Raw genomic sequence first — 288,358 nt, forward strand, 5'->3', positions numbered from 1 at the left:
CAAAATAATTAAGGTGATACTAAAATGCTATCAAGGAATGAAATGAATGAAATGTTTAGTGCTAGACATTTCATCAAAAAACTACGGAAATATCCCAGAAAGGAAAGAGTTACAAACGGACGTCTACTTGTAGGAACATGACAAGCAACAAGTACTTGAATTAAATTAAAAACTAAGTAACTTTAAACACCTTCATTTTAAAAAATATGGTATGTTATACACACATTTTATTTTGCCTTTTAATTTGACATCCGAGTTATCTCTTACTACTATGATAATTAGAAATTCATTAAAATTGTACAAAAATGGTGGGTAATATAAAAAAAAAAGAATTAAATATTTGCAATTAGGGCCCCAAAAATCAAATAGCTTAGTTGGCCTATGTTACTCTTTTGAAATACAAAGTTAGTAAATAATCAAGAATACCCATTCCACATATGCACCATGACAGTTCAAGTCCACATTACAGTTTTCAAAAATTTACATGTGTTTGGCGAATTTGAATTAAAAATTCACTTCGGCTACAACTATCATTACAAAACTTCTGAAATATGTAAGTGAAGAGAATTTTACAAGATTCAGCTCATACCAGAAACAAAAGGATGCATGCAATAATGGTCGCTATTTTGCACATTAAGAAGTAAGTAGTTTCGTAGAAAGAGTTTTCGATATAGTAACTCTACAAAAACCTTCGTCTTTCTGATATACTATCCACGCTTCTGAAATTCGGTGCTATAACACCGACAGTTTTTTCGACACCAAGTTTCATATGGATTTTCATAAGAAAGGCGGAGAATGTACATATCATCATTTATACATTTGATTAAAAGATATTCACGAACCACGCACCCCATGGAGGAAACGGTGGAAAATTGCAGCCTACCGCAACTTACCCGATTCTTACAAACTCCTGGAAACAAAAAGTTGCTGAGAGTTTTCCTTTAATGGATACAGGGTTACTGATCCAGTGCAGCATAACAGATAATCAGTCCATTGCTTCTTCCCAATGTATATTTCTCCCGTTGAATTCCCTGTCAAACAGCATAACAGCTTTGTGCCTTCGTTGGTGAAAAATTTGAATAAGATTTTCATTAGCTTTAGCTTAATATCAAACTTACAAATAAGCAAAAAATATTCGAAGATACCAAACACCTCTTAGACATCCACTTATATTTTTGAAATATTTGATTAACGATCTTTGACATTTATGTATTTTTCCACTCGAATAAAATTATTATATTATTTTCAAACAAATAGGAGTAGAATAAACTCAAAAGGTTATTATGAAAGCGGATCACACACTGTCATAAGCCCCACAAATTTGCTAGATTAAAAATTTAGAAAGATGTAGTGCTTAATATATTCAAAATTAGAACTTGGTTTCGCCACAAAAGAATTAATGGTCATAATTTATCAAATCATAAAAGCTATAATAATCTAAAGTTAACACTTCATATTTTAAACCAAATATTAGCTTAAAATAAAAATAGAATTCTATAAATTGCATCATAAAATACAAGAAAGACCGAATTTTTTTGCCAATTTGCTTTAAGTTTATAGTAAAAGAAAATACTACAATCGCCGAGTTAATTGGATAGCGAAACTTTTGTTAAGTATGGGTCACGGCAAATTGATCTAATTCAGGTGGGGACAATAAACTTTCGAAGAGAACTCGACATTCCCATAACTTCACCTTGCTTTATCTTATCGCGTATGAAGCTCATTTGCATGAAACAGTTTTTATGAAATGTGAATTCCGAAATTTTGACTTTCAAACGTATTTGTTATATTGAATTGCTAGAGCTAAAAAAACGTTCTCGTCAAATCTTAAGCTTCCAATTTATTAAAGTTGATATTTTTGATTTTTATTTCTCTTAGAAAGCGGAATATGAAACCAGGGGACAATAGCATAATTTCTGCCAAGAAAGGTCCAAATGCTCCGTGACTGACTAATTCTTATGATAATCCGTGGTGAACTTATAAGGCCCATCCTTAACAACCAGTAGCAAACTTAAGGGTTTCTGCAAGTCTGACAATAGCGTCAAAAGCTCGTCAGGGAACTGTTTGCAGATGTCAGCTCGCCATAAGTAAAATTTAAAAGTAAGAAAAGTGGGTGCTTTACGAATTATCAACAAAGCAAACAAAATGCTTTGTCCATGGCAAGTAAATTTTAGTATCTGATGGGATTGTTTTTGAGTCTATGTAATCACCTGTCATAACCTGTCGTGATTAATAATAATAACCGTTTTCGCGACAATCCAATTGGATCAGGGCCTTGGGGTCTTCATTCAAGACCGTAACGGTACACTCTAGGATTACAGTACCCTGTTTGCCAGCTGAGTCGACTGATATCCGAAGTCTATCCAAGCACGTTCTGACTACCTTGTAAAAATTTGTTGACCATTGTGTCATCCTAAAAGTTTTTTCAGCGAGTTATCCCAGATTTCCTGCAAAAGATTGACGAATGGTAGCCAATAAACACGTTAACTTATGTTGCGTTATGTACCTCCCAGTGAAAACAAATATTTCAATTCGGAAAAAACCGAATTTCAGATATACTTATACATAGTTATCATAAGCAAGCTCAGCAATTGAAACTAGAGGTTTCAGGTGTGAAAGACTTAGTGAACGTTTTATGGGCGAATCTTTCACTGTACGACCGTTCTATTTGTACGAAGGAAAAAATCTCTCTAGGAGTACATATATAAACACATGGTCATCATAAAGTCACATCTGAGGCATAAAGCGTCCATCATACGCGCGATCGAAGACAGTTCCTGGCAGTGTATTTCAACTTACCCAAAGACTACGTGAAGCGTATACTAATTGAAAGAAGGGACCGTGAGGGCTACCTAGTCGTCGGCTGTCCGGTGGAATGCATGGCATAGCCCTAAATTGAGTTTTCGCCTTCTCATTAACAAACTCCGCGAGTATTCGCACCGTATGCGGACGAAGTTCTTCATTTGTTATTGTCTCTGGTCAGACTATTATGATGACATAATACACCCATGAGTTAATAAAAACTTGAAGCTTTTGGCTAACAATGAGGATCACCTTCGATGTTTTATCTCCATATAATAACACAGAGAGAACATTGACCACGAACATCCTTATCTTGATTTTGGCGCTGATATGGTTAGCAGTCAAAGGGTAGCATAGGTCCCAGAGCTCTCTCTTAACGAAAAGCTGCAGATGGAGAAGGGTGAATGCGAGTCTCCTGCAACTAAAAACGTGACAAATTGTAGCAACAAGTCCTCCGGGTTGGGGGCTGGGTAGGGCTAACAACCCTACATGGAAAACCGAAGTTACGAAACCAGAACGGGAGCCTCAAACTGGACTAATAACACAACGACGAACCCGGGAACAACAACGGAATAACGATTTGCGCATTTTCTCATGGAACGTGCGCTCCCTATACAGAGATGGAGCCAAGTAGCTAGCCGATACCCTGTCCCCAGCGTTGCAAGAAATGCGTTGGACAGTGACCGGTTTGCTGGAGAAGAGGCATGAATTATACCGGCCATCCGGTAAACGATGTGCTCGGAGTAGGTTTCTTAGTAAGCCAAAAATGAAACCTGCTGTTATCGACATTGAAAATATAAGTGAAAGGCTATGCACTCTGGGCTTGCAAGGCAAATTTAGAAATAAAAGCCTCATTAACGTTTACGTCCCTGCAGAGGAGACTGCAGCGTCGGAGAAGGATACCTTCTAGGAGGCAGTTGAGCGGACCCTCGAACCCTGGAGAGTCAAGTAGGGGCGGAGCCCGTATTCAGGCGTACGTCGGTCCCATAGCTTAGATAGGGATACGAGTGATAAAGGACTGCGGATTATTCAATTAGCAGTATCCCACGAAATGGTTGCTGGAAGTACCTAGTTTGCGCGGGAAGCGATCCACAAACATACCTGGGCCTCTCCGGACGGGACCACATTCAATCAAGTTGACCACGTGCTGATTGAAAGTCGCCACCTCTCAGCTTTGAGGAATATCAGAAAATATAGGGGAGCCAATATAGACTCGGATCACTATCTCGTTGGCATAGTGATCTGGCCCCGAATTACAACACCACTTACAATTTCCTCTGACAATCAGGTGGGAGTGAATACTGACGCCATTCAAAACACAGCCCTCCGTAACACTTTCGCTGGAGATGAAACAGAGCATTATCCTTGATATGGCCACAAACTTACTTGGCCCCAGCCGTAAGAAAAGCCGGAACGGCTGGTTTGATGATGAATGCAAGCGAGAAACGGAACGGAAACATGCTGGACACCGAGTAATGTTGCATTCCCAAAGAACGCGGGCACGCACAGAGAACTCAGTCGAACGGAGAAGCGACAAAGAGGGAAATCTGATTTCCGACAGGATAGGCACATTGGAGCGATGGATTGAGTATTTTGACGAACCGCTCAACTACCAAAATATCGGTGAGTTGAAAGTCTCGCCAACTGAAGATGGTGGACAAATGCTGCCAACACTAAGCATAGAAGAAACAGTCCGTGCAATTCATCGGCTTAAAAATCATAAGTTGCCAGGAGCTGATGGAATTACAGCCGAATGGGTTAGGTGCGACCACCTGCACCAAGTGGTTCATCAACTGATGCTCAAGGTGTGGGACAGCGAATCAATGCCCGACGACTGGCAACGAGGCCTTATCGGTCCTACGCATAAAAAGGGAGATACCATGCACTGCAGCAATTATAGAGGTGTCACATTGCTGAGTACCATCTATAAGACGTTCTCCGCTATCTTCCCAGGCCGGATAGCCCCATACGTCCAAAATATCATTGGCCCATACCAAAGAAGCTCCACTCCAGGCAAATCAACAACAGATCAGATTTTGTCTCTGCAGCAAGCGATGGAAAAACTGTTGGAATATGGACACTAGTTGCACCACCTTTTCATTGACTTTAAAACCGCCTATGATAGCATAGACTGGATAAAACTGTACACAGCCATGAGGAATTCGTTATCCCGACGACGATAAGACTGACTAGGCTGACCCTGACCAATGTGCGAGGCCAGATGAAAGCAGCAGGATCACTCTCGAGACCATTCAACATCAACAACGGGCTAATACTAAGAGGTAGGGGATACCCTACCATGCGCCAAAAGGTAAAGAACAAACAGCATCGAATCGGACTAGTCAAACGAAAACAATAAAAATAAGAGAGGAGAGAAATAAGAGATACGGTAACAGCTATGACGATGCAATCTTCGCACGGTTGTTAGCTGCCAACAGAACCTATTTTAGCTTACAAAACTGTTTCAATCGAAACGTCTAACCATAAGGGCAAGGCTCCTTTTGTACAAGACTATGATCTTGCCAGTTCTTCTATACTCCTCGGAGACCGGAGTTTTTAGCAAGAAGAGTTGCGAACTCTTGGCCGCGCTCGAGAAAAGAATCCTCTGAAGAATTTTTGGCCCCCCTACATAAGGATGGTCGATTCCGTAGCCTTCGTAACGACGAAATCTATGAGCGATACCATGACTGTTAGGTTGTGGATAAAATCCAGCTTAACAGTTTGCGGTAGGCGGGTCACCTAATCAGTCTGGATGAGGATGATCCAGCGCGGAAAGTTTATAAGGGCAATATCTGTATCTATATCTATATCTATGGTAGAAAAAGAAGACGAGCCAGACCCTGCCTGAGATGGAGCGATGGCGTAGGTCAGGACGCCAGACAGCTTTTAGGGATATCGAATTGGTGGATCTCAGCCCAAAACCGGGATGTCTGGAGTTCCTTATAAAGGCAGGCCTATTTAACAACATCAAGAATTGGATAAAAAAGTTTCATCTGGAAGTCGTAAGTTCGAGTGGATTGTGCACTTTGCGGAATTTATTGGGAAGCGTCAAGGGTCCTTTGGCAGCGGAGGAAATAAGCTGGATATACCGAATAACGTGGAACGACTGTAATAAGATATACATAAAACAGGCTAAATGTCTGATAACGACTAGATTTAATGAACATATCAAGGAGGGGGTAGGTAATGTTCGGAAACAAAAGCCGTGCATAAGACCATCAGTGGCAGCACACATAGTCGAAGAAACCCATACCATTCAACGGGAAAATCTTGAGCTCTTGTACTGTGAAGGGGGTAAGTTGCTCCCGAAATATATATCTACATTGAAAACTGAAAATTGTAGTTTGGAGGAAGCTACTTGTCTATCAATCCGACGTTGAACCCCGTTGGCAATCATAAGCAGCATTCCTTACATTCGTCGATCTTGAACGTGACCGGTAACTTCATCCACACCAAATGTCAGCAAATATCAGCTTACCTGCTGAAGCAGCGTTGAAACTGCTGGCAGCTGGTATAGTGAAAATTGGCTTGGTTCTTTCCAGGCTCAGAGTACATGGGCCCTCAAGGGCCATTGAATTTGGCCACATAATGGCATATGCGCCGGTGAAGGTAACAGGTCAACAAAGTACAGAAAATTTGGAGGAGAAGATCATATATTTAAGGAGTAGAAGGCTGATCCTTAATGTATGCTTTCCAAAAGGAAAAGAACGTCGACTTCAGGCACGTTGCCGGAGCAGCAGATCCCAGCATTTAGGAGGGCCTTGGATGCGATGAAGAAATGAGGTTGATACAAATAACACTCAACCGTGCAACGCAACTCTATAAGGAGGGAGCCGCAAGCATTTCACTACGATAAGAGCAGGACCTAAACCGCAGATAAATATGGGCGTGCGAAAATTAAAGAAGTTGAATAGTTTAGCCAAAAATAGCTGACATTTGCATATGCATTTGCTATGCTCCGCCAAGAGCGACCGGTCGAACTACCAACACCTGGACCGTATTTTGCTTCAGGATTTCGCGGAGCTAGACTTGGGGCTCGCAAAAACCCAAAACCACATTTCGAGCATTTGTCAGATATGAATACTACATTAGCGGAGCGAATGGCTCGGTTGTCACTGACCAGTATAGTACATAATGAACAGTAGGCAATTTTTCTCCATATTGCAAATGGGTGATGCACTCATGGGGAGCTGGTAATGAGAGGTGGTCCATGCAAACGCTATTGATGCTATTGAGAGGGCTTGACAGAGATGAGAAGCGAATACCACAATTGACCTACAAGCATCTTCCTCTCAAAACAGCGTCAGCGCTCTACCACAGCGCCCCCCCCCCGCGCCCGAGAGGGGAGCTTAAAAAGTATAAACAAAGGTGAACGCCTTAATTATAACTGCGGCGACTGAGGAGGAACTTGCGGAGATATGCGTGACCGGAGAAACGGTGATAATGTTGCACCCACTTTGGATGTCGTTCATAATAAGTGATATTGAGTTTTCCCTATCGGTGAAGCCCAATTAGCATTAAACGGTCGACGCGTAAAAATCCGCGCATTTTGAAGCTCCGTCAATGAATTCTGTGACGTGGCTACAGTGGACCTCAAAAATGCATTCAATTCACTCAACTACGAATGGATAAAAAGCTGGGCTAAAACAGCTGCCCCCAAGTTACTTCACTAAGCTACTTGAAAGTTACCTCTCATGAAAGACACTTTGGTACAATCGGATGAGAGACCTACGCAGTGTACCGTCACGGTGGGAACACCACGTGCTCATTTTTGGGCCTTCTTGCGCGTGGTGAATCATAGAAGAAGAAGGATCTGTTATCCTGACTAGACGTCGGATACCAGTAGACTCAGTTTTAAATGAGTACCTGAGTCAAATCAGGGTAAAAATCTCGAGCGGGCGCATTGCAGGTCGCATTGCCTTCTACACTGTACTGTGAAGTGGTCGAACCCACTTCAAGGCCCTGATCCAATATGGATTGTTGCGCCAACGATTATTATTATAATCTTAATTACCAACCGTAGAAAAGAAATACTATACTATTATTATAGTATTCGTGTTAGTGGCCAATCACCACTTCAAAGCCGGTTATCAAACACTTGTTGGAGATGATTGACACAAAGGTCAATAAAATACCAGCATATCGTTAGCAGGGATGATCCTTAGCATTCGAGACCAAAAAAAAAAAACTGTAGATTACTTATGGTGTGGCTGGCTCTACACTATTATGCGAGCAGCAATCAACGGAGAATAAACATACCTTATGGCTTAGTAGTGCTAAGGATGTCTAGCGTCTTCAAAGCAATCTTCAGCGAGACAGCACGCGTCAAAGCGGCACGCAGAGTGCAAAAAGGTGTGGGTAAGAATCCTATGCATTATGTTTTTTTCTAATTTCTGAAAAATTCCCATAATTACAATAACTCGTGAGCCTGATAAAAACCCTACGCAAAAGCGTTCTGATAGACTAATAAGTCTGCTACTTACTTTGTCAAAACGAGCTACAAAACATCAGATAGTGACCACAGAATAAAAAATACTTGGCGCCAATCTTGGTAGAATAGAAATGGTATATTGGAGCTAAGCTGGTACAAATGATTATAAATGCCAGCAATTTTCACTGGCTAATATATCAAATATCAAAACTTAGCCTGGAATAAAAGTGTTTCTCTATAAAATGGTAATTAAACCTGTTTAGAGATATGTAAAAATGTCAGAATCTCACACGACGAGCTTCTACAGCAAGCAAAACTAAGAGCTAGGATAGTAGGTGCAACCTGGGACATTAAAGATGAAAAAACACCAAGGCCTAAACGTGCTTTTGTTAGATAACGAGATACTTGAGCTCAGGATAATTTTTTTTTATTAAATTAGAAACATCCTAACATAATAGTCAAAAATCCTTTAAAACAAAAAAAAATGTACATATGCCTTTATAAAGGGCCGTTATTCTGTGAACTACAAGCTTTATTAATATATTTGTAACTACGAATCTCATTCTGATCGAGGATAAGGAATGGAATCCAGGTATAGTACTGCAAGATTAGGCAGATCCATAAGATGTATAAAAAAAATATGAAATTATTCAATATTTTAATAGCTAAACCCATGCTTGAATAGTGGTTGTAAAATTAAAGTTAAATATTTTGTGGGTACAATTTGAAGCAAGCCAGAATTTCACGCGGTTTAGTCATCCAAAAGTTCATAGACGACCTTTTCATTCATATAAAAGTAATTAAAATTCCGAATCCCAACAAAGTGACTAATATCAAAAGTATTTCACCTATAATTGGTATCATGTTAATGCGTGTGTGCTCGTCTTTCCAAAAGAATTTTATGAATGAAACTGACCATTTTACACTGTTCGTTTCACGGTGTGGACGGAGCTTGACCTTCGGTTACCTTTATTTTGGACAAAAAAGGAAAACGTGAAATTCCACCAACTCAATTCCTCTGAATGAATCTTAAATGCCAACCAGCTCCTACCTCGCTTAGTAGTTGCTATACAGCTCGGTGGTTGGAAGTTAAATGAAATCCAGTGAATGAAATCAAAAGCTTCTCACCATTCATCCAACAGGTTGTTGTACAAATTCACAATCAAAAATCAACCAAAACGACACTAATAAAAACTTTAAACTATTATTTCTTTTTTTTCTACATTTAACCCATTCTACCGACGAAAGGAATAAATTCTTGGACGTGCTAATTTCCATACTGCATCAAATCGATGTCTGAACGATTAATTACGCTTGGAAACTGGAAATGCGTTTAAGACCGAGAGAAAACTATGAAAACAAGTATTTTCGGTTAGACTACTTTTTATCGAAATTTTATTTGGATGTAATTTCAAGACCCCTTGAACTCCAACTATTCTCGAAATATATTTGTATCTATCCGAAATGCGGATCCTAGAAGAAATTTAGTAAAAAAGCAATTTTTGAACAGTCATTGATTCTTAATTTAAAGAAATTCTATTTTGGCGGAGGCCTTTGTTGTTTTGGATATTTTTCGAAGCGTGCATTCTTGCCTTGAAGAATGAGTCGGAACGATCGTGCTAAACTTTGTGGTTTATTTCATTTTTACGGTAATGGATTCGATCAGCTACTGGTTTTTTGGCTGGAAAAATAATTGATGAATCAACAGCTGAAATTATCATCTTCACAAATGGGAATCACTTACCTTATCTACGTATATGTATACCCCTTAGCATTGTATAGTATCATGGCTATAGTTCCTATAATTTTTTTTATTTCAGTTCATGCTTCATTACTTCAGTAATCTAAACCATTTCATTATCTGTATTGGATTTCAAATGTTTTATATTTAAAGAACCGCTTCAATAAATATGTACTGTGACGAAACCGCTAGTTATCGAAAATGAACACATTAGCAAAGGAAACCTAATTGTTTGATCACGTTTTGTTAGAATATAATTTTGATATCACATTATCTTTTCCATAAAGAAATTAGCTCCGGAAAACTTTAATGTAACTAATTTTGTGCAAAAAATCCGTACGAAAGGAATTAAAATAATGACACCAGGAGGATTAGATTATTAAAATTAATCCCAAAATTTAGCAAAAAACGATTGGTTGATAATCAGCAAGCGATGCAGTCTTTAATCCCCTCCGAGGTGAACGAGGGTAAATCTTCCTTTAGACCTCTGTTCTATTTGGATTTTTTTATTGATTTAAGAAACAGTCGTCAAAAACTTTTCTTGTGAATATGGTGCTCTTTCCCAAACGAAAAAACTGTTTATGGCGCATTGATATTTACTCAAAGGAAAAGTCTAAATGACTTCGAAATTTCTTTACTTTTCAAGGGAATCGGTTAGTTTTTGACCAACACCCCCATTAGTATGGGAAACATTCTGGCCCATAGAAGTAAATTGACAAATGTATAGGTTAGAAAGACTTCTGGGGAGTAGCGTACCAAAGATGCCGGGTAAGTAGTTCGTATCTTCTAACTGACATACTGTCCTAGGTAGTAGCCATGACAAAGCCTCCCTGTAAAAAGTGAATCGTGAATGACCGTCGGCACTGACTGTCGATGAGGTAATGTCAGCCCAGCTCTTCCAAGATGGTAGTTGAGAAGTATATCAGGAGCCAGGCCCTTTGGAGCCCTGCTCAGGTTGTGTGTTTTATACCGTTGCTTCGAGTGGGCGCTAATCCGTCCACAAGTTCCGAAATAAGCTAACTGCAGATAAGCCTCCAGGGAATGTGGTAGGTGATTTTTCCCCAAGAGCACACGCATTCTAAGCTATTGTGGCCCTCTCCTTTGCACAACGAAGAATAAAAATAAAATAAGTCTAAACAAGTTTGGAAAGCAAAAGCCAGAAGCATCAGGTACGAAAGGTTTTGTGTATTTCCTATATTAAAACATTTGTGCCATTAATACCTAGCATATGCATATATTATGTCAGGCAATACACTTTGGGGTGCTACTGACATTCAAAGTCTTAGAATTTGCACTGAAACGACAACTTTCACTTACTATAACTTTGTTGGTAATAGATTTTCATCAAACTTGGTAGGATTATGCTCTATATCATAGCCCATATCACTGAAACATTTCATGATTCTAGGATAGACTTAAGGAAGATCTGCAGTCAATCATTAAAAAGTATACTATTATTAACTTTATTTGAACAGATGCTAGTACGGAAGGCTTCCGAGCCTAAGTACGATAATGTCGCAGAACTGGTGGTACTGGGGGAACTACTGGAACGAATTTCCTTCTACAGGCGGACATGGACAGAAGCAGAGCAGCTGAAAACTCTGTAAGTCCTAACAGGATCGCAGACAGCCTAATGCGAAGCGAACTATGGAAAAATCAGAAAGGGGAAGACCCGTCTGTAACAGGCTTTATCCAAGCAGTTTCCAGAGCCGAAAAATAGAAGGACAAAAGAAAGCAGTATACAACTTCAGAAACGAATTAGAACCGAAGGCAATTAGCTAGAGTTCGTTCTGCCAAGTTGTCAAGGAGCTATTGCGGGAAGAGCCTCTCGTTTCTAGTCTAGAAGTGGAATTTCCGGAAAGGTATCACTTCCGCAAATGTTCCAGGCTAAACGCCGGATTCACAGCAACTTTCCGGCTACCTATCCATCCTTCACATAACTATCGCTTCGACAGCCGTGACAAGTTTTTTATGTACTGGTGGACGGCTGAAATTCCCGATTCACGAAAGGAATATTATAAGCCTGGCGGTGCTTATAATATTCTTTCCGGAGTCACAATGTTTACATGCTCGCAAAGAAGCATGCGTAACAGAGGTGGAGTACAGGTAAACAAAAAGACACTCGTGATTGGCAGAACTTTGTCAACGAGGTAAGTGGGAACCCGGACTTGGCATATTGATGCCACGGACAAACGGATGCTCATAGTTTCTGCCTTGTAGCAGCAAGTAGCAGCTCTTTTGGTAAAATGAGCCAAGCGGCAAATGAGACTAAGCTCATCGAAAATTTAGATGCGTGCCTGAGCAGAAAGTATGGTTAGATTGATTATTTCATTACTAAACTTCTAAATGGGCATGGAGGTATTCAGTCTCATCCGGATAAGATTGGGAAGTCACCATGATTGTGTATTCTGATGGAAGACGTCGAGCAATCCAGACGACACTGCCAGAGAGATGTTGGCTGATGTAGCCGTGTTGCGCATTACGTTCGGGTTCTTCTTGTTACGAAGAAGATTGAGCTTAACTGGTGAAGAAACCGGAAGGCAAGGGGTTCCCCCAACTACAACTACCTCCCCCTCTTCCCTCCCGTTGGTGAATGGAATTTTCTCACTTGAATGCTTCCTAAGCCGAGAGAGCGGGAGGGCTAGCCCGAAGTTATGTGTCAAATAAGTTTAGTTAATAGCCCGACAGCGTACCGTTGCGGGGATGCAACACTCGCGGTGTAAATACATCTATCCTACTCCAAAAAAGGTCATTCTAAATCCTTTTTAGAAGATAATCTGTTAATTAAAAAATTGCGCCGAAACTGTCCAGATATGATCCGAAAATATGCACTTAACCTAATAGCAAACCTATGCAAGAGTGCAAGGATATTCTTCACAAAAGAATACCTATAAAAACAAAAATATTTTGTACTTATTCGAAAAATCACCGATGAGCAGAGTATAAAAACGCGCCAGACTTAACGTAAATAGCGGTTAATATTAAAAGAATTGTTGATGACAGATCAACAATTCTTAGGTTCACTATTATCATGAACTGTAGAGTCTAGCCAATTGGTTATTCGAGAATATCGAGATCTTTTAAGTGGCTTTGTGAAGAATCTTCGAAACAGCGGAGAAGTTTGCTACAGGTGATTGTGCCTTTATTAATGAAACTATGTGAGGCAATGCCTACAAAATTGTAGTGAATAAAATATTTAAGCGAAAATGAATTCATGCCAATCGCATGCTGCTGTTATTGGAAGTAATTTCCGCCGGACTTTAGATTAACTAACGGGCTAACAGATTGTCGATTTCTTGGTGTTACTCAGAAGGAGCGAGCGAATTGGAAAGACTCGCGAATAGGGCGGAATTGTGAAGAAAGGTCTGAAAGTGGCTGCCAACACTAGGCTTGAGTGGTTAATTATCACATTTGAATCTTATGTGGTTGGCGAAGTATTTCCCGCCAGAGGAAAAGATAGGATGTAATTTTATTACGAAATGCAAAAAGACAGCCGGAATATATTCTACATATCACTCTATCTGTCTTGTGCACTCTATGGAACTAATACTTGTTCAGGATGCATATCATAGGCTATTCCTGTTTATCAAACTGATGAATGGTCTATCGAAGCGACAGTATTGGTTTTTCAAAAAGGCAGTTCTGTCAATTCCGCTGTCAATTAGTAGTTAATTAGGGTGATGCTCGATACAAAGCTGAGTCACAAGAGACAATTAAACTGTGGGTAATAAAATGCAACGAAAACTAGTTCATCAAGCAAGAATAATGATCAATATCGGAGGACCAAGTACAGTCACTCGTTATTTATTGCAAGATATAATCTATTTATCCTATAACATACGCTGCTCCTGTCGCCATCACTACAAAAGACAAAGGCAAATCGGTCTGAAGTGACTACAGATTTCTGGGAAGCTACTTCGAAGAAGCTGTACCGAAGATGATAACACTGGGTTATAACTGTAATAAAAAACAAGTCACACAAAAATATGGACAAATAAGTTACTGTCTGACGCAATTTCTTGAGGTACACGGGGTCAGTGGAAAATTGGATCCCAATAGCCAACACAGTAATCTCATTTTAAACGAATCTCCAGGCTCTACTCTCTCTCTCTCTCTTTAAACTCTACTGAAGCCAGGCGAGGAAATGCGATGAATGCATGACTTGATTGTGATATGTAAATGTGAGCCATCACCGCGTAGTAACATTTCATGGGAAAACGGTTGCCACACAACAGCTCAAAAACTGATTATAATAATAATAATCGTTGACGCAACAGTCCATATTGGATCAGGGCCTTGTATTGTGTTAGAGCAGTTCATTCAAGACCGTGACGATACACTACAGTACACTGTATGAGGCAAGCACAGGGATCCATCCTAGAGCCGGACCTCTGGAACGCTTCCTATCATAGTCTGCTGAGACTCGATATGCCCGAAGAGTCGTGCCTGGTCGATTATGCAGACAACGTTGCGGTACTTGTTACCGTACGCACTGTTGAACAGGCGCAAAGCAGATTTGGCATATTGATGCGACGGGTAAGCGAATGAATGACTGCTCATAGTTTCAGTCTTGCGCTGAAAAAAACCGTAGTAGTCATCTTGACCAAAAGGAGAATCCCGACCCAGCGTCCCATACCATTCGCGAGTTGACTATATTCGAGAATATTGGAGCAGCACCGGACAGAGCTGCAGATGGGGTCGCAGCCTTAAGTCGGCTAATGGCGAATGGTGGGGTCCCTATATCTACTAGGACGTCTCCTTATGAGAGCAACGCAGTCGGTCCTGCTTTATGGCGTGGGGGTATGGGCTGATGCCCTTGACAGAGAGGTGCATCGTAAGCACCTTGCTGTTCTCCAATGAAGTGGCGGACGATGCTGAACACACCTTTTTCTCTTGCGAGAGGTGGGACGGCCTTCGTCAGCAGCCTTATGCAGACGCTAGGGAGCTGACTCCAGACAACATTGTCAGAGAGATGCTGGAGAGCGCTGGCAACTGGAATCGTATTGCGCATTATGTTCGCGTTCTTCTTATTGCGAAGAAGATTGAACTCAACCGGCGGAGGTATTGGCCGGTAAAGGGTGAACTGGAAACTCCCTTCCTCCCCTTCCCTACTGTTGAAGAAAGGAATTCCCTGACTTGAAGGTTTCCAAAGCCTGGAGGGCTTTGGGAAGGTGGGAAGGCGCTGCTTTGAGCGCTTTGATCCCTCACGCTTCACTACTACAAAACAACGTGTCTATTCCGATGCGTGGGTCCGCACCGGATTCTAAAATCGACATTAATCAGGATTTCGCGACGGCCTATCGAATGATAAACAGAACGCGAACTAAATTGGAAAATGGAAAGGAAAAGAGAAAAAAACGGCTCGACCGCGCGCGTGGAGCCATAAGTCTCCGGACCCGAGTGCCGCGATCAAGGAGGGGAAGATCCACGACGGATCACCGTCTCAATTATTGCCTCTTCCGCCTCAGATCTTGTATGAGGCACGGCCGCTGAGGTTCCCACCCTTCCTCGACATCCTCAGGCCATTTATTCATTTTGAGGATGTCCCTTATAGAAATTGCGCGGGAGAAAGGAGGACAATAAAGGGAAGAAGTCCTCAAATTACGATTGGATTATTCAAGCTTCATTATTCATTGTTTAAACAAACTTCAAAACATGAATTATAACAAAAAAAAAAATGAAAATAAAAATAAACAATATGTAAAATTTAAAGAAATAAAATAATAAAAAAAAAGAAAATAGAAAAAAAAAGAAAACAATGACTTACCCAGGTCGTCACTCCGAGCTCGGGATGATGCTGGTTTACAAATTCCAAAAAAAATTTTATAAAAAACAATTATAAGTACAATTAATTCATTAATATATATATTTATATCATTCTACTTGACGATTCCTTCTCGGGCAAACTATGTAACACTTGTCATCCAGCAGGCGTATTGCTTAAACTCTTACAAAAACGATTACTATATTATGCTAGAATCCGCACGTTCCTTAGCTGTTCAAAATCGGTCTTTTTCTACTAACGAAAATTTTTCCGGAATTTCTCCACAACTCTTGACACTCATAACTTATCCAGTCACCCAAAACACTCTACTTTTCTTCTGCCTGAAATTGTTCCGAATCTTCTCTTTAAAATACACTCGAATTATGCACGATGCGGTGTTAGTTTTCTCGGTCCGATTCTTTTATTTTCCTTACAAAACTTCAGTTCCTTTGTCTTCCGCTTCGCCTCCTGCACTCCAAAAGAAAGACTCGCCTCCTTCCTCTTTTCTTTCGCACGGCTCATCCACTCCCAAAGAAAGACTCCCCTCCTTCCTCTTTTCTTTCGCATGGCTCATCCACTCCAAAAGCAAAACCAAAACTCCCCCTTCTTTTTTCGCGCACCGCTTCACTTCCCGCTACAAAGCCTTCCTCACTCGCTAGGCAATGTTGCGGCAACATGCGCATGCGCCTGCGGATGCGGCAAATCATTCGCCTCTTGTCAAGATCAATTCGCCCGAATGCATTGAATAATGTGCAATCTGCGGCGAACATTAAGGCAATTGCACACTATTAAATGCATTGTTAAAGCAAATTAGTTAAGAAAGAGCCGAATGAGATTCCGCTTCCGTCGCGCAGCCGCGGTCACTACAACTATTATTAACCTTACTTGTCCAGATATCGAAACGGGATGTATTTTAGGGTCTAGATTTTATATATATATAGAATATAGAATTTTTTCAGATTTTTCATTTGTATAGGTTCTATGAACGAAATCTGTTTCACTTTTTGGAGTACACATTTTGAGTCCCCACAATATTGTGTTTCACCCAATTTTGAAAAAAAAAGACCAGTTTTGGAAAAGTACTAATCAAGTCTTTTGATTTGATACCCCGCATGACTATACTTGGTAAAAAAAATGCACTCCTGTTCGCATACTCTTATGAGGCACACAAACAACATTTACACCCCGCTTTCGCACGTTTGAGGACACCCCCTTAAACTCGACGTAGGAAGATGTAGTTGTGTCAATCAAAGCCATTCATGGGAACAGTGCAGACAGACAGATATTAAACCGGTTTTAATAAGGTTTTGTTTTGGGAAAAAAACCTTAAAAATTGCATTTTGTATATAACATTTTCATAACTATCTTATGAAGGGATCAGAAGTATAAAAAGTGATAGTCATATCTTGCTTAAATTACCACTTACTTATGCTTTTCTTTCACAAATAGGCATATTCTTATAAAAAACTACTCATATATTAGATTATATTAAAGATGATATTTTATCGAAACTATTTTAAATGATCGCATATTTAATTCGTATAATAATCAGATTTTATCTAAAATTGCCGCAAGCATTTAAATATAAACGGATATCAGGCTTATTTGTATACAAATCACACTCTTCTCTTCCTAACGGCACACTTTTCAATTATTGATATTTATGACATCTTTCCTTCACGATGCTCTGGTATTCAAATACTTTTACACTACTTTCCCAATTTTCACAAATGATAGTTATAACAAACGCATTTAAAGTAGAACACTCTCAACCTATTGATATATAAATAGAAAATTTTTCGATGAAAATTGATGAAATTCGTCTGACATTCTAAATTAGTATCAAAATACAACTAATTTGATGACCATATATTTTTGCATAATTTTTATGATAAATTTATTCAAATGATGAGAAAACACGGAAACGATCTCCTTTCGTATGCATATGCTATTAATTGCCTCAGATTATTTGTATTTGCATTTTTTACATTCCAACATGGACATTAGTGAGTAGTCAACCGAAGGAAGGAAGGAATTTTAAAGGAGCTAATTTATCGTACACTCATAATATAATATTTTATTGCAGCTCAATCAATTACATGTGATAATTTATAATAATTTGCAATTGTTACCTTTTATTTAAATTAAAATCGTGTAATAGTCAAGATTAGTGGATTTTCAATATTCTAATGGTCCCAATTATATTAATTTATTCGAACATGTAAAATTTCAACAAGATCAGCTTCGATTAAACATTTATCTTAGTCATTTACATAAAAACCGTTTAAAGTCGAAAAACATGCAAAGTTAAAAATATTAAATGGAATTTATGGTTTTTATTTGTTAATCTATTGACGTAGATACTCCAAAGTTAATGCCTGTTAAAGTTCTCACTACGGTAAGAGCGAAAACTGAAGTAAAGATCAAAATTTGATTTTTGTCCTATTGGTTCTACACATATGAGAACCTTACAAACTTCAGGATTAAATTGAAAAACTGTTCACTAATAAACTTCAAATTGACCCCATTTGTCATAATTCAACTGTTATTTATCAATATCCTCAAAACGAAAGGTTGTTTTAATATTTTTCGATATTAGCATCTTGCATCTTTTTCTGATAACTCCTTTGTTGCACCGGTTGTTGTTCCAATTCTATGATAGCTTGGCATTCCATGCTTTGTCTAAAAGGAAGAAGAGTAGGACCATGACTAAGCCGTGAAATAAAAAATCAGATTTATAGATGATATATTATAATTCTCATGAAAACAAATATACGATTATCACGACACCTGGCAATTAGGCAAAAAATTCACTACCAAAAATGAGTACAAAAATAAATTAGGTTTGTATGGACGGTGGATGGAGTAGACTGAGCAAATGTACCTTTTCATCATCCACTGCAACTACGAAATAATAACGGCGAGGGCAGACACATTATGCGTTTTATAAGCTGCAGCGACACAATCCCGACCGTCATAAGTGAGCGTGTTCTACCTAAGGCCATCGTGGGAACTAGTGACCAACAGTCGATGGAATCAGATGCGGTGCCACCAACAATATCACATCGCACTGCAGGCATTAGTTTGAGCAGTTGCCGAAGTACTTTCTTCACCGTACAGCTGAAATCTCCGCTGACGTTCAGGAAAAATTGCAAAGAGCTTGTATAGAATTTTCAGAAAGTTATTTGCATTGACCTTCATACATATATATTCAGTAACTTCAAGAATTCTATATCAACTCAATAATGAGATTGAATCCCGAATATGTGCTACGCAGTCACTTGTGTATTGTGGCAGCGATTCGGCAGTCAGGTTGTACAGTCAGAACTTTCGCGTTATTGGTTTGAGTGACCGAACTAAGCCACCATGGAAAATTCGTCTGGGATATTGGCTCCACTCATTAAGGCAGGACTCAAATCAGTAATGGTAATTCCAGCAGACGGGTGAAGAATAAAATGTAAAGGATTTACCAGAACTACGCCATCCACAGTGAGACGCCCTAAGTTGAAATTCTGTACATATTGAAGAAAAAATTTTTTGTCGTACGCAGTCAGTTATGAAGATACGACGAAGAGTTCAAGGACTGGAAGCTCCCTGGCCTTAATCGGATACAGAATTTTAAATTGACATATAAACCAGGTTATCAGTCAGCCAGAGAAATTTCCACGCACCTAAAAATATCAGCATGCAGGTCTTCATAGACAAAAGACCGATTACTTGCTTGCAAACCGTCTGGAAATTCATAGCGTCCATCATTAATAGAAAGGCTGATAACATCCTGTCCGAGGTGCAGAAGGGCTGCCGAGTCACATTAAGGGATTGCAAAATTTAGGTCATTATCCTCACGGTAGCTATCGGACGGGCAACCCGAGGCCAACGAAATCCATTTTGTTGCCATATCGATGGAGCGAAGGCTTTTGTCAGCGTGTACTCCTTTATATACAGCGCGCGGCGCCATTTTGTATTCAGTTTCAAGGGGGCTCCCCATAGATGCGAAAGGCAGCTGTGAATTTTTTGTCACAAAATACGGTCACGTGGGGTATGAAATTAAAGCGCTCGATTAATATACGCATATGCTAATGAAATTTGCAGGTCGTGTTCAATAAGATGGACGTGCATATATGTATGCTTTCCTGCCCAGACTTAAGTGGACATGCGTGAATATGCTTTAGATCAATTTTGACCACAATATTTATCTCTTTAATTTGTTTGTACATACGCTTATTTAGTTTGGCAACATATGATGGAATATTTTCCATTCTCAGCAATGTACGAATGGGAAAACGAGCATAGAGAGCTGCTCACATAGATGAACACAAAACCTTTATGCATGAAGTGTCGAGCTTTCTAAATTCCAACTTGTTTATTAATTGCACCATCATTTCTGATATTGAATTGAAACCATTCATTCAATATACCATACGAAAAACAAACAGAAGAGCTGGCTGACATCAAATCGATTGATCGATTGTAATCAATCTTCTAAATTTCCTGAAAATTCTGCACATAACTTTCCTAACCCAGTTCAAAGATTTAAAATCCGAGGTTATTCAAAATCCAAAAGCGCCCCCCCCTATGAAGTAAGCCCCATTGACTACAATGTGTTTATGCCACTGATTGATCCAATCGAAAAAACATTTGGGGCTGTTGGATGATTTCCTTTTATCAAAAATTGATGGATAAGTATGGGTTTGTCTGTTATCGTGCGTCACACAACACCCAAATAGTATTCTTATTTACTATCTGATCTACTGTCAAAAATTGATTATGCACAGTACCATCGAAATTGGTGAAAAGCAAAAGCACCGTCTGTTTTTCCGACGTACTGCCTGGCATTTAAGGTGTTGTAGATAGTCATAAATATCAAACGGTTTCCCAAAAGTAACGGTAACCTAAATAAAATGTTTCCCATGATTGCCTTGCTGAAATGAGGTAACTTTTAGAAGTTCTTATTCTCTGGATAATAAGAGAGTTATTTCTCTTTATTTGATCCTCAGGAGACTACTATCTGACTGAAGATTACAGGGAAATGAAAATTTCAAATAGGGAGGTGCAGCAGGAACAGCACTAAAAAGTCCGCTTTACGTTTACTTTTCGTAAGCTGTTCAGCACCACTGAGGTTCTATTATATAAGATACCCCCTTTTAGTACTATATGAAAGTAATTTCAGCTAAAAAGAAACGATGAGAGCCTTAAGCACATAAATTGTAAGGTCACCGTTCTTTCGTAAGCCGTTAACTTTTCCACCGCTCTATCGATATCCTCGTCGAAACAAATCAGCAGATCTCACTCACGATTATCTTGGCTTCAAACTTTGCGCTTCCATTTTTCCTTTTTAACTTAATCATTCGAAACCAGGCGTGCTGACCTCATAATTACAACTTCAATAAAATTAATTGGTTGCACTTTTAGTCAATTCGAGCCATCAATCTTACCACTATTTGAGACAGATATCCTTATTAGTCCTGTCACAGACGAAGTTAACCGACTTCCTGAAGTTCATTTCAACTCTTGAATTACTGCTGAAAACGTTCATCGGAAGACGCCGCGCGATTTAAACAAGACATCACTGGGTTGGTTCCGAAATTGTGTCCCAGAGAACATAGATTAGTAACTAATTTCCAGAAAATTAACAAGATTATGGTGGGTAGTAAATTCACCATTTCATTTCCAAAACGTTTTCGAAATTCATGAAATCTAGAATAATTTGAAGTGTTAAAAAGCGTATTCGGAAAAGAATATAATGACATAATGAATATATGTAATATTCGTTTTGAGAATATATGTAAGTTAACAGTTTCATTTATCAAACAGTTACCGCTAGGGCTAAATAAACAATACGACATACGTTTTAGAAAAGGCAGCAAAGTTTATTTGCTTTTACTTGATAAATTAAGTAACGATAACCGGGAAAAACTAATTGTCCAACATTTTAATTTATACCCGTACGTGGATGCATGTAATGCTCGCCACTTTGAGTGCAACCATCATTCTTCAGTTATCGAAACATTTTTATCATCCTTTTAATAACAAACCACGTTATAGCCACATATTATGAACACTAAAAGTCGAAACACGTAAGATAAATACGCGTAGCATTTGCCTTTAGATTGAGTTCATGGTGGTGCTTATCGTGTCCGCGCCCCGAAAAATTAATCTACTAATTGGATTAGATGTAATTTTTCCTTTCTCTATCACACATAGGGTGGATTAGAAGATAAGGACCATATTATTTTTACTTTCAATTTTGATAATCAATTACCATAATTTAAATGATTCTACCCCCTTGTGAGATAGATCAATTCACTTTCTTCATAAATTGTAGAACTTTAGGTATGGAAAGCTAAACACATTTGCAAAGCTATTTAAAAAAGATTCTTCATTGTAAATCATACCAGTCGGCAAAAGTGGCATATAGGGCTGACGGGGTGGCTTTTTATGTCTTCCACTTTCGTATCTTATAAAACAAGTCGGAATACCGGAAGCTCGCGCTTCGGGTATAAAGGTTTTGTGTTGATCTTATGTAAGAAATTTCAACGCACATTTTTCTATCCGTATATAGCTACAAACCCAACATATTCCTTCATATTTTTCCAAACTACGAGACATACGTACATATTCCAGCCATAGATATTACGCTCACCCTAAACAAACAAACTGCCTATTTCCGAATACTGTACACATATATGCACGTATGTAAATTTATCGTACTCATATTTCCGATTTACGTCTTATATCTATCTACCCGCAAAGTTCATTAGCACGCATATATTATAAACCTACATGCACACATGTCTGGTTGGCAGATAACTAAAAAACTAAAACAAAATAATTCTCTGCGACCCAATTCATAAGAACTCATTTCGTTGTGATATTGATGAATTGATATGTGATGATGACGTCATGTAGGTTGTAGAGTGCACGAAATTCACAAAAAATTGTAAAGTTTCACCCCCTATAACTTTGTTAATAATATTTGGATTTTCTTCAAACTTGACGAAACTGTGCATTGTGTTCTTCATTACACGCATGCCAAATTTTGTACTTCTGGAATGAACACAAGGGGGGTGCCGGATTAATTTCTAAAATGTGGAAATATACTATTATTAACTTTATTTGTGCAGATATCGGAACCGGATATATTTTGAGACCTATATTTCGTAGAGATGCACCACTGTGATTTTTTTCAGATTTTTCGGTTGGATAGGTTCTGAGAACGAGACCTGTTACACTTTTTGGGGGTCATATTTTGAGCCTTCACTCCCCTATGTTTCACCTAACATCAAATATCGAAAGTACTAATTGAGACCTTTCATTTGATACCCCACATGGCTACATTCTGTGAAAAAAAAATGTTAACCCTCCATTCACATGTATGGGGAGCCCCCCTTAAACTTAACACAATATGGCGCCACTGACTACATGTAAAGGGAACACCAGATGACATACTCCCAACGATTTTCGTGACAATCGGTCTAGCCGTTTCCGAATAAATCGGCTGTGACAGACAGACAGACAGACAGACAGACGCGGTCACGTGCGCCGCGTATAGAAGAAAGGTGACAAAGCTAGAGTGAGCTGACTCCGCCCCGTGATGTAATACCTTATGGTGGTTCCGCGGGGCAGGGAGGGAGTCGGGGGTGGTTTTAGTGGGTAAAAATCCCACACGCTGGTGTGTCCAGACCAGTGTCTTTTTGAAGATTTCCACCTCCTCAACAAAAAAAAAGACAGACAGACAGACAGACAGACGGACAGACGGACAGACAGACACCGTCTCGATTCTAATAAGGTTTTGTTTCACACAAAACCTTAAAAAGAGCAATAATCTGTTTCTCTGCGGTCACTAACACTGGTTGACAAATTTGAACTTAATTTTTCGCGATTGAGATTCATGTTTACACCGATGAGCTCCGGTGTTCTGATGAAATTTTGTTCTGATGAAAATCCAACCGATCATCAATAAGTTCAGTTAAGTGTAGCCCTGACAGTTTGGTAGTTTGTTGAAGATACCTTAGTTTTCACATATAGTGTGTGAAATTGCAACTGTGTGCATTCTGCACTCACAGTAGAGGATAACACGATCCTCTGCAACGTCAGTGACAAAGCCAGTGCCACATTCCGATTCGATACCGATTCACAGAAATGAAATTGCATGAACGTCGGAAAGTGAGAGCCAATGGAGTGGAGAATGCGAAGTGGAGAAACCGCACTTGAAGGCTCAGGCCGAACTGAATGATTTGGTCCACAGCATCTATTTGTCGAAATCGAAAGTAGGAGTCCTTGGATACCGACTGCAGCAGTATGGATATTTGCCCTCTGAGACAAAAGTTTGAACTAGAAAAGTTTTGTTTTGCGGTACCCAATTACTACTACTGCTCCGACATTCCCAGTTTTTTTATGCACTCCCGCAACAATAAACTTCAGTTGAAAGGCATCTTTTTATTGATGGAGGCAAAGATAGCTTGAGGGCCCACTTACTCCAGAAAAGGAACATTGGACCTTCATTTCCAGTGAAGTTACGAATCAATGGAAGTTATGCTGAAGTACATCAATTACGAGCAACACGATTGGAAAATTTGGATAGATCGCAAAATAGTGTCCATACTATTAGGGCTACAAGGCGGCAATGCAAAGTATCCATGCTTCCAATCGGATCCTTTGAACGAATTTCGTTAAAAAGTTACCAGCTGATAGACCAAACCAAGATTTCAACTACCGAGGTTGAATCTGGAATTTTCGATGGATCTCAACTCAGAATGCTGTATAAAGACAAAGCATTCGGTGGTTGTTTGTCTTAACTTGAATTAGAAGAATGGGAAGCATATAGAGATGTTACTCATAGATTTCTGGGTAACAACAGAAGCGCTGATTACATGGGAAAAGTCAAAACATTGGTGGAGAAATACTAAGCAGTTGGTGAACATAAGTTTCAGATATCAATTTTAAGGGGTGTTAATTTAGAATCGGTTTTCAGGTGCGAATATGCCCATCAGGATGCATTTTTCTTCAGCCACTTGGATTTTTTTCCTGAGTTTCACACGTGAAGATGAAAACGAAAACAAGCGAAGAAATTCTAGTCGAAGCCCCTTCTAAAGTACCGGAACCGACAATACGGAAATGCAACAAATGACGCGATTTGCCAAACCAAATTAATTACCATTAAGAATAAAAGCTGCGTTTATGAAACTGTATATGAAGCAGAGAGGAAACTTTTAAAATTAATAAAAATTTAAAGACTAGTTGGCGAACTTAACCAAGAATAAAGTTGCCATTTTTCCTTCCACTTTCGTCCTGTTGGGCTCGAAATTTTTATAATTTTGTATACTAACGATGCAATAAAATTACTTTTTTTTATTTTTTCTTGGTTCGAAAAACAATTTACAAAGCGGAGCAATTACCCAAAAATACCAAAATTTGCATGAAATTTTAAATTGGTGCTCTATAACTCAGCCATTTTTTATTGAATCTTAAGGAGTAGTATATAGTTTGAAAGATAATTTAGTTTTCTTTCTAACTGTCGTCGCCGTACAGCTCCCGAATTAAACATCCATATCTATAGGTATGCAAAAGTGGATGGCTTGCATCTATCTCTATTGTTATACAGTGCTGACATGTTATTCAGTTGAACGGCTTACTGACTAAGGATTTGAGAACTTTATAGTGAAGTATGTACTCCAATGGATAATTGACGAGACTAAAGAACTATTCGCGGTGGCGCATTACTGAGTTTGGTGCCAGATGATGACAATGTGATGTGGCTAGCTGTGAAACCCTTTTCGTATCCTTAAACTACCGCTACTGACTTTCCTGATGAGGTTTACAAACTGAGAACTAATTTCCATTCTTCGAGTCTAAATTCATGTCAAGTCTGCAATAATAATAAGAATTATCTCCCTACTAGACTTCGTTGAATTTTCCAAATAATGGACACTGTTGACGCGGTAATTAATAATGAATAACTTTTTCCTATTCTTAATCTCTAACCACTACCTTGGTTCAATTAAGACTCTCGTATGTTGCTATTGAATAAATGTACTTCCTATGATTACCTTACCTTAATACTCTTTTCCACACTTTCAACAGCCATTAGACTTTAAAAGATTAATTAATGCTGCGATCATTGAAGATGATTTCCTATCAAACATGACTACGAGGTAGTAGATAAAGAGATATAAACTTTCCTGGGTACTAATTGGCGTCTAATTAAAATTCTTCTCACAGCTCGATAGCCGCTGTCATGTAACCCCTTTTTTCTATCGATGTACGCACGTAGGTTTGTTTTTTAATAGAGATGTACATACATTTTAAGGAAATGGGAGCGTTAGGTAAATTCACTCAGCCACTGAATGCATCTCAAGTGCCGCCATTTAGTCTAGAAGAAAGGTAGGAAAATGAAGTGATCGTAAGTGAGAAAATAAAAGTCACAGAACGCAATTCACAAGGTTTTCAAATGCGGTCTTCTTTTTCCTTAGGTTTATTAAAAAGCTGTAGAAACTATAATTTTGGATTTCCCAAAATATCATAAAAAAGACAATAGAAAGGAGAACATTACTGAATGCGAGAGTTGAATTTTAAAACATACAGTTTGTGTCCGGATAAAATTCTGAGTTCTTTAAATAATTATTTTTTTTAAGGGATTATGGGATGGAAATTCGAAAACAGCTTAAAACCGCAATTGCGGTGCTCGAGACATGGAAAGTTTTGTATATTTCTTATGTAAGAATATTCATTTCATTTGCACACAGATCGGAATGTATAAGAGTTTAGTATACCAGAATATTCACTGTAGTGTGATAAAGATAGTCATGAAACAGGCACAATCACTGTCATCGGTAGTAAACTGCCCAGAACTGAACGATTTAAATATCTCGAATCAACGCTATCAGCCAATAGAGAACTGCGTCATGAAATTGCTCCACGCATTAACGCAACCTGGATGAAGTGGTGTTCCACAACTGGTGTTCTTTGTGGTCGACGTATCAACGAACGTCTCAAATCTAAAATGTATCGTAATGTCGTCCGTCCTATCGCTCTCTATGGTTCTGAGTGTTAGTCGACTATAAAAGATAATGAACGGCATCTTGCGATAATGGAGACGAAGATGTTGCGTAAGACTAGTGGCGCGGCATGTTTGGATCACTTCCGAAATGAGGATATCCGCGATCGATATGGGATTCTGATCGTGCGAAACTGCGAGACAGGCGCCTTCAATGGTATGGTCACATAATTCGCGCTCGTTAAGCTTGGTCTGAACATCGGAGTCAATGGTAATCGACCAAAAGGCCGGCCGAAACAACGGTGGCTTGATACATTGGATAGGGAACTGAAAGCTTCCCGATTGCATCTGGATGGGGCATTTTATAAAACCAAATCGTGAAGCCGATCACGACGAGCCGACCCCGCATATAAACAGGACAAAAGCTGAAGAAAAAGAAGTAGATAGTCAATGGGTTAGCTTGCAGCAAATTTATACAAAATGAACGAATTTGGCCTACCATACCCGCGCCAGAAACAGCAGAAATCCCACAAAACTCAGCAATATCACGGTCTACAGTATAGCCTGTATCACATGCTTCCAAGATGAACTTAAAAATATTAGTTTAGTTATTGTCAATTTTTTTTTCGATTTTATTAATATACAATGATAATATGGTAACTCAAGAGTATAATTCATTTCGATTTTACAGCGTTTAAGCGGCTTTTAAGCGGTTGAAAATCTGTTTTCCGCAACATATGCAATATATAAGCATCTCTTTCTATTCGTGATATTCTGGATAAACTTCGAAGGAAAAAAACTGTAATTTCACAGGCAATCATCATCTTATTTCCGCAGATGTTTCGGAAAATTAAATAAAAGTACAACATATGATGTTACTACAGATACGACAATATTATATTGAATTATAAATTTCGACCCTTTACTTTTTATATTTTGAAATGTAAAACCGACAATGACGGCATAGTATTTGTTCAAAATAGATAAACCAATCTCCAGGAGGAAAGATAAATTAGCCGCTGCGGAGACAATAGAGGGTGAAAAAGGCACATAGAACTAGTATATTACGTAGTATTGGATTCGCAGCGTAAGGGTAAGTACAACATTTTTTGAAATTTTGCAAAAAAAAATTTTTGCGGAAACTTTAAACGCGTTTTTCACAAAACCTAAAAATTTAGGTTTTGTGCGTCTTCAAAAACTAATAAATATACTTACTTCAAATTATGCAGACATTCTCATGAACTATTTAGCTATTACATTGATTACAATTTAGAGCAAATAATTCATTTTACGTCTGAAATAATATTTTTTTTAATATTATACTTACAGATGGATAGTTTCGCCAAGATTTTACATCCCCCAATTTCTTTTTACATCGGAAATTTCAAAAAGCAAAACCTTATTAGAATCGGCTAACTGTATGTCTGTCTGTCCGTCCGTCTGCCTGTCTGTCTATTTGACACGCCATTGCAAATAGTGAGTAATATCGTTCTATGTTGTATGTTGAGTTTAAGCCTACAAAGACCTACAAAAGAGGTGTACATTTTTTTGGCCTTGATTAGTACTTTCCAATTTGACGCAAAAGCGGAGAAGCCGAGGACTAGAAGTTGATAATTTCCTTCATCGACCGATTCTTATAAATTACCCAACAGAAAAATCTGAAAAAAAAAACACGAAGCTGGCACTATATGGTCTCTAAGGACCCATAAAGATATCTGTTTAAATAAAATAAATAATAATATATTACCAATTCTCTTCAAGTCCACCCAAGTACTGGCCTACACTGACGATATTGACATTATGGGAAGAACAGCCCGAGATATACAGTCTACCTTCACCCAGGTCGAGCCAACAGGGCGAGATCTTGGGCTGCACATTAATGAAGACGAAGTACATTATGGCAATGCCAGTGGAAAAGCCAAAGAATGAACAACATCGAATCGCACTGGTTAAATGAGAAACATGAAGATCGGAGACTACAACTTTGGGACCGATAATAACTTCTCCTATCCGGAGTCGAAAATCACAATCGATAACAGCTATGACGACGAAATCCGCACACGGTTGTTGGCAGTCAATAGAGCCTATTTCAGTTTACAAAAAATGTTTCGTTTGTTTTACCTTAGGGTCAAAGCTCTTACTGTACAAGACTATGATCTTGCCAGTCCTAATGTATTCTTCGGAGACTTTGGTTCTCAAAAGAAAAAAACTCGATCGAGAGAAGAATTCTGTTATGAATTTTTACCCCCTACATGAGGATGGACGATTCCGTAGCCTACATAACGACGAAGTCTATGAGCGATACCGCGACTACATCGTTGTGCATAAAATCTGACTCTGAGCGGGTCAGTCAATCTGTATGGATGAGGCAAGAAGAAGAGTCAGTTCCTGCCTGAGAGGGTGCGATGGCGTAGATCAGGACCCCAGACAGCTGTTAGGGTTATCAAATTGGTGGACCTCGGCGCAAAACCGAGGTGTTTGGAGATCCTTACTAAAGCAGGCCTAGACCGATTATCGGCTATTGCGCCATTGATGATGATGGTGCTAGCCTACCTCATAAGCATGTCATAAAATCACCAAGCTGCAGTAATACGGAGCACAGCATGGAGCATGATACTACATACACAGTTATAATAGGTCAAAATTGTGTCGGATAATAAATGAAATTAGTACTTTCAAAGTATAATGAGCAAACCGTTAGCTTTCATATTTTTTTTAAGACAAGTTAGGAAAAGGCTTATTTTTCGTTTCTTAACAGTAGACTAAGGTAATAATCAGTCAATTTTCAAAAACTATAATTGTATACTATTATCATATCAATTTGTATCATATTGGGGAAGGCATTTGGAAACACTGTTCTGAATCCACATAAGCGAAACTTCATAAGTTTTTCGGTTTTTCGATGGGGTAGTTTTTGGGTTTTTTTTTGGCCCCTTAAAATTAATAATCACTATGCGAAAATTATATTTCCCCACTTTGAAACTGATACCAATAAAGAGCTGGTCGCTTAATCGAGACGCTTTATTAGATACGCCACTTGACTATATTTAGTGGAAAAAAATTGTATACCCTCTTTTGAATGCATGAGTCGCCCTGCCTCTAAAACTCGATATAGAAGGATGTTACTCATTAATAGCTCCAAACTTCTCTTCAACTTTCACGTCAGTAGGACCACTTTTAATAGGGCTTTGTTTTACTGCTAGATCGAAAAGCCTTTGTTACCTAACCACGGTCTTTAAGACACTACTGCCGTGAAAAGTACATAATTACTTATTTTAACCTTTGATAGTACGGAAAAAACAGCCTTTTTGTTTTATCGTTTGGAAGTTTTTTCACAAAGTCCTCATCCTTTGCGAAGAGTGAATTTCAGAAATGGCATACTTGAAACAATAAAAACAATGAGCATGTCAAAAAGGTGGTTTCCTGCATGACAATTTACGGTCTTTTACAAAAAATAGACAAAATGCCGACGGATTGCAGAAAATGTCAAAAAGATGGGAATTTTAAAAGTTTTTCCTGGTTAAAAAATTTATCTTTTTTTAATTGTGGTTTTCAGGTAAATTGTCACAACGGATACCTTAATATAGAAAATTCAAAAAGATTTATCAAAATCGGTGCAATGAATCTTGAGAACAACTGTCCGCCGTTTAAAACAAGTCGAGAAACCGGAAGCTTGGCATTTCAGGTATAAAAGGTTTCGTGTTTCCTTATGTGAGGGGCAATGAGTGCACAGCAATTCCGTGTGCACATAGTTAAAAATTCACTTGCCCTCTATTTTTTTAGAAAGCCATTTAAATAAATCATTTGGTGTAAAGCATTGTATTGATAATAGTCAACCTCGTCCGCTTCACACTCCGAGTTTTTATGAATGGAATTTTAATGTCAATTATTTTCGTTAATTATAACGTCAGCATCTTACTTGCATGGCTTAGGAAGCAGTTAATTTGGACAAAATTGATAAATTTGAACTGCAAGAAATTTGACACTAATAGTTGAATTTTCATGAAACTTGGCGCGTGAGCAGATATTGAAATGGAACATATTTTGAGGCCTAGATTCCATCTAAGCGCACCACCCTGATTTTTTTCAGATTTTTAGGTTGAGTAATTTCCGAAAATGAGTCCTGTCTCACTTTAAGTGAGTACATTTTGACTCCTTACTCACGCACTTTATAATCCACGTCAAAACTAATATCAATTACGGAATATATTAACCGAAACCTTTCATTTGATACCCCAGACGACTATATCCGGTGAAAAAAAAGTTAAATCCCCCCTCCCCCCTTTGCATGTAAATTTTAAATTTTTTTATGTCACTCGCTGTATGTGTGAGGTTTTACAGTTCCCGTCTGTCCACCAGATTTCGTTCGGATCTTTGTAGTAATTTTGGAGGAAAGTGCGTGTGACAGACAGACAGACAGTGAATCGATTTTAATAAGGTTTTGGTGCACAGAAATACTTAAAAATGCACATCCGAGAAAAACGCGTTTAAACTTTATTTAGGTAATATTTTTTGAAAAATTAAGTTTGCAGTTGGTGAATCTGCAATCTCTGGACAATAAAAAAGTATTCCTGAAGAGACATACTCCTGCTCCCTCTTCTTGCTGCACTATTTATTTGGACAAACGGGCTTCCTTCGACGCAGCCCACATCTTTTTGTACCTTGTTTTCGTAGTATTTAAAGCCAGTTGCGGAGATCATTATGTCTGGAATTTTTATCAGAGTTATTTGTTTTTCATTGACTCCGGCTATGGCAAACGTTTGTTTGAAAATAATCGCCTAGAGCGTTTAATTATAACGTGTTTATTTGGAGTGTTCTTAACTAAAAAAATCATCATCGATAAAATGTTCACAAACAGGTCTAACATACTTCTGTTCCTCTAAAATAAGAGCAAGCTTATGTATCTCCTTCTTTGCATGCAAGTATTTACACCATTCTAGGTTACCGCTCCATCGTTGCGGTGCACTGCACTGACACATTCTCGAAGACGAAGATTAAAAGTTCTGTAACTTTCATATTTTTTTAATTTCTTTACAAAAATGTGGGACCTGATTGCTGAAGGTATGCGAAAACAAAAAAGCAAAATAAAAAAAATATTTCACATTTCTATTACCTTAAAGGATGTCTTCCAACACAATTCAGGGCCTGGGGTTCAACTCAACTGTTGCAAATCGATTGTTAACAAAAGAAGTTTAAATCCAAACCCTATATTATGGCGTATGTTACTGTACATCAAGGATTCCCAGATAGACTTACGGAGGGTTGCCAGTAAATTTCCAAAATATGATGTCATATACGGCCATCATCATGGCTTTTCTTTTAAATTTTCAGTTTAGTACTTTCGGAACGTCACGTTCTTCTTAAATAAGTATTTGCTAACTCCCCCCCACACTAGTTTTCTCGTGCGGCTATATTAAAGTAGGACAAGCGTATATACTGCAATGTAAAAATTTTTAGATCTTAATTTAGTCAGCACCCCCTATGGCAGAAGAAAATTAATTTTTGTAATAATAGCAATTTTTACTGATGTGATTACGTGTTTCGAACCTCTGTGCGACTTACTAAGAGAGGGTAGTGCTAAGCTGTTTTAAATCAGCCGACGGGAGAGTATGCAAAAGATCTTCCCCAAAAATTTATTTCTATCGTATGCAGTCGGTTGCAACGGTATGGCAAAAATCACTCGAGACATATTCAGAATGTAACGTACGCAAGGAACCAGGGGAACATTTTCAGGTCACTCAATAACTGCGAAAGGAGTGTCCGAACAATGAAGTTTTCGGTAGCGAAAGGAAAAGGATAGTGGACTCTGAAGGTTGTCCACCCAGCATGCTGCCAAACATAACATTGCTGACCTTACATCCAAACTATGACCGATGCAGACTTCCATGAGTACCTTTTAAATTCTACAAGGAATCCACGCTTGAGTCGGAGAATGGAATACTCTGTACGGTTAACTTTACTTAACATGAACTGCATTCCATTAAGCGCTCCCTCCCTCCATTGCCATTCCATTTATGTCGACCGCAATTCACTCACCATGACCCATCTCTGCTAGTGGATCGCCGTGATTGAAGTGTCAATTTGACCGTTCTCTTGTCAATGGAAAAAAATGTTGAATGAAAATTCAAACGAAATCATAAAAGTGATTAAAATTTCAGGGAATCTCAATTCGAAACCCCCCCATTTCTTAATCGTGGCACTACAGCCCGACGTCGGGCTTCGGCTGCCTGGATCGTTGTCCTCCAATTACCTCGTGACGCGGTCTACAATAATAGAAGTCTGTGCACATGCTTCGATTTCATTATGGGAGCCAGCTATATCCGTCGCTTCAATTCGTCAGCCTTATAGTCGTCTTTTGACAGGCTGCTACACAGGTATATTTTTTTTTTTTTGTGCGTACACGGAGGTGGAAAATCTTAGAAAGACACGTCCGCCGCAGCTCCGCCGCCCGAACGGCGGAAAAACAGCGGGCGCATGTGGGATTCACACCCACTAAAAACCACCCCCGGTCTCTCCAGCCCCAGCCCCGCGGGACCACCATTGAGGTATTACTTCGCGGGGTGGGTTTGCTCTTAGGCACTCATCCTTCTCCTATTTGCAGCTTTCTTCCTTCTTTGTTCTTTCAGCAACTCCTCCTGGATGATTGCGGAGCTAACTAAACTAAACTCCAGCATCGCAGTAACCAAGCTCTCCGGGGTCCCGCTCCTGCCCAGCACCTGGTTTAAGCTCCTTCTCTCCATCGCAAATCGTGGGCAGTGAAACATCACATGCTCTGGATCCTCCGGTATGCCATCGCATCTGGGACAGTTCGGAAAATCATCCAACCCAAAGCGGTGCAGATACTGCCTGTAGCAACCACCGTGTCCCGTGAGGAACTGGGTAATGTGGTAGTTGGTATCCCCATGTTTTCGCTCAAGCCACACCCTAATGTTGGGAATGAGCCTGTGCGGCCACCGACCTTTCGCAGACTCGTCCCATCTGCGTTGCCAGAGATCAAGCGACTCTGACCTTGCCGCATTTCTACACTGTGCATGCCTCTCCATATGTCTTGCATTGTACAGGACACTCATTTCTTTGGCCAGAATGTCAACCGGGATCATGCCGGCCACCACCAATACTGCCTCATCTGATGTGGTTCTAAAAGCACTGCAAACCCTCAAAGCCATCCGCCGGTAAACCGAGTTCACCTGCTTCCGTCTCTGAGAGTCTGCAAGCGCCTCTGCCCACACAGGCGACGAGTAGAGCAGGATGGAGCGCACCACTCCGGCTAGCACCAACCTCCGGCAATGTTTCGGCCCACCAATATTTGGCAACATTTTTGCAAGTGCCGTGGTGGCACGGGCACTGGCTACTCAGGTATATACAACTGTCTGTGAATTCGATGTTGAGGTCCCTACCTTGATGCTCGAATCAGCTGGTGTCCTACTTCTTGATTGCATCATTATTTTCATTTTGTTCTCATTGATGCCTAGTCCAACTTCACAGCAGAGTCAAGAGTATGCAGAAGTTTCTCCGGGTCGATCAGTTTACGGGACATGATGTTGATGTCATCTGCATACGCTGACGATTCTGTCGACTTAATGAGTAGCGTTGCGCTGGTGTTGGTACCAATTGCTGGGAGAGCGTATTCGAGTGCTAAGTTGAAGAAGGTCGGCGCCAGTCCGCTTCAAACGAATACGTGTTTCAAAAGGATCAGTCAACTTGTACTAGATTCTGACCTGCAAGGTGGAGTTGGTCATAGTCATCTTCGTCAGTGTTACTTGTTTAGCTGATATACCAAATTGCAGCACTATGTTGTACAGTACTTCATGATCTATACTTTCGCATGCCTGCTGGAAGTCGACGAAGATTTGATACACGTCAACGTTATATTTCCATCACATTTACAGGATTAGTTTAACGGTAAAAAGCTGGTCAGTTGTGAAACGTCCCGGCCTGAAGATGCGTAGTGGGAATAAGATTACCAATACGGCCATAGATTTGAGCTACTTGTTTGGAGGCGCCAAGCGTGGGATTCAGACGCTCTTCAAAATATGACGCCCAGCGTTGGCCGATGCTGTTTGCATCACTGATGACGTTTTCATCTTTGTCCTGAGAGAGGCAGAGGCTAATTCTGAATTGATAACCGTTCTTAATTGTGTTTGGTAGTCTATATGCTTGTTTGGCGTTTATATTAGTTAGGTTTTCATTAATGTTCAGCAACTGCTTGTCAAAATATTTCCTTTTCTTACATCTAATTTATCTATTCGAAATTGATCGTAACTCGTCATACATTTCTTTTTTGGCTGTGGTTGCTCTTGGATATATTGTCTGTAGACTTCTTTCGAATGATATACTTTATTTATCGTGAGTTCGTATTCGCTGGAATTTGTATCCTTTTCTGGGATTTCTTTTATGGTACCTTTAAGTTCTCCCCTGAATCCGTGTACATTTGTGTTACTGATGTTGTGTAGTAGTGTCGCCCTCCACTGTATGTGCCTGCGCCGAAGCATCGCTAAAGAGTTTATGAGCTGCGAAGATTTTGACAAGGCTAATTCCCGAATGGTGCACTGAGGACATTCTGCACCGATATGTAATCTTCACCAAGTGATGGTCTGAATCATGGGATAGTACGTCCAATACACTGGACGCCCATCTTTTATCAATGAAGACGTAGTCAATTTAGTAGGTGGGAGAAGCATGTGGTGCTAACGACAAGATTTCCACTGTTGGCGAAGCTAATAAATCATTGGCCGTTATTATTGCATTCCTCGTGGAGACTGTGCTTTCCAGTGGTTCGGCGATGCCAGCTTTCGTCTCCAATTTTCGCATTAAAATCCCCTAACAGTATTTTGACATTGTTTTATTGGGAGTGAGTCAAACAGTGTCCCCAGGCGTGCATAAAACTCGTCTTTCAGGGCATCCTCCTTGACTTCAGTCAGGGCCAAAGGTTGAGAAACGAGTCCTGATGCGAATCGCACACAACTTTCGTTGATAGGTTTGAAGCCGGTGACGTGCAACTTGATAAATTTGCTCACTATAAATTCAACTACGAACTCCTTGTGATCCGATGGTTTGCCACTTTTGGAAATTCTGTGCGAATTAATATAGCTCATTTCTCTAGCAATCTAATTTGTTTCTTAGACTGCAATCATGCTCAATTTGTAAATCTCGACCTCTAGAAAGACAGCCTTGACGACCTCTGGTTGGTTCAGGATGCGTACATTCCAGGATGGAATGTAGAATGTGTGATTCTCCATTAGGAACGCCGGATCATCTCATTTTTGGCTACGCTGTGATGATGCCAGTGCTATAGGCGAGTCAACGTAGTGCCATATGTAAGGTGGATCATCAGAACATCCGGTTTACTAATTAGAAACAACAGGTTTCAACTAATAGCCACCTTCCACAGAACCAGCCTCACGTTTTGTGAGTTAGAAAGGCGGACTACCCAGCGTATATTATTGATGTTGCTATCTCCAGTGACAGCAGCATTGAGCGAAAGTACACGGAACACAAGGTGAACACCTGACTGGGGAAATCAAACAAATTTGGCGTCAGGAGTGGTTATATTTCACATAATATTGGGAATCGCAGATTTTGTATCTATATCCCTTGTGGCTTTCCTAAATGTCTTGGGACATTTATGTATATATGTACTCACACACTATTCTGTAAACGTGCGGGGTGTTCTCAATGGACTCTTCCAATAAGTTCGCACCGGGTATCCCCATCAAAGCCCTCATTTCTTTATAAGCAGGATGGATCATCCAAAACTGACTTCAGCCGGAATTGTGACAACATGAAAGTCATTGACGTGATGATACTTGAAAATCTCTTAAACATTCTTCTTGCGCAGTCTGTGCGTTGACATATTGAATTACATTAAATGAATATTGTGGCACACAAAAACATAAAACACGTCAGAGTAAATGCTAGGTTAATTCCAAATCGAAATCTGTATGCATGAAAGGATTTAAACCATTAAACTGAAAATTGTTCCCAAATTATATCCATAAAGTTCTCAAAACGAAAATAATTGTTTGAACTTACGTGTTTTAAGAAATCACGTTTCCCAACCGTCAAGAAATGAGTAGTTGTAGCATATATTTTAGAGCTGAGAATATTGAATTCAGAAAATTTATATTCAATTTCAGAATCGTTGCTAACAAATTGACTTTTGATGGTGTGAACAAACATATCAAGTGATTCACATCGACGCTATTCGCGTTATTATTGTCAACTTGGTCAATAAGAAAAACATGGGAATATGCCTGGAATTTTTAAGTAAATTTCGGAAATCTGGCTGAAAATTCCCGAGATGATTTGAGTTATTTATTGGGTTTTAGGCACTGCTCTAGAATAGATTCGGAATTGTAGCTAATTGGAATTCTGTGCAATTAATGCAGTTTAAATATATTTATGATTCTAAAGTTCTGGATTGCTGCTGCACAATTGTTAAAATTAACGACAAGCAAAGGGGAGGAAAGCATCACCCCTCAGGGTACTCACTGAAAATATTTAACCAACGAAATTCGGCTGCTCACTGTTGTTAGAGAAAAAACGTCTGATGAATTATAAAATACATTGCCGAATTTCTTGATACTCTAGTTTTTATCGATAAATAATTGGTAAATTCCAAAGCATATACAGATGTCTTCAAGGACATGCAAGCTTCTAACAAATATTGCCACAAATGAAAAGTAAAAATCCACCAAAACAAGATGTTTGACATTGCGAGTTTAAAGGAAATTCGGGGTATTCATTTGAATACCTGAATATTTCATTTTACGTCATCATTCATTAATATCTCCTACCTGGTATTTGAAATGGATTATGACATGAAAAAATCTCTGATCTATATCTAAAAACTGCTCTAAAAATTTTTTGGCTGTTTCAAAATAAATAAATTAACAAATATAAATCTTTATTAGTTCCAATGAGGAATTATAAAAAACATACTCCATTGAAGGCCGCGCCATTTAGTCAAGAATTATATTTCGTCAATATACACTTACATATATCCGTATTTCAAAATTCAGAAAACAAATCTAATAAAAATTCGTACGAAGAACCAATAAATCGTTTTCATTTTGGATTTAGTAATATTTATAAATAAGACTTGGCTTCTCTATCCGAGTTAAGCATGTTTTCAAATCCATAAAGACTGTTTGACTAATGATGCTTCAACTCATTAGCCGCAGCTCGATTTTGGCCCACGCACCTGTTAACGATGTGAATGTTTAATAAATTAGAGAGCAGCAGGGAAACTACAGTAGACTTGTTTTGCTCAAAAATTATTAAAAAATGATAAGTCGTTCGTGTCCATATTTGACGTTTTTAGTAAACATCCTAGTCATCCACTCAATTTTTTGTTATGTTAAAAGACCAAATTTAATCAACCTATTGGTCCCGTAATCTGATCTAATTTGTAAGAAAGTGGAGAAGAAACTGACTCAGATATCTCATATATAAAAAGGTTTCACTCATTTTTACGAAATAAATTTATGCGTTCAACTTTTTCCGCCTTGTTGGATACAATTTTTTATAAACGGCCTGTAAAAATGTAGATAGATAATGTTTTTAAATTTGTCCAGATTAAAAATCTGGACTGTATAATTAACACCGAATTAACATTTAAATTTACCCACCTTTGAATGGTTCGCGTGGAACTATTTATACATATTTGTCTTTAGTTTTTCACTTGGGTGCATGCTTTGCAAATGTCGACTGAGTTAGGAAGTATTTATATAACAACCATTTATATTTCCAGACAATCTTAATCATTTGAAAAAAATGATGATGGATTGATGTTAAAATATAGATCCATGTGAATATGGAATTTATAATAAAATCCGCATTGAGATCACGATATATTTACAGAATTGGTAGAAATATCCATGAATTTAGTGATCCACAAAAAAAAATTGAGAGTAGGTTAGATACATTTATCATTTAATATGCATTCGTATATATTGAAGGCAGACTCATAGTCAAAAGCTTGTTAAAAATATAGTTTTATGTTTCGATATGGATGCGTTGAACAGAAGACGGAAGTGGTAATAGGTCACGCATCTATGGTCAACTATACCATTCATTTAAATTGGCTTGTTAGGATGACCTGTGAGGGAATTGCCCTAAAGCAGAAGTGCCTGATTCTCTGGGAATCCTGAAGAGTACTGAAACATATTTAAGTAAACCGGCAACCATAAGGAGTAGGTGCGGTTAATACGTTTTGCCCTATTCAGGAGTTAGTTTAACCACTTTATTTATTTTCAATCATTCCAATCATTCTTTTTCTTTACAATAAAATGTCTTATGGTATATGCATTTAGAAACTTTTGCAGGAACATCAAATATAAATCAGAAATCGTATAAATATCCATTTACTTTTACAAAACACATTCAATACTAAAATAACAACTAACTAAAATAGTACGCCATCCACCCTTAAGCAACCTTGAAAGTTTGGTTTAGAAAACTTGCTTTTCTTTTTAAGAGACATGTAACGGTTTCCAGAAATCGAGCAAGTGGCGCAAATTACAACGTTGAATAACATCATTGTAAGCGAACTGGATCAATCATAGGTACTGGCATTGTGTTGATAAGGAAAGTTTGTGGCGCGGCAGGATTCGCAGCATTCGAAATTTATTTCGAATGTTGCGAGCGAATAGATGGCGCGGATCTATCCACTTTGCGTGGCACACCAAGGGAGTGGAAGATCGCAGTAATTATGTTTTTCAGACCTGTCACTGAATTTAATTATTAAGAAAAAAATTGCTAAAGAAGATGGAAGTCCTTTTTGAAAATAGAATTTGAGTTGAGTTTACTGTATAGAATTCGCGTTGAGTTTGCTGTATAAAATTCGCATTGAGTTCGCTTAAATATTTCAATAAAAATAATAAGTAATCATAATTACTTAATTGGATTACTTAAAGTTAATGCATTCTCATAAAGCGCTTCTTCAGCAGAAGATTGACGAGGAAATCAAAGAAATTTGGTACACTAGAAAGTCGAATGAAAATGCGGCAATATTGTCAACTACTGTCCTGGACAATGTATTAGAAAAGTATTTACGTATTTCAAAAAGGAAGCAGGAAACGTTTTTGTGAATTGAAAAGAAGTATTTTAGGATAATAAGATACAAAGTTTGAACAAGTCAGCAAACCACAAGCTGGACGCGGAAGGTATGAAAGGTTTTGTATATTTCCTATATAAAAACATTTGTTTGCACTTTCGGCCTTAGCACGTAATGTATTGCATATATTATATCAGAATATTCACTGTCGCGTGCTACTGGTATTCAAAGTCTTAGGATTTACACCGAAGCGACAATTTTGCTCTATCTAACTTTGTTAATAACAGTGCGATTTCCACCAAACTTGGTGGAATCATGCTTTATATTATACTCTATATGGCTGCAATTTCATGATTGCAGGAGAAACTTAAAGCCTCCCCCTCTGTATATTAAATATCAGAACTGAGACCAGGTTCGGAAAGTATTAATTAGGACTTTTCATTTGATATCCTACATGGCCCCTCAAATGCAAGATAGTACGATATAACTCACTGTATGCTTGAGCGTTCATAGTTCCCATCTTTCTATCAAATTTGGGCTCAATTGATATAACCGTTTCTGAGAAAAATGCATGTGACAGACAGACAAATTATAAGGCTTTCCAGATTGGCGTACTGGTTGCCAAAAACAAGCACAGAACTTCTAGTGGAATCCTGAAATCTAAGATTACTGCAAGGCCAGAAAACGCAGTCAACGAAACAGAAAGGTGGAGGATGCTTTCAACTCCGCAAGATAGAGAAAATACTGGAGGCCCAAATTAAATTAGGTTGACCAAAGTACCTAGTGCGAATTATTGGCCTCTTTTTGATTGATAGGCTTCTGTGCTGCGACTCAGAGAAGGAGTTAAATCATACGAAACAAATTGCGGCGTTCCACAAGGGTTCATGGATGTGGATGATTATGTATAACGGAGTGATGAAATTAGATCTGCCTACCGGGGTTGCCACCACTGATTCTGCGGACGAACTTAGGCAGACGGTTGTTGCATGCCTCCTCCAACAAAGCGAGATTTACGCGAGTGAAACAGTTTACGTCATGAAACCCTGGCTGGAGAATGCAGGTCTATCGGTCGCAGAGTATAAGAGGGAAGTATTACTTACCACCAAGCAAAGCAGGAGTACGCCAATGAAGATTAAAGTTGGGACACACATAATACATTCCCAGCCTGCGCTAAAATATTTAGGCTAATGATCGACCAGAGCTCAAATTTCAGATAACATGTTAAGTACGCGGCAACCAAGACGTATAACACCAGAACACTGCCGGAAAGAATGCTACTGAATATAAGTAACGCCTCCTTGTTTAAAGGGTGGTCAGCTCCATCCTACTATATGTAGCACCTGTGTGGACAGATGAACTGCAAAAGAAAGTAAATACACGAAATATGGGAGCTCTATATCTCTTAATGGCACTCTGAGCATGTTGCGCCTATCGAACAACATACGACGAAGCAGTCTGCGTGATAGCAGGAATGATCTCAGTTGACATAATGGCGAGAGAAGGATAACGCGTTTATGATCGAACGTATCTCACTGGAAAACCTTCTACCCATCGATGGCGCACTGCTCGGAGTGAAACTATCGCCGAGTGACTGGAGAGGTGGAGTGAGTTAGGAAAATTCCGATGGACATACATAATCATATGAGATATTCATAGAGAGATCGAGCAATCCTACGGCGAAGAAAGCTTAGACCTAGCGCAAATTTCAAGCGAACCCGGAGGCTATCGAGCATATCTCCATCGATTTGAGCATGACGAGTCGCATATTGTCCAATGTCGCCGGACCCAGAATACCCGTTATCTCAATGCCCGAGCTTCGCAGTTAAAAATGCCGTATTAGAAGCTAAAACTGGAGGGCACTTGACTCCAGAAGACATGATGAATCATATGTTGGAATGGAAGGGGATATGGACTGCAGTCGAGAAGCAGTCGAAGCTATCCATAGGAAGCTTAGAGAGGGGGAAGTCAGCCGAAAGAAGGAACGAGTGATGAGCCCAAGTGCAAAATAGATTCTAATCGAATCCCGCGACGTAATACCATGTCGGAGAGGGGGGAGAGTCGAAAGAGGCAGGAGCCTACAGTAGCTTTAAACCTCCCAACGAAAAAAAAGACAAACAGACAGACAGACAGCAAACCGATTTTACTAAGGTTCTGTTTTACACAAAACCCTAAAAAGGATATAAAACTTTAAAAAATGTACTGATTCTTTCGTTGATTTTCATTCTCTTCTATGTATGTATTCGCTATCTGAAAAAATCAATTAACTTGTTCAAGAGAAAATAAATAGAATTAATTTTCATTGCAACCAATCATTGTTCCACGCATAAATATGTGTAGAGCTCCCTTCACAATTACGCCAAATAGACGTACATTTTTACTAACAAAATCCAACTGTATCTGATAATTCATTAACAGGTGGTTCTGTGGCGCCATGTATTAGCAACACAATTTGCTATACGCAGCTATCATTTTAACACCCACACGGCTACTGAAACGTTAACATTCGATTGAGTTTTTCCTAAAATGCCTATGGCATTAATTTTCATGGGTAATCGCACATTGATGTCTACATGTTGTTAAATTCACTAAAAATATGGGAAAGCGTTGCGATACTCGTAACTCGCTTTAGTTGTCACCATTTTTTAAAGTCGAATTCAGTGGAGTCAATTAGTTGGGAACGTGGCGAAAGTATGTGATGATAAGGTTAAGGATGGATGGTTGTCCAGTTACCATTAAAGTTTCATTCTATTGATAAAGCGAAAATAAATAAATGGAAATGGTACCATAGCTTGACATTCTACTTAAATTAGGTTAAATTTCGCTTAGAAGGAAGAGATTGCAGTAATTCGTATACATATAAAGTTAGTGTTATGGTAAAGTCTGTCTATAAATGAAAACTTTTCATTCAAAATCTATGCATTTTATTATATCGCATGATATTTCCCATGCATTCTCTCTAGATAAAAACGGATCTGCTACTATTATTACCATCTCATTCAACGGTTTAGAATTTAATTTTGGAATGTGTAAACGCTTCTCTACGACCGTATTGAGGCTCCCCAGAATACCTGTTTGCTCCAACCTGAGCAAGAATTTCAGCATTATAGGTTGGATAGGCTGATATGGATCGAAATAATGTGTTAAAGCACTGTGCTTGTACCCTGGCAAGCCTGTCGGATGTAAGGGTGAATCTGGTGTCGGATTAGTACTTACCGCATCCGCAAGCATGTTTTTTTGAAAACTTCCTTTTTCGTTGTACACATATATGTATAGTTACATTCCCCTCTTTGCATTTTCGTTCATAATTAAACAATTTTGGATGAACCAAAAAAGGGTCGCAAAATTCGAACTGCCCTTAGTTTGTTTTCCTTTCACCAAAAATTCACGATTCTGGTATGCGCTATAGATTTTTTAATATTTCTTGAACTCACATATTGTGTCAACCAATTAAAATGATTGCCATCGCTGGAAAACCACTCTGTGCATCTCAAGAATCATGCGCGGAGTTCGTTGCAATAACTGTTATCACTTGACATCTTCGACCTCAGACCTCGAGAAATGACAGATGGGAGCTTTATCTTAATGAAGGCAGTCTGTACATCTCTGGTTGTTTCCAACGCCTGTCGAACATCGTACATCTGGTCCATTTCTGATTTGCCTGCAGTTAAGTCCCTCTGGTATGGCACGGTGATGCTCTGGACATGTGATGCATATGGTACTCAACCCATCGCTTATATATGTGCCTACGCCCTCATCATCATCAATCATATTTCCCTCGTTATGTCCACTTGATAAACTGCGCCCCGTACGATTGCTCACTGTACTTGTCGAGTTAGCGGACCAGTTGGTTCTCTTAGGCTTGCATGTTCAATCTTTGAAGTCGCCTCTCCGCTCAATGGAGTTAATGATAAGCCCCTCGTGAATCAGTCGTTCTACTGCAAGACCAAATAATTAGTAGTCATACTAATGACAGTTAGTTAGTATAGTTTACTGGGGGAGCAGCAGCTTCGAGCACTCAAGCCATTGTTAGGCCCATTGTACTATCCCCGTAAATCACCTATTCAATAGCTTCCCACCTACGGCGTCCATAGACTTTAGAAAATCTAAAAACATTCTGCAGAGACAGAGAGTATGCAGATTCTTCATTGAAAAAAGCCTTGCCAAGGTGTCTTCGTCCCGCTGGATTTCCGGCCCTGCTAAGTTGGGTATCGTATAGCCGCCTCCCCTGACGTTCCTAGTGAACATAACTTACTTTTAGTTTTCCTAGCGTTCCCCGTAAGTCCATTGTTGGGACAACAACGGTGGATTTCATGCAGAGTTGCATTCGAGCGGCCACATACAGTGTCCGCAAACTTTCTGGTAATTATTACGGCTAGGTCCAGGAGCCACAGCAGGATATCCACTACCAAGAGCCATAACAGCGGAGGGAGAACCCCTCCCTGTGGGCAGCGCCTAAGACATCCTCCGACCAATATTTGGATTTTTCTCCACTCTAGCATGTGAAGTATCCAACTGATTAACAGCGGTTCGATTCCATGCTGTTTTGCCGCAACGCAAATTGCGTCTAAGGCATAACCTTTTTTCCGACATCGCCTTTTCAATTTTACCGTGAGCTCATGGAGTGCTGTCGCTGTGGATTTGCTTTTCTAGTAGGCATGCCGCCTATGATGAAGTGGCCACTTAGGAATGTGTGTGTCCCTTATGAACCGATCTGCTAGTCCCGGTCGGTAGCTTTTTGCGTCTGTGTAAGAGGGTTTCCCTGGTTTGGGAATGAATAACACTTTCACATCATGCCAGTTAATTGGAATATAAGCGTGTACTAGGCATGCATCCCCTCTATTACTAGCACAGGAACGCTTTCTGTGTTCCTCCCATTCTGTAAACCGAAATAACCCAGCTTCTGGTTACGTTCTTTAACCAAAATTCGCTTCACCTTTGAGGTTGCCTCAAGAGAGTTAGTCTTTTCGCAAAAGCGTCTACATGATGATTGTTGAGCCGATCTTATGCTCTTTTTAGATTCTTCTGTGCCTTTTTATAGCGATTCTAGCTAGTGGCTGAGTCACGCTTCAAAGCACGATCGAGGAGCATCCTTGTTGTTCCCCTCTGCTTTGCCAAATCTGAGTTCCACCATGGTGTTTTACACTTCTTTGGTATCTTGAGTGGACATTTTTTTTTCAAAAGATTGTCTCATGGTAGTTATGATCATCAGGGTTGCCTTCTCAATTCCAGCAATGGATTTGATGCGCTTCCCAGGGATCATGATTCTATTTTATACGTCACCCAATCTGCCTTCCGCGGATTTCGAAATGGAGAAGGTGGAGGTGGACCATTCCCATTATGAAGTGAATGCTTCTGTGATCCGAGAGTGTGATATCGTTTAATAGTCTCCATTCTCCGACCAGAGCTGCGATGTTAGGGGATGCTACCGTGATGTCGATTACCTCTCGCCTGACTACATTGAAGAAAGTGGGTTGATTACCCAATTTAAGGATCTACAAATCGGTTCCTACTAGATACTCCAGTAGTATCGATCCTCTTGCATTGATGTTGGAACTTCCCCAACATATGTGGTGAGTTTTGACATCACATCCTGCTATTACCCTCATGCCTCTACTTTTGGCATATTGGATAGCTCTGATGAATGTTTCATTGGGAACGTCTTCTGCGTCATAGTGGAAATACGCAGAGCACCATAGTATCTCTTTATCTCTCTGTTGACTTTTTATGGTTAGTTTAGCTGATATAGTGTCACCATTACATAGGTCATTAACCAAATTAGCTTGGAAGACTTTTGAGACTACTACGCAGGAGAAGGGTCGACCACTTGCACTGGTATACAACAGGTCAGCATGTTAGAACTTTAGGCCCCTGACTACTCCACAAACAACCCACGCTTCTTGTATGATGTATATAAATGTCTTGCAGCAATTGATCCGGCGACTGATAAGTGCAATTGTCGCTTTACAATGTCGCAAATTTATTTGGGAAATGTAGCACCTCATCTACGCTTCAGATGAAGATGCCAAGGGTTGCACGTCCCCTTCAATGGTTTTAAGAGCTGACACTTGTAACGTGTTGGTCCATAGCCCGTCGTAGATCCGGCAGCCCTATTTTTCCCGAACCTTATTAACATCGCGTTCAGGAACGCCGATAGTGAGAAAAGTTACCAGCCTATCGGCTCTCTCTCCTGGTTTGCTGCTTAGCAGCATCCAGGTGGAAGTGTTGGGTTTATTCTGCACACCAAGTTGTTCCAAAACGCCAGCACCATTCCGCTCTTCTTATGCAAGCCAGAAGAAACATTTTTTAACGATGACAGCTCAGAGACCCTTTTCAGGGTTAGTCGCGCAACCTCCCACACCTCTTTGAGGGCCTGAGCCACTCGTTCGTGTCTTCCTCGCAAAGTTTAGCCATAACATTTTACGGTTACACCTACCGACTAAAAGCAAAGCTTGATACATTACGAACATGCAGTCCTTAGAGCTAGGAGGAGTTTCCTCCTAAGATGAATGTTTACTGGTTTTACCGGAAGAGGTTTGCCCGAAGGCGGTTTGCCCGGAGGCGGTTTGCCCGGAGGCGGTTTGCCCTATAGCTGTTTGCTGTCCATCGGGAGGTGCTTTCCCATAGGCAAGACTTTGGCCTCATTAGGTGATGCCGATTGGAGCCTCGCACGTTAAGGACTGGGTTCCAATTAGATTCGTTCCCACCTTCAGGTTCGCCATCGATGATCGAAGTTTAATTGTATTTGTTTAAAAGGTTTTTGTTTTTTTTGTTTTTTCATAATTGGCTACCATGGCCTCAGTTTTATCGGCGAAAGTAGGTCGATCTTGGTAGAGTCCCTTCTTACTGAGACAAAACTAGTTGGGGGTCACCTGGTACACAGAATTCACCGTTTATGGCAGCATCTTAACCCCTGTGACCGTTCAGTCCTGGGCACGGTAGTCACACCTTGACTTGGGGTTTTGATTACCGCTTGGCTTCAGATGTCACCTCCTGTTTCCTGGAGGATATTCTTTACTGAGCTCCCTCACTACGACGAGGTAGGTAATCGTCGAAGAAGATACTAATGACAATGCCCTTCAGGTAGTTCTGAAGACCATTTACCAAAGGGTTTCATATGGATGGCGTCAGTGTTCACTGTCGCCTGATTGTCAAAGGTAACCCAAAGTGGTGTTTTTATTCGCGGCCGGAGCACTATACCAAAAAGATAGCGATCCGAGTCTATATTCACCCCCTATATGATCTGACATTCACCAAAGCTGAGATATGGCAGCGTTGAATTAGCACGCGGTGAATTTAGTTGAAAGCGAACCCATCTAGAAAGATTCAATTTTCGTTTATGGATCGTTGTCCGTGAAAACCATATAATTCCAATCACCAATTCCATGTAATATCGGTAGTTAAGTAGTTCTCAGCCCGTTGTTTTTGGTGCAAGTTGTAGAAGTCGACGTATCGCTTGAAAATGGGTACCTTTCATAACTGACTGTTAAAATCTCCAAATATGATTTCGATATCATACCAAGGATCTCCTTCAAGGATTCATTTCACTGCTTTCAAGAAGGTATCCTTCTTGTACTCCGCAATCTACTCTGTAGGGGTGTGAAAGTGATTGAGACTTATATTTTGAAACTCGCTTCACAAGTTCTGAGTACATAGCGGCTTATTTACGATTTCAAAGTCGATAGCAGCGTTTTCAGGCCGATGATACTTACTCTGAATACACGACTTGCTGGATGACCACTATAATGTAATATATGGTGTAGTTCTCCCCGAAACCGGTCTTTGCCCAGCGTAAGCCAGTTTTATATTGGGATCGGATATCCGCTAGTTCATTAGCGACTTCTTCTCTGTACGAAGAGCGCTTGTTCCATGGGAAAATGCTTAGATCATTAGTTCTTTTTCGTTGCCGGCAACGGTAAGAGGCAACTTTTCTTGTAGGGTCGTCAGCTCTACTGAACATGAAGAGAATGTTGTTACGGTTTCTCCCTTTTTTAGGCATTGCTAGTTGGTTTTCAAACTTATCCATCTGCAGTTTTCCGCTAACAAAGAACTGCCAGCGATCATCACTTCAAGGGAGAGATAGAGTTTGCAAATAATGCTGATGGTGTTGGTTTAGAAGGCATTTCCCCGTTTTTATGCTAAATCATAGATACGTTTCCGCTCTGGGACCTACACTATACTAATATTCCAAGATTTGTCTCCAAATTCCACCTCCGTCGATCATATGAGTTCACTTTTTATGATGATGACATCATACATGTCTCAAAGTGCAATAAATTGACATGAAATGCAAAAATTTGACCTTCAATAACTTTGTTAAGAATTGTTGGATTGCCTTCAAACTTTTCAGGAGAATGTTTTATATTATCACTAATGTCAATTTTGTACTTCCAGAATGAAATTAAAGGCGGATTTTCATTTTATTAAATATAGTAATATGCTATTAGTATCCTTATTTAAGCAGATATCGTATATCCGGATATATTTGGAGTCTAGGTGCATGCATCGCTGTGTATCACACAAACCCTTCTACGAAAAAAAAATTGGGGCAAAATTGTTATCAGATGCTAGACTGTCCCCATACCTGTGAGGTTCTGGTCTAGAAATCTCTGGGAGTCCGCGTAGAATCTGTTTTCATATATCCTTTATAGGAGACACGCCGATGTGCCTTAAATTAAGGGGCCATGTGGCAATTACATCTGAAAGAGAAGCTAAAGACGTATTGCACGAGAGAAAAACCCTATCAAAAAGTCAGAAATTTTGAGGACAAAGATTACAGCGGATAGTCTGTCCGCATTTTTTTCAAAAATGGGAAGCGCTGCACCGTGTTGACGAAGGATATGCATTCAAATGGGCCGCAAATCAGAACTAATTTGGAGGCAGAACTTTTCAACACCACGATGAACTCGTAGAGTGCATCCTCAAAGTCGATATATTACACAGCTAGATACAGCGAAATAGTGGCGTTTTCATTTCATCTCTGTAAAGGCAACCCGTGAAAATGGTGGAGTTCTCACTGGAAAGGAATGGTTTATGCTTGGTTTAGGATTCAGGAAAGGAGGTTTTGATTATGAATCGAGAAATAAAAATTCTTGGGTTCCACCCAACCGCTGGCTTATGCTGACAATGTCGGCATAATGGGAGGAACGTCCCAAGATGTCCAAACTGCCTTGTTCTAAATCGAACAGGAGTTGCGCGACTTCAGGGCACATATTAATGATGGCAAGACGAAATATATGGTTATAACATATGTGCAAAAAACAAAAGCAACAACATCTGATAAAAGTCATAAAACTCAATTTCAGAAAAACTGTTTCGCTCGAAACACTTCATCATAGAGACGTGTATTCCTCGCAGACCTAGATTCTTATCAAGCAAAGCTTGGAACCTTTAATCCTCGGAAGCACTGGATAATCGAGGAGGGTGATGGGACTTCCGCTAGCTACTAAGGATATGCCTATTACTCCCATAAATATTGTTACAATTATAAATATCTCCAACTTCGTTAACATTTTTTAACTGTCAGATTTTGACAGTTAGGCTTATGTCAGTTACTGCTAACAGTATGTACACTAGTGCATTGCTTTTACGGTTTCTCTTGTTTCTCAATGGAGTGGGCCGATGAAGAAAAAAAACCGCGGTAATACCGCCACATAAGTGGGGGATGTAAAAAGTGCGGTATTCAAAACACTAAAGCCCATCAATATAAGCTCTATGTTTATTTATCGTGGCACAAAATTGTTTAAGGACACTGTTGATGTGGAAGACCGTCAAAGGTCAGGACGTATTGTATTGTGAAGGCATGGCAGACTATAGACGCGACTGATGGTCGAATGCGACGAAATGCGAAGCAGAAACAAAAAATCATGTCCCGTAAAATGGGAATATCGAAAAATTCAATATTTTTCATAATCAACTAAGCCCAACAGCTTATAAAAGACATAGGTAACATTTGCTGAGAGGGCACTTAATCAAAAATAGGGTGTAGAATTAAAAGGAATTATCCAAGAATATGCAGGAAGGAAGCGTCAAACGATCCCTTTTGTTAACAGAAAAATATACCCTGTTGGTTAGTCATTTAATAAGCTGGATTATAGATCTTATGCGGGATCGTCAAAAGAAGCTTCAAAGCTAGCACCAAGAGTTTGACGAGATCGCCACCCAGTCTCATTCTTGGTTAGGTGGAGTATTAGGTACGACAGTCACCAGTATTAATTTCTGCAAAAAAAGGTGAAAACATCGACAGCAGTGTATCAAGCAGATACTTTGGAAGCCAATTAAAAACCTTTCGGTCAATCCGTTTTCAAAAATTAGCGTTTTACGCTTCAAAATGATTTTGCGCTAACGCACAACTCAAATTAACCCGAAAACGATATCCTCAATTTTCTTTCTGCAGAGAATTGGCCTTCTAGCAGTTCATATTTTAATTCATTGGACTAGAAATTATGGTCAATTTAAGAGGGTATGGTATGCTGAAATAGACTGCCAAATATTGACTTGCCTAAGGAGCAGTGGAAAATTTTCCTACGGATATGGCGTGATAGATGTCTGGCCCAACCGTTTTAAAGCTTTATTAAAGTGGTCGCTTCTAGCAATGCTCCTCATTTCCTTATTCCTTAGTGTATTGACTACTAAATACTTTTATTATAGTGTTTTAACATTACGTCGTTTTGTTTCTACATCATTGTGTGTTTGTGACAATATTTATGGCTGTACTAGATAAAGTGGGTAGACCTCTGCGCTAACGGAAATATCTTACCAAGGAATGCCTAGACCAGACACTGGTTGTACCGCCGTTGATGATGACGACGGTAGTGTTCTGGAATAAGCTACGTTTCAATAAGCACCTGGACTATGTATATCAAGTGGCACCCAATACCATGCCGGAATTTGCATAAATGTTTCCAAATATTAGTCAGCCGAAAAACACCATTGAAGGAGCCGTTTGTACCATATAAGCAGAGGCGCTAGCAAATTTGTACGCTCTAATAAGAAAAAAATAACTTTATCGCCTAATTTCTCGGTGAGATTTTAGCACCGTTTGCATAATATAAGATGCAAATGCACTGATTGACCAAGAAGGCACGAGAGATATCCGACTAGGCTAGGAAAAAAAAGTTGAAGGAAATGTTGAACGTATGCCCTGGAGAGATTTTCAGTTTAGGAAAATACTGACTTATTGTTTTCTCCGCAATTATGGAAATTCATAACGCAAAGGGTCCGAGTAGTGAGAAATCAAAGCTACTTGCTTACGAAGTAATACTTAAATGGTGAAATTGAGAATTCCCCAGGCACCTACCGCAGACCTTCCTTTTGAAACGAACGTATCAATGTGCTTACACCTTCGCCCCAAAGGATACTACGTAGCATCTGGAAAAATGGCCAAGCTGCAGGTAATTACATCGAATAAGAGGTACTGAAGGAAGACATTTTTAATTATCAAATTAGTTCTTTCAAATATTGCTCCCTCAACAAGTTTTCCATTCATAATAATATGTGTTCTTCCAAACCAAATACCGAAAAACAAGAATGTAGAACTATAAAAAAGTGCTAGCGTTCTCTCTATCGCCTTTCATTTCTATTGAACTACAGTTTTTTCCCTTCAAAACCGATAGCGCCGTTAATTTAAAAGATTTCTTTTTTTCAAATAATGCATCCGTAACATACTCAATCATAGAACAACTCATATTATACAACATTGAAATCTCCATACATTCCACCGGAAAGCATAAAGTTTAGAAGTGATCATCAAAAAGGTAAAGACCTATCAATTTTTCAGAAGCTATGATTCTTTCATCGTTCACTTTGGACCGGACAAAATCGGCGTGGCTACTTGATTACGCCCCAGCCTAACCCGAAAGAGGGCCCAGAAGGACACAAAAGCGTCGAGTCATGGAGATTCAATAAAGAAGGAAAATTTTTACAGACACCTCAACAATGTACCAAAATCATGGTAGGCTAATTCATACTCGTCATCTTCACCTGTATCATGACAGTATAATGTTGCAAGCTGTTTAGAAAAAACTCGAGAAAGGCATTTTTTGGTCGTAATAATAAATTTATCTACAAAGTATTTATAGCTTTAATCATAGACATCGTGGCTGTGTTGCGTCGCATTCTGAAGTAATATGATCTACCGATATTTCTCGAATAGTAGGAGAAAAATTTTAATTTGAAATTATTTTTTCCGGTGACCGTAAATAATCGAAGTAATATTCTCCGATCGAGCATGTAAAGTGCTTGGTCATATGTAGATCCTGAAGTGATCCGGTAGCCATCAAATCACCTCATTGAACCTATTTCCAGTGAAGTATAATAATTGGATTTTCGTCAATTCAACGCAAGGTTATCTGGAATAGTTTTGAAGCATTAAAAACCATGCAATGCATCTGTTTGGGAAACACAAATATTTCCGCAATATGATGGAGGAACACTATAACCTTAAGTTTCGTTAAACAGAGGAACAGAAATATGGGCAACTATAGAGAATATGTGGGATAATTTCTTTGCAACATGATTAATATCAACCATATCTCTTCACGCATTTATTAGAACGTACATGTTTCCATTATTCGCCGACTTCATGTTGACTTTCGGTATGTTTTTTTTCAATTTCATTTGTCATCCCTGACTATACTACAACCCAATACGTTTTACCTAACTAGGCACGCAGGACGCAATTTTCATACCATGCCGTTCACAATAGCGAGAAGATCATTAAGCAAATCCAACACTTGTAATTACCTAAAATATTTGCATGGCCAGCAAAAAATTGCAAGTTGACAAATTGACCAGTTTACGACCCACCTCTTCACCGGCCAGTGAAATTACCATGACCATCATAAACCTCTTAACCATAATTTGTTAGATCTCCAACTGCGTTTCACGTCTTGAATGCAAGTGAGCGACGGTACCTGACCCTAAATCCTTTCTTATGAGTATCATATCCGATCAAGGAGAAAGGATGTTCGAGAAGTTTGGTCTTTGTATAAAATATTATTTATAGCCATTTCTCTTGGAGAAGATATTACAATGGCTTTTTGTAGGAAGGGTATTGCGTTGATGAAAGCGAGCCAAGTGAAAAATGATTTGAAGGTGTCATTTTCAAGGGCAAGCCCTTTTAACTGGAATATTCATTTTGCAAAATTTATTATAACTGTAGACATCCACTGTACACGAATGCCTCTTTCGTCCTGAGGATTTAAAAAATATCCCGTTTGTCCATTTGCTTCCCGGGTTTTATATATTCTGGGGAAACGTACCTCAAATCGAAAAGTCACAATACTTTGTGTATGCATGCAAAATTTGAACCATCAATTTTATTTGGCACATATTACAGTTTTAGACAATTCGAAATTATCTTGACTTTGCAATATTATCTACCGTCTTTGTCCTTTACCATCATATTGCACTAATAATAGCATTAAACTATCATGCCGAATTTTATTCGTAGTTGGATCCGATCTACGATGCCTTTAGCCAAAATCAATCAACTATTCTGACTGCGAACACAGGTGAAAAAATGTATTTCAAGAAAGAAAGGATTTTTCTATGACAAATTTTCAAATGTGAATCTTCATTCCAGTCATATGTCACAAAAGGGCAACGGATGACGAAAATTTTAGATAAAAAAACTGGAAAGATGTTTTTTCGTTTTTGCCTCTATCCAGGTTCTATGGTCGTATTGGATTTTATCCCCAACAAAACACAGGGCACGAACGAAGGACAATCAAGAAATGTCAAGCAAGAAAAAACAATAAAACAAATGTCCTGAATTTTGGCGGCACATAAATAATTCCTTATCACTGGACGACGGGTAGACATGGTCTTCCTTTTGCTTCATCTTATGACGATGGCGCCTTTTCCTGAAAGGAAAATTGTCTCATTTTATATTTTTCGCTGGTTGTCGTCATTTTCATCCAGTGAATATAAGAATAATGGGTAATTAAAAAAAGGATAAATTATTTTTTTTTAAAAAAGGTTACAGGGAAGCATGAAAGACCGCTTGTGTCCGTGTCAATCTGGCGGAAACAGTTGAAAAATAAATGAATTTTTAAGTAATTATATTCTAAGGGATAATGAGGGAATTTGATTTTTACTAGTGATGTGACTTTCATCTCATTCAAGACTTGATGGTGTTATTGGGTTGGTCAATACGTTTGAAACGTTTTCTTCAAAGAATTTTATTTGACTGAATTGGTTTGACTTTGTCGATCGGATCTTTTCTGCTGAATTACTTCATTTACGTGTTTCTGCTTCGCAATGTAGAGCTCTATGTTCGCCCTAATGTTTCTGTCAATCATCTCCCAACAGACTATAGCCATCCAGTCACATCAAACAGAAATCATAGTTTTCTTTGAGTAGGGGACCAATATGAGTCTCAACTTCGGTGTTTTTCCTGGAGCCACTCATTCTAATCTCCCGTTACGATTTGGAACAATAGACGTTTCTTGTGGTCATGCATCTTCGTTCTCTTGATTGAGTTTGCGAGGTATTTACGACTGTTGTGCACAGTTGCATGACCGCAGATTATTTTCTAACAAAATTCGTAACTTGTTAGACAAGAGATCATCAACACGAGCCGTGTCGTCGGGGTCAAAGTCGCGATTTTTAATTTTACAGGGATCATTTCTGTACTGTCCACTCCTCTGCTGTCTGAAATGTCCCGAACAGTGGCAGTTACTTTTTAGCCTCGAAGAAATGCCGGTATGGGCGGATTGGATACTTCAATTCTTAGTTTTTAAAAAATAATTATAAAAAACCCACCATTTGGTAGCACATTCACAATGTAGAACATTGTGATAATAAACAGCAACAAAACCTATTAAAAGAATTGGTCGTATTTCTTTTGCAATCTCTAAACCAATTTATAAACTCCAAGCAGACAATGATGCAGGAAATTATTTGGAAAGAAACATACTGAAGGTAATGTTGGCTGTGTGTATGTGTATGAGGTTCAGGCGTTCAGACCATAATGGTCCATTATACTCGACTCTCCCGTCTAACGAAACACCCCGGATTCGATGTGAAGATATCGCAGGACATCCGTTAGTAGATGTGATTCTTCCCGCTTCACTTGGAGCACATTAGCACCAAAAATCTGATGTCTCATGCGCCTATAGGCACTCACAAAGAAAATGTGGATCCCGCTTCCGCATTACATAATGGGCCCACATCATCTTGAAGAATCCCTAATCTGAACAAATGCCTAGGTAGTGAATTATAGAGAATAATAAATAATGCGTAAAATGCTTCTGCAAGTATTCCAGCTTTTCGAGAGGATAAACTTTGCAGAATGTTTGTTCGCTCCTGCCAGGAAAAGTTTAGTGTGATTGGCAGCATAAACGCTCAGCCTCCTGTCATTATGGCAAGTTTACTCCCAATTCTTGATAGCAGCATTAGTCAATGCAACTGACACCCCAATTTCTGGTTCCGGTCTAGTTATGGGGAAATTGAAACACCTTTTGCTCCTAAATGCCCAAAACCCTCAATGCAACTTAACTATCGCAACAGATTGCAATGCACCTGGCTTTCAACAGCTCGTCAATGATCCAGGTTGTCGCCCTTAGAATTACATACACTTCTATCAGAAAAACCGTTTTTATACGAGAGGAAGCCCAACGCTTCTGAACCCTAGTCTGTTAATGAGCCATAGGTGTAGAGAACATTAATATATCCTGACGTTCCTCCGGTTCATCTCACCTTTCTCATCGTTTCAATATAACTTCATATCTTCTACCAAACCGACATAGGGAGATCTGAGAACTAAAAGATATTGCGGAAACTGGATTCAGTATCCCTCCTCTTTTGTTTCTCCATAGATCTAATCGAATTGCTCTAAATGATAAAATCCGAAGGATGTGAATTGAGGAATGCATTTAGAGCTGCGCCGGGTGTCGTGCTCATGGCACCCGTAATACCTAGACACATAGTGCACTGTGATTTGTTTACAGCGAAAACAGTTTTGTTTTGCCTTAACCCAACAAGTATAATCGAACATCGGCCTAATGATAGCAGCTTATATCTACATTACTACATGGTGCCTGAGTGTCCATGTCGAGGCAAAGGTTCGCCTACACAATCCATAAGTCGTCAGAGCCTGTTTCATCTCTACATCTACATGTTTGTTTCAAGGAAACTTCATCAGATAGTTGGAGGGTTGTACCCCTAATTTAAGGGGGGCAAAGGCCATTCAAACCACACACTCCCATCGCGTACTTGCCTTTCAGAGTTGCGTTCTCTCACGGAATGTGCGCTCCCTGCACAAACCGAATGCTATTCAGTATCTAGCCGATGCCCGATTCCAATATAAGGCTGATGCAATAGCGTAGCAGAAGATGCGTTGGAAAGGCATCGGTTTCCTCGAGAAGAGCCACTACACCATACATTATTGCCGCCATCCAGTTAACCATGTGATCGGAGTAGGTTTCCTAGCCAGCCAAAAACTAAAACCTGCTATTAGCGGCTTTCGAAACATAAGCGAAAGAGTATCCCCCCAGCGTTAGGAATATTGTATAAGCCTCATTATAGGGAGGACTGCAAAGTCGGAGAAGGATGATATCAAAATCTTCCTTGGAGATTTGAACAGTAAAACAGAGACAGGGCCCATATTCACTCGATACGTCAGCTCCTCCCAATAGCTTACATAAAAACACAAATGATAACGAACTGCGTTTTATTCAGTTAGTAGTACCGCACGAAATAGTTTCTGGAAGTCCGCAAACACATATGGACCCCTTCATAAGAGACCACTTTTAACCAATTTAACCACGTGTTGATTGAGCAGTCTTGTCAGAATATCAGGACATATATATCGCTATCTCGTTAGCATAGTGCTCTGGCCTCGAATAACAACATCACTTAGGAACTCTTTTGACAGTCAGGTAAGGGTTAATACTGAAGGCATCGAGAACACAGCCCTCCGAAATACCTATAATTAAGAAATGGATGCCGAAATGACCGCAGCTAACAGATGTCGATTCGTAATGTCTAAAAAAAATTACAAGTAACACAAAATCAGCAACTTCTAGTAGAAATTGATTTAAAGTTCTTTTGAAGTGCTTGAGAAGACCTTGATGTGATAAACAATAACGGAGCTATGGTCAAAATAATATGATTACTTGTTTCTGCTTAATATCATTTCTACATCATAGTTTTCGAGTTATTTGCGTAAAAGGGTAGAAAAACATGCATTTTTTCGATGAATTTTTACTAATAGAATAGAACTGAATAGTTTTGCAACCAAATATATGACTATAAAATTAACAAATGCGAAATAATGAACAAAATTTACTTTCCCTATTATTTTTTCCACTACTGTACTCGAGATAAGGTATAGAGAAGAAAAAGCTTCAACTTCTCCTGAGGTCTCTAAAGATCTGACGTCTTATACCTACATTAGCGGGGCATTCACCTAGAGAATGCTCCGTGGATTCCTTTTCCTCATTACAGGAGGGACACGTACCACCTTGAATAATTTCTATTCTCAACATATGTCCAGCTAGTGAATTATGGCCTCCCAACGCCCCCAATGGAGTCTGGCTACCACTGCAAATTGCAATGCGCCTGTCCCTCAACCGCTCATCAATCACCAAGTTTGCAACCTTAGGATCATATATACTTCAGCTTGAAAAACGGTTACATATTGTAGCAAAGGTGAAGCCCACTTCTCTTTTTAATTCGAGAGGGAGACCCTGGCTCCAGAACCCTGTTCAGATTTGTAGCCATCGGTGTAGAAGACTTCTATATTTCCCGCCACGGATTTCAATGGAACTTCCTCGTTTGCTCTACCATTCAGGATAACTTCATATCTTCTACCAAAGAGATGTATCGGGACCCGAGAATCAGAAGGCATTGTGAAAACTAGATTCAGTTCTGCCAATAACTCTTCCAATGCTCCGTGCCTCCACTTCTGCTGTCTCCCCATAGATCTAAGCGAATTAGTCTATGAGTTGCTCTCATTACAGCGCTTTGAATAAATATATCCAAGAGCTGTAAATTGAGTAATGCATTTAGAGCTGCGTCGAATATCGAGTTCATAGTACCCGTACATAGTTCTTTTCAGTGCGGCTAGTTTACAGTGAAAACTTTTTTGTCCAACTTTAACCAACCACAATATGGATGTATAAGCGAACATTGGCCTAATGATAACAACATATATTCACATGACCACATGTGGCCTGAGTCCGCATGTCGGGGCAAAGGTCTGTCTGCGCAGTCCATATGCTGTAAGAGCTGATTTCAACTTTGCCTCTACATATTGGTTTCAGAGAAACTGATTATCTAGAATGGCTTCAAAAATTCACTTCTTTTGAGATTTTAAAGGTTGTACCCTTCGTCTCAGAAAGGCAAAACCATTCAGTTTCCTCCTTTTCCTAAATAATATCCTTATGATTTTATTTGAATATACTAAAAGTCCATGCCTGAGACACAAACTGTCAAGCAAATTAACGGTACGTTGTACATTTCTACACACCGTTCCAAGATCGCAAGCAAGGAGTAACAGCTGGCACAGCCACGTCATCGGCATAAGCTTGAGGGCCTATTGACAAATTTTGCAGCTCGCATACTAGTGATTCGATCAGCATAGCACATCTCTTTGGGGGCAGGCTTTCGTCGTTTCCGTTGTTAGGTAGCGATCGACACCCACCCCATCACACAGAAATCTCCCCATTAGCATAGCATAGACCCACTTAATTAAAGTATCATAAATACCATGCGATCTAGCGGCATCACAAAGTTTCTGGTAGTGCCACAGTCAAAAGCTTCTTCAATGTTCGCGAACACCCCCATCGCGTACTCACCCTTCAGAGTTGCATCCTCTATCTTTGAAACCAATGAATGAAGATCAGACTCACAGGAATTTCCACGCTGTGCAAGCATGTTGGTTTTCATTTAGTGGGTGCGACTTAAGCGCCTTTGCACGAATGTGACGGTCAACCTGTCCTTCCAAAACTTTCAACAAGAATGAAGTCAACCTGATCTGTCTGAAATTCTTTGGATTAGAATAGTCATCATTCCCAGGCTTCCGTATAAAGAATACTTTACCCTCCTGCCAAGGGGTGAATACGTAGCACAAAGCAAGACATGGTAGAAAAATATTTCTTAGCAAACGCCCTAGGTGCTCTATACATTGGTTTAGCATAGATGCGATCCATGCGAGATGTTTTGAAGTGTCCAAAGGAGCTCTCACCTTGTATTTGTAACAACCGCTGTTGTAGTTTTCCAGTTCACCTTGCAACACTTACGTGTTGAAGGGGTTGCTGGAACCGCTTTCCACTTACTTCACTAGTTCTCCCGGATAGTGTACTTTCATAAAGGTCTGCACTAATTTCAGCCTGGAACTTGTGAAAATACCATCGCCATCGTGCTTTCCCCCTCGCCATTAATCTGGTATTGTACGATGCCTGTGACTAAGTCCGGGTAACAGAACTATCTCAGCATGGTTACCTCTAATCATCTTGGGGTGAGGACAGGAGCGTAGAAGATCCTAGCCTCCTTTACTGATTAAATACCAGTGATTCTATTAAATCGAAAGCATGGCTCTTGGACCATAAAAATGTCGGTGTAGTCTTGCATCTTTGTCAGCTTTGCTGCCATCAGATATGAAGAGATTATGGCATGCTACAGGTTAATTTGAGCAACCAACAAGTTTTTCGACATAATGTTAGTCTAATGTGTATTGGAAAACAGTTAGAAGCGTATGCCCCGTCGTTTGCCCTAACACCATACCGCAAAAACTCGATCCACTCATGTTTGCCGGAATTGGAGGTACAGCAATTCCCATGTCATCATCCGGAAAAGGTCTCATCTTATCACGCAGAGCATTTGCCTGTTTTCCACTTATCACCACTGGTTTGCGGTGTCCGAATCGATCCGATCCGATCACACGAACTGACATCCAGTCAATTTCATTCACATCTCTGGCTTCCCTTTCCTCTGCCCGTTCCGTAAATGGTGTAGGTGAAGTCACTAGCATAAGGGATTCACCCCCCCCCCCCCCCCATACGGGAGAAAAGAAATGATACTCTACAGTTTCCTGATATGATTGAACTGTAATCTATCTAGGAAACAGTTGAATACCATATAGTAACTGTCCCTGAGCACATTCAGACTCTTTGGCCCAGTTAGAAACCAAGCTGAATCCCTCCACGTTTGTAGATTTGCCTTTCCTGGATTCATGAATTTTACCCTCCAGTGTTCGAAGTCCATGACCAGGTTCTCTCCTTCCACCAAAGATTCTGCTTCCTTGCGTCCGATTTGTCTGGGCATTATCTGACTGGGAGGATTCAGCCTGTAGTCCCTCTCCTTAGTTCTTCCGTTCATGGGTAGATTTCGGCTACACAAAACGGCCGGCCGCAGTCAGATTTCCAGTTTCTCCCAAGTTGGTGTTGCCGTACTTTCCTTTCTGGCTGATTTTGCCATGAGTAGCAAGCTTTATATTGATTTGAAAGTAGCTTCAATATTCATGTTTGGACACCTTTAGTGAAGTAGTAAACTGCTATGGGCACCCACCACGACAAGATCGTCTTCGAGGGCAAGTCTCACCATAGGAGTAAGCTGATCACAGGTCCAATGAGAGATGATAACTGATGTCGAATAAAGTGTCGTAATGAGTTACCCACACTATACAACACACTAAAAGCGTATCTTTTCTTCAAATCAAAAAAATTACAATAGGCATGTAATCTGGCTAAACGATAACCGAATATGCAAAAAAATAATAGGAAACGTAGTATTGACATCCTAGAAAACCTAAAGTATTTAAGTGTGCAGGTATGACGGGGTGATTGGAAGAAATTACGAAATACGTTTACTACTTCACGCAGGGTAAACAATTTTAATAGAATCAAATGCAGAAATAAGCCCGAAAAGTTTTTGTCTGATATGATTTAATGTCACATCACAGGTAAAAAGCTGTATTTAGTACTTCGGGCCTATCCTCGGTGAAAGCCACCAGAAGAAGAATCTTTTCTAACGTGAACTATGCTACCACATTTTTCCTCATTCGTATTCAATTTCTTAGTCATATGTAAATTGTCTTCACTACTGTAAGCTCCAGACATGGCATTTACAGTGGGTATTCTTGTTGATGCCCATAAAAGCTATTTAGAGAACCAAAGACCTCCAATCTACGGCTACTACTTGATCTGCTAATGTTATCAGCCAAACATGATCGCGACGACTGTCATATCCATTTAACATTGTCCCATGCCTTACAAGCAAATTGTTTAGATACACACATGGTCTACGTAAGTCGTTATTTTCAACATCATATCATTTTTACATATTTCTCTCCTTACACTTTACTTCCAACATGTTCTCGGCCAACATTTCAAGATCTTCGCCAAAGATATAATTCAAATCATTGAATATAATATTTCCGTTCGCATAAATTCTCATCTCATTTGAATAACATATTTTCAATCTGACCAAGTGTATCTAAGTTAGTCAGAAAGTGTAAGACGAAAACGGACGCATTGCATAAAAAGAATCTCGAATCTTGGCACTGGAGGCTGAACCGTCTAACACGGAGGCTGTCAGTTGCGTACGAATATGTCGAAAATGCTTACTGGTATCAGGTACAAATCGCTATATTGCATCGAATGCGGTAAAATACTCGTCAACCTCACACATTCTGAATGACCAGTGAAGAAAGAAATCAGTGAAATATAATTTTCTTCCATACCTTGATGCAAGAACATGATGTACGTTCGAACTAGGGATAGTGCAGGGCATGCGTGTACTGATCTCCATCATTTGATTTCTAGTTTGCATACCAGCCTAATGCCATTAACAGGCTGGCTCCTAGGAATATTCTGATCTTATGCCATATAATTGAGTTTCTGTTCTACTCATATATATAATATAAAAGCTACCGAGGCGTATCAAACACTTGTTCCCGACTGTGATCCAGGAGGAAACTTATGTTATTTAAGTCAAACAACCGAATTACTTTTAAAAGATACTAAAATCTTTGTCCTTAATATCACATCAAACTAAATTAAAAACCTCACGTTCGTATCTATCAAAGGGAATTACTCACACCTTTGCGCTGAATATGATGCACGTTTCGCTTAACTTCAGAAAGTTTTAAAAGAGGTAAACATGAACCAGGCGCGTAGGCTTCTAACATGGTTCGCTGTATAAGATCACCACTCAAATATGGTGGCCCGGACGAACATAACTCAACACAGTGTCACTGATATTGATGACAAGACGCTACAAATGTTAATATCTCGTTCCAGGTAAGAAATATACCTAATAATTAATTGTAGCCTCCCGTGTATCGTGCACCTAAATCGGACTCCTTCTCTTTAAATATTATGCGGTGTTCATTTTGTCACATCTTTTGATAATCACATGGACGAATAGCCTGAGAGCGTATTGACGATGTCTTTAGACAGGTTTCCGCCTTTACTTAAACTTATAATCATGTTTTGAAAAAATTTTGAAAAATTCAAAACTGAAATGAAAATTTATGATAATGTCTACTGAAGGCACAATTTTCAAGAGGCTGATTTGGAGGCCTGGTTAGTAGAAATACCAATCTTCTTCAATAGTCCATTCCTGTGTTGATTTATTTTTATTTTCGAATGGTGGTGACAAGAGTTGAAACAAAGGGACAGATACGTTACACTGTACTTTGGAAGGTCCCTTTCCGCAACACAACACTGTAGATGCCTTAGAACAGACGCAAGTAACTACACTGGCACACAAAAGTTTTTGTGATTTGGATCAAGGCGGGATACCCCTACACGAACCAATTTGATAGTTATTAAGCAATTAAATATTGAATAAACCACCTCCTGATTTCGCCTTACAGGCTAATCAAAATTAATAATACATTTTCAGTAAAAAAGTTTAATTTCGTTTTAAGCTATCTTACAAACGTAAATGATGGCGTATTCCAAAAAGTCAATTCAGTAATTAAAATACGGAAAGGTATTACCACAGCAAAGCAGCTCCAATATGTTTAATTCGAGTATTTTCTTCAATCACTGTGACCGAAGAATACTCTGGTTTATCGTGATGTCAACGTAATATAGTGAATATTTCCCAGCCAGACGGTTCGGCGTCTTGTTGGAGAATTTTTTGATTTTAACTCGTTTTTTGTAACTGCCTCTTTGATTTCTACCTTTGATCGTTGTCTTGACTTTCAATAAATTATGAAAGAAAATGTTTGCTAGCCGACCAAAGGTGTTGTATCTGGAGATTTTTTTTCAATATTGTTGACACATATCATTAAAATATATTTATTTCGGCGAAGGTTCAAAAGGGCAGTGAGTTAATAAGCTTCATTTATTCTGAAAACGCAACGTGAATAGAGGAATATTTTTATGCTAGGCCACCCAAGTCATTCGAAGCTGCACTTTGGTCCGGCCGTGGATTCTAACCTTTAGATTATCTTTTATTAAGTTAAAACAATCCAAAAGGGGCATCCTAACTGCAGTTCTGCATTATGTTTTCCGTTCCCATAATTTAAATGTCAGGCGGCTATAAAAGAAAATTATCTTTGGGGTCCGGCAATTTTCTTGTTCAGTTCTGTCTGCTTATAATTCCATGCTCAGCATCCGTGATGCCTTGAATAGGGTAACTCGTGCGAATTGTTGAAGAATAATTGGCGAAAATAACCGATTTGAAATGGAGAAGGACGGGTGGTTGATGCGAGCGGAAATATGGCATTAAATTAGCGAATACAAACTGATCAAAACGACTGACATATTTTAAATTGTTATGTGCAAATTATGATTGTGAACGACTGCAACGTAGTGTTTTTTTTTTCAAATATTGACAGACTTTTAACTAGTCTTATCACAATTCCAAATGAACTTCATGTTTGCTTCATGGGATTACTATTCGAACTTGAGTGCTTTCTCGACTCTAGTTATTTTCTTAAATTCGCGCATGATTGATGTACATCCATTAATCTGAGACTTTTTACGATTATTTGAGGGAAGACCTCTGTATAAATTGACTAAACTGCAATTTATCCTTTTTCCAAATCCGCGTTAAACTAATTTCTACTTCGCTATTGTATCTACAATTATGTACTGGATACAATATGGTGGTTAGGTGAGTATGCTAATCATGAAAAATTCATCATAGAAAACAAGTGAAGAATCGGAGGGTCGGTGACATCACTTGTTCAAAGACTACCGCGAGACGTCTTTTATAGTCGGCCAACACTCGGAACTATTGGACACTAGGAGAACACCGTCTACATAAAGCAATGTGTAGGAACTGGACGTTAGATGTTCCATGTGACAGTGTTCATAACAAGAACTGAGAGGAGTGATGAGAGGCCGCTACCTTGATGAACACCAACAGAGGAACGAAACGATTTTAATATACCCGCCACACTTCGAACTTTACTTTTGGGAACGTGATGGAGCAATTGAACCCAGCGCATAAGTTCTTCTGGCACTAAGTGCTGTCATAAAGCATACCAGAGGAGTTCGTATGGCACACGGTCAAACACTTCCTCACTACTTTTCAGAACTCAGCTGCTATGTCGCCAGAACCTGTTGTTTTCCCCGACTTCACCCATTGATTCAGTTGTCAGTAGAAATTGCCCTAAATTTAGGTAGTGATTGTAGAAGCGGAAGCAAATACTTCCGTTGAAATCTAAAGCATTGTCGCTATCTCTTTCCCTACCAAACTAAGCTTGTGTGGTGTGCTTTTATAGCCAGTGTCGAGGCAGATTTTGCAGGTGTTCTCTCACCTGATAATGCGCCTTAGCCCAATATCTATGTATTTAGACAAAGCTATAAGGGGATTGAACTAAAGAGAAATACCAATAAAACCACAGTCTTCAATCTATAAATCATCGATCTCTACCTATCTGAATAAAAACATCCTCAAAAGTATTGGTAATCTATATATTCTAGGCAACGTTGTTTTTCAATCGATTGCCAACTGTGCCATCGAGTTCAACGTCATTTATTTTATTTTTAATATTCCTTTAAATAAACGGAGGGATTTCCAATCATATATAGTGGCACAAGTGGATACAAAAGTTACCATGCTGCCATAAAGTCAGGCAAAGCATGAAGCCAAAGGGCCAGGTGACAATAGTCCCAAAGAATTCTAGGTACAGGAGAGTAAAAGTAACATAAAAGCTTCACGGAAGGTACCTCGAAAACACTAAGGACATAAACGCGGTAACATGATTCAAAGCCACGTATCCCAGTAGCTATTGAACAATCCATTGTGTGTCCGCATAGCTGAGTGGCTGTCGTACGAAAAGTCGCGGCTCAAATCTCACTGGTGACAATGGGATATCGTGATTTGATGTCGGATACCAGTCCATTTAGCTATGAATGAGTACCTGAGACAAATCAGGGTAATAATCTCGGGCGACTGTAATGCTCATCACATTGTCTCCTATAGGGTACTGTAATCATGTAGTGTACCGTTATGGTCTTGAATGAAGTGCTCTAACACACTTCAAGGCCCTGGTCTAATTGGATTGTTGCACCAACGATTATTATTATTATTAGGCCATTACAAAGCTTTAATAGGATGCAAACGTCTATCAAAGTTCTTCGGTGTCGTAAAAATGGTAGATAGTAAGGGAAACTAGGCGATCAGGAGAAAGTGAGTAGGGAAGGTTCTTTTCAAACGACAGAAAGAGTAAACGTCCTTTGAACAGACTCTTTTTGGGGGACCTTATCACATAATAATTTGACGCGACAGAGGCAGCTTGGACCTAATAAAACTTCGTTAATAATAGTAGAATCTCCAACAAACTTTCCAGCATCATGAAGAAGAATGAACTTAAAGGGGTTCACAGTAAATTTTCAAAATATAATAAAATACCATTATTAATTTTATTTAAACAGATATGGTAACGGAGAATATTTTGAGGTCTGCGCATGGAGCTTCTGAGAATCTTCAAGTAATTAACCATTTTTTGACCCCCATATTCATCCCAATGCAACTGATGCAAAAACTAATATCTGCTTCAGAAAGTACTAATCGATACATTGATAAATTGTGCACCCATTTATGTGTATTGGGACCCTTCTTAAGCTCAACGTGCAATAATGTATCCCATCGCATGTATGAATGTTCATAGATTCCACCTTCCTATCAAATTTTATATCAATAGGTCCGGCGCTTCTGACTGATATTGGTGGAAGCCTTGAAAATGGCGGTCAGAACAGCACTAAGTAAATTTGACCAAGTTTTTGTGCATGCCTCTGAGTAACAGCTACAAAACTGATACTCTTTCCAAAATCAGATCCTCATATAGACCTCTAAATCTGGTCAATGCCATCGGCAAACTATTGAAGGATTAATATACAATAGGTTAATTACGTAAGATAGGGTGTTGACATTACGCCTTACTAACAGTTTGACAAGGCAGGTAAAACCGAACCATCCACTCCTCGGATAACGCCAACGACGATCGTAGCGAGTGTGAGACGTTTTATTCCCACCTACCAGCGAAGGGCCGTCAACCCCTCCTGGCAATTTGCTTTCGCGTACAACCAGAACAAAAGCCTCAGACCGGACGAATTCCATGGCAAGGACTTTAGTAACGGAATTTGGTTTACACTTTTGGAATTTGGAACGTTCGCACTGTAAATAGAATCGGAGCTCTGGGAGAAGTTCGCAAAGAAATTTCGGGATACAACATCAACATCCTGAGGTTCCTAGCAAGCAAGTGGCTCGGATACAAGGTTGACAACATACGTTCGCACACAGCATTCATAAGCGGAAAAGAATTGAGAAACAGAGAATTACTTCAATAGTACATCAATAGCAAACAAGACAACCGATTTCCAAAGCAAACGCACCTGTAATGATTGATTCGATATCGTGATGCAATCAACGAAACGTGCGAAGCTTACCGTAAATTCATAGACTGACCCAGAAGGGGAAAACAAGAAACTTACAACGCAGCTTCTAAAAAACAAATCAAACAGCGGAAAACTAGGAATGGTGTATCGACTAAGTGCACTCCGGGTATGCAGCTCTTATCGAACAACATCAGTAGATGCAGCGTATGTGCTGGCAGGGACAATCCCCATAGACATCTTTGCGGATGAAGGTAGGCGTCTCTACGACAAAATGTATGCAATCGGGGGTCTATTGTACTTCGACGGCAACTAGCACGGGGGGAATCCATCGCAGAATGGCAAAGAAGATGGAACGAGGCAAGAACTGGCCGTTGGACCTACCGTATCATTCCACATATTCGAAGATCGATAGAAAGAAGCCACGGGGAACTAAGTTACGAGCTAACACAGTTTCTAAGTGGACATGGAGGTTATCGGGCTTATCTAGATCGATTTGGACACGACGGGTTACCACGCTGCCCAAGATGTGCGCGACTGAGAATGCGGAACATATTGTATTCGAGGGTCCAAGGTTTACACCACACCGAACTAGGCTGGAGGCGATTGCAGACAGACGCTTAACACCTGAAAATATAGTGAAGTTTATGTTGGCATCAACAGCTAAGGCATGAAGTACTGCGAAGAAAGCAAGAAAGGGAGCGAAGAATAATGAGCCGCAGTTAAAAACTGATCCAGCCCCGCGATGCAATGCTTACAGCAGTCCCATGGGGAGAGTGGAAGAAGGAGGAGGTGGTTTTAGTGAGTAGTAGTCTCACATAACTGCATGGCAGGAGCCAGCAGAACCTTCCCATCTTCCAACGATGAATAACCAAAAAAAAAGGCTGGCAGACAGACAGACACTGAACCGATTTAAATAAAGTTTTGTTTTGCAAACAAAACCTTAAAAATGTACGAATCGCATACGGTACGGTGAAAGATTTCGTACGAAGCTTTAGGTTTCAAAACGTGGACAACTTTGTGTGCCTTGGAGTAAACATAGCGCAGGATGGTAACGAAAACACGCAGGCGTTAGAGAAGTCCACCGACACATTCCAACGTCGAATGCTTGGACTGGTAAAAGATAGAGCTGACTGACAACCTTGAGTTGTATCAGCTCAGTAATGATCCAGCAATATCGATGGTGGTAAAGCAATAAAAATTACAGTGGGCCGGTCACGTATAACGGATGGACGACAAACGAATATCTAACAGGGTATTTAAAATTCAAAGGCACACCCGAAGGATGCCGCCCAGTGCAGGAGAACTCAGTGGACGAGGCCAGTAGAAAGCTATAGAAACTTTTCAAATGGAGGTCGCGATCATATCTGGCCGGTTGGCGGAATCATTTTTCAAGCCCACCATCCACGTACCACTTTGTCTGCCAGTTACGTCTGAGTAGCCCGCATTTGACTGATAGGTGTGAGTATCTTGGATGGGATACAATTTTCTGTCAGTTTTGACTGTTCTCGCGGTCATTAACTGAATGAAAAATGATTCAGCCAACCGACCAGATATGTTTGTTAGGCTGTGAATGAGGATTTTATGTTTGTTTAGGATTTAAACGAGAATTTTATTGGCATCTTCATGGCTGGTGAACATTTCTGCTCGCACACGAAAATAGCTCAAATTCTTGTCACAAGTCCTTCCAGAGTTGAACTAATGATGTTACGGCTTGGCGATACGTGGATGGTGCATTCAGTTCAACTAGTGCGCCAGTGCATAGCCAAATATTCCGGCGTAATCGAGAGGCCGAACTGTACGTGGATGGCGAGCTTAATTCCGTCACCGGTCGCTGAACACCTAAAGCGGACCAGATGTACGTGAAAGAAAAGGGTAGTTTTAGTGAATAAGAGTCTCCCATAACTAGCCAGCAGCCAGCAGTGAGTTTCGAAACTTTCTACCTTAAAATGATGAAAAAAGGGCGATAGAATGCTTCGGATATAGAGGTTTTGTGTTCACTTATATAAAAAACTTTCTATGCATGTTTTCGGATTCGTATAATCGAAATATTCCTCTTTCACACTCCGAGACATATGTCCATATTAAATACATAATTATTATGCTCATCCTAAACAAATTGACATTGCCTACTACTTCTTACTCGTGCATACAGGAACATATTGACGGAATCATCTGAATATTTACACTTTTCTCCGCGCAAACAGCATTCATATATGTAGGTAAACGGATGCTAACACAATAACACCATTTTCGTCAACTTTGCAAGTTTGTAGATATGAAGTACCTTTACAATATCGCATTTTGAAAATTAGATGAAAAATCGATTTTGAAATTTTTGAAGATGTGTCTTCAAAGTTACGATGTGCAAAGGTCAGGTAAAAAAATATCCATTTATGTAAAATTTTATGTTAAGCTATAACTCCGTAACGGCAAAAGATTGAGGGGCCATTACGTGGAACAATTTTCCTCAACCAAGTGGTGCTACTCACCATTGAAATCTCCACGATTTTCAGCGGGACACCTTGTATAGTAAATAAGTATCTTATCAAGAAACATAATTTCTTGAGAACAAAACAAAATCCTCCTTCATGTCAGCCTGGCCTTTACCACGATTATTGACACATTATTATTCATTTACAAACAGGTCTAGAATAATTTTACTTTTTTGGTGATGATTCTTACACTTTTTATCAACATAAAGCGCATTACCGGCAATTTCGCATCCATTGTAAATTACAGATCAATACACTACAACGTTTTCATAATATTCCTCTATAATCCTTCCTTCAATCTTCATCATTACGAAATTGTTGAAAACTAATTGGCAGGTTTCTGAAGATAATGATAAAAGTAAGATGATTAAATCGGCAAGCGCAAAACATAGGTATTTACTTTTTGATCAAATTTATGCATCACAGGTTCACAGCAACTAAATCAGAATGATAAAGCGATAATCCATATTTAACTACTTAAAAATAAGCTATGTTCAGCTTGATACGTATAAGGCTCATTATCTACTACGAAACTCCTTTCGGAATCACTTGTCAAAAATTCGTTCATTAATCCCTCACCAGAAGCTCGCTTTCAAGGCATGAAAGGTTTTGTGTTTCTTATATAAGAACATTTGATTGGGCGTTTGTCCCATTTCACTTTGGTGTTATACTGCCATTCAAATTCTTAGATTGAAGTAAATTGTCACAACAGCAGCAAATTTGTTCATTAAAAATATTTTGGTAATAGCGCCACTAAATTTAGTAGTATTTTGCTCTATATTAAAGCCTATAGTACTGGATTTATGATTTTAAGCTGAACAGAAGCGCAGTCAATACCTAAAAAATATTGCAATATACTATTACCGGCTTTATGTGAGCAGACATCGATATGGAAGGTATTTCGGAACCTAGATACGTTTGTATTGATGTGGACATGCAAAGTCTCTGACCACTCAGATTCTAGTGGTCCATTATACTAGATCCCCCCTAACGGATTCTCTAGATTCGTTTATGTATCGCATGATTTCCGATAGTGGATAAGATGCATCAAAAATCTGATGTCAAATGCATTCATAGGCGGGGAACTCACAATAAAAATGTTCCGTGAATTCCGATCTCTCCAAACAGGATGGACATGGATCTTGAAGAATCCCTGTTTCGAACACGTTCATGGCTATTGAAATATGGCCAGAATGCCCACAATTTTCTTTCAAGTCTTCCCTCTTTTCAACAGGATAAACTTTGCAGTATGTTTGTTTGATTCTAACACGAAAAGTTCTGTGTATTTAGCAGCATTAAGGCCCTGTCACCTGCCGTTATATCGGAGCCTAGATACCACACAGTGACAGCTTCGTGACTTTTTTCAGATTTTTCGGTTAGGTAGTTTCTGAGAGTGGTCCGTGAAAGAAACTATAGCTTTCAGCCTCCGCTTTTCCCCTCTTCTGTATCACATTTCAGAACTGAGGCCAGCTTTAAAAAGTACTAATTAATACCTTCTACTTGATACCCCACAAAACCAACTTGCCACTAAACTTCGTATCAATAGGTGCAGCCGTTTCTGAGAAGTGCGGGTGAAAGACAGACAGGCAGACAGATAGTACACCGATTTTACACAAAATCTTAAAAACGGTCAACAACGATCAAACGTACGTTGTTAGCACCGATGTAAAAACCACTCATTAAAATACAAAAGAAACGACAATTTGTACGCAAAGTGGAAACTAGAATAAAAGTTGAAACTATCTTAAGTTAATTACTGATTAAAAAATAAATCCAAAATCAAAACTTATTTGGCTATCACCTTATCAGATATCTTTATGACAAATATAGAATAGTAGAATACACGGCATATTATATAATGTATTCTACTTGTGATTTGCAATAGATATGTAATTTTCTTTCAAGTATAATTCAAGCTAACAGATTGTAATATAAGGCTATAACAACAGTGAGCAAAATTACGAAATAAGTTTAATCATTTAGATATAAATGCACTCCAATATTTATGTACAATATTTTACCTCTATAAGTTAAAAAACAAATTCCGTCCAAACCACAACGTGAGTCACATTGGTAAATTCTTTAGAATGAATGCCAAATTGTGATCATATCATACCAATAGAAATATTCTGGAATTGTATAGTTGATACCACCCGACTATAAATCTATAAATCCGCCCTAGCAAAAACAAATACCCACAAAAAAAACTAAGACTGAATAGCAACAATCTTTTAGTGGACTTTGAGCGTTTCATCCGATCCACGTATGCTTTCTCCATACGATGTACTGGTCGAGTAAACCCATACAGAGATAAACGAAAAAGTAGGCAGGAACCATTAAAATATATGCCACCATCGACGGATTTTCCACTATTGTTTACAATTCTCCAGAAAACTATTTCAAAAATCGATTTGTATGTTTTCCCAGCGTACATCAAATTGTTTTTCTCCTTGAATATTTTCTCGGAAAAAACCCTAACTAAACTATAAAAACTAATGAAAATTTTGAAATGTATCTGGGAGTCAAGATAATTCCTCTCATTCGATGCTGGCTTTGAAAGGTCTTAAAAATCAATTAAAAGACCACAGACTCGGTAGAGATCGAATGCTTAATAGTCGTACTTTTATATCAGACAATATTGAACGCTCTTGTTTATTTCTTCACTATATCGTTAATAGACCACATCTCCATCAAAATACTAAATTTAAAAATGCTTCTACAGATAGACGGAATAGGACAGGAGGACTTACTGCAGAGACACTAAATGGAAAATTCTGCTGAAAATAGAATAAAACTTCTTCTCCCTCTTACTTTTAATCAAATCAAAATTTATGACCGCCCCAACCGTACCTCATCTAAAGACTAATTGGCTGCTCCTCGGTCGGTTGATAGTTTTGGTGAAAAGATACTTTCACTAATCTGGAGAATTAACGCGTTTGTTGTCATCAAGTCAAATTCAGGAATTGATCGTTGTCGAATAGTGAATACTTTGCTTACGAAGCTCTCAACTGATTATTAGATGTAAGTAAAATTCAAGCAAGTGCACTCAACTAAATTTTTGACATTATACAATCAAACCGAATGTATTAAATAAATTCATCGTTAGGCATTTCAACAGCAGCATATAAAGGGTTAATTGTGCTATCCAAAACTATTTGGAGCAACAGCATTACTGGGGCGCATTCCAACCTTCGTGTCATTAAAGAATCTTCCGTGAAAATTGTTTTGTCACCTGCTTAACTCATTTTTTATCGTGGTGGCTCCTAAATGCTACCACGCTATTACGAATGGATAAGTGAAATTTAAGGCACTCAATATGTCTAAAAATGCGCGACCCGCGACTGTAGAAAAATTGAGGGAAGAGTTATAGCGATGACTTTGCGTTATTGTTCAAGCTGTTCTTTCTGAGATCCCCAAATGATAAATGGAAAATTTAACGGTAACAAATCGAGCCTTTGACACCATCGTATGTTATGACTGTACTAAGCGTTCAGTAGTTATGTGATGACGTGTTGGTGTCAAAAGTCATTAGCGTTTAAACTTTCTGTTTTCAAGTCGTTTTCTATTCTTAAAATTTTGATATTCGACACTTGGCTAGTAGGAGGATCCGTGATAAATGAGTGTCGAATTAGGTTCACAACATTTGTATCTAATATCAGGTTTCCAATTTATTGCATTGGCTACGGAGTTGATCAATTGATTGAAATAACTTATAAATCGCCAACTGACAGCTAATCTGAGAAAAGCTATCCGAACTGTGACTCATGATCCTTATTTCAATAAAATAGAACCACTTTTTACTAGTAGATTTAGATATTTTAGGCTCATGTTAAATATGTAGTTGAGTCTTTATTTTTGTGAAGTCAAAATCCAATCTTCAGACAGCAATTTATCCGACATCAAAGAATCAAATACTAATTTTGAGAAATTGAAAATTCAGTTATTTATATTTTTCGTAACCCCCCACATAAGTACGTATAGCGAGTATGAAGTCGTGTTGTCGCTTACCTCTAGCTGCTTCCCAGCACCAAATCTCTTCATCATTCCTCAAATTTCCAAGCTCGAAAATATTCCAAAAATAATGTCTCTAAATCCGCTTATCAGCCACTCATATCAAATGACCATGAAAAGAATTTTAATTGTATATGAAGCTGGAGACCATCTGCTCTTGACCCATTGCCGCTACCGTGTCCCTCTCAAATCCTTCACTTCTATTCAAACACCGAACTGACCACTCGTCATGCTCGTTGTCCATTATCCTGCCACCACTCTGCCACCTTTCACCGACTTGTGTGTGATATTTCCTTTTATATCCTTTCAGTTCGATTTATTCTATTTCACTTTTATTTTTTGAAAAATACTCAATATAACAATAGCGGAGCAATAAATTTTGTGACATTTATTGGATTCGGGAGTTGCGTGCCCTGTGGGTAGGTCCTATGTTGCAGTGAGTTCATGCTGACCGTATGGGGTAGAGCAATGCGGAAGGGTATAACGCTTGCAAAAAGTGTCTACGAATATTCAATATGGGGTCAAACATCTAATCAATAATTTGAGAATGTGAAGTGCTACAAAGAAGTCAGGTCAAAGGACATTGCCATAATTATACAATGAAGGTTCCGAGAGGGATGAAGTAGACTGAAACGCAAGAGGTCATCTGATGACCAGATAAAAATTGAATGGAGGGTTAGTTGAATGGGAACGCTCTAGATTAATCGGTTAAATGTAGAAAAGTGTAAGTAAACCTCAATATAGTCTAATATTAGGACTGTGCTACACACTGGACTATGAAATAAATATTTCTTTTATTTATAGAGCCAATACAGATGCGAAACCTTGCCGAAAAAGCTGAAAAAATCCATCTTTTAAAGCTGAACTCAAGTTTCGCAAAGGCGGACTAACAATGACAAACATGAAGAGAATGTTGTGAAATTGATGTATTTGGTTATATTATATTGTTTATTCACAAACTTCCCACCCATTTTCTTCCCACAATATTGAAGAAAATATCATCAGGACCTTCAAGGCTAAAATGCATCACAGAATCCGGCCGAGGTTAAATCAGAGAAGCTCCACAGATGCCTTTAACGTGTTGCCCATTAATGGAGGTAGGAGGAGTGTGATGACTAAGAACATGGACTTGGTAGGTATTTATCCCCAGGTGGACTCTACTTGTCTCCTTCTCTAAATTCAGAATCATTTGGCCAAAATTGATGAACTCAAAGAGAGAGCAAGTACATATCATAAGTATAGTCGAGGTGTTTGGGCAAAGATGATTCACTGAGAACACTCAAGTTCTTTCTTTCTTTAATACGATTAGGAACGGTGATGAAGTATACCGTCCACCTTTTCAGATGTTCATCATCGTGTATGAGGAGTCGATCTTCAAAGTTCCCCACAAAACATTGAACATTTTTCGACCACCTGCAAGTGGTATGCCGTAGTGAACCCGTTAGAATTTGCAGCAGCTTTGTGAGTTCAGGTTTACGAATGCTTTCAAAGCATTCCCTGCTTGCCACAAAAAGATAGAAATTTCTGCCTGCAAATTAAACAAATTTTACTACTCAACAACGCTTCAGATAAGGACCGACCCTGCGACCACGACTTTCAACTAGCAGGCACAACAAATGATTTACTTCTGGGAAGTGCGTACAATCCCCGATAATGGCATCGAGAGTCCCTAAAATAATCGTTTTGGTAAGCGAAATGAAATGCTGGAACTCTGAACAGTTCTCCTCTCACTCTTGTGGCATTGCACTTTTGCAAGCAGAAAAATCGAGTTGTAGCAGACACGAATCCGATTTTGGACACGCGCTCTCTTCACCTGTGGGCCGATTTCTCACAGGATTTTGACTGCAAAATTGCGGTCCAGGATCAGGAGAATTCCAATTGCACTGTCTTATTCACCAACGGGCTGCCTTTTATGAGCAATTATGAGTAGTTCAGGACAGGCCTCCTAAATGAGACAATGTAATCGTGATAGGCAGTCTAAATTCCAGGATAGGCTCGGACAACACTTTGCTCGGATCTGCAAGGCCACAATTTCCACCGCCTTGTCATCGGTGGCACATTGCTCGAGCACAAAGTTTGCCATAATCTTTAATTTTAACAATAAATTCAGACAGAAGAGCCAATCTGCTTTTCTGGAGCGGAGAGCATAAAGTATCTTCCTCCCAGAAGTAACCTAGACTAACTAAAAAATTCGGATTCTAAGCCTCTCGACCGAGAAACAGAAAGAACGCAGCGAAGTTATCCAGCAAACTTGTGGTTAACCAAATCAAAGAAATAGATCATGTGCCAGCGAATTCGATGATTGAAGTCAAAAGATTGCAAAGAAGTTTAGCAGCAGCAATCAATTCAATGGTGGCAATGGGATTTGTATCGTAATTTGACGTCGGACACCATTCGACTCAGCTATGAATGAGTACCTGAGTCAAATCAAGGTAATAATCTCGGGCGAGCGCGATGCTGTTCACATTGTCTCTCCCCTTTGTTTCACCCAATACCAAAAATAAGATCAGCTTCGAAAAAAAACCCACATGACCATATTCGGTGAAAAAAATTACACTCCCCCTTCGCATGTATGGGGAACAACAGAAAATGGCACTTCTTGCTATATGTAAAGGAATTTATAGGAAACATACTCGCACCAAATTTCATGAGAATTGTTTGAGCCATTTCAGAATAAATCGGGTGCGACCGACAGACAGACGCGCATTGAGCCGACTCTATAAAGTTCCTTAGAAATGAAGAATTGGGAATTTTTGTCCATCAATTAATTAATTTTTATCAATTGATGTTTCTTCTAGGTAATTTCCATTGATTTCAATGCATCTCTTGAGACGAAATACTCCTTCAAATCCTATTTTTGAATTTCGATTATGATTACATTTTATAACCTCCTCGTTAGAACCAAAAACCACACGTTGCTAGATCAGAGGAGTATGGAGCTGGATGAATTTCTTCAATGTGTTAGAACGTGGTAGAGTTATTGATTTTGCCAGCAGTGTGAGCTGGCGCACCGATATGGTGTAGAAAAAGCATCGACGTTTTTTTGGCTTGCCTACCAGCAAATTTTAAAAAAACTTGCACGTTTCTGTGTACCACTTCGCTGTTACTATTTTATAGTTATCAGAAAAATATAATAGCAGTGAAAATTTTAGCTCCGGTAAAATAACAAGGCATAATTATTCTTCCTGCCTTGTCTTCTCGAGCGGGTTCATCACCTGTAACGATTTTGTTGAAGATACTGAACTGGTCGTTTTTGAATGTCGGAAGGAAATATTTTACAAAATTAACGCGTGGCTCCTTTTGCACGTATTTTAAAATGCATGAAACCTGTCGAGAAAATTTTTTGTGTATCCTATGATTAAATACTTTTGACACAGCAATGGCATTCAAGCCCAGTTAATTGACAACCTTTCCTTGGGTCAATCACGGAACTTGTCGAAGATTTGGGGCGACCCTCGTGCGATTCGTCCAGATGAAAATGTCCTGTCAGAAGTCTTTAAAACCAGTTTGACACAGTTTTTAGAAAGGGCACATTCGTCCCATTTGGGCGATGTCCCGTGTGTCAGTGTTCATAACACGCTTTCTTTCTGGACACCAACGGAGACACGAAGTGGTTTTGATATATCCCGCACACTTCGTACTTTACTTTTCGGATCGTGGTGGAGCAACTTAACCCAGTCCACGAGTTCTTCCGATGCTAGATGTTTCCGCAAAGCAAATGAGTTTGTATGGCACACGATCCAAAAGCTTCTCTAGATCCGAAAATGCAATGTAAAGAGGACGATGTTTCTCGCGTTGTTTTCTCCATGAGTAACCCAGCAGCGTGTATTGAGTCATTAGTTCCGCAGTTCTTGAAACATCCGATTGACAAGAATGCGTTCAAAAGTCTTCATGGTATGGGGCAGCAACCGGATCGGACGGTAATTTAAATATTTTGCTAGACTACCTGTCTTTTTCCATAATAAAACGGTGGTGGTTTGTTGCCAATCAGAAGATGTTCTACCTTCCTCAATAGCCTCGGCTGCTTCCCGCGATTTGATTCTTTTTATCGCCTCTTGGACTTCAGTGGCGCTGACTGGTGGAATTGGAATTGTCCCTTTACAATTTGCTGGAAATAATCTTTTCATCTATCCGTCGCGGTCCGTCGGTCGGTAGGCACCGTTCTTGTCATTAACGTAACAGAAGTGTTCGATATCCTGTGTGCATTTGTCATGGTTTTCGACAAGTCATTACCGATCTCTCCAGTGCCTAGCTTATAATAAAGATCTTTGTAGTGGGCCGCTCGGATAACAGCGATCGCTTTTTTGCTTCCCGGTTGGCATTCTTGGAAATTCTTCAATTAGCCAGCATTTTTTCGGCCAGAAACTTGTGGTAAGGGTTGCATAGGCCGCTTTGTGAATCGTGTTTTTAAGTTGGTTCCACGATTCTTCCACATTGATAATAGTTGGTAATCGCATAAGTAAGATAATTTCTTTCTTTCCACCAAGCATAATTTTAGTTTCTTATATGACGCTCCGATAACTCGTTCTATTTCCTCAAAAATGTACCTCTAACCAGAGTCAAAGTTATGGAAATATAATGGTTGATATTATTTGATTGACGTTGAGTCGGATTTCCGATGAAAAATCTTTACCGTTTTCATTTTTTGAGTAATTATTTTAACTCCGCTCCCTTATTTAAACTTCAGTTGAAACATTATTGAACTTGGTCTTCATCCATCCACTCACTAATATAAAGTCAAGGTGGGTCAAACGGCATTTTTTAATTGATATCAATTGATAATAATTGATAAATACAGATAAATATTTCTGTTCTTGCTTTTATATTTCGAAAAAGCTCTTGACACATTTTTAGTTTTCTACAACTATTATATCTAGAAGAAAACAATCCATGTTTCCTATTCCATTCTATAACTATTAGCTAGGGTCTACGCGATATTTCACAAAATATGCTATTTCTTATTTCCTGAAAATTCTAATTATTTTTATTAACGAGTTCTCAATACAAAAACACACTTTCACAGCGGAACAGTTATCCTACCATGTGGTATTTTCTTTCTTGCAATACTATCCAGAAGCAATGTTATCTCTATTAATAACTAAGTGTAATTTTTGTGGAAATCCCCTACTCAATTCAATGAATATTGTCTGTCAATGATGAGATACAGCACTGAGCTGACAACTATTTTCTATGAATTCACCCCAAAACCGGAATTTTCCAAGCAATTCCCTGCGAAGATATGATGAAACATATATCTCGTAGCAAAACTGTGGCACGCGACATATGACAATTTCAAATTTTCGAGAGCAAAATCCGTATCCTCCTCCTCCTTATTCTTTTGTGATCCTCACTCAAAGGTCACACATTGAACAGGGGTTCTGAAGCATTTCCATTGATCCGCTTCCCAACTGATCGTGTGCGATCAGTGTTAAATGACAATTTTAGTTGTCAGGATTTACATTATTTATGGGATATGTAGACCGGGGAGGGTGAGATTTGGCTTAAATGGTCATTAAACGGATATTTTTAGAGCATTTTAAAGTGCATGTCATTTGAACTTTTCACTCAAATATCTTAATTTAGAATGAAAGTAGCTATGAAGAGAAATAGCACGCATGCAATTACGTAAATGAGGGTATCTGGTTAGCATTCAAAAGTATTCTCAAATGAAAATTAATGTGACGATGGGCTCTTATAATGGGTTGACTGTGGTTACAGCTGCCAAAATATGAGTTTCCGAAATGAGAAATACGATCTTATTGTAGGTTCAGATGGTGTCAATGAGTTAATTTCAGAATTTTGCAGTTGAGTCCTTGTTTTCAATGTTTTCATTACGACAGTAATTACATTTTCTAATAAATTGGTTCTAATAAACTGGTGAAGAAACAAGTAACAAAATAATTCGCCTTACAACCTAACACAACATAAAAACTAACCCTTTTCATACAAAGTGCATCATTCGGCTCACACACCTTCCCAACAATTACCACATCTATCATTAAAATTTATATTTTCACACCTCCAGCGTAGTTTCATGGTTTTCCTCAATTTGCCATTTGCCCAAAAAATATGTACGTGCATGCATATTATGTTTCATGTTTTCCAGTTTTCTCCACATCTATTTTTTAGGCATAATCTAGTGTGAAAAATTTTGTGTGCCCCTGGGGATGAATTCACCAACTGTATTTATGTCACCAACTGTCGTCTATCTTTTAGCTAGGACTTCAATATTCATGTTATATTTGTGAAAATATTGAGCGTATAAGGAAGGTGTGTCATGTACAGCATTCATTCATTACTTTTATGAGTTTATTTTGATAGAGGGCAAGGTATGCACACGTTTGGATATCTACATCTCCACATGTATATTTATGTCATGCACGCTTCAAGCGTATATTACTGAAGGTTGGCACACACTTAAAAATGTTTCATTTCATCAATTTCTCTACAACGGATCTGGATATCGAATAGTATCCCGCGCACTTGAAATTTGAAAACTAAAAAGAATCATTTAAGTAGGCTCACACCTAAATGACTTCAAAAGCTTTTCGTATTTCCCCTAAGTTCGATTTATTCCATTATTGCTTAAGTTTAAGCCTTTCGTTCATGACGAGTTTTCAGTATGTAAATGTTGCGATAACTGCAATGGTTGAAGAAGTAGAGCGTCAGCCTCTCCATCCCTGGGTTAGAATCCCAGTCGACTTGGATGTAAGTGTTTGTACTGTGTTTATCTCGCTGCTGTGAACTTATCACTTGCACAGCATTAAATATCATAATAACAAACCTAAACGACAGTCTCATAAGAAACTCATAAGAGAGATGCCCTACCATCATCATCATCATCATGAACGGCGCAAAAACCGGTATCTGGTCTAGGCCTGCGTAAATAAGGAACTCCGGACACCCCTGTTTTCCACGAGATCCACCAACTCCATATACCTAAAAAATGGCCGGGTTTGCCAATTCTTCTTTTTCGACCATACATAGTGGCTTTATAGCCTTTCATCATCATCATCAACGGCGCAACAACCGGTATCCGGTCTAGGCCTGCCTTAATAAGGAACTCCAGACATCCCGGTTTTGCTAAGAGGTCCACCAATTCGATATCCCTAAAAGCTGTCTGGCGTCCTGACCCACGCCATCGCTCCATCTTAGGCAGGGTCTGCCTCGTCTTCTTTTTCTACCATAGATATTGCCCTTATAGACTTTCCGAGTGGGATCATCCTCATCCACACGGATTAAGTGACCCGCCCACCATAACTTATTGAACCGGATTTTATCCACAACCGGACGATCATGGTATCGCTCATAGATTTCGTCATGTGTGTAGGCTACGGAATCGTCCATCCTCATGTTGGGGGCCAAAAATTCTTCAGAGGATTCTTCTCTCGAACGCGGCCAAGAGTTCGCAATTTTTCTTGCTAGGAACCGAGTTTCCGAGGAATACATGAGGACTGGCAAGATCATAGTCTTGTACAGTAAGAGCTTTGACCCTATGGTGAGACGTTTCGAGCGAAACAGCTTTTGTAAGCTGAAATAGGCTCTGTTGGCTGACAACAACCGTGCGCGGATTTCATCATCGTAGTTGTTATCGGTTGTGATTTTCGACCCTAGATAGGAGAAATTGTCCACGGTCTCAAAGTTGTATTCTCCTATTCTTATTCTTCTTCGTGTTTGTGTTTGACCAGTGCGGTTTGATGTTGTTGGTTGATTCGCCTGCGGTGCTGACGTTGCCACCATATATTTTGTCTTGCCTTCATTGATGTGCAGCCCAAGATCTCGCACCGCCTGCCCGATCGATGAAGGCAGTTTGTACATCTCGGGTGGTTCTTCCCATGATGTCGATATCGTCAGCATAGGCCAGTAGTTGGGTGGACTTGAAGAGGATCGCACCTCTTGCATTTACCTCAGCATCACGGATCACTTTCTCGAGGGCCAGGTTAAAGAGGACGCATGATAGCGCATCCCCTTGTCGTAGACCGTTGTTGATGTCGAATGGTCTTGAGAGTGATCCTGCTGCTTTTATCTGGCCTCGCACATTGGTCAGGGTCAGCCTAGTCAGTCTTATTAATTTCGTCGGGATACCGAATCCTCCCATGGCCGTGTACAGTTTTACTCTGGCTATGCTATCATAGGCGACTTTAAAGTCGATGAACAGATGGTGCAACTGTTGTCCATATTCCAACAGTTTTTCCATCGCTTGCCGCACAGGGAAAATCTGATCTGTTGCTGATTTGCCTGGAGTGAAGTCTCTTTGGTATGGGCCAATGATGTTCTGGGCATATGGGGCTATCCGGCCTAGCAAGAAAGTGGAGAATATCTTATTGATGATTCTCAGCAACATGATACCTCTATAGTTGCTGCACTGCGTGATATCCTCCTTTTTCTGTATGGGGCGGATAATGCCTCGCTGCTAGTCGTGAGACATTCATTCGCTGTCCCATACCTTGAGCATCAGTTGAACTGCTTGGTGTAGTTGGTCGTCTCCATATTTAACCAGTTGGACTGCGCTTCCATCGGCTCCTGGCAACTTATGGTTTTTAAAGCAGTGAATTGCACGGATTGTTTCTTGCATGCTTGGTTATGGCAGCATTTGTCCGTTGTCTTTAGTTGGCGCGATCTCCATATCCGCGAGTTGGAGATCCGCCCCGTTTGTTGAACAGTTCATCAATATACTCATCCTATCCCTCCAATATGCCCATTTTGTCGGGAATCAGATTCCCCTCAATGTCTCAGCAGGATAACCATCGAGGTGTAGAAGGCCTCATCCTGCTGACTTGTTGATAAAACTTCCGCACCTGGTGCTCCCTGTAATTTTCGAGTTCACTGATTTGTTTGTTCTCCCAGGCTTCCGTTTTTGCGAAGTCGTCTTTCCATTCAACGTAGTCCGTGATAGCTTTTTGCGCGTGCCCGCGTTCTTTGAGAGGGCAGTATTATCTCCTAAGTGGCATTCTTCCGATCCGATGCTAGCTTACATTCATCATTGTTCCGACTTTTTAGCGACTGGGGCCAAGTACATTTGTGGCTTATCAATGAAAAGGTTCTTCAGTAGATTGTAAAGATCAATTTTCAAGGCCTCATCTCCAGAATCTCAGGACGCCCTTTGATGGAGCCAATTCAGCTATATCTCGTTCTCTGATTCCAGTATTTTATTTTTGTTTTACTAAGGATAGTAAAAATTACGTTACCTCAAACCCTCCTTGGGACCAGCATGGTGCGTAATCGGCAAAAGTGAATCTATTATCATAATCCGAAACGAAAAAAAGTCATTAAGTAAGCCATCAATATTGCCAGCAAGCCTACATATCAATTTTTCGAAGTTCACACTTTTCTATGAACTTCTGGAGCCTAACGAGTCTATCATTCGAGATCGACACTGACTGCAATTGATAAGACGAAAACAAGTTTCAGTTGATAAATTGTTACAATACAAACAAGAAGATGACAGAATTATCATTCAACGTAATTACGCTCCAAATGGAAAGTCCTCTACGCGACCTATTTACCACATAGCAATCCTTTAGAGTTCCACCTGTTTCGATCGATAAAGCTATCTAGAAAGCACTTAAACTCATATGAAGAAATGAAAATGGGTTGGATTTAAGGAGAACTTTAAAGGACAAATCTCATTCCCAACGTGACATCCGGATACTACCTCAGTTCCATCCGGATACTGCTTCAGTTTCATCATCCCACTTAATTCAGTGCACAACGGCCACGGAAACAAACATCCATGACAAGCTGTGATAGCGTAATCAATGGACTGGTGCTCAGCCAGCTCAGCCATTGTACTATGCTGACTTCATCGTGAGAAATAATCAAGTGCATTAACTATGAATAAACAAAATTAACCTTCATTCCTTCCCTCATCAGGTTGCAAAAGTGACGAAAGTATCAATTATATTTGAATAAAGCCTCCGTGCAAATAATATTCACTTATGCTGCATAAGCAGTGAATAAGCACCGGCCAGTGCTATTTTCTCTAGCACAAGCCATCTTGTCAGCCATGTTTCAAAAAGGCGCCATAAGATCTGCCTGACTGTTGAAGGCTTTTATTGCAACTGCTAGTGAGGGATACTGGGGACCTCAATAAATTCATCAATTCATCCTATGGAAAAATCGGCGGAAGACATGCTTTCCTGCTCTATGGAAAACTTGCATTTAGTGCCTACCAGCAGCCAGAAAGAAAAGTATGGCAACTTTAATCTTGGAAGAGACTTGAAATTCAACTATGGCCACCTCGTTCGTAATACTACTGGCCAAATCCGCGCGTGAATTGAAAAGTAAGGCTCAAAAGAAGAGCGCTTCCGCCTCTAAGGAGGAGGCTAAAAGCTGAAGCCGGCCTGTAAGAACCTTCTCCTTAACCCTTACCAGGAAACTGGTATGAGGAAATGAAGTCAAACCACTCGGACTTCGTAAATCAAGGAAGGCTTGAAGCCAGCGGCAGAGGAAGCCACTGCGGAGGAAGGTGAAGCGCTTGGAAAATGAGGACGTGGACGTGGTTGCACTACCAGGTACAGCAATGTCCAGAGAAATCGGAAGTTAGAAAGCGGAATCCTCAGTTTAAGGTTGCGATAAACTGGCAACACCAGTGATGTCAACACCGGATGCAGCTCGCAAGAAGCTAAGAATATCAGATGTGTGGCGAACAACGTTTTATTGTGCATGCAGGCAGGAGACATTACCCGCTTGGCCGATGAATAGAACCCGGGCATAAACTTCGGGCACTGGAGGGTGAAGCGCCCAAGAAGGACAAATTTACAACAAGTGCTATAAAAGGAAAATGGAACACTGCAAGCTGCCATACTGTCCTTTGAACACTTCAAAGCACCTGGCATATATGGCATCTATTCAACAAAGCTAATGAAGGGTATAGAGAAATTAGAGCGACTGTTAAAAAATATTTCTCTAGCATGTCTTGCTTTGATTACGTTAGGGTGGTTAGGTTTGTCTTCATACCTAAGTCTGGGAAAGATAACTTCAGACAGAATACCTTGGCATCATTCCTGCTGATAAATTTGGAGAGGCTGGTCGATAGTTATATTCATGAGAAGGCGCAAAGGCCGCACTTACTAAATGAAAACCAACATGCTTTCAAAAGTGGAAAGTCCTGCGAATCTGCTCTTCATTCTTTGGTTTCAAAGATAGAGTATGCAACTCTAAATGGTAAGTACACGATAAGGGTTTTCGTGGGCGTTGAAGAGGCGTTTGACTGTGGGCCTCTCCAAAAACTGTGATACCACCGGAAAGCAAGATATCAATGATACTTTAACTAAATGGGTCTATGCTATGCCAACGCAGGATTGCTATATGCTAAAGTGGGTGTCGATTGCTACCTAACAGCAGAAGCAACAAAAGGCTGCCACCAAGGAGGAGTGCTATTGTCACTTCTGAGGAATATGATGATTGGTTCACTACTATGTGAACTGCAAAATTTGCCACTATACGCTCAAGCTTATGCTGATGTTGTACTAGATGTTACTCATTACTCGGAATCTCGGAATGGTGGGTAGAAATATACAACAGGCCGTTGAATTGATTGACAGTTGGTGCCTCAGGCACGGGTTTTCAGCAATCGAAATAAAACCACGCTGATATCTACAAGAAGGAGAAAGCTGGATAGACTTTGCGTCTTAAAGGTACAATCCTCCAGCTCCTCGAAGAAGTGAAATATCTGGGAGTCACTCTAGATAAAACGCAGCTTTAGAACAAACATGGAACGACCTCTCCTATGAGTTATGCCGACACACCGTTGCCCCGACATGGGGAATTAGGTCTCATGTGATAATGTGCATACACGTTGCTATCATTAGGCCGATGTTCGCTTACGGATGCATCCGTAGTATGGTGGGATAATCAAAAAATTATCATTGCAAACTAGCCGCGTTTCAAAGAACTGTGTATATGGATATTATCAGTGCCGTGGGCGCAACATTCGGCACAGCTTTAGATGGATTACTTAGTTTTCAGCGCCTGGATATATTTATTCAGAACACTGCAATGAGAGCAGGTCAGAGACTAATTCACTTAGATCTATGGGAAATAAAAGGAAGTGAGGACAGAGAATTGGAAGCGTTATAAGAAGAAATAAATCCAATTCTTACAATGCCTTCCGATTCTCAGGTTTCTATTCATCTGTTTGGTAAAAAATTTGAAGTTATCCTGAATCGTAAAGAAATCTGGGAAGTCCCAGAGGCACTCGAGTGAAAACGAGAAGTGGGCTTTTTCCTTGGGACAACCGGCATTTCAAACTAAAGTGACGAGCAATTAAAGGGCAGGCGTATTGTAACCTGCAGCGATAACCAGGCTACACTGAGTGCGTTGCGTAGTCCTTTGGTCACCCCGGAAATCGTTCAAGAGTGCGGAAATCGTTTGAACTCTTTTTCTAGATTCAATACAGTGGAACTACTCTGACTACCTAGTCATTGTGGTATAGAGGGAAATGAAATCCCGGACGCTTTAGCAAAAGAAGTTTCAATTTCCGCCATGCCCGAACCGGAACCAGCAATTGGAGTGCGTACCTGGGATACTTCGTTAGACGGGGGCGTCGATTTCAATCGGCCACTACGATCTGAGTGCCCAGAGGCTATGTTCCTTCGCTGCTTCAAACACACTCCTCCAGAGTCTCAATCGTATACCAATCGGTGAAGCTCCACGTCTAATGAATGAAATGACTAGCCACTTCAACTTGCAGGTACAGACTGTTCCTCCGAAAATTAATCCATTCGAGCGGGGTATAGGAGCTGATATTGACGAGTGCCTCATCGCAGAATACTGAGAATCGGAAAAATGTCACCCGACTTAAGTGCAATAATGGGGGGAGGTAGTTACATACTCCCCGTCGTTGCGGAAACAGTAGCTAACATAATACTGAATCATATCAAAGAGCACATTGAAAGCTTAATCCAAGAACAGGCTGGTTGTGGAATTCAACTCCCCGTTTAATCCACCCTCCATCAATTTTAAGAAGGTTTCCGACAGTGTCAACAGGATGAACCTATAGTTATTATCAGAGTGGTCAATGAACAGGTTGTCCTAGAAGCACGTGGTGTAACCTGCTCAGAAAAACCTGGTAGGAGCTGAATCACATTTCAACAAACCGACGGCGGTAACGAATTGGTGTGGATGACTCGCTATGCCCACATTTAGGAAGTAATGACACCTATATACAGTATGTGATACTTAAAAGGCAAGGTTAGTTGAAAACCTACTGTTTCCATCATTCCTTACATTTTTGCAGTATTAGAACTTGCACAACTCTAAGAAAAATTCAATTAAACTAGGTTTAAATTAGTTAGTAAGTAAATCCAAAACTATAAATAAATAAACTGCCTAGAAATAATCTGCCTTAAAATAACCGAAGTTGGATAAATAAAATGTGTTGGACTCTTAAAAAGTAAACTTAACGTAGCAGCAGGAAGTACCTTGAGGACTTTTACTTCCAAGATACGGATTTCCAGCACCTTGGGTCTCGAGATGGATTGGCTGACCCCTCAATCACCTCGACTATTGAGTTAGTGGCAAGTTATGACATCATCGTAAAAACGCTATTCGCAAACTGTGCATTGCTTGATCATATAAATTTGGAGACTATAATTATTGCTATATTATATTTGTAATATCTTTCTTGTATTTTGTCCTTTTTACTCCTCACGTAGTTTTTTAACTTGTATCATGATATTAAGATAAAAAAATATTGTTTCTACCAGCAAGTTAAACAAGAACTATAAAATACAAAATACCCTGATCATGGCTCTGTGAAATAATTCGGCCCACATTTCTATTACCCTACAATAGGTGAAGGCGATATACATATGTTACTATCATAAAGCGGATGGGGCTATTCAATACTGCTGCACTAACAGATAATAAATTAACATTTGTAACAATATGCTCAAACAACAATGAAACTAAGTGAATTAAATTCACTAAAATGCCATTTTATGGAGAATAAAACGTTCCCATGTTCTTAATAACGATATCCGCCACATATTAACAAGTAGTTGACTTTCATAAAAATATCACAGCTACGTGACTAGAATTAATAGGTAAGTTTTGGACTTTTACATGAGTAATAAGCCAAACCGTATATTCCTATTACTAATCGGAATTTATTTCACACATTGTACAGAGGATGGCGTATGTGATCATGACTCCCCGCACCAGCATGTTACCCGTGAGCTGTGAACGACCAGCTTAGAATTTGAGCAAATGATAGCATTAAGTCATCAATCATTGACGACATCTACTGCTTCTAAACATGAGTCCTTGTCAATAGCCAACGGCCACCAAATAATCCGTTGACATGCTTGACCATTTCAACCGCCCACAATTCCAATCTGAGGCTATTGTACAAATTACCACAATTGAGTGATCAGCTCCGAAGGTGCGTATTTTCACCCTCTATATCCTCCGTTAATATGTTGCACTGGGCACTGTTTGTAAAAATTAGATTTAACGAAATTCCAAGTGTTGCTTCGATGATTGTATGAAGGACTTAATCTGATTGATGACCGTATCTGCTGGCCGGAGCCAGGACAATTTGAGCAAACCAAAAATGTTGGTATTGTCTAGCGAAATACACTCACCAAATCGGATAATGTTGATTAAGAACGAGAAACCGTTCAGACTTGGCTTGCAGGGCGATAATTAAAGGGTTTGTTCTAGTTACGCGTAGCTCATGTTGAGGCGCCTTGAATGATCTTAGTTGTTCTGCCTTTCTTAATGTATTGTTTTCCATGCTTCTTGGATGAGAAAAGAACCATCTATCAAAAGGCAAATACTAATGGATCCGATATGATATATATCACTTTTATATCATGGTGATCATGGTTGCTGTACTTCCATATCAGAATTTCATAGTGTCTATTATGATGCACTGCGAGTTTTAGGATTCTAAGTACCTATCTAGTAGGTGAATTCCAACTTGACAAAGAAGCCAAGGTTTGGGGGGAATTTTATTAGGAGTCAATCTCTAACCCCAAATTTGTTTACATTATGAGTAATTTTAATTTAATGAATGTTCCATTACCAGAGACTCGTTCAAGAATTTACTGACAATCATCCACTCGATTTTTCTTTTGTTCTTCAGTCACGAATTGAGAGACAAATCTGACACAAACCGATGTATTTTCAATTTCTCAGACACCTCCTCCACCTAACCCAATTGGCGAATTAGTTTCTTTTTTAGCTTTCATTTTCTTTTATAAAATCGTTAAATTTCTCAACGTGTGTAAGTTGAAAAAACCAGTATTGACAAAATCTTAAGAAAAGCTCTCTTTTCCCTTCATAGAATACAATTCTCTTAGAGGAAAGAAGTAATAAGTGTCCGAGAGAAAGTTGCCACCATATATTTCGACTTGCCTTGATTGCTCGATATGAATGAAACCAATTTGTACCTCTCTGCTTACTTACTTACAGAGGACAGTAACTCTCTCATAGCATTATGGTCTCGAGAGTGATCCTGCTGCTACTATCTGGCCTTGCACATTGGTCAAGGTCAAGGTATAGTCAGTATAATCATATATCAGATATCAATATGTGTGTCTTAGAATGCAATTAATTCTCGTTAGTTACAAAACTTTGACCCTCTGTAACTTTGCTAATAATAGTTGGAGTTCCTTCAAACTTTTCTAATATTATCAATGCTAATAATGCCATCATCGCTAATACTAATTTTGGAGTTCTAAGATGAACTTCAACTTCGAAAATGCAGTAATATGCTATAATTTATTTGAGCAAATATCGTGATGGGATGTATCTTGAGGCCAGATTATGTATAGATGAACACTGTAAATTTTTAGATGCTTATGGTGGATAGGTTCTGAGAACGAGACCTGTTTGGCTTCTTGATGCACACATTTTGAGATCTGACTCTACCGTGTTTCACACTTTCATTTGATTCATTCATTCATTCATTCACATTCTTTAAAAAAAATGTCACTCCCTCGTCTTAAACCCAACATGGTATATTTTCACCAAATTTCGGGACAATTACTCCGACCGCTTTGGAGTAAGTCTCGTGTGATAGACGGACAGAGGAACGAACATCCCAGCCCCAACAGTGTCATAGGCGACCCAAGGAACACCAAAACAAAAGGTCATGGATCTTCGATCAAGTAAAAGAGTGCGAGACAAAGGGGGCAAGCTTTAAGGAATCAACAGGCACCAAAAAGGAAAAAAAGCGTCTTGATCGATTCAACAAACGGAACGGAAATTTCAGTAGGGGCAAAAAACATGTGCCAAAGTGGGAATGCCGGCTAGTAGAGGAAAACCGAAGGAAAATAAAAACGGTGGTCGGACTCAGGTCGTAAACAAAAAAAGGAATAGGAAACCAGCTGTAATCTCCAGAAAAGGAAATCTATAGTATGCGGAGTTATCGGAAAAGTGAAATCTGACTCCGGCCTAAAAAACTTAGGCGGAAATGTTAGCAAAATCCGTAGGACTTAGAAAGGGGATGTTTGAGCTGAAAAAATCCAGCATGGGAAAAACTGACGGCTTCCGTAACCAAGTTATAAACTCACTTGGAGAGAATGTCGGGGTTCGTTTCCGAAAACATAGGATCTATATACAGCGCCAATCTCGATGAGGTAACATCCAGAGAAAAGATCTATACTGCCTTCAAGCAACAATTCAAGTTGGAGGGAAGAATCTATCGTGAGCCTAGCAGTGCAGTAGGGACCCCAAATGCATTTTGTGCTAAGGAAAGGAGGGACGGGAGGAACGCATATTGCCGGAAGTGGTAATTGCCCGGCATTTGGGAAGACATTTTTCGAAGTGCAGAAATGAGGTTAATACAATTAAACCTCAATCATTACAGGGTCGCACCAGATTTTCTTTACGCAGACCACTTACGAATCCGCCATAGGTTGCTATCATTAGTGAACCGCACAGAAATCTTGACGGTGGTGTATGGGTCACAGATTCGACTGGTGGAGCGGTGAAATGGGCGTGTGGTCGTCAAGCCATACAATATAGCATGCGTTAGGCGGCTAGTAATTTCGCGCTGGCAAAAATAAGTTTGAGTTTGAAGAGCTGTTAGACGATCTTGTTCACGACGCAGGGGAACGAGATCCAAAGGTGATAGCCCGTGACTTTAATGCTTGGGCCATCGTGTGGGGCAGCGAAGAGACTAACGCAAAGGGGCAGTACTTATTAAAGGCATTCGCCCAGTTGGATGTAGTTCTGGCCAACGAAGGTGATGTATCGGCAAGGGGATCTGCTTCGAGAATCAGATCTACTCTTGTTAGACCTACGCTGGCACGTAATATGTCCTGCCAAGTTAGCAAAGACTTCACGTGCAGTCACAGGGCAGGAGACACGCACCCCGGAAGCCGAAATCCAAAAGAATATCAGGATGGTCTGCAAAGGTCATAGATAAACAAACACTCATGGAGGGTTGGTTAAACCTGCCAAGCAAAGCAAGCATTCATCCACGGATAGAGCTCTTCATGTCGCACAAAACACCTCTAAGGCATGTTACGCGCCGATGCCTAGAAGATGCTCATTCCCCACTAGAAGACCCAATTATTGGAGGAATAGTGAACTTGCCAACCTTCGATAGATTTTGCCACCGAGCGAGACAAACGGCTCAGAGAGCAATAGGTAGGATCGGTATCCAGCGGGGTAAGAAGGAATGCAGAAAGGAGCTCTGTTTGGAAGCGAATATAATTCCGTGCGGTAGCTTTAATGAAATGGTGACAGGACGATTCAGATGCGGCTTATCTCCACAAATCACGTGCGCTAAGGGAACCCGATTCTACTAGTCATTAGGGAGCTGCTGGAGATCCGCAGTCGAATACCGCATACCGAATGAAGCCCTCAAACTTCCCGCCAAATGTAAACCAGATATGTTCGCCGAGATGTTCAAAACGTGCATGTCCGACGATATTTTTCCTGCATCATGGAAGCGGCAGGAATTGGTGCCGCTGCCTAAGGGTGGCAAACTTCCAGGGGAACCGTCCTCCTATAGTCCCATATGTCTTCTAGACACTATGGGGAAAATATTGGAGCGGGTAATTTATAATAGATTACTCCCCGTCGTTGAGAGCCAAAGAGGGCTTCAGATCGGCAGTATGGGTTCCGTAAAATCAGGTCAACCATTGAAGCCATTAAAATGATTAACGGACTGCGGACTATTCAATTAGCAGGGTCACACGAAATGGTTGTTGGAAGTACCTGGTTTGCGCGGAAAGCGGTCCACAAACATACGTGGGCCTCTCCAGACGGGACCACTTTCAACCAAATTGACCACGTGTTGATCGAACGCCGCCACCTCTCAGCCTTGATGAATGTCAGAACATATAGGGGGGCCAATATAGACTCGGATCACTATCTCGTTGGCATGGTGCTCCGAGCTCGAATAACAATACCACCTAAAATCCCCTCTGACAACCAGGTGAGAGTGAACACTGAAGCCACCCACAACACAACCCTCCGCGACACCTATAAAAGGGAAATGGATGCCGCAATAACCGCAGTCAACAGAGGACCTGGAGATGAAGCATCAACAAATGATCTTCACAATCACCTGAAGAACGTTATCATGGATACGGCCACAAACATACCGGCCCCAGCCGCAACAGGAGTCGGAACGGCTGGTTTGACGATGAATGTAAGCTAGCAACGGAACGGAAGAATGCCGCATACCGAGTAATGTTGCATTCTCAAACAACGCGGGCACGCGCAGAGACTTATCACGAACTCCGTCGAGCGGAGAAGCGACTTCTCAGACGGAAAAAGGAAGCCTGGCAGAACCAACAAGTCTGTGAACTAGAAAAGTACAGGGAGCAACCGCACCAGGCGCGGAAGTTTTACCAACAAGTCAGCAGGATGAAACTTTATACACCTCGATGCTCATCCTGCCGAGACAAAGAGGGAAATCTGATTTCCGACAGAATGGGCATATTAGTGCGATGGCTTGAGTACTTTGATGAGCTACTGAACAACCAGAACATCGCCGAATTGGAGGTCCCGCCAACTGAAGACGACGGACAAATACTGCCACCACCAAGTTTAGGAGAAACAGTCCGTGCAATTCATCGGCTAAAAAATCATAAGTCGCCAGGAGCCGATGGAATTACAGCCGAATTGGTTAAATATGTAGGCGACCAGTTACATCAAGTGGTTCATCAACTTGTGCTCAAGGTATGGGACAGCGAATCAATGCCTGGCGATTAGCAACGAGGCATTACCTGTCTCATACATAAAAAGGGAGATATCACACAGTGCAGCAATTATAGAGGTATCACGTTGCTGAGTACCATCTATAAGATATTCTCCACTATCTTGCTAGGCCGGATAGCCCCATGCGCCCAGAACATCATTGGCCCATACCAAAGAGGCTTCACTCCAGGCAAATCAGCAACAGATCAGATTTTCTCTCTGCGGCAAGCGATGGAAAAACTGTTGGAATATGGACAACAGTTACACCATCTGTTCAACGACTTTATAGCCGCCTATGATAGCATAGCCAGGGTAAAACTGTACACGGCCATGGGAGGATTCGGTATCCCGACGAAATTAATAAGACTGACTAGGCTGACCCTGACCAATGTGCGAGACCAGATAAAAGCAGCAGGATCACTCTCAAGACCATTCGACATCAACAACTGTCTACGACAAGGGGATGCGCTATCATGCGTCCTCTTTAACCTGGCCCTCGAGAAAGTGATCCGTGATGCTGAGGTAAATGCAAGAGGTACGATCCTCTTCAAGTCCACCCAACTACTGGCCTATGCTAACGATATCGACATCATGGGAAGAACCACCCGAGATGTACAAACTGCCTTCATCCAGATCGAGCAGGCGGAATTTAGTGCGAGATCTTGGGCTGCACATCAATGAATGCAAGACAAAATATATGGGTTGCAACGTCAGCACGCAGGCGAATCAACCAACAACATCAAACCGCACTTGTCAAACAGGAAGAATAAGGATAGGAGAATACAACTTTGAGACCGTTGACAATTTCTCCTATCTAGGGTCGAAAATCACAACCGATAACAACTACGATGATGAAATCCGCGCACGGTTGTTGTCAGCCAACAGAGCCTATTTCAGCTTACAAAGACTGTTCCGCTCGAAACGTCTCACCATAGGGTCAAAGCTCTTACTGTACAAGACTATGATCTTGCCAGTCCTCATGTATTCCTCGGAAACTTGGGTTCTTAGCAAAAAAAATTGCGAACTTTTGGCCGCGTTCGAGGGAAGAATCCTCCAAAGAATTTTTCGCCCCCTACATGAGGATGGACGATTCCGTAGCCTACACAATGACGAAATCTATGAGCGATACCATGACCGTCCGGTTGTGGATAAAATCCGGCTCAATAGGTTACAGTGGGCGGGTCACTTAACCCGTATGGATGAGGATGATCTAGCCCGGAAAATCTATAAGGGCAATATCTATGGTAGAAAAAGAAGACGAGGCAGACCCTGCCTAAGATGGAGCGATGGCGTGGGTCAGGACGCCAGACAGCTTTTAGGGATATCGAATTGGTGGACCTCTAGCAAAACCGGGATGTCTGGAGTTCCTTATTAAGGCAGGCCTAGACCGAATACCGGTTGTTGCGCCGTTGATGATGATGATGATGATGAAAATTATTACTGGCTTGTGTGTGTGTGTGTGTGTTTGAGGTGGAGGAGAGGCAAAGACTCTGAGCACTCTGAAGTCCATTGTACTTGATTCCCCATCTAATGGAATATCCCAGATTCGTCTATGTATCGCACGATTTCCATTTGTGGATATGATGCTCCCAGCTGCAGTTGGAGCATATCAGCACCAAAAATCTGTTGTCTGTTGCGTCCGTAGGTGGGGCGCTAATATAGAAAATGTTCCGTGGATTCCGCTTCCTCATTATAGGATGGAGGCGTATCATCTTAGATAATTCCTATTCTGAACATATGCCCAGCTAGTGAATTATGACCAATCAGAATGCCCACAACACTTCTGTAAGTCTTCCTGCTTTCCGATAAGATAATTTTTGCAGTTGTTTGGTTCTGACAGGAAAAGTTTGGTGTGTCTAGTAGCATTAGGGCTTCGCCACCTGTCATTATGAGAAGCTTGTTCCCAGTTTTTGATAGCAGCATCAGCCAATTCTACTGACACCTCAATTGCTGGTTCCGATCCGGGCATGAGGAAAGTCCAAGCCTCTTTTGCTAAGGCGTACGAGATTTCATTTTCCTTTACACCACAATGACCAGGTACCCAGAGGAAATCCACCGTATTGGATCTAGAAACAGAGTTCAATCGGTTTCTACATTCTTGAACGATTTTTCAAGTAATCAAAGTACTACTCAACGCCCACAATGCAGCTTGACTATCGCTACAGATTGAGATGCGCCTGCCCTACAACCGCTCGTCAATCATCCAGGTTGCCGCCCTTATGATCACATACACTTCAGCCTGAAAGACCGTTGTGTATTGTCCCAAAGAAAAGCCCACTTCTGGGTTTTATTCGAGAAGTAGACTCCTGTTCCAGAACCATTTTCTGTCTTTGAGCCGTCGGTGTAGAAGACGCCAATATATCCTGACACGTATTCTTCTGGTTCGTCCCAGTTGTTTCTCCGTTACAAAATAACATCATATCTTCTACCAAACAGATGTATGGGGATCTGAGATTCGGAAGGCAATTGGAAAGCTAGATTCAGTTCTCCCAATGATCTATTCGAATTATTGGCTTGGTCGAAAATGAAATTCACGGAAGAGGTTGTACCAACAAATATTGCGCGGCGGTGATACTGGATGTGAGAGATGCATTCACCTCGGCCAATTGAAACCTTATACGAAATTCTTTGGCGACGATTTATGTTTCCACCCACCTCGCTGCTATTATCGATAAATACTTACAAAAGCCGACACTGTAGTATAATACCGATGATGGACCCATGGAATAGGCTGTCTCCGCGAGTGTGCCACCGGGCTCTGTACTGGGTCCACTACTGTGGAACATAATGTTTAATGACGTATTTAACCTTCCAGTTCCGGGGGAGGCGACGGTGATGGGTTACGCCGACGTGATAGCACTGGTTGTGGTCGCAAAGCATATCGAGGATGCGGAGTTGTACTCAAGAGAAGCAATCAGTATTGTTAAGGCTTGGTTAGAGAGTGCAGGGTTGGCACTCGCGGAGAAAGAGACAAAAGCGATCCTCATCACTGAGCGCCGCATTGAAATCGGAAATCATATCATCACTTCCAAGCCGGCCATCAAAAATTTGGTGATGATGGACGGAGAACTCAATTTTAAACAGCACATAGAGCATACTTGCGATGAAGCATCCACCACTAGTACGGCTCTGGCAAGGATGATGCCGAACATAGGAGTACCACGGCATACATGCAGGCTGCTCATAGCCAGGGTGGTGAGTTCTATCTTGCTGTATGCAGTCCCAGTTTAGGCAAAAGCGCTTCATGTTTTAAGCAATGCACATAAACTGAGTGCGGTCTACAGAAAGGGTGTGTTCTGCCTTCAAGACCATCTCAGATGATGCAGCGTTCATCATCTCGGGAATGATTCCGATTGACCTCTGCATCCCGGTGGATGATGAACATATATAACACCTAGTCCATATTTCCTTTATCGGAGGTAAAATAGCCGAAAGAGAGAGATCCAGAAGTAGATGGTGGCTTTAGTGGGTAAAAATCCCTCACTACACTACCTAAAAAAAGACGCACAGACAGACGTTCAATCGATTTTAATAGGATTTTGTCCCACACATACTATAGTCTATATTACTGCAAATTTTTATAAGTCTAGGATAAACTTAAGAGGGGCTCCTAGTCAATTTCCCCAAAACAGAATAATATTATATTATTAACTTGATTTGAGTAGATATTGATTGGGGGAGTATTTTGAGGCCTGGACACCGTATACAGGCAGCTTCGTGTTTTTTTCATATTTTTTGGGTTGGGTAGTTAATGAAGACTGATCCGTTAAATAAATCATCCATTTCGACCCCCGCACTACCCGACAAAACTAATACTGGATCCGAAAAGGACTAATCGAGACCTTTCATTTGATATCCCACATGAATATTTTCGGTGCAAAAAAATAATACACCCCCCTTTTGCATGTATTAGGACCCCCCTTAAAGTCAACGTAGAAAGATTTAACTTCAACTTCGGTATAGCCGCTTCTGAGAAAAGTACGTGTGCCAGACAGGCAGACAAATAGAGAGACAATATCTGTACTTTCCAGGGTTCTATTCTAAAACTATGACAAGAAGATGCGCGGGCGATAAATTAATCCATTAGATCATTCCAATCATGGAATACCTGGACCTACTATTGATGATGGATGACGGTTTTACCGCCAAAATGTCCAAAGGTGAAGAGACATTCTGAATTAGTTAAGTAACTCCCAGTAGTGACGAGTACCATTGTTTTTCCTTGAGTCCTATTAAACAAATTTAGTCGATTCTCCTCAATATTAACCAGAGAACATTCAGCGTGACCACTTGCAGCACCTCCTGGCTACTTTCAAAGGTGGAAAAAGTATTTGGATCATAGCCCCCAAAATATAATATGACGTCACAATTCATCTTATAAATGCATGGATTCCTTTATCTCTAACAGAATTTTTTACAAACATGTTCTTATCTGCAAAGGGGAAAATGGTTCAGGAGAACGAATACGAAGGGAGCCATTGTATAATAACTTCGTCCGTGGATACATATCACAATACCTGACCTGGGATATTCGCAAATGACCTGATGGCTCATGGCAGAGTCCCCAACCCGTGGCGCGTGCCTCATCATATGCATCTTCACTTTTGACACTCAAACGTGGATTGAACCTAATACGACATATATATGCATATACATGCATGTGAAAGTGTAAACAATCTCCTTCTGAATTTCCCCACATTGGGCGCAAATTGCAATATAAGCTACAGAGCGCTTTTTGTGTGAAAGTGGTTAGAATTTAAACGGATTTTTTATTTTTTGAATGTTAAGAAGACTTCGGCTTAAGTGCACGAATAAATTTGTCGGAAAATGTAATCAAAGTTTCAATTTCCCCGCCTCAATCATAATTAAACTTAACATTTTCAGAGCATTTTCTGCGACCTTGATTCACTTCAGAGCGTAAGGTTGAATGATGACACCAACATAATATTTTCGCTATTGCAAACATCCGTGTGTACACCGTCAGTTATGTTCCGAGTAAAAACATCTCAATCTTACGGTAAAAATAGATATCATTCATATCATTTACGACAACGGTGGCTTTAATTTGAAAAGAAAGCAGACGTGGTCATCTTACATCCGTACATGAACAAACTCAATAATATCAACAATGAGTGCCAAACCGCAGCGTGCAAAGAGAAACGTGGGAATGTCTTGGAGTCCCGAATATTTCTAGACCAAAATCTAACCTTCAACAACCTTCAGGTGCATGGTATCGCAATTTAATAGTTTAATTAAACTGTTGCAAAGCATTCAGCCCATTGCGAACGGCACTGGAAATGGTATGACAGCAGCTCACGATTCGAAAAAATAAATAAGAATTATCGATGCAGTACACATCACCATAATTTACCGTTTGGAATGGGCAACATATAACAAAAACACAGTTTAGTGAAGTGCATGTTGCGGACGCAAAAATTATTATGAGCGAATATTTAATGTACATATGCGTACTTAAAACACTGGCGTACCAGCATATAGTGGTGCTGACAATTATTTGCTACGTACCTGCAAGATAAATTTGATGGATTACGAGAGAGCTGCTCCATAAAGGCAGAGGTCGAAGAATATGAGAACTAACATATGCTGCCAGGACACTGGACTAGATTCTTCCAAGCCAACAATTTATTTCAAATCAAATCGGAAAACAGTTAAGAAGTATCTCCCGAGAATCGACTCATATTCAACTTTATCACTTAGTTTACCACCCAAGGCTGGCCCAATACTTACGAGGGTCAATCTACACAGGTGTACTAGCTGTGGGAAAATCGCCCGAAATACCTATGCACAAAACAAGGTAAGGCAAGCCGGCCAATTCCAAAGATGGTGACATACTATCGAACTTAATAAAGACAAAACGCAAAAGTCATGCAAACATACGTACGCGGACTTTATGCCCAGAACTTTTCGACTATCGGATCCATGCATATTAAGACTTTGTAGTATTTGATGTGCCTACCGCTAGCCCAGAGCCAATGTCATACCTCACCTAGGCCTGCATATGTGCAATTTATAATTCAGATGATGTCGACAACATATTCTTGCGGCCGTTTTATTATTTATCGCGAATATCATTTTTCTTCTTTGAATTTTTGATATTCGCTTTTAGTCGCTAATCTCGGTCAGTAGGTTCTGCCGTAGTTCGTCCGTTTCGTGTTCAGATGTGTCGTTTCGTCTGTTGTTTTATTAGATGATTTAACTGCAGCACTACGTGTGTAGGGTAAATTGATGAATACATTATGGCCGTGTATTGCTTGCCAATAACGCTTTCCATGAAGTAAAACCTGCGAAAAATTTTACAAAGTATGTTGTACTCTTGATGCTTTTGGTTTTCTAAATTAATTTTCATTGATCCACAAAATTACGTCAGTATTTCCCGTTAAAATTATAACCAGTATGCTCCGTTTGATGGCTGCTAAGGCTACCACTTAGTCTGGGAATTCGGTTGACGACGATGAACAGAATTATCCAATATTGACCCGTGAAATACGATTCTGAGGCTTTGGTAAGTTAATCATTTACATACATATAACTACGTGCTTTAATAAGCGGTCTGAAATCTGCTGAGAATCCATCGCTAGATTTCCAGGATTGGAACCCTGGCGACGTTTGCAGTCCCCGAACTCATGCGTAAAGCTAAAAATAGTAATGAAAAGACAATACTGTACACAACAGAAACCCTCAAGGCAACACGATAGCGCAACTTAGTTCATTTAAAGCTCCTTCCAAGTGCAAAAAGTAAAAAACTGTTAACATTGCAACCAGCAGGAATATTATGTTATGCTACGCAAACAAGGAATAAAAATGTTCTTTTATAGTTAAATAGCCCCATTAAGGGATTGCCGCAAGTATAGAAGAAACAGTCCGTGCAATTCATCGGCTTAAAAATCATAAGTCGCCAGGAGCCGATGAAATTACAGCCGAATTAGTTAAACATGGGGGCGACCAGTCACACCAAGTGGTTCATCAGCCCCATACGCTCAGAACATAATTGGTCCACACCAAAGAGATTTCACTCCAGGCAAATCAACAACAGATCAGATTTTCTCTGTGCGGCAAGCGATGGAAAAACTGTTGAAATATGGACATCAGTTGTACCATATTTTCATCGACTTTAAAGCCGCCTATGATAGCATAGCCAGGTTAAAACTGTACACGGCCATGAGAGAATTCGGTATCCCGACAAAACTGATAACACTGACTAGACTGACTCAGACCAATGTGCGAGGCCAGATAAAAGTAATAGTATCACTCTCAAGACCATTCGACATGAACAACGGTCTACAACAAGGGGATGCCCTATCATGCGTTCTTTTTAATCTGACCCTCATAAAAGTGATCCGTGATGCTGAGGTAAATGCAAGAAGTACGATCCTCTTTAAGTCCACCCAACTACTGGCCTATGCTGACGATATCGACATTATGGGAAGAACGACCCGAGAAGTACAAACTGCCTTCATCCAGATCGAACAGGCGGAATTTAGCGCGAGATTTTGGGCTGAACATCAATGAAGACAAGACAAAGTCTATGGTGGCAACGTCAGCGCCAAGATCCAACCAACCAACAATATCAAACCGCACTGGTCAAACGGGAAGAATAAAGATTGGAGACTACAACTTTGAGACTGTCAATAATTGCTCCTATCTAGGGTCGAAAATCACAACCGATAACAGCTACGATGATGAAATCCGCGCACGAATGTTGGCAGCCAACAGAGCTTATTTCAGCTTGCAAAAATTGTAATGCCCGAAACGTCTCACCATAGGGTCAAAGCTCTTACTGTACAAAACAATAATCTTGGCAGTCCTCATGTATTCCTCGGAGACTTGGGTTCCAGACGGGACCACTTCATTCACATTGACCACGTACAAACAGATCGCCGAAACCTCTCAGTCTTGATGAATATCAGACCATTTAGGGGCCAATATAGACTTGTACTACTATTTCGTTAGCATGGTGCTCCGAGCTCGAATAACAATACCACCTCGAATCTTCTCTGACAATCAGATGAGAGTGAACCCTGAAGGCATCAAAAACAATTCCCGTAACACCTAGAAAAGGAAAATGAATGCCACAATAACTATAGCTAACAAATGCCCTGAAGATGACGCTTCAGCAATTGATCTTCACACTCACCTTGGAACGGCCACTAACATGCTTGGCCCCAGTCGCAAAAAAAGTCGGAACGACTCGATCGACGATGAATGTGAGCTAGGAACAGAATGGAAGAACACTGTGTAGCGGCCAATGCTGCACTTTCAAAGGACGCAAACACGCAAAAGAACGAGGGAGGGTCCTATCACGAACTTCGTCGAAAGGAGAAGCGACTTGATAGACCAAAAAAATTGCCTGGAAGAACCAACAAATCTGCGAACTCGAGAAGTACAGGGAGCAACGGCACCAAGCGCGAAAGTCATATAAACCCCCATGCTTATCCTGCCAAGACAAAAAGGGGCATATGATGGGAGCGATAGAAGGAGTACTTTGATGATTATTGTTTGAGATCCTGCGCACTGAAAATGCCGGATAAATGTTGCCATTATCAAGCATGGAAGGAACAAATTGATACTCAAAGGGGAAACTTCGAATCAATGTCTAACGATTGGCAACCAGTAATTATCTGTCCCATTAAAAACTGCTGGTAACGAGGTACACACATGTCTATTATGTTGGTTACCACCCGCAAGCCTTATTAGTACATGCATATACACACGTATGTCTCCTCGAATAATAGATGCTGATAAGCAAAGCCAAAAAAAGAAAACTAAAATGTCCCCATGGACTACGCCGTTCATATAACTTCACTTTATAAGATGATGACGCTGTACTCGCTTTAGAGTGCAATAAATTAACCTCAGATGCGATAATTTGACTTGCTATAAGTTTGTTAATAATAGTTGGATTGCCTTCAAACTTTTCAGAATTATATCCTATATTATCGCCTATGCTGATTTTGTACTTCTGGGATGAACTTAAAAGGGGTTTTCAGGTATATTTTCAAAACATGGTACAGATATCGGAACTGGATGTATTTTGAGGTCTAGATTTCATATAGATGCGCCACTATGATTCTTTGCAGGTTTTTCGGTTGGATAGGTTCTAAGAACGAGACCTGTTTCATTTTTTGGCGCACACGTTTTAAGTACTCACTCCTACATGTTCCACCAGATGTCAGAAATAAGATGAGTTTCAAAATATACCAATCGAACCCTTTCATTTGGTATCCCACATGACTACCTTCTACACAACCTTTCGTAAGTATGAGGAATCCCCTTCAAACTCAAGACAAAATGGTACCGCTGGATGTAAAGGGACACACCAATCACATATTGCCACCAATTTTCGTGACAGTCTGTTTAGAAGTCTCCGAGTGAATCGGGTGTGACAGACAGACAGACGTGGCGCGAAAGACTCGCTTTCATCCTTCCCCGTCTACGTCAATCTACGTCCTGGGACCTATACTACCCTTTGATCGCCACAATTTGGGTCACCATAAAACATAAAAATAAAAATACATTTTTTTAGGGCTGTTAGCAACAAAACTATATAATATTTTTCATTAAGAAATTACTGTAATGCGTGTCCAATCGTTGGCACAACAATCCATATTGGATCAAGGCCTGGTGTGTTAGAGCACTTCATTCAAGACCGTAACGGTACACTAGAGTACACTGTAGCGGACAATGTGGTCAGCATTGCGCTCGCCCGAAATTATTACACTGATTTGATTCAGGTATTCATTCACAGCTGTGTCCACTGGTATCCGACATCCAGTCACGATAACAAATCCCTCTGCCGTAGCGGAAGGTCGCGGTTCAAATCTCACTGATGGCAGTGGGATTTGTATCGTGATTTGACGTCGGATACCAGTCGACTCAGTTGTAAATGAGTACCTGAGCCAAATCAGGGTAATAATCTCAGGCGAGCGCAATGCTGACCACATTGCCGCCTACAGTGTACTGTAGTGTACCGTTACGGTCTTGAATGAAGTGCTCTAACACACTTCAAGGCCCTGATCCAATATAGATAGTTGCGCCAACGATTATTATTATTATTATAGTGATCGTCCAAAAAAGTTTCGTACTTTTCTTTAAAAGAAGTTAGTGAAAATGGACTGTTTTTTGCGCAAGAAGTGGAGTTAACCCCTTGAGAGACATTTCACTACAACTTTTAATTTTCTCCGGTTGTATTATATTCACAAGTTTGGTGAATGACAACAACTTTAAAGCAGTATTTTACACATTTTCAGGTGAAATTCAAAACATTGGTCAAAAGAAATGAATAAGTGAATGGTGAAACCCAGCCCGTAACTAACTCAAACAACATTAAAAGCGTATTACAAATATCAAGTGGAACATATAGAGAACCCAGATGATGTGACCGAATGAGGAAGAACCGCGACGGATCACGTTCCCGTATGATAACTCTCTTAGCCTCCGATAAAACCTAAAAATGGCCTTTTATTGCATTTCACTACCTGCAAAGCCCCTTTCGAATTTTTACTAGGAGATTAAAAGAAAAAAAAGTCCTCAAAAACTCGTGACGCCAAATTTCCTTGATTTACCGAGCCAGTGGCTCGTCTCCACGATTAGAAGAAGAAAAAAGTCCTCAAAAAACTCGTGACGCCAAATTTCCTTGATTTACCAAGCCAGTGGCTCATAGCTCACCTTCTTCTCCACGCATTTCGATCAGTTAGAACTTGGTGGTCCCCAATACATGCTGTAAGCGGAACTATCAAGTACTACCTGGGGCACATGTGGGTAAACCGGACATGTTCCCGTGATCAGCCCATGCTTGTATGTAAAATTTTCAATTACGTCATACACCATTTTTAGCCGGATATATACTGAAGTCACGATATCTTCTTCCTTATACTTTTCTATATAAAAGACATTAACACCTTTCGGACTATTGTGGATCATTATAATATTGTGCGAAGGGTAGCCGGCGAAGGATATCCGACGAGTGTGTGGCTCTAAAACTATGCGTCGTAAAATGCTGGAGGAGAAATGTTAGCCTCTCGGAAAATCATGGAAGAAACAACATAACAACAACAACAAAACTGCCAGCATATTTCCAGGAATGCCTGAACCTATCCCTGGAAAATGAGAAGAATTCCCAAATTTTGTGCAGAATAAGCATTCTATGCAAAAAAAGAAAGGAACTTCCTTTCAGCTCGAATTGCAAAACCTTCCATTATGGACACATATAATTGGAATAGCCTGTCAAAATCCTGTCGGATATTATATACTGGTAAACAATGACACAAAACTGCTCCAAGAAGGATTTTCAAACTTAACGTGATAGGAAATGTGGTAAAGAAGCATTTACATCATAGGGATGGCGGTTGAAACCAATTAAGTCAAGAAAATGAAACAAGTATACACAGAGCATAGTCGAAAGACTAATGCCATCTCTACCTAGCCATCCAAAAACGAAGCTTTGAGCCGAAATTGATTATTTGTCAACGTTGAACGCGATTTATAGTGGACATGGAGATTGGGGACAAATCACTTATTAACCCGAATTGACCATTACTAACTACTTCGGTTCTGATCTTGAACGAGTTGGCAGCAGCGAACATAGATTGATCATGAACTAGCCTGCAAAATCAATATTCTATACTCCTTGATTAGACATTCAACAAGCTTACTTACTTACAGTGTGTTCTGTTCCCCTAATAAGTTGGTGGCCCCTCTTGCCTAACCAACAAGCTTATTAATAACGAAAGATAGCCCCCCTTTTAGGGGGGTTTTTTAAGGAGGACGCCACCACAATTCTTTATCGAAACTATAACTTCCCTTCTACGTATCCCCCTCTTCGCCTCCGGAGATGGAGTTCGCAAATTAAACCTCAACACGTTGATATAAAAATATCCCCCTTCTATAGCGCCACGACTTTTAAAGGGAAAGCGGCCGCCACGATTTTTCAATGCGGCTGACGAGAAGCGTGCTCCTCTTCCAGTGCAGCGTTCAAAATTAAACCCCACTATTATTGCCATAAAATAGCCTGCGTTAAAAGGGACATAACATTTTTAACAACAAATCGCAAGAATTACCCAATGGGGCTAGGAAGAAAGGCCCTTGATATTCCTCCTGCATGTTCTCTCCATCCCCTCCTCCATCGAAAGTAAGATTAGAAATGCCACCTTCTTCAAGATAATATAAAAAATGATTTTAGGCACTAGCACTTTTAAATAGGAGGTGACATAACCTCGCCATCACTTTTCGGAATGGGGTTGAAACTCCAATATTTACTGTCAATTTGAATTATGAATTCTGATGATTTCTAAACTATTTGTTAAGGTCAATACGATCACTAAGGGTGTGTTCTACAACAAATAAAGTGTGTTTTTTTTGGTAAATTTTTACAAAGGCAGGGTTAGAATTTGTAACAAGTAATAATCTTATAGTTTACCGATGTCTGGAAATTAACTTAATAATATCTAATATTTAACACTCTCTTAGCTGCCAATCCTATTCCTTCTTGCTGGCTGGATCTTTTCCAACTTTATAGATTTGCTCCCCTTTTCTATATACTATACTATAAGATGAACATATAAATTCTATTAAAAAAAAATAAACGTTTAGACCACACATCGATAATAGTCTAACCTTTAATAAATGAGCTTTCTGAAAATAAAATAATATATTGGGAACGCCTACAATATTTGTTGAACATGTAGTCATTGACAAATATCGTATTTCATCGGAAGCATTTTCATTTCCACTTAAAAGACATCAGCGGTAAATAAGAGAAGCAATATACAGATTTTTCTGTAGCAGCTAAGAAGCTGCAGATAATCATAAATTAGTTGCATTTAATTGTTTATTAGAAATGAATCCATTAATTTCTAAGAACACTCACAGAAATGTAGACTCCATCCTTTCCCCAAACTATTTTGAAATATCTCTATCATTGGATACCCATAGGCCCATAGATATCAAATAACAAAACCATCAACATCTCTTCAAATCATCGTTATATGGAAATTTTCCCATTTTTATGGTCATTTGGCATACTTTTCAACGATCATTTTCCTGGAACACAACCAAGATTCATATATGACCAATTTTTATTTTAATAGCACTTGAGGCATACTTAAAAGATCAATAAAAAGTCAATAAAAGTATTACACCATTCCCTCTTTGGGCATTTCTTCTGTGGGATAGCATCAAACATTCAATCAAACCTCACTCCCTTTCACATAGTACTGAACAGTATTTTCCCTTTTTCTGTTTTTCTGTTTTCACGGATTGTACTAATATTAATCCAACAATTACTGAGAAAAGAGCTATGAAACAGAAATTTATTGATTTCTGATGTCTGTGGGAATTCGGATCCGATAAGGTCTACATCAGGTTTCTCATTCCTTCGTTCCATCAACCAGTAGAATCTTGGAGTAGCAAGGGTTTATTTCATTTCTAGGAAGCTATCAGTCTGTAATTATATGGAGAAATTATTTTTTTTGTGTTTAATGATAAACAGATATATATAACCAATAGTACAAAAACGTATATTAAATTTAGCAAATATTGTGCTATATGTGAAAGCTGATAAAACACCATCTGTCGTTAGTATCAATCTAAAAAATGTTCACGCAATGAACGTGTCAAATCGACTAAGTTTTCTGTTCGCTTCTTTCTTTATTGTGTAACGCAAACAACAAAATAACGAAATTTCCTTGTTTTGCGGAAAAAAAAACCCTATTAAAATCAATTCACGGTCTGCCACGCGGAGCTTTCTCAGGAACGGTTAGAACTATTGAAATGCAATTTCAAGGAAAGGTTTGAAATGTGAACCACCACATTACATTACATTGTTCTAGGGTAAGTTTAAAGGGGGGGTCGCCATACCAATACAAAGGTTGTTGTCAAAATATAGCCAGTGAGGTGTCAAATGTAAGGTATCAATTAGTGTGCCGAATCAGGCGTTACTATTGACTTTAAGGGGGTCATCTCGTGTGTTGGATCCATACAAACGATTTGCATCAGTTGTATCTAGATTATCATCAACGGCGCAACAACCGGTATCCGGTCTAGACCTGCCTTAATAAAGAACTCCAGACATCCCGGTTTTGCACCGAGGTCCACCAATTCGATATACCCAAAAGCTGTCTGGGTGCTTGACCTACGCCATCGCGCCATCTCAGGCAGGGTCTGCCTCGTCTTCTTTATTTACCATTGATGTTGAACTTATAGACTTTCGGGCTTGATCATCCTCATCCATACGGATTAAGTGACCCGCTCATCGCAACCTGTTGAGCCAGTGCGGTTTGATATTGTTGGTTGGTTGGTTTTTGGCGCTGACGTTGCCACCATATACTTTGTATTGTCTTCATTGATGTGCAACCCAATATCTCGCGCCGCCTACTCCATCTGGATGAAGGCAGTTTGTACTTCTCGGGTCGTTCTTCCCATGATGTCGATATCGTCAGCATAGGCCAGTAGTTGGGTGGACTTGAGAAGAATCGTATCTCTTGCATTAACTCAGCTTCACGGTTCACTTTCTCGAGGGTCAGGTTAAAAAGGGCGCCATGTCGTAGACCGTTGTTGGTTTGGCATGGTCCTAAGAGTGGTACTATTGCTTTTATCTGGCCTCGCACATTGGTCAGAGTTAGCCTAGTCAGTCTAATCAATTTGGTCAGGATACCGAATTCTCTCATGGCCGTGTACAGTTTTACTCTGGCTATGCTATCATAGGCGACTTTAAAGTCGATGAAAAGATGGTACAACTGATGTCCATATTCCAACAGTTTTTTCCATTGCTTGCCGCAGACAGAAAATCTGATCTGTTGCTGATTTGCCTGGAGTAAAGCCCCTTTGGTATGGGTCAATGATGTTCTGGGCGTATGGGGTTATCCGGCCTAGCAAGATAGCGGAGAATATCTTGTAGATGGTACTCAGCAACGTAATACCACTGTTACTGCTGCACCGTGTGATATTTCCCACTTTATATATCAGACAGATAATGCCTCTTTGCCAGTCCTCAGGCATTGATTCGCTGGCAATAGCATGATTAATGGGGAACGAAAATTTTACGGTTAATATTCACATTTTTTAGTGCATTTTTCTCCAAATTGCATGTTAAAAATTGTGTGCGAACACAAATTTTCACGACTTATTCGGAGCATATTTCTAGGATAATTGCGATTAATCGGGCCTATTTGTTTTTATACATTAAAGAAAGCAAAAAATAATAATAATAATCGTTGGTGCAATAATCTAATTGCATCAGGATCTTGGAGTATGTTAAGACACTTCATTCAAGATGTGTAAGACGTACACTATAGTACACTGCATGTGGTCAGCATTGCACTCGCCCGAGATTCTTACCCTGATTTGACTCAAGTTCTCATTCAAAACTGGCTGAACTGATATCCAACATGCAGCCATGCTAGCAAATCTCTCCGCCACTGCCACCTTCCGCTACGACAGCCCGACGCTCTAACCTCTTGAAACATCCGGAAACCTAAAGAGGGGAAAAAAGCGGGGAAAAAATTTGCCTTTCAACTTTTGAATAATTTTAGTTTGTGAACCGTGGCATACTCCACACGCTAAAATGCCTTGTTTTCTTTAAGATGAGCAGAGTGTCTCCTAGAGTGCATCCGAAAAAGACTTTTTCGGATATGAATCGATTTGTTGCTGTATACTTGTAAAAGAAACAAAACACATACAACTCCTTGTACCCCCTCTTTCAAAACAGTGTTTAAATTTCAATTTTGCTCACTTCGTATTTCATATTAATTCTTACCGGAAGTCCCAGGGGGTTTTGAAGAATTTTTTACATAGAGGAAATCGTTATATTAAGGGTCGTTATGCAAAGATAGGCATTAGGATAAATAGGCTTCCAGGCATTTTCTAAAAAAAAATATAATAATAAACTATTAAAAACTTTATTTTAACTAGTATCGGTTTGGAGAGTATTTTAAGACCTAGGCACCGTATAGTGGCAGCTTCGTTATTTTTTCAGATTTCACCACTTGCATCAAATACTAGAACCAACGCCAGTTCAACACAATTCGTTTGAAACCCTACATATATTCGGTGAAAAAAATGTAAACCCCCTTTTGCATGTATACCCCCTTAAATTAACGTAGAACGATGTTAGTCACTGCATGCGTGTAGATTCATATTTCCCACCTTCCCGCCAAATTTCGAACCAGTAGGAATGGCCGTCTAAGTCAGACAAATTCGGACGATGGACCTAAAGCACGTCGGACAACCTGCAGAGCTCGACAAGAATCGATCTTTTCACAGATGACATGGGAGTAACTATGTGGTGCATGATATTAAGGAGATCGGAGTTTTAACAAAGGAGGCAATTTGGGAAATTAAGGGGACTTTTCAGAGCCAGTAGATTTGTTTTCAAAATTCTATATACTAATTCGCTAGACTATAGGCAGAAAAAACCATCCCATAAAATTTTCAAACCGAAACTCAAAAAAATTTTTTAAATTTTTATTTGTGGAGGCAAATTAGGAGATTTCATACAAGTCACCGTTAACTAGAAGACACAAAACGCCACATTCCTCATATGAATGATATTTGTGACACTTTTTGAAATCATTCAGGCGTTGATTATTCGATCGGGTTGATTATTTTTTCTCCATTTTCCACAAATGTGTTTAAAAGACTGCATTTAAACTTAATAAGTTTTTATATTCTGAATGATCCCAAACATTTTCTGAAACTTTGGACCCGTTTAGCTTGAAGACACATTCTTCAAAACTTCGCCCACCTCTCAAGAACTGCTGAATAGATTTTAATAATTTTTTATCAAAATAATCGCCTGCCATTTTAGCTCCAACTTGAATTTCCAAAATTTGTTGACATTAGGTCGCTTTTTTCGATATTTTAGTCAAAACAAAAACCCAAACGAAAGAAGCAAACGTCGATGCAGACCAAACGTCGATACAGACCAAATCGGTCGAACATATCATTCTTTTGAAATTTTGTCGAATAGGCGACCCAAGACAATGCCGTCGCCTCCTTATCTTGAGAGTTGTTAGCTTGATTTTTCTTTAAGCAGCTCCTGTCTGGGCTTTAGCAATGGAACATAAAGCAAATACGAAAAAAAGTCGTGCATTGCAGATATCGGACGAAGCAGCATGTATGAAAGCAGGCAAATGAGGGTCGACATCTCTATGAACCTACACATACAGTCCGCGAGTTCCATACCTATCGATAATTGACACAAACTTAAGCAATGCTGAAGTGGCAAAAGAGATGGAACAATTCACTCGAAAGGACACTGGACACAGAATTATCTTAGATACCGTAAAGTGAATTAACCAACGTCATGAAATGGTTAGCTACGACCCAGCTCAATTCCTAAGTTGACATCGAGGGTATCGCGCATATCTTTACCGCTTTGGACGTGACAACTTCTTGTATTGCTCGACATGCGATATGAGTAGAACATGTTGTTTATAACTGTCCGAGGTTCGCCGCACACCGAACAGAAGCGGAAATTGATGTGGTAGCGCTGTTGACACCCGAGAATATCGTGGACCACATGCTAACCTCTGAAACATCTTGGAGGACGTACCTCTACCTCGACTTTGCTTAGGTCTGGATATACGACGGATTTCACTTCAATATAATTCTCACTCATGCCCTGCTTGTAATTATGTATAAATACATCGATTAGCATCTGTCGTCACTTTCGAGTAGGCAGCGTCTGCTGAATTGCCTCACCTCTTTCCAGGACAAAACCGTCAGCCAATTTTTTGAATTAACGGAAGGTGGTCAAAGATACAATAACCTGATTTTTATAAAATTCCGTCTTGTCACAAGACCCTAAAAAATACATATGCAGTAGTGTTCAAAACGTTGGAAGCTTACATGTGAATCAGAAAGACTTGCAAATTTTTTTAAATTTCGCTTTTTTAAATACTTCTTTTTAGTTTGGGGCTGTATTCTATCCTATTTCAATTAAACATGACTGTTATGAAAAACAGAAACAAAAAACTCTCCGTTAAAATACTAAAGAGTTCAACTTTTCAACCCCTCAAGAACTTGGAAGCTGTTGTCTTAAAAGTAGTTTACGACAATATTAATGCGAAACAAGTCGGCAAACCGGAAGCTATCAAAGGTATCAAAGCTTTTGTGTATTTGCCGCATTAGTGTGTAGCACGTAATATATGCATATATTATGTGAAAGTATCCACTTTCGGGTGATATTGACATTCATAATCTTGAATTTGCAAAGAAGCGACATATTTAACATATTATAGCTTTGTTAGTAATAGTGAGATTTCCACCAAACTTGGTAGAATCATGCCCTGTGTTAAAGTCTATGTGGTGCTAGGATGAACTTAAGAGGGATTTTGTAGCCAATAACCAAAAATTATAACAATATCCTATTATTAACTGTATTTAAAAGGTTACCGGTATGGAAGATATTTCGGTTAGGTAGTTTCTCAGAATGAGCCCGTTAAAGAAATTATCACTTGCGACCCCCGCACTGTCCAATAAATGTCTTGATGTCTTGATACACCCCCGGTTGCATGTATTGGGACCCGCCCTTAAATTTCACATAAAAGCATGTAACTCACTGTATGCGTGAGCGTTCATAGTTCCCGCCTTTCTACCGAATTTGATGTTAATCGCTATAACCGTCTCGGAGAAAAATGCGTGTGACCGACAGACAGACGGACAGAAAGACAGTAAACTGATTTTAATAAGGTTTTGTTTTACACAAAACCTTAAAAAAAGGAGTAATTTTTCTAGCATCTTGTTGAAAAGCCTTTAGCCATTATTACTGCTCCATATCAGTCGGCATAGATTCAACTAAGTTAATTATTACATCTATTGGAATTGCGAGTCATGCTTTTCTATGAGGAGCTGTTTCTATGAGTTCAGCTGTTTTAGAAAAGTTTTGAGTTCGAATACGTTGGTCTAACTCTTCAGAAAGATAATCAATCGGATTGAGGTTAGGACTTTGAGAAAGTCACGTTATTTTTGTAACTTAATAACAATAATCGTTCGCGCAACGATTCATATTGGATCAGGGCCTTGAAATGTGTTAGAGCGCTTCATTCAAGACCGTAACGGCACACTAGGAGGCAATGTGGTCAGCATTGCGCTCGCCCGAGATTATTATCTTGATTTGACTCAGGTACTCATTCATATGAGTCGACTGGTATCCGATGTCAAATCGCGATACAAATCCCACTGCCACCAGTGAGATTTGAACCGTGACCTTAAGTACGATAGCTTTGTGCTCTAAGCACTCAGCTATCCGGACACATTTTTGTAACTTGGTTGTCATTTAATCAGTTCTGAACAAACTTGGATCTTTGAACTTAGGATCGTTATCCCGTTGAAAAAAGCCCTTTTTTTTCTTGTCTTACCTTGAGCTGTGTTTTGCCAAAGTGTCGTCATGTTGGTGATTTCAGAGTTCCTTCAACTTGGATCAATGAACCGATACCATCACGAGAAAAGCACCCTATAATACATTTTTTGGGGCTAATTCCAAACAAACGTAATTATTACCCCAGACCATTAAGCTTCCACCCACATGCCTTGGGGCATGCACCCACATGCCTTGGTGCATTGGTACTTGGTGCCTGAGATTGTTTCTGGGCAGTATCAAACTTATTCAATTTAGTTTCGTCACTCCACAAAATACGATCCCATTAGCGATTGACTAATCTTTGTGCTTTTCCGCAATTTTTAATCTATATGTTATATTTTTCTTTGATGTCCAAGGTTTCTTTTTTCTAAAAGTTATTATAATTAGGCAATATTAGCAAAAATCAATAGTTTCATGACTGCAAAAGATGCTGAGCAGCTGATATTGGTATTTCAATGTTGTATGCAGCTTCTTTTTGGATATGAGTACTATTTTTAGGTGGATTTTCTCTCACAACATCAACCAAGGATCTCCACATTGGTATCGTAATTTAGATGGGCGTTCACCTCTTTCTAAATGCTTTACTGTCCTCACTCCCTTCCAATTTGTGTAGACTTTCTTAAAAAGTGTTGCCGTTTCCCTTTGCATTTATTATTAGAAACATTAAAAACTTTCTTTTTCATTGGTGTGAGTGTTTATTCTTGCAAATACCGATATTTCGGGAGCCACTTGTTCCCTTCATCAGTGCTAACAAGTTGAACTTGTTAGCAAGAATAAATATTCACACCAACGAAAAAGAAACAACAAGTTTTTATTATTTTAAATAATTAATCGTTGGAAACACCGCATAATTTCACTCAGATTTATTATTAGTTCCTTTACATCATTTGAAAGTGTTTTAGTATGAGGCATCTTTTAAGAACAATATCCAGCGTTAAGAGTAAAGTTTCCAAAGTTTTGATTGGTTAAAAGCTCTGTCATTTCAATTGTAGCTGATTTTCTTTTGTTTCTTCCAAATTTAAACTGACAGCAATCATATTCTTACGGAAGCGTAAGCAGAAAGCTTCGAAGCAAAAAAATCACTCTGTTTACAATAGATATTAAAGGAACTGGCTCAGTTCTAGATCCTTCCGCGAAGGATGATCTGTTCTAAATCAGCCAGGGAAAATCAAAACATGTTCCAAATTTGTCTGTACTAACCTTAGTAAAAGGTGAATTGCAACAGAAATTATTTTACTTAAAGCTGATATCTCGGGAGATATTGCCTTTCCTCTAAATTTCCTTGGGCCATAAAAAGGTGAAAATTCAGATGCCGTCAGCTCATTTTAAATATGCTATGTTGTCATCAGTGTGACAGACGTTTTCCTAAAATTATTATTATTGATTTATTGGGGCTAGTACAGTTTATTTTAGTGAAGCTCGTAATTTGCTCAACCAAATTCAAATTTTCCCCAAACATATTCATATATTTTGCAAATAGAATTCTCCGCTCAAAAATCGCTATTTCCCAAGCAATTCCTTGAAAAGGGGACGTTGTATCAAAATTGAACTTTTATTGTTAATTAAAGTTAACAAAAGTTTCCAATAAATGTGCCAAAAGCAGCTAGTAACAATTTAAATACGAAATTCTTGTCTTGCAAATTAAATTTGTATCCTTTGATACCTAACCCATCTTTAATCAATTAATCAGTAAACAACCTAATTAAGGTTTTGTGTAATAAGACAAATGTCGATCCAAATGTTTTTATAAAAGAAATAAGCAAAACCTCTCATACCTGACGCATCCAGCTTCTAGTTTCCTGGCTTGTTTCCTATTGCGTGGCTTACCTTTAATAGAAGGCCGTTTTATGCTAGAAATCTTTAAAAATTATTTGAATCAAATATTCCGCATCATGTTACAAACGACAAAATTGGATAGTAATAATCTATATATTTCTTTTCTTAAAAGTTCAGCAATGACTTCACGTTAACTTACAGAAATTACAAAATAGATTGTTAAATTAGGAACTGCTTGAGGAAAAGCATGAATTTCGTTGGGAAAATTATGAATTCCAGTGATAGTTTATAAAACATCTTCTTGAAATTCTTACGTTTGAGGCATTATATAATTTTTATAATTAGATATTTTGATGTTTGGTTTTTGCCAAAAACAGTTAAGAAGTCAATTACTTATTTCTTTTCTGTAGGTAGCAGACAAACGTAAATTTACCCTGCAGGAAATGAAGTTTCAAACTTATACCTTCCCACATGTAGAAATCTGTTAAATGAATATAAGATAAAATTGCATAAACAAGTCCACCTATTGCGCTGATAGGCATGTATTTATCTACCTAATTTAAGTTTGTACAAATTTTATAATTTCGAAACGATATTCACGTTTCGCCGATCGCAAAACAATAATAACAAAGAAGTCAAAGATTCAATGTTAAGTGAAAAATCTTGTAACAATGATGAGTTCCATTGCTATAAATACTATAATCGGGGCTGCTTGAAAATCATTAAAGCGTACCCATGAAGAATTAATCGTCCGTCGTACACATGGAAAGCGAATGATTACATTAGAAATACAATTTTTTATATCCATCTTGTATTTCTACACTATTCCACCTTACTTAGGTGTCTTGATATAAATGAACAATTGTTTCCTTTCCTTTTACCGCAATCGCTCCGACTGCATGTCATTAAGGTGCCATGACATGACTCCATGACGGAGCACGATGAGGGAGAACAGGAACAAGTCATTTATCTACTTTACTTTTCTAGGTATTCGTTTCGATTTTAATTATTTTGGTTGGTATCTTTACATTTTAAATGTATTGTATTTTTTCAGCAGTATCAGTGTTTGGGGTGTGAGTTGATTACAAATGAAAATTTATTTATTATGTGCCTCTGAATTATCGGAACGTGCCCTATCATAAGGGTTCGAGTTTTGTGGCTCGCTGAAGTTTTGCGCCTGAGAATCCTTTTACTTGGACAATAGCGCCGCCAGTTCCGATTGTCAAATGATCAAATGTTTTATTTTCACTTTAAACCTAACAGAATTTGCAAGTTTTCAAAAAAAATTAACGAGCATGTACATACATTAGTTTTCATCGTTGGTTCCCTTATACATATGTGTAGAATATGATATAGGAAACTAAACAAACTTCTTCTTCGAAATCAAATGAACTAAGTAAATCAAATAATCTTTTTTCCTCGATCCAGATTAAATCATGATCCGAAGGGTATCCTTCCCCACAATTACGCAAGCCTACATTTCAGGAAAAATAAATTAATGATTTTCAAGTTTCAATTACGCTACTGCCTAACATATTTACGGGGAGTGAAAAAAGGTATACGAAACCTCTATTTACATATATTCTTAGCAACCCTCAGTCGTTGTTGTAATACTAGAAAAATGTAATTGTTCTTTGGATTGATGATGGTGACGCAAGTTCAAATTTAATCCTTTTTGCTGACTCTACGGCGATGCGAATCACCGAGCCGAAAAGTCGATTTTGATGATTAATTGATGGTTGAGTGTGAAGTTCTTGATTGTTGTTTTATTTCTCTCTCCTCTTTGGGTGCAGTTGAAAAATTAACTCATGTTCTTTGCTTTTCAACAAGAATGCTTGCCATTAATCACCTTATGTTAAAAACATGACTCCTGTCACATTGCAACAAAATTTCAAATGCTTTATGTCAATGAGAAGAATTCAACGGTGACAAATTATGATTAATGAAATGTTGGTGGGTTTGTATTTACTGCAGCTACTGTTGGCGCTAAATATTATTAATCACATGCAAAGAAATCATGAAAGACATGTGGGACGCAAATCCAGATGCGGATGTAGTTCAATGTATTGATATAATGATTGGCACTTCTTAGGCATTTTAAGCATTCTTGTCGTTTCTCTTATTTTTTAATGAAAAATTTGGGCATAGAATTTCTAACCGAATGAGCAATGCTCTCTTTTCTCGCAACCTCAAAGCCTAACCAGGAGGTTGACTTCCTGAGTACTGCCACAAAACGTCTCTACTAAACAACCGGGTTTTCGTCGACATTTGACCTACATCTGGCTATTTCGACCGTCTATTTTCCTCCACATTTTCTCACAGATCAATTCGATATAATCAGTTTAAATTTCAATTTAAAATATTCTCCTTTTTTCCTAGAAACTAACACAAAATTAAATATCGTGTCGCTTTGAATTTTTCAATGATAATGTTAATGTAGATTAATAATTTTTACCAGAATCACTGGAAAGCTTGACAAGGGCAAGCGTTCTGCATCCAATCAATGCTTACATCAAATAGATCAAAATGCGGCAACACCTGCAAAGCCTCTAGCAAGAATAAAGTAAGCGCCTTTAATAGCATATTTATTTACAGTATTATCGTGAAAGAAGACCGATCTTCAATATGATACAAACCGGTATGTCTGAATTCGGAAGACATCACTCAAAATCCTCGAAGGGTGGACGAATTTCCCTCGCGATATCGCAGGGACGCAGTTGATGTTGCGCCCCAAATTCACAGGACCTTCTGGTGCGCTCTTATTCTTCCAAAAAAAAAAACAGATGGGTTCCTTGCACGTGGCTATTTATAAGACAGCTAGAAGGAGGCTCTGATTAACTTGAACGATCATTTAATCCGCTGAGGAGTTGAGCTCAAACCAGGAATGGATCGTTTGGTGGAAATTGACGGCGAAGTACTGCAAGCCCGTGAATTTTCCCTGAGAAAACTACCTCCTCTTGCGGAAAAGATGTCTTCATGACACTCCTTGTTAAAAACACTTGACCACTTCGTTTCTGACTACTAATTTGATCTGAAGTTTACCAAAGAAGCCGCCTATGACAGCATATATAGGGTAAAACTGTATACGGCCATGAGAAAATTTGCTATGCCAACCAAATTGACAAGACTGACCAGGCTGACCCTGACCAATGTGCGAGGCCAGATAAAAGTAGCAGGATCACTCTCAAGACCATCCGACATAAACAACGATCTACGACAAGGAAGGCCTTATCATGCGTTCTCCTTAATCTGGCCCTAGAGAAAGTAATTCGCGATGCGGATGTAAATGCGAGAGGCACCATCCTCTCCAAGTCCACCCAACTACTGGCATACACTGACGATATTAACGTCATGGGAAGAACAACCCGAGATGTACAGTCTACCTCCATCCAGATCGAGCAAGCGGCGCGAGATCTTGGGCTGCACATTAATGAAGGCAAGACGAAGTGCAGGCCGAATAGCCCCATACGCTCAGAATATTACTGACCCATACCAAAGAGGCTTCACCCCAGGCAAATCAGCAACAGATCAGATTTTCTCTGTGCGGCAAGCGATGGCAAAACTGTTGAAATATGGACATCGGTTGCACCATATCCTCATCGACATTAAAACTGCGTATGATAGCATAGCCAGGGTGAAACTGTACACGGCCATGAGAGAATTCGATATCCCAAAGAAATTGATAAGACTGACTAGGCTGACCCTGACCAATGTGCAAGGCCCGATAAAAGCAGCAGGATCACTCTCAAGACCATTCCACATCAACAACGGTCTACGACAAGGGGATGCCCTATCATGCGTCCTATTTAACCTGCCTCTTGAGAAAGTGATCCGCGATGCTGAGGTAAATGCAAAAGGTACTATCCTCTTTAAGTTCGCCCAACTACTGGCCTATGCTGAGGACATCGACATCATGGAAAGAACGACCCGAGAAGTACAAACTGCCTTCATCCAAATCGAACAGGCGGCAATTGACGCGAGATCTTGGGCTACACATCAATGAAGGCAAGACAAAGTATACGGTGGCAACGTCAACGCCAAGATCCAACCAACCAACAACATCAAACCGCACTGGTCAAACGGGAGGAATAAAGATAGGGGAATACAACTTTGAGACCGTTGACAATTTCTCCTATCTAGGGTCGAAAATCACAACCGATAACAGCTACGATGATGAAATCTGCGCACGGTTGTTGTCAGCCAAGAGAGCATATTTCAGCTTACAAAGACTGTTCCGCTCGAAAAGTCTCACCATAGGGTCAAAGCTCTTATTGTACAAGAAACTGATTCTACCAATCCTTATGTATTCCTTGGAGACTTGGGTTCTTGGCAAAGAAAAATTGCGAACTATTGGCCGCGTTCGAGCGAAGAATCTTCCAAAGAATTTTTGGCCTCCTATGTGAGGATGGACGATTCCATAGCCTAATAACGACGAAGTTTATGAGCGATACCATGACCGTCTCGTTGTGAATGAAATCCGGTTCAACAGGTTACGGTGGGCGGGTCATTTAATCCGTATGGATGAGGATGATTCAGCCTGGAAAGTCTATAAGTTCAATATCAATGGTAGAAAAAGAAGAGGAGGCAGACCCTGCCTGAGATGGAACGATGGCGTAGGTCAGGACGTCAGACAGATTTTAGGGATATCGAATTGGTGGACCTCTTAGCAAAACCGGGATGTCTTTAGTTCCTTATTAATGTAGGCCTAGACCGGATACCGGTTCTTGCGCCGTCGATGATGATAAGACCATGAAAAGGTTTGCGACCATAAGCAAATCTTTTTGTAATGCGGTATATTGTTCTGAAATCATTTCTATCTGCGGCAGCCTCTCTCTGACTGACGCGCACTATGTTGAACTGCTCGGGACTTCCACGGTATTGGGGCTCGAGCGCATGAAGCTCGCCAAGGTAGTGATTGTCGATCAATAAGATAGCTTCCCGACCTTCAAGCGACAGCTGGTTCACATAAGTCGTCGGCAATGAACTTGGAAGGCCAAAGTTTCCCAATCCATTGAGAGCGAGCGATGATGATGCCTTTTAAGACCGCTGTCAGCCGCTCGTATATCTAGAAACAACTACTAAATCCATTGCTGCTCGCGAAGTTGTAAACCTGACTCCTCGTCGGTCAGTTGAAAGTGAACTGGCCTTACCCAGTGCTGGAACAGTGTGACATCAGGCAGTGAAAACTGCAGAAATCCATAAACATTCCACCATCATCATTACGGTCGCCGTGTTTCCCCATCACATCTTTGACATACAAATCACCCATCACACAGTTAGATAGAGACGACTGGAATTATTGAATTGATAATCAACAGAGGAACCACAAATTGATGTACACTGCACTGGAATCATTATTGTGAAAAGAACAATGTACTAAGGCTTACAAGTGGATCAGATTTTTTGTGGGATCACGTACAATAGTCATTTTTCATTATTTCGCCTAATATATCTACCTTAAATGGTTAATTTACTTTCTAAAAAATGGAGGTATCCCTTTCCTGGTCACCCACTGTTACTCAATTCGGCCGATTAACTCGAATGGATTTTGTGGACTTTACTAGGGCATATTAATTTGACAGGTAGTTTCCATCAACCGAGTGTAGTTTTGACCGCATTACAGAGGCCTCTATTTTTTGTAAATCAACTAACACTATTGAAAGAAATCCGGTGAATTTTCAAATTATAAATTCAAATTCTCTGCTTGCTAATGAACTAAGCTTGGCATAGGAAGTAGCTTCGCATCAACATCTTTCTTTACAGCAGACGATTCTCTTGTGCCGCACCTACATTGGCGGCGAGAATCTAATGGCAGAAATCAGATAAGGAAAGGGAGGTACGCAATTGGTTTATCCTATATGAAGATATCGATATAGGTCACGTCCACAACGGGGTCCAACGTTGCCAACACATCAATTGCAACAACTTCTTCATCCTCTAAGTCCACGGCAACATACACATTCGAACTACTTCGGTTGAGTTAGTTGACATCAAAATATCATCTGAATATCTACTCAAATAAAGTTAATAATGGTATATCATCACATTTTGTAAATTTAGCTCAATTGTAAAAGTTACAATACGAAGTTATAAAGGGCCAAAACACTTTAAAGTGAATAGTGAGATGTACTAAATGAATATTCACTACGAACTTACGTTCTTATGAAATCCACAAAATCTTCCATGATTGAAGCTCCTAACTTCCGGTTTCCGACTTGCTTTTGATTTATGAACAATGATTAACAAGCCGGGAATCGAAAGCTCGGCGCTTCAGGAATGAAAGATTCTGGTCATATTTTGAGTAAGAATATTTGGGAACACGATGGTTCCATTTATATATAGGTCATAGTGCATATGATCCCGATAATCAACTCCCGGTAATACTGACATTAGATCTCTTAGAAGTGAAAAGTGCTTATCGAGACAGTTAACTTGATACCACCATGGCTTCATTCACTGAAAAAAATCGGTAGTGCTCTCCGTTAAATTTTACGTGCGGCAATGTAATCCACCGCACGTGAGAAAAATGCGTGTGACAGATAGACAGACAAACAGTAAACCGATTTTAATGAGGTTTTAATAATAATAATGGCCCAACAATCCAAATGAATCAGGACCTGGAAGTGTGTTAGAGCACTTCATTCAAGACTGTAACGCTACACTACAGGATTACAGTACCCAAAGTTCTCAAGTACTTATTCACAGCCGAGTCGACTGGTATCCAACCACAAATCAAAACAAGTCGGAATACCGGAAGCTCGTGCTTCGGGTATAAAGGTTTTGTGTTCATCTTATGTGAGAAACTCCAACGCACATTTTTCTGTCCGTATATAGCTACAAATCCAACATAATCCTTCATATTTTTCCAAACTACGAGACATACGTACATATTACAGCCATAGATATCACGCTCACCCTAAACAAACAAACTGCCTATTACCGAATACTGTACACATATATGCACGTATATAAATTGATCGTACCCATATTTCCGATTTACTTCTTATATCTATTTGAATTAGGCACTACCCGCAAAGTTCATTAGCACGCATCTATGATGTACCTACATACACACATGTCTGGCTGACAAATAACTAAAAAACTAAAACAAAATAATTCTCTGGGGCCCAATTCATAAGAACTCATTTCGTAGTGGTATTGACGAATTGATATGTGATGATGACGTCATGCAGGTTGTAGAGTGCACGAAATTCACAAAAAATTGTAAAGTTTCAACCCCTATAACTTTGTTAATAATAGTTGGATTTTTTTCAAACTTGACCAAACTGTGCATTATGTTCTTCATTATACGCATGCCATTTTGTACTTCTGGGATGAACATAAGGGGGGGTACCGGGTAAATTTCTAAAATGTGGAAATATACTATTATTAACTTTATTTGTGCAGACATCGGAACCGGATATATTTTGAGGCCTAGATTTCGTAGAGATGCACCAGTGTGATTTTTTTCAGATTTTTCGGTTGGATAGGTTCTGAGAACGAGACCTGTTACACTTTTTGTGGGTCATATTTTGAACCCTCACTCCCCTATGTTTCATCTAATATCAAATATTGAACCAGATTCGAAAAGTATTAATTGAGACCTTTCATTTGATACCCTACATGGCTACATTCTGTGAAAAAAAAATTTGCACCCTCCATTCATATGTATGGGGAGCCCCCCCTTAAACTTAACACAAGATGGCGCCACTTACTGCATGTAAAGGGATCACCAGATTACATACTCTCACCAATTTTCGTGACAATCGGTCTAGCCGTTTCCGAATAAATCGGGTGTGACAGACAGACAGACAGACAGACAGACAGACAGACAGACAGACAGACAGACAGACGGACAGACGGACAGACAGACACCGTCTCGATTCTAATAAGGTTTTGTTTCACACAAAACCTTAAAAAGTGGGACGCCACCACACCTCACACAAGTTAGAAAGTCAGATCAAATATCAACATAATATTATGGGGAAGACTTAACGAAGGATACGCTACTCAGCCAATCTAGTAATTTTCCATGGTAGGTGATATCCCTACTTGCTAGATACAAAACAAAACTGAAAAAAACTTGAACCTAACTAGCAAAAGTATACTATCGCCGTAGGGCAAGAATTAGAAAACCATACAAATTATTGTACGTCAAGTTTAAGAGAATCATCCGCCTTTAGTAACATAGTTTTGATAGAATGGCGTATCATTCGAAAGGAATAATCATTCAGTATCCTATCCTAACTCATTGGTATTTTCTACGCTAGCAATTGATATCTCCTTTACTGAAAAGTTCACCCACTTTCCGTATTTATTACATGACCCATAGTGAAGATCGGATTATTATTATATAAAGGTCAGAACATCATATCATCAAGGTAATAAGAAATGAATACAGCGGCGGCTTCCAATGAAAGCATTCTTTGATGTTAACAGCAACCGTCATTTTTTTTGCAGGAATTATGATGCTTGCATCATTGGTATTCAGACGATATTACTGGCGACTTCAATTATGGAATGAATTATGATTGGACCACCTGGACGGATCTCAAAATGAATAGCCGTTTTTATCTTTGCGACAGCCTTGAAAAAGGAAAAGACGTGGAAAATCCTGGAAAATCGAATAAATTACACAGGCCTATAAATAAATATATCTTCTTCGCGTAATCGTACTATATATGACAAGGCTTGGAACACGAAAAAAGTATATTCAAAGCTGTAAAAGATATGGTCTCTCATATTATCCATAATTATTATTTATGAATTCCAAACAAGCAAAGGCTTTTAAATTCTGATCACGTCTTAATAATCGTTGGAGGTATCATTTCTTAAGTAAAGGCAGGTAATGTACTTTGGTGTCGCAAGTTTCCAAAAGAATCTCCTTTCTTTGTTTTATTATTCCTTTGCAAAAGGTATTGCACACAGTTAAATTTAATCACTAAAACAGAGGGTTAAGATAATGGCCATGTAATATTCTTGTTATATGACAACCGAATTTAAGTAGCTGTTAAAATATGTCGCCTGTAACGTTTATATGTATTTTATAATCAATTGTCATACATCGATGCTTTTCTCCTTAATATGGTTTATATTATAAAGCTTATTTTCAGGTATTTTTTTGGAATTTTCTTAAGTGAGAAGAATCAATTGGATTTCTAACAAATTTTATAATTATGTTAGTTATATTTTGAACAGTTTTTGGCAAGTTGTTTAAATACTTTTGGCCAAAAATAGCAATAACATTAGTTAACTCAAGGTCGTAACTAGAATGTTCCAATTGCTGGACGCGTAGTGGCTCCAATTTTTATCTGAAATCAAAAAGCTTTAATTTTACATTACTAATTTATTTTCTAGCAATATGAAGCTTTGCAGTCGTCGAAAGAAAATATTTCAGTTTTTACCATTTTTTTCACTAAGTATGCAAAAGTTTATAAAAAAATCATACCTCCAAGTTTCATAACGATCGGCTCATTACTTTTTCAGTTAGAATTCTCCCAAATGTGTAAAAAGTCATTTTGAGAAAAAAATTGTTTGAAAAATCACATTTCTCCAATTTCATTACAAACACTGCACTCATTGAAGTGGCTGACACTAAGTCATTATAAACACACTATCTACATAGCGCTACAAGATTAAATAAGGACAAAAAGTGACTAGCTCCTGGACGCATGAGCGTGAACCTCTACCCGATAAGTGTTCGGTTCTAGATGCATAAAATCTGAAGAAGCACAAAATTTGAGATTGTTAGAACATAATCTGGGAAAGTTAAGCTATTCATCTACGCAACAAAAACAGTCGACTTTTAAAATGGAATGGCAGATATTTAGGCGGAGACAGCTCGCGAACTAGACCGTGAAATAAATGATCATTTTCTAGACCCTTCATTACCTCCTTTTGCAAGTTACATCAGCACTAACACCAGCTACAGAAAGTACTAATCGAGGCCTTTCGTTTGATAGCCCACACGCACATATTAGAAGCGGTTTCAAATGCGCACACCAGGTAGTTGTCATTCTCTAGGAAGTAAGATCAGTCCCTTTGTTATGACAATCTCGGGAGATGTCGAATTTTACCTAAGTTAGCATGAGGTGCCAAGCATTTAGGCTTGGACAATCCTACCTATGATAGTTAAAATATACAGGAGCTCTGGTGGTGGTGGCCGGTGGTAGGTTAATGGCCGAAGGAGAATGCTTTTACGCGCAGAGGGTTAGACTCCCGCAACGGTACGCCGTCGGACTACCAACTAAACACCCCTCCATCGTCAAAGAGCTAGCCTGGTGCTGTTTGTCAGATTACATCGGGCTAGACCCCGAGCTCTCCCGCCTTGCGAAACCCTCAGATAAGGGAATTCCTTTCACCAACGGGAGGCGAAGAGTAGGAAGGGAACTGTTAGTTCAAGCAACCTCCTTTCATTCAGCCCCCACCCGTCGAGCTCTGTATTTTTTGCAACGAGAAGAACCAGAACGTAATGCGCAACACGACTTCACCTGTCAGCGCTCCTCAGCATTTTCTCGATAATGTTATCTGGAGAGAAATCCCCTGTGTTTAGTTAGAGCTTCCGACCACTCCCCTCCCACTTTCCACAACAAAGAAAGATGGGCGGTCTCCACAGCTCCTTCATTTTGGTGGAACTAATTTGGCCAAAGTACTCAAAACCGATTGCATTTTTTAGTGTTATCAGTAGCTTTTTTTTGCCCGATCTGTTACTGGATAAGAGTTGAGTTAACGGGCTTCTATCAAGAGTTGTTGATTTTGGATATCCCTTTCAAACCTTCTAGGAGACGAAACACCCTAACTTCCGTGCTGTGAGAGAGCCAACCTTTCCCATTTCCTATAAAGCTAAAAAATATGGAAATATGGAACGTGGCCGAGGACCTACGTAGCACCCGAGAAAAGATCATTTTTTATGGTAGCCCAATGCCCATTGATATTCTCCGCCACGTTACTCAGCAAATCTGCTGCCCGACCAACAAGGTAGCCCTGCCACTATCGAGCGACGACTGAATTATACAAGCGGTCGATGTTAGATTTAGGGGGTCGCACCCTGCGAGAAGGTGCGGACGCAACACGCAAGCGAACGTAAGTGACAATCAGATGGTGATCTCTTTCGAGGCTAACAGCGCCTCTCTTGTTACGCACTTCGAGGATCCAACTCATAAATGTACTGCTGATCATGAAGTGCAAGGCGGTGAAAGTTGCAGAAATTCGCAAACTTTCCAACGTTGCGGTCGCCTAGACCGTGTTTGCCCAAAGCATTTCCAAGCAAGTTGTTGTCAAATATCACCTTGGCATTCAGACTTCCCATCTCGAGCTTAATGCGATCTAAACCTCCCTGAACAGTTTGACCTCTGAAGTGCCTTTCTTTTGAAAGCTTCAATACTGGTTTCACAATTAGCTACATGGAATTTTTCACGTTATTGAAAACACAATGAAAATTCCAAAACAATCGCAAATTTAAAATACTAATTGAACTTAACAGCTGTTTTCGTTGCGAACTTGGGAGTTAATTATTAACGCCATATTGCATATAGCAATGGTTACCTTTATATATATCATATTTTCTCCAATATCTTCAACACTGAGAAATAAATGATAAGTAGTCCACTGTCTCCAGTCTGAAATTACATTAACATCCTGAATGAAATTTCACTTTAATTGTAAAATAAAATCTGTAAGAAATTTCGAAATCGATAAAGATTCGAAGGAGCAACTATTCATGCCATGACAATATGAGCACCACACTCAACTCTCCGGAAACCTGCTCATAAACATATTCTTTTGATCCTGGTTGACAAACATAAATAAAACTCTCAAATAGTAGCACCACCAATATCAAATTTTCAAAACTTTTCCTCGTCTTCCTCCGCTTGCACCGCCATTAATATGAAATTCTGATGGTGGCCAGTGAAAACACCCCGAGGGCATATAAAAATAAAACTACTGACGGAATATTGAAAAATTCGACTTTTAAGACAGACCGCAATTGGTATTCGTACAAAAAGGATGGAGGGAAATTCATCCCTTAAAAGGAACATCAACAAACGATAACAAATTTGCGGCAATAAATAAATAAAATATTTCCGTATATTGTAGATATGATATCGAAATCTGTCCAACAGACTCAAACAAAATATAAATCCTGATTGCCAAGCGGTACGCAGTCACGTAGTATTTGATACATCATACTATACCCGGTAGCGTTCAAACATCACATGGCCAGCGAAAAACTTAAGGAGTGAGGGGAACATTAGCCACATGACCAATCTTATACCAAATATAATTGTTTAATAACTTCACTTATTGTGCAAGAGACTCCCTCAGTATATTCTCAAGGTTAGGCAAAATTATCTAAAGCTAATTTTCGTCCATATTTTGCCAATTCACATACCAATATTCGAAGAAAATTCAACAATTGTACAAAATGCTGAAATCCAGTCCGATAAAGTCCAGCACTCCACTATTCATAAAGTGAATTGCGACTGAAGGTTACACATACATATTCAGAGATAAAAATCGAAGCATCCAATAATTGAGGATGAAGAAGGATAAGTGCCTAGCATATCCGCCTGTAATAAATAATTCCAGAATTTTATTGAAGGTAATGTTACGTGTACCACCCTCCATGATGGACATCATCTTTTCCTTTTTATATTACTTACTGCTTATCCAGAGGATCCAGAGACTAAGCTTTTTAGATGTAATACGCGCGATAAGAAAGTAAACCTTCAAAAACTCCGGAATGAATGCCAAGCAATTTTCATCCATGCACAGATAGTGAGTGGATGGCAAGGAGTAGGGAAAGTCCTGGTCGAAAGTGAGTCAAGGCAGGCAGAAAAGCAGTCCTGAGTAATTAAGGCTTAATCAACCTGAAATAACTTCTTTTATCTTCACAAGAAGGGACGAACATCTTTTGATACCGGTCAGCTCTTTTGTATGATGTGTTCACTTTTTACCTTACTGAAAAGACGGTTGCCTTAATTACTTGAAAAATTAGAGTAGAGTAGCTAATTATAGAAGGCTTGGAATATTGCAGAGCTTTGTTTTCAACGGTGCTGGAGGAAAGCGGAAACTACTGTAATAAAAAGTGTTCCTCAAAGAACATGCTGAAAGGTAAAATTGTTGAACCGTTTATTTATCAAACATTCAAGACAGTAGTACAATAGTACAAACTGCGTGAAAAAGTTTGGAATTATTTTCATTTATTATCGATAACGACACTCCCGGAAACTAGGGAATCCTGTTAATAATATAATGAAATAAGAATCACAATTCACAATATATTTTTTTCACCTGAATGTAAACCAACTAATAAGGATAAGTATTTTAGATCACCGAAGTTGCGGTTCCGCACTCCTGCTAGTATCAAGATAATATTTACATAGATTATGAATCCCAGCTATAAAAGAAATTTATTATTAAAAATACAGTTAAAAATCGGCTGGCCGCTGCAAGAAACACAACGCATGCACAGAGGTTTGCCAGTCGCGAATAACGACTGTGCAGGATAAAATGCGAAACCAGCGAATGATCAATGCGCACACCGAGACCAACAACATTTTGACCGAGGACCAGAAGGGTTGTCAAGTTGGATCAAGAAGTGGTTGTAGGAATGGTAACTAGAGGTCAAAGAAATCTCTTTATGCGTCCCGCACACGGGGGGGGGGGGGGGGGGGGTTATGTGCGCCATTAATGCTGACGTAGTCTCCGCCTGAGCTTATAGAAAGTTCATATATAATGAAAGAGTGGGGCGAGAACGACCAGTACAGAATGTGCAGTTTGACGTTACTGACGTTGGACCATCCTACTTATAGCATCGATGCATTACACGAACTGGCATAATGCTGTATGTAAGGTGATTCATGGAAAACTTGTATATAAGCATGGGTTAACTACGGGAACATGTCTGGTTTACCGATATGATCACAAGCAATACTCGATAATTCTTTTTACAGCATGTATTGGGATCACACAACCATACATCACACAACAAACCTGACGTGCTGTTAATTGACAAGACGGGTCACCCTGAGTATATTATTGATGTTGCTACCCCACATAATATAATAGCAACATTGAACGGAAATACGTGGAGAAGAAGGTGAACTATGAGCTACTAGCTCAGACAATCAAAGAAATTTGGCGTTTCGAGTGGATGGTTCTAGTTCCCATAATAGTGTCATCTACAGGCATTGTACCCAAATACAACACTTCTCGCTTCTTTTGATGTCATGAGACTCTCACACAGTCTAGTTCAAAACATGTGGAAGTACACCATTCTGCATATGTGCTTAATCTTGCGGGGAATTATCGAAGGACCTACTACCGCCCACCACCACCAAAGTAAATTTATCTTGTAAGTAAGTGAGATTGCCCGAGCCTGAATGCTTAGCACTTAGTGATAGCATTAGGTAAAATCCGACATTTGCGGAGATTGTGATAACTAGAAAAAGGAAATAAATACATCTTTTTCCTCTCCAGTCCTTGCCCCTTCGCCTTGATCGATTCCGCCAATTATATCAATGATGGTAAGTGAATTATCGTTAGTGCGAATTACGTGACTATATCATCAAGGACGCCTCCTTTGCAATTTTTCCACAATCACGAAATCTATATCGAATCTCCTCCTTTCAGATGTGATCATGGTGTGTTATGCCACTGGTCCGACGTAACATCTTCGTCTCCATTACCCTGAGACAGTGTCCATTGTCTTTTCTAGTTGGCCAACACTCAGAACCATAAAGGGCGATAAGGCGGACGACACTGCGATAAATGTTTGACTTGGAACGCTCGTAGATACTTCAATGACAATAGTACACACAGTACTGGAACATTTCATTCAGGTTGCATAAGCAATTTCATAATGGAGTTCACCATTTTTTGATAACATTGATCCAAGATATTTAAATCGTTCAAATCTGGGCGAGTCACTGCCGCTGACAGTGATAGTGTCTGTTTAATTACGGTCGGTTGTCGAAAATTCTGTTTTATTCTGTTTAATTCTATCTGAGACCCTATTGCACAAGGCGATCATTCCATGAACCAGTTGCTCGAGGTCAGTTTTGCTATGAAGAAAGGCATTATCTGCGCAAGGAAAACATTATCTGCATAAAGCAGTGTATAGAATATTGGATTATCGAAGTTCCCGCAGTGCAGTGCAGTGGAAAGTACAAAGAAGATTGGTCAGAGTACGTCTGTTTGATGAAAACGACAAAGACTCGAACCCGTTTTATATGCCCACCACACTTTACTTTTCAGATCACGGCAGAGTAATTTAATGCAGTGCATGAGTCCTTGTAGTACTAGATATTGCTGCAGGGACTAACAGATATATTCGTATGGCACACGGTCAAATGCCTACTCTAGATCCAAAAATGCAATGTAGAGACTGCAATGCTTCTCACGGTTTTTCTCTTCGCTCAAAATATTCTCGCTATCTATCCGTCGCAACTCAGTCAGTAAGCAAAGTACTGTTCTCTTCGTTAACGCAACATAAGTGTTCGACATCCTGTGAGCGTTCGCGTCGGCTTTTGACAAGTCGATGTAGTTCAATCTCACCGTCCCGAGTGTCTAACTTATCCTAAAGATCTCTGTAATGAACCCGTCCGATAAGAGCTATCACTTTTTGGCAAATTTACTAACTGGCGAACGTTTTATCGTGGAGAAACTTATGGTACAGACGTTTCTTTTCACGGACCTTCATTTCAATATCGTCATTCGAAAGCCAAGTATCTCGGTTAATGAACCGCCTACCTGGCTTGGTGACCCCGAGGGTTGCATAGGCCGCTTTCTTGATCGTGTCTTTAATTTAGTTCTACGATCCTTCCACATTCGTAATGGTTGGTAACTGCCTAGATGAAATCATTTCTTCATTTTTCTCAAGGGATCGCCACCGGGCCAGTGCGTTCCTCATGCTGTTTTATTGATGGCTTGATTCACAAGACGGCAATCAACGGCCGATGTTGAGATGCGATGATCTTATAGTCTTGCAGTCGGTGACGGTGATAAAATAAAATAATATTGCAACTAAAGGAAATATATGAAAATAGAATGGCTCTGTTCGAGAAAAAGGAAGTAACAAACGAATGACAGAAAATTGAATGAAAGTGAAATTCGCCAGTGAAGCATTAAAAACAGATGGTTTTCTGGATCAATATACCTATACGATGTAGCATGTGCGACCTTTCGCCACATTGTGAAACAAACGCTAAAAATGCATTTCCTACATATAGCATAGGTCGAGCAACAACGGAAAAGTGTTAATGATCATTTTAGGATATAGAGAGTTTTTTATATTTATGGAATTGAAAATATTTAAGTAGTGTTTTGAGTTTTTGGTGAAGTCAAAATGTGTCAAAATGGAAATAAAAATTATCATTTTTCAAATTATTTTTTTATATATGAGAATGTTTTAAGCGAAGTTAGAAAATTGGTGTGTGAGGCTTATTTTGAGAGCGCTAGCATATTATGAACTTCTAAACTAATTTTCGTAGATGGTTTTTTGTCGAAACTACATATTTTGGCAAAGTTTTCAGAGCTGAAATTATTTAAAAAACTGTGTTTTTTCACGCAATTACCGACGTGAAACAATTTAGAAATGTTTATTTGAAAGTTTGAATGTACATATTTTCCCGTGAGAAAAGGACTTATATTAATAAATCTTTTCATGAAAGCAAAAGTTTTTAAAAATTTGTCCAAAAACACCAAACGATCCCTTTAAGTAGCATTGTTCTTACCTAAGGTATCACGATGCATGATCATTCTAGGCTCAGCTATTCTGTTATATAGCTGGTAGCCCTATCACTTCAGGTACAGTGGCAGTAAATAGTTCACACGTTGAACAAGATATAGTGAAAACGCCTGATTGATCTCAGAGAAGAGGATAGAAATCGGCATAGAACAGTTTTCCAGGCAATTTCTAAGTTTAAGTGTGAACTAGAGCATCCCCCCGTCCCATCCGAGGGCAAATAGGACCCAAGAAAGCTAGTCAGATGCGAATCGAGCATGGACCAATTATGGTATGAAAACAAAGTTAAAATTAAGTCTACACCCTTTCTTTATTCATATCTAGAGCAGGAATATATAAATTGCTGTGTCTTCCCATATATGAAAACTGATGACTCTGATGATGATAACAATGTTACCTTTGCCTTGTTTTAAAAATTATTTAAAGTAATTGGAAAAGTCCCGAAAATAATTGTGAATGCAGCACTCACATTCCTTCCTATACAATTCTACATATGCGTATATTCACCTGTAACCAATATTTAAAACGTCGCCGCCAGATCTCATCTTGTGTAATTGAACAAGAACGAAAGAATATTGGAAAATAATTTGATGTCAATTGTATTTCCCTTTATTCCGCCTCCCTCTTCAGATTGATTTCCTCCCTTTTTATTATATTGCAGATACACTCGTAAAAATATCCCGAGGCACAATTGGGGTTGACTTATTTATAATTTCACACTAACTACCCCGACAGATGCTACAGCTCTGTTGTTGAATTCATGTCTTTTTTTATTCCACCGGGTATGTCACCGACTTTATTCCGGCGTACAAGTAAGAAGTACACTTCGGTTGCACATACATATTTTGGAATGGGTAGTCTCAGTTGGATATGATTGAGATGTAATTTAGCTCGAAGGCATTATTTTACCCCAACATGATTCCTTAGGACAATTGATTTTAGTGACTATATGATTCATAAGATATTCCACTATTTAGTTAGATCTTCCTAGTAAATACTTTAGCACTTCAATTTAAATCTATTCATAGTTATACGAAATATTATGCACACGGAATAAAGGAAGTTTCGCAAAATTTTTTGTGGTTTAAGGACATATGGACACAAACATAAAAATTCCTTTACTTATTAAATAACGTATGTATAACTTTATGGATTTTAAGAAGCTAATATGTAGATCTGCTAATCACTCCCATAAAATATTCTTGTAGAAAGGACCTTAATATTTTCATCTGAATGTGTAAAATAAGCACCGTCTTTTCTATACATATAAAGCATAGCTCGCTCCAAGGCACGCTACTCTCAAAACTCCCGTCGTTGAACCTGCGCTAGGCACTTGCGGTACATCTGTTCATACTTCAGATCTGTAGAGAAGAATGGATTGAACTGCACTCATTACCAAAAAACGCTTATCGGATGTGGTATCTCCGACATCAGGCATCAAGCGAATAATAGCAACAATTTCAGTTGCAACCTTGTCCGTGGTGCTCCGAATCCGCTCAAGGAATCCGATGAGCGATAGTATCGCTCATTGGGCCCCGTGATTTTACTCATATTAGAAAGACTTTAGAGATCGTCAACTGACATCATCTTTCCTAGTGAATCAACCGAAGGTACATCGATCATTATCGCAGCAATTATAGTATATTTTAACAGTAGGATATTGCCGCTGCATTTTAGTCTTTTCCTGATGCTGCCTGAAACTGCTGGTTACCAGTTTACGAAAATACTTTTAGGAGGTAACTGGGGTAAGACCGCTCCTCACTTATGTAGCAACCATTCTCTCCTTGCCTTCCAATTCCGCATGAAGCCTATCCTCCTCGGAGAGAAACTACCTACTAGTTGATATCAGTACTTTTTTTCGTGACGCTTTCGACCTCAGATTCGGGGCGTCTGTCTATTTGACTGCAGTGCTGTCACTATCCACGGTGATATACCTTCTCCTATTTCCAGTAGAGTATTGAACCTCACTATCATTTCAGGAGACGCATGAATAAAAATCCGTGGTAACTTCGCAGTTTTTATACCAATTTAATTTTGAGGACACAAGCGCAGATATACTGACAATCCCCTTCTTCGGAAAATTTAAATTATTGCGGGAAGGGTCGCAATTGCTTCTTTCGGTATTTTTGTCGTATTAGCAACTAAGCAAAATTGTAAAACTGATTACAATGAGCCGATCCTGCTTTTGAACGGAACAAAGGCGGAAGAAGAACAAAGAAATGTCGTTAGCATTGTTGCCATTTTAATCACTACAATTTAAATAATCTGCGCGACAAAATGTCACTTTGGTGTTCCAAAGTAACAAAATGCTAGAGCAGCCAAATCATATGCAAGCTGTTCCTAACTCTTTATCAATTCTCAAGTCCGAAGTGTGATGTGTCGCTTAGTCGCCGCCCAAGTTACTTCGCCATAAGGCTGGCTTGTAGTTACCCAACAACTAGGAGGACTACGTCGACTTAGATAGAAAATCATATGAACAACTATCGTTTCCCACAGCAACTATGCCCTGTATGTCCGACCCCATTGGCCCAGTAGATGCAGACATTTAATAAAGTCTAACCTAACACATACAAAACAATCCGTTTGTTCCTGTGTTTTCACGGATTTTTTTAAGTAGACGCATGGCAGTGCATCATTAGTATGAGTCCTGAATACGCCATAAGCTGCTTTCTATTTCATCTCCAGATGAAAAGTTTATAGTACCGCATATGGTCGAATTTTTATCGCTCCAGTAAGGCTCGGGCAATCAAACCTTTGGTCATGTAGTAGCAGTTTCCCACTGTTAGCAATATTCAATATCTCTCAACGAAATTATCGTTATATTTATTAGTATATCCAGTGAAAGTCCACAAGTCTTAAGTACCGGACTGCTACAGCTCCAAAGCAATCTACAGACTTTTGATATCGTTATGGATGTTGTGTTTCCACTTCAATTCAGTGCTAATTTCCATCCCAAACAAAGCGGATAATTTGCAGCTACCCCAATTAACGTTCTAAGGGAATACAATCAGCTCACCTATCTTACATACATTTCAGAGGCATCAGCTGTGTGTAACTTGGAAAACAGACGATAACATGAGTTATCCCTTGAACGCTGTTGTCTAGCATACCCTAAGGGCAGATAGTTTTTTTAGACATTGCCTAGATAGTTAAAGCTAACGTGATTATAATTGAAGTGAACCTTTATGAGTTTCAAATTATTCATTAACATTGTGGTAAGGTTTTCAAAATTTAATTTTATTTAACTATGTATATAAATAAGTAACAGAACAATTATAGATTTAAAGGTAAAAGCATTAAAACCTATGAAAATTTGATAATAAATGACAAAGGCACCCTTGCACTTCGTTAACAGCAAAGGATGTAGTAAATGCATTAATAAGTACTACCTTGAAATCCAGAGAAATAATCGACGAATACCGTCGTAACTAGGAAAGTTAGGTGGGCTGTCCAATTTGAGCTCACACAGGTATTTACGATATCCACCATGTCTCTCTGCCTCTACTCTACTTTCTCTAGTGGTTTATCACATCATGCTTTTCCCCCGTTCTCACCTTGATTTATCAATCTATGAGCTCATCGATCCTTTTCCGCCCATTCTCACCTTGGCTGCCAACTGCTTAATGATTCTTGGTAAGCATCGCCTCTGTTTTGACCACCACGAGCGCAAGATATGCATCTTTCCAGCTACTAACGGTGATTGCTTCGGATGAACATGGTTCCACATCCAGCAATTTTTTTACAACAACTATCACCGTTTTACCACCGGCATAACCCACTATCGTGGCCTCGCTCGTAACTGGAAGGTTGAGGATATCGTTTTACTTGATTTTCTACAATAGTGGTCCTAGCAAGTAACTCTTTGGAACACCCAGGGTGGCAATACATTTCCTCAATCCATTATCTATGTGGTAGATATGCACAGCTAAATAATTGGACAGAGCAATAAACGCCATAGGCCTCCTTACTAAGTTTCAATTGGCCGAATTGAATGCATTTTCTACATAGAAATAACCACTACACAATAGTACATTTTTCATGTAATCCAACCAAGTCAGAATCCAGTTTGATCGCGTCAATGATTGATATGGCCATATGGAAGACGAATTGACGGTCTGATAAGCCCCCAAGACTCTGTATAGCCTGGAGCAATCTATTGTAAATTATTCGCTCCAGCATCTTCCCCATAGTGTTCAATAGACATATAGATTTTGGCGTGTCTATACTCCTGGAAAGAGCACAGTCACCAAACGTAACAATCCGCTAAAGGACTTTGTTTGTTATGCCTTCAATTCCCGGTGGTTTGTCTCCCAAATATGTCCTTCTGCCGTTATTACTGCGGATATTACAACCATTTCTAAAAGTCCCTACAGACTACTACTGCCCCTACTCTCCTGTGAAAATAAATCCTGAATAATTTACAGAAGGAGATCCGAACGTATAATTCATGGAGCTGCCTAACCTTACTATTTTCCCATTTCAACCCTATATGCGCTTTCCCATGGTTTTATATCCATCTCTTGATTCACTGTATAGTTAGCTTAACATTTGTTGCCATACCACCCAGTGTGACGATATCCAGAGAAATCAGAAGCAAGAAAGCAAAATTTTCTGCCGAAAATGGAGACAAGCAGGTAACCCCGATGAGATCCACAATGGAAGCAGGGAAGCGGTTGGCGGTGGCTTTCACATTACACTACAGTTATATCTACAAACATAAACGTTAGTCAAAATTAAGCTGCAGCATGCTAAAGAGTGTTCCTATTTACCAACAGTCAGACTGGCAAACATGTAAGTCTGTCTTTATATATATTAGGTTGGGGAAAAAGTAATGCCGTATTTTGTCAATAGATGGCGACACTTAAACATATCTTGTGTTGTACTTATCGCATCGGGTCATACTATACAAAAAATGTAAAATGTAAAATGGTAAAAATGCAGCGAAGGCTGCCGAAAAAAATTGTGAAGTTTATGGGCCCGATACTGTAACGTTTCGCTCAGCACAGCGTTGGTTCGATCGATTTCGTTCTGGTGTAGTGGATGTCGAGCATTCCCTCGATTGGCCAGAAATTGGGTATAGACCATAAAAACGTTTGGAACCATTTGCAGAAGATTGGATTAAAAAAAAAGCTGTATGTTTGGGGGCCACACGAATTGACGGAAAAAAATCTCTTGGACCGAATCAACGCCTGCGATGCACTGCTGAAACGAACGAAATCGACCCATTTTTGAAGCTGATGGTGACTGGTGATGAAAAGTGGATCACGTACGAAAATCTCAAGCGAAAAAGATCGTGGTCGAAGCGCGGCGAGCAGGCCCAAACCATCGCCAAGCCCGGATTGACGGCCAGGGAGGTTTTGCTGTGTATTTGGTGGGATTGGAAGGGAATAATCCACAATGAACTGCTCAATTATGGCTAGACCCTCAATTCGGTCCTCTACTGTGAGCAACTCGACCGTTTGAAGCAGGCGATTGATCAGAAGCGGTCAAGATTGGTCAATAGGAATGGTGTCCTGTTCCACCAGGACAACACTCCGCCTCACACATCTTTGATGACCCGCCAGAAGCTACGGGAGCTCGGGTGGGATGTCCTATTGCACCCACCGTATAGTCCGGACTTGGCATCCATGCAAAACGTTCTTGGTGCTACTAAGTTCGCCTCAAAAGAGGCTTGCGAAAACTGGCTGTCTGAATTTTTTGCAAATAAGGAGAGGGGTTTTATAAGAGGGGGATGATGGAGTTGCCTTCTAAATAGCAACAAGTGTGCGAACAAAACGGCGCACATTTGACTTAAATCGGATAATTGTGAGTATGTTAAATAGAGCGTTAAAATTTGATCACAAATACGACATTACTTTTTCCCCAACAAAATATTTCTGGTACAAAAGCGATAGGTTGGTTTTAACAAAATCTGCGGTATTGGATCAGTAAAGGAGGACAAGGATCTTTTTCGATGGTAGATCATCGAAACCGAGAGCTTGTATAATGATGGCAAAATTGTTAGAGGCAACTAAGCTGAGATAAATCCGCTTCCAAGACCTCGTTACAGTACCCGGTTATTGGCAAGAAGAGAAACATAATAGTTGCATCCTCTTACTTACCCTATGATTCTTTGTATCCGCTGCCGACGCAAGAACTAAGAGATCTGGTAATGTATGCAGAATTAAGTGACTTTGAACTCTTGATAGGTTGTGATACGAACGCTCAACATATTTGTTGGGGCAGAAGCAAATGCAACCTTAGAGGCAACAAGCTGTTTGATTTTATCATTGCAGCTGGTCTGATGGCCGCGAACCTAGAGTTAGCCCCTACTTTCGTGAGGCCAAGAAAATATAAAATAATTGGCCTAACTATATGCACTGTAAATTTATTAAAGTTGATTAGAAACTGAGAAATTTAGTCTCACTATTTCAGGCGAATTATAAAGACTGAATCCTTGGAAAATGGACTAGGCAGAGTTCAATAAACTTATGCGAAACAAAGGCGACTAAAGGGGCTTGTTCTATTTCACGAGATCAAAGCGGTAAAACAGTTAAAAAATAGAACCAGAAGCTGCAAAAACTCAGGAAACCAACCAGACGACCTCTGAATCGTGCTTGCAAAAGCAACAAAGCAACAGGAAGACAGATTGAACTTCCGGAACTCACAGCGTGAATATAAGTGGCTCGTTAAAGTTCAAAGCGAGACTTTTTTAGAGCATACCCATGATACTTCCAGGCGATGCAGAGTTCTTAAAAAGGATGAGTCGACCAAGTTGGACTGTCTTAGGAAACCAGGTGGAATTTGCACAAACCTCAGAGCTGAGACTGTACAGACTCTCTTAGAACTGTACAACCCGAGAGAACAGGTGACAAAAGTGAGAAAGAAAGAATCTACGATTTCTGCAAACCCCTAAAGTGACCTCTCACAACTTATGGGGTGTGTAGGCGGACCTTTGCTTCGGTATGGGGTCTTAAGCCTCAGGTAGTAGTATGTTACATCCTTTAGTCTGATGTGCGCTTATGCATCGATAGTGTGGTGAGTAAAGGTGAAATAAAAGATTTTTTGCAGTAGATTAGTCGCACTGCAACGAACTATACGTCTGGGTATTACCGGTAGGACAACATCCGGCGGAAAGCTCTAAATGTATTACGCAAATTGCAATGAAAGCAGCTCATAGACTATAGGAAAACAATAGGTGTGGGGAACACACAGCATTGGAAAAATTATTGGGAGAATTGAATTCAGTTTTGTGATTCTCGGACCCCCTAACGTCTGTTTGGTGGAAGATATGAGGTCATATCGCATCGTAGAAAAAACAGGGAAAGCCAAGAGGAATCTGATGAAAAATCATACCGATGGCGCAAAAAAAACGGGTTCTGAAGTCTACCTCTCCAATAAAAACGAAAAGTGGTTTTTGCCTTGGGAAAATATGCAACGGTCTTTCAAGCTGAAGTGCATGTGATCCTAAGGGCGGCAACCTGGGAGATTGTCGAGCGCATCGCGATCTGTAGCGATAGTGAAGTTGCAGTGACTGTTTAGTTTGATCACTTCAAAAATCGTTCAGGAATGGAAAACACTGACTCAACTCTGTTTCTAGATTCAATATGGTGCAACTGCTCTAGGTACCCATTCATTGTGGTGTAGAGAGAAATGAAATCCCGGATGCTTTAGCAAAAGCGATTTTAATTTCTCTCATGTCCTGCCGGGAACTACCAACTGGGGTATCAGTAGCATTGGCTAATATTGCAATCAAAAACTGGGCAGGAGGCAGAGCCTTAGTGCTGCTAAACACACCAAACTTTTCCTGTCAACACCAAAAAATGTACTGCAAAGTTTACCTTGTCGAAAGCAGGAAAACTTAAAGGAGTATTGTGGGCGTTCTGACTGGTTATAATTCACTAGCTAAGGAATCGAGTACAATGGGCCACTATGGTTTGAGTGCTCAGAGGCTTTCCCTCTCCCCCAACTTATACACTCACGCATACACCTCTCAGTATAATGATTTCATACTTACAGTAGCACCCTTGCCACGTAGGTTTTTGATTAAGCTGCGTGCGTACTGTAGCACTCTTGATTCTCGGTTCAGCTCAACATGAGGTCCCCTCTAAGATCGAGGTCAACTTTAACGTGTCTTTTTACGATTGGGTAAAACATACTAACAGTGCTAGAAATGGTGATCGCCTCGAGGGTGCAAATTTTGGTCGATGAGTACTGACCTAATAACAGGACCCATTCTTAGAATCTTTCTACCCAAAAAATTTGAAAAAGTAATGATGAGGTCTCTATATAGTGTCTACATCTGAAAGCATCTCAATAGTTATCTGCTCGAATAAGCTCATTCTGGAAATAAAAAGGTTGGGGCATGAAGTAAAAACGTTTTGTATAGATATAGGTCATAATATGCAGCGCGATACTGTAAGAGCTTAGTCGAGATTTTGTAAAATAACTAGAATCATGTGACTGTGATGACGCATTATTTTATGGGTTTAGTGTATAGGATAATTTGACGTTGAATGGGAAGGGTCTTGCATGGAATATGAAATGAAAAATCTTGGAGACCACTTTCTGTCAAAGGTCCTACTTTCGATGTTGACAGGAAAATAGGAATTGAAGGTTTAAAATATACATATTTACCTAAAACGAGGCAGGATTCATACCAAGAATCTTTCTAGGCGAACTTTTTTTAAAGAATTATGCTAATGATACATATATAAATTCTAGGCTTCAAAATACAACTATTGTGGTTTATTCTAACATTTTTAGGGAAACTACATTAGAAGGCTTTTTTCACGTAATTTTTTGAGATTTCTTTTTAGTGGGGAAAATTTGTCGGAAACCAATGAAATTTATACATTATCATATTCCGAATAACTTTTGGGAAAAGTTTGAGCTAAAAATAGAAGAGCTAATTCACTGAGGGTCGTAACTGTAGTTCTCCGATTGCGATATATATAGCGACTCCAATTTTTATCTGAAAGCATGATCTAATTTTACATCACTAACTTATTTTCCAAAAATAGGAACCTGAATGTAGTTGACAATAATGAAAATTAAAAATTTTGCAGTTATTCAAAAAAAAATATTTCGATTATCTACATTTTTCCACTAATTATACATGTGATGATGATGATATAATCGCAAATGTTAGTTCATATGCTTGGTAATTTTGTAAAAAATCATACTATCACTAACTTCTAAATTAAACACTGTAAAATAGAATAGATCAAATTTTACAAAACACACGAATAATTGAGTGTTCTATGTTAGTACATATAACGACGAGGTTGTGTTCTGTTTCTATTTATTAATAACGCACAACATGTTTTTTAAATGTTTTCGAATTGATCAGAAAGACAAGTCGGGAAACCGGAAGCTGGACGCTTCAGGTACGAAAGGTTTTGTGTATTTCTTAGTACGTAGCACGTAATATATGCATATATTATGTGAGAATATCCACTTTCGGGTGATATTGACATTCATAGTCTTCAATTTTCAAAGAAGCAACAAATTTGAGGTATTATAACTTTGTTAGTAATAGTGCGATTTCCACCAAACTTGGTAATATCATGCTCCATATTATAGCCTATATCACTGCAAAGTTTCATGGTACTAGGATGAATTTAAGGGGGGTTTCTAGCCAATTACAAAAAATTGTAGTAATATACTATTATTAACTTTATTTAAACAGATATAGGCATGGAAGGTATTTCGGAGCCCAGGCACCATACAGTGGCAGCCTCCTGATTTTTTTCAGATTTTTCGGTTTGGTAGTTTCTGAGAATGGCCCCCTTAAAGAAGTGATCACTTTCAACCCCCCGCGCTCCCCACCCTTACAACGAATGTCAAAATTAAGATCGGCCTTGAAAAATACTAATCGAGACCTTTAATTTGATACCCCACATGACTATATTTAATGAAAAAAAATGTTACCCCTCCTTTTGCATGTATGGGGACCCCCCCCTTAAATTCGACGTAAAAGGATGTAATTCACTGTATGCGTGAGCGTTCACAGTTCCCACCTTTCTACTAAATTTGGTGTCAATCGCTATAACCGTCTCCGAGAAAAATGCGTGTGACGGACAGACAGACAGACAGACAGACAGTAAACCGATTTTAATAAGGTTTTGTGTTTACACAAAACCTTAAAAAACAAGTCGGAATACCGGAAGCTCGCGCTTCGGGTATAAAGGTTTTTTGTTCATCTTATGTAAGAAACTTCAACGCATACTTCTCTATCCGTATATAGCTACAAATCCAACATATTCCTTCATAAAAGCAAGCGATGGCGGCTTTACGGTTTCTTGCCAGGGCAGAGGCAAATCGTCAGACGCTGCCTCACCTCTGACCTGGGAGCAGCGTGACCGTAGCGGCTCGCAAATGTTGAGTGCTCCTTTATATAATTCGTAGAACACGGCAGGCCTACGAATTATATTGAGCGCAAATCCGCCTTATTGACCAGAGCTTGGCCAGAGCTGAAATATTCGTTTTGAGAATGATGGGGCCCTAAGTCCGCATCAACTTAAACGTAAAGCCGCCATCGCTTGCTTTTTTGAAAACTTTGGGTGCAAGCCCTAAGCGAGGGGTCCGTGGACCAGGAAAGAGGGAGTAAGTTGCTCCCCATTTGGTCCGGTTCAGCATTAAGTTGATGCGGACTTAGGACCCCATCATTCTCAAAACGAATATTCCTTCATATTTTTCCAAACTACAAGAATACAAATGACAAAAGACTAAAGCAAAATAATTCTTTCCGACCCCATTCGTAAGAACTCATTTCGTTCGGTATTGATGAATTGAAATGTGATGATGACGTCATACAGGATCTAAAATGCACGAAATTCACACCCCGCATAACTTTGTTAATAATGGTTGAATTTTCCTCAAGCTCGACCAACTTATGTATTATGTTCTTCATTACACCCATGCCAAACCTTATACTACTGGGATGAACATAAGGGGGGTTGCCGGGTAAATTTCTAAAATGTGAAAATATACCATTATTAACTTTATTTGTGCAGATATCGGAACCAGATGTATTTTGAGGCCTAGATTCCATAGAGATGCACCGCTGTGATTTTTTTCAGATTTCTCGGTTGGATAGATTCTGAGAACGAGACCTGCCACACTTTTTGTGGGTCATATTTTGAGCCCTCACTCCCCCATGTTTCACCCAATATCAAATATGGAGCCAGTTTTGGAAAGTACTAATTAAGCCCTTTAATTTGATAATACTCGGCGACAACAGCTAGAAGACAGCAGCCTCATAGTCAGAGCCTCACCGCTAGATCCAACGAACTTTTCCTTGCCGGACCTGGCGCTGCAGGCAAATTTACGCAACGGCCAAATTTCACAATAATCGATTTATTACTTTTTGAGCTAGAATTCCGGAAAAAAGTTGTTTAGAGAAAAACAAGTTTCAAAAAAAGCGATTACCTTCTGGGCGGTGGACATTGAGCCAGTACCCAATAATCGCTCGCTTCTAACCTTGTAAAATCTAAAGGACCACAAATTTTGTTTTACGCAGAAATGCACTGTATTCTGGCATTGCTAGGCTAACGATCTTGGCAATAGAAAAAGATGATTCTGAAAACCTCTTAATGTGGTTTCCCCGCGTAAGGGGTCATCCCGTGTGTCGGATTCGCGTAATGAATTTTTTTTTTGCATCGATTGTATCTAGATATAGTATAGAATATATGAAGAAAGTAATTTTTCGATATTCGGAGTCGTTCGGAAATTATATCGTTAAACACGTAATAAGTCACATGCTAGATTTATGTCGATCGCCGTTGAAGGGCGCGTATTTGTCGGTCCGAATGACGTTGGAATGACTTCGCTAAAAGGACAAGAATTGAAACCAAGGCTGAACATGTGTTTCGAGAAGAAAGCTAAGGTTTATGGACTAAGTACAGCAGATTAATGGTCAGTGAAGGTTTTATGGTTAAAAATCGCATTTTTCTTTTTAAATGCGTTTTTCTCGAAACTGCGTTTTGAAAATCGCCTGCCACCATAGCCCAAAATCTATTTCAATAGAAATTTTCACGACTAATTCAGAATATATTTCTACGCTCCGCAAACTAGGATAATTGCGATTCATTCAATAGTTTTTTTTTATTCATTGAAGAAGCCATGAAAAAACACCAAAATTCATAAAAAAAAAGTTTAACACGGTACCAAAAATTTACCTTCTGATATTTTTTAATAATCCTAGTTTGGCGACTGCAGTTAAGTTTGTACTTTAAAATGCCGTTTACTTTTTTCTTTAAGATGGTCGTAGCGCCCTTTAGCGTGGTAGCAGAAAAACACCTTTTTTTTGGAGATGGGTGTATAAATTGTTCTGTATTTCAATAACAAACTACGCGATCGGGCTGAAAAAAATATTATGCGCGTCCAAGATATTTATAAATCTATGATGAAAAATTCGTATTTGTATCTTTATCCAGTTCTTCACAAAAAAGTTCTAAAAAAAACCAAAAACGGCATTCACACGGGATGGCCCCCTTAAATTTACGCTAAAGAAGCAGGATCTGGCAGAAATAAAAATTGCAATAAAGGCTACAATACTCGACCATTCTATGCAAGTAATATACTTAACATAGTCCCAGGGGCTTAAAGCTGTGCTTTCGTGTGAATTTACTGCACCCTCTTCTTTAGCGTTTGTCCCGTTCGGTACAGCTCGTCTAGATCGAACTCGTCACGTTTCTCAGTCGTACGCTTCGTTCGACTGACGCCGTTGTTAATTCCGTTTTGTTCGATACATCCTATCGACTTCGATTTTCAACCCAATCTTAGATGGGAAAAAAAAATTTATATGACGTATGGAGACAGTAATTTTTCATACGAAAAATAAAAACTGCATTCACCGCACATACCGTTTATTTATGGGGAGGTGATATTACAAATAACTGAGCTCGATTTTCCGAAAATCTCCCTGAACAATTTTGCATATTTTTCAGCCAGTAAATTTGCAAGGCTTTTATTCAATGAATTGCAAGGAAAGAAACAAATAGATTATAAACAAGTCGGGAAACCGGAAGCTGGACGCTTCAGTTACGAAAGGTTTTGTGCATTTCTTTGTACGTAGCATGTAATATATGCATATACAATATTATGTGAGAATATCCACTTTCGGATGATATTGACATTTATAGCCTTGAATTTGCAAAGAAGCGACAACTTTGACGTATTATAACTTTGTTAGCAATAGTGCGATTTCCACCAAACTTGGTAACATCATGCTCTATGTTACACCCTATATTGTTGCGAAATTTCGTCGTCCTAGCATGAACTTAAGGGGGGTTTTGCAGCGAATTACTAAAAATTATAGTAATATACTATTATTAACTTTATTTGTGCAGATATCAGTGTAGAAGGTATTTCGGAGCCCAGGCACCATATAGTGGCAGCCTCTTGATTTTTTTCAGATTTTTCGGTTTGGTAGTTTCTGAGCGTTCACAGTTCCCACCTTTCTACCAAATTTGGTGTGAATCGCTGCAACCGTTTCCGAGAAAAATGCGTGTGACGGACAGACAGACAGACAGACAGACAGACAGACAGACGGACAGACAGACAGACAGACAGACAGACGGTAAACCGATTTTAATAAGGTTTTGTGTTTACACAAAACCTTAAAAATACATAATCATACGAAGCTAGTATAACCAGGAACGGTGAAAAACTATTTGTTATTTATTATAGGTTGAGTTTGAAAGGCAGGTCAGACGGTCTTAGGGCGATGCTCATGCAGTTGTACTTATTAATTCTTGGCTTCTCTAATGTATTATAATAACGTAATCCATAGTCAATCTATAGTTAGCTAAAGTAAATGTTATACTCAGAAATGCTAATTAGATAGATACAGTTGAAAATGGAAGGATTTGAACGATGAACAAATCTAGCTTCTTGTTCCTTCGATTAGGGTTCATCTTCGAAATATAGTGCCTATGACGCTATCCGGGATTGGTAAAATCTGAGCAAAACCAAATACAGTTGCCAAGAAATAACTACAAAAGAAAGTTAAACAAGTCAGTAACACGAAAGAAACACATGTTTAACACGGGGAAAGAGTAAATCTACACAATACAAAAGTTTTTATATCCTTTGATATTTGCGGGGTCCTAAAAGAAGACAACGACACCTCACCAAGAAGCATCTGCCCAGAAGGCGAGAGTATTCACTAACAGACGAAGAAGAATGATTTTACGTTGGTTACTTGTCGCCGTTTGTTCTCTATATTTTTACAAAGTTCTTTCCCTTATTTGCACTTGCCTTCAGACAAGGCTCTCCAACTACTTGGTACGTTCCTTCTGTGCAGCACGGCTTGATACGAATGCCATGTATGTACCTACATGCTGATGCTCATATATTATATATTTCAGAAGAAAGCGTCGGCGGTGTGACCTTGCAATCGATTTTTTCAAAAGTGAACCGCTATCGAAGTGTATATTATTTATTTACCTGAATTGGAAACAAATAATACTAAACAATTTACATGAAATCAATTTTTTTATCTGAACACAGTCGGCAAAGTGAAAGCGTTGTCGTTTAAGGAGTAAGGCAGATATTCATATATGTATCTACTTTTATATATATGGAATAGTTTTATGTACAGATGCAACCATGTTGTGATGTCAGTATGCATATCTTTGACATATTCGATATGCAGACAAAAAACCTGCAAGCTAAGGTTCGTTAATTATTGTTATATCTATTTACATTTGGGTGAATTACCAGGTAAGGCAGAAGTTGAATGAAAGCCGTGTTTATATATTTGATTTGTCCATTTACATGCAAGATCTCACCTGCTTCTCTTTGTGATGTTGGCAAAGTGAGAGCTCTGAATAGACTGTCTCTTCTACCGAGTGACTTAACTCCCTCTAGAAATTATCTAACTTTTAGGGTATAGATCATTCAGAAGAAAAGAGAAATAATTAAAAGTTTTAATTACAAGCAAGTATCTAAAAGTAATTAGCACCATCCCAAATTATTTAGATAAACTTATTAATATCCTCAAATTTCGAATATTCCCAAAGAACAAATGTACATATGTGTGTAGGCAGGTAAACAGAAAAAAACAATTTCTGTACCCCTACTGGAAGTGATGTAATTTTAACTGCTCTTTGTAATAATTAGTACAAATTAGTACTATTTGGTAAAAATTTCATAATTATAAAATGTTCTCTTTGTAAAATTCATTTGTGCCTTAAACTTTCTAGTTTGGACGTACCAAAGCCACCAATATAGCTTCGTTGCTTGAAAGCATATCACATGTTATGGCAAACAATTGAATTCAGATTTATGTGGGTAGCAGGTAAAACAACTGAAAGGCTGGACCGTGCACAATGACACCAAACCTACATACTAGTATGTTCAATTGCGACACTAATTGATTGCAATGACGTTAACGAATAAATCATATCCACCTGTTTCCGAGCAAGGCATCCTCACTCAGTCGTCTATTGTGTGGGCGTGGGTATTAAATTTCAAAATATACACGCAAATCATTAGCCCAAGACGCGATGCAGCCCAAAGAATATCCTTATTTCATCGCTTGCTATTGCGAACAAAAGCCATTAGCTATAGCAGCCCAAACGTATCTATCTTCATTTATATCGAATGCATTCTCTGGCCGCATGGACATTTTTTCCAACTTTTTGTTAAATTTTAATCCGTTTTCTCATATGCATATGGCCGCGAAGCGGAATATCAGAATATCACAATTTCTTGGCAAAAATCTTTAGGCCATAACCACGAATGGTTTTTACTTCATCCAGTGATATAAGAAATTCATTTGCATATGGTCGACCAAGACGCGAGTCGAAGACGCAAAGATGAGGACTAGTTTCTTGGGGCTTTGTCATGCAGCTGAGCAAGGGACCGCTGATGTTGGGCTTAGTTCGATTTTAAATCGTCTACATTAAAGTGGCTCCTCGAGTATTGATACCGAGCACATTTGTTTATGTTCCAGTCAGCCAATTAGTAAGATTGTAACTCAGGTCCATTGTACTGTAAAAAGAGTTCGATAAAAATGTTCGCAAGTAGCTCAGCGAACGCTGATCTTGGCTTAAAGAAGGAAGAAGACATTCGGAGCAAAGATTTGCTTCGATGAACAAAATAGAGCCCTTATCCTAAGGGAAGTCTTCTACTAGAAACTCTCATTTACACGTTTTTTAGTATATATGCGATAAGATTTTGGAAAAATGCATCACAAGGAAAAACACGAATATACATATCATGCCGTTACGTGTATTAAAATTCATTCTCTAACAGAACTAACAGGATATAACAAGTTTATAGATGAACATCTCTAAACATTTGGGTTTGATTATATCTAATCTTGAAAAGAGGTCCTGGATCTTGCTACTTCCGAATTCGACAAGGCGGTGATAGCACTAGACACCAAAAATGTTTTTACTTCACCGTAAGCAAAGTTTAAAGCGGTTTGACAAAATTTAGGTCACGAAGGTCACGAATCTCACGAAGAGTATCCCATAGTAAAAGACAGATAAAGTATCTCACGATTACTTATTTCGCCGTGAAATTTATAATTGAGTCTTCGATCTCGGGTTTTAGGGAAAGCAAGTCTTTTCAAATATTTAGCCATAGTCGTGAAGCAATCGAGGACAGAGCTATACGCAAGAAAGTCCTGAATGGTCACCATTACATGATGGATTGGATAGTTAAACTGGACCCGAAGGTGAAAATAGTGGTTCTCGTCAATAGCTATTGGGAAATTAATATTGCAATTTCTTGGATTGATGACCACTCGGTTATCTCGAAATCGATCGAGTGATGCTTAATCAAGTTCAACTTCAATGAGCACTTTGATTATGTCCAGGAAAAGGTAGTAAGAGCTACCTTATATTCAGCAATGATTATGCGTAACATCTCTATGCTACTAAATGTCACCAGCGAAAGCTATGCTATACAATGGAATCCACTATGCCAAGATAACCGACGCCGAACATGCTTAATTTCAAACTCTTATTTCATTCATTTATATGAACTCGAAAAGTTAAAAAAAGTTCAATTACCGGCGGGTTTTGAAAGTGGACGAGAGGGCTCCCAATCAGACCCCTGTTTCATCAAATGTTACAGAGTAAGTTGTTGTGAGAGAATAGAACTAGTTCCATTGGACCGGTTTGAAAAAACCCAGTTCCCTATCAGCACAAGTTTCTGCGAATGAAAACGCTACTGCTAAGAGAGTGAATGCAGCAGGATTTACCCTAGAAACGTAATTTGCAGCGACCAACCGGGAGCTACATTTATCGCACTGGATAATAACATCTTGCGAATTTATCGAGGAACGCTGGAATATTCATCAGAATATAAGAGCCATGAATAGCGGAATCAAGTTGGTGTACGGCAAGGCCTAAAATGAAAAGGGTGTAAAAGCATCGGGCGAAAAGGTAAGCCGCACAAGCGACACCCCTTCAAAATTCATCAGAGGAGAAAACCGAATGAGGTTGAACATAGAATTGAAGAATTGATCCCTTTCTTCAATTTCTTTCTCTCACAAAGAAAATGGAACAGCTAAGGAGGAAAGTTGAAGCTGCTGGCAAAATTCACGTAGCCCCAATTGCAGGGAGAGGGTGTAGGACCCTTAAAGAGGATGGGGATGCCTAGAGAAAGTTGATACCTCAAATAAAGTTAGGACAAGGGTACAACCGGAGGTTATTATTATCTCCAAACGAAGCGAAAGGTCATACGCTGACATCCTTAGGGGAGTGAAGGCCGACCTACAATTTACAAATTTGGTACTAAAAAGAGACCTTATGCTAGAGCTGAAAAAGTCTGAGGATATATCGGCGTCGGCGAGACTCCCCGCAACATAGAACACGTATGCAGAACGGTGTACTTGCGCATGATTTCAACCAAAGTGTACGACAGTCCTAGGAAGGGAAGCCGTGAGGGATTTGGATATAATACCTGTAGCTGATAATATTATGGGAGCGACAACCACCCACTCGAGATGTCAGATTTCTTTGATTTCCAGAGCCAGTGGCTCATAGTTCACTTTCTTCTCCACGTTCTTCCATTTAATGTTGTTATTATGGATGACAGCAAGATAATTCATATACGTGGAGCAACCTGTCTTGTCAACTAACAGCATGTCAGGCTTGTTGTGTGGTATGTGGCATTCAATTAGAACTTGCCGGTCCACCGGTGCTACTACCACCCGTTTTAGCATGTATGTTGCCGTGGTCAATGTATGCTTGCACGCAAAGTTGAGTCACCTTACATACAGCAACTGGTAATGTATTGCACCGGTGCCATAACAAATGAAATGACGTAGTCCAACGTCTCTTACGCCGAACCACACATGCTGCACTAACCTTTCTCCACCCGGTCTTCCATTATTAACTCTCTATAAACTCAGGTGGCGGCCACGCCGTCCGCCTCAGCAAAGAACTCCCCAGTACACAATCATTTGTCCGATAAATGCAAACCGACAAATGGCTGCCAAAGGCAATTTACATGTTTTCCGTGTATTGCTTTCAACTTCCATTCATCGATCTGCTCTGGGTTTGACTTCACCCCACTCAGAGGATTCAAAGATCGATCCTTCAAGTTAAGTGAAGTTAGCCTTATACACATGCACAACCACTCCCCTATCTCTAATGTCACAAGGCGGGTTCATCCACTCCATGGCATAGTTTGGATTATGCATTCTGAATTTGGACGTCGTATTCCGTATCTGCCGTTGAACCTTTTTTGTTATTTATTTTGTTATTCCCCAAGAAATGCGATTTCAGAAGCAACTTTATACGTCGCAGGAATCCGAATCGCATAGCATATCTCAGATCACCAATTCGCGCATAGATTCCTTGAAGAATTCCCAAAAACATGTAGAATTCCGTCTTGGTGATAGTTTGAATGTGGAGGTCTCCAATGCTATGTCCGGCATGTGACTCGCGACCTTTGCGGATAGCCTAGATTCGACACTTATCTATTTCAACTTCTATCCAAATATCACGGCTAGGCATGCCTACGATAGGGTCTGAGGTGTTGGTACTCTCAGATGAACGTACTGATAAGGTGGTATTCCACCCTTCCATAACTATCGCTAACAACTGTATTAGTTTTGGATCAATTAGCCTGGTGTACCAGACGCTGTCGAGAACCTTGGCATAAACGATATAGCAGCTAAAGAGGTTTATTTAGCCAATAGTTGCTTGTCATACACCTACCGACTTGGCAGCGCTTCTACTTGCCGGGCAAAATGTTATTAGTCTCGAAGTGTGCATTAACCCTTCTGCGAATAACGGACATTATGAAGTTGTAGAGGGTTGGTAAGCAAGTAATCGGTCTTTTGTTTACGGGGTCCTTCACCGTCGCCTTCTTTGGGACAAGGTAGGTAATCCCCGCATCAGGATTTATTAGCACTGATGAATGGAATAAGTGATTCCCGAAATATCGTCATTTGCAAAAATAAAAATATCAACACTAGCGAATAAGAAAAAAACAAGTTTTTTATTATTTCAAATATTTGGGCTTCCGAAAATTTAGAATATTCGATACTAAAAACGATGGCACGGTGGTTGGGTTGATTAATCTCTCGATTATTGTCCTACGTTCAGTAGCCGGTCGACTTCATTTCCCGTGTTCGATTTTATGCCTGTCTTGTTATTGTGGCCTTATCACTTGGGCACGTGATGACGAAAACAGTATTATTGACAATTAAAAGAAACGGTCGATATTACCCAGAATACCCGGCTTCAGTGTCCAGCTTTTATCCCCGGAATTCGTACCTATGGCACAAAGGCCGCACTTTAACTTTAACTGAAGTGGAAAGGGTACTCGTTCGGTACTATTTTGTAGATTACAAAATGCTCCTCCCTTTCCTTTGGCAGATAACCAATTATAATAATAATAATCTTTGACGCAGCAATCCAATTGGATCAGAGCCATGAAGTGTGTTAGAGCACTTCATTCAATACCGTCAGTACACTACAGTACACTATAGAAGGCAATTTAGTCACCATTGCGCCCACCCGAGATTATTACCCTGATTTGACTCAAGTGAAGTGAGTGAAGTTAGCGGGAATGGAAGAGTCCAGGTTGCTCATAGGCAAATATGAACCAAAGCCCTCAAAGGATTATTTAAACTTCACCAAGAAGAGCTTTACGATCATATTAGCAATATTTACGGGGCACTGCTGGGTTAACCTGCGGAAGCTAGGGATATTTGTGGACACTGTTTCCAAATATGCGAGGATATTCTGAGACAATTTTCCATGCTTGTACAAAGTAGATTAATGCACCGGGTAGTGAACCCAAAAATACGAAGCGTACTAAAATTTGCGTCGGTTGTACGATTGATCAACATACTATAGTTAACAGGTTCATAATAACCATCAAGAAGGCATCCCTTGATAATATTATTATTATAATATTAAATGCAGGGAATATAATGTGCAAATTATGCGAAAATTTCGCTTTAGTTAAAAATTTGACATTTTCCTGCAGGGTGGACAATACTAATTCTTACCTTGTATTTCATATGTCCCTATCTTATGATTATCCCTTCCTTCCTTTCTATAATCAAGTTACTATCGCCAATGTTGAAGGAAAAATTACTTCAAGGAACCAACTGTTTATGTTAAAAGCAATTTATTATACATTCAATCTACGATATCCTATGTAACCTGCCACGACGGCTTATTGTGTGAAATTCCTCACATTTTCTTCCTAAATAAATATATCCAACACCTATTTTCTTCTGATAAGTAGACACAATAACATAATTATTCGGGAGTGGAGGAAAACGGAAAATATCTTCATCTGCATGCCTAATATCAATGATCCAAAATTATAGCCCTTTTAAGCAAATAATGGACATTTCAAAATATCATTGAGGAAAATTTATGTTTGTAACGCATGCTAATTTCCGTCACTGATCGTAATAAGCGATTAACCATGATCATTTTGATCAACTGATTATCGCAGCAGGAGGTGTCTGAATCGACGTATGGAGAACCTCATATCTGAGGTGTGGATGAAGTATAATAAAGAAAAGGTGCTCCTCAGGTTAGCGATTGTGCTATTATTCATACCGCGCTGGTCACGCCTTGCAGGCATACATATGGAAACCCATGCTCACTGGCTTTTTGAAACATTCACATGTAAGTGATATTTAATGTAAATTTATTATACCTTTTTCGGGTCTATTTAGAATGTCTATTTAGTAGCGCAATAGACGTTTAAAAATTAACTATGAAAATGTTACTGTTGGTGACCAGAGATTTCGAGCCTTGACTTCTACCCTTCACTTTCCAGTTAGGAAAAGAATTAAGTTGCGGAGAATCTAATGTATATACTATATGTGCGTATATATTCGTATTTATCCAATTAGTATGTAATTTAGGGATCTACAAAATTGTTTACAGTCTGAAGAAGCAAACTCCCAAAAATTAAAGGTTTTGCACAGTCAACTCAACTGACCGAATTACATTCACGAACAGAAAAAAGCCACTTTAAGCTAAATTTGAAGAAATATTATTATAGTACATAAGATACTTTAAAGGCAGTAATGAGGCATATTCATTAAATATTTTATTTTTGTAATTTTTGCGTGGGGTGTTCATAAATGTTGTTCCCACATAATAATCTTTCCTGTAAATATTTTCATATTTTCATCGACGACAAAGTTGGAAAACAAGTTCTTGTCAATAATATAAGATATTTTCGATATGTCATCAACATCAGATAACCCCACAACAGCGCAAATATTTATTCAGCTTCGTTCCTAACCATCGTTGACTTGTTTGCCTCTAGAGCAAAAGTTGCATATGAATAATTGGGCATCGTCCTTCAGGCTGATTTGAGTCGTTGACATTCATACCGGCGGGAAATTTAACACTATAAACTGAATGTTTTATTTTCTTGTACCATTTTTCAACGTATTCTTAATGCTCATTCGAATTAAAATTAATTGAAAAAATTGTAGTTTTCGTATTCGATTTAGCATTTTTTGCCAATTTCGAAATTTTTCATTTGAATAAACATCTGTAACTTATTAAGTCAAAAAGCGTTCCGAGATAAATTGAGAAACGTTTACAATCCTGCTCTAGTGAACGTTCCCGTTAAAATTTTAATTTGAAGAATTAAATATATTTCACAAATAAAGTCCATAAGAGATCGACGAAACTACGAACGTGCAATGTATAGTACATCTAAATAAAAAGCTTTAGTTTGTGTTTATAAAATAAACTGCTCCTTTCTTCACCGGGTCTAAACCTTAACTACTATCACTATGTTACACATTAACCCAGTTACTAAATACGCGAGCAATACTAATATAACGGAAATCATCACTAGCCACAATAAAATGGCAAACAATATATTCTGTATAATGAAATCAAAAAGAATTCATACCGATCAACAAAACATACAGTAGCGTCCTGATCTCAGCATGCGGTATCTTGAGTTTCGGTAAATCTTTGAAAACAGCAGGTAAGCGAAACCTACAAGACTTCTGCCTCCGTCCGATCTTAAGATATGTACATTCGTTTCTGAAGAAGAATCACAACATGTAGGATATGTGTATATATAAGTATGGAGGTACTATGACGGGAACAACAAACTAAACCGATCTTTGAGAATATGTTGTTTATTAATATGTAGGCAGCAGTTTTCATGAAAGTAGGCTTCCATTGTCCAATAAGTAAGTGAAGGTGAAAAAACTGTATGTTGATTAATTTGAAAGTGAAATAGATAACCTAAATAATGCAAAACCTAGTACCGCTCTTATTATCAACGGTTCAGTAATCTAATTTTTGGTCGGTTTATCTTAACTGTTTTCAACATACATATATACGACTCCTCACTTTGTCTTGAAGTATTGCGAACCTTATGGCTATTAATTTCCTCTACATTACTAATGAGATTATGCTTTACGCTTCATTATGATAACAATTAATACTGTGCATATATGAACTTAACAAAATTTGAGCCTGGATTTTCTCAATAGCAATTATAACAAAAGTCAACAATTTAAAAGCTTGTATCTCTTAAAAACAAAATTTTATTGAAATAATAATCATCATCATGTCAACGAAGCATTCTAACTTTCTTTTCTTTATTCCTGATACAACCTCAACTTGTTTTCCAATTTCATTCAACACTTCGCAATTAGTTTCTCTATCTTTCCATGTTATCATACGTACGTCTGTATAATCCAATTTCAAAAGCTTCAAATGTATTCAATGACGTTTTTTAAAATATCTATGTCTCAGCATAGAAAGTAGGAGTCGGGATTATTTACTAAGATGGTATAATACCATCGTAACATTGATTTTGAAGAAGACAGCTCATGGCTTTCTCATTGTCCATGCCATCTCATGAAAGTGATGCCTGCCGTCATTAAGTAACACCCCATGTAAACCATTTTATGCACTGTTTCTAATAAAGCATCTTTTAATTTCAATTGTTATGGGGTTAGATTAGTGGTCAAAGGGTAGTATAGGTCCCGGGGCGAAACGTGGATTGGTACCCACGATGGAGCATAAAACCTGGGAAATGCCTGCTGAACCAACACCAACAGCTCTACTACCAAACCCTATCTCCACCTCCACGTGGTGACCGCTGGGAGCTCCTTCTTGACGAAAAGCTGCAGACGGAGAAGGATGAAGGCGAGTCTCCCGCGCCTAAAAACGGGACAAATAGTACCAACTGGTCCTCCAGGTTGGGGGTTGGGTAGGGCTGACAACCCTACACGGAAAATAACTTGTTACGAAGCCACAACAGGAGCCTCGGATAGGACGGATTTTAAAACGACGGACCCGGCAACGAAAAAGGAACAACGATTTCCGCATTTTCTCATGGAACGTGCGCTCCCTGTACAGAGATGAAGCCGATAAGCAGCTAGCCGATACCCTGTCCCAATATAGGGCTGATGTAACAGCGTTGCAAGAGATGCGATGGACAGGGACCGGTTTCCTGGAGAAGAGCCACTACACCATATATTATAGCGGTCATCCAGTTAACCATGTGCTCGGAGTAGGTTTCTTAGTCACCCAAAAAATGAAACCTGCTGTTATCGGCTTTGAAAGCATAAGCGAACGGGTATGCACTCTGCGCTTGCGAGGCAAGTTTAGAAATATAAGCCTCATAAACGTTCACGCCCCTACAGAGGAGACTGCAGAGTCGGAGAAGGATACCTTCTACGAGGCAGTAGAAAGAACCCTCGAAGCCTGTCCCAGATATGATATCAAAATCATACTTAGGGATTTTAACAGCCAAGTAGGGAAGGAGCCCGTATTCAGGCGATACGTTGGCTCCCATAGCTTACACGAAAAAACAAATGATAACGGACTGCGGACTATTCAATTAGCAGGGTCACACGAAATGGTTGTTGGAAGTACCTGGTTTGCGCGGAAAGCGGTCCACAAACATACGTGGGCCTCTCCAGACGGGACCACTTTCAACCAAATTGACCACGTGTTGATCGAACGCCGCCACCTCTCAGCCTTGATGAATGTCAGAACATATAGGGGGGCCAATATAGACTCGGATCACTATCTCGTTGGCATGGTGCTCCGAGCTCGAATAACAATACCACCTAAAATCCCCTCTGACAACCAGGTGAGAGTGAACACTGAAGCCACCCACAACACAACCCTCCGCGACACCTATAAAAGGGAAATGGATGCCGCAATAACCGCAGTCAACAGAGGACCTGGAGATGAAGCATCAACTAATGATCTTCACAATCACCTGAAGAACGTTATCATGGATACGGCCACAAATATACTTGGCCCCAGCCGCAAAAGGAGTCGGAACGGCTGGTTTGACGATGAATGTAAGCTAGCAACGGAACGGAAGAATGCCGCATACCGAGTAATATTGCATTCTCAAAGAACGCGGGGACGCGCAGAGACTTATCACGAACTCCGTCGAGCGGAGAAGCGACTTCACAGACGGAAAAAGGAAGCCTGGGAGAACCAACAAGTCTGTGAACTAGAAAAGTACAGAGAGCAACCGCACCAGGCGCGCAAGTTTTACCAACAAGTCAGCAGGATGAAGCCTTATACACCTCGATGCTCATCCTGCCGAGACAAAGAGAGAAATCTGATTTCCGATAGAATGGGCATATTAGAGCGATGGGTTGAGTACTTTGATGAGCTACTGAACAACCAGAACATCGGCGAGTTGGAGGTCCCGCCAACTGAAGACGACGGACAAATACTGACACCACCAAGTTTAGGAGAAACAGTCCGTGCAATTCATCGGCTAAAAAATCATAAGTCACCAGGAGCCGATGGAATTACAGCCGAATTGGTTAAATATGGAGGCGACCAGTTACACCAAGTGGTTCATCAACTTGTGCTCAAGGTATGGGACAGCGAATCAATGCCTGACGATTGGCAACGAGGCATAATCTGTCTCATACATAAAAAGGGAGATATCACACAGTGCAGCAATTATAGAGGTATCACGTTGTTGAGTACCATCTATAAGATATTCTCCACTATCTTGCTAGGCCGGATAGCCCCATACGCCCAGAACATCATTGGCCCATACCAAAGAGGCTTCACTCCAGGCAAATCAGCCACAGATCAGATTTTCTCTCTGCGGCAGGCGATGGAAAAACTGTTGGAATATGGACAACAGTTGCACCATCTGTTCATCGACTTTAAAGCCGCCTATGATAGCATAGCCAGGGTAAAACTGTACACGGCCATGAGAGAATTCGGTAACCCGACGAAATTAATAAGACTGACTAGGCTGACCCTGACCAATGTGTGAAGCCAGATAAAAGCAGCAGGATCTCTCTCAAGACCATTCGACATCAACAACGGTCTACGACAAGGGGATGCGCTATAATTCATTCTCTTTAACCTGGCCCTCGAGAAAGTGATCCGTGATGCTGAGGTGAATGCAAGAGGTACGATCCTCTTCAAGTCCACCCAACTACTGGCCTATGCTGACGATATCGACATCATGGGAAGAACCATCCAAGACGTACAAACTGCCTTCATCCAGATCGAGCAGGCGGCGCGAGATCTTGGGCTGCACATCAATGAAGGCAAGACAAAATATATGGTGGCAACGTCAGCACCGAAGACGAATCAACCAACAACATCAAACCGCACTGGTCAAACACAAACACGAAGAAGAATAAGGATAGGAGAATACAACTTTGAGACCGTTGACAATTTCTCCTATCTAGGGTCGAAAATCACAACCGATAACAACTACGATGATGAAATCCGCGCACGGTTGTTGTCAGCCAACAGAGCCTATTTCAACTTAGAAAGACTGTTCCGCTCGAAACGTCTCACCGTAGGGTCGAAGCTCTTACTGTACAAGACTATGATCTTACCAGTCCCCATGTATTCCTCGGACACTTGGGTTCTTAGCAATAAAAATTACGAACTCTTGGCCGCGTTCGAGAGAAGAATCCTCCGAAGAATTTTTGGCCCCCTACATGACGATGGACGATTCCGTAGCCTACACAATGACGAAATCTATGAGCGATACCATGACCGTCCGGTTGTGGATAAAATCCGGCTCAATAGGTTACGGTGGGCGGGTCACTTAATCCGTATGGATGAAGATGATCCCACCCGGAAGTCTATAAGGGCAATATCTATAGTAGGAAAAGAAGACGAGACAGACCCTGCCTAAGATGGAGCGATGGCGTGGGTCAGGACGCCAGACAGCTTTTAGGGATATCGAATTGGTGGACCTCTTAGCAAAACCGGGATGTCTGGAGTTCCTTATTAAGGCAGGCCTAGACCGGATACCGGTTGTTGCGCCGTTGATGATGATGATGGGGTTAGATTTTCCTAGCTTATTGCCATATTGTCTTCTTCGTGTTCAGAGTAGTTGCGTTCTAAGGTTGTTGATAGATGCTCTATTAACGGTTATGCCATATAAGATCGTCGCACTATAGCACCATTCGCTTGCGCAATTGTGCGGGGAAAACAAGTTCAAATTGGCACTTTTTGAATTCCAATGTATAACACGCAGTACATGCACATATTGCCTGTTGTGGTTGGTAATGGTGCCACTCAAATGCGCGCCACGTCACTTAGCAAACGTTAAAACCATGCAAGGCTCAACGCCATGTTATGCGAATCGCAATATGACATATGAGTTGCTACTTGTTGAACTCTTTTGTCACTTTATACTAAGCTCCATGCGCTAAATGACATTCCATTATGGGCATTGTAAATACGGCCTTAATACCCTAAAGATTGGTCCAGAAAATTAATTTAATAATAGAGATAACAATATACCTCGTTGTCGAATAACTGGTTGCACTTGTATTTCTGCAAATATTTCTTAAGTAAAACTCTTCTTTTTCTTTAACCTTTGTCCAGTTCACTAGCAGGGTCGGCTCGTCGTGACCGGCTACGCTATTTTATTTCATCAAAGACCTGATCTGGATGTGTTTAAATCGACAGACAGAGTATCAAGCCACCGTTGTTTGCGCACATTGCACCATCGAAGAGGTCTTTCTCGCAATTTTCCCATAATCGATGCAATCCCATATCGATCGCGGATATCCTCATTTCGGATATGATCACGGATATATCGGATATGTTACGCCACTATTGCAACGCAACACCTTCGTCTTCATTACCGCAACATTGAAGTAATTTTTAGAACTGAGAGTTAATATGTCGACCAGAAAGAACCCCACCTCATCCAGGTTGCTCTAATGCGTAAGCAATTTCATAACGCAGTTATCCATTGGCTGATAGCATTGACCGGTTCCGGGAAGGTCTCTGTTGTTGACAGTGGTTTTGCCTATCTCATGAGGATCGGTCGTCAAAAATTCAGTTTTATTCAGATTCAATCTGATACCGTCTTGAATGAGGCAATCATTCCATTTTTGGACAAACTCCTAGTGATCATTTTAGCTATGAAACTCCAGGAAAACATTATCTGCATAAAACAATCTATAGGGCGTTAGACATTGGATGAACAGTGTCCATAAAAAGAACAGTAGATCGGATGGTAATTTCTTGCCAGCCAGATGGTGTTCTATCTTTCTCAATAACCTGATTGGAGAATTCATTGTTTCGCAGTGTTGGGTCTCAGCTCTTCGCTTACCAAAGTTACTGTTCCGATTTCCGCTATTTCATTCATTTTATTGCTTCCTCGACTTTAGTGCCACTGACAGACTGAAATGTTTCAAATGGCTGCAACGCTTATGGAAATGGAGGATGAACAAATTCTTTCCTTAAAATCTGCTTCAAATAGTCTCGCCATCTATCTGTCGCGGCTCGAGGGGCGTTAAGCAAAGTACCGTTGTTTTCATTAACGCAACATAAGTTTTCGGTATCCTGTGTTCATTCGTGTCGGCTTTTGACAAGTTGAGACAGATTTCTCAGCCCAGATATTTGTAGTGGACCATTCGGCTGACAGCGACCGCTTTCTTTGCTTCCTGGTGGGCAATCCTATAAATTTGCCAATCGAACAACGTTTTATCAATGAGAAACTTGGGGTAAAGGCGTTTGTTTTCAACATCGGCATTTCAAAGCTAATTATCTCAGTTGATGAGCTGTTTACCTGGCTTGGTGGCCCCGAGGGTTTCATAGGCCGCTTTGCGGATCGTATTTTTAACTTGCTTCCACGATTCTTACACATTTGCAATGGTTAGTAATTTCATCTTCCTTCCCATGAAATTGCCACCACTCAATACGGGGCGGGCAAGTGCGTTCTTCACACTATTTAATCGGTAGCTTGATTCGCGAGACTACAATCAAGGATCGATGTTAAGATCCGATGGTTACATATGGAACTGCTTTGCAATCAGTGATAGTGGTAAAATGTCGACATTTTATGAACATAGTCGATTTGTAATGTATTCATAATTACAAAATCATGGGTGTCCGCGAAATCAACTACCCGCACCCGTTTTTCCCATGGCACCTATGGCCATCTACCTTGCCAACCACATTACCATTAAGGTCGCCTGCAATGATGATGTAGACGTTAGCAGGCATGTTTCAGGTTTTTTCATCGAAAAGTTGTCAGAAAGCATCCTTCTCAGCATCAGGTCGGCGTGTCTGGGTACGCAGTAGAAAATGTTCCATAAAAATACATCACGGTTAATATCACTACACTAGGCTACTATGAATGACGACTTTTGCCAGTCACATCTCCGCATCACATCTCCTCACGGAACCACCGTGAAGTGTTACTTCGCGGGGAGGGCTTCAGTCTGCAACAGCACGAATGAATCACTCATTGGTTGGCCTTTCCGGGCTCGAATCAGTTCCTGGAGATTTTCTTCTACTGCGGTTATTACCACCTTTGTCACACTCCAATTTGCATCCGATCTCAGTATCTCCTCCGCGAGATGGGGTTCGTTGACTACGATGAGAGTGCTGAGAGTTTCCATTTTTTATGAGCGAATCTCGGAGGTGTTTTCACCCTATCCATCTCAATTCACGAATTCAGTGTCATTTTACAAAATTATCCCAACGTTGCTGCTATCTCCTTTACAACTCCTTCTTAGCGGCTTTTCGTTAGTCTTGCTGAATTGATTCTCCTTCCTTGGTTGAGATAGTGCATCTCATTCTTTAAGAAACCCATGGGAACAATTCCCGCAATGACACATACTGCGTAACATGATACTGCCCTATAAGTGCTGCACTCCCTCATTGTTACCATATACCGCCCAGACAGGAGCCGCCTATATAAGGATAGATTTCATTGCTCCTATGATATGCAGCCGATGAATATATTTTGGCCCGCAAATAGTAATCATCATTCTTGCTAAAGATAAACTAGCCGTTACTGCTTTTTATGGAGCATAGTGGAAGTCCTCTTGAACCTCAAATTGGCATCGGCCATCTGAGGATAGGTATCTAATGATTGATTTTGAAAAGACATTTTGATCAGCAGCCCGCAACTCGACACTATTGTTTTCCCTGTGGATAAAACTAAGGACTGCCTTCGTCTTTTCGTCTACTGGATCCCGTCTACAAAACCAGTCAACGTTGCCTCCTTTGGGACACTAAGGCCAATTACTCGGTCATTCTTTAGGCCCCACATCAAGGACACTTATACGAGCCTTGGAGAATACTCGCTGTCAGAACATATTCTCTCGGCTCGTTCTTCGTTTCCTAACAAAGAAGTCTTACCGAGAGGTAATCCTCGACTATCCATCAATTGGAAACTATTACCGGTCCTCATTCACAATTTCACTACTAATAGCGTATTCCATAACGACTAATATAGAGAAATTCCTAGCTTTCTATGTGGAATAAATACTCGAGTTTAATAGGATAAAGACTTGCACGACTTAATGAAAATAAAGAATAAATTATATTTGGAAAAAGCGATAACTGAAAGTCATTCTGAACTGGTAAAATCCACAGAGTATGTTGCATTCCTCGATTGTTGCAAAATTAGCGATTGTGACAAACAATCATAGGTGAATGATAATTTTGATAATAAAGGATTGATATACATATATACTCGTATACCTTTCAAAGAATAGTCTCGATTTGGTCTTCCAAGGATTCAGTCTCTTACCCCAAGTCGCTTTGCAAATGCTACCGCTTGAAATCTCAACTTTATTTCACCCTTTTTGAATAAGTAGCCAAGCTTTTAGAAAAAAGACGATGTCACTCGGAGAACCACGCAGCTTTCTGTGGTAGTCGGAATTATAAAAGACCAATTTGTTTCTGTTCTACATTCTCGTCGCGATATGCGGAACCTCCAGAATGTACATCTCTCTGGAATGCAAGAAAAACAAAATGTCGAGTTTGCAAATTTTTCTTTCAAACAGATACTTGTTCGGAAATTTATTTTATTGTCTAAAAATAAGCTGAAACCGCCCTAGATTAATAATCAATTACGTTCTTGTATAAAAACGGCTGAAAATATTTTCAAAATTAGTTTTTCTGGAATAAGTTCTGAAAAGAAAACCACGTTCAAGCCGGTAAACGCTCAATTCCCAATATGGCTTGGAGGCTCGACGTAGCATGACAGTAACCAGAAAAGAGGTGGAGGGGCAAAATGTGGCTATGAAAGAGCAATTATATGGTGCTGGGATAGCAGATTCTTTTTTAATATAAAAAGCGATCCTTAAACCATGCGTATCCGCATGTTGCAATGACTAGCCATTTCATCTACAAGAGAAGGAACCTCATCGGATGCGACATGGTTAAGAACCGTGGTGAAGTGTACTCGCAACCTCTTCATTTGTTCGTCATCAAGTAATTTCGTGATGGGCTATATCCTTCCGAAATCATTGCGTTCTGCAGCATATTTCACTTGCCTGATCACCGCAAGTACAAATTCGCTGTTATCACGGCGCACCCTACCTTGAACTTCTCGGGATTTCGTTCGTTATCAAAGTTTGATGGCGTCACGCCCGCCATTACTCGCAGCGATTAACCAGTGTAGCACCTGAAAAAATAAATTTTTTCTGGTGGTCCAATGCCCATTGATATACTAAGGCGGGTTACTCATTGTATTTGGCGTCCGATCAGCAAGATGGCTCTCCCATTGTCGAGCGAAACCTGCATCACACAAGCGGTCGATATTGAGCTCCACCACCCCTGGAAAAGCGGTGAATGGAATACGCAAGCGAACATAAGCGACCATGAGATGGTGATTCATTTCGAGGCTTCTATAAGGGGCTCTGGCGCTATGCGCATCCAAAAGACAACTCATAAATTTACTGCTGATTGCAAAGTTTTCAATCTGATTGCTCATGCAGTGTCGGTCAGTTGAAACCCAACTGACTTTATAGCAGGCTCTGTGAAACCAATCTTCCAAATCTTACTTCCGAACCCACTTCCTTTAAATTTCTAAATTATAATTTAGGGTGGCTCTGGTTTTCTTTATTTCGAATCTGTACGATACTACGTGGCGCTTTTCACTTTTAATTTTTCCTTTCAATCTTACTTCCTTAACTGCTCAAAACCAAAAATTTTACCATTTGTTCTCCAAATTTTCACAATCCCGTATATTTCGTATTCTCAACGGATCGTTTCCAAGTTCTTCTTTTTCCCAAATATTTTCTCGCCTTCTTCAGAGTCTCAGGCCTGGTACACGCCCTATACCGCCACATACGGCCTTCTGACAATGTATGTTAGTCGCAGACTTCACGTACCAAGCTTGCTGCTATGTTTCTATGTCCAATATCAATGTTGCCAAAAATCTGCTGTACCAAAGGGCACCAGTTGCTTCAGTAATATTCACATTGCATTAGCGCAATCATAATACAACGTCGGTGAAAATTTAGGCTCCATTTCTTTCAAATGCCAAAATCAAAATGCAATCAAAGCTTCAAGCTTCAGCTTTTTGTTTGATTAACTAAATTGCGCTCATTCCGGTAATGTTGAAATACTGTAAAAGTAAGCAGCTTAATGAATTTCGAAGTAGTGAAATTCTATGTCTTTCAAAATGGTTATTATTCCCTCCATTACTCCATTACAAATTCTGATTCAATGGTCGATTTTTCGAACCTAGTCTTTCTACACCAACTCCGTACTCCTGATTTCACCATGTTTACCTTTCGTAATTTTTAAATTTTCCACAAATTGTGACTGTCGGCTACTGAGCGAATTAACAGGATGAAGCCATCTACCCGGCAGATCGATTTTAGGTGAATGAAGATATGGAAGAAGAAACAAAATTATCAAGCATAACAGTTAAAGCAAGTATGCATGTCCTGCTTCCCCAGGAGGAAGAGTGGTGGGGTGGACAATAAACTAAACCGCGGATTTGAAGCTATTGTGGTTTCAAAGTACATGATGCCTATAAGGTTTCCATCGATACGAAGAAAGCTACATTTGGCTTGAGTTGTCGTTAATTATTGGGAAAGTAACGTTTCTAAGAACTCTGGACGATAAACTACCAAAAGTTGCGCTTGTCGAAAATAAAGTCCCAACCAATATCCTATCAAACTGTCATCCCATTTCAGCATTCATCCCAGACCTCTAAACTCAAAACCCAAGAAACGGAGTCTAATTTTCATAATTTTGGATTTCCCCCTAACAACCCTACTGAACTCACATCCTAAAATTCTTCGTGTTTGACAGCAAAATAGTTTTAATCATCCAATTAATTCACTTTTCATCCATCTGTGAATTACACATGTTAGCAAATTCGCGTAGATCTTTTATCGTTCAGATATCGATACCGCCGACCGTTTAACGAAACATTTCTGCTACCAAAATTTATCAAGTTTAACGTATATGTAGTCTTTTTATAAAGAAACGTTCTTTAGATTATTGCTATTACCCAGTTCTCAGTACTTTCAACCGAACGCTGGTGCAAAATAAACAAATTCAACAATTTTTCACCAATTATTCACTTGCGACGTCCAATCTTACATTTGTAAGATGGCTTACGGGTGTAAATGACTGAAGATGTTAGCTTGTATCCTTTGTTTGCAGAAGCAGTAACTGTGGTTATACATACATAGATCAATTTTTACAATTGCCGAGATGAGTGGTAGCTCCTTGGTAGAGAAACTTTAGACTTGGCTGGGAATACATTATGCATTTTAAATATCACATTATATCCTTACAATTAAGGACTGCAAGAATTCTCAATAAAAGGCCCAAATCATATCCATTAAGCATGTGGAAGCAGTTATAAGAGTTGGCGGGCATTCACCTGATTACATAATGGGTTAATTGATGAAGTCCATTTGAAATCGAAATTCCGGATTAGAACAAGTATCAACCTGTAACTAAAAATTTGTATAGAAACCAATTACTACATGTATGGCTTCCTCATGTGTTCACACATCCGTACCTTCGAGTGATGCACGCGCCAGTTGTCCATTCCTCGCCACTCTTAGTTGCAATCGAAATACCCATTCGTACGCTAACGGGGGAGGATCAGCTGTAGCAGACCAAATGGCAGACATATAAGAGGCCTTATCGTACAGGTACACTTTCTTATGATTCAGACAATTGTTCTGGGACCACGGTCAGCTCATGCTAGTGAGACCCCAGGCAAGTTTACCTCCGAAGTCTTCTGACTTGTACACATGCCACTTGATCGTATTTATCATTGAAAGGCGCTATAAATAATGCATTTCAAAGGCGTGAAGTGTAAACAAACATCAAAAGCCGGCTTTAATGCAATGCTGCGAGAAATAATTCCAGAAATTGTGTTAACATATGATAAATGACCAAAACAGGTGATAATGGTAACCTTAACATGCTTAATTCCTCACTCTGCGGCGACGAATATAATCAAGATGTTCGCCGGAGGACATTTCCTTGTTGAGAATTATCACAATCCCTACATTCTGACTGTCATTTATCATTTAATGATTCAAGAGTATGATAATTGTGCACCGGGACATAACTTTTCTTGGTTTAATAATTCGAATTATGAGGGTGAGAATATTGCGCGCTCCTTCAAGTACAAGTGAAAACAGAAAACACAATCAATTAATTTTGGACCTTTTCGGTCTTTCACAATGGTGAATGATACGCATAACATATAGTATATGGGCAGGTAGATAGCATCCACAAAATTCGGAATATTTTCTTCTCCTGATAGTATGTAAATACTTTCCAATCTTTGAATTTAGTATTCCACCAAATGTCCCAAAGCAGATTTACTCACATTCAGTTTCCTGCCCTGCTTTTAATAAAGTGTGCGCATCTGCTCGTAGATTAATGGAATTCCAATACTACGAGTATATCCATATGTTTTCCAGCTTTTATTTTATTGGAATTTTTATTATTTTTTTCGGTTACCATGAAGAATATCAAAAATATTTTTGAGCAAGAAATGGCCGCTATACAGGAGACAATCGAAACCAAAGTGACATTTTTCGCGCTTTAAAAACTTACGAAAATTTCTCACATTCAACTTGCCCACAAGCAACAACGCACATTCATACTTGTATATTGTTTGGATTGTCTGTTAGAGGAGAATTCTTTCGAGGAACCTTTTACATTTTTGTATTTTTGAGGACATAAATAACATGAAAACGCTGCCTGATCATAAATATCGGCTCTGATGCTTTTTAGTAGAGTATTGGAAACATCTGAAAAACCATAAGAAATTCAATTTGGTTTTTGATCATGATTGTGATCATCATCGACCAGTTGTTCAAAATTGGAAGAGTTGCATATTTTTGCGAGCCCTCTGCAGACTGCACTGTCGAGATGCAATTGACGGTGGATGATGACAATGGCGATGATGTTGAGTGTGTGGTTCCGGAATATATGAATAAATATCAAGATAGTAGCAAATATTGAAAAAATATTCATTAGACCTGATTTAGGATACTCCTGCTGACACGTGTGCGTAGTTACTACTGTCACCCATACCAGAAATAAGCTTTTTTTCAAACATATTCGGATTATAAATTTCAGCGACATTAAGTTTCTAATAATTTTGATCCCTTGAGTTCTGCATAATTGTCAGTTCTAGCCACATCCCTTGATTTACCAAAAGTTCGATGAAGCTTACAATCAATACACCTCAGAAATGGCTCTCAGCAGCAATTTCAGGCAAAGACATCATCTTGCATCGCAGAATTCACAAAAAAGTGGTTGTACTTTCAACAAGATAAATCACGTTTTTTTCTAAAGATGACACACCCATGAGGGTGAAATACTAACATTTTAAGTGTTCCCAATTTCAGCTATGAAAGATATTGCAATAAATTTAGAGACAGTCCGTACAACTCATTAGCTTCAGAACCAAACGTATCTGATGGAATCATGGTTAAATATGGAGACGACCAACTACACGAAACAGTTCATCAACATATATGCAGGGTTTGTGAATTGAATCAATGCCATACACACACAAGTAGGAATTCCAGAAGCGTCATACACGATAGATAGACATAGATTGCGATAAATTCACGTGAAATACAAAATTTTTACCTTCCATAACGTTGTTAATAATAGTTGAATTTCCTTCAAACTTTCCGAAATTGCATATTATATTATTACTTATAATGGTATTTCTAGGATGAACTTAAGGGTGGCGGGCGATGAAGGACATTTCAAGAATGTTGTAGGAAAATTTGAGATAACTCGGAGCAAAACTAAAGAAGATGCACTCCCCGTCGAACACCACCTTGTCATGGTAGGGAAACCTGTAGTAGTTTACTACTACACCAAGGGTGTCCAAACATGAATATGCAAACTGGGGATTTAAACTCTCCAAGTGGTAAGAAGTCACAGACTTCGAATACACCCACGCTCATAAGCAATCATGTCGCGGCCGATTTTGGAAACTTCACCACATTCATGACCCACTACGGAGAAATCTGTGGAAGACATGTTTTCCAACTCAATGGAAAACTTGCATTTAGTGCCTATGGTGAAGCCAGCTAGGAGGGACCGTACGGCAACTCTCAACTTGGGAGAAACTAAAAATCCGACTACAGCGGCCCGTCTGCGGTACTTCACCTTAAGTCGCAATGATGGAGTGCTCTGGAGCTAGAGCCTACCTTGCGAATAAAAACGAAAAGCTAGCTTGTCATTTCGGACAATATGCAATGATTTTTCAGGGTCAAGTATATACGATCCTAAGGGCGGCAAACTGAGTGAGTGATGAGCTGTTGAAAGGCAGTAGTCCTTTGATCAAATCGAAAACCTCCTGTAAAGACGAAACAGAATGCTCGGGACATTTTCTATGCGAATGCTCCGCCTACGGACGCATCAAAGCATCAGAGCTCTGTTGCCCATGTTCTCCCGTTGCAACGGGTGACATCACATCCACTAACGGAAGATATTGCGTTAGACGGGGGAGTTGAGTACAATGGGCCACCACAGCCTGAGTGTTGAGAGGTTATAACTTCTCCCCCACCACAAACACATACAGCAGTTGAGGCAACCATGTCTCGTACATGACTAAGCGTGAACTCGTGGCTCGAATGGCAAAAAGCTGGAGCTGCTAATACATTGGATTCATTCAAACACACGTGTAATGCTCTTGTCAAAGATGTTTTAGATGCCACCAAGCCTATCCATGGAAATCTGAGCAAAGATGCTCTACTGAAGATTTTACGCAGAACAACAATGAAAATTCGAGCCAACTTATTTGGAAACTCTCACCAAAGCGCTTGAATGGAAACTCTATTATCGTTGAGATCGCAGCTTATATGGCAGCCTGTGTCATCAGAAAGGTTCTTTGCTTTACCAATCTTTATGCAAGGCATGAGAATCAGTAGTGAATAAAATGCGATAAGCCGAGCGAAGCCCGGAGCTGAAAAACATACTAAATTAGTCAGGATTCGGCGTATTCAGGAGCAAAAGTGCTTTAGACCCCATAGATGATATGGACCTAGCATCGATTATTCAGTGTGAACTTAGCCGATAAAACTCGCTTCAAGTGTTTCAAAGTATTTTTCCCAAAACTCGCGTTTTCAAAGCCTAACACTAAAATGACTGCACCGATCCTTTTGAAATTTTCAATACTATCTCTGTATATGATTTACGAGATAACGCTGCAGAGTTTTTTTTAATAATTTGTTAATATCTTTTTTTCGGAATAATAAATTAGTCGGTTTTTCCGCAAAAATCGCTTTTGTCAATTTAAAGTGCTTCCGAAAAGTGAAAAATTGAAGTTTTGCGAAAACGCTTTAAGCGTTGCCTGAGGAAAGTGATCATCTAATGAAAGAACTTCGATTTTCTGTTTTCAAATGATGATGATGAGGGGCTCTACACTTTACTTTTTCGGAGACGCTTCGGAATAATTGCTGCCATTGCCTTATTTTTTAATATTTTTTCATAAAAATAGCACAGAATACATACCGAAATCGATCCCATGATGTAATAACCTTTAACCTTTTCTTGCTCGAATTAGCGATACCGCCCCCCCCCCCCCCCAACCTTAAGGGGAATAGGGGTAAATCTCCTAATATATGATATAATATGATGATTAACAGCATAATTAACTATATTTGAGCAGGCATCGAAGTGGGATGTATTCTGAGAATAAGTTTTTGTGACACCATTTTGAATTTGGATAGGTTCTAAGAACGAGTTCTGTTTCTCTCTCTTTTCGGGGGACATATTTCGAGCCCTCACTTCACTATGTTTCAGCCAATATCAGAAATAAGATCAGTTTCGAGAGTTGAGCCCTTTCATTTGATAGCCTACATGATTATTCTTTATGAAAAAAAAATTACACTCCCCTTTCCCATGTACGAGGAGCCCCCCTTAAACTCGACAGAAAATGACACCACCAGCTGTATGCGAAAAGATTCACGGACCACATATTCTCACCAAACTCCAATAGTTTCGGCCGTTTCCGAATAAATCAAGTGTGATAAGCAGGCAGCCATACAGACGGAGAGATGGATAGACAGATAGTGAATCAACTCTAATAAGGCTTTGTTTTACACAAACCGGCCCACTCCAGGCTTCACTCCAGGCAAATCAATAACAGTAACCCTGACCAAAGAGCGGGATAAAGGCGGCAAATTTCTCAACATCAACAATGGTCGAAAATAAGGGGATGTTCCATCATTCATCCTGTTTAACATGACCCCTTCAAGGTCATGTGATTCACGATACTGATGCAACTACCAGAAGCACTATTCTCTTGAACTTCACCCAACTACTGACCTACGCTGACGATATCGAGGCAATGAATGCCCTCGTACAGATCCCGCCAATGGGGCGATCTTGGACTGCACATTTAGGAAGGCAAGACACAATACGCAGTGGCATTATTAGTAACAAAAATGAAAGTAACGACAACATCAAATTGCACTGGTCAACTGAAAAAATAGATTGGAGAATAAAACTTGGTAACCGTTGAAAATTTCTCCTATCTAAAATTTAAAATCAAATCAAATGAAACGGTTGTTTGTTTTAGATAACACAGTCTACTTGAACTTACAAAAACGCTTGGGACGCCTCTACATTAGGTCAAAACTAAAAATTCTCACTATACAAGACAATGATCTTGCCAGTTGTCATATATTTCTCAGGAACTTGGGTTCTTAGCCAGAAAAATTGCGAAATCTTAACTGCGTTCCAGAGGAGAATCCTCCGAAGAATTTTTAGGTTCTGTCGGAAGGTGGACGATTTTGCAGCCTATATAGAAATACAATTTATGAGCCGTACCATGGCCGGAGAAGCAGGTCATCTAATTTATAATCTATTGGTCTATTGGATAGCTAAAAGATGTCAATTTCCTTTCGATGTAGATTAAAAGACATGTCGACCATTTGAACTGCGAAAAACTACTTGATGTATCAACGCGACCACAAAATCATCCATTAATCAGACGTAACCTTACAGCTCAATACGAAAAATGAGCAGCTGATCGTAGGAAAATTTCCGGCACCATTAACTTGGTTAACCAAATTCGCTTTCCGAACAAATTTGACTCTAAAAAAAGTGAAGCGACGGCGGCTTTACGGCTTCCTACCAGGACAGAGGCAAATCGTCAGACGCTGCCTCACCTCTGCCCTGGGAGCAGCGTGACCGTAGCGGCTCGCAGATGTTGAATGCTCGCTTATATAATTCGTAAAACACGACATGCCTACGAATTATATTGAGCGCAAATCCGCCTTGCTGACCAAAGCTGGCCATGGCTGAAATATTCGTTTTGAGAATGAAGAGGGGTCCTAAGTCCGCATCAACTTAATGCAGGACCGGACCAATTGAGGAGCAACTTACTCCTTCTTTTCTGGTCCACGGACCCCTCGCTGGGCCTGCACCCAAACTTTTTTAAAAAAAGTGAAGCGACGGCGGCTTTACGGCTTCCTACCAGGACAGAGGCAAATCGTCAGACGCTGCCTCACCTCTGCCCTGGGAGCAGCGTGACCGTAGCGGCTCAAATTTGACTCTTCTAAATTATAATTAGATAGAACGTGCGTGTTCTTCTTATGATCTTTATCTGACTATTTTAAGGACTTAACCGCACCCGAACTTTGAAAAAAAAATGAATTCTTTTAATGCATTTTTTAAGTATAACTACTTGGAATATTTCCTCAAAAATTTCATGTCGATCGGACTAAAATCGACTGAGATATGATCTTTGAAAGAGAAGAATCCGCTCCATTAAGGACCTGATGCTGAAACTTTAAACACGTTTTTCTATGACAGGTTTGAAACCGGTGACCAAAATTATTGGCAGACTTATTCAATCCATAAAAATATAGTGCTTAATGGGTCGACCGTTTTTTAGTGAAAAATCGAAATCGATGATCAGCGCAAAACATTGAAATACATTTGTTTTGACAGTCGTCTGTATCACAACTGTGAAATATTTCTCAATAAAAAAAATAATGACAATTGTTCTTTAAGATTATATGATAATCGTTTTAAAGTATTTCGTAGTTTTTTCAAAAAAACTCGTGAAATTGACCTATTTTTGCACAATAGGTGAGGTTAATCCCTTAAAATAAAATGGTTGTGGTTCCCTAATATGCCTTCGTCTGGAAAACCCCTCCTCTCAATTCAAAAACTTTAAGGTTTTGGTGCAACGGAGTTTTTTGTCGTCGTTTTTTAATAAACCAGGAATATTTTTTTCCACACTATAATAGATAAAAGTCTTTTGATCTTTTGAATAATTTTGTGTAAATATTTAAAAGTAACATTGCTTTTCCGAAGTTTTTTACGAAGCCAAATATAATTTGTAATGGTGCCAAAATTCTATATTACGGATCCATTAAAGATGTATTCCTCGTATTAATTTTGCCATTTTCGGATCGGCCAATATTTTTTGACGTAACAACTTTCTTTAGCTCGACTCTCCCCTTTTGAGAGATTTCATTACTATTTACAGAACACCAATTTTACATTATCGATATAAAGTAAAACAGTTTTCAAGCACTATTTAAAGGAATCGATGTCGTGTAACAGACTGAGAGGCTGACTTATAGGCCCTGAATCGGTTTATTTTTACGAAAAACCTTAAAAAATGATTCAAAATCATAATTTTCTTAATTTGTGGGTCCACTCTACAACATTGATACTCGAAATTGAAGATAGCATTTTTCTCATGAAGCTTATTTACAAAACAAAAGACAAGTGGGCCCACTTTTCATCTTGACTGCTGACTGAGACTTCAAAATAATACACATATTCGGTTTTAAGACAGGCATTCTGTATTTATATATGGGAATAGCACATGGAAAGTGAACCCTATTGTTATTCGAGACCTTCGCGTCGCATCGTTGGAGTATTATTATTATAAGTGCTGTTATTATTATAAATGAAGAACTTGGTCGACGCAAAGGCCTTTGACCCGTACGCGAAGTAATCGGAAGACGAAAGCGGCAGTGGATAGGTCACGCATTTCCGGAACCCACTTTCCGAAGACGGTCGACAAATGGGTCGACTTAAAAGTGTTTAGTGCAGAACAACGATGCGGGCATCTCGAGAAGTAATGGAGCAAATTAAATTATATTTACACACGAACAATGTGGGGTCGGTGTGCTTGACGCGCTATACCCCACCAAAGGGTAAAAGGTCGTTGCTGTACAAAAATGAACTAGAAGATCTGATTGGATTGAGAAGAGTGGGGATTCAGGCTGAGAAGATTCCGTCCCTTTATAAAACATTTCACTGGTTTTCCCAACTTTTTAAAAGTCATTACCAACGATGATGATGTTAGAGCCACTAACACATTTATTAAGTTGTCAACAAACCATTTGCATAAGTGCCCTTAACATATACAGTTGTTCCAGCGGCTTTCTTCTTGCGAGCTCCTATTGAGTTCTCTGGAAATAAACGCAAGATCTACAGCATGACTTCTTGACTTTAGTTGAAAGTTTAGAGTTTAGACTACACGTCTCTCAGCATGGACACTTCGTTCATAACTATTGAATCGTGGTGTAGTTACAAGTTCTCCATGTATGTCAATCCAGCGGTGCTGCCACCCAATTCTTCGCGATGGACTGTTCGGAGATCCCCCTTTAAGATAGGATATATTGCCATAGACCATAATTACAGCGCTTGCAGTCCTGGGTCAACCTTTCCTTTATTTCTTGTTGCATAAGTCAAAATCCTTCCCGCTTTGGATATAATATAATAATAATCGTTGGCGCAAAAATCCATATTGGATCAGGGCTTTGAAGTGTGTTAGAGCACTTCATTCAAGAGCGTAACGGTACACTACAGTACACTGTAGGAGCATTGCACTCGCCTAAGATTATAACCCTGATTTGACTCAGGTACTCATTCATAGCTGAGTCGACTGGTATCCGACGCCAAATCGCGATACAAATCCCACTGCCACCAGTGAGATTTGAACCGCAACATTCCGTACGACAGCCTTGTGCTCTAACCACTTAGCTATCCGGACTTTCGATATGCAATGCATTATCTTACCTAGTTGCTAATGATCTTATTCGTGAACGGCCAAAAACATTAGCTTGTGGCTAAGAATTAGAGCCAATCAAAGGGAAGGCTTTGAAGAACTGATTTAATTGCCGTGATCTCTGAAATTTGTAATAAGACGACCATTGAAATTGTGGCAATAGTTGTGATATTTTGCAATATGAGCGAACCTACAATAGAAGCAACACAACTAGAAACATTTCCCAGGCCATATAAATTTCCGATCCCTTTCCTCTTCAGTTGGTTAGTAAATTATTCGTGAATTATATGTTGATAAGCCATTAATTATGGCAAATAATAAAATAAAAAGGAGATTTCCTAGAATTATCGTTACTTTTTCACTCACCACCAGCTGAGAAAATTGAAAGACCTTGTGCAAAGCTGTAAAAAACGTTGCAAAAAGAGATGACCAAAATATCCATCCAGATTGGCTATAGCCAATCAGAAAGGCAGCGCTATCCCAAGAACAGAAGAAGTTACTAAAGTTGACCATGCAGAACCATCAACCAGCCTGAATGCCACGCAACTAAAGTTTCCCAATGACACCCATCTGCAAAACTTCCTGTTTGCCAGGTTCGGAAATGTGGGAGAGTCGGTTTGGGCACTACTGCCCCTTCAATGTCATATACAAAACTTCAGATATCTTATATCGGATGTAATATTAATTTTGGGAATATCATTTGAAAAACCGGCTCGGCAGCGCGTATGCGACCAAAAGTTCGGACCCCAAGTGGCACAATCAAGGAGGGAAAATCCACGATAGATCACATCCTCATCCGAAGTCTTTTCTGCCTCAGGTTTCAAGGAGGCCCAGGCTTGGGGTACCCTCTGCGCAATAATATCTACTGACCACCATACTACTTTACTAACGTAAATTGAGCTCAACTGCGCTTAACAAGTAAGAGGAAATAGGATATCCATCAAAGATAGTTAGCCTCCTGAAAGGCATTCTCTTATTATTAAAACAAGGCTTAACATTAAGGATGTAAGAAAATACTGTAAAGAACAACATATTGTACTATATATGTAATAAAGTAATAATAATAAACGCAATTGAATGACTTAATATTTAACAATTAATTTCATAAAATTTCATACTCTATTATCAAAATTTTATATTTTATTCTCAAATCAACATCCGTTTATTAAAGCGACTTCGCTTCGTTAAAAGTTTAATTTAAATTGACCATTGTATAGAAGTGTCCGGATGGCTCAAGTGGTTAGAGCACTGGGCTGTCGTAGCGGAAGGTCGCGGTTCAAATCTCACTGGTGGCAGTGGAATTTGTAATCGTGACTGGATTTCGGATACCAATTGACTCAACTGTGAATGAGTACCTGGGTCAAAATCAGGGTAATAACCTCGGTCGAGCGCAATGCTGACAACATTGTCTCCTACAGTGTACTGTAGTGTACCGTTACGGTCTTGAATGAAGTGCTCTAACACACTTCAAGGCCCTGATCCAATATGGATTGTTGCGCCATTCTATAGAACTCTATATATGACGAATATTTTCATTTTCTCAATATATATTCATTTTTATTGAAAAAATAAATAAATAATTTAGATGACAGATACCAAAACTACCAAAACATTTTATACACAGAAAAAAGAATTACTGATCGCATAACCACATTCATATTATCGGTTGATAGATAAAGGATAACAACTAGTAATTTCAATTCAGATTTTAGAAAAAGAAACAGCGCAACGAATTCCAAAAATGATTATTTGTATAGCTTTGATGATGATCTCCACAAGCACAAATTTTGGGGGTTATTGTTGTGTAAGAATGATAGAAAAGTGTCTCCCTATTTGTATCAGTTTAATTTACATCATCCAAGTACTGCTTCAATACCAAATCCAAACGGTTCAGTATGCTTCCTGAGGTCTCGTTAGCCAAATTGAACGGCCACCAACCGAGGCTCGATTGGTTCCGCCATAGCATGAGTGCCCACTGAGAGATGACGTTAATATTTACACCTCAGGCCGACATCGTACGTGAGGATCGCACCTTCTGAAATTTGATGGTTTTAAACCCGATACTCAAACATGATAGATCGTACAAATAAACTCGAAATTATGTAAATTTCTGTAAATTCTAACGACTTCCTCATAAGAAACAAATCAGAATACTGGAAGGTGGGTACTTCGAATATAAAGGTTTTGGGTTGTTTTCCATTTGTATATAGCTAAAAATTTGAAATATTCATTCGATTTATTTCTAAACTCGGAGGCACAAATTATTAAAGACACAATTATGATGCTCATCCCAAACAAATAGACATTACGTTATTAAGGAGGGTTTAGGGTGGCGGGAAACTTTCAGGTTGGTGAGTTCTGTGTAGTAGTTAAAATTATTAATCAGAGGACAATTTTAAATGGATGGATGGATGGATGGAATGGGATGATAAAAATGATAAAAGATACTATCTATCCACCCACCAGCCTGGCCCGGGACAATAAAGCAACAAGATGATTTGCATAGCATGATATGTTGGGATAATTAGGACAAACTATATATTTTATAGTCCCAAATTGAAAATGGTACCGCCACACCCACATTCAAAAAAGAGATAGTCTTTAAATATAGGTAACTTTGGTACTAGTAAAGTCTTCAACTTATCCGTTAACCGTTATCGTTTAACGTTTATCCCTCTACTACCGTTATCGGCCTTTTTATATTCCTAGGATGAAGTGTATTTAACACGAAATTTTTGTTAGGCGATGGGTGTCATTAATTTTCTTATTTCAAATGTTAGAACAAGATGCGTTCAAAATACAATGTACTATATATGGTAAATAAGTACCATCACAGTATTTCTTCAGCAACAATCTCGATATCACCAAAGACTTTCCTTGTGCAACAATGAAATTACTTACTGCATCCACTTCATTCCACTTTTCCTTTAATAATTTCAAGTTACTCAAAACACAAAAGTTACCCACAATACTATATAGGTACAAACATTTTCTTAACTTCTATTTAATTCCAATTATATTGCAACAAAGGCGGTTAATCTTAGTAATTTCATAAGTCAATAAAAGGGAATTATCGCCTGATAAACCAATAAGGTAAATCAGTGGAACAAAAGCTTCTGTGAGTGCACAACGTCGATAAGGAGAACGAACGAGAACAATAACGTGAAAATGAGTTTATTGCAGGACTCTAGAGACAAATTAAAGGATGAAACTTTTGTACAGATATATACGAGTTTATCTCTATTGCGGCAGTAGATATAATGTTTCTCCTGGTTTTGCAAGAAATATCGAAATTAACACAAAACCCAAGTATTATAGAAAAATGTGGTATGGTTGACAGGAAGGAGGCTAAAGACAATTACGCTCCACAATGCGAGCCGTTTCCCCTAGGAATTTCAAATGTGGTAATATTTTGAATATGGACAAATAACATATTTATGTGAGAATATAGATTAATTGAAGTTGCAACAAAGGTAAATCAACGCTACCACGCAAAAACAATCATCACTTTCAGACTACTATTCTAAATTATTGACCCCATTCCGAATTAGAAAGTAACTTAACAATCGTTTGCCCATTTGATCATACTTTGTACATAATATCAACACTAACGGAATGGAAAGATTAAAAACAATGGAAATTCCTCTCCACTTACCAAAACATCGAATGAGGAATACGCAATGGCGGAAACGGGTGCAATAACCCACTACCAAGTACCCAATGAATTCATCTTAATTACCATAAAAACTAATTACATTTAATGAAATTTCATAGCATTTCTTCATTATTTGTCTGCCTTTACAAATTACCATCCTGACGGCAGTGTATTTAATTTTTCAACTTTTTTCTGTCCAATTTTCTGTTTTTATATGATTTCCATTTTACAGCATTAAAATGAATACTTTTGTTGTGAAAACACCCAGGGCGAGCTTGGAAGTCGACCGGAACGATGACTCTAAAACCATGAAACATTGTGAACTGAGCTGCCCTCCCCCTTTCTTTATGCTCATTTGTTTGCTCTAATGATATTTTCATGTTAAAAAATTACACTCTTGTAGATAAGATGAAGGTGTTAGGTTCTACGGTTGAATCACACCAAAATATAATGAAAAATGTACATACAAATTTGCTATCGCTGCAGGCACATGGTCTTAACTTCATAGTAGAATGGACATGCTATCAAAATTATTCACCCTTGGAATAACATTTTTTTGGATTGGGAACTGTAGCTTTAGCAGTTACTGTAGAATTACCTACAATACGCGAAGACTACGCCTTCTTTCTGTACTGTTTCTCCATTTTTCAGATTGTGAGTTATGTATTATGCTAATTTGATGGTCATATATAAAAGACCGACTGGGGAGAAAATGTAATGAGGGAACTAGATTATGCTTATAAAATTGAACGCCATTTTGGTATGCAAGCCAGACAGGCTATAATTTATCTTAGTGGGAAATATAAACGACAAAGAATGCGAAATTCAAGATTTTTTCTTACAATGTAGATACCCATACTTTATTACAATGGAAATGATAAATGCAGCTAAAGTAGGTGAAGAAAGGTTTCAGTTCAATTCTTTATTGCGCTACAACCCATTTCGAGTCTTCGCCTCCCGAATTCATTGCCTCTAATCCTTTTTGTTCAACAAAGCGCTATCGCCGTCGAATGAATCCTCTCATCGTCTTCACGGGTTCTCAACTGATCAGGAGTCATTGATTTTCCCTTTGACTACCTTTTCAAGTATTTTCGAGTCGTCCATTCGGTGAATGTGACTTCTCAATTGGAGGTTTCGCAACTTTATCACATAATAGACTTACGGGTCGCCATATACACCGTACAACCTGATTCGCCATCCACCATTATTTGAAACTGCTAGTTTTCTTAACACCTTTCAAAGGTGTTTTGTAATTTTCCAGAAGCCAGACTCAAAGTCCATGCTTGCTTGTTAGTAAAAAACGCAATTCTGATTATTGTTTTATGGACATGGAGCTTCGTCTTCTTGTGTATGCACATAATTCGACTTTATAATGGGGAGGACGGAATGATATGATTTATTTTCAAACTATATCCTCCTTTTTATTCCATATTCTTCGTATGTCCTTGGATAACTTACTTCTGAAACATTGCAAGCTATCAAGGTTCCATTCAACAATTTTGATACTTTGTCTAGCTTGCTTCTGTTTTCTAGTTCATGATCTTGGCTTCTTGTTCCTTGATTCGTAATGCTACCTCTTTTACAGCATTATCAGGCTTCAAAAAGGTTTCTTTAGCACCGAGAACGGAACGCAATAAGATATTAATGTAATCTGCCTGCTAGCACTTGCGTTAACGTAGAGAACACCTTTGGTATCAAAGTGTGTTTTTAGGTCGTGCTCAAGGACCAAGTTGGGGCCGAGTCCGTCATGTTTGCGTTTGTTGGGCGAACTAGTTTGCTAGGGTACCAACCTGAAGCTTAGCTTGTTACTATATGTTGCAATCGATACTGTCGTATCCTCATTTGAAGTAGCCGTGTGTAACATGTTGAACTCCCACTACTTCTTGAACATTTGTTCCCCTGTGAAGAGCGAATCTGTTTTTGAGCTTCGACGTCAAAGCCACACTGATAGTTACAAATCACTCTTTCGGCGTTGAGCTTGAGTCTGTTTTCCAGGATTTTGGTGAATAGTTTGCAGCTTGATACGCTGGAAGAGGATTTAAAAGCCTCGAGATTGCGCCCAGATCAGGCATTCGATAGACCCAAATGGCGAAACCGATCACGACAAGCCGACCCCGCTTATGAACGGGACAAAGGCTGAAGAAAAAGAAGAAGAGTTTGCAGAGCAAACAAAGTAATTGTAATTATCACCAGCTTGTCACCTTTTCTGTAGGTTATACAGGTAATGCTTTCAATCCATTCAGTGCCAGATTCGCTGGATAAGTATGCAAATGGTCATTATCGTATTCTTAAAATGGTATTTTATTTACTATTATCCAAGGGTCGTCATATTGAGGTCGTTATATTTATATTGCCTGTAAGCATCGTTTTTTCTCTCCATTATTATATTTGTGTGTCCGGATAGCTCAGTGGTTAGAGCACTAGGCTGTCATACGGAAGGTCGCGGTTCAAATCTCACTAGTGGCAGTGGAATTTGTATTGTGATTTGACGTCGGATACCAGTCGACTCAGCTGTGAATGAGTACCTGAGTCAAATCAGGGTAATAATCTCGGGCGAGCGCAATGCTGACCACATTGCCTCCTAGTGCACCGTTACGGTCTTGAATAAAGTGCTCTAACACACTTCAAGGCCCTGATCCAATATGGATTTTTGCGCCAACGATTATTATTATTATTATATTTTTGGGAACTTTTCTGGGTTTCTGTTCCTAACGTTGCCACGACTGTCCCTAATGCAAAAAGGAAATGATGTTGATTCTCTTAATGGAGCTGGTTCTGTTTTTATGCAGTGTAGATGGGCGGCATCCATCAGTTTCTTTCACTAGATAGCGATCAGGGTCGAAGTTGGATGCTTGATATTTTCTAACATCGGGTATCTCGAAGACTTAACTTCTTCTGAGTAATCACTTGGTCGGCTATCTAGAGATGCCACGATCCTTTTGAATATGAGCCTATGTGAGAAGGATATGGAGATAGCAAACTAGGCCCTTAGTAGAGGCGACGTCAACAAGGCGTTGACCATTATTATTATTGGCCTCGTGAAAAAAGCGCGCTCACGCGCTCATTGCACGCATGCATTTTACCGTTAAAATCCCCAAGCGATATTTTAACGAGGTTGTCAGTAGCAAATCAGACAAAACTTCAAGACAACTATAGAAATCGTAGTAACCTATTCCATCCTCTTCTTCAGTTGGGGAATGCCCGTCGACTGGCCAAATTTTAACTGTCTTCGTCCCACACTGTCTTTCGTTAATGGCTTGGAAATCTACAATAAGTGTCCTGAAAATTGTGTTCAAAATTTCTCTTTACCTTACACTTTTTAGACTTAGACTTATTAAAATCGTTTCAGTGTCTGTTTGTCCGTCTATATTTTTTTCTGTTTGTCACACGAGATTTGTTCGAAACGGTTGGAGCTTTCGCTACGAAGTTTGGCGAGAGTATGTGATCTGTGAACCGCTCCATATGCAACGGATGGCATTATTTTCTGTTGAGTTTCTTACATCGAATGAAATACGACTCAAAATCTCAAAATGCAACTACTACTTCCAAAGTTACAGCAGGTCGAAATTTGTATTCCACGTGATTTCATTTTACTCCAAGACGTGTGTGACGTCATTTTAGTTTTCCTTCCTTGGCTCCTTCAGTTATTTGTATACCAATATCAATTACTCGAGGCAGAACTATGCTTATATATATATGTTAATATAGTTTGCCGGTAACAGTAATGTCAGCAAGGGTTGCTGGCACTTTGTTGAAAGACGAAAATATAATATGTCTAACTTTTTACCACCGTCATTAGCGCTACCTGTCAAACACCACTGTCGGTTGATGGTTTGATTTTGCCTTAGCTACTTCCTGCTTATTACCATACTGGATACAAGTTCATCTAGAATTATCAATTCATTTCTTGTTTCCTGAAATATTTAAAGGATTTTCTGCCAGCGTCGTCAGCCTCGAAGTAGAGAATGCGCAGATTATTTCTTGAAGGAACCATTCCGGTATATCTTTATCGAAGGCCTTCCTCACATTTTTCAGGTCGGTCGAAATCAGGAAGATCTGGAATAAGATGAAGTAAATTTCGACAAACCGACAATGATGGCGCGTAGACGTTGTTGACATGCTGTACCTCAAACTGGTCCTTACCACTTCACAACCGAACAATTGCTCAGCCACCTTCAGGAATAATTCCCTCACTCGACTATGTTCGGGTATTTATAACATGGCTAACCCGTTTTGCCTCGGTCAAGCTTTTACAATCAGTAAAATAGTGTACATTTAGTCCTCATTTTTCTTAAAGGGGAAGAGGCAGTTCCGTCATCGTGTTTCCTGAAAATTGTCCTCGCTGCTCGATCTGTTAGTAGAAATTATTTTACCCGTAGTTCTAAGGGAGGTGCAGCCTCTCTCTCGTGGCAATTATGACGAAATATGGCCAAGTTGATTCAACATTTCAACAGAAATTACGTCGTTTCTAAAAGGAGCTGCTGTCTGCAGAGGTTATATAAGGGACGCATATTGGTGAAACAAATATGGTGGTCCTTAACATCACAGACCAGTTACAGTGGAAAATCCACCCTTTTATAAGGCCGGTGTTACGGATTCTGGGGAGGGCCCTTTATTGCATTTAATTAACTAATTGATCGACCAAAAAGCAAGAAGTGCGGCTCAGGAAAGTGCAGTTACATAGAATTCATTCTGAAGTCTTTCCAAATTTCGAAGAACGCGCGTTCTAATAGAAACATTGGTGAACTTAGCAAGAGGTAGAAACAAAACAGTGGAAGTGGCAGACAACCTGCACTGGAAAATCCACCCTCTTAGAAGGTCGGTCCTATGGATTCTAGGGAGGACCCTTCATTGCATTTGATTGACCCTTTTAAGAACAGTTCGAAGGTTACAAGATCACCCCCACCGATCAAAAACGTAACCCAAATAACAGAAAACTACCACTAACACCAAAGGAAACACGTAGTAGTAGTAATCGTAGCGAAAATACCACAGGAAGTGGAAAATAAGAAACTACGCGAAAAGCTCAACAAGCTAGACAAACTTACATTACAGCTTAGTTTGTCAATTAAAGAATTACAATAGGAAAAGTCCCGCGAAAAGCGAAAAATCTAAAGAAATTGAAAGTTCCTCTGTCGGTTAATATTAGCGAAATCGACAAGCACCAGAAAGTTAAAAGCCTCCTGTCGTCAGCCATGATAAAGGAGTACTCGATAATTGTTCTAAACAATAATGTTTGGAAAGTAGATATTGTAAACACAGATGACTATAGAGCCTTTTCAAAAACTGCACATGGAAAAAATCCAATGGTAAACACATAAATTCAAAAACAAGAAGCTTTCCAAGGTTATGTCTTGGGGGCTCCACCGAACGTGCCAAAAAGTCGACATTCTAGAAAACCTGAGGGAAAAGTTTTTTAAGATCCATGACGTTATGAAAAACACAAAGTTAAAAATTCTATGAAAAGGGAGAAACAATAATTAGCAAGCGAGGACTCCCACTGTTGATGCTTACGTTCAACAATAATGAAGACCCAAACAAAATTCACAACGAGCGACCTAATACCCCAGTGTAAAAGATGCCAAAGTTTCAATCCCACACAAAGGTATTGTAATCGAAATCCAAGCTATGTGAAATGTGCAGGGGACCATGAATCATCCAAATGCCCCAACAACAGAGCTTCCCCGGCAAAATGTGTAAATTGTAAGGGCCAACACCCAGCCATTTACAGAGGCTGTAAAGTAGCGAAAGAATTACAGAAGCTAAGACGTAGAGGACTACTGCCGCCAAAGTTTGCTGCTCCCAAAAAACGACAAACTGAGCTTAGCAGAGCCCTACGTCTGTTATTATATCCAAGAAGACAGGTGGCAAGCAAAGTGCACTGACCAAAGGAAGGAATCAAATACTGAAAACTACTCTAGGTAGACTTGACATTTTAAATAGAAGACTTGACGAACAACAAATAGTAAACAAACAAATTTTTGACAAACTTAAGCCGCATAACGAAAGGAGATAAAACTAAAAAAAAACCAAATGGCAAATGTCCTGAAAATCATACCGTGGAATGCAAATGGACTGCAACAGCACCTACAAGAGTTGGAAGTCTTTCTTAATAGTGAGAAAATAGACATATGCCTTACTTCAAAAGCCACCTTACAGGTCAGTCGGCAAGTCAGAGAGGCAACCACAATCTTCGTTAAAGAGGATATCAAACACCACGAAAAACTGAAAATTGAAGATGAAAAAATGCAGCTTGTGACTATTGGTGTACTGCAATTTAGCAAAGTTGTAAAAAGCAAAGTGTTAAAAAAGAAGATATCGCTCGACTCTTCCAGTTTATTGAAAGCTCCTTCATTTTATGAGGGAACTTTAACGAAAACAATGGATTCAGGGTATCTAGACAAGCAACATTCAGGGGCAGCACATTATTTGAAGCAGGAAGTACACAAAAGTGCAATTTTCGCTCCACCGGTAAGCCTATATACTGGCTGATTGACCTAACAAAAACACCCGATGCCATTGATTTTTTTAGTAACTAAGGATAAGGCAGGTCTCTTCGCGAAACATCTAAAAAGTATTCCCAGCCTCCGGATACACAAGCGTCCACATGCTTAACCCCAGTCAGAAAAGTGGACCATTACCCAACAGGCTGTGTAAAACTAAAGGAGTTGAGGACAGAAATTTGCGTATCGACCAATATTGCTAATCCATTCTAAATCCAAGCTATTTAAAAGGCTTTTCCTTAAGAGACAAAAGCAAATCATTGTGGATAAAAATCTGTTACCAACCCACAAATTCAGTTTTCGCGAAAAGCATTCCACAATCTAAAAGGTGCACAGGATCACGAATCCGATAGAAAATGCAATGGAAAAATAGCAGGTTTGCTCACCCATTTTTCTTGATGTTGGCCAAGCGTTTGATAAGGTATGGCATGAAGGTCCGTTGCATAAGTTGCATAGATACACCCCAAAGAATTTTTCGATATCTTAAAATCATATGTATCAGAGTCTATTCAGAGTGAAATACGAATATGAAAAACTTCCAGCTGGTGTATCGCAGAGCAGTGCCTTGGGCCCAACACTGTTTCTCCTGTCTATCAATGATATACCTTGCTGTAAAGAAGCAAGAATAGCCGCATTTGCGAGCGACACTGCTATCCTTACCGCGGGTAAAACTATGGAAGAAACAAAAATAAAGCTACAAACTGCTATTGTAGAATGGACCAAGAAATGGAAAGTGAAATTAAACGAATGAACGTTAATTTCAAAAAAAAAGAAAATCCAGCTAAAATCATCATAAAGGGAAAGATGTGCCAAAGGCGAGTGAGGTTAAATATTTAGGTATGACCCTCGATGCTAAACTCAATAGGAAGCGACACATCTAAAGAAAGAAGGACAAGCTAAATGCCACAGACAAATATACTAGCTGTTGAGGGAAGAATTCTCATCTGACTATCGACAAGCAACTGCTAATTTATAAGCAAGGCCCATATGGACTTACGGCATTCAGGTCTGGGGTATGCCAAAGAATCAAACCTAAAAGTCAAACAAACGTTCCAAAATAAAGTGCTTAGAAGCATAGTAGGCGCCCCTCGTTTATTTGTAATGAAGATCTGCAGGGACCTGAAAGTACAGTTAGTTAGTGAAGTAGTCAAAGACTAAGCAATTAAGCATAGCCAACGACTACGAAAATTTACTGATATCTCTAATATGATGAGATGACTAAAAATAGTAAGACCAAACAGCTTACTAACATAAGGGACGCCTAAAGATATAAGCTACTAAGGACCAAACAGTTCCCCAGAGATGCCAACCAAAGTTCTTGGTTTGATGAGACGACTAAAAAGAGTGAAACCAAACAACTTACTAACATAAGGGACGCTCAAAGATATAAGCTACTGAGGACCAGACAGTTCCCCAGAGATGCCAACCAAAGTTCTGGGCTTGACCACTTCTTCTCCTAATAAAATCATAATAATTATTGTTGACGCAACAATCCATATTAGATCAGGGCCTTGAAGTGTGCTAGAGCACTTCATTCCAGACCGTAAAGGGGCACTACAGGATTATAGTACCCTATAGGAGGCAATGTCATCAACATTGCGCTCGCCCGAGATTATTGCCCTGATTTGACTCAAGTACTCATCCATAGCTGAGTCGACTGCTATCTGACGTCAAATCACGATACAAATCCCATTGCCACCAGTGAGAATTGAAACGCGACCTTCCGTAACCAGCCTGGTCCTCTAACCACTCGGCTATCCGAACACTCTCCTAATAAAAACAAAACTGGATGTGGGAATCTCAGTCATAGCTTGTCGAGTGGTGGCTTTAGTAGCTAAAAATCCCACACTCTCAGGTATGGTGAACCCCAAAATTAGTTACTCTTTTGAAGATTTCGGAAATGGTATGTATCGAAGGCGTGAAATTGCTCTTCTCTCCTTAGCTTATATCCTTTGCGCTCGAAACATCAACGAACATTTACCGCAGTATTGTTCGTTCAGTCGCACTCTATGATTTTGAGTGTTGACCAGCTGCCAAAGGCAATGAATCCCACCTGGCAGTATTAGAATTAGGATATTTCGTTTGATTAGCAGCGTAACACGCTTTGATCACGTCTGCAACAAACACAAACGCGATCGATGTGCGATTGCAGCGAACATGAAAGAAAAGAAATGCAAGATAGTGGTCCTCTAATTCGTTCTAACCCCTAACCTGAATACGGGAGAAAAAGACCGATAGGTCTATCGAATTCGAGAATTAAAAGTGCATGTCACTTTGCAGGTCATCACCTATGTGGGACCCACTAGGTTTGCGCTGCCACATTTTGGAAAGGTATTTCTACTTTTTCAAGAGTCCCAGCAGTAATCGATATTCAAAAGAAAATGTTACTCACTTTTACCTTTTCGCAGTCTGAACCGATGGCATTGAGGTAATTTCCTTTTTGTAATTTGTACTAAAAGTCAAAGTCTTGATGAGATAAGATCAAACCTCCTAATGTGACGGGGCCACCCCTGGCGATAGATATTAATATTTGCTGCAGTCCAAATTATAAATTCGAAAAAATACACCCACTGCACCCTGTTTCTCATAATATGCTTTTAGCATCGTAGTCACGAAGTCATCATCTGCCAAAATAGAATCAGACTATCGGCCAAAAAACAAGAAGTGCGACTCAGGAAAGTGGTTTTGCATTGAATTCATTCCGAAGAGACAGTTTCTCTTAAAGATTTTGAAAGCGCTCCCGCCTATCTTTTCAAATTGATATGCAAAGTAAAGGATAAATTTTCTCAAGAATGTTTCAGATTTTATAATAAAAGGAACTATCCACCTTCCAAAGGGCATGTTAAAATAAAAAGTAAACGTTCAAAAAAAACCCCAAAAAGCCAAGTTCTTTAATAATGCAGAAATCGAGAATGAATAAAGAAAATATTCGTCTTTCATATGCATTATACAGTCTGCAATAACCTTACACCGGCACCAAAATGTCGCCAAGATCTTATCAGACAGCCAGTCGCCTTCGTTAGTCAATTTAAAGTTTTCAGGTTCCATTTGCTTCCGAATTGGGTTTTGCCTGTCTGGGACCATTCCGTCCTTCAAAACGGCCATAAGTCAAATCAAATCGAACACGAAATATTGTATTAAAAGAACTGCATTTTGCGTGATCTTCTTCTTTTCTGCATATGTCCATATGCAAATAACCCTAATGAGTTGTTTGCCTTTGTTTGAAAAAATAACATATTTTTTTAGTATGCAACTCGGTTCAGGTTATTTATCTGCATCGATAATTTTATACGAATGGAAGGACGAGCCCCAATCATCTTCTAAAAATCTGTCAGCAAGTGATTTAGATTTTTCAATTTCTATTTAAATTGGGGTTGAGGGAGAGAAGTTCAGATTCAGAAGAACCAAAAAGTTGGCGAAAATGGACCAATAATGATGTTGCCAAATAGATTCGCAATATAGAAGATTGTTATAATTTTTGAGGACTATAATGTCTTTTGATTGACAAAAATGCTAGTTGAACTTACGAATTTAATATTTTCCAGATCGAGAGCCTTTTTTCTTTTTTATTTAATATTCAATTAGAACATAAATTTCAAAGTGGCACTCAACAAAATAACATAAAAATTACAGTCTGGATTTTCTCCACTTTCCTGGTAACTCCATTGGAATAAATGATGAAGCACATATATATATACCAAGAAACCAAAAGCGGGTGGCTCTCAATAAAAGTGTTTTGTCATTTGGTTGCTCCTTTCCACCAAACGAAATTGAAGACATCGTTAAAATAAGCAGAAAGAACAGAGGCGTATAAAGAATGGGAAACAAAGTCGAAGGACCTTCATTAAAATTGAGTTTTCAACCAATAAATAAATTTCTAAAGTCCGTGCTATTGCCAAAACAACGATAATCTGCTCCTGATATAATTTTTAAAGTGATATTTTACCTTTTCGTTTGTTTGCTTCGAATCGAGACTGCACAGATTTACTACACTCGCTGGTGTGTTGGCATTGGGTGTATGAGAACCAGAAGATATCAATTTGTGGGACTGGTCAAAATTCTGTGAATGTTCAATCAATTCGTGGATGTTGAGATGGCGATTTTTTGAATTATGGCCTACAGGACTTTTGGTTTTATTCTTACACTAAGAAAGCTACTGTTGATGCGTGTGGTCCTCAGGGTTTCGAATGCTCTGCTCTCATATATGTATATATATTAACATATTCTGTGATTTTGCCACATGCTCATGTGCATTCAGGGAGGCATAATTAAATATGATTTTAATTTTTTGAAGATTTGATACATGTGGTTTTCACCTAATTGTAAATATCCAGTGTCAAACAATAGTTGGTAATAATTTGTCTTCAAAAGTTTCATTGAAATATTCTGATTGATAGATCAGTGTTGTTCGATTAATAATTGTTGCTGATTAGAAAATCGTTTATTTTTACAATGTGACCCAACCACGGCGGTCGAAACCTTTCCTTAGGCTTTGTATTTTAGTGTAAGATGGATATGTGATATCACCACTAGAGGGAATGAAATCTCTTAGACACAAAATCTTACCTTTCATATTTTCAGAAGTGCCTGCCATGCCAATTAGAACAGTAATTTATAAAAATGGTGTTCTTTTTAACAATAATAGGAAAATAAGGTTGTGAAATACATCAAGTAGTCATACATAGTATATTGCCGCAATTTATTAAATGCAATTTATAAATAGCTTCAAAATACAAGCTATATTGATAACTTTTCAAACCAAAGTTTTTTTTTTGTATATTTTGAAATTGAAATGATACAACATGCTGGGTTCTCGATTTACAGAATTTCAAACTCATTAACCAGATCCTTAAATCCATCAATTCATCAAATATGCTGTGAACTTTTTCCAATCTGCCTTCTCAATTACGGCAATGTATTTCTCTTCCCAATGATTTGCTCGAAGATATCAAATATAAAAGAGCCCGCCCGGGGGGCTACTTAAAAATATATATGCCCCTCGCACCACATTGAAGTAAATCAAATTTTTTTCACCGAACATAACAACGAGGATCAATGAAAAGTCGTAATTAGTACTTTTCGAAGCAAATATTATCTTTGACGTTGCTTGCAAAAGGGAGGGGTGCGTGGGTCCAAAAAGGATCAATTACTTCAAGGACCCGTTCTCAGAAACCAATCAACCAACATCTGCATACTGACTGTTATTATAAAACTTATAGTAAGTTAAAGTTGCCTACTTACTTAATTTATCTTTTAACGCTGGTGGTGGTGGCCGGTAGTAGGTTAGTGGAAGAATCCGTCGAGAAATCTCCGTAACATCGAACACTCCTTTCGCTATTTTCATTCGATGTTTCTATTGTGAGTGGTAACAACGTCTTGTTAATTAACAGCACGTCAGGCATGTTGTGTGGTGTACGGCGATCGATTAGAACTTTCTCTTTCCAATATATGCTGCAAACAGAACTATGAAATTCTGCCTACGGCTCGTACCGGTAAACCGGACATGTTCCCATGATCCCATGATCCCATGCTTCTATGTAAGGTTAAATCATCTTACATTCAGCATTATGGCTAATATTATATTGCACCGGTGCCATAACAATACAACCAGAATTGAGATACTCCATCGTCTCTATTAGTGAACCGTACATTCCGCACCGGCCGTTCTCCACCCGCTCCTTTATTAGAGCTTTTATAAACTTGGGTGGTGACCACGCTGTCCTGTGCAATTTCTGAATCCCTCCATCTCAGTGAAGGCGTCCCCCGCATATAGCCACCTCTGACTTCACCGCACTCAGAGAATTGAAAGATTGATCTTCCAAATTAAGTGGAGTCAGCTGATAGTCTGCAACAAATAGCTGCATGCAAGACACTCGTCTGCTATTCGTTGTAAAAATAAGCGCGCAACGAGTCGGCTTGCCGCTGATGTTGTGCCGCAACGTCAGCCACGCCCCTGCCGCCGATGAGACGAGACAGATTCATCCGCTTCACGGCAGAGTTGGGATGATGCATCCAGAATTTGGACATCGTAGCCCTTTCCCCCGCTGGACGTTTTCCAGATTCGTTTTCGTCCACGACAATATTCTGAATACATAAGCCAGTGAAGAGATAGCGAATACGAGAGATGCGATTTCAGTACCAGCTTTGTACGTCGCAGGAATTAGGACAGCAGAGCATCCTTCAGATCACCAACTTGAGCATGGGTTTCTTGCAGAATTTCTAGGAATTCGTAGAATTATATCTCGGTGATAGCTTGAATGTGGAGGTCGTCAATGATACGTCCGGAAATTAAGCCATATTTTTTTACGCAGCCTCGAAGAGAATCATTTTCCCAGCTTGTGAAAAGAGGCTCTTATAATCCCTATACACAAAAGTGGCAATCGTACACATCCCGAGAATTACCATCCCATTTCCGTCCTCTCCTCCTGTTCCAAATCTTGAAAAGGTATGTCAGTGACTAGTTGTTCGCCAATTTTGGCCATCACATTGTGAAAGAGCAACACGGTTTTGTTAAGCTTCCAACTTGCTCGACTTTACCAATTTTGCCGCTAAATGTCTAAATTGACTGCGGGAATTGCATGCTATTTACACTGACTTTGCTAAAGCCTTCGACACGGTAAATCACAAGATATTTCGACCCAAACTCTCATCTTGAAGCGTTCCCATACCACTTGTTTCATGGCTTGCTTCTTACCTTTCCAACCGATCTTGCTTCATCTGTTTTGATGGCTGCACATCCCGCCTCTTCTCCCTCCCCTCTGACGTCCCACAGTGATCTATCTATTATTATTATATTTACTTTTCAATCAATGACTCCCCCCCTCTTTTCTTGTCCCTTTTTTCTCTATGCCGATGACCTTAAGCTGTTTTCTGGAGTATATCTTGATGTTACGGTACAGTTTCAAATCGTCAGCATAAAAAGGTGTGGGATATTCGATAATATAATGCAGAAAAGCAGATCCAAATAACTGCCCTGTAGTACCCCAGAATATGTGAAGACAACTTCAGGTGTCTGGAAGATGAAGAAGATAGGACCGAAGCCAATTAAGAACTGGTCCGTATATAACAAAGTTGTATAAATTGCGAATTAATATCTGATGTTCAATACTGTCGGAAATCTTACTGAAATCTGTATAGCCTATGTCAAGTTCATATCCCTTTTTTATTTCCCAGAGGACGTCAGAAACAATGATTATGAGGTCCGTCTAGTTGTTCGTTGAGAAAAAGGTTTACAATGGGCGTGATTTTTTACAAACTAATTTCTCAAAAAGCTGCCCGCTGATCGCTTATCGCCACTTGGATAGGTAGATAGGTCTCAGATTTGAGCATTTCCGAACACAGGAAAAGAGATCTCATGAAAGTGATATGCAGAGAGTCAATAGTAGGTCAATGCACTTCTTCAACAAATAGAGAGGTACTAAATCAGGGTTGGGTCTTTTATTACTGTCTAGCTCCTTTATTACTGCTTAGCACCTAAGTAGCCTGAACGATATCCTCCTGAGTGAGTGCTAATTCATTAATAAGGGCGTTGGTAATGTCGATCAGCGGTGTAGAGAAGCTCGGCGTTTTAGTTTGGCAATATGCGTTTTGGAAATAGTCTTACTGAGCATAATTACAAATAGTCTTACTAACAAATTTCCTGTGGACAAGAGGAGCCAGTAGTCACTCTTGACATGGAAACAGGGAAACCTGTCTTTCATTTCACATTAGCAACATCGAAGAATTCGTTTCACACAAAACCTTAAAAACAGCTGGATTTGCGGATTTCTTCTCCAGCTGTCCGCCAATTGTTTATTTTTTCTTTGATTAAAAAACTTTGATTATGGTAAGAACAGGAGCTACTTGTTTACTGACCATAAATCTTTTCGATTTTTGGGATCACACCATCCAAACGGAAGGTTTCCACAAGGTAAGAAAAATATTTAAAAAAATGTTTGAATAATTGTACACTATCAATATTTATCAACACAAAAATCGTTAAAACAAAAGGTAGTCCACAATCAATCAATAATCAACCGCACTTTGACGCAATATTTTCAAACGTTTCACATCTAAATTCGAGCCATCCGTCTCTAGCGGCAAATATTTCAACTTTAAAAGCAAAATGGTACCAAATGACGACGGAATTCCTCTTATTTGTAGTCAAATCTACCAAGTTATGCGTCGTCCAGGGGACCAATACAAAGGATTATTGGTACTATATTCAAATGATTCACAACCGGGAAACTTAGCGCTTCAGATATGAGACGTTTTGAGGAAGTCTTATTTAAGAAAATATGGTTGCACAACCTTCTTCAAGACCGCTTGCTGAAGAAGGTAGCATGTATGTTAGTCATGGAAATACGTATCTGACTTAATAAACTAAATCACTGACCTCAAGGAAAGAATTTTACTTTTCTTTAGTTTCGAAGAATTGATTAAGTACGGTCAGAGCAAGCAAGCCGTTTCTAATCAACATTGGGTCTAGGCAAGAAAAATTGAGAACATGTAGTTGCATTCAGAAGGAAATCCTTTGAAATATTTTTAGTCCCCGGGCCTCGCGGTTGCTGTGCAGTCAAGTCGGAAACATACTTAAATGGTTGACACGATGATATGACTATAACTGGAAACAAAGCTTATTTCGGTTTCCAAAACTGTTCCGCTCGAAACTTCTCACCACACTACTGTTCAAGACAATAATTTAGCCAGTCATGATGTATTCCTCGGAGAGTAGTAAACAAAATTGGGAACTGTAGGCTGCGTTTTAGAGAAAAATCCTTGGAAGAGTTTTGGGTGCTCATGAGGATGGATGATTCTGTAGCCTGTATAAGGACGAAATTTATGAATGGTATTATGACGTGTGGTTGTGGTTAAAATTTGGCTCAATAGGTTACGGTGAGCATGCCACTTAATCCGAATGGGTGAGGATTATATACCTAGAAAAGCTTATAAGAGCAATATCTATGCTATAAAAAGGGCATGGTAGATCCTGTCTCAAATGGAGCGATGGCGTAGGCCACTTTGCAAAACTGGGATGTCTACTGCTTACAGGTCGGAAAACAGTTCTGGTGCCATTGTTGATGACGAAGTGGTACTTTACAGAGGAAATGACGCCAAAGACATGCGATATTTCTATCTGTCCTTAAAGTCAAGCAAGAAAGTCTTACTTTATAAGTGTATTAAAGGCCGTTTCTCCTAAAGGAAATGATATCTTTAATAAACCATTGATCATAATGAAATATCAAAAGAGAAATCAAAAAGCAGTCCATCTAGAGCTTTTCCCAAGAAACGTAAATAGGCAGAAATTTCTTAAGCAATGAAAATTGTATTCTTTTTACGTGTAATTTCGTCCATTGACAGAAAAAGTTTGTCAAACGAAGCCCTGCCACGTAAATGGGAAAAGCGCAACGGCAGTCAACCGATATATAACTTCTAATCAATTTTAATAGCGCATAAAATACAGGTTGACCGTGTATGGTGTGTGCAGTTCCTGCTGCGCATATTGTTTCTATATTGAAAGAAACTAATTTTGGACCTAGAATATATTTGATATTGATATATATTCTTGATTTTTGAGTTGAAATTCAATTTATAAACTAGATAGATGCGTATTTAATTGAGGGTTCTCCCATTGCTCGATCAAAGATAACGCGTTGAGATAGAAAGGTGTCATCTTGTTAGGAAACGATAGACCTGGCGAGTAGCCACACCAGTCTCATCAAGCCAGACTAAAGCTCATAATAAGGGACATTTCTGCGGATCTGCATCTTTAGACAACCTAACGTGTACATATTATCTAATAGCTAATTTCAGAAGTGCTATAAATGTCTACAGAAAATTCTCAAAAATTCAGTAATCACCACTAAAAGTTCTTTCAGTTAATTAATTGATTATTAACTTGATTATATATCCCAAACAGAAACAGTTCAACTAAAGCCAAATTTCTCCGCAACTTTCATTTATGGTTATGTAGTATATATAATTTATTATTATATATATATGTAGTTTCAATTGCTCTTTCTTTCTCTCGGGTTAGAAACCTGTTTTAACATGACAAACCCATTCATCTGAATCATTCAAATAAAAGTAATGAAACAAATTATAATGGCCCATAAATAAAACGGAATTTCGCCAAGATATCATTTTTCCATTGCAACCATAATTTCAATTGAATTCTTTCCTTGCAAAATCTGCATAAAAGATAACCTAGAAGCACTGCCCATGGAAGCGCTTATGACGATCCACTTTATACGAGTATATGTTATGATTTCAACAAATTTCAGTTTCGTATATTAAAAACACGTTTGCCTTCACTCTGTCGACCTGTTTTTGGACTCCGAAGGGTAAGTAACATTAATAAAATCCTGCATTTATCTCTCAAGGTGCAATAGGGACCCAATGCGAATCCCCACATTTGCTTTACTTATGTACAAAAATAAATTGGAGTTATCATATTCGCCGGCAGCTAAATGAATGCTGTGCGCGCACAGATTTACACCACATCATCCATTGAACATTCATAAGAGTATCCTCAGCGCTTGGCAATCTATCTAAAGACGCGCTTTATATATCGTTACAGTGCATCTCATGAGATCTGTTCTTCAAAGAAAAGGTAACCTAAACGTATCCCAGAAAATTCAGATTCAGATGTATCATAGTTTCAAATATTGAAAAGCTTTCAAATCAAAGGTTTTAACGTATTCACTGAAGGATATGATGATCCTGCTGGCTGCTACCATTTCAAACTTCAGTTCTGTTCAAATTATTCTAATCAATTGTGAAGAAATAGTAATTTGCTCGTAGAAAATAAATCCTGACCTACGGGAAAACCATCGCCAATCTAAATTCAAATTTCACTAAAATGAAGAGATACCCACTCAAGTCAGTGTAAAATCATCCCATAATTGGATCTTTTCACTGTGCTCTGTTCTTGTTTTTATGCTTCTTTAGCCTTCTGTCTGCTGGATTGCTCCGTTTAGTATAAATTTTCCTTGAGCGCGATAACAGAATGCCGACTGTTTAGCTATAAAAATTCACATATAAGGCGAACGGCAAGATATCACAAAATTCATAAATCAACCGACTAATTAATGGGATTTTTAGTGAAGACCACAGTCATTGACGGTGTAAACGAGATCCGGTCTACACAAAAAATAACAAACTTAATAAATAAATAAATTGTCATTGCAAAGCTGATAATTTAATATCACATCTCCAATAGAAAGTCGGTACGATAGACGACTGAATGTTTTATTGACCCATCTATCCTGCGATTGGCGGCATCTTTTCATAAGCTTTGGTGATATTTTTTCATCACATTCATCAGGAAATCAAACAGTCAATAAAAATGAAGTAGATGTTGTTGTCTATATTCATTGCCTTTCGGTTTACATTTACACGGAGAATGGTGTAATCGGTTCCTTTGTGAAGTATGATCTGTACGTTTCTGCGGATGTCAGTAAAGGGCCACCTGCGTTTTCTGCATCTTCAGTTCTCTGCTTCAGCCTGTTTCATTATTCCTTGAATGCTTTTCTATTTAGTTTCACACGCAGCGTGTAGACCTAATGAAGGGGCTCCCAGTTTTGTACAGATGCTATACAACTAATTCTTGATCGAGTCATTGTTATCTTTCCGCTTTGCTCTCACTAATGATACACTACCTTTTTTCGCTGAAGCCTGAAGACGCTTCGGAATATTCCTTTCGCTTCAAAGAAAAACGACAACATGGTATCTGCATTACTCGCATTGGGAACTACTGGACTTTATGAAGTGTCCATAGGATCCTTCCTGGTAACAACTTCCAATCATAAATAAAAACCATGCAGGGCAACCTATCCCTCTTGTTGCTCTCACTGATTATTCTAATCTAGGCTAGTTGCATTGTCCTTGCCCTTTATCTGTATAAAGTACTTCCTTGCCCCACATTGTAGCATAATATAATGCAGCCAACAAACCTACCTATTTTTAACCGAATAATCTTTGATGAACATAACTGGACTTCCATGTCTTCCTTAAGGTTTTATTTGCACTATTTAGTAGTAACATAGGCCATGATATAGACTGGACATTACCAAGTTTGCTGGGAATCCCATTATTCTAGGTAAGAAATGTCACCTGAGGGCAAATTTACTACGATTTAAAACTTTGAATGTCAGCATCACATTGGAGTGAACAATAATAACAATGATTATACCCCAATACCTCACAGCTTCACCTGATGATCCTGAAATTTTAAACATTCCACAACACGTCCGTCGCGCTTTCCGGGCTCGTTCCAGTTCCTCCAGCTTCTCCTGTATCACAATTACTATTCTGTTTATTGCACTTCAGCTTGCTGCGGACCTCAGTATCTCCTCCACGAAATTATGGCGTCCGATAATTGCGTTGAGGGTATCGTTTAACCTCCCTTTTTCATTTGCGAATCTGAAACAGTCGAACATAACATGCTCCAGGTACTCGAGTATACCGGCGCATTCGGAGCAGTCTGAGGACTCATCCAATCCGAAGCGATGCAAGTACTTCCTGTATCCACCGTAAGGAGATAATTTAATTCACCATGTTTGCATTTCTCAATACAGGGGATCAGTACATGGGCCTAGCGGCCTTTTTCAGAATTATCCCACCGTTGCTTCCATCCTGTACAGGTTCTTTCTTTTAGGAAGCCCGCAGCCACTTCGGTCGGATTCACCCTCCTTCTCCGGTAGAGGTAGTGTGCCTCGTTCGCTAGAAGATCCAAGGGAATCATCCCCGCGCCTCACCTGATGCTATCCTATATGTACTGCGCACCCTCAGCGCGATTGACCGGTATGCCGAACTTACCGTTCCCTGGTTCACTGTGTTATCCAGTGCTACACTACACAGCAGGATTACAGGACCCTGTACGAGACAATGTGGTCAACATTGCGTTCGCTCGTGATCATTACCCTCATTTAACTCAGGTACTCACAGTTGAATCGACTGCTATTCGACATCCAGTCACGATGCAAATCAAACTGCCACCATTGCGATTTGAATCGTACCGTACGGCAGCCAAGCGGTTTGAACACTGAGTCATCCAGCTAATAGTCCAAAATAATATACGTATTTACATAACCACCTAGATACAAACGGGGCAAATGTCCACTCAAATATTTTTTATAAGAAATACACAAAACCTTTCATACCTGAAGTGCCGAGCTTCCCGTTTCTGGACTTGTTTTTTATTATCTTTACATCTCTTAATTGCTATTTTTTTATGGAAACTATTGTTTAAGTTTGTTCGATATTTGCTTTTGCAATCTTGTTATTTATCCCCTATTAACCATTGCGATGGAAATTATTTCAATTTCAATTATTACACCTGGTTTCCCGGTTCCTGGTTTCATCAATAACTCATTATCATTATTTTATATCTGTTTAGAAAAATTTGCAATTTGTTTATTTATTATTAAAACTTACCTAGATTTATAATCAATAATGTTCAACTTAGAAATCTTTTTAAAATTAGTTTCTTTTCTCCTCCTAGGAAGGCCGCTAAATACGATCGAAACTGAAACTTATTTTAACGATTGAGGAAGACAATGATGAGAAAAAATGGAAAAGCGAATTTTTTCTAAGCTGTTCTGAGAAAAAAAAATATGATGGTGTGTACTTCGACATTTTTTTTTCGTTCAAAAAAAATTGTAAGAAAGTATCAATAATACATTTTTTTCTCACTCCTACATAGTTGCTTAATAGATTAGTGTATTAATTGCGGATTATAATCAAAATGTACTTACAGAGAAATCTTTAAGAAAACCCTTTTTTGGGGCTCCAACCAGAAATAATCCCTTAAGGAGTTCAAATGTAGGAACCGTAAAGGGTAATAGATCTAGGCCTTAGAATTTATCCAACCGCAAAATCTTTTCAAAAAATGTATGAAATCTAGAACTGCCCACATCAAATTAATAATGGCATATTACTAAATTTATGAAAAAATGCTAAGTACATTCTCTATAAAAGTAGAATTTTAAATGAGTATAACTAATATCATAAGGCACAGTACTGGATCGAAATCGTACTATTATTAACAAAACTAGAGTCGGATAAATTTGATTATTTGGTGGTATCATGATACCCTAAGATATCATATATCTATGTAAGATAGCCTTTTCTAGATGCTATATATGTATACCGATATATCACCATATCATAAATGGCCTGAGATTCTAAGAGCTCATATACCATATAATAAAGGTCGCATACTAATTTTTTTCTACAACCTGAGCCAGGTACGGATTGTAGGGGACGTGGTCTGCTTCGAAAAACTCCGTAACTTTTAGGATATCCCCCACAACCCAACCAATCTGAAGGAGCGCATTGCGTTACAGAAACAGTACTCCACATGCAAACTTGTTAAATCTCCTCGGTACGATTGCCTCACCTGCCCAGTAAATTAACGTAGTACAGGTCTTTCATTTGAGTCCCTTAAGGTAATTAATCAATTAATAAAATAACTCAAAAACATATTAACAAGTCCAGGTTTCATCAACCGTCACAATGAGGTTACAAATTTCATCAAATCACTTTGACACAACTCTGAAAAAATCTGGCCAAGTCTCTAATCGTCGCTGCTTGTCGATCGGTGTGAGCTTATGCGGTACCCAACGTACAATGAACTTTTCCCGCAAATGTTCATTTGTAATCTGTCCAATTCATTCTTTGCTAATTTATAGTGCCTCTAGGATCTGCCAAAATTAAGGGGACTTTTCAGCACTGTTTTTGTAATTTTTCTTTTATTTACTAATTTTATAGAATAAAACTTCTATAGAATAAAAATCTTTTCAAGTTTTCTTTTTTTTGGTTCAGGAAATTTCATACAAGCCAATAACTAGCAAGAACACATAAAACAACACAGTTTCCATAGGAATTGTGTTTGTGACATCACGTTTTTCTTCTTTTTCTTTTACTTTTTAAGATTGCTTGGCCATTTATTATTCCATCTTATTAAAATTGATTTACTGCCTGTCTATCTTTTTGTTTGCCTATCTCTCACACCTATTAACTCAAAAATACTTACTCCTGTCGATACCAAATTCGATAGAAAGGTGGGAATTGTGAATCCTCTCGCATGCAGATAGTAACACGTGGAGTTTCAGGGAGGCTTCCCATACAAGCAAAAGGGGGATGTAAATTTTTTTTCACTGAATATAGTCATTTATACCCCAAATTAAAGGTCTCTCCAAAGTTAGCATCAGTTCTGTCGTGAAAAGCGAAGGCGTAGGGGTGAAAAGTAATAATTGTTTTCACGGACCCATTCTCAGGAACTACCCAGCCCAAAAGTGTGAAAAAAAATCACAAAGCTGCCACTGCTCGGTACCTGAGCCTCAAAATACCCTTTGCACCGACACCTGGTTAAATATAGTTATTACCATGTTTATTATAAGTATATTGTGTAGAAATTGAATGAAATCCCTCCTTAAGTTTACACTATACACTATAATGCGACCAAGTTTGATGGACATCGCAATTCTTCTTTTATACAAATTTATTGCATTCCTTAAAGTTACAAGCTAGGTACCAATAGGAAAAATGCCCACTCAAATAAACTTATATAAAAAATATGCAAAACTTTCATATCTGAAACCTTCAGTTTCTGGTTTAATTACAAAATTACAACATCGGGAGGTGTGTGCAAATTACCATGAATCCTGATGAAAGATTAGAGTATTTCTTCACCCCTATGCATAACTTTTTTGACTTGATAGTCACCGAAAAAAACTCATATTTCACTGCCACACTCGTCATCACGTCGTCTATCACACAACCGCTTCCTTGCAAAAGTTTGAACGGAAAACCCTCGACCCACCAAACCTGTAGTCCGGCCGTGGCACCCAGTGACTCTCCTCTCGCATGAAGTTAGAAATAATGCTCTACGCTTCTTCAAGGACGTAGGATTGACATACAAAAGTGTTAGAATGCCTATAAATCCTTCCAACAAAGTGTTTTAGTGTCTTAAACTTTTAAAAGCATATTAATATCATAAACAAACGGAAAACGGGAAACTCGATGCTTCAGGAATGAAATCTTAAGTGTGTCATTTTTCTTTGAAAAAGTATAATATACTGAAAAATTAAAATCAGGATCTCAGATTGAAATTCAAATATTTCTAAAGTGATAGCCCAAAGAATGCAACGCGCCACAGTAAGTAGAAATCAAAATTACCCGGATCAGCTACTTCAATCGTTATAGTCAGCTGACTAAGATCTAAACATTATATAAAAACATTTACTATCAGACACATAAATAACAATAACAGTAATAATCTAACTTTAGCCTAGCTTGGGCTCAAACTATTGGCGGTTTAACCGCACCCTTGTGGTATTTTTGCTAATATTAAAGGAGCGTTTTCTACATGTTGCTTCTTTCTTTCCCCCCCATCCTAACCCACATCCTAGTTCCTTCCCCGCCCGCTTTTAAAAAAAATTCAACTAATGGAGGTTTTTTTCGACTTTTCCTCCAAATATCATTTTATATTTTTGTATACATATTTACTCTTTAGTGATAAGCTATAGATGTATGATAGTAGTACATAAGTTAGGTTAATTTAGAATTGTAATTTTATTGGTGGATAAAAAATTGTTGTTTTTCGAAATTGTTGTTGCTTCTTTCGGTCACGCTGCTCCCAGCGCAGAGGTGAGGCTGCGTCTGATGAGTTGCCTCTACCCTGAACGAAACGGTTAGTCACCATTTTTTATCATCGCCTTTCCAAGATTTCCGCACGAGTGGAGGCAGCAGATCTGCTGTTACTGCAGGTGCGGCCATTAATAACTTTGTGGGAAGACTGTCAAACCCAGCGGCTTTACTCCGTTTGAGTGCATTGATTGCCGAAACAATTTCAATTCTGCTTGGAGAAACATTCCGTATCCGCATTTTACGGTGACCAGCCATTTCATCTACAAGAGAAGAAAGTTCACCGCATGTGATATGGTTCAGAACCGTGGTGAAGTCTTCCTTCCACATCTTCAGTTGTTCATCATCGTGAATGAGAAATCCACCGTTGACGTCCTTCTCAAGACCATCGAAAGATTTGCGACCACATACAAGCTCTTTCGTCTTGCGGTATACATTCCCACAAATACAAATACTCGAATTATCCGCTTTTATAGCTGCCGATTTGTAATTACGGTTGTAATTGAAATTAATTCGAGCAAAAAATAAAAGATTCGAAACAGTAGATGGGACTAGTGGTCATCAAAAGTACGAAACACCTTCGCATAAACACACACAAAAGAGTAAACAATAGAGAAAGGTAGCCCATCAGTAACCTATTCCCTATTGTCAAAAAAGGTGACTAAAAGGGATAGAAACTTGTAGGCTAGCTAGTGTAAAATCAGGAGTATATTTGTGCCATTCTACCAGCAAAATTTTCTTGAGGTTTCCTTATGCGGAATCTTACACTTCCTTATGTTGTTGTCCAAAATTGCCTACAAATTCTCGTTGACGTTTGTATCAGGGGACTGTACCGCTAGAGATGTTACGTTGAAGCAGTTCCAAATCAGCCAAGTTTACATATTTCCGGACTTGTCCTTCGGATCATCGTCTTGGTTCAAGCGGAAATCTTCTTGCACGTTTTTAGTATATCCGGTAATGTATTTAGTTCATTGTTCCCCCAATAAAAATTAGGCTATCAACTCCGGCTACGGAATTCAAACCCAAACCATAACAAGACGATTCTCATGTTTTACAGTTCTTTTGAGGTTCTCTTTGCTCAGCTTGATATTTGCTTTACGCCACTCATAAGACAGTGCATAGGAATCGAAAATGTTAAACGTTGATTCGTCTGGAAAAATTATGGTATTTTAAAGCGTAAAAGCATTATTTATATGCTCTCTGCAAAGGCAAATCGGCTTTTCGTATTTGTTGTTGAAATACACGGTTCCTTTCGAGCTGCTGGGCCGTTCAAATCATGGTCGCGCAGCATAGGCCGGCTTGTTTCAGAACTGCACGACTTCCCCGGTCACCGCGAACTTCACTAGCCAACCTCGGAGGAGTTAGCTGGGGGTTTACTTTGATTTTTCGAATAATTTAAAGCTCGCTAAAAATTTGATTTGACGATTTTCTGCTCTTATTTTCCAATAAATTTTTGTGTACAAAGAGCTCAATTATATGCTGAACTACACAGCCATTTCAGGCGATTTCTCCAATTTTGCGGTCAACCTGTCCTTTCTGAAAGCGATGAATTACCAGTTCACGCTGCTCCATTGCGTCACGATGCACTTTAAAAAGAAAACAATAATTATACTTAGGGTTCCAAAAATATGAAAAAGTATGATGTTATAATACCCAAACATGACAAAAAACTGGTAAAACAAAAAATACCTTTGAAGTACGCGAGAACGAAAGCTTTTTGACACTGAAAGAGAAATGAGTTGTGAGCTGAGATTCGGCAATCTACCTAGAACATCGGTCTTGTATGCCATAAACCACAATTTATGGGATTCCCTCTCATTAGAAACTCGTTTATTGAATATTGAATATACGCCTACAGCATGCAAAATTCCTATTCGTACACTTATGGTTTTATTAAACGCGGTTAGTTTTTTAAAACTTGTTGCTCTTCTAGAGGAATGTAACGGGATAGAAGTTACACCTCACACGGTTCGTAATTACATTCGTTGGCTTAAACTTCGAAGCAAAATAGCGGAAAACAAACCTTTCGTAATTAGTAGTAAGCGCTTCCATGTGAAAAACCGAATACCCACATTTGAGCATGATTACCGTTCACTGATGGTTTGGGGTTGCTTCGCCGCTGCCAGTGTGGGAAAGTTTCATTTCGTAGTAGGAAATATATATGCCAAGCAATATACCAATATTATGAGAAAAAAATGGCAAAAAAGTTGGGCATTAAAGACCTCTAGATCTTTCAATAAGACAATAACTACAAGCAGGCTGCATTAAATATGGGCTTACGGTTATTATATAATTGCCGAAAATATTTCCGTTAATGGCAAGGACGGTACTTTGCCCACCAACTGTCGAGCCGCGACGGATAGGTAGCGAGAATATTTCGTGCAGATTTCAACTGAAGAATTTGCTCATCTTCCACTTCTACAATCATTCCCGACATTTAGAGCAGTTCCACCTGTCAGCGCAACTAGTGCTCAGAGGTGGCGGTGAAGAGGCAACCCTGTCGGCCGAACCAAAACCAAATGGGCAAGGAGAAACTCCATAGAGGTGGCACCGGGAGACACTGTATCACATTGGTTTGCCGGCCGTGATGCAGTAGGCCAATGTTCCAAAAGCCTAATTAGGGCGATCAGACCCGAGTCTGCACGGAGACTCATCTGAAGTGGCAATAGGTCACGAAACCTTACCAAAGGTATACTGGTACTAACCGAGATAGCCCCTGAATTCACATACATCAGGTGAACTCCTGTTGTATGTGCGTTGAGCTCGGTTGTGTTGCGTTTCTACACGGGTGTGCCGTACTCTTTAGTTCGGTAGAGATTTAGGTAGGTCTTGCATCCACCAGTATGAATGCTGAGCCATGCACTCGGTATTGACTGGTACCGTCGTAGCTTGCTGCGGCGGGGCTCTGATTGTGGTCGCAAAACCAATCCGTGTCCGAAGAGGACCGTGGGATTAAGTCCACGAGACAGGTACCCATGTAAAATACGGTGACTTAAATGTCAGCGCAACTGAAGTCGAGGACGCAATAAAACGAATGAAATCGGGGCAAGCCAGAGGGCCAGACGACATCGCATCTGAACTCTGGAAAACAAAAAGCTGAGTCCCAATACTGTATTCACTAAGGTAGAACACCATCGGACTGGCAAGAAAGCACCACAATTCTAATATAGAAAAAGAAAGGTAGTCCAGCAGAATGATCAAATTACCGTCCGATCTGGTTACTTTCACATATCATAAAGATTTTTGAACGCATTCTTTACAACCGTATTCGCGAAATCGTTGAAATAACCATGAATCAAGCCGGATTTGTCAACAATGTGGAATTACTGACACAATACACGCTGCGCGGTTACTCATGAAGAAACACCGTGAGAAACATCACCCTCTTTACATTGCATTTCTGGATCTAGGGAAAGAGTTTGACCGTGTGTCACACGAACTCATCTGGTATGCTTTTCGACAACATTTAGTGCCAGAAGAACTCGTGCGGTGGGTTTAATTGCTCTACCACGATCCGAAAAATGAAGCTCCAAGTAAGGCGGGTGTATCAAAACCGCTTCGTGTCTCTTTTAGTGTTTATCAAGGAAGCACCCTCTCACCACTCCTCTCTGTTCTTCTTACGGACACCGTCACACGGGACATCCAACGCCCAGCACCCTATACACTACTTTATGCATATGATGTTTTCTTAGCATCTTATAACAAAAATGATCTCCAGCAACTTGTCCAAAAATGGAATGATCGCCTCATGCAACACGGTCTCAGATTGAATCTGAATAAAAGTAAATTTTTGACGACCGATCTCCATGAAACAGGCAGAGTCACTGGCAGCGGCAGTGATCTGCTCAGAACTGAGCAGTTTAAATACCTCGGGTTAACGCTATAATCCAATAGAGAACTCCGTTATCAAATTGCTTCAAGCATTAACGCAATCTGGATGAAGTAGTGTTCTTTGTGATCGACATATAAACGAACATCCCGAATCTAAAACTTCCCACAATGTCGTCCGTCCTATCGCTCTCCATGGTTCTGAGTGTTGGCCGACTATAAAAGACAATGAACGGCGTCTTGCGGTAATGGAGACGAAGCTGTTGCGTTGGACTAGCGACGTGACACGTTTTGATCACATCCGAAATGAGGATATCTGCACTGATCGTTGAAAACTTCGAGACAGGCTTGTTCGATGGTATGGCCACGTAATTCGCGCTGACGAGAATTCACTTCCCAAGATTGATCTAACATCGAAGTCGATGGTAAACGACCAAAAGGCCGGCCGAAACAACGGTGGCTTGATACGCTGGATGCAGATTTAAAAGTCTCGAGATTTCATCCAGATCAGGCATTTGATAAAATAAAATAGAGAAATCGATGCCAAATCGTTTTAAAGCCGTCCTAAAACAAAGAGGCTACCCAACGGACTATTAAGAATATTTTAGAACACCATAGCGTTGTGAGGCTTTCTAAATAGGGTAAAGTACGAATATCAATTTTGTTTTCGTTAAAACTTGAAACTGTCTTTATTTACTTTCGTTGTGAACATTGTAAAGTTTTTTATCATTATTGAATAAACATTCCAGTTTTCAATATAGTTGGTATCTTTTGTTTTTGAAATTAGAAGTTATTTAAGAAATATAGGTACCTAACCGTTATAAAAGTTTAGTTGTACGAATACCAATTTTGCATACTGTACACATCTGCATTTAAAATTTATCAATAAATTTGCTAGTTGTGATGTAAAATTAAAAATAGTGACTGTATCAAATCAGCTGGGAGCCACTATATATTTAACGATTGATGAGTACAACTTGGAAGATTTAAATAACTTTAGATAATTGGTCACGAAAAATGGACATGAAGTGAGCGAAGTAAAGCTTGCCAACAGAGCCTTCTACTCGGTCCAGTCGATTTTAAATCCCAGCTTTAACTATGAAAGAGAAACATTATTAAGGAATGTAAAACGTAAACCCTAACACAAGCTCCCGAAAAACTGGTCAAAACCTTTGAGGGAAGGGTCCTGAAGAGAATAATAGAAGCTAAACGAGAGGACGACCAATAGCGATTCAGATACATACAATTATGAGTTGCATCAAATACTTGGTGAAGTCTTCAAAATAATCAAAGGAAGCTGCAACGAACTGAACACGTTCAACGTTTGGACGACACTCGGATACCTAAAAGGGTATTCGATGAGAGAACAAATGGACATCCTAAAGGTCAAGGCGTAAAATGGGCTGCAGAGCCTCCATGTTGCACTTCATTCCGAAACCATACATTTTATTTTTGACCACTCTTTATGAGCGGGTCCCCATGGGGGTGGTGGGAGGGAATACCACGGCACCAAAAGTTTTGGGAATCTTTCTCGCATTTAACGCGATACTATTATAATTGATTGAGGGAAAGAAAAAAATGGTTATTAAAAATCAAGTGCTCCAAAGTCCAGGTAAAAGTGTTAGTATTTTCAGAACTGAGTCTGATAAATTTTTCACCCTGTGTGAGCCAATTCATCTCATATATGAAACGTACAAAGCAAAGCCATCTTTGTCGGAAATTCATGAAAGAAGATCATTGATAGAATAGATACAACTAATGTAGAAACTATAGATTCATTAAATATTCTGCTCCTACAAACCACATTGGCACCTCCAAACATTCAACGCGTCAAAAATTCGACATAATTTTAACTAAATTTTATATTTGAAGTTTTAATAATGAACTGAAGGAACAAGGAGACTCGTCCTTATTCTCATAATTATAACCTTGGGAGAATACATCAAACTGCGATTATTCCCAAACAAAAAGAGTGGAAATGGGTGAAAGTCTGGTTGCTTTCGAAAGGACACGGACACAAGGATTCCTACGAGACGTCCCAATATTCCTGGGTCAATTGATAAATTCTCTGTAAGGAAGGCTCCCACAAAATTTGTAAGAGATGGGGACCGATAGGAACCACGTCCTCATTGAATTCGTTTTCAAGTTCACTGCGACTTAAAGTCCAGACGGAATCACATATCTCCACATAAAGTTTAAAGAAAATCAATTCTTCAAGAAAAACTGCCCTCCTTGACGTTCCCATTAACGTCCAATAGGAAAGTAAAAAGTCTAATTGCAAGCTGCTTCCATCCTCGAATCGCCGCCAGGCGCACGTCCGAGAATCCAATTCGAATTCGAAAAGGGGAAAATCTCGCATGCAACATCTCGCCGACATAAATTTGCTCGCGTGGGCGTGGCTTGGCAAGTCGCACGCAACATTTCGCACTTCGAAAACAATCTACACCAAAGGGGAACGTGTGAGGGCTCCTCACATTCACTGCATTTCTCCTGGGCAATTGCCTGCTTGGCGTTTTCCTTCCGATAATCCGCTGACAATGTTTTTGGCTTTCGTTTTCTCCCATTCATGTTTTCCTTCTCGTACGCGACCGTCCGGTTGCGGGAGGCGAGCGAGCACGCTACGCCAGGTTGACTTTGCCGCCGATTAAGATTGCGCGACAAGGTGAGCTTTATCGCAGAAATTCGCTTTTGCTTCTTTTGAGGTCGTGTGGGTGGTGAGCGGCGCTCATCCGGTAAAAATCAAAATGGTCGTAATACGTCATGTACCAACAGATTCGCTGGGCGATGCGAGGACGGGAGTTGTAATTGTTGTTCGATGAATGAATTTTTTATGAGTTCAAATTTCTGTTTGGCGTGATGACTTCTGTTGCGAGGGCCTGTTGGGATTTTTATGTCACAATTTCCTGATCAAATCTGAATATGTTTTATTATCTTATCCAAGTGAGGTTTGGTCAAGATTCCACAGAGAACGAGAATGACCTCTTGACAGATCAAATCATTAATGTACTTTATCTTTCTAAGCGATAGAGACACAACTGTGGAAATGAATCTCTGTCTGTCTGCCTGCCAATATTTTTATAGTCGTTTTACGGTTTAAAAACTTACCGTTGGATGTGTGACTTTTACTCATTAAAACCACCTCCTTCTCCTTGGCAACAGCCATTATGGTATTACGTCGCGGAACAAGATCAACTACTAACTGCGGCTCATGTTAATATTCGTCAATTTCCTTCGCAGCTCTTCCTTCTTCAGCACCCTGTGGATCGCCTTCATGAAGTTTTGCACCACACTTTTAGGCGTTTGTAAATCTAGCATGTGCTCCACTACACTCTCTGGTGACAACAGTGTCCCTACCTGGCAGTTACCACATTGGCCCTATACGCGGCTAATTTCGGGCAGTTCTTCTCGCATGTCGGGCAATATGGGGAGTCGCGTCCGCTTAGAAATTGCATTAGATCGTAACTAACTTTTCCATGTCATCGTTTAATCCACTTCGAAAAATCTCGAATAATTCTATGGGTCCAGCGTCCTTTAGATGGAATGTGGTCCCATCTCTTTTACCACTAATTGCCGACGATATGTAAACAACGTATATTCATGTGCAGTAGAATCCGGATAGAACGACTTTCAAGGGAGAAAACTTGAATGAAAATTGACCATTGCGCATATGTACATATGTGTCTATTATAAATCAGAGAAACAATAGTGTATTTTCCCCGAAATGCCAAGAAAGATGCCTTCTGGCAACTTCTCGATGAAAAGACTTGTCACGTGCCTGCGCACGACTATATCATCATTGCCGGCGACCTTAATGCTGGACTTTCCGGACACCCATGACCTTATACTGATGAATAAATGGTTCATCAAACGATTGTCTCATCTTCCTGCATTTTATAGTGGGAACAGTAAAACTCAAATCGACTGTATTGTGACGAAAATCACTTTGGAAAATTATGTGTGACGTCAATGTAAATCGTAATTATGACAATTAACTAAGACGCCAAAATTGTATAATAGTAGGGCAAATCTTTAGTTACGATAATTGTTAACAGATGACTCTAATGTCGGCAAGAATATCTTGTCAAAGGCGCAAAGTAGTTTCTAGTAAAGTGTTTGCATGCCTTACTGGAATGTTCCGCGGGGTATAAAAGGGCCGGAAATCCTCCCACAAAATCAGTCTAGTTCTAGAGTTACGGATCGGTTATGTGTACGTCTCGAATTGTACCAGTTAAAGAATTGTTCTACAATTCATTATACAGTACGGTTGTATAATTTAGTGTTTAATAAACGCTTATATTACAGTTATAGAACGGGTTTTTGTTTTGTGCTACGCAATCCAGTGATACGAGCGTACGTAAAGCTAAGAACGTAACAATTGGTGACAGTGACGGGATTACGTAAAGGAAATCGTAACAATTGGTGACAGCGGTAGAAGTACGTATAGGAAATACGTAAAAATGGTAACAACGTTAGGATTACGTAAAAGCAAATTCGTAACAATATTCTCATAAAACGCTGAAATTTTACCACTGTCACTGATTGCAAGGTCGTTCTCTATCAGACCAATGCACCTCAACATCAGCCCTTGTTTGCCGTCCTGCGAATTAAGCCATCGATAAAACAACGTGAGGAAAGCACTAGCCCACCGCGCATTAAATGGTGGCGACTTCGTGAGAAGAAAGAAGAAATGATCTCACTTACGCGATTATCAACCATTACGAATGTGGAAGAATCGTGGAACCAAATGAAGGACGCGATCTACAAAGCGGCCTCTGCAACCCTCGAAGTCACCAAGCTGGATAAGCAGTATATCAACTGTTGAAATGAAGACCCATGAAAAGAAACGCCTCTATCCCAAATTTATCGACGATAAAACACCGCTAATTGGCAAATTTATAAGAATGCCAACCGGGAAATAAAGAAAGCAGTCGCCGTCACCCGAGCGGACCAATACAAAAATCTTTATGATAAGCTGGACACTCGGGATGCCGAGAGAGATCTGTATCGATTTGCTAAAAGCTGTAACAAACGCACACACGATATCGAACACTTCTGCTCCGTTCATTGACAAGAACGGTACTGTGCTCACCAACGGTCGAGCCGCAGCGGATAGATGGCGAGAATACTTCGTGTAGATTTTAAGTGGAGAATTTGCTCATCCTCCACTTCCATAATCATTGCCGATATTTGGACCAGTTCCACCTGTCAGCGCAACTGAAGTCGAGAAGGCAATAAAACGAATAAAATCGGGGAAAGCCACAGGACCTGACGACATCGCATCTGAGCTCTGGAAAGCGAAGAGCTGGGACCCAACAGTGTGGCTCAGTGAATTTTTAATCGGATTTCTCAGCAAGCAAAAACACCATCTGACTGGCAAAAAAGTACCACAGTTCCAATATGGAAAAAGAATGGTAATCCAGCAGATCCAGTTACTTTCCGATACCATGAAAATTTTTGAACGCATTCTTGACAAACGCGAAATTTGCGAAATCGTTGAAATAACCCTGAATCAAGCCGGTTACTCATGGAGAAGCAGCGTGAGAAGCATCGCCCTCTTTACATTGCATTTCGGGATCTAGGGAAAGCGTTCGACTGTGTACCACACGAACTCATCTGGTATGCTTTACGACAACAGTTAATGCCAGAAGAACTCGTACGCGGCATTCAATTGTTCTACCATGATCCGAAAAGTGAAGTGCCAAGTGTGGCGGGTGTATCAAAACCGCTTCGTGTCTCTTTTGGTATTCATCAAGAAAGCACCCTCTCACCACTCCTCTTTGTTCTTGTTACGGACACCGTCATACGGGGCATCCAAAGTCCAACGCCATATACCCTCCTTTATGCAGATGATGTTATCCTAGCGTCCAATAACAAAAATCATCTCGAGCAACTTGTCCAAAAGTGGAATGATCGCCTTATGCAACACGGTCCCAGATTCAATCTGAATAAAACTGAATTTTTGATGACCGATTCACATGAAACAGGCAGAGTCACTGTCAGCGGTCAGAACTGAGCGGTTTAAATACGTGGGGTCAACGCTATCCAATACCAATGGAGAACTGCGTTATGAAACTGCTTCACGCATTAACGCAACCGGGATGAAGTGGCATTCCACGACTGATGTTTTTTGTGATCGACTTATAAACGAACATCTCAAATCTAAAATGTACCGCAATGTCGTCCGTCCTGTCGCTCTCCATGGTTCTGCATATTGGCCGACTGTAAAAGATAATGAAAGGCGTCTTGCGGTAATGGAGATGAAGATGTTGCGTTGGACTAGTGGCGTGACATATTTTGATTACATCCGAAATGAGAATGTCTGCGATCGTTATGGGGTTGCACCGATCGTGGAAAAATTGCAAGAGGGGCGTCTTCGATGGTACGGTCACGTAATTCGCGCTAACGAGAGTTCAGTTGCCAAGATTGGTCTGAACATCGAAGTCGATGGTAAACGACCAAAAGTCAGGCCGAAATAACGGTGGCTCGATACGGTAGATGAGGATTTAAAAGCCTCGAGATTGCATCCAGATCAAGCATTTGATAAGGCCAAATGGCAAAACCGGTCACGACGAGCCGGCCCCGCTTTTGAACGGAACAAATGCTGAAGAAAAAGAAGAAGAATAGTTGTAGTTTCGTTTGTTCGTAACTGATTTTTGTTCTATAGTAAGAACTTCTTACAGCATTGGTAATATGAGACATACCTTTCATAACACTTGTTACGGACGGAACAGCTGCGTAAACTACCCAACCCAAAAATGTGAAAACAAGTCGGAAACTGGCGCTTCGGGTAAAAAGGTTTTATGTTCATCTTATGTGAAAAACTTTCTAGGCTCATTTTGCCATTCGCATATGGCTAAAAATCCAAAATATTCCTTCATATAACTACAAAAAATACGTACTTATTACAAACGTAGATATTATGCTCACGCTAAATGAAAAAACATTGTATATTACCGAATACTATATTCTTTATGGATGTATGTCCTACCTATACACATCATCCACACCAATTAATCTAACGCCTTTAACTCTATATGTCACCTTACTTCTATTGAAACTCGCCTCACTTTACATGCCACTATCACTCATTAAGTGTCCGCATAGCAATGCTCGCCACATTGCCTCCTACAGGCTATTCTGTAGTGCACCGTTACGGTCTTGAATGAAGTGCTCTAACACACTCCAAGGCCCTGATCCAATATGGATTGTTGCGCCAACGATTATTATATATTATTATTATTATAAAATGATCAAGGTGTACGATCGATTAACTACGTGCATGAAAGTATACATATGCACATATAAAGTACGTAGATATCTGAATTAGGCACTACCCCAACGCTTCATTTCATTTTTCATGTACATATAAGTTCATACATATGTTTGGCTGGGGTAATGGATATTGATACATAAATGATGCTGATGAAACTAACACAAAGTGTTTCCCTGCAAAGTGATTAGTAAATCGATGATTATTGGCATTAACGATCAGTGTCGGTTATTGTGGAGTTCCACTCCTAGAGTAAACGATGTTATAAAAAAAGTGGAAAACACACAATGGGGAGGAAAACTAAAACCAAAACGCCCCTGCTGGTGCAGGAAATGCACCCATCTCACTTACTAAATTAATAGAAGTGATCAATCGCATTGTGTGCAAACCTCTCTAGACACAGGGGTGGTAAATTTTTAATAACCTATTGAATTCAGCATTCGTCATAAACAATGATGCGGATATAGGATAAATGCGGCCCACAAAATGAGTTAGATTCCGGACGTCGTGAAAAGTCTCAGGGACTTCTCAGGCAACTCCAGTGAATTAGCTCGACGAGTGTCGAAATGATATTTAAGATCTATGAACACCTCAAGAGGATAGTTATCGTTCCGATGATCTCAAGAGGACTCCAAAGTATTATGAAACCTTGTTTGTAATATGAAATAAGATTGTCGGTCATGCAAACGTAGCTTTGGATCGTATAATACACCCCTAAATTGGGAAAGATTTCCAAGTGCCAAATACGGGTTGTACCAAACAGTATATCATGATTTACCCCTTATAGTAAACAAATTATTCTCAATCTCAACGCTACCAAGATAAGGCCCTGGACACCTTTATAAGAAGTCTGTCAAGAGCCCTACCTAGACTATTAACCATTGCGCGAACCGAAATATTTACCCCAAGCGCTCCACCTACACCTCAAACTCCAGAATATGTATTATCGGGCTCAACTCAGCCAATAAGACCCAACACGGCACACGCAAACATCATCCACCACCTCTTGTTGCCAAGAAAAATTTTCCAAATCAGGGCCGTCAGCCTAAACCAGGAGATAATTTCTACCCATAATTACTCTATAACCCGTACGTACTGCAATCACCGCGATTTTATCAGTCACCATCACAATATCAGCACCCCAATCTATTACGATTACCACCTAAACTTCGAAGAACAGAACCTATGGACGTTGACGAGTCCTTAAGAACACGGGCAGAACAGACTTAGTCCGAGACTTGCATACAACATCAAAAGGCTTCCACCGTCTGCTCAATACTACGGGCATAAACAACAACGTATGTACCTTAGGGAAAACCACATCATACAACCAGAAGTACTAAACAAAATGCAGGAGTTAACTTACCACACGGATTAGACTCACAGCACCTTATTGAGCATTTGGTCGAAGAGGAAATGGTACCGTTTCTACCGGAACTGAAAACAAATGAGACGAATGAACCCGAGAGTCAAGAAAATCTTTCCATTATTTAGTGAATTATAAATAACGGCTCGAATATAATTTCAGCTTCGCATCATAAAAACCCCCATCAAAAACAAAGAATCGTTTAATGATAACTACGTAGTTGCAGAAGACAAAATTTCACACCACGCTTTCGTCAATCCTTCGCCACTAGTAGCATAATCAGAAACGACTCCTTAAAAACTCGCATTCAGTCATATTAAAAGCAGGTTCATGACCATGCTCATGAATCAGATATAAAACTTCCGGTCAAACAGTCTGAGTCTGTTAACAAATTACACATAGAATCGGATCATTTAGTTGAATTACAAAGGGATCAGTTACAGACAAACAAAGCAAATGTAGCGAGCTCTTCTCCAAACTAACGAAAAACTAACATTCACCGCAGCGGTGCGAGGAGAAATCCGCACAACTACGAACGACCTAATTTATAGTATCCTCATCTTGATTAAGTGACCCACCCACCGCAACCCATTAACCCAGACAGTCATGTTATTGCTCAAAGATTGCGTCGATATGTAGGCTACGAAATCGTTAATCCACATGTAGGAAGCCAAAAATTCTTCGGAAGATTCTTCTCTCAAACACGGCCAAGAGATCGCAGTTCTTCTTGCTAAGAACCCAAGTTTCCGACGAATACATGAGGATTGGCAAGATCACTGTCTTGTACAGTAAGAGCTTTGACCCTATGGTGAGACGTTTCGAGCGGAACAGTTTCTGTAAGCTGAAATAGGCTCTGTTGGCTGACAACAACCGTGCGCAGATTTCATCATCGTAGCTGTTATCGGTTGTGATTTTCGTCCCTAGATAGGAGAAATTATCAACGGTCTCGAAGTTGTATTCTCCTGTCCTTATTCTTCCTGTTTGATCAGTGCGGTTTGATGTTGTTGGTTGGTTGGTTTTCAGTGCTGACGTTACCACCATATACTTTGTCTTGCCTTCATTGATGTGCAGCCCAAGATCTCGCGCCGTCTGCTCGATCTGGATGAAGGCAGTGTGTACGTCTTGGGTGGTTCTTCCCATGATGTCGATATCATCAGCATAGGCCAGTAGTTGGGTGGACTTAAAGAGGATCGTACCTCTTGCATTTACCTCAGCATCACGGATCACTTTCTCCAGGGCCAGGTTAAAGAGGACGCATGATAGCGCATCCCCTTGTCGTAGACCGTTGTTGATGTCGAATGGTCTTGAGAGTGATCCTGATGCTTTTATCTGACCTCGCACATTGGTCAGGGTCAGCCTAGTCAGTCTTATTAATTTCGTCGGGATACCGAATTCTCTCATGGTCGTGTACAGTTTTACCCTAGCTATGCTATCATAGGCGGCTTTAAAGTCGATGTATAGATGGTGCAACTGGTGTCCATATTCCAACAGTTTTTCCATCGCTTGCCACAGAGAGAAAATCTGATCTGTTGCTGATTTGCCTGGATTGAAGCCTCTTTGGTATGGGCCAATGATGTTCTGGGCGTATGGGGCTATCCGGCCTAGTAAGATAGTGGAGAATATCTTATAGATGGTACTCAGCAACGTGATACCTCTATAATTGCTGCACTATGTGATATCTCCCTTTTTATGTATGAGACAGATAATGCCTCGCTGCCAATCGTCAGGCATTGATTCGCTGTCCCATACCTTGATCACAAGTTGGTGAACCACTTGGTGTAACTGGTCGCCTCCATATTTAACCAATTCGGCTGTAATTCCATCGGCTCCTGGACTGCACGGACTGTTTTTCCTAAACTTGGTGGTGGCAGTATTTGTCCGTCGTCTTCAGTTGGCGGGACCTCCAACTCGCCGATGTTCTGGTTGTTCAGTAGCTCATCAAAGCGGTCAACCCATCGTTCCAATATGCCCATTCTGTCGGAAATCAGATTTCTCTCTTTGTCTCGGCAGGATGAGCATCGAGGTGTACGAGGCTCCATCCTGCTGAATTGTTGGTAAAACTTCCGCGCCTAGTGCGGTTGCTCCCTGTACTTTTCTAGTTTGCACACTTGTTGGTTCTCACAGGCTTCCTTTTTCCATCTGTGAAGTCGCTTCTCCGCTCGACGGAGTTCGTGATAAGTCTCTGCGCGTGCCCGCGTTCTTTGAGAATGCAACATTACTCGGTACGCGGTATTCTTCCGTTCCGTTGCTAGCTTACATTCATCGTCAAACCAGCCGTTCCGACTCGTTTTGAGGCTGGGGCGGGTATGTTTGTGGCCGTACGTTCTAACGTTCTTCAGGTGGTTATGAGGATCATTTATTGATGTTTCATCTCCAGGTCCTCTGTTGACTGCGGTTATTGCGGCGTCCATTTCCCTCTTATAGGTGTCGCAGAGGGCTGTGTTGTGGATGGCTTCAAAGTGGTCCCGTCTGGAGAGGCCCATGTATGTTTGTGGACCGCTTTCCGCGCATACCAGGTTCTTCCAACAACCATTTCGTGTGACACTGCTAATTGAATAATCCGCAGTCCGTTGTCGTTTGTATTTTGGTGTAAGCAATGGGAGCCATCGTATCGGCTAAATATGGGCTCCTTCCCTACTTGGCTGTTAAAATCCCCAAGTATGGTTTTTATATCATATCTGGGACAGACTTCGAGGGTTCGTTCTACTGCCTCGTATAAGGTATCCTTCTCCGACGCTGCAGTCTCCTCTGTAGGGGCTTATATTTCTAAACTTGCCTCGCAAGCGCAGAGCGCATAGCCAGCCAAAACTGGATAATGAAATTAAAGGGATGAAAGAGACACCATACTTCTAATCTATCCAAAGACAATACTTTTATTTACATCGACAAATATCAAAGAGAGTACCCTTTAAAAATAGACACTATTCGACTTAATGGTTATGGCGCTTCAGGAAAATGGTCACTAGATTTTTCGGCATGCTATAAATGAAATCTGCATATGTATTTTGATTCATATATGACTAGAAATATTTGATAAACTTTATCCTTTATAGCGTATTGAAATGTCTACTGACCATTTTTTTGAAAGGCTTATAATCCGGGCCATAGAAGAGCAACTTAAATTATATCGGAAGTATCAAGCTTAGGTGACATAAATTTGCTATTAATTAGCATATTCATGTTTTCTTTCATTTCTTAAAGACATCCTTGCCGAATTATCGTGTGATCTGCCACCAGTAAAATCGTAGTATAGTGGAGTAAATCCAATTATATATAATTTATTACCTTCCCTGTTCTCAGTAATTTCGTTTTTATTTGGCTGACGATAGTATTAAATACGTTACCTCAAATCCTCCTCCTTTGCCTGGGCTTGGACAGACCAGGATATTATAAGTAATATGGGGGAGTTTCCTGCAACCTTTGCTTTCAGGTGGCCAATGGATTCAAGCTGTTTTGTTATATTTTACGATTCTTTCTTCTTCTCCACTCTTTTTGTAATTTTTGTACCCGATATTTATTCATTCTCAGCATTTATCATTTGATCAAATTCTCAAAACGCTCAATTTTCGCCAGATTGCCCTTAACGTCTTACATTTCATTTTATTCAAAAATATACAATAAACATATCCTTTAACAATTTCGAGAAATAATACATATATGTATATTATATTGAGTTATATTTTCTTCAATTTACAAAATGTTTGACTTACCATTTCAATCCTTATTCTATTTGAATTGATAATTGACTTGTTCATTCACACATGAGCCTAAATCTACATATGAAGCGACCTTTTGCATACATAATATTCCCACCAATGAGGAGATTTAAATTTTCAATTGTTTTCTAAATGATAATGACATAGTATGCAATAATGAAATATCCGCACTTCAACCTGAATCTTCAATTCAAGCCTTTTTACATTTACATATATTTGGTTTTGAAAGACGCAAAAGTGGAACCTTCAATTTTGACTAGTATAATGGCAATTACAAAAATTTTAAATGATTTCTTTACGAGATGGGAGGCGTAATAAAAGTTTATTGGAAAACGAAAGCACAATCACCAGGAAGACAAAATAAACAATATATAAGTTTTTACTTTAGCCGATACAGTCCGCTCCATCCGACAGCAAGACATGGACAGTGATTTAACCCAAACCGGGTTGGTATGTATCAGTGGCCGCTACGAGGAGCCCTATTAGCACTCAGTGTTATTTTGATTTGCGTGACATCACAGGCTCCTAAGGCCATGACGGCTACGGTAAGAGCAGTGCCCCATGAAGACCGTCGTAAATCTATACGCAGTTGAACATGTCTTTTGTACGTTTGCGATCAGGTCTGGTTATAGGCGACCCAAATCTTCCTTGACTTGGCGCAGATGGTGAGCCTTCACCAGCTGAAGACAGCAGCTGGGGGTTATCGGCTGTCCAACCGAGGAGAGCCCCGTCTGAGTAGTTCGTCAGCCCGCGCATTTCCTTATATGTTCATAAGATCGGGAACCCGGAGAAGAGTGTCTCTGTTCAGCACGTTGCTGCACTGTCCCTTAACATAGATAATATCGCCACTGAGTACCATGGAGTAATAATGTATCATAGCCTTCCAACACGACGCCACTCTTCCACTCTGCCCTCGTTCCGTTGGGAAGATCCACACATCCCGAAGTGCTACGGCGAGAATGTTACTTTAATCGTAGGGCGTTTTTGATCAACATCCATACTAACGTAGTCTAATACGTAATTAATGTGGAGGTCCAAAGAAAGAAGGTAAAGAAGTACATTGAGGACATTTGCCGAGCAGGACTACGCAGCACTGATAGAACCTGCTCACGTGGTCCTTGGAGCCATATTAAGCTTCGCTCTATTGTCTAATTGCTTAGCGCCTGTCACCACACAATAGAAATGTGCGTTCGGATAGGACAAACGACAGCTACATACACCCAAAAAATCATCCGCTACCGATGATCCCATTTATTTACAAAGGTCCTCTTGCAGGGGTAGAATAATAATAATCGTTGGCGGAACAATCCATAATGGATCAGGCCTTGAAGTGTATTAGAGCACTTCATTCAAGACGGTAAAGGTACACTACAGGATTACAGAACCCTGTAGGAGGCAATGTGGCCAGCATTGCGCTCGCCCGAGATTATAACTCTGATTTGATTCAAGTACTCATTCACAGCTGAGTCGACTGGTATCCGACGTCAAATCACGATACAAATCCCACTACCACCAGTGAGATTTGAACCGCGACCTTCCGTATGATAGCCTTGCGCTCTAACCACTCAGCTATCCAGACAAAAAGGCTATAGGCCTTCTCACCCTCAATTCTATGTTCAATCATAGAACCCTTAATTCTATGTTCAATCTCCAATTTAACTTAGCTTCCAGGATTACACCGAGCATTCCATTGGAGGAAAGAACCAATCTTTGTTCATTTGGCCTTGTTTAACATTGTTTTCGTTTTACCAGTGCGATTCGATGTTGTTCGCTCTTTTGGTTTTGGCGCTGACGTTGCCTCTATAATCATCCTTCCTTCATCCGGAAGGGATGTGGCTGATTGGTCGAAAGTCCCTCGCAAACTCATGGCCTCACCTGCCTCGGTATTTTTCGACAAAACACAGGAAAACCCTTCCTTGCTGCTTCTGTAGCAAAGATTTATATGCGGAGAAGCTTTTTATAACCCAGGCGATTTAATCTTTGGTAATTATCGATTTGATTGTCTCAAACGACTGGAGTTGCAGACCCTCTAAGGAAGGCTCCAACTTACAGTCCTCCCTGCTGGAAGGGAAGTGCGTCTGAACTAGCGGCTCCATGGTTTCATCAGAAGTTTCTGCCCATGAGCCTTCCGACTTGTTATGAAAAGATGGGGTCCTATGTTTCTTAGTCAGAATCTTACTAAGTCTCGCGTTGGTGCGTTCAATGTTCCGATAATTGTGCTGCCAATTGACAGTATCACAATTGAAAAGTCTGGTGAATGAACGACGAAGAGTAGAGCAGAGTATAGTAATGACAGAGGAACTGCAAGACGATCACGTAACAGATAGGTCGATTCAATGGACAATACGAGCAGCTTCAACAAGTAGAAGACACCATGTGCCGATAACGCATGGAAAATTAAACGTCAAAAAGCGTAAATCTTAAAAATTTTTGAACGCTCGTAGGTTTGACTATTGTATAGTATAGTTTTAAATTAGAATTTCAGTATCACACTTCTATGTCTTAGGATATAATAAATTCACACAAAAACTGTAAGCTCAATCTACTTTAACGGCAAGAGAACCTTGAAAAATAAATCTTTCCACTGATAAGCTCTATAAATACGAAAGATAATTAGTGTTAGTGCTAGCCCTCAGTAGTGAAGAATGGATAAAAAAAACCTTCTATAGTTTAAAATTAAATGATTTAGATTTAATGATTTTACAAAACTGGCTAATGTATTCTACATCGATTAGTCCATTGGGAAAAATATTCTTTCCATAAAGCCACACAAGTACGGCATTTATTCAGATCTCAAATTATCTTTTCACTCTTTTCACACTTTTGAAGTTATGAGATATTATCTATGAGGAATAATTTAGAAGCATTTAACAACCGCAAAACCGTAAGAATAATGCTGCCTATGAGAATTAACTAACTTAACTCTTACACTAATCTATAAAAATAATCTCAAAAACTTGAACGATTTTGGACGCACCTAACACCTGCCAACGTATTTTAAGAGAAATATAAACAAAATCCTTTCCATAATGTTGCCATTTTATCTTTTCTTAGAAGTCGAATATGATGATTAACACAAAAGATTGTGCCCATGATTGCTTCCCTATTGAATTCCTCTTTAAACCGAAAACAAATATCTTCCATTTAGCACAAGAGTAGGACACACTTCAACGTACTATAATCGAGCTAATTAAGTAATCATGTTCTCGTGTAACAATGTCAATCATAACGACGTCCAGTTCAGCAGACCGGAAACTAATTGCTTCAGGGACTTCTTGGTATATCCCAGAGAAAGTAATGAAAACGTCTTGCAGCGTTTGTACATGTTTAAGTTTGGAAGTTGTGTTTGTTATTTACTGAAACCTTCTCCAAGAGAAAATAAGTAAGAATTTATGTTACATTCATATATACTCGTATAACGATGGCTGTTGTATAAATCCGAAAATTTCGAGAATATATTCTAGCCCCCTTCCGACCCTGGTTATCCTCATCGTACATTATTCTCGAACCCAGACGATATCGGTTTCATAATTAAAAATGCACCCCAAGACAGTTTCTAATTAGACGACGCGATTTGTCTAAGCTTCTGCGCCTGTGTTGGTACCATTCCCCACAAATTCAGACGACAATCCTCAAGTGAAAATATCCTCCCAAAATATTGAACTCGATTATGCCATCCGTTCTATTCCATAAATAAATGAGACGACATGTAGATTTATGTAGGCTTCATAAAAGTTATTGTCCTTTTCTCAGTGCCTTGTTGCCCTTTTCTCGGTTGTTGTTTTCTGATGTTATTGTTTATAGGAAAATTGTTCATCCTTAAAGCTTCGCTTTATTCAAGGAGGCGACCTGGAATATTTTCCCTCAAATGCTTATATTGAGACAAGGATAAATGTGAAAACGAAATGACAAACAATTTGAGATGCTTAATGAAAATTTTCGACAATAAAGGAGTTTGAGTTGATCAGGGAGACCGTCATCTTTTCTTGGTACACGTACATTAATTGGTAGTGAAATGAGTCAGCAGACAGGTGTTTTATGATAGCAATAGCACAACACAAAATAAGGAATTTGAAATTGATCAGTAACCTCTCAATTTTTAGAAAGTTTAAGCAGTTTAGTACATGTATTGTGAATTGAAAGGTTCAAGTCACAATTTAGTAAATTAGAGCCGAGTTCCTATTCGAGTTTTATTATGACAGTACGTCACTAGAAAGTTTGGCGGTTTCATCTAGTAATAAGCTAGACATCTATAAGGCGGAGAAAATACTCAATCTGCTAAGCACGAAAACGCCTGAAGAACTGCCGGTATTCCTTAGAACCACGGGTGCAAGATTTTTGTAAATTTCATAAGAAAGATTTTATTTCCTTTTCGAACGAAAAATTGAAATATTTTAAGGGCTTTTTTCGATTCAAAGCTATCCGTAAATAATAATAGCTAGATAACTGCTCGTTCGTATGAAAATATGCCGCTTTTATGCGAGGAATTCTCTATTCATATGCTTACATTTAAAATAGGTAGACATAGAATCTTCATTTTCTTCAAGAAGATTTCTAAGATTTCTAAGATTTTTTTTCGAGCAAGGTTGAAAACTTGCTCTTTGATGCGTTAAAAACGCTTATAAGGGCACACACAATATGCCTTAGGCTCTCCGAAAAAAACTTCTTCGAAGCGTTTTGCTACCAACAACCCAGTACAGACTGCTTCGCTGATGTCTGTCTTAGGGTTTGGCTTTAGTTATTTTATAGTTCTAGTTTGGCGATAGTTCGTAAACTTGAAAAGATTTTTTTAAGGTACATTGATTCCCGCTAGATTTCTTATGTGGATACATAACTTTCCTCTAGCATAAAATTCAAAAGTACGCTTCAAGGGTGTGGAAACCTTTAATGCATATTAGAGATGGTACCTCCCTATGTTGCTTACTCAGCAAAAACAGTTTTCCTATTGGCGGAGAATGTCAAATTGTAGCGAACTTCAAACTTCCCAGAATTGTCGGGGATAACTTATAATACTGTCACTGTACTTCAAGCATAAATTTAAGGGAGGTTTCCGGATAAATCTCTAAAATAATATGCTATTATTATATTTGTTTGTGTGGAACGGGTTTAGATATAACTGTAATTTTTATTTTCAGATTTTTCGGTTGGATTGGTCAGAGAACGGGACCTATTACACTTATGGGGGGTCATAACTTGAGCCCGTACTCCCCTGGGCTTCAGCGGATACCAAATATGGGACCAGTTTCAGAAAGCAGTAATTGATCCCTTTCATTTGATACCCTTCATGGCCACATTCTGTGGAAACAATTTTGCACCCTCCTTGCTGTATGTAAAGGGATCCACAGACCACACGTTCTCACCAGCTTTCGTGACAATTGGTCTAGCCGTTTCCGAATAAATCGGGTGTGATAGACAGACAGAGGGACATCGACCCGATTGTAATAAGAATTCGTTTTACACAAAATTTAAAAAATACCGCTGTATTCGCCCGAAAGTGAAAACAAAAGTGGTAAAGGAACAGTCATTTGTCTGACACAGACGAAGACGTTTGTCTGTGTGATGCCTGAGGCAGACTCAGATATTTGTTTGAGACAGAAGGAGACGTTGGTCTGACGTCTGGAAAGGGCACAGACATTTACTTGATACAAACACAGAAAAAGTATCAGAGGATATCTTTGCTTTTAAGTACTTTCCCTTCAGAAAACAATTCTTCAGACTTGTGAATATCTTTCTACTTTATATGCACATATTTGTTGGTCTATATCTGCAACGCCCTACAATTTTCTTATTGGATATAAAGTCCGACTCTTCCATATATATGTAAAACATGATCAGATCATTAAGGCGCTATTATTCGCTTTCCAGGCGAATACTAACATTTCAATACCAAAAATCGTATTCACACTTGGAAATATGAATCCAACAGAATTTGTATTCTCACTTTACAATACGAATACGTTTGTACTCACTTTCTTACGTAAGAATACAGCCGCATTCGTATTCACTTAAGTAAATTCGAAAATATTCAACATATTCGGATTCGTATTCATAGAAAATCATGTGTGAATTTATTCATATTCGTACTTACGAATACAAATATGCCCAACACTCCCCCGCGCGAAACACCTTTCTTCAAGTAGGCTTCATTAGTCATAAAAACATAAATTTGTTAATAAAAAATTAAGTGAAAGCTAACTTGCAAGTAATATCAAGAGTCATTCCGCCGGAAGTACACTTAAGTCCTCTGGGACCCCACCGCAGTTTGGACAATTAGGTGAGGTGTCCAATTTAAACCTGTATAGGTATTGACGGTATCCTCCATGGCCGGTGAGAAACTGAGTGAGATTATAATTGATTTCCCTATGCTTTCTCTCCAGCCGTTCCTCAATGAAAGGGAGCCCGCTGTAAGTCCAACGACTCTTTTCTGACTGGTGCCATCGCTGTTGCCATCTGCTTACGGATCTCTCCCTTTCGGCTTTTTTCACCTGCGATAAGGGAGCGATGGATCTGGTGTTATAAATTTTCACCATTTCGGTTGCCAGGATGTCAATCGGCATCATTCCTGAGATGACGAATACTGCATCGTCTGAGACGGTCCTGAAGGCAGAACACACCCTTAAGGCATCATCCTTGCGAGAGCCATACTCGTGATGGATGCTTTTTCAGAAGTATACTCTATGTGCTGCTTAAAATTAAGTTTTCCGTCCATCATCACTCCCAAGTATTTGATGGCCGGCTTGGAAGTGATGATACGATTCCCGATTCTAATGCAGGCGTAATTTCTTTCACGGCGCTTAGTGATGAGGACCGCTTCCGTCTTTTCCTCAGCGAGTGCCCGTCCAGCACTCTCTAACTAAGCCTTAATAATCTTGATTGCTTCTCTTGAGTACAACTCAGCATCCTCGAGATGCTTTGCGACCACAATCAGTGTCTATATCATCGGCGTAACCCACCACTGTGGCCTCCTCCGGAACCGGAAGGTTAAGCACATCATTATACATGATGATTCACAGTAGTGGGGCCAGTGCAGAGCCCTGTGGGACACCCGCGGAGACAACGTACTCCTTGGGTCCATCATCGGTGTTATCCCGGAGTGTTCGCTCATGCAAGTAGCTATCGGTAACAGCGGCGAGGTAGGCAATCATCGCCAAAGAATTTCGTCAAAGGTTCCAATTGGCCGAGTTGAATGCATTCCTCACATCCAGGGCCACCACCACACAATATTTGCTAGTACAACCCCTTCCGTGAATTGCATTTTCGGCCAAGCCGGTAACCATTTTAATGGCATCAATGGTTTATCTGGCTTTACGGAACCCATACTGCCTATCCTAAAGGCCCCCTTCGCTCTCGACGACTGGGAGTAATCTATTATAAATAACCCGCCCCAACATTTTCCCCATAATGTCTAGAACTGCCTGTCTGTCTGTCCGTCTGTCTATCTGTCTGCCCCTTACATAATTCTACATCGAACTTAAGGGGAGACCCCATACATGCAAGCGGGTGTATATTTTTTTTCACCAAATCTTGTCATTTGAGGTATCAAATTAAAGCTCTCGATTAGTACTTTCCGGTCTTAGTTTTGACATTTGTTGGAAAGGTGGGAAGTGCGGAGAGTTAAAAGTGATAATTTATTTAACGGACCCATTCTCAAAAACTACCCAACCCGAAAATCTGAAAATTATATCATAAAACATTCTTGCCTAGAAATTGCATACGCCGTCTTGTGTCCCTACTACTAAATTAAAACAAGTCGGAATACCAGAAGCTCGCGCTTCGGATATAAAGGTTTTGTGTTCATCTTATCTAAGAAATTTCAACTAACATTTTTCTATTCGTATATAGCTACAAAACTACGAGACATACATACATATTACAGCCGTAGATGTTACGTTCACCCTAAACAAACAAACTGTCTATTTTCGAATACTGTACACATATAGGCACGTATATAGATTGATCGTACCCATATTTCTGATTTACTTCTTATATCTATCTGAATTAGGCACTACCCGCGAAGTCCATTAGCACGCATATATTATATACCTACATACACACACGTCCCGTTGGAATAATTGATAGTAACATACAAATGGCTTAAAATCTAAAACAAAATAATCCTTTTCCACGCAATTCAATCGTGGTGTTATTGACGAATTGATATATGATGATGACGTCATGCAGGTTGTAGAGTGCACGAAATTCACAAAAAATTGTAAAGTTTTACCCCCTATAACTTTGTTAATAATTGTTTGATTTTCTTCAAACTTCACCAAATTGTGCATTATGTTCTTCTTTATACGCATGCCAAATTTTGTACTTCTGGGATGAAGATAAGGGGGGTGCCGGGTAAATTTCTAAAATGTGGAAATATACTATTATTAACTTTATTTGTGCAGATATCGAAACCGGATATATTTTGAGGCCTAGATTTCGTAGAGATGCACTACTGCGATTTTTTTCAGATTTTTCGATTAGATAGGTTCTGAGAACGAGACCTGTTACACTTTTTGGGGGTCATATTTTGAGTCCTCACTCCCCTATGTTTCACCCAACATCAAATATTGAACCAGTTTCGAAAAGTACTAATTGAGACCTTTCATTTGATACCCCACATGGCTACATTCTGTGAAAAAAATTTTGCACCCTCCTTTGACATGTATGAGAAGCCCCCCCTTAAACTTAACACAAAATGACGTCAGTTGCTGCATGTAAAGGGAACGGCAGATTACATACTCCTACCAATTTTCGTGACGATCAGTCCAGCCGTTTCCGAATAAATCGGCTGTGACAGACAGACAGACAGACAGATAGACAGACGGACAGACAGACAGACAGACAGACATCGAATCGATTCACACAAAACCTTAAAAAGGAAGTAATTGTTAATATTGAAGATATAAGCCTAACTCCATATTATGCGGCATAGGATACTTTCAGAACATCAAATCCCAGGAAAGTAGGCTTAGATGGGATGAGATCTGCGTCAATCACCTATTTATTTGATAACTTATTTCTTAATTGATAGCGAAAGGTTGAAGGAATGCCATGTTCAAAAGCTGAGCAGTTATACAAAGCAGGACAAAACAGCGTACACAACAGTAGTATTTATTTTACAGCCGAAGCACAGCTTTCGTCGAGAGATTGGCTGTTTTGAAACTATAACGCCCATTCAAATACTCCAATTTTAGGAGGTCAGATACATCTAACCGGTTAAAAAAAACTCAATTTTTTTTCATCTAGCATAATATATTTATATTTAGTAACCCTTGAAAATTTCAAATCGAAATATCAAATTATTATGAAGTTTTAGTGTTCCAAAGGTCCGTTGGTCTGCTGGAGGAAGAGCACCGAGCTTCTCATAATCTTTCCCATTTTGGTTCGTTTTGGAATACAATTGTTATATATAGAGATAGGTTTTTTCAATGAAAAAAAAAATCACGGAAAGCTGTTTTGTAACTTTGCAAGTTTCTACCACGTTAGGGTAAAAATACAAATGCCAAAGCTGAACACTTTTACCATTTTATAGATTTTTATAGACTTAACTGGAAACTATCCATGTTTATAATAAACTGCAAAATTTTTTATTGTTTCGGATAAAAATTAAGAACGCTAGGTTACACACCGATCTGGCATTCCGGTTGCGGCGCCCTTGGGACAAGTGCAAATTATTTCCATTTTGTATCTTTAAAAGTAAAGCGCAAAATCCAAACAAAACAATCCTACAGATTGGCTTATTTTTGACTGTTTACAAATATCTGCCCCTTAAATTACATAAACTTTGAATAATGGCATGTAAGGGAACCCGACCCACTTTCCCGAACTGGTTAGCAAAAGGCTTGTTGAATATTTGTGTTGGTTTTTGGAAATTTTGGTTAATTACTTCATTGCTAATAATTTCCAGCCTGAATTAACGCTTTTCGCATCCTAAATACAGAGCGGCAAACTTATGGCCGGAAGGTTTAGCTATCTGATAGGGAAACACTCGAAGCTGAAGATCGAGTTTGGCGTGATTTCAGTTAAGGTGCTGCTGAAACCGATGTGAACCAAAAGCATCATTACATTACACAGAAACTCTTACAAACAGAAATGAGCTACATGAAGTAATCAAAGATTTTTTGAGCTCTCGCATTTTACAATATAGATTTAAAAGAAAAAATATTTTTGTGACAATAATGAAATTCGAATAAATAAATAAATTCTAACAATTTTTAGTTATTAAGACTTGCCAAATTCTTGCTTTGTAGAGCATATTAATTAAGGCAATTTTGTTTCTTTAAACTTGGAAAATGCATTTACGGCCGTAAATCATGCAGGATTTAGTAGCACACCTTTCTCAATATTTGAATACTATATTATTATTAAAAACTATGATAATTTTCCAAAATAAGATAAAGGACAAAAGTTTTCCTTAGAAAAAAGTATATTCCTAACGGCCAAGTTTATGAGAAATATGTTCGCATCAATCCCCAGAAGTATAAAACAAGTTGGAATACCGGAAGCGAGACGCTGCTGATATAAAGGTTTTATGTTCATCTTATGTGAGAGATCAGAAAGTTTCGAAAAGTACTAATCGAACCCATGTACGATCGACCGACTACTTGAGCATCAGCAGTCCACGAGTGTAATGAGCCCACACTGTAAACTATAAAACTTACCATCTTTTCTTATTAGTGGGATATCATCCGTCTTTTTAAAGGTTTTGTGTAAAACAATAGAAGCTAAGTCTAAAATATATTACAACTGAAAGAACCCCAGATATCGTTTGAATAAACATCAGGAGGGAATTCAAACCAATCTTAGTAAGAAAATATTTTTGAACTAACAAATCAGGCTAAACAAGAACCTGCTAGGCTTCAAAAATAATTGTATATCAAATTTTCATTGCGTTATCGATTCAAGCCATCTGAAAGGATTCAATTCAACCGGTTAAGATGGCTAGAAGAAACTTCACATAAATATAAAAGGGGCAGAATCCAAACTTTATCAGCTAATAATACAATCTGCGCTTCAACAATACGGTCCAAGACTATTAACTGTTACTTCGATCACCCTACCTATAATTGAAAGAGTTTCCTTATGGTTTCGCCGGATTCTGTTTTTAAATGAAACTGGTGGAGGAGATCACAATGTCAAATAGGTATAGTCCTAAAAAGTGCAAATGCTAGACACTTTCTACCTAACGAACTTACTTTTTTTCTTTACACATACGTAACTTCCATCCCTTACTGCTATGCCTTCTTATCACCGCTTTTGTATCTTAGTTTGGTGTTGTTGATATTATCTTCATAGGGGAAGGAATGTAGGCTAAGAAATTAATAGGATCTTCAGTGGGACCACAGCACTAAAATTTCAAATAGGATTTATGTTGGATTCGGAGTATTCGTCTTTTGAGAAAAAGAATTAATTTCACCTGGCTAAGTATGTTGTCAGCTGGGAATAGCTAAGACCTTTGAGTGAGCTCATTAGGAAAATCCATTACTACATTTTTGCTGCATTTAATTCTATGATGTTCTCGCTATTGTTGCATGTATTTTAAAGTGCCCTTTACCCTCCATGAATCTCCTCATTTCTAGCTCGGTCCTTAGAATCGAACAAACTAGAAACTTGCATAATTGAAAGGCTGGCTTCATGCCCACTCTGATTTTTTGGAGTTAGGCTTATAATACAATTCCTTTTTAAGGTTTTATGTCAAACAGAGCATTTCATCATTACATTCGGTATACTGTCTGCGTGTCGCACTTTCCTCCAAAACCGCTACAATGATTGAAACGAAATTTGGTTGAAATGTAGTAACTTCACAGTCGACTCTTTATACATGTAAAATCTGCTACCAAGAATGTCCCCGTGTGGGGTGTAAGCCCTGATTTATGTTTTCAAAAGTAAACTTTATTTTCCAAGTAAATTGCACAATATATGAGTAAGGGGTCAAAACGAGCAAACTACCCAAAACAAAAACCTGTCGGGATTGTGCGCTTATATGAAGTCTTTGTTTCAAAATATATCCGCTTAGAATATCTGCTCAAATAAACTTAATAATAAAACGTAACGAATTTTTTCAAATTGACTAACCCCATGCATGCTTTGGGCCTAATATTGCTAAATTTGTGTCCGGATAGCTGAGTGGTTAGAGCACAAGGCTATCGTACGGAAGGTCGTAGTTCAAATCTCGCTGGTGGCAGTGGGATTTGTATCGTGATTTGACGTCGGATACCAGTCGACTCAGCTGTGAATGAGTGCCTGAGTCAAATCAGAGTAATAATCTCGGGCGAGCGCAATGCTGACCATATTGCCTCCTACAATATACTGTAGTGTACCGTTACGGTCTTGAATGAAGTGCTCTAACACACCTCAAAGTCCTGATCCAATATGGATTGTTGCGCCGACGATTATTATTATTGCTAAGTTTCGTAGAAATTTTCTTTATAGTTTGTATCAAATCGTTCTTTAGCATTTCTGAGCATTATTAACGTATGCTTGACTGGTAGTATTCTATAACTTGAAGACCATGTACATAATTCAAAAGAGCCGCTATTGTTATATGCGTTGGAAACCCTAAAATTTGCATACCAAGTGTTTATTAATTGTTGTATTATTCAGGAAGTAAGCTCCGGCTTGATATATTAAGTTTATTTCACTTATTTTTTTACAAAACAATTTTGTGATTTTTATGAAAAATATCTATTTGGGATCGAATTAAACAAAGATTATTTAAATCTGCATTATGAATTCGAATGGCTACCGAGCATGGATAAAATAATTTATTGGAATTCCATTAATACAGTTCCATTTAATTCAAAATATTGAAGTAACAATATTGAACGCAAAACACTTGCTGCCATTCAAATTTTGAGAAAGTAGCTATATTCTTCTATAAAGTGGCATATTTCCATTCGTGAATAGAAGTTTAGATAAAAGTTTTATTTATTATATTTTTAGAAACGAAAAACCAAAGCTTTCATTTATAATTTTGGAATGCCCACTAAAGTTGATACACTATATACGGATGTAATGTACCGTCCCAGAAAACGCGTTGTTTATGCTAAAGTTCGTGAAACTCAAATGATGCATTAGTACAATGATTGTTATACGTATAATTGTTACACCGAATTGCTGCCAAATTGGGTGGAATATATAAAAAAAGTTTGAGTAGATGGATTGGGAATTACTGGGGGAACAATATTCGCACTTTTGTGCTCGGGCCTTTTCTTTCCAAAGTATTCAATCCATCAAGGGATTCGAACAGATTTCAACATTTTTAAAAAGACGTTCATCCGCCTCCATTAATTCAGAAGACCTTCCACGAAAATTTCAGACCAACTAATACCAGATTCCTACATCATTTGCATTAAATTTTTGCCGGAAAGTGTCGATGCCAACCAATGCATTGAAACGTAGGTGACCACGATATTGAGCCGCAGTTGTCGCTTCGTCATCTTTTTGGATGGATCATTTGCACGGTTTTGAAACTGAAATCGTCGTCGATCACGGTCCCGCCATGTACTATTTCTCGCAATCGGGCATCAGTGTATTCTGTTGGAAGTATATGGCGCTTCATCATTTATCTCAGCCACACTCAAGAGATTAACCATGTAGGCAACCTTTCACAAACTCCTATGGGAAGAGGAACCTGTGTGCCTCATCCATCGCTAATTATATTAATGTTCTAACAACAAGGGACAAGGAAACTGTCTCACCAAAAGACGCTGTTGGGGGTATATATTCCTGAACGGGTTTGTCCCTTGTCGGCTTATGAAGTCTCCGCTAGAAGTTCTTATGACTTCGATGGATATAAGTCATACGGAAATTTCTTTCTATACCGAAAAACATTGCATATTAAAACTCCTTCTGTCTTAAGAGTATTTGGGCCAGCTTTTCTTGCAATTTGAACCCCATATGAACTCCTCTAATATATAGTATATAAAACTGGACATATTTCGGTGATCATGCTTTCTATCTTATTTACAGAGTTACATGTATACGTCCCTATTCTCTGTATAATGTAATGTGCTACTCGTAAATCAAAACCTTTTCGAGACGTTTTTCCAATTGTCTTGGACATGTTAATACTCATTTCTAGAGTTTCGCAACGGAACTAACTTGGATCATCCTTGAATGAACGTGGCTGCATACTTTCTCTCTGATTGGTGGTGGACCGTACTTTCATAAGTAAGTACTTTCATAGGTAGCGAAGAGCTAAACTGACAGGCGGTTTCGGTAAGATGGACTGCTTCCCGAATTTATTTATTTTTTCACCTAACCGAATTCATCCCAGGTAAACATCGCATAATTCGCTTTGCAATATGCTCAATATGTGCTGCAGAGTTTTTTTTGCAGTCCAAGAGCTAAATTTATAAAGGTTGAAGTCGAACAGTTACTGGCAGCTTATACATTTCAGTAGATCCTTGTCAGGCTCCTTCCAAAGCGTGGAAAATATCATTGCCAATGTTCTGATATGACCTAGGCTGAAAGAGGCGAATTAAGTCCCAGCCCATAAGTAGGTATAAACGTTAATTTTTTTAGATTTAGATTTTATATAAATTTTATAGATTTTAGTATTTTATAGAAATTACACGTCTAAAAATTAAATGTTTGGAAAGCAAAGCAATTATTCGTTACATCGTATGTAAACGTGCATTTCTATTCGAATTAGCTTTCTTCTATAAATAATATTGCAGATACTGTACCTACCCTGCTTTGAACGAACTTCAAATTTACTTCAATTTCTCACTCTGTTCACAAAAATCTTAGAAAATGCAAACAATGTGTCAAGTTTCCCGTAAACTTGATATAAATTACCCATACTTGTAATTTGCATATCCTCCAATAAGGTATTTTGTATTTCAAGCAACTAAAATATTTTCAAAAAGTTCAAGCCACAAGTCTCCATAAATTGTTGAAAAGTCGCAGTTACATTATTCCAGGTGAGAAAAAATAAATTAATTCACAAACAAAATAACCAGCCAGCATATAGTTGAAAAAAAATCATGTGAAGTGCTCGGTCACGAAATACAAAAACGAAAATTATACACAACGCTCGATTTGATGAATTTTCACGATCGATATTAACTCTGGTTTCACCTTTCCTTTCCTTTACGAATTTCGCTTAGTAACTAAATATATTTATTTCATTCATCCTGCATAACATTGTTTTTCACACCGTCATTACCATGGCATAAAACATTGCACTAATAAATGCGTACGAATGTTGTTCAACTATGAGAATGGAAAAAATGTGAAAAGTTTGAAATTTAAACTGAATTCGTGGTGGCACATTTTATTGAATTTCAAATTCAGTTCGAGTTTTTGTGAATTCAGTTCGGAGGCAACTATAAAATAAAATGGAGTATCTACACAAATTTCAATCAGAAAAATTACGTACGCGCTCGATTTTTTTATTTTTCTTCCACAAAAGGCGAAGATTCAGGCAATAAAAACATTTTATAGACCCAACGATGGGAGCTATTGTTCACCATACATTATTTATTAAATAGGAAAGTTTAAGTTGACTATTCTAAATGAATGAGTTCGACCTGACAGTGATTCGAGCACTGACATTCTTGATAAATTACCCACACCAGATTTTAGCACATTCAACTAATTCGTAATTCATAAAATGCAAATAGATTGAGTCAATTAACTTAGAAATAAGAGTTGCACTAGCTTCTGTGGAATCAAATCATTCAATCCGAAATGGTACTTGATAATACTGACTCCACAACTGAACGAAATAAAAGCTAATGGAAAAGAAGACGGGTGCACTCACATATTTTCTAAAATAAGAATATTAATTAGTATCAATACATCTAATACCTTCAGCAAATAAAAAAATCAGATTTACATCGCTACATACACTGTCTGAATTAACTTTTTAATGATCACTGGTACCGTAAAAAACGAAGATTCCGAACTGTTTAAGTTAATATTTGATCCTTTTGGAGCATAATTAGTAAAATAGATTTCCATTCGATATTTAGTATATATCTTGCATTTTTTTTCCATTTTTCTGGAAAATATACAATTGTTTTTCGCTACATTTTCGGAAAGAACATAACTCTGAAAGATATTGTTTATATAGTGCCATTTGCACCTGAGATGAAATTTCCTATTGCATAATGTTCACGTCCACAGGGCTAGGGCGTATTTCATAATCTGTTTATGTGTGTGGGCTTAGCATTAAGAGCTCTTCAAAATCTCCGAAAAATTGTCCAATTTCTTACTTTTCGGATGACATAGGTGTAGATATATTTACCACCTTCCTTTTCTTATCAGTGATTAATTCCAGTCGAAGCTGTAGCTTTGAATTAAAAAATAAATATTGAAACACAAAGAAAGAATTTCAAGAAAAATTAAAACAATCAATGTAAAGAAATTGCTTAAAATTGTGTCCTTCGTGGTTTATTCACAAACGACTGATTAGCGCCTTAAGAACTTGTTTCCGTTTCTCTTTTAATTAATGGCATACAGCATGAATTCTTTCCAGCAGGTAATCTCGGCAGATAATCGGTTGACTATAAACTGCATTTTTAATATAACCATATATTTTTATGTAATAAAGATATGTTAGGTCTAGACTTCTGAGCCATATCGACTAATCCACTTTTCACCAAATTCTCGATTTAAAAACTCTGATAATTCTCCCGTTTTGAACCACCAAAAGTCCGCTTGTTGCTTAATGGGCATACTGTCAGGCAGCTATGCCTTTCAAAATTTCACGAAAGACAACTGAATTCAGCCGATGAAAAAGAATGATAGGATCAAGGAGCTCATCGCCTACTGCACCTATCCAGATATTCACACTGAACTGGACATGTTGGAATCAAAAACTGCGAATTGCTTAGGGGTTTTGTTTATCCCAAACGTGGCTGTTCCCCTTATTGAATGCACCACTTCTTGTAAAGGCAACATTATCAATTCATAGGATTTGCCTGGAGAAATTTCAATCTGTATAGTTCCGCTCGAGGAATCACCTACAGAAAGTTGTCTTCTTCTATTTTGTCTGTTGGACGTAGATTTTAGATTTTCATGATGTATTTTGCTCGCTAGCGGATGAACTCAGTTACACCATCTTTAATAATGAACTCCGCCATATTATTTACATGGCATGCTGGGTTCAAGCCCAGGTAAAGAAGGAAAGAAAAATAAAATACTGAGATCAGGGAAAGAGATAAATAAAGTATAGTTGAAGTTATTTCACTATGCTAATCCTACCTGATTTCTCTTAGTAACAGGTCCCGCAACAGGCCGAGCAAGAAAAAAAAAATATACTGTTGAGTCATAAGCCTTGAAGAAATGCTATAGGGACTTCAGTCGACACGGCATGACGGGCCCCGATACTGTCGGGAAATGGGCAAGGGCTCTCGACGGATGGACGCCATCAGGACGTATTTGCACGATGAATATTGGTAACCTCACAGAAAAGACCGAGGAACTCGCAAAAGCCTTTCGGAAAAGGAGCATTGATATCTGTGCTCTACAAGAAACCCGATGATCTGGTGCCAAAAGCGGTGGCACAGAACTCGAACATGGTATAAACGCCTATAAACTTCTCTATTTTGGTAGCTCGCATATTCAATATGATGTTGACAATGCCATTTCAGACGGTTTCGTGATGCCATTAAAGAAGTCGAAAGATTAAATGACCGGCTAATGAAGCTCACCATTGTATCAACTGATAGCACTATTTACTGTTTCACTGCGCACACACCACGGACAAGTCGTCCTGATGCCGAGGACGATGCCTGTTGGCAACTTTTAGATGCAATGACCTGCATCGTGCCTGCTGATAACTATATCATCATTGCTGGCCATGTGAGTGAAAAGGTAAACGGTAACAGGTGCCATGAGGAAAAGGCGTTTGGAGCACGTAATGAGGGTAGAGAGCGTATAATCGATTTTTTGGACACCCATGACCTTGTACTTATGTCTTATGTTCCTACATTTTATTGTGGAAGTAGTAAAATGCAAATCGACTAGATTCTCATAAAACGGCAGCATTTATCAGCGTCACTGGTTGCAAAGCCCCATCCATCGCACCTCACCATCGGCCGTTGATTGCCGTCTTGCGAATCAAGCCACCGATAACAGCGTGAGAAAAACAGTGGCCCGGGGCGCATTAAATGGTGGCGGTTTCGTGACAAGAAATTATCTTACCCAATCACCAACCATTACGAATGTGGAAGAATCGAAGAACCAAGTTAAAGACATGACCCACAAAGCAGCCTATGCAACACTCAGGTGTGCTATACCAGGTTAGCGATTCATCAATCGAGACACTTGGGTTTGGAATGATGACGTTCAAATGAAAGTTCGTGAAAAGAAACGCCTCAACCACCGTAAAACGCTGGCCAATTGATGAATTTACAAGAATGTCAACCGGGAAGCAGAGAAAGCGATCGCTGCTACCCGAGTAGTCCATTACAAAGATCTTTACTATAAAGTGAACCCTCGGGATGGCGAGAAAGACCTGAATCGACTTATCAAAAGTCCACAAAAAGCACACAGAATATCAAAAACTTCTGCTTCGTTAATGACAAGAGCGGTACTTTGTTTATTGATCGAGGGATAGATGGGGAGCTTATTTCCAGCAGATTGTAATGGGATAATTCCAATTCCACCTGTCAGCGCTACTGAAGTCCAGGAAGCGATAAAACGAATCGAATCCGACGGGCAACCAGGGCTATTAAGAAAGGTAGAACACCAGCTGATTGACAAGGAAGCACCACCGTTCGAATATGAAAAAAAAGGAAGTCCAGCAAAATGTTCAAATTTCCGTCCAATCCGGTTGCTGTCCCACATCATGAAAATTTTTTCAACGCATTCTTGACAACCAATACGGAAGTCGTTGCAACAACAGTAAATCAAACCGGATTAGCCAAGAACTGCGGAACTACTGACGCAATATACGCCTCGCGGTTACTCATGGAGAAACACCGTGAGAAGCATCGCCCTCTTTACATTGCATTTTCAGATCTACAGAAGGGACGACCAACATCCAGCGCCCTATATGCTTTACGTAGATGATGTTTTCCTAGTGTCTAATAGCAAAAATGATCTCAAGCAACTTGTCCAAAATGGAATGATAGCCTCATTCAACACGGTCTCAGATTGAATCTAAATTGGAGATGACTCATCCCTATGAAACAAGCACAATCACTGTCAGTGGCAGTGACCTGTCCACAACTAAGCGATTCAAATATGTCGGGTCAATGTTATCAGCCAATGGAGAACTGTGTTATGAAATTGCTCTACGCAATAGCGTAACCTGGATGAAGTGACGCTCCACAATTGATCAATGTATCAACGAACATCCCAAATCTAAAATTTACCGCAATGTCGTCTGTTCTGTCGCTCTCTATGGTTCTGAATTTTGGCCGACGTTAAAAGACAATATACGGCGTCTTGCGATAATGGAGACGAAGGTGTTGCTTTGGACTAGTTGCGTGACACGTTTTGATCACATCCAGCATGAAGATATCCACGATTGATATGGAGATGCACCGGTCGTGGAAAAACTGTTCACAGAGGCGTCTTTGATAGTAAGACCAAAAGGCCGACCGAAACAACGATGTCACTTATAGAGTTTGAAAGCCTCGCGATTGCAGCCAGATTAGGCTTTTGATAAAACAAAATGGTGAAACCGATCACGACGATCAAAAACCTGATCTAGATGCAATCGCGGGGCTTTCAAATCCCCATCCAGCGTATCATGCAACCATAGTTTTGGCCGACCTTTTGGACGCTTACCATCGACTTCGACGTTCACACCATTCTTGGCAAGTGAATTCTCGTTAGCGCGAATTGCGTAACTATACCGTTGAAGGCGCCTCCCTCGCAATTTTTCCACGATTGGTAGGCAAATATCCTCATTTGGGATGTGAACAAAGTGTGTCACGCCGTTCATTGTCTTGTATAAGCTGCCCACACTCAGGACCTTAGACGGCGACTGGGCGAACGACAATATTTGTAAAACGGAAAAAGTAAATCTGTGCAAAAGATTTTATTGAAAATTTACAAAATAATAAAATATGAATCATGCTAAGAAATTGAATTCAATTGAAAAATCGAAACTAGTGGAACAGCATAAAACGGATGAACAAAATATTTTCTGAAATCGCATGGACACTGAAGAGATGCCGATGAGGGATATCTAATCATTTAAATGATATCGTTAAACAAAGCATTCAGAAGGCCGGCCACCAGCAACGACCAATCGGCAAAAGCTGCTTATTTTACGAAAGAGAATTTCCTCATGGTAATACTAGTAAGTACTAACCCAAATGTATTACTGACTAGGAAGACGAATTTTACAAGGAAAAGATACTATTGTGGAAATAAAAGTATATTAATGTTTTTCTAAGATAATTTAAGACATTTAGAAAACATTGGATAAAAGAGCAAGCATTGCTTTGTCAAGAGACTCATTTTCGATCATTTGCTGTCAGACGGCTACAGCATCGCATAATTTAACTTCTATCTAGACTCAGCATCATTTTGCATATTAAGTGATGAGGATAATTTCCTTTCAAAATTGCAACGAACGATAGCTTACCATTTCTTTGCTTTCAATATCGATTGGCAATAAGGTACTTAACCTGAGCGAACAATATGAAATGTAACAATATGATTCAAACCGTAATGAAGCATTTTCCTCGATAAGTTGCATAAGCTGAATGGGTATGTGCAACTTTCAACGATTCATTTGCAGTTACTTTACAATCCTGCCAGTCTTAACTTAAACTTAAAAGAATGGGAAGAATTTATGTAGTTCAAATTCTACCCTCAACTTTTATGAAAATAAACTGGCAAGAAGACGCCTTTAGATGATTTTAGGTTTACCCTTTTGCATTAGTGCACCCATGTGAAATAGCCATCAGTGACATGAACACAGGATATCCATTTCTAATAAAATGTAAATATAGTCACCAAAAATCAAACAACCTATTTTGATGATATATCACTCACTGTTTACACATATGTCATCTTTCAAATAATAAACACTGTGTCCGCCGTTTTGTACATCTCTTGCTGTGATCATTATCTACACCTCTTATGTACCCCATTTGATTATCATAAATTGTCACTCGAGCAGGGTCTTCTCACTCCCTCTCTGCATAACAATATATGAGTGTAGGTACTATACGTATACGGCTTTTATGAGGGATGATCCCTTTTGCATTGCAGGTATCTGACGCGAATATATGGAACTTGCATATTGAAGACGTGGACGATTTCACTGAATTCGCATAGTTCTTTTAGATAATAATAAACGAAATGAATCAAATTCCCTAGAAGCCTATCATCTATCAAACCTAATTTAAAATAATTAAATTAATATGTAAATACACGTTGTCGGAAACCTCCTCAGTCTTACTCTTTTTCACGTGCAATATCTAACTTTTATTCTTACCATATTTCAAGTGAATATTACTTCATTTTCTAAAACGAAAAATTGTGCGTATATACCTCTACCTTCTCGCGAACTTCAATCATCTCCATATATTAGGTCTGGTTACAAATGTCACGAATACCTGCCCCATGTATGCGATGCACGCTGAACAACCTTTTCAACCCTTTCATGTTTTCCTCATTGCAGATCCCAGTATTTACCATAAATTCAATTTAAGTTACAATATGGACGTGCAAAGGGTTCTTTTATTTTTGTCCACTGAGTGTGAAATTGTGCACTTGTCCTATCTGCTGTCTCACGGATAACGTATATATCGCATTCGGGTTCCTGTATTTTCTTCCTGATTTTACAGTCGCTTTTCCCAATGACGATGATGGCCGGAACGATATGAGAAGCCATCCTCTCGGATACTGTTCCATTCTGCATTTTGTGAGAAATACGCCAGAATTGAAGAGGCTTTCATCAGCATAGAAGCGGGGCATGGAATAAAGAGAGCCTGTTAGGGAAATGTGCTTCATGAATCGTTGCAAGCGATGAGTATGACTGCGATGATGTGGAACGTGTTTTAGGCTAAACGAGTATACCCTGATCCTTGTGCACAATTTGATTGAATATTATATTGCGACTATTCAAAGGTATTCTGCATGAAGTTAGTAGGGATTTAAATTGAAATAGGGAATACGGGGAGTCATAATCCTCGCTTTGTTTGCTCGTTTCGATTTGGTTACAAAGCGGGTCTATTCCCGCTTTTCATACCATACTAATTGCGATAGTATAGAAGCTTAAATTTTGCGGATTCACTCGTGCTCTAAGGCTTGCACTTTCAAATCGAAATAAATCAATATATATAAAACGAAATTAATCGAAGAGCGTCCACTATAAAAAATCTTTAATCCAATTAAAGTAAGATTGTTACAATAATGTTTGGTAACACCGTTATCCTCTATAATATCATAAAGAAAAAAAGTTTTCAGTTTTAACTTTTTTTTTGGCAAACAAAACCATGCTATGGTCAAGTTAATTTCCATGACCTAACACGTCGTAGTTATGCAAAGATTTGAAGTATATCTATTTTGACGCTTCTGCTCAAAATATTCCCCATGAAACATGTAAATCTTCACTTGTTAGAAAATAACTAAGGAAGGCAGAAGTTTGTTCGTTACGTAGTACGCCCACAACCATTACAATTATTTGCCAATGTATCCATACATTTCGAAACAAAAAGGCATTAAACAAGGGAAAAGGTAGGTTTTCTCCTCAACGATAATATATCATCATCATCAACGGCGCGACAACCGGTATCCGGTCTAGGCCTGCCATAATAAGGAACTCCAGATATCCCGGTTTTGCGCTGAGGTCCACCAATTCGATATCCCTAAAAGCTGTCTGGCGTCTTAGCCTACGCCATCGCTCCATCTCAGGCAGGGTCTGCCTCGTCTTCTTTTTCTACCATAGATATTGCCCTTATAGACATTCGGGGCTGGATCATCCTCATCTATACGGATTAAATGACCCGCCAACTGTAACCTGTTGAGCCGGACTTTATCCCCAACCAGACGGTAATGGTATCGCTCATAGAGTTCGTCGTTATGTAGGCTACGGAATCGTCCATCCTCATGTAGGGTGCCAAAAATGCTTCGGAGGATTCTTCTCTCGAACGCGACCAGGAGTTCGCAATTCTTCTTTCTAAGAACCCAAGTCTCCGAGGAATACATGAGGACTGGCAAGATCATTGTCTTGTACGTTAATGTAAGATATTATTAATTAAGTTGAAAATAATGTCCATATTTTTTTTTTAAGTTGGTATATAATTTGGAAAAAGAACTAGGTGTTTTTCCTTATCCTGTAAATATTTTTATTTTTTTCCCGCATATAATTGGGCAGGCTAAAGGACTAGTGACCACTAGATTCGAGAAAGACCTAAGAGAGTACAACAAACGGAAAAGCGACGACCCTCGAAACATCAAGTCAATGATTGCAAGACATTTGGTGGAAGAGGGACATACCCTAACGATGGACAATGTGGATGTTATAAAGCGGGTGCGGGAAGCCCATCTTTTAGATACACCAAAAAGCATATACATCATCAACGGAGGGAGGCAGGTAACCTTAAATCACGACGAAGGAAACTGTGCAACGACCCTGGTGAAAAAGCTATGCAATAGGTAATAAAAATAAAAAGATGTGGGAAATATGGGTAAGCTCAGTAAATTAATTATAACGTAATTAGTAGAGCTAAAAAGCTTCGATATAAATAGGGGTAGTTTAAGATAGGTTAACTAATTAGGTACTAGCACTGAGGAAGGAGGCACGTTGTCTCCGATACAATTGTATGCGGGAAAAAAATAAAAATATTTACAGGATAAGGAAAAACAACTAGTTTTTTCATATATTATTATATTATTTATTCGCTAAAACTAAGATCGTATATTGTCAAGGAAAATAGAAACATATTCATTTGAGTTTCATTACTTGGATGATGACTGAAATACCTTTTAACTAAAAATGGGGAAGTTGGAAGTTTAAGAGTACTTGTCAAGTCAGCATTTTTTTACAGTTTTTCTATTATTTACTAATTTGGTAGACTATAGTTTCAAGAGCCATCCCTCAAAATTTAAAGTCGATACTAGGGATAATTTTTTTTTTAATTTTTTTTATGAAAGCAACTGAGGAAATTTCATACAAGTCGCTACCTACAGGTAAAGCAAAACAGCCCATTTTTCATGTGAATTGCATTTGTAATACCACGTTTTTCCGATTACTTTTATTATCCGTTTTGCTTGACTTCATTTTTCTTTTATTCTCCAATCTTGTATTCAAAAAACTGCATTTAAACTTAATAAGTTTTTACATTCCGAATGGTCTCGAAACATCCTCTAAAGCTTTGAGCACGTTTATCTTGAAAACGAGTTTTTCAAAATTTCTCATTTGTCTCAGAAACTACTGGATCGATTTTAACATTTTTTTCATCCAAATGATCCCAACACTCGTTATTATGGAATGAACAAAAGGACTATACACAGGAGGGGAAACTGCCTAGGCAAGCCTTGAAGTTATGCGGGACAAAAAATATAGCGTCTGGTGAGCGGGACTTTTTAGTCAGGATCGCAGTTGCATTCTGCGCATAATCATTAACATTGGGTACGATTTGTGTGATGGCGTTATTGCATCTGGCCGCGTTTGATATAGAAATTTCCCAGCTTGGTCCCCCCTTGCTCCGTTATTATCAGAAAGATCAATGCGCACCTTGTGCCCAAGAACATTCTGTCCGAAGAGCAGAAAGCCTATCGAGGTAGATTAAGGGGTTGTAAAGTAAAAACCATTAAAGATTTTGGTGACAGCCATGGAAGGGTCACATATCACTTTGTTAATGCATTCATTTGAGAATAAGAACACCTCAAAACCGATTCGCACATGGAGGACTTGGGCTTTGACATTAGGCGTTGAAATCCCTTACATGGGTACTGAGTAATGCTAGTAAGCATGGTTTTGTAATAAAATTAGCCTACGAACTTAAAATGAGCTGACACATTTAGCTGATATGTGATTAGAGTTGTATGTTAGTACTGACGACCATTTTAGAAGTCTATTGTGAATAGGAGACAGCATCGTCAAGTTGACTCGCTACGTATTTATTTTTACAGCTGGTGAGTTCTTGACATGTTGCTATTTGTAAGGTACGAGGCACGAATCTTGCATTACAAGAGAAATATAATCACCATGGTGATATATTAATACACTTTGGGGTGAAGAAATGACACCTCTAAGGAACCTCTAAACCTCTAAACTGAACTAAATTTCTCCTTGAAAACCATACGCATTAAAAAAATCTGCTGGGAATACTGTTTTATAATGATTATTCTTAGTCGAATTCTTTTATGAATCTGGTTCTCACATCAGCAGGTAGGCTTGTCAAGGTCATTACTGAAAATCTACGAACTAGGGATTCGAATTAGAGTTACAGTTGAATTATTGCGGAAACCCGGTTCCCCGACCTAAAGATATTGTTAGTAAAAATACACTACGCATCATAGTCTCTCCATGTTATATGTTTAGAATGTCCATTGAAGTTCAATGAACGAATTAACGTCCTTATCCATAACTGGGCGGAGATTCCAAATTTTAATTTTTGCCCTCAATGAATTTAATTTTAATGAAAAGTTTAAGGATATTTCGACAAATACAAAAATTCGTTTTTAAGAGGGTCATCCCGTGTGAAGGCTGTTTTTTGGGTTCTTTTAGAAATTTTCTATGAAGAACTGGATAAAAATACAAATACGAATTTTTCACCATAGCTTAATTAATATTTTGAGCGTGCATAGTAGTTGTTTTTCTACTGCCACGCTAGAGGGCGTTGTGGTTATCCGCAAACTAGGATTATTAAAAAATATTAAAAGCTAAACTTTTGGTGCCGTGTTAAATTTTTCTTTTGTTAATTTTGGTGTTTTTCCACGGCTTCTTCAATGAATGAAAAAAAATTACTGAATGAATCGCAATTATCCTAGTTTGCGGACCGTAGAAATATGTTCTGAATAAGTCGTGAAAATTTCAAAGAATTGCATTGGGTAGATTTTGAACTATAGTGGCAAGATGCAGTTTCGAGAAAAACGCATTCAAAAAGTAGAATGCAATTTTTGGCCATAAAACCTTAACTGACGATTAATCTGCTATACCTAGTCCATAAACCTTAGGTTTCTTGAAGAAACACATGTACGGCCTTGGCTTCAATTCTTGTCCTTTTAGCGAACTCATTCGAACGCCATTCGGACCGATAAATACGGCGATCAACATAAATCTGGCATGTGACTTATCACGTGTTTAACACTATAATTTCCGAACGACTTCGAATATCAAAAAATCACTTTGCCCATATATTTTACACTATATCTAGATACAATTGATGCCAAAAAAAATTCGATTCCGCAAATCCAACACACGGGATGGCCCCATTAAGCGGTTACTGTCTTTGCCTGGAGCCTAACCTACACTAAGGTTTTAGTTGGGAAATTGAATGTTCTGTTAATGTATGAAGAAAGAGACTAAAAAGGAGTTGAAGTATCCATGCTAGTCAGTTTGAAAATATCAACCCTCTAACAATTCATAATCAGGGCTGAGAGAGAGTTTGAAATGTATATAATTAACTATGAATTAGCTAAGCTATGAGTAATATCCTTACTGTAGGAACCGTAAAAATTGAAGGAAATGAGACTCATATAAAGACGAATTGTAATTCAAAAAATTGGTAGTCACCAAATCCGAAACTAAGCCTTAGATGGGAAAACCGACGACAACTGATTCGAAAAGGCAAAGAATAAGAAAAGGGAAAATACTTGGAGTAGGTTTCCTTAGTCAGCCAGAAAACTAAACCTGCTGTTATCGGATTTGAACATACTAGCGAAAAGCTATGCACTGTGCGCTTGTGAGGCAAAATTAGACATATAAGTCTTATAAACATTTACGCCCCTACAGTGGAGACAGCAGAGTCGGAGAAGAATAACTTCCACAAGGCAGTTAAGCGGACCCTCCAAGTCTGTCCCAAGTATGATATCCAAATCATACTTGGAGATTTCAACAGTCAAGTAGGGACGGGGCCCGTATTCAGGCGATACGTTGGGTCCCATTGCTTACATCAAAATACAAATTATAACGGACTGCGGATTATTCACTTAGCAGTATCGCAAAATGGTTATTGGAAGTACATGGTTTGCGTAACAGAAGAGGGTTCTTGAGCCGGAGTCTACCTCTCGAATAAAAACGAGAAGTGGGCTTTTCCTTTATGCAACGGTTTTTCAAGCCGAAGTTTATGCGATCCTAAGGGTGGCAAACTGGGTGATTGACGAGCGGTTGAAGGGCAGGCGCATCGCAATCTGCAGTGACAGTCAAGCTGCACTGAGGGCATTGAGCAGTCCTTTGATCACCTCGAAAATCGTTCAGGAATGCAGAGACCGTTTCAACTCTATGTCTAGATTCAATACGGTGGAACTACTCTGGGTACCTGGTCACTGTGGCATAGAGGGAAATGAAATCTCGGACGCTTTAGCGAAAGAGGGGTCAATCTCCCCTATGCCGGGACCGGAGCCAGCAGTTCGAGTATCAGTAACATTGGCTAAATCTGTTTTCAAAAACTGGGAACAAGTTTCCCATAATGACAAGTGGCAGAGCCTAAATGCTTCTCAACACACCAAACTTTTCCTGCCAGAACCGAACATATGTACCGCAAAGTTTATCCTGTCGAAAAGCAGGACGACTTGCAGGAGTATTATGGGCATTCTGACAGGTCGTAATTCACTAACTGGGCATATGTTTAGAGTAGGAATTACCGAAGATGATACGTGTCCCTCCTGTAATGAGGAAGCGGAATCCACGGAGCATTTCCTATGTGAATGCCCCGCCTATGGACGCATCAGGCATCAGATCTTGGGTGCCGATGTTCTCCAATTGCGGCGGCTAGCATCACATCCACGGAAATCCTGCGATACGTTAACGAATCCGGAATATTCCGTTAGACGGGGGGAGGCGAGTACAATGGGCCAACATGGCCTGAATGCTCGGAAGTTGTAGCTTCTCGCCCACCATACACACACACACACACACATGGTTTGCGTGGAAAGCGGTCCACAAACATGCGTGGGCCAATCAAGACGGGACCACTTTCAATCAAATTGATCACGTGCTGATTGAACGCCACCAACTCTCAGCCTTGATGAATGTCAGAATATATAGGGTGGCCAATATAGGCTCAGATTACTATCTCGTTGGCATAGTGATACGAGCTCGAATTAGGTGAAGGTGAGAGTGAATACTGAAGCCATTCACTACACACCCCTCCGTAACACCTATAAGGGGGAAATGGATGCCGCAATAACCGCAGCTAACAGATGTCCTGGAGATGAAACATCAAGAGATGATCTTCACAACCACCTGAAGAACATTATCATGAATACGGTCCCAGTCACAAAAAGAGTCAGAACGGCTGGTTTGACAATGAATGTAATGTAGCAACGAAACCGAAGAATGGTGCATACCGAGTAATGTTGCATTCTCAAAGAACACGGGCACGCGCAGAGACCTACCAAGAATTCCGTCGAACAGGGAAGCGAATTCACAGAGGGAAGAAGGAAGCCTGGGGCGCGGAAGTTTTACTAACAAGTCAGCAGGATGAGATCCTTACACACCTCGATGATCATGCTGTCGAGGCAAAGTGAGAAATGTAATTTTCGACAGAACGGGTATATGGAGCGACGGGTTGAGTATTTATATTGGAGCGACGGGCTGAATATTTTGATGAACTGTTTAACAACCAAAATATCGGCGAATTGGTCCCACCAAATGAAGACGATAGACAAACGCTGCACCATCAAGCAAATAAGAAACAGTCCTCCGGCTTAAAAACCATAAGTCACCAGAAACCGATGGAACTACAATCGAATTGGTTAAATATGGAGGCTACCAAATACTACAAGCGATTCACCAACTAAAGTTCAAGATATGGGGATAGCAAATCAATGCCCGACGACTGCAACGAGGCATTATCCGTCCCACTCATAAAAAGGGGAATATCACGTCATCCGAGACAAAGAGGGAAATGTGATTTCCGATAAAACGGGTATATTGGAGCGATGGGTTGAGTATTTTGATGAACTGTTCAACAACCAATATATCGGCGAATTAGAGGTCTCACCAAATGAAGACGATGGACAAATGCTGCACCACCAAGCATAGAAGAAACAGTCCGTGCAATCGACGGAGAAGGCGACACTAAGCGATTCATCGACTAATGCTCAAGGTATTGGGACATCGAATCAATGCCCGACGACTGACAACGAGGCATTATTTGTCTCATACACAAAAAGGGAGATATCACAGGGTGCAGTAATTATAGAGGTATCACGTTGCTGAGTACCATCTATTAGATATTTTCCGCAATCATGCTAGGCCGAATAGCCCCATATGCCCAGAACATCATTGGTTCATACCAAGAGATTCAGTAACACCCGAAAATATTGTGGAGTTCATGCTGGAGTCAACGGAGCGGGAGAGTTAGTGGAATGAGAAGGAGATGTATTAGTGAGTAGAAGTCTTACATAACTGCATGGTTTTGAGCCGTTCCATCTTGCAGAGTAAGCTAATTTTAATAAGGTTTTCTTTCACATAAAACTTTAATAATAACAAATCGCGCTGTATGAATGAAATAACTAATAAACTTCTAAAAGAACATTGTACAAGATTACTGGTTTTATAAGTTACTAAACATAGCACGTACAGAACAATTGTAGCCAGCAGAATGCAATAACAGTCCCAATGTAATTTGGCATCGTTCTCAAGCACGATACTCTTAAAATACCGGCAGACTTATACAGTTGATATAAACATACTGACTCGGCCAAAAAGGCCCTGGAGAAATGTTAAGAGGTCACGAATGAAGTTAGCCTAAAAATAACTGAGAGTACCATAAAACGAACCAGACACGATGGGACATTGAGCCGAAATAATAGCGGACAAGCTCAGTCATACGCGAGAGACAACAATCAGGAAAGGCAACAGGCAAGTGAAAAAAATTAAAAATTGGATCATGCCTACTAGCATCTTCTAGTGCTTGTCCCTTCTACTGCCAATACTGGAAAATGAAAACGCATTCATTAGGCGAATCAAATATTGTGGCATTAAAACATTGATCATTGAACTAGTCCAAATAAAAAACAATCAATGCCTTCCAACACCAAATGCTCAGGAGAATGTTACATCAAAAACCAAGAATTGAAAGTTCTAGTAGGTAGATTATGTCGAATAGATAAATAACAGAAAAGATTGCAGGCGCCTACCCGAACAACCACTATGCTAGGCAACTATACCGCCGTTGATCGACTGGAAAGGATGAGAGCTAAATTTGGGTAGACCGAGGAGCGATTTTTAATTATAAAATCTATAAAATAAGAGGAACGTCGGCATTCTAATAAATTTAATAGATTGAATTCTAATTTAAAAAATGAAGTAAGAAATATTGCAATATTAAACTCCCAACCGACTAGTAACAGAAAGCGTCCTTCAAATCCTATTATTTTACTTCGATTTCGATTCCTTTACAACTTTAAATCTAAACAAGCAGAATGTCATACTCTAAAAGAGAACAGAATATATACATATTTCGGGTTATCTTTTCAGCCAAACAGAGCAGCCTTTGCTAAATGCAATAAATTTTCCGATTTTACACATGATTTTTTTAAACCAGGAAATGGCTTTACCCTTTTCCAGATTTTTCTGAAGTTTCTATTGTAAACAAAGCTGTTGTGCATGACAAAAAGTTGCATTCTACCAACGATTTCAACCCTTGCTGGCATGGATTAACCAAGTTGTGATGCGTTACTAGATTTTATATCTAAATATTTTTAAATTTCTAAATCTAAAAAAGCAAAAAGTCAGTTATGCTGAAATAAAATAATCCAAAAAATGCACTAGACAGACGATACATTTGAAATAATGAAATTCTTAACAGCCATTCTTTCATTTGGTACAGCATATTGTCTCACACATGTGTGCGCGGTTGTTCAACAAAAATATCTTCCACTAAACTTATCCATTTTGACAGGGAAGACACCGTGATCCTCATTTTTTCCGCCCGTAAAATTTCGCTTAAAAACAAAGAGGTAACTTTTCATTATTTCATTACATGTTGTTTGCCAAGCACCTCTGGCCGTGATTCATTATTAAAACATTCAATAAAAAAAATAAGTTATGGTAATTTCAAAATTTAATGACTTTTGTTGACTCATTAAAAATGTTTTTCTTATAATTCCTTTATTATCATACAAATCATAGTTTATAGCAAGCGCATGAAAATTATATCCAATAAAAAATGATGACAACATTCAAAAATTTCTGGCAAGAACATTATCTTACCACCACAAAGTGGACGTTTATAATGTGGTCACATTTTCCATAAAAACTCCTAATAACTCAACAATTTTTCAAAATAACATTTTGATTTATGGAAATCGTAAAGATTGTCCCGAGACGCTTTTAAAAATTAACAACTGAAGAGATTCATATTTTGTCTAGTCCCATTAGAACTGAGCACATCAACGAAACGCGCAGTTGATCTCTGTTTCACCTTTCCATCTTTTCTATAAAATGATATGTTTTGGAATATTATTAGGAAGATGATAAGCCGACACCATTTGCCGCACCGAAACTATAAGACACGCTTAGAATGTATTTATGTAGAAATCCCTAAAACTAAAAGGTTGCATGACTTACCAGTGTGGACATTATCTATCCCCCCTTACGCTTCGTTTCTCATTTATTTGTTGACCACCGATTAATCGCTAACTGGTTGGACCATGGAAGCTGTCATCGCCCCCGGGATAAAAATGATGAGATATCTGTTACTGAATTTAAATTGATCCTTTGTGCTCTTACCGCGATTCCAAAAATTTTCAATGGATCGATGGAAATGTGCCCGCGACTGAGATCGGAAGCGATGAATACCAGTCCACCGCCTATTGTGCATCTTCCTCTGATCGTTGTCACATATGGATGTCAGGCATAAAATAAAAGTTACATTTGAAAGGTGGTTTTCGGAGTTCATATAAGTTATTACTAGTTGGTTTAAGGTAGCGGTGCCAGCTACACTAAGTAACGTATATGTTGCATCTTTATGGAAAAAGAACGATTCACTCAACACTAATGGATGGAGAAATCACCTAAAATGCAAATACCAGAATGTTCTAAAGCAAATACCTTACTCAAAAAATAATAGACTTTTACTATATTGCATATTCTAACTAATAGGAACGAGGCTCATCAGACCGACTCCGCTATTGAATAAAATATAAAGTGTTCCACCAGAAATGAAGTGTTCATAACACATCTACAAACAACACTTTATAAGTTCTGTCTAGACCTGTAACCTAAATTATTGTATCTAATGTAGTTGATTTCGGTCTCATGTTTCTTTGTCCCTGACGAGTCGCCCGAACGAGAAACCCTTTGTTTCATATCAAAGATCATCGAAACAAACAAAATTTGCATATTGGCTTGATAGGATATGATGACGGGACGTATGTATGATATATTACATGACATTTTTCTCGAGAATGTTTGAATTATTTTTACGTTGATTATTTCCATGCATCTTCCTTTCTCTCGTTTAAAATTCATTTAGCTTAATACCAGAAATGCAAAAAAAGACTCCCAAAATGTTGCCAGATGGCAAAATATGACAATTTCGTTTTTCGGTAATGATATCGTAAAAAAGAATAAGGGCTTAGGGTTAGGCTTCAAGAGTCTGGAATCCTCCTTAACATATTTTTCAGAACGTAATTCGTGACTGTGTCCGGATAGCTGAGTGAATAGGCTGTCGTACGGAAGGTCGCGGTTGAAATCTCACTGGCGGCAGTGGGATTTGTATCGTGATTTGACGTCGGATATCAGTCGACTCAGCTGTGAATGAGTACCTGAGTCAAATCAGGGTAGTAACCCGGGCGATCGTAATGCCTCCTACAGTGTTCTGTAGTGTACCGTTATTTTTTGTTTTCTGGGGTAGGATAGGTGAATGCATTTACGCACATAGTGTTGGACTCCCGATTCGGTACGTCGTCGGACTACCAACTAAACACCTCCCCATCATCAGAGAGCTAGCCTGGAACCGTTTGTCACATTACTTCGGGCTAGTCCCCGAACTCTCCCGCCTGGCGGAGCCTTCAAATCAGGGAATTCCTTTCACCAATGGGAGGGGAGAGGAGGAAGGGAGTTCAACGAACCCCTGCCATCCGGCTCCTCCACCGGTCGGGTTCTATCTTCTTAGCAACGAGAAGGGTCCGAACGTAATGGGCAACACGGTTCCACCTGTCAGCAGTCCTCAGCATCTCTTCGACATTGTTGTCTGGAGAGAGATCTCCTGTGTTTAAATAGAGTTGCTGACGAACCTCACCCCGCCTTCCACAAGAAAAAGAAGTGTGGTGGGCAAGCAAGAAGGGAAACGGGGATAACTCCCGCGATCGCCATCACGGCCGGTTCAAAGACAATGCGGTACGCAGACGCCACCCTTAAAGCTCCCCGTCTCTGTACTCATCTTTGAGTCAAGAGTCAACCCGAGGTACGTTACCGCTGATTTTGATTCGATGATCGACTCGCCGAACGATATGGGACGCAGGGTCGGAATTCTCTTTTTAGTCAGGATGACTACTTCGGTTTTTTCCAGCGCAAGGTTGAAACCATGAGTAGCCATCCATCCACTTACCCGTCGGAGCAATATGCCTAGTCTGCTTTGCCCCTGTTTGACAGTGCGTCCAGCAACAAGCTCCGCGACAACATCTGCATAGCCGACGACTCTTCTGGCATGTCGAGTTCAAGCAGACTGTCATAGGTAGCGTTCCAGAGGTCTGGCCCTAGGATGGATCCCTGTGCTACCCCCGACGTGACCTACATCCACCTTTGACCCTCTAGTGTTTCATAGAGCAGGGAGCGGTTCCTCAGATAGTTCCCCAAAATCCGTAAGAGATAGTTCGGCACGTTGAAGGTATTGTCTAGGGTGCCTAGAATGTCTTTCCATCTTACGGAATTGAAGACGCTTCTGACGTCAAGTGTTACGAGGAGCACCACCCGTCGAGTTCGGCGGCTATGTGCCTCCGCTCGTCGAACGGCGTCCACGACTTGCATGACAGCATAAATTGTCGATCTCCCTGCCCTAAAACCAAACTGGCGGGGAGATAAATCTCCGGCAGCGCGTATCGCTTCAGCGAGTCTACTTCTGATGAGCTTTTCGAACACTTTCCCAGCAGTGTCAAGCATACATAGGGGGCGGTATGAAGACGGCAATTCGGGGTCGCCTTTCCCTTTAGGGATCAGCGCAAGCCTCGCAACTTTCCAACGAGCAGGGAAAATGCCCTCTATCAGACAAGCGTTGAATGCGCCAAGCAGTAGGTCTGCCCGGTGTTGGAATACCAGTTTGTATACCTCTGCTAGAATACCATCGGGTCCTGGCGCCTTCTTGTTTTTCATAGAGAGGACTGTCTGTTCCAACTCTTTTATTGAGGAAAATGGACAGTCCTCTGCGCTCAACGCGGCGACGTCACCATCCCATACGGGGTGTGCAGGGAAGAGTGCCCTTACAATGCAGTCCATATGCTCGGCCTTAAGTGAACAGGGTTTTCGCAGAGCCCCGATTTTTCGGGCTACCAGTTTGTAACCGAGTCCCGATCCCCCGTCGACCAGATCTTGCCAGCAGTGAGCATTGCTCTTGTTTATTGCGCTGCGGAGTCTCCTTTTGGCTGATTTGCACTACATCATTATGGTACATGAACCCTCCTCGGTCGCCTAGACGTTGTGTTAAGCGGCGAAGCCTGTAACACTTCTTCCGGAGCTCTGCGATTTCCACTGTCCACCAATACATGGAAAGTTTGCCGCGCCTCGATGTCTTCCTGGGCTGGCTCCGCAGACCGCCGTTATCAGGTTCATAACTGAATTTACAACAGTGTCAGCTGCGGCGCCACCGCCCCCAGGAGTACCCTCCAGCGTGGCCCCACCAGTTCCCAGAGTTTCGATAAAATCGATTTTCGCGACGTTCCATACACAGAAAGATCGCTGGGGTGGCGCACACCGAGAGTTTGTGTTCACCACTTCGAAAGCAATGTATTGGTGGTCACTTGCCGAGTAGTCTTCCAGAACTCGCCACCCGTCCACCAGCGACACCAGTGATTCCAACGCAAAGGTTACGTCTGGAATGCTTCCTTCGCAGCCCGGGCGCCGGAACGTTGGGGTGGATCTGGTGTTTAGAACTACCAATCCTGTTCTCGCCGCCATTTCCAGCATTCGTTTCCCTCTGGAATCTGTGCGAGGCATGCCCCATTCAAGTGCCCTAGCATTAAATTCACCCCCGACCAGGATCCGCTTAAGATAGCGTCCTTCAAAGCATCAAGCCTCGACGAAAGTCAGGCATCGTCTCATTCAGCGTAAGATAGACACTAAAAAACGTTATCCCTAAACACCGAATCGAGACAAAGCCGTCCCCTCGGCCTTGGGCAAGAACCCCCAGGAGGGTGCCGTCCCGAACCCAGATGGCAGCGGTACCTGATATGTGTGGGTGCCATGAAACTGGGCCCTTGTTTCGATACTGCTCACTGATGAGTACATGCGCTAGCAACTCGTGAGCGGTTGCACTCCGGTGCATATTGATTTGTAGGATGCAAATCATGTTGATCGTATCTTTCCGCTCTGAAAACTGGACACCGCCCCGATCCCGCAGTGTGGGCAATGCTCTCATCAGTCGCGCCACGGTCCCTGCATAGGACGCAACTTTCCTTTTCATTGCAGGTGTTCGCTTCATGGTCTGCCTGACCGCATTTACGACATGTTGCCCTTCTGTCAGGTCCCCGACAGTTTGCAGATGAGTGCCTATAATCCAAACGTCTGTAACATTTGGTTGGGGCGGCCCGAATTCGTATCCTACACACTACCCAACCAGTTCTTATTTTCCCGCTGTTTAGAAGCTTCCTCGCGTATTGCTCGGCAACTTCCACCACAGCGAGTTTTTGGCCTCGGGAATTCGCGGAGGTGATACCAATCCGGACATTGGTTACCTCCGGGCATTCGCGTTTGATGGCCTCTTCTACCTCATTCTTTTCCGTGAGACAGTCAAGGTCTCGGATTTCCAAAGCACACGTGGGTTCCAAAGCTTTTTCTGCCCTGGAGAGTACCTAAGTGAAGTCTCCTTCAGATGTCCCTTCCTCCTTTCGTTTTTTACCAAGTTCGCTCTGCAATGGGCTGTCAGCGATCCGTTTGGTACTCGTGGTGTTCTCCTCGGGAAGCGCGGTTGTTTCCACTTCCTGCGGATTTTGTCTTACTTTCCATGTTCGCCTATAGTATGAAATCCTGTCCAGGAGCTCTTCCAGTTCCATTAGCCCGTTTTTCACCCTCTTGCCGACGTTTTTCTGGAGGAACGTCGCAGATCGCATGTGCTTCACAACTGCCGTGCATTTCTTAATAAGTCTTTCCTCTTCAGCTTGCGCCAGAGTAATCGACAGTCCTCCCACTCGGCTTATATTCGAAACCATTTTATTAGTTTCGGCAGTTTCCACTGTGCCTCTTTCCCCAATTATAGCACTGTACGGTATGCTCTGGGTTCCTATCTGTGTTGCAGGTGCCGCATCACTTTCCGAGTCTTTCTCTCTGTCTGCGCGTCCCGATGTCTCGTCGGGTATTTCAGCCCTTGTTGCGTCCTTCGCTGGGCGCTGGGGCGAACGGCGCATTTTCGTGCTGCGAATAAACGCAGCCAGCTCACTCTCCATTTCCACTATCTCCTCGTTTCGTTCGTTTTTATTCTCCATTTGAGTTGTTTACCAGCGCATCGTGTACAAGGGAGCGGGCCGCAATAGCCAGGAGCGGGTATACCCTCGGGGACACAGCCCCTACACCAGTTCCCTGAGGCCTGACCTACGCTTAGCTGATCCCGGAATTCATGGACGGATCAGCGCTCGCTCGGGGCAACGGGGGCTACTAACACCGGTTCAATGCACACTACCCGACCAGGGTCCCGAAGGGGCTGGCTCCTGATACACGCCACAACTACCACCTTGGCAGACCTAGGCTCACATCACCCTATCGACGTCGACAGGGAGTTGTCGACGGCTCCGGGGACTCCCAGTGTGTCCCGGCGTGTATCGGTCATTAACAGTTCGCTCTTCACCGAGAAACTTTTTTAGTGTACCGTTATGGTCTTGAATGAAGTGCTCTAACACACTTCAAGGCCCTGATCCAATATAGATTGTTGTGCCAACGATTATTATTATCATTATAATTCGTAACTGCAGAACATATGTGACGAATTTAGTAAACATTTAGAATACCCACATGATTTGGAAAAAGCGAAAAACATCTCCATCTAAAATATCCAAGCTAATAATAATAATAAGCTAAGCTAGAACTAAAAACTAGTTTCCTTTGAGTTCTTACTCGTTTTTAAGTCTTTCTAAGTTTCGAATGCTGACAGTTTTTGGGTTAAGGGGTATTTCCCGATATAGGGGAGACCAAAGATTCGTTAAAGCAACAAATCGCAATTCAGACAAGGCTTGCTAAAGATACCATTGTCGTTGTGACGGGTAATCTAAACAGCAAGGTGGACTCTGATAATACCTCCCTCGAGGACGCGAGGGGCATTGGCTTGATGAGACAACATGGGTGAAAAGTTTGTAGACTAGCCGTATCGCAATCAGCACTGGATTTAGAAGTTATTATCTGAATTCATCTAACAATAAAGGTGCTAGCATCCGAAGATACCATCATCTGATGGTCACTTACCTTTATTTTCGTGTCGCTGTTGCAACCGTCCCAGGCGAAATATAGCGTTAGCCCTACAAATTCAATGCAGGTCTTTTCCACGATCAGAGAGGTCTTCAGTAGTGTGTGTTTTGTGGACACCCATGACCTAGCACTTCTGAACACATGCTTCATCAAATGATTGTCTCATCTTCTTATTTTTACAGTGGGAACAGTAAAACACAAATCGAAATCGACTATATTGTCATAAGATCCCGACATTTTATCACTATCGCTGACTGCAAAGTCATTCCCTATGAGATCATCACACCTTAACATCCACCGTTGATTGCCGTCTTACGAATCAAACCACCGATAAAACAGCATAAGAAAGGCACTTAAATGGTTGCGATTTCGTGAGGAGAAAAACGAAACGAAATCACTTACATGATTACCAACTATTTCGAATGGGGAAAAAGCCTGAAACCAAATTAAAGACACGATCCACCGAGCAGCCTATGAAACACTCGGGATCACCAAAGCAGGTAAGCGATTCATCAACCAAAATACTTAGGTTTGGAATGAAGGTCTGCGAAAAGAAACGTCTTCACCACGAGTTTCTCGGCGATCATCCGAGTGGTCCATTACAAAGATCTTTAAGATAAACTGGACACTGGGGATCGTGCGAGAGATGTGTATCTACTTGCCAAAAGCGGCGCAAATGCATACAGGATATCGAGCACTTCTGTTGCATTAATGACAAGGACTGTGCTTTGCTTACCGCCCGTCGAGCTACGTTCGATGGATGGCGAGAATATTTCGAGCAGATTTCAACTGGAGAATTTGTTCATCCTCCACTTCCGCAAGTATTGCTGGCATTCGGACCAGGTCCACGTGTCAGCGCAACCGAAGTCGAGGAAGCAATAAAACGAATGAAATCGGGGAAAGCAATAGGACGTGACGACATCGCATTTGAGTTTTGGAAAGCAAAGAGCCAAACCCAAAGAACCCAACACTGTGGCTCAGTGAATTCTTTAATCGGGTTATTCAGGAAAGTCGAACACCATCTTATTGGCAAAAAAGTGCAACCACTCCAATATAGAAAAAGAAAGGTAGTCCAGTGCAACATTCAAATTACCGCCCCGTCCGGATACTTTCCCCTACCATGAAGATTTTTGACCGCATTCTGAACAACCGTATTCGCAACATCGTTGAAACAACCGTGAATCAAGCCAGGTTTGTCAAGAACTGCAAAATTACATATGCAATACACAATGAAACAACACCCTCTATATATTGCATTTCTGGATCTGGAGAAAGCTTTTGACCGTGTCCCACACGAATTCATCCGGCAAGCTTTATAACAGCGCATAGTCCCAGAAGAACCCGTGCACTGGTGCTCAGAGGCGGCGGTGAGAGGCGGTGAGAGGCGGCAACCCTGTCGGCCGAACCAAAACCAAATGCGCGAGGAGAACCTCCATAGAGGTGGCACCGGGAGACGCTGTATCACATTGGTTTGCCGGCCGTGATGCAGTAGGCCAATGGTCCAAAAGCCTTATTAGGGCGATCAGATCTGAGTCTGCACGGAGACTCATCTGAAGTGGCAATAGGTCACGAAACCTTACCAGAGGTATACTGGTACTATGGGAACCGGGATAGCCCCTGAATTCACATACTTCAGGTGAACTCTTGTTGTATGTGCGTTTAGATTTACGTAGGTCTTGCATCCACCAGTATGAATTCTGAGCCATGCACTCGATATTGACTGGTACTGGGCTCTGGGCTCTGATTGTGGTGGCAAAATCAATCTGTGTCCGAAGAGGACCGTGGGATTAAGTCCACGAGACAGGTACCCACGTAAAACACGGTAACGTAACTTTCAGCGCAACTGAAGTCGAGGACGCAATAAAACGAATGAAATCGGGGCAAGCCACAGGGCCAGACAACATCGTATCTGAGCTCTGGAAAGCGAAGAGCTGAGTCCCAACACTGACTGGCAAGAAAGTACCACAGTTCTAATATAGAAATAGAAAGTCCAGCAGAATGTTCAAATTACCGTCCGATCCGGTTACTTTCACATATCATAAAGATTTTTGAACGCATTCTTTACAACCGCATTCGCGAAATCGTTGAAATAACCATGAATCAAGCCGGATTTGTCAACAATGTGGAATTACCGACACAATACACGCTGCGCGGTTACTCATGAAGAAACACCGTGAGAAACATCACCCTCTTTACATTGCATTTGTGGATCTATGGAAAGCGTTTGACCGTGTACCACACGAACTCATCTGGTATGCTTTTCAACAATATTTAGTGCCAGAAGAACTCATGCGGTGGGTTCAATTGCTCTGCCACGATCCGAAAAGTAAAGTTCGAAATGTGGCAGGTCTATCAAAACCGTTTCGTGTCTCTGTCGATGTTCATGAAGGAAGCGTCCTCTCACCACTCCTCTTTGTTGTTGTTATGGATACTGTCACACTAACTAACTAACTAACGTCCAGCGCCATATACACTGCTTTATGGAAATAGTGTTTTCCTAGATCATAATAGCAAAAATGATCCCGAGCGACTTGTCCAAAAATTAAAGAATGATCGCCTCATGCAACACGTTCTCAGATTGAATCTAAATAAAATGAATTTTTGGCGAATTAAACCCTTGTATTACTACCCAAAAAAAAACTACGTTGTTTACCACCCCGGTACCCTGGTACCCAATCACAGATTTGTAAGTAATACTATACTGTTGCCCAAAATAAGTTAATATATTAGACAGATATTGGCTAAGTTGCGGTTCACGAAGGTATTTAAGCTGAATAAAATAATATATAGTGACTTCTGTCTTATATTATTGAGTTACCAATAGTGGTTTGTAATTCTAAGTCAGGTATAATACCCAGTATACCTTCTTTATTCAGGTAAGGCCAGTTGCCTTGAACTGATAAGTAAAAAAAAATCTCTATATTCTTTGATATCTGAGAAACATTCTTGAATAGTTTTAGAACAAATTTATACATTCAGAAGGCAATTTAGTTTAGTACTTCTCGTTTACTCGAAAAAGAAAGAGGTATAAGCGTCGGGGAGCTATTATTATAACAGCTTGGATATTTCGTTATGTTGATCGATATTTTCATGTGTTAATGTATTGTAAATATTATTTAACATTCTTTTGTAAAAATAAATAAGGCGTTTCATGCCTTTTATATGCAAAACAATAGAAAAGAGGACAAGGGCGGAATTTTCAAAGTAACATATACAAAACTTTTGTAAGACATACATTTATGTATTTTTCAGGTGATAATTTAACAACACATTATTATATTGTATAGTAAAAATAAAAACGGCGTCGATACAAATGGGTACTGAAGTTTCTCCTCAATACTCTTGATATTCTTTTTCTTAATGTTTACATCGTTTATTACGAAAATGAAATAAAATAAAGTTATTCTTAAAAAGAACAACCAAAAGAGACTTTCAATACGACAACTCGCAGCAGCAATGCTGACGGTTGCAGATCTAGCTTTAAACCAACAGATTATTCGAAATCAATCAATGAAATAGTCGCTCGAAACTTGAAAGGACAATCTAATTATAAAAGAGGTTCCTACTGACAATCAACTGTGGGGCAACACTGGCAGAAGGATTGTAGTAGGATCATGCCTCGTTTACAGTAAGCAACCTATCCGCGAACAAAGAAAGATTACAATGCAATAACCTCTTTATTGTTTTTTTTTTGTATTACAAATACAGTTACTAATATAATCATCGTATTCTCATATATACTTTATAAATAATTAATAAAAATGAATATATTGTATCATAATTTATTTATCTGATATCTATTTACATTTGTTTGTTTCATGATATAATACCTGAATAACATGGATTTTATATAGGGGTACCGGGTACCCTGGGTGAAATATAACTGTACTTTTTTCAACTTCAAAATTTTCTTAGTTAAAAAAATGAAAGAAAATTATTTAATTCATAATTCGATATGAAATTGGCCTAATCGTGAAGATCCAAGAGAGTTTTAATCAATTTAATGGTGAATGCTATCAGCCAATGGAGAATAGCGTCATGAAATTGCTTAGCCCCATCAGAGCAACCTGGATGATGTGCCGTTCTAAAACTGGCGTTCTTTGTGATCGACGTAGCAGCCAACGTCTCAAATCCAGAATTTACCACAGTATTGTCCGCCTTGCCGCCGTCTATAGTTATGAGTGTTGATCGTCTATAAAAGGTTATGAATGGTGACTTGCGGTAATAGAGACGAAGATGCTGCGTTGGACTCATGGCGTGAGACACTTTGACCACATCCGAAATGAGGATATCCGCAGATCGATATGGGGTTGCACCGAAAGTGAACAAATTGCGAGAGAAGCGTCTTAGATGGTATGGCAGAATTTACTCGCCAAGATTGGACTGAACATCGAAATAAGCGGCCAAAAGGCCGGCGAAAACAACGGTGGTTTGCCGACTCCGCTTGAGAATGAGACAAAGCCTAAAGAAAAAGAAGAAGATGAAGAAGATATGTTTTCTCTGCAATAAGTGACTTACACTGACTGGACTGATGAAGGGAACAAGTGGTTCCCGAAATATCGGTGTTTGCAAGAATATATATTCACACCAAAGAAACATGTTTTTATTATTTCAATTAATTAATCGTTGAAAACACCGGATAGTTACAGTCAGATTACAAAGTATTTTTTATCCTAACTTAACTTATGGATTCCGTACGAAAAAGAATTAAATTCCGTTAAACTGTGATTTTCACACAGTGTGCCTCGAGGTGAAATATCTTAGCTTTTGCTGCATTATCACTTTCTATACTTTTAATTATACTGCTCCTTTTTCACTTTCGCCATATTCTTTTGTCCTATTCATATTGATTTCAATTTTTCATAAGTACCTATTTTCGATTTTTTTTTTCATCAAAACTAATCAGTGTGCCGTGAATCTCCTCAACGTCTGTGTTCTAAATCCAACTGAATTTACACTAGACAACAAAATTAAATAAATGCTTAAGAATAGACCTAATCTCCATCCTCTTACTGTAACTGTGATTGTCTTGCCCTTAAAAAGGTGCAACGTAAATTCAATCGTTTCCTGTTCTCTTCTTTAAAACAAATTTCTTCCTATGGCCTTCCCTTCCTGCCACCGTTTTCTAAACCCACTTCCCACAGCAACGTAAAACCTATCTGGATTTATGAACATTGAACATATAAATAAATAACTTCAGAAGGTTTCAAGTTCTGAAGTTTTTTGCCTTTCTCTTTCCAGAACTTTATCTGGTGCGGGCTACGTCAAAACTGAACGCAACAAATACTTTCCTTAAAAAAGACGAATTCATTTTCAAAATAATTTACCCAATGCCTTACATAATCGATGATTAAAATGCAATACATGATATGAAATTACGCCAGTAAGAAGTTTATTTCCCAAATAACGCAAATCTTATATTTTAAAAACTTCTATCTGTAATTATCGATGACTATAACCACCTCAGGATACGGAATAAAAAATTCTGCAAACATAATGATGACAATATGAACACGTATCCACTAAAATTAATTGTCTGAAACACGTTCCATATCATTCAGTATTAAAATAAAAATCTATCTTTGCGCTTGACTTATGCCCGTAAGTGTCTGCATGCAATCTGTTTCGGCAGAATTTCCACACGCGTGCCTACTATTTACCTTAGCTTCACTTACCGTCATGTCATGTCCACTTCACCGCAATTACTACCCCCAATAAAGAGCACGAAATTCACTAAGATTTTATAATCAATTTTTCCGATGTATTTTCTCCCCTCGGTCTCAAAAATGAAATTCAACAGCCTTTCTCGCACTTATCAAGTTCACCTACTTATTGACTTTGTGAGGGCAGACTACAACACGGAAGGCTTTGATCGGTTTGTTAGATGAGTAGAAATCACATCTTGCGTGTAATAAGTAATTTCTGAAATTTAATTGCTTTCAAGTATGCTAATTCAAGTGGAAATTAATCACTTCCGGTATTTACCTATTCACGTTGGGAACAACCGGGACAGGTGAATGTTGACGGTAATGAAATTGAAGTATTCAACCACAAGCGGGGGTGAACTCAGCTTGAAGTCGAAGATTTATACGATCAAAGGAAAACATTCGAAAAAGTTATGGAAAACTTGGACTCCGCCTCTTCTTACTTTCACCCATGATATCTTAACCCTATTTGAAAAATTGCGTCATGCGAAAACAATTTTGGTTTATCATCTTTTCGTTTTTTCCGCTTACTGACCAATGACCAGCCCACACATGTGAAATTGAACATACGCACATGTGGGTGGGAAAAGGTAGCCATTTATTTCCTGCTTCTTGTAGGAAAGGGTTTGGGTTGCGCATCGATGGTCGAGTTTTCGCTTGGGACAAGGAAAACATGTTCTACTAAGTAACATCCTTGCAAAGAACATTTACCTTTTGAGTTGAAGGGATTTTGTGAAAGATTTTCTTTGACGATAACATAAAGGAATTCTTCTACATAAAGTGTAGAGATTGAGTCAACTTCAGGAAGATTCTTTTCACTTTGTGCAATAATTGCAATATGTAGTTTTATATTGAGGCAGGATCCAAGATTCTAGTAGGATAATTGTGTAGGACTAGCATGAAATAACCTAAACTTATAACAGTCAGTCAGCCACTGTCTTTCCAGAATAAAGAGTTCATCAATTATCTAAGAAGGAATTCATAAGCTACAATAACGTCTAGTAATTTTGATTGCTGTTCAGTTCAAATTGACAAGATCTTAATTGATACGAAAAAAATGGTTTGTGGGAAGCTTTTCGTAGAAAGAAATTTATTGTAACTTCTTTAGTACTAGACCCCGCGTGATATGTTTTCAAACTCAACTCATTCGTCTGTGTTCACACCATCAATACCAACTAATGAATTGCAATCATGCCGATATCAAGTCGCTCATCCAAACATTCATTCACATGACAAGTTTCCCATCTGTAAGTACTGATTGACTTCCATTTGTCAGCATTTTCAATTTCTGTGTATACTAGAAAAAAATAAAACAACCGACAGAAAAGAAATGAATTCTGATAGTACACAGCACGTTCAGAAGTTGAATCAAATAAAAACCAGAATAAAGTTAAAAATGCCAATACATGAAATGTACATTTTTCTCGTATTTGCTTTGATTTTATTATATCCTGACATGAACGTTGGATTGAAATATTTTTTTTGTTACTTTTTGGCAATGTTACTGTGATATCTGCCATTTTTCCTCCTAGCTACTTCTCTTTTATTTATTTTCATACTTTTTTCCAACTTCTCCGTCGGCAATGGGAACAACAGTCATTCAATCATGGTAGAAACAACTGGATATCTGCATATTGAGTTGCTTACTGCACTGAATATGCGAGTTCTGCACAAACTATGTGCATACATGCACCGCACAGCATATACAGTTGCATCGAAGCCCATGCAAGGATACATTCCATAGTGGGGTTTTGTACCTAACCTACCTACCCGGATTGGATGCATATCCATACATATATTTGGATGCAGTTATATGAAAGCATACCACCAAAACTTTGAACATTCGGTAAACTCACAACTTCACCAAAAGCAAAAATTTCCCCATAAACAAAAATGTGTGCGGAAAATAAGCGGAAAAACGTATGGCAAAAAATATCATGGCTGTGGTGACATGAAGACAACGACCATTTAGTCAGAAAGCTAGTGAAATGATTGGTAGGCAGATTTATCTTGGCACACTGGAGACTGACTGAACTGATTTTAGAGACTTCACTTTGATAAATATTATCAACTAACTAACGAAGGAGCCAATCATGATAATTTCCGTATTTACACAGATATTTTCAATAATTCTACTAATAAACAGAATATGAACGCTCTTCTATTGAGCGCTCTTGAATTCTAAAATTTAAAAAAAAATTGATATTTTAGAAGGAGTTTAGTAAGCTCCGCATGGAAGCGACAGTTTAAATATATAAACATATTTATTATCGCTACAATTTAATCTCACAATATCAATTCGTCTACTTCCACGACTCAAAAAAGGAAATGGTCCGTTTCCCCGAAAGAAGAATCTTAGAATATATGACTAAAAAGTTCACAAGCAAAATAAGATACATAGCCGAATTTAATTCTATCTCTAGGCTCAGATCTTTCTTCTTGAAAGTACGTGATTGTACCGATACTGCAAAGAATGAAGGAATTTAAGAATAGTTAAGAATCAAATTATACATTTCAATGCCACTAACTAGCAAAGACATTTTTCACGATGGAATAAGAAACTATTGGCGCCTACAGATTGTATCTAACCACACTAAATTTGCAGCTGCGATTTCAATGAAAACTGAAGCAGAACTATAGTTACGCTTCAACGGAACTGCCGATACAAAAGGCAAGGAGACATACAATACTCGAACAACTCACTCTAATCCTAGGAAGATTCTCAATGCCAAGGCATTGTTCGCTATTTTTTGGCGAAAGTAGTACCCAGCTAACCAGAAAAATGATCTGTGGTTTATAAATTTTTAAAATTTTTATTCCCTCTCCAATTACGATCCGTGGTCAACGCAAAAAATCTTTCATCGAATCAAATTGACCGTGTTTAGGAGCTTCTTTCTCGAGCTGCTTAATAAGATCATCATCTGATTGATGTAGAACTTCGCTCGTATGTCCACTCTGCTAGGATCCTTAGATTCGAACAGGTTCATAGCACCATTTAACAAAAGCACCTAATAAATCGGAGTTCTCTTCAACATTAGGGCAAATATCTTCTCTTAAAGCGATGACTGGAAAATGGTCGGGAATCTTTCGCGCAAAAAATATTAACGGATATTCAACCTTTGAAAAAAGTGTATTTTCCACTTATCAAAGGATCGCTAGAAAACGAGGCCAACATTGTTGGCTTTATGGGGACTTCTCACAGTCAAAGCCCAATTAATAGAGTGTCAAAATTGTGATTTCTTGGAAATAAATAACATATTAATTTGAGGTTATCTTTAATTAAAAGATAAAAAATGCAATTAAAATAAACACGTCGGGAAGCGGGAAACGAGAAGCTGGACGCTTCAGGTATCAAAGATTTTGTGAATTGCTTATTGAGTGGACATTCGGCCCATTAGTACCTAGCACACAATGTATTGCATGTAATCTGTCAGAATATTCATTTTCGGGTGATACTGGCATGCAACGTCTTATAATTTGCACTGAGGCGACAATTTTGATCTATTAGAACTTTGTTAGTAGTAGCACGATTTCCTCCAAACTTGGTAGGATCATGCTTTATATTATACATTATATTAACTCAATTTTATGATTCTAGTGTTGTGATGAACTTGAAGGGACTTTTGCAGTAAATTATTAAAAATTATAGTAATGTACAATTGTTAACTTTATTTGAACAGATATCGGTATAGAGGATATTTCAGAGCCTAGACACCGTAAAGTGACAGCTTGGTGCTTTTTTTTAGATTTGTCGATTGGATTGGCTCTGAGAATAAGTCCGTGATGGAAATTACCACGTTTCAGCCCTTGTACTCCCTTGTGTTCATTAAATGTTAGAACTCGAACCAACCGTGAAAAGTACTAATCGAGACTTTTCATTTAATAACCAACACGACTATATTTGATGGGATGCATGTATGGAGACCTCCCTCAAATTCAAGGCAAAACGATGTAACTTATAACTCTGTATTAATGGGCGTTTACAGCTCACATTTTCCCACCAATAGCGGCAAAGGGCAAAGAGCCGGCAAGAACTAACTTCTTCATTTATTTCACTCGAATGTCAATTATTCTCGTTAATTATGACATCACTATCATCAGTGGCGCAACAAACGGTATCCGATCTAAGACTGCATTAATAAGAAGGAAGGCCAAGGTTCACCAATTCGATATTCCTAAAAGCTGTCTGGCGTCCTACGCTACGTTATCGTTCCATCTGACGCAGGGTCTGACTCTTCTTCTTTCTCTACCACAGATATTTCCGTTATAGACTTACCGGGCGGAATCATCCTCATTCAGACAGATTAAGTGACCAGATCATGGTATTGCCCATAGATTTCATCGTTATATAAGCTACGGAATCGTACATCCTCATATAGAGGGCAAAAATTCTTCGGAGGATTCTTCTCTCGAGCGCGGCCAAGAGTTCATATTTTTTCTTGCTAAGACCCCAAGTCTCCGAGGAATACATGCGGACTGGCAAGATCATTGTCTTGAACAGTAAGAACTTTGACCCTATGGTGAGACTCTTCGAGTGAAATAGTTTTTATACGCTAAAATAGGTTCTATTGGCAGCAAAAGTCAGCATAGTCAATCTGATCAATTTCCTAGCTATGCTATCATAGGCAGTGTTCAAGTCACTGAAACGATAAGGAAACTGATGTCCATATTCCAACAGCTTGCTGATTTGCCTGGAATGAAACCTCTTTGATATGGGTCAATGATGTTCTGGACGTATGGGGCTATCCGACTTAGCAAAGTAGCGGTGAATATCTTATAGGTAGTACTGAGCAACTTGATTCCTCTATAATTGCTGCAGTGCATGGTGGGACAGATAAGGCCTCGTTGCCAGTCATCAGGCATTGATTCGCTGTCCCACACCTTGGGCATCAGTTGATGAATCACTTGGTGCAGGTGATCGCCTCTACATCTAACCAGTTCCACTGTAATTCTATCGGCTCCTGGCGACTTATTATTTTTAAGCCGGTGGATTGCACGGACTGTTTCTTCAATACTTAGTGGTGGCAGCATTTATCCGTCGTCTTCAGTTGGCGGGACCTCCAACTCGCCGGTATTTTGGTTGCTGAGGCGTTCATCAAAGTACTAAACCCATCGCTCCAAGATACCCATTCTGTCGGAGATCTGATTTTCCTCTTTGTCTCGGCAGGATCAGCATCGAGGTGTACAAGGCTTCATCCTCAAATTCATCTTCCGCACGTTGTACAGTTCCTCCCCGTAGTTTTCGAGTTCACAGAAGTGTTGGTTCTCCCTGGTTTCCATTTACCGTCTATAAAGCCACTTCTCCGCTCGACGGAGTTCGTGATAAGTCTCGCCGCGTGACCGCGTTCTTTGAGAATGCCACATTACTCGGTATGCAGAATTCGTATGTTCCGTTGCTAGCTTACACTAATCGTCGAACCAGTCATTTCAACTTTTTTGCGACTAGGACCATGTATGTTTGTGGCTGAATCAAGGATAATGTTCTTCATATGATTGTGAACATAATTTGCTGATGCTTCATCTCCAGGACTTTTGTTGATTGCGATTATTGCGGCATTAATTTCGCCCCTAAAGGTATTATGGAGGGCTATGCTGTAGATGGCTTCAGTGTTAGCTCTCACCTGACTGCCAGAGGGGATTCTAGGTGGTGTTGTTATTCAATCCCAGAGCACCATACCAAAGAGATAGTGATACGAGTTTACATTGGCTGCCCTATATGTTCTAACATTCATCAAGGCTGAAAGGTGGCGGCGTTCTATCAACACGTGGTGAATTTGCTTGAGAGTGATCCCGTCTGGGGAGGCTCACGTTTGTTTGTCGACCGCTTTCCGAGAAAACAAGGTACTTCAAGCAATCATTTCATTTGGCAGTGTTAATTGAATAATCCGCAGTCTGTTATCATTGATATCTTTATGAAAGCTATGGGAGCCAACGTATCGCCTGAATACAAGCACCGTTCCTACTTGGTTGTTGAAATCTCCAAGTATGATTCTGATATCATACTTGGGACAGGCTTCGAGGGTTCGTTCTACTGCTTCGTAGAAGGTATCCTTCTCTCAGACAGCAGTCCTGTCTGTAGAGACATGAACGTTAATGAAACGCAAACGCAGAGTCCATAGCCGTTTGTAAGAGGTTAGATATTGTCTCCTATTTGCAGTTAAATCTAAAATTTATAGACCAGTAGCTTACTCCAAACTATACTTCGCAGCTTTGCACTGATGAAGGGAGTTAGTTGCTCCCGAAATATATATGGTGTAGTGGCTTTTCTTAAGGAAACCGGTCCCAATCCAACATATTTCGTGCAACGCAGTTACATCAGCCCTATTTTGGGAAAGGGTATCGGCTAGCTGCTTGTCAGCTTTTTCTGTACAGGGAGCGCACGTTCCAGGGGAAAAGCGCAAATCGTTATTTCGTTTTCGTTGCCGGATTCGTCGTTGTGTTGTTAATCCAGTTCGAGGCTCCTTTTGTGGGTTTGTAACAAATTGTTTCCCGTGTAGGGTTGTCAGCCCTGTCCACCCCCCAACCTGGAGTCCCAGTTGTTACAATTTATCCCATTTTTAGGCGCGGAAAATTCGCCTTCATTTTTCTCCGTCTGCAGCTTTTCCAGCGCTCACCACGCGGAGGTGGAGATAGGGTTAGGTGGTAGAATTGTTGGTGTTGATTCAGCAGGCGTTTCCCAGGTTTTATGCTCCATCGTGGGTACCAATCCACGTTTCGCCCTGGGACCTATACTACCTTTCACCGAATTCACGGGATAAATTTAATCTGCTATTACTTTGACATTAATGGCCAGATTCTCACGGAACTTATTGTGCGCAATAATCCCCTCTATGCTGCTGCGAATTTGCCAAGCCTTGGTCAAACTTAAGGGGAGTGGTAAGTCAATTTCAAAAAGTTATTAATGTACTATTTGAGTAGTTACTGGAATGTGACATATTTGGAGGCCTAGGGTTCATAGTGGCATAACCTTATTATTTCACATTTTCGAGTTGGTTAGTTTCTGAAAATGAGTCCTGTTTCACTTTAAGGGTACACATTTTGATTCTTCATTCGCGCATTTTACAATTTACGTCAAAAGTAATATCAGTATCAGAAAGTTCTAATCCAAACCTTCCATGGCTATATTCGGTGAAAAAAAAATTGTATATTCTCCCTTTGCATTAATGAGGAGCGCCGTTTAAATTATAGCTAATATAGTTTTGTTTAGAAGAAATATAGTTATGGCTCAAACTTAAGTTAACAGGATCCGTAGGCAAATGCAATTTTAGTAGCTTTTACTTAAAACTTCAAAAAAATCTCGGTTAGGGCCATAGTGAAAATATTACTATCATTTTGGTAAACAAGTCGGGAAACCGGAAGCTAGACGCTTCAGGTATGAACGATTTTGTGTATTTCTTTTATATAGAGATTTGAGTGTGCATTTGTCCCATTAGTATGTAGCACATAGTATATGCCTATACCCACCTTCAAATGATATTGGCATTTAAAGTTTTGAATTTGCACTGAACCGACAGCTTTGACCTATTATAACTTCGTTAGTAATAGTTCGATTTTCACAAAATTTGGTATGATCATGTTCTATGATGTAGCCTACATTATTGCAATTTTGTGATTCTAGGGTGAATTTAAGGGGGGTTTTCCTGCCAATTACTTCAAATTGTAGTAATGTACTATTATTAACTTTATTTGAACAGGTATCGGTATGGAGGGTATTTCGGAGCCTAGGCACCATTTAATGGCAGCCCCTGATTTTTTTCTGATTTTTCGGTTGGGTAGTTGCTGAGAATAGGTTCGTTAAAAAATGATCCCTTTGAACCCCCCGCCCTCCCCACCTTTCTAACAAATGTCAAAACTAAGACCGGCTTCGAAAAGTACGTACCGAGACCTTTCATTTGATACCTCACATGGCGATATTTGATGGAAAAAAATTTACTTCTCCCTTTTGCATGTATGGGGACCCCCCCTTAAATTCGACGTAAAAGGATGCAACTTACTATATGCGTTCCCATCTTTCTAAAAAATTTTATGTCAATCGCTACAACCGTCTCCGAGAAAAATGCGTGTGACGGACAGACTGACAGACAGACAGACAGACAGAGTTACTCTCTCGATTTTAATAAGGTTTTGTGTTTACACAAAACCTTAAAAACAACCTGGTGTCGTTTTAATGCAGTTTATATGAAAAGTGCCCTGTCTTTTTCTTATAAGTTAGTGACCTGTGTGAAATTTGCCAAGTTTGAAATTCCTGAGACGATATTCAGTCTAATTAATAAACAAACCCCCATAAAGATTACTAGTGAATGTAAATAGTGAAATACTTACCCCTGGTAAACGCCCGGGAAGTACAGTCTCCATGATATATCAAATGACAACCGACGACACCAACGCTTCATTAACTTTGCATGTAGCAGAAATTTAATTATAAAATCGACATGCTTACATCAGGTCCGAATTTCAAAACCCGCAGAATAAAAACCAACTCCCTTCGAAAAACTAAAAAACCAAGTACTAGAAGGAGATACAACGCAACAACGATAGAACGTTTAGGTCCCATTCTGCAGAATTTCATAGAGAAACCTATATATGACACATTGTGTGACCTCCAACGTGCAGCTAATAAAACATTAAGACAGAAGAAGCGAAAACATTTTGACGAAGAATTAAAAAAAAATAATGACAAAAATCCAAAACCCCCCTTTGCAAAAACGACAAGTCGGAAAGTCAGAAGCTGGCCGCTTTAGGTATGAAAGGTTTTGTGTATTTCTCTTATAAAAATATTTGAGTTGGCCCATTAGTACCTAACACATAACATATGCATGTATTTTGTGAGAATATCTCCTCTGGCATGATACTGACATTGAAAGTCTTGAATTTGCACAGAAGCAACAGCTTTGGCCTATTATAACTTTGTTAGTAATAGTGCGATTTCCATCAGACTTGGGGGAATCGTTTTCTACATTATAGCTTACATTGTTGCATTCTTGATTCAAAGATGAATATATCATAGTAATTATTATTTTCCGGGTTATCACAATCTCGGCAGATTCCGGATTTTACCTAATACTAGCACTAAGTGCCAAGCATTTAGGCTCGGACGATCCTACCTACTAAAAAACTAAAGGGGCACTGGTGGTGGTGGCCGGTGGTAAGTCAGCGGGAGAATCCGTCGAGTACTCCCCGCAACATCGAGCACGTGTGCAGAATGGTGTACTTCTGCATGGTTTGAACCAGACTGTGCGAAAGTCCCAGGGCATCAAGGGAAGCCGTGAGGGATTTAGGTACAATACCTGTAGCTGACTATATTATGGGAACTACAACCACCCGCTTGAGACGTCAAATTTCTTTAATTTCCCGAGCCAATGGCTCATAGTTCACCTTCTTCTCCACGTATTTCCGTTCACTATTGCTAATTACCCATAATAGCAACATCAATAATATACGCGGAGCGACCCGTCTTGTCAACTAACAGTACGTCAGGCTTGTTGTGTGCGATATGGCGATCAGTCAGAACTTGCCGGTCCCAATACATGCTGTAAGCAGAACTAGTACAAGTACTGCTTGCGGCTCATATCGGTAAACCGGACATGTTCCCGTGATCAGCCCATGCTTGTATGCAAGGTTTTGATGGATAACCTTACATACAGCATTATGCCTGGTGATGTATTGCACCGGTGCCATAACAGTACAGCCAGAAATGAGATGGTCCAACGTCTCTAGCTCCGAACCACACATTCTGCACTGGTCGTTCTCCACCTGTTCTTTCATGATGAGCTTTTTATAAGCTCGAGTGGCGACCACGCTATCCTGAATGGCACACATGAACCCCTGTGTCTCAGCAAAGAGCTCCCCAGCACACAGCCATCTGTTCGACAAATGCAAATCGACAAATGGCTGCCAAAGACAATTCACGTGTTTATCGTGCTTTGCCTTCGACTTCCACTCATCGATTCGCTCTTGGTCCGACTTCCACCCACTCAGAGGATTGAAAGATCGATCCTTCAAGTTAAGTGGAGTCAGTTCATAGTCTGCCTTACAGACAGCCGCATGCAAGGCACTCGTCTGCTCTTTGCTGTAAAAATAAGCGCGCAGCGAGTCGACTTGGCGATGTTGCTGTGCCGCCACGTCAACCACGCCCCTACCTCCGATGTCATGAGGCAGGTTCATCCGCTCCACGGCAGACTTTGGGTGATGCATTCGGAATTTGGACATAGTTGTCAGTATCCGCCGCTGGACGTTTTCCAGGTAGGTCTTCGTCCACGACAATATTCCGAATGCATAAGCCAGTGAAGGGATAGCGAATACATTCAACGCGCTTATTTTATTCTTCCCCGAGAGATGCGATTTCAGCACCAGCTTTACACGTCGCAGGAATTCGGACAGCAGAGCATCCTTCAGATCACCAACTCGGGCATGGGTTCCTTGCAGAATTCCTAGGTACTTGTAGAAGTCTGTCTCGATCATAGCTTCCATGTGGAGGTCACCAATGCTATGTCCGGCATGCGGCTCGTGATGACCTTTGCGGATGGCTTGGATTCGACACCTGTCTAATCCAAACTCCATCCGAATATCACGACTGAACATGTCTATTATTCGCAACAGACTTCTAAGGTGGTTGTCAGTACCAACATACAGCTTGATGTCATCTAAGTGCATCAAGTGTGTCAGTTCGCACTTAGCACGTAGGCCATACTTTATTGCAAAACCATGCCCTCTGGCATCATTCAGTAGCCATGAAAGGGGGTTCGATGCCATACAAAACCAAAGGGGACTCAACGAATCCCCCTGGAAGATGGCGCTCCGTATACGGATCGGCTCTGAGGTATTAGCACCCTCAGATGTACGGACTGATAAAGTGGTATGCTACCCTTCCGTGACTGTCGCCAAAAACTTTATTAGTTTCGGATCAATGCAATACAGATGTAGGATATCGATTAGCCAGGTATGCGGAACGCTGTCGAAAGGCTTGGCATAATCGATATAGCAACTGAAGAGGTTTCTTTGGCCTCTAGTTGCTTGTCCTACAGCTACCGAGTCGATAATGAGTTGCTCTTTGCAACCCCTTGACCCAACTCGGCAGCCCTTTGCTCCTCGGACAGAATGTTGTTGGTCTCGAGGTGCGTATTGATCTTTCCACCAATAATGGCCGTGATGAATTTGTAGAGGGTTGGTAAGCAAATGATCGGTCTTGTGTCTGCGGGGTCCTGCACCGTGTCTTTCTTAGGGATAAGGTAGGTAATCCCCGCAGTGAGGAAAGGTGGAAATTCCTCCGGCCGGCTCATGACCTCATTTACACTGCGTGCCAACCGACTGTGTACGCTGGTAAATTTCTTATACCAGAAATTCTGTACCCGATCCAGACCTGGGCCCCTCAGTTCTTCGAGATGTTTATGGCTCGTCGAACTTCCTCTTCGGTAACATCCGCGAAATTCATTCCAGGTGTATTGGCATGGCGGGTGCCTTCGGCGGTGATCCACTCAGCATGCTGGGCAGGTAACCCCCAAAGTCCACCCCAATACTCTTTCGCTTCCGTCACCGAGAACTGTATTGTCTGGGCGCTCTGTTGGGATTCGTTGAGAGATCTAAAAAAGCTCCGCTGGTTTCTCGCGTATGTTGCATTCTGGACACGTCTGGAATAACTTTCGCCATACCGTCGTAACCGACTGCATATGACAGAAAGTTTCTGTTTTAGTGTGCCCAGAATTTCAACAACGGGTGTCTCACAGGGGATGGCATAGTTCCGGTAAACCCTTTGCAGTTTATTTCTCACCCGTCGGCTGGCATTGCCAGTGCTGATCTGAATCAGTCTAGCAATGTCCTGCCTTAGTGAGTCCCGCCGACGTTCCAGACGAATTTTCCATGGTGGATCTCTTTTGTCATTCAAACCAATAACACGAAAGCGAATCTTCTGACCGTGCAATCTGATAGCCGCAACTGCACCACAATACACAAGTGATTGTAGTTGCAGCAGCGTCATATCAGTACACAGTCGAGATGCAATCTCATCATTGATTTGAGATACAATTCCCGGAGTTGCTGGAGATGCATAGAGCCTGGGAATACCTGGTCTATGCAAAGGATCCATATCCGAGAATTCTATACATGCTCTTTGGAATTCGTCCCGAACCTCAGCGGAAACCTCAGCTGGACGGTGGAGAAGAGTGCTTCGGCGAGTACTGAACCTGTTGCCTGCAGTGCGGCGTGGTGTTGTTGATGCGGCCGCCTCTGCCCCCATCGACTCTCGGTCACCAGTTTCCCCGATGACTTCAAGTCGAACACGTTCCCTGATGGTGGCCGGGATTGTGTCACTGCGAGTGATGAAGCGGTACTGGTCTGCGACTCGCTGCACAGTCACGTGCGCGAATTGCGGGAAACGCTCGACGAATCTCTGGTGCAACAAGGGGCGGTAAGATGTTGTACCCGCCCCCGCCGTTATTTCGTAGTAGGAGCAAATGATGAAGAGGTTCATTTCTTCAGTCCATTTCATCCGCTTCCTACGCGAACCTGCTGAAGTGGTCGCCACAGATTGTGGCGAAACAGCTGCAGCAGGCGGAGCTGTGCTCCTGGTTGTCTTGACGCCTAGACGTCGAACCGCCCCACGACTAGCGGTTTCGACGCCGTGCTGTCCATTACGAGAGCCCGACCCAGTCACCAAGTCAGACGACTCCCGCCGGTTATCCGTACCGGACCTTAAATTTCTCCTTCTTCTCATTTTTGGTGTTGCATTTTATCCCTAGCTGTCAGGTGTTGAGATAGCTTCCTTAGTGAGTAATCTGCAAGACTGCAAAGTTCCTGCACCTACTTTCCTCACCTACCCTCTGAGACGCTGCGGTGGCGTACAGCCATTCAGACTGAAGCTGGAGGGATGGATCCTCCACCTTTCACAACCGGGCTTGGGACCGGCTTCGGCGGAGTTTATTAATTAATTTTATTATTATTTATTTATTACTATTATTAACTTTATTTGAACAGATATCGGTATGGAGGGTATTTCGGAGCCTAAACTCTCATATAGGCAGCCTCATTTTTTTCAGATTTTTGGGTTGGGTAGTTTCTCAGAATGGGTCCTTTAAAGATATCACTTTTGACGCCTCGCACTCCCAACAAATGTCAAAACTAAAAGTGGTTTCGGAAAGTACTCACAGAGACCTTTCATTTGATACTCCACATGACTATATTTAGTGGAAAAAATGTACATCCCCTTTTGCATGTATGAGGACCCACCCCCTTAAGTTCGACGTTGAATGATCTGACTCACTGTATGCGTGAGGGTTCGCAGTTCCCAGCTTTCTACCAAATGTGTTATCATATCCGTTTCCAAAGAAAATGCGTGTGACAGACAGACAGATAGGCAGACAGATAAGCAGACAGACATTAAACCGATTTTAAATAGGTTTTATTTTACACAAAACCTTAAAAACGGAGGCGAAGGTGAAACACGTTAGAGATAAGCGTTTTATTTTAAAGGAGACCTTTCACACACAACTCAATCACGGGATCTAACAAGAATTATGATGAAGCATGCTCGGAACATTGAACCGCCAACATTGGAAGAAATAGAGTCAGTAATCAAATCTCAAAAAATAAACAAGGCTCCGGACATAGATGACCTCCCCGCGCACCACACCACATTAGGGAGTCCATTGATTGTGAAAGGTATCCATAATTTGGTCCCTTCCATCTGGAACCAAAAACAGATTCCGCAAGAATGGTCAAAAAGTGTGATATGCCCTGTCCACAAAAAAGGTGACAAGTTGACTTGTGATAGTTACAGGCCGTCTTACTACTTTGTACATCCTTTAAAATCTTCACCAAAATACTTGGGAGAAGAACTAGACTCAACGCCGATAAGATGAATTCACCAATCAACCAAGGAGGTTTTCGGACTGGTAGATCAACCATTGACCAGCTATTTACGATCAAACAGATGCTAGAAAATTACTATGAGTATTGACCGAAATGTGTTATACAAAGTAATGCTTGACTTGGAAATTCAGCAAAAATAGTAAACCTTACCAGAATGACAACGTCCCACACAACAATGCAGGCCAGAGTCAATAATAGCCTGACAAATGCGTTTGAGGAAAACGTTGGATTATAGCAATATGATGGGCTGGGACTTTACTGTTTAATTGAAATAGGTTATTTGAAGTTATCTGTCGACACGAAAGATACGCTGTACTATAGCATAAGTCCTCCTAAATCGTCCCATATGTTGCGCTTTGCTGCAGATGTGAAACATAGATCCCTTTACAAACCGGCCAATACCTTCGAGGGGAGGTTCCTGAGGAGAAAATAGGAGCTAAACGAGAGGGGTACCCCATTGGTAATCGGTAATCGGACACAACCAAATTTTACCAAATATTTTACGACCCCGAAGTTTCGAAATTAATCATTCTTCGGAAGATGCAATGGGCCGGCCATGTCCAGCATATGGACGACACTCGGATAGCTAAAATGGTATTTGAAGGAAGAGCAGAAGGACAAAGGCCTTTCGGAAAACCCCGAAGACTGTGCTCAGATTTCGAAATTGAAGGATGCGATCAATGGATCGACATGGTTGTAGGAAGGATATCCCGAAATGGGCTGTAAAGCCTCCACGTAAAAATAATGGGAAGATATAGCGATACTATACTGAGGCATTGCGATCCTACATTGGAACTCAAATGCATTTTCAGTAAGAAGACCACAAGCAAGATTTCAGAACTTAATTAACATTTTTAGTTCTAATTATTTCAACTTTAAATATACATAAGGTCCTCATGCGAATGCCTGCACCACACCAAGAAAAATATCTGATCAATTCTTTCTTCTTCCAAGCTACCAACGATAAACTTACTCGATGGTTTCATGTTTCCTCTTAAACCCGAATTGATGAGAAATTGTGTATGTCAATATCTAAGTACTTCTGTAATCTTGCAAGTATCAGCTTTTCGAAAATTTTCAAAAGTGTGGCTAAAAGACTTAAGAGGCGATATGATGTAGTAAGGGAGCGGGGGTCAGTTTCTATATTCTATGAAAGGTAGATGCCCTAAGTGGATGACAGCAATTCAAATTAGCTTTCTAATCATGTTGTCCGTAATAAACTGATGTAAGAACCAAACAACTTTGGGGATCAATGGGTTCTCGTATCATTTCAAACACCTCGAAAACTTTGAAGCTAGGCAAATGTAGCCTAATTTGCTCGCATATTTATGAAACTGGTATTGTTAAATGATTATACGTTAATTGCGGGTTTGGCTAAAATCAACCCCTTAGATTTTCAACAGAAATGCACGTTCAATATCATTTAATGTCCAATTGAGAATTAGTAATCTATCCAGGCGTTTAACAGTTCTCCAGAAGGAATAGAAGTTAGGTTTTAAAGAAAAATTTCTGATCATCTTTCTTTTCAATTTTCAATGCTTTGCTCCTTGACAGTCCGCGCGATTTAAAGAAGTCTTGAAAATGTTGCGAAGAAATGGTGAATCCTATGTAAATTGCTTCTTGGAAAGCATAAAAAAAGCAATTCCTGCATCGAATTGTAACGTGTCACGAAAAGTGGATCCGACTATTCCCATCCAAAGAGGAAGATCGACGGTAAGAAGTCATTGCTGTACATCTGCTGGGACTAGAAAAGGATAATGCACCACGAGATCTTGAAACCTGGTTAAACGGTGACGGCAGAATCCGGGCAAAGCTATAGCAAACGATGGGGAATATTATGAATAATAAATATTTTGTTAAGTGAAGAAACAAATGCCTTAAATAACAAAAACGAAAACGAATATTTTCACTCATCTAATATTATTCTTCGGTGAAGTTAATATGGCAAGCTATATATAGGGAGACCTTCCATTTTTCTTCTAAGTATATATCGTTGGCATTCACCCCATTCTGGAGCATAATGCGTCAAACATGACTTGTCGACATGTTCGAAATTGTAATCGTTTAATGCCGTATTTCCTCTTATTTCTCTCTTCTGGTTTATGCCATGATTTTGATCATCTCTTCGCTTAATTTTATTCCAACTCTCTTTGCTATTTCGTCAATCAGGGTCTCCTCCAAGCTCTCTTTCGATCCTATTAGTTGTTTTCATCCGACTCGGGTCTAAAGCAAGAAAGCTTACTTATTCCGTAACCGCCTTCATGTTTATAGATGGCACAAAATACCAACTGAAATCATTGTTACTCTTCTGTTAAAGTCATCGGCTTATGGGTCAATGAACAGAAACCCAACTGCAGCAAATTGAGGAAGCTAGTCTATTGATGCTGACAGGGATTCGATACTTTGAACTCGCAATTGGAGTCTCAGGATCGAGAAAATTGGAAAACGACATTACTGGAAACGGAGCCACAATTTGCACCTATTTCACTGCAGCTGAATAAATGAACTACGATTTCTGCTAAATAAACTAAATGCTAGCCAAAAACCGAATTTTTGTTTTGTATTATATTAAACTTTGCCGTTTTATTTCTATCTAACGGTACACATTTACTGTTTCCAGGGACATCAGGCATAAAGGTTTTGTGTTCATTTATATGATGCTGATATACGGCTTAGAATGCAATAACTTCACACGCAATACCAAAAATCTGACCTTCTCTAACTTTGTTAATAATACTTGGATTGCCTTCAGAATTATGTCTAATATTATCACTTATACTGATGCATTTTTTTCAGGTTTTTCGCTTGGATAGGTTCTGAAAATGAGATCTGTGTCAATTTTGAGCCCTTACCCGATATCAGAAGTGGGATAATTTTTTTTGATACCCCACATGGTCACATTGTTTAAACAAAGTTTTGCCCCATTTTTCACATCTATAGGGAGCCCCTTAGACCCAGAATACATACTCTCACCAAATTTCGTGACAATAGCTCCAGCCGTTTCGGAGTAAATCTCGTGTGACAAAAAGACCGACGGACAAACCGGCAGACGGGCAAATAAACACTGAACCGATTTTAATGAGGTTTTGTTTCACACTCAATTATATTGACCATACATATTACCTATAGCAACCGAAGCAGAAATGATTTTACTTTGTGCTGAGTCCGTAACCATTCTAGATAGGAAGGGCCTTCCGGAGAAACCAATAGCTGTTATTAGAGCGACAAATGATTGCTCAAAATGACACGTTCTGCACCGAGGTTAATTCTCGGAAGATTTTGAGGTCCAAAGCGGAGTCCGCCAGAGTTGCATCACTGATGTTATTTCTTCTTGCTCTTCATACTGCCCTGTCCGGACGACGTGGAGGAATTTAGTGGACGATGACATCTTTCCTTACACACCCCGACTACGCTGATGACATCTATTTGCTCTCTCGACGGATCATGGAGCATAGCCAAATAGCTCTGGATTTTGAAAGACAAGCAAATAGACTTGAACTGACGATAAACACCAACAAAACTAAGCTTCTCAGTTTGAGCTTTCATCAATACCTGTCTGCGTCGTATAATCGGAACACGCTTGCCTGATATTATTACAAATGAAGAACTTGGGCAGCACACAGGCTTGGCATTTGTATGCGATGTGATTGGAAGATGGAAGTGGCACTGGATAGGTCACAGATTAAGGAGGGGCGTCAATTGCACTGCAGTCTATGCCATGCAGTGGAATCTACTCTCCAAAGTTTGCCGACGAGTGGCTTGCCCTAAGAGGAATGCGAGCAATTTGGGAAGTCGTGTGGGGAGCTGAAGCGCATTTCAGGTAACCGCGAGCGGTGGCGGTGAAAGGCAACTGTATATATATATATCATCATCATAAACGGCGCAACAACCGGTATCCAGTCTAGGCCTGCCTTAATAAGGAACTCCAGACATCCCGGTTTTGTGCCGATATCCCTAAAAGCTGTCTGGCGTCCTGACTTACGCCTCGCCTTCTATTGAGCCGGATTTTATCCACAACTGGACGGTCATGGTATCGCTCATAGATTTCATCCTTATGTAGGCTACGGAATCGTCCATTCTCATGTAGGGGGCTACACATTCTTCTGAAGATTCTTCTCTCGAACGCGGCCAATAGTTCGCAATTCTTCTTGCTAAGAACCCAAGTCTCCGAGAATACATGAGGACTGGCAAGATCATTGTCCTGTACAGTAAGAGCTTTGACCCTATGGAGAGACGTTTCGAGCAGAACAGTTTTTCTAAGCTGAAATAAGCAACAACAAAAACCGTGTGCGGATTTCCTCATCGTAGCTGTTATCGGTTGTGCTTTTCGACCCTAGATAGGAGAAATTATCAACGGTTTCAAAATTGTATTCTACTATCTTTATTCTTCCCATTTGACCAGTGTGGTTTGATGTTCTTGGTTGGTTGTTTTTCGATGCTGACGTTGCCACCATATATTTTGTATTGTCTTATTGATATGCAGTCCAAGATCTCGCGCCACCCGCTCCATCTGGATGAAGGCAGTTTGTACATCTCGGGTGGTTCTTCCCATGATGTCGATATCGTCAGAATAGGCCAGTCGTTGGGGGACTTAAAGAGGATCGTGCCTCTTGCATTTACCTCAGCATCACGGATCACTTTCTCGAGCGCCAGGTTAAAAAGGACGCAACCGTTGTTGATGTCGAATGGTCTTGAGAGTGATCCTGATGCTTTTATCCGGCCTCGCACATTGGTCAGGGTCAGCCTAGTCAGTCTTATTAATTTCGTCGGGATACCGAATTCTCTCATGGCCGTGTAAAGTTTTACCCTGGCTATGCTATCATAGGTAGCTTTTAAGTCGATGGATAGATGGTGCAACTGTTGTCCATATTCCAACAGTTTTTCCATCGCTTGCTGCAGAGAGAAAATCTGACCTGTTGCTGATTTGCCTGGAGTGAAGCCTCTTTGGTATGGGCCGATGATGTTCTGGGCGTATGGGGCTATCCGGCCTAGCAAGATAGTGGAGAATATCTTATAGATGGTACTCAGAAACGTGATACCTCTATAATTGCGGCACTGTGTGATATCTCCCTTTTTATGCATGAGACAGATAATGCCTCGTTGTCAATCGTCAGGCATTGATTCGCTGTCCCATACCTTGAGCACAACTTGATGAACCACTTGGTGTAATTGGTCGCCTCCATATTTAACTAATTCGGCTGTAATTCCATCGGCTCCTGGCGACTTATGATTTTTAAGCGATGAATTGCACGGACTGTTTCTCCTATACTTGGTGGTGGCAGTATTTGTCCGTCGTCTTCAGTTGGCGGGACCTCCAACTCGCCGATGTTCTGGTTGTTCAGTAGTTCATCAAAGTACTCAACCCATTGCTCCAAAATGCCCATTCTGTCGGAAATCAGATTTCCCTCTTTGTCTCGGCAGGATCAGCATCGAGGTTTATAAGGCTTCATCCTGTTGACTTGTTGGTAAAACTTCCGCGCGTCTATGAAGTCGCTTCTCCGCTCGGCGGAGTTCATGATAAGCTTCCGCGCGTGCCCGCGTTCTTTGAGAATGCAACATTACTCGGTATGCATCATTCTTCCGCCCCGTTGCTAGCTTACATTCATCGTCAAACCAACCGTCCCGACCTTTTTTGCAGCTGGGGCCAAGTATATTTGTGACCGTATAAATGATAACGTTCTTCAGGTGGTTGTGAAGATCCTTAACACTCTTCAATTCCCTTGTCAAAAAGATCCTTGAATACTGCTCTGTAGTCTGGTCCCCCTACCGCATCCGTCACGACTCCGCACCCTCAATCTCCCCTCCCTACAGCAACGCCGTATTTTCCTTGATATGTGTACTCTTTTCAAACTCTGCAATGGTCTGATGGACTGCTCCGCCAACTCGGATATTACTCTCCGTATCGTCTCGTCTCATGACACACGTAATGCGGACATTTTTGATGTGCCCTTCGCCGAGCTCGAGATTTACTTTCACTCTCCGATCCCAAGGTTTTGCCGGTCGTACAATGCCCTACAGCTTGGTTCATTTGACTCTATGTCCCTCTCTAGCTTTAAGCGCAAAATATGTCATTTACTTGCTCCTCCCTCTGAGGACAATATGTAATAAGAAATTTTCTTTCAGTGTATTGTCCTCATTAAATAAATAAATAAATAAATTTGTTGATGCTTCTCCATTACCTCTGTTGACTGCGGTTATTACCGCATCCATTTCCCTCTTATAGGTGTCGCGGAGGGCTGTGTTGTGGATGGCTTCAGTATTCACTCTCACCTAATTGTCAGAGGGGATTGTAGGTGGTGTCTTTATTCAAGCTCGGAGCACCATGCCAATGAGATAGTGATTCGAGTCTATATTGGCCCCATTATATGTTCTGACATTCATCAAGGTTGAGAGGTGGCGGCGTTCAATTAGCACGTGGTCAATTTGGTTGAAAGTGGTCCCGTCCGCGCAGACCATGTACTTCCAACAACCATTTCGTGTGGTGCTGCTAACTGGATAATGCGCAATCCGTTATCATTGGCATCCCTATGTAAGCTAAGGGAGCAACGTATCGCCTGAATACTGGCTCCATCCCTACTTGACTGTTGAAATCTCCAAGTATGATTTCATACTTGGGACAGGCTTTGAGGATCCACTCAACTGCCTCGTAGAAGGTATTCTCTGACTCTGCAGTCTCCTCTGTAGGGCCGTTTATGAGGCTTATATTTCTAAACTTTCGCTTATATATGATAGCAAATCTGGAAACCGAGATGCAGCTGTAAGCTGCTCATTGTTTACGTGGCTTGAATCATCCTGCCACATACTATTTCAGCCCGAGAAGGATCGGCATTGTCACCTCCATAAACCAGGATAGGTAGAGTTCGGAATACTATCTTATTGCCTTAAAAGTATACATTATATTTAGAGTAACATCAATTGTAACACTGAATATCTTTATGAAAGAAGAAAAATAAATCCATCCGGTGTGCACGTACATTTCCCAAAAGCCACTAAGAGCAAATTATATAGATGCAGGCAGCAAGAGCTGTTATAATGCTGAGAAGAATCGATTAGCCCATGCAATAGTCCCATATATTGAATATTCTTTACAGAACACGGAGGTTATAGGGAGCATTTGCTCCCCTTTCAGTTGGAAGATTCTGCCAATGCCAATTGTCCTGAATTCACCGGTACCCCTAAGAAACCGAAATCGAGGTTTGCAAAAAAGACGAAGAAATTAAGAAACACCAGGAATGTAGACATAACCACCGTGAAAGGTACGATTCAGGGGACAGAAAACAACCTTCAAATGTTAGAAGGATAGTGGCAACAAAAAGGCAAAATCATTTCCATTCCAACTTGCGAATCTTCATTTCGCCGATATGTTCGCCCACTGGAAAATCACAAAACAACTCAAATCTGTTTTGAACATATATTGGGGACCATTTTCTGAAACACTTTCATACTTTTTATAAGAGAACCAGATATGGTAAAATTATTCCCTTAATCGAATTCAGACTACACAAGCAAAACATTCAAAAATTATTTAGAATGTTTTACACCCACCCTCCTATAACGATTATAACTTTACGTTTCTAACTTAAGTCTATTCAACAAAAGTTTCTATTTTTTCTACAAAACATCCACAGGATGTGAATGCGAAGAGGGCTTGAATGCCTTTTCATTCTAGAGAAAGGGCATCTGCCCTGTTTGACTCCAGCAATACAATAATTACCTCCTCTCGAATGATTAATTTTTCAACAACCCTCGATTATTCTCTTATGTCTTTCTATTGTCTGTGATTCTGCTCTACTTGAAGAACGAATCTCGGATGAATATATTAAAATCAAGCTATACTGATGATCATTTTATAGAGATATTTTCTTTTATTTTTCCTTTTGGGATTTTCTGTTGCCAAAGCCGAGATGGACATGCAAAATACAATCGTAGAGTTTACGGACTGGACCCTTTTGTTCAGATGGCTATAGGCAGGGACATGATGATGATTAGGAATTAAAATTTACATGCAACATGATGGGCCTTTATGAAGGCTTTATTCGTTTGTTACTGCACTCTGGTTCTCTCGCATGTATAATGTGAATGAGATTCTTTCGAAAGTTATTTTACTAAAAGAAATAATTCTTATACCCTCTGGTCGTGAAATATTCTCTTTGCATTCGTGAAACCTGCACATACATAATTGTGTCTTTAACTCTTTATCAATTTCTTCAGATATTTGTGCATGGGACCTCAACGTGACCAATTTATATGTCAAAAAATTTAGCCGAAAGTCCATCAAATGTCAGAATCAATAATTACCAGGATTCATATGATCAAAGCGCCGTTTGAAGCATGGATCAACAAGTTTATGTGGTAATTACAAGGTACTCGAACGCACTTGAGTCCATCACCTATTCGGAGGCTAAAATTTTGACAGCCTCTGTCTAGACAAACTTATTTTTTTCTTAAAGCATGGACATTTTATGAAAGGCACGCATAATTGCAAGTCAAAGCATTCTCCTAAATTGACCATAATATGGTTTATAATATCATGGATGCGAAGGAACATAAAATGTTACATGCATTGAAATACTTTTCAAAGTGAGCGGCCACCAGGTAATATTGATTACGGATAAAAGAAGTTCTCTTTGTGGCGTATCAAAACGTATTAAGAACTGAACTTTTGCAACAATTGATAAGAGATTGATTGTTCACGGCATTGAGAACATACACCTCATATACTGAGTTTCTGGTTATGGGAGCTGTGTGGTTTTAATTAATTCAAGAAAGTCAGGCGGAGTATTCATTCACTGCTTCTGAATGTTTTGGTTTAACCGCCGTGTCTGTAAACCTTTTATTTCAAACGACATTATCCGCATCAGGCTCATCATCCCTCGTTTGCATTTATATGTATCTGAACCCAGTTCATTCTACACTTCTAATTCTTTTTTATAGTCCTACGAACTTTCGACAACTTCGACGAGTTGCCTCCTCCCTGGACAAAACCATTTGTCCCTATATTTGTTAAATGCTTGGGTGCCATGCCCTAAACGAGGGATCCGTGGACCAGAAAAAAGTGAGAGTAAGTTTCTATCCATTTGGTCTGGTCCAACATCAAGTGGATGTGAACTTAGGATCCCTCACTTATCCTAAACAATAATTTAGCTTTAGCCTAGCTTAGGCTCAAACTGTTGCAGCCACAGCTTCTGCTGCTTCCACGGTGCAGGAAAGATACCCTCGGACATGCATGCGTCGAATAGCTCGGACATATCTGGTCTACATTTAACGGCAAGTTTGGGGGCCTTATTCGGTACGCCGTCCAGACCCGGGACATTGCGGTCGCCTATTCAATTGCAGATCTCCAGCCCCCCTCTTGCTGGGGAAATCACCCCTGGATTATTTTCAGCAAGAGCATAAGGCACGTGATCCGCGCGGATGATTGTCCTCTAAATCGTCCAGTTACGATTTGATACGCGCTACCCCACGAATTTATGTCCGCTTCCGAACAGAGCTCTTTAAAACATTCCTTCTTACTCCGCTGGATAGCGAACTTGAAGTTCGTGATCGATCGTACCTATTGCCCTCTGAGCCATTCGTCTGGCTCGGTGACAAATCGGGCGAAGCTTGGCAAGTTCACTATTACACCAATAATTGGCTCTTCTAGTAGGGGTTGGCCATCTCCGAGGCTTTGACGCATCAGGTGCCTTAGAGATGCTTGTATGGCCTATCCGTGGAGGTGAGTGCTTAGCTTGGCAGGTCTAACCACACCCCATGAATGTTTGTTCATCCATCGCATTTGCAGTACCATCCCGGTGTTCTTTTGGTTTTCGGCTTCCGGGCTGCAGGTCTCCTACTCTGTGGCTCCGTCCTTAGTTCAAAGGTGATTGCCCCTTTCCGATAAGTGTTTATATTACCTCCACTATATCCAAACTGGGCAATTGCTTCTAATAAGCACTCGATGGTCCTCACATTAAAATCAGAGACTATCACCTTTGGACTTCGTCCCGTTGCATGGTGGGCAAGATCGTCTAACAAGTCTGCAAACTCACTTATGTTTGCCCACACAAAGCCACTAGTCGCCTGACCCATGCTATATTATATGACTTGACGACCGCACTGCCATATCGCCACTCTGTCAGTCGAATCTGTGACCCATACACCACCGTCAAGATTTCTGTACGGTTCACTAATGATAGCAATGTCCATTGCGGATTCGTAAGTGGTGTGTGCAAGCAAATACTGTGCGACCCTGCAATGATTGAAGTTTATTTGCATTACACTCACCTTTTCACTGCAGTTAACGCCTTCCTAAATTCCGGGCATTTACCACTTTCCCTTACCACTTTCCCTTACCACTTTCCCTTAGTCGGTAAACAACCCATTCAATGCGAACTTTCCCTACGGTAAACATTCCCTGCACTGCCTCCACTGGCAGTATCATTGTGGCTGTTTGAGTACTGCCAGAAGTTTATCTTAGGTTCAAAACAGATTCTTCCCTGAATTCCTCCAACTTGAATTCATGCTTTAAGGTAGTGGAAATTGTCTTTTCCAGATATTACCTCATCGAGATCCCTGCACTGTATATAGATCTCATGTTTTTGGGAACGAACCGCGACATTCTCCTCTCTTGGGCTTATGACTTGGTTACGAAAACGGGTTTCTCAGCTCATACATGAGATCCTTTCTGGGTCCTCCGGATTTTGCTGACATTTCCGCCTAGGTATCTACGCATACGTTAGATTTCCTTTACTGGAGATTACAGTTGCCTCCAGGCGCATTCGCAGCTTTGACTTCTTGTTCCGTTTTTGGTTTACGACCGTAGCCCAACTACTATTTTTATTTGTTTTCGGTTTCACTTCGCTAGCCGCATGTCCACTTTGGGCACATATTTTCCCCCTTCTGAACCTGTCCATTTGTTGTACCCGTCAAGATGCCTTTGTTCCTTTTTTGACGCCTGTTGCTTCCCTAAAGGTTCCCCCTCTTTGTTTCGCACTCTCTTAGTTGATGGGCGGCTGATGACCTTATACTTTGGTGTTACTTAGCTGCATAAAAGATAGTTCTTCTCGGTCAGGGTTCTGTTTTCGGTGAGCCTTGGCCAGATTACTCCTTCTACAGACTACTTCACCTATTTTAATCGCTAAGCTTCCATGAGCTTTCACTTTTGCTTTCAGTCCATCATTCTTTGTCTTTGTTTGAACACCTCCTTTTCCAAATCTAAAACACTTGTAGCATTAAATGCCACGGTAGCCAAGTTGTCCACCACCGAGGCACTCCGGTCGAGGGATATCGACGTGAAATTCCAAGCCCCTGCACCGTAGCTTGACTCTTCCTTAATTCGTCCAGGTTGATTTTATTTTCTGTGTATCCTTCCAATAGCCATTTTAGTGCACGCACTAAAGATGTGTAAACACTAGCCCATGATGTCTAAACACTAGCTCATGCAATCAATAGGTATGCCCCTATCAGCCACCTGGGGTCGCGCCTGATGGGAGATCTGACAACTCGTCACAGGTCTAACAGGTTTGTCTGTCTGTCTGTCAATCTGTCTGTCTCTCTGTTACACGCACGGCTATGCCGATTGACATGAAATTTAGTAAATAAGTCGGAACTACGAACGTCTAGACATGTAATGGGTAACATCTTTCTATATTGAGATTAAGGGAAGGTGCACATACATGCAAAAGGGGGTGTGAAATTTTTTTCACCGAATATAGTCATGCTGGGTATCAAATGAAAAGTTAGCTCTTTTCTGTGCCTTAGTTTTGACATTTGTTGGAAAGGCAAGGAGTGGGAGGGGTCGAAAGTGATGATTTCTTTAACGGACCCATTCTCAGAAACTACCAATGCTGCCCCCTCTACGATGTCCAGGCCTCAAAATATTCGCCATATCGATATATGCACAAATTAAGTTAATAATAGTACATTGCTATATTTGTGGCGAAATTGAGTAGAGACCCCCTTAACTTTATTTTAGAGCTAAAAAAATTTGAAGCAATATATACTATAGTATGAAGCATATTATCCCCAAGTTTGATCAAAATCATATTATTACTAACAAAGTTACAGTAGCTCACAGTTGACTTTACCATGTAAATTTACTGCACTCACATAAAGTGAGTAGTCTAAAATGTTTAATACTTATACATAACGGGCTACGTACAAATGGGATAATTCTGCACGCAGATATACTTACAGAAGAAACAAGCAAAATCTCTCATACCTGAGCTTCCGGTTTCCCGACTTGTTTGGAATAAAAGACGAATACCAAGTGTACACTTATCGAATGCAGATTTGAGAAATCAGATGGCCCCCAAATGAAATTCATGACATTTTGTTAGGCCATGTCCAAGAAAGATTATTGAGTTTGGATTTTGCAAAACAGAGTCTATATGGAAGCTAAATGACTGACTACTTTTTATTAAAAAGAAGTCTAGTCACCTTTGTCTACACATCAACAATCCAATTCAAAAGTTATTTATATCAACTAAGCCACTTTATAATCATTGCAGGGGTAAAAAGTAGTTTCTTCAATGGACGACGACATTAAAATTACGATTCTTTTATACGACATCGAGCTGACTTCATTGATATTAAAATGCTGGTATCCTGGATCTGCCACATTATAGTCATTGAAGAAGCCTTTCTGTTTTTCGCTCATCTCTAGGCGAGGTTAATCTTTTACGATCAGACTTGTCAACCCATTTTGTGTTAATTATAATTTTGCTTACACTACCTGTTTAATTCTGTCAATACCGCGCCCGCAAAACGTGCAATATCAATGCAATTGAATTGTAAGTATTGGCTATCAATTGCTTTATCTGAAAAATCAGCGTTTTTATCTCGGAAATTTTTCGCGGGAGAGATCTTAATTTTTCTCTATAACCTATAAAATAAAAAGTATCTATATTACTGTGTCGTACGAAAGTTAATTCAAAGATATAACTAACTAATCAATAAATAGGCACTTACCACCGAATGAAAATCAATATAAATGATCTCTAAATTAATTTAGAATCCAATCAATTATTATATCACAAAGTAGTAGTGTTTCCTATAAACTACGTTGAGAAATTTAATGCCCCCAAGAACATGGAAAAAAGTATAGCAAAAGTATATTAGAAACACATATCCTTCAAACGCAATAATAATAGCAACCAAATAATACATTTTTCATATGAAACAAGTCGGGAAACCGGAAGCTGGGCGCTTCAGGTATGAAAGGTTTTGTTTGCTTCTTGTGTGAGTATATTTGAGTGTAGAACTATCCCATTTGTACGTAGCCCCTTAAGAATATGCATTTAGCATGTCAGATTTAGTACTTCGGGTTGTAAATTTACACGGTAAGGACAACTTTGAGCTACTGTAACTTTGTTACTAATAGTATGAATTTAATCAAACTTGGAGATAATATGCTCCATATTATATTTTATACTATTACCAACTTTTATAACTCTGAGATAAACTTACGGGGGGTTTCACGCAGTTTTCCCAAAAATATGGTAATATACTATTATTAACTTAATTTGAACAGATATCGATATGGAGAGTATTTTGAGGCCTGGGCACCATATAGAGGCAGCTTCATGATTTTTCAGATTTTTCGGTTGGTTAGTTTCTGAGAATAATAATAATAATAATCGTTGGCGCAACAATCCATGTTGGATCAGGGCCTTGAAGTGTATTAGAGCACTTCATTCAAGACCGTAACGGTACACTAGGAGACAATGTGGTCAGCATTGCGCTCGCCCGAGATTATTACCCTGATTTGACTCAGGTACTCATTCACAGCTGAGTCGACTGGTATCCGACGTCAAATCACGATACAAATTCCACTGCCACCAGTGAGATTTGAACCGCGACCTTCTGTACGACAGCCTTGCGCTCTAACCACTCAGCTATCCGGACAGTTTCTGAGAATGGGTTCGTTAAAGAAATCGTCACTTTGCACCCCTCCCACTCCCCGCCATTTTAACAAATCTCAAAACTAAGACCGGCTTCGAAAAGTACTAATCGAGACCTTTCATTTGGTACCCCACCTGACTATATTTGGTGAAAAAAAATTGTATACCTCCCTTTTACATGTATGGGGTACCCCCCAAAATCTCAACGTACGAGGATGTCACTCACTGCATGTTTAGGGGTCTACAGGTCCCCCCCCCCCCCCGTTTCAGAGAAAAGTGCCAGTGACAGACAGACAGACGGACAGTTAAGCCCATGGTGCTTAACATAGGTACCTGTCGTGGAGACTTAATCCTACGGTACTCTTCAGACACGGCTTGATTTTGTGACCACAGTCAGAACCCCGCTGAGACAAGCAACAACGGTACCAGTCTATACCAAGTGCATGGCTTAACATTCATACTGCTGGACGCAAGAATTACCTAAATCTCTACCGAACTATGGAGTACGGCACCCGTGTTGAAACGCAACACCACGCCGAGGCCCGAAGGTCTCCTCTCGTTTGAGCACAACCACAACCACCATGAAACTCCCACTAGGGGGGCCAACCGCAAATAACCGAGCTTCACTCACATACAACCGGAGTTCACCTGAAGTATGAGAGTCCAGGGGCTTTACCGGTTCCCATGGTACCAGTATACCCCTGGTAAGGTTTCGTGACCAATTTGCCACTTCAGGTGAGTCCCCGTGCTGACTCGGGTCTGATCGCCCTAATTAGACCTTTGGAGCATTCGCCTACTGCATCACGGTCGGCAAACCAAAGTGAATACAGCGTCTCCCGGTGCCACCACTATGGAGGTACTCCTCGGCCACTTGGTTTTGGTTTGGCCGACAGGGTGGCCGCCCCGTCTTCCTCACCGCCACCTCTGAGCGCCAGACAGACGGATTTTAATAAGGTTTTGTTTTACTTAATATGTGGGCTTTAATATGTGACATTTTACGCCAAATAAAGAGCTTGCACGGACGTTAATAATTTCTTGTTTTTATTTGTGAAAAATCCCTACTGAACGCCAATTACTTCGAAAGGCTCCTTTGCAAAATATGTGTGAAGCATGGTTGCTGGGTTTCAAAAGTGGTGATTTTGACAGGGACCGCGAAAACCCGAAAAAAGTACGAAGATGTGAAATTACAGGCATTATTGGATGAAGATGATTCGCAAACATAAGAACAACTCGTAGAGCAATCGAAGCAAGCTAGGAAGATTCAGATGATCGCGAATGGCCACCACATGACTTAAACAAGGAAAAGATGGATTAACGTCAAATCACCTAGGTAATTTTCCTCGTACGATACAAAAGAAAGTCGCTTTTTGTCAAATAGTTACTAGGGAGGAGAAATGGGTTCTTTCAGAGGAATATTATCATCAACAGCATGACAGCCGATATCTGATCCAGGCCTGCCTTAATAAGGAATTCCAGACATTCCGGTTTTACGCCGAGTTCCACTTATTCAATATCTCTAAAAACTGTCTGGCGTCCTAGTCTACGCCATCACTCCATATCAGGCAGGGTCTGCCTCGTTTTCTTTTTCCATCAAAGATATTGCCCTTATAGACTTTGCGGAGCCGGATTTTATCCACAATCAGACGTTCATGCTATCGCTCATAGATTTCATCGTTATATAGGCTACGGAATCGTACATCCTCATGTAGGGGCCAAAAATTCTTCAGTCGATTCTTCTCTCGAACGCTGCCAAGAATTGCCAATTTTTCTTGTTAAGAGCCCAAGTCTCCGAGGAATACATGAGGACTGGCAAGATCATTATATTATGTAGTAAGAGCTTTGACCCTACGGTGAGACGT

Source organism: Hermetia illucens, chromosome 1, assembly GCF_905115235.1.
Source record: "Hermetia illucens chromosome 1, iHerIll2.2.curated.20191125, whole genome shotgun sequence".
NCBI classification, from domain to species: Eukaryota; Metazoa; Arthropoda; class Insecta; order Diptera; family Stratiomyidae; genus Hermetia; species Hermetia illucens.